We start from the raw sequence: 280,502 nt of genomic DNA, 5'->3' as shown, positions 1-280,502 counted from the left end.
TTCGTACAGGCAAAACACCAATACATAAAATAAAAACAAATCTCCAAAAAAAAAAAGTCCAAATTATACCGTTCAGGCGTGGATTGAAACCTATCTACATGGACACCCTGGCAGCCTCCTGCCAGAGCAGCTCAGGAAAGACACATGAAAGACACACTGTGCTGGGGCCCAAGGCCAGGCAATGGGGTGGGGTAGGGGCACCGTCTAAGGAGTGGTGACTGGGGCAGAGCGCACTCTGCCACACTGAGCTCAGGCGATCATCCGAAGGCTTGCTCCCGCATTTGCCTCACCTGGGCAGTGCGCTCTGGCTCAGCAATAGGTCAGTTGCTCCTGAGGCTGGGTCCTCCTCTCCCAAGTCATAAGTGTGCATCGAGGAGGACCAGGAATGGTCCTCCCAGTGAGGAGCATGGGCGTAGAGAAGATGGGATAGGAGCTCACCAGCCCCAACCTGTGACACACTGCTTAACCCACAGACACCACCACCACCTCAAAGTAGAGGCTGAGATATCAGAGAAACGTAAATCAAAACTGCACTGAGGTTCTGGCTCACCCCAGTCATCATGGCTGTCACACAAAAACAGAGAAATGCTGGTGTGGATGTAGGGAAAGGAGCCTGTATGTGGAGCCGGTGGCAAGGCAAACTAGTGCTGCCATTGTGGAAATCAATATGAATGTTTCTTAAGAAGCTAAAAAAAGAACTACCACCTGACCCAGCCATACCCTTCCTGGGTGTTTACTCGAAGGGATCTTTGTCAGCACACCACAGAGATATCCGCCCACCCTGGCGCCAAACATGCACATACCTGTCAGCCATACCAGAAACTAGGGCTTGGAGAGTCCTCTGTTTGGTCAGCAAAAATGTATAAGTCTCCTCTAATGTACTCAAGAAACCATCAAAAAATACTATATAAGCTTTAACACCACCATGGGCCCCTCCCTCCCCATCCTGAGAATGAACAGAGGTTAATGAGGCTAGTGCTATCTGCTGAGTAAGTGCTGGCCAGGCAAGTTCGGTGCCTTAAGGTGGATTCCACAGATGGACCCAAAGTGTCCAGAAATGCTAAGAAATGAATTTACAGATGAGAAGCCAAAGCTGCAGGCCTGTGGGAGTGAAAAAACATTCAGGTTTCCAGGTCTCTTGTCTTTCCAAAGCGTCACCCCATACTTCAGAGATTTACCTTTATACTTGTGTGTTTGTGTGTGGAGGTGCCCCTGGAGGCAAAGAGGACATCAGACTCCTGGAGCTGGAGTTATAGACATATGTGACCTGCCCAGCATGGCTGCTGGGAACCAAACTCGGGTCTTCTGCAAGAGCAGCAAGGGCTCTTAATCACTGAGCCATCTCTCCAGCCTCTGTACCCGTATTTTGAAATATCCTTCTTTAATTTTTTTAATTTAAAATTTTTCATACAATATACTTTATGTTTTCCATCTCCCAGCTCCTCTAGGATCTTCTCCACCTTCCTAGACACACAACTTCATGTTCTCTTTCTGTCTGTCTCTTTCTCTCTCTGTTTTTCTGTCTCGCTCTGCCTCTGTCAGTCTGTCTTTCTCTCTGTCTCTTTGTCTGTCTGCCTATCTCTCCGCCTTTCAAACACCATGGAACATAAACTTCAAGAAGAAAATTACCATGTTTGTACCCCATCTCATTTGCACACCCAGCTATGAATGGATATACCTATCAGATGCACTCAAACGTGAAATGACTGAGAAGAAGAACAGATCCCCTGGGGAGAGACGAGCGGATGCCCACGAAGTGTTGACACCTGCATATGAAAAGGCCGTGGCAAAACCCACTACTCTACATGCTAACCTTAAATCTTATTTAAGAGAAGAAGTGGGGCTGGAGAGCTAGCTCAGCATTTAAGAATCCTCTTGTTCTTACAGAGGTCCCACTTTACTTCCCAGCACCCATGTCGGAGACTCACTGCCTCTAACTCCAGCTCCATGCAGCCCCTGTCAGTCCTTGCTTCTGTCCTGCCAACTCTCTGGTCCTGGTTCTTTCCGGTCACCAGCAGGCTGTGGATTTTGGCTCCTCTGGCAAGCAGCCCACTTCAGTTAGAAAGACAAAACATTCATTCTCCTCAACATTACCCAACGCCATCCCTACCATCCCTAGGGTTCTTTGCACCATTCCAAATACAGACTGCTGAAGTGCTACTCACCTTTGGAAATCACATTAGTCCCAAAAACCTCCATTATGCAATACAGTGCAGTGTCCAACTGCATCAAGCTACCAAGAAACACACGGTCCTCCCTGCATCTTGCTGGAAAATGATTGGCGACGAAGTAGTACATCCTTTCTACAGGGGGAGGTGGACAGACACTGAAACATCACTCTGCAGAGTTGAGCTTCACTGTGGAGGACATGGCCTCCTTGGTTGGGTACTTCCTCCTCTGAAGTCTCCTCAGGACAGCTGTGGGCATCTAAAAGGGACATGAGGATGACCATGGGCGGGCACATTCTATTTTCAAGGTTTTGCTGAGAGGGACTTTAAAGACCTCAAGGTATGGCTTATTGCCGCTACCCGACCTTGACATCCATCTAGCCTGTTAGCAAGCGGAGTGATGTAGCCCTGTGAAAAGAGTAGACTATTCTCAGTCCCCAGAGATCAGTAACCACTCTAAGCACATTGCTCTGGCTTCCCTGGGCCTCTAGAGCTAGGGGTTGTTATTATGTATCCCGCGTGGCAGTGACCTGGAGGTGTCCTAAGCAGAGTTTCCTGTCAAGCACAAAGGTGCTCTTCAAGATCATGACAATGGAGGTGAAAGAAGCTGGGGAACCCAAGTAAACCATCAGCCATGACTTCAAAGAAGCAAAGCACTCAGAGTAGTGAGGAAAGACTTGGGAGACGGCTCCTTGGTAAGGCAGCAGCTGTGCAAGCAGGTGAATCTGAGTTCTGACCCTAACGTTCATTCCAAGAAGTCAGTGCCCTCTGACTTGGTGGTGGTCATGGTGGTGCCCTTCAGCCCTCAGGGCATGAGGTATAGGCAGGTCTTGAGGCCTCACCAACTAGCCAGCCAAGCCAAAATAGCAAGCACCATGTTCAGTGAGAAACACTGTTTCAAACCAGAAAGTGGAGTTGTGACCCAGGAAGACACCTGAGGTCCACCTCTGGCCTCCACATCTGCTCACATGGTAGGAGAAAACTTACTTCTGACGATTGTAACAGTAACACACATACACAGGTTGGTGAAATTTTTTAAATAAGTTGAAGGGGCTGGAGATATAGCTCACCAGTTAAGAATGTATACTACTCTGACTGGCAGTGATGGTGCACACCTTTAATCCCAGTACTCAGGAGGCAGAGGCAGGCAGATTTCTGTGAGTTTGAGGCCAGCCTAGTGTACAGAGAGGTTCCAGGACAGCCAGGGCTACACAGTGAAACCTGAAAGAATGTAGACAACTCTAGTTCAGTTTTAGTGTACTTTTATACACAAATGTAACAAAGAGAGCAATGGTCTAGGGAAGGTTGTTTAAGTTCAGAAAAGCATGTAAATAAATGCCAGTAAGCACATAGTAAATATTAACAGAGCAGCCCTTTCCCAGAACCTACTCAGGACACACCAACTTAAACACAATTGCCTGGCATGAACTATAAATTACACCTGGGAAAGCACAAAACAAGGCAGAAGGCTATATACAGATTCAGGGAACAGTGACCAGACTGGGTTCAGTAGCTGTGTTCCCACATCCAACAAGAATAAACATGTCTGTAAATTGAATGTTTGTCACAGGAGGCACAAAATCACTTCCAAGAACAATTCAGGAAAGAAAATGCACCTGAGGCAAAGGCCCTCTGCCTTTATCCCTACAGCCTCTCTCACAGTTCCCCAAGGCACAGTTCACCTTGGGTCATTCTTTTGGCTGGATTCTGACACTTGCCCGCACCTTGCTAGCACATCCATTCCTTCACTGGCACTGGAGCCTACTTCTTCGGGAGTGTAGTATACACTGAAGACCAGCTGAGACACCTAGCCTTGTGGACTGAGCAACTACTGAATTCTTGGACCTTCCATTCACAGCTGCCCGTTGTTGGATGAGCTGGGCTGCAGCCTGTAAGTCATTCTAATAAGTCCTCATATGTATAATTTTATATTGTATATAATTTATAACAACAAAATTCTTATATTTATAGAGAGATTTATTCTATAAGTTCTATTATTCTAGAGAACCCTGACTAATACATACACACATACATGTAATGAAAAGAAATAAAAATAAGATGTCTTAAAAGAAATGTTCAGATTATTTCCCTGAAGTATCTGTTGAAAATAGCACTTTGGAGTATCTCGGCTCCTGAACTGAACAGTTCCTTACGGCGTGTGTGCATCCACCCAGGAGCCTACAGAACCACACGGTTCCTGAATCCCCATGAGACAAAGTGCGGAAAAGTACAGTTGGGCTAGCAAGATGTCTGGGAGAGTAAGTGGGCTTGCCCTACAAGCCTGATGACTTGAGTTTGGTCCCAGGAACCCACGGCGGAAGGAGAGAACAGACTCCTGAGAGTTGTTCTCTGACCTTCATGCACACACACACACACATGCACAGGCATACCCACATGCACACATACACATATGAGCATGCATACTCACACGTGCCCACACACATCCACACACACACAGCTGTCATAAAAATAAATTATAAGCCTAGAAAGAGCTCAGTGGTAAGGGTGCTGGACACTCAGCCTGACAACCTGAGTTCTATCACAGGGTCTCGTATAATGGAAGGAGAAAAGCATTTCCCTACCTGTGTTGTACACGCACATACCCCAGACGTACACAGATAAATGAACATAACTGTTTTCATTCTATAACTAAAAGGACAAACAAGCTCCTAAACAAAGCTAAAGTTGATGCTAGCTATGAGACAGGAACAAAGTGACTTACATTTTGCTGGTACCAACTGACGATTCTCAGCAACAAGAGAAGCTAAAAGATGTCAGAAGTACTGTGTGACTGATGTAGCCCCCAATATGGTGAAGGACATGTGCTGTGATCGAGAGCCATAGAAGTCACTGCTTGGACACCCTACTTCCTCTGGGCTTGTCACCATGCCAGAATTTCACAGGGGTTAGAAAACTCAAGGGGGCGTGTTCAGTGTTGGCAGACACAGGCTCAGTAAAATGTGGCTATGTATCATCAAAGGTGCTTTTCTTGTTTTGAGACAGGATTTGGCTTTGTAGCCCAAGCTACCCTTGAACTTTCAATCCCTTATAGCCCCCAGAGTGCTGGGATTACAGGCGTGGGCTGCCTCACTAACTGATAGTGGGAGTATGACTCAATTCCTGATATGCAGAACATCCCTCAAGCTGATTTTTCAGAAAATTGTCTTTTAGCAAATGAGTCCTTATGCAGAATGGTCATTAGGCAAATTCGTCGCTTAGCCGAGGTCTTTTAGTGAATTGGCTTTCAATGACTTGCCCTCTGAAAGTTACTACAGTGAGCGCTTTCTTGGGCTAAATGTCCATTTGATTTCCATAATTAATATTCACTGAAGCATGTGTGGGAAACTTCCCAGGGGCCCAGGAGCAACCAGGACAGACTTCTAATAATCAAACTATTAAAAAAAAAGGTGTGGGGGGGGTCACCAGGCTTCCTGAAACACAGCTATCAGGCTTAGTGTTGTGACAAGGAGTTGCCTGGCTCTGTCTGTTGTGTGACACATTGAGCTTCTCACTGGAAAAAGAAAGGAGTGGTCTTTGAGTTTTGTGTGGCTAGTCATCATGTTGCTGTAAGCCATTGAAACTATATCCTACACACCACTGGGGTCTAGCCTTGTAAGACCCCAGGATCCAACTACCTGACCCTCCCAACCCAAGGGTCTCAGGAGAGTGCTCAATGTATTTTATTTTGAGGCAGGGTTTCACACAGCCAAGGCTGGCCTCAAATTCCCAAGGTAGTCAAAAGCGTCCTTGAACTCCTGATTCCCACGTGCTGGGATGACAGTTATGTGCCCACTCTTCTGGGTGAGCTACATCCCTAACTGCTATTGTTTGTTTTTGAGATGGGCTTCTGCTATGTAGCCCAGGCTGGCATTGAACTTAAGATCCTTCTGCCTCCACTTCCTGAGTTCTGGAATTATAGGTGGATACCACCATGCCCAGCACCATTTTGAAATTCTTCGTTCTTTATCAAATCCCCTATGTTCTTATTTTGCAAAGAAGTCCCCAAAGTAATGTGGCCAGTAGCCAAGTGCCATACTGGGTAACTTAAAGCAAGAGATGCCTAGTGTCTTGCAGATCTGGAGGACAAACATTGCTTCTTCTAGCAAAGATGATACAGCACTCCTCGGTGGTGCTTGGCTTGCAGCTAGAGCAACATGGCCATCTCCTCCTGTGCCTTGGATTCTGTGAGGTATCTTCCTCCCCCATTAGAAGTGTCACTGGTACCCAGCAAACCCTCTACTCCAGCATGTTTTTCTCTAAAGTTGATTACATCTGAGCCAGCCTCCTTCCAAAAAATATTCACTCTTCTAGGAACCAGGCATTAGGAATCCCAGCCTATCTTTGCACCGGATACAATTCAACCCTTAATACTGGTGACATCACAAACCCAAATATTCTATAACCTGGAGCTGACAGTGTAGCTCAGTAGGTAGAGTGCTTGAAGCCTTGGGTTCAATTCTCCAGCACTGCTTCAAAGGGGTATGATGGCTCATGCTTAATCCTAGCACTTGAGAGGTGGAGACAGATTATCCTCAGCTCCATAGCAAGTTAGAAACCAGCCTGGGCTGCATGAGACCTTGCCTCATAAGCAAACAAAACAAAAACCACAAAACCGTCGTGTAATCCTGGTGCTTCCCTTTGTGTACCCCAGCATACATATCGTTACACCAAGCTTCCTATATGTGTTACACCCGACCCTGCTGAGACTTTAATGTAGCACCTGTCTCCAAAGCTGCGGGGCTTCTCGGATGCTGGAAACAGCCTGAGGAAGGTTGAAACTTTATTTAACCTTAAATTCCATTACAGAGTCTGCATTTGGGGCAATTTATATTTGAACTATAAAATTTTTCTGTAAGTTGAAACATGACCTATAAAAGGTCACTGCACCCTGAAGCAACATTCTAGAAAGAAATCAATTGGTCTTTTTTTTTTCTTTTTTTTTTCTTACAGAAACCATTAGCCAGAGGAGAGATAGAGGAAAAACTTCCTCATGCTGATTGAACTCCCAAATCCAAAGCATAATTTCTAAAAGGCAATGGCTTCATACAGCTAAAATGTATTAGGCTATTATTAGATTACAGGGAGTAATAATAGAGCTCGCGCACCTACTGCCTCTTACAATGAAGGTGCAGGAGCACACAGATGTGCACCAGGCCTTGCTCTAGACATCTGGAATCATCCCTCCACTTGACAAGAGGGGTCTTAGCCTTCCCTTACACCTGAACATATCACCCCTGTGAGCTTCCTGTGTCCTCAAAAGTCCTTCAGTGAGCTGAGGTAATAGTTGGTAAGCCCTTGGTAAAGAGCTTGCCTTACAAGCATGAGGATTGGAATTTAATCTCCCAGATGCACCCACACTTGTAACATCAGTGTTAAGTTGGGAGAAGCAGGAAAATCCCTGGAGCTCACTGGCCAGCTAGACTAGCAGTGGGCTCCAGGACAATGAGAGACCTTGTCTCTAAAACACAAGATGAACAGGAACAACAGCAGAGATACACAGCACACTCTAGGGTACACACACACAAGCCTTCTGTGACTCGCCCCTCCTACATTCAGATCTAATTAAGATGTGTGGGATTTGTCACACTCCAAGATAAGAGAGCTTTGTAGCCCATGTAGGGTCTTTTCTCAATCTGTTCCCATGGGATCAGGAAAGGCTAGACCAGCCTCGGTTTACTAAAATCTTAGGAATACATCATGTAGTATTATTATGATGCCAACTGTGCTCTTTTGTTCTGTAGCAACAGTGATCAATAGCAAATACTCGTGGCATATAAGTATATCTCTCTGGTTCCCTTTTTTTAATTTTATTTTTTTATTTTTTATTTATTTTTGTATCACCAATTGCAGGCAGAGAGCTGACCAAAATGGCACAGGCATGCCAGTGCCCCTAAGGGGCCTTCTTCCTCAGTCGCCAAGGCCCATCTTACTTGTGAGGCCTCAGAATCTCTGGCAACTGCAGCCGGGAGGAGTGTGCAGTGTAAAAACACAATTATAGTCCAGCATGGTGCCACATGACTATAATCCTGGACACTTTGGAGGCTGAGACAGGGGCATCACTGCAAGGTTGAGGCCAAGATGGCTACAAAGAAAATACCAACCTAGCAAGTTCCTCATAACAAGACACTTAAAACAAACAAATAAGGCTAGTTAGATACCTCAGGGGGTAGAGGCACCTGCCTAAGACTTGAGTTCAGCCCACAGAGTAGAAGGAAGGAACCAGCTCCTGCAAGCCATCCTCTGACTTCCACATACATATGGTGAATCACACACACACACACACACACACACACACACACACAGAAATCAATGTAAAAAAAAAATTAAAAAGACAAAACCCCACAGAAACAACCACAGCTCACTGTATTGAAGTCAACTCGGCTCAGGAAATAAGACCATGCCTTTCTTGGTCCTCTGTGTTGGCCTAGCTCCTTGTCCTTACAGACCAGACTGCAATCAAGTCCCTCTGTTGTTCTCCTAAATAGGTCTCAGGATTTCTCATCTGAAGGAGGTAATGGGATGGAATCCGTCCCCCTCAGCTACGTTCTACAAGCATATTTAAGCTAGCTCAAGAAGCTTCCAAATGGGGCTTTTTGAAACATTTGCTAAAGTGAATTATTATGCCTTGAATGGCAGTGCAGATTTGGGGACAGCAGGGGTGGCTTGCCAGCGTCATGCCTTTCAACTCTAGCAAGACACATGAACTTTGGAACAGAAAACTCTGCCACCCGCTGCAGCCAACTCCCACTCTTGGTTCAGATTCTTTTTCTTGCAAGATCAAACGAAACTCCTGCTGGAAGGCCCTGCTATTCTGTGCACTTCATCTTCAGCCCAGATACTGTTACTAATACATATAATATGTATGTAATTATACATACATCTATAAACATGTGTGTATGATTATCTCAGTGCCCAGTTCCCACTTGAGGACCCAGGCCCTGGAGGGTAGAAACCAATTTTGCAGCCCCTGGTCTTGTCAGTGCCAACCAATACAGGAGGTGCTTAATAAGAATTAGTTGATGTTGGGTTGCTGACCTAAAGGCTGGAGTAAACTGAGAGCACCCTTCCTGGAGGGTTCCAAAGGGCGGTGCCGAAGGAGAGGGTGTTGATGAGGCCCAACACGACTGCACACGCCGGTGGACCAAGACCGGGAAATTATGTTTGACTTCAAGCTGGCCCAGGTGTTCACGAACCCCGCCCCACTCCCGGGCCAAAACCCCGGCGTGAGAGCAGGCTACGGGTGCAGCCTGCAACGCGGCGCCTTGGCCCACCCGACTCCTCCCCGCACTGGGCCACAACCTTGGCTCGGCTGAAGGATCCCAGACGGGAGCATCGCTTCCCAGCACCCCCGTAGGGTAAGGCTCGCAGCTTCTGCCACTAGGCGGGCAGACCCACCTTAGCCCGCCCCCAGATCCTCTAAGCTCTGCCCGACCCGTCTCAGCCCCGCCCATACCCACCTTCCAATTTCTAGAGCCTGCCTTCCGGTCAAGGACCGCCTTCTGACTCCGCCCCCAGGCCAGCCTAGGCTCCGCCTCCAGACTACCGGCTCCAGCTCCGCAAACTGTAGAGCGCGCCCCGGCAGCCGAGCATTGAGCGCTCCCCAAGCCCTGCCTCTCACGAAGCCTTACCCGGCAGCTGACGTGCCGCCTGTGACCGGGCGCGCCGTACTCTCCGCCACCAGGGCGCTGCCTTGCCCCGCCCCCTGGGCCGGAATCTTGCCTAGTCCCCGCCCACAGCCTGCCGCCTACTTGCCCCGCCTCCTCCGTCTCAGGCCGTGCTTCCGCCCATTTCCATGCTCCGCCCCGCGATGGCGCCTGAAGACCACGAGGGGGCCGCTTCTCTGCTGCAGAGTTTCGAGCGCCGCTTCCTGGCGGCTCGCGCGCTGCCCTCCTTTCCCTGGCAGGTGGGCAGCGGGTGTCGGGGTCGAGCACCGCAAGCGGAGAGGCCGGGCGGCTCGGGCCGCCTTTGCTCACCGCTCGAGCGGGGGAGGCAGGCGGGACCCTTCTTTGGTGGGGCTTGCAGGGTCACGAACCGGGATGGATTATTTTAGCAACTTTTAAGCCAGTGATCGATCGTTTTGGCTAACTGCAAAACAGCTTTGAAAACTAACCGTGTTCAGACAGCAGGAGCTGCTCTCCTGAAAGGGAGGCTAGGTCCCCATCCGAAGGGCAGGCAGCAGGCAGAATCGCCTCGGACAGAGTTGAGATTGAAAGGGGGGCTTCCTGGCAGTCTGGGAACGTGCAGCGCAGGCACGAGGCTCCTTTAGAGCGTGCTTAGCTGATAACTCCTGTGCCGTGAGCTCACCGGCAGGAGTCACTTGTGAAAGTAACTTTTATTCGTTTCATTATTGCCTCCGTGTGCTAATGTAGGCCTAGTCCTAGAAGCTTCTTGCCTCCATACAATCTAATCCAGGCCTAGAATGTTTTCAACTTCTGAGACATAACTGCTGAATAAGCTCACCCTTTCTAGTTCTTTCTGAGCTCATAGCTGGCTGGTTCCACTAAGCTGTTCTGGCTCAAACTCCTCTTCCAGCTGACTTATCCAATCTGGCTTCTCAGCCCTTACATTTATCTGCTTGGCTGCAAACTAACTCCAGCAATCTGCTCTAATCTTCGGCTCCTTCTCTTCTCTGGTTCGTTCTGTCTTCACCTTTGTCTAGCTTATTCTCTCACTCAACTCCCTTCTGTGTATCTGTCCTGATAAAACTGCCTCTTCTCAGTCTCTGTTACTCCCTTAGGTAGCTTCCCTTTCCTCTCTCTACTTTTGAGAGTTGGGCATATCCTCGTCTGTCAGATCTTTATCTTATTCATCATTTTTTTCTGCCACTCAGTTAGACATCACTTTCAAACTTGGGTGCTTCCTTTTACAAACTAACTTTACCTTCATTTTTTGGGATTAAAAGCATGAGCCACCACGCCTACACCTTAGCTTTTCTTGACCAGAAACTTGCTCTACACCAGGCTGGCCTTGAACTCAGAACTGCTTGCCTCTTTCCAGCCAGATCACACAGACCTAAAAGATCTTTGGATGTGATCTCTTGCCAGAGCAGCCATGTTCTGAATTAAAATTCTTCTACAATCACTGTAGATTTGTATTCCTCCAGAGTCCACCCAATTTAGGCAGTTATATTATTTCACGAACATGAAACATTTTTGGTCTTAACACGAAAATGAAACCCTAAAAGCATAAAGGTCCTAACTCTATGCCAAGTGTAATAGTTCATGTGACTTGCTAAGTACTTGCTCAGGGTTGCCCACCATGCATGGCACTGGGGTCTGCTGTCACTCCATTTGACAGGTGTTTAAAAAGGAAAGGGTCAGAGGCAGAGCTCTGGCCAGGCAGACCAGCTTCTTGCTTAGAATCCTAGTTCAAACCCTTACGGGCTGTGGGACCTTATAAGTGGCTACATATCTGTGCCATAATTTCTAATTCGTGCAGTGGAGGCTACTGATACCAGCCTCTTGCTGCCGAAAAGCTGGGCTTTTCCTTTGCTCAGCTAGAGCTCACTGGTAGACAAGTTCCAGTAGTGCTGATCTCTGATGGCTGTGTTTTCCTGTGCCAGCTGTAGGCAGGCAATTGCAGCTTTCTTGCATATGGGGCCCTTGGTCCTTTATGGACCTCTGGAATTCCTGGCATATTTTGCCTGCCATCTTCTTAGCAGGCCTAGATACTGGATTTCCTCAGCGGTTGGCAGTAGCCCTTACAAACGTACAGCTCTCGTGCAGGCCTTGGAAGTGCGGATTCCTTAGCTTGTGACCATGGCCAGCTGCCTGGCCACCTTTACACTTCTGCCAGCCACTGTCGAGCTGCCCCAGCCACTGCTGCTCTGCTGTTCGTGCCTGCTTTCGCCATGTTACCAGCTCAGCCTGCACTACTGCAAGAAGAGACCATTCCCAAGAGGTAGCAAGGAAGGGATCCTTGCAGTCCACTCCCTGCTTTAGCCACTGCAGCAGGATTTATAGATATTTGAACCAGTCACAGCCTTGCCTCTTAGTATCCCAGCCATCCTTCCATTAGGTACGAGGAAGTGTGCTCCCTGTCTGTCCCACACAGAAATGAGTGCAGAGTAATAGAGTGTGCACCCAGGTTTGTGAGAGCAAAAAGTCTGGTGTAAAATGTTTCAAGCAGCCTGGGCTGAGGCTGCACCTCCAGGAGCCATGGCACTCAGCTGTGGTTGCCTAAAGGTGTTTATGGAGCACTCAGACAGTCACAATGGGCCTAAGCTGCCAGTGACTGGCGGTCCACTGGCGGTCCGTTTGCTGAAGCTCCACCTTAGGGAGCCACATAGCCCCAGGCCCAAGCTGTTGCTTGCGTATATAGGAAAATGAACATAGGAGTGCTTGCACCAAGAGCCTAATGACTTTATGGTGAACAGTGATTGTGTGTTTAACAGCCTTAGCACTGTTGCGGCCCGAGGGGCAGCCCCTCCTGTGTTTCACTGTGTGGGAGTACTGGAATACAAACCGTGGCTCCCACCTGGCTGTGGAAGCGCACCAAGTGTTGACTAGCCGTTACTGGGAACTCAATATTCACTGAATGCAGTCCATGAGCTGCATACCAGGGCACGTCAGAGCACATTTGACACCAGCCCTGCTCAGACATGAGACAGTACGTAACCAAAAAACACCAGGCAAAACCACGTGTGGGAGCTCACACCTGTAACCTCAGCCTGGAGTGCTAAAGCAGGAGAATCTCTGAATTAGAGCCCAGGCCCAGCCCAGACCCTGTCTCAGAAGGATAAAAGAATAAACAGGGAAATGGCAAATAAACTAGTCATCAAAGACCTACCTAAAGAGGCAACATTTGAACTGCTACATGAGCCCTACAGCAGTTGGCCATAGGATGGTCCCAGAGAACAGGAAGTAAAGGTCTTGTGATAGAAACATGGCTGCCATGATTAAGAACAGCAAACTGGTATGACCATAGTGGGATGAGGAATGAGACTGAGTATAACTGAGGTCAGAAAAGGGTCAAGACAGGTCTTAGAGGACCTGTTAGGACATAGTGAGGTGCTCTGACGATATGAAGTGGCTTGTTGTGTGTCACATACCTGCCCTGACTGGAGCTGGAGTTGCTGTGAGAAAGATGGCATGGCCAGGCTTGGCCCCCGCATATCTGAGTCCCCATTCCATCTTAGGTGGCAGATCCCAGGCCTTCATGCTGTAACTGATTCTTAGCTTACCAGCTCAGCCCCAGAGCTGCTGTGACCTGTAGACTCCTGGGCAGCCACATCTGATGGAATAGAGAGTTACTCCTCTCATACTCAGCCGTACAAGGCCCGTGACATCAGACTGAGTTCGTCTCTGGGGGCTTCCACTTCAGATTGGTTCCAAGTCCTTGGGCAGAGATCACTGATGCTCTTGACCAGCCTGTTCCACAGCAATGTAATGTTGATGAGAAAATGCCCCTAGGATTTATTTCTCTCTCTCTCTCTCCTTGGAACAGAGCCTAGAAGAGAAATTAAAGGAGCCCTCAGGTTCTGAGCTGCTGCTGGCTATTCTTCAGAAGGTAAGAATCTCAGCATCCCCAGACAACAGAGCCAAGGCTCACGTGTATCCTTCCAACACCAGTGTCCAGAGAACAAAATAAAGCACTTGTGTTGACACTGCATATGGGCGTCATCACCTCAGACAGCTCTGGCTGTTTGGTTATTAGTGGATGAAGAAGATACTCAAATAGACAACTACACAAGATGAGGGAACCTAGAATATAGTTGTTGTTTTTAAGACTATCTCTATGGAGTGCTACTCTGCCATTTTTTCTAGAAGGCTTTAACTTTTAGTTTGGGTTGTTTTTTGTTGTTTTTTTTTAATATGTGTGTGTGGGTGTTTTGCCTGCATGTGTGTCTGTGAAACATATGCATACGGTGTCCTTGGAGGCCACTAAAGGGTGTCAGATCCCCTGGGACTAGAGTTAGGCAGTTGTGAGTCACCACATGGGTTCTCTGGAAGAGCAGCCAATGGTCGTAACCACTGAGCCATCTCTCTAGCCCAAACCTCTTGGATAGTCTTGAACCATGGTGATGACATGTGACAGATTATTGCTTCCAGTCTTTGTTTGTTGCTTTGAACTGTTGTTCTTTGCATTTAAGGCAAAAATAAGAAAGACCATCTTGCCTACTCAGTATCAGAGGCAATAATGGGGTGTGGGCTCAGTGATAAATGTGCCTGTGAATGGAGGCCTCCTGAATCAAGAACAGATTACACCATCACATCCTGTGCCTTGACCTTCTTAAGGGTTCTGATTCCCCCTCCCCAGAAAGAATCACCAGAGGAGGATGTTTGCGTACAAATTCAGGGAAGACACAGACATTTACCCCCAGCTTGCCAGCCCACACTAGGGGCCCAGACCAGGAATTCTTGCTGAAACAGGGCCAATTCAAAGTAACACTGAGCTATACTGGGAGACCTTGTATCAGAAAGATAAAGGGGGAAAGGAAGGAGGAAGCAGGCAGGCTTCGTCTTACAGCCAGCCTTCCATGAGTGACCCAACAAAAATTAGAGCATATTGCTTTAAGATCTAATGGGGTTATCCATCAATGAACCTTCACTAGGAAGCCCTGAAGGCCTTAAGGCAGCAGTTTCCAACCTGTAGGTCATGATGTGATTAGAACCCTTATTTAGAGCCCAGACAGGGACTAAAGCTATAGTTCTCAACCTGTGGGCCGCAACCCCTTGGGACACCTAAGGCCATCAGATAATACAGATATTTACATTACAGTTCACAAGGGTAGCAAAATTAGTTATGAAATAGCAATGGAAACAATTTTATGGTTGATGAATTAGATTACGGGGTCACAGCATTAGAAAGGTTGAGAACCATTCACTGCCGTAAGGGGATCCTGAGGCCCTCCCAAGGCAGCAGGCTGCACCTTCCAAGTCCATTCCATCTCCTGCTTCCTGCTGGTCCTCTGACCTTTCAAAATTGCCAGGCCAGAGCCACCAGGGAGCTACCCCACACTGGCTGGAGACCCTGCTCCTCACTCTGGAGGCTTCCACTGAGGCATTAGGCATCTAATGCCTGTTCAACCTCATGACCAAGCCTGCTAGGCACCTAGGCCTCACAGCCAGAACAGGCATCTGGTAGGTCTGGCTCCTGCCACTGGGCCCTCACCTCCTCCATGAAGCCATATACCCCGACTTCATCCTCCAATGTCGTTCCTACCTGGCGCCCTGAGTGGGCAGGAAAGGGCCTATGAGTTCAGGTCCCTACCCAGAGCTATGCCACTATGTGGAAATGTTTTAGGGAAACATCTTAAAACTTCATCCTAAATTGGTAGTGGCATACCCATAATCTATGACAGGGGGATTGCAAATTTGACGTCTGGGCCATCTAGCAAGAAGCCCAGAAGAAGACTGTCTTGCAGATGCCCAGGGCTCATACCCATTGTCCCTGTACACCTTTGCAGGAACATCAGGCCCCTTCTATTGTGTGAAGCTTCCCGGGCACTAGGGCGGGTCTTTGTAACAGCCACCTTCTTGTCTTCTGTTGTCTAGACTGTGAAGCACCCCGTATGTGTGCAGCACCTGCCATCTGTGAGGTATGCCCGCTGCTTCCTCTCGAAGCTCATCAAAAAGGTCAGTGATGGGCAGTGGCTGCTGGGGCCAGGCCACGAAGGGGAGCACAGAGTTCCAGAGCTCTGCCAGGCTCCAGCAACCCCACCTCCCTGCACACTGCTTGCTCTGTAAGCCCTGAGTCAGGGCTTCCTTGCAGGAGGCTGCTGGGGGGGTGGGTATGATGGGAGGGCAGGGAGGGACTGGGCAGGGGAGAGGGACCAGGGCTCTCAGCTGCAGCTCAGGTTGTCCTTCCCACCAGACATCCCTGCCACTGAATGCCTTCTCCTCCCCCATCCTACCAGCCATTTCCTGGCTGGCCCATGCACCCCTGCTGGAAGTCTGAGCTCTCACAGCCCCTTCCCAGATAGTTCCTTGTTATTCTCCCCACTGGGCTGCTGGACAGGATCTTCCCAACCTCTGCAAGACACCTTTGGAGGACACGTCCACTGTATACAGCCATGGAGAGAGCAGCAGGCCAGCTTCAGTCAGCCCCTGAAGCCAGCAGCTGCGCACCGGGCTCAGCCCAGGTGTGGTCCTTGCTTCTGTATCACCCTGGCCCAGGCCTTGGCACCCCAGCACTTTTGCAGGCTCTGGCAACACCGGAAGAAACAGGCCTGTGAGGCCTGACGAAGCCGTGCCTCAGTGCCACCGAGAGGTAGCGCAGGGCTCACATGAACACATCATCTAAGGCCAGCAGCGCACTCTCCTGAACCCTGCTGCCCTAGGCCCTGCCTGCCTGCTCTCCATACCTCTTCTTGAGGCACCCTCCAGTACACTTCCAATTTTGTTAATTTGAGTTCTAAGTTGTTTATATGCCAGCTTACCTCCCACTCTGAAATTTCCCTCTAAATCTGGCAAAATCAGGCTGTAATGTGGCTCAGCTCTAAGTGCTGGCCCAGCATGCACAAGGTCCTAACATCCGTCCCCAGCACCATAAATACTGAGAAAGCCGCCCAATCCTGTACCGAGCAGACAGAAGCAAGGGACACAATGGTTCTTTACGAGGGTCAGTGTGACCTCTCAGTTAAGGTTCACTGTCTTTTCCCAGCATGAGGCTGTGCCCACAGAGCCTTTGGATGCACTGTACGAGGCGCTGGCAGAGGTTCTGATGGCCAAAGAGTCCACCCAGTGCCACCGGAGCTATTTGCTGGTATGAGACATACATGTTGCGTTGTGCCTACCCTCACCCCCCCACACACACACACTCTTGTCTCTGCGATTGGGTCATTTCAAAAGTATGAGAGGAAGGGGACTGCGTGGCATGGGACCCGAGATTGGCTGCTTTCACTCAGCACAGTGTCCTTGAGGTCACCCATACTGCTGGGTGTACCAAGCCTGTTCCTCTCCATTGTTGAGCACCCTCCCATGTAGACATACCACCTTCTGCTCAGCCGTTCACCTGCTGTGGTTTAGGTCCCACCAGTCATACTCTGATAGTTCTGTTTATTCTCTTTCCTTTCCCTGCAGCCTTCAGGGGACTCGGTCACGCTCTCTGAGAGCACAGCCATCGTGTCCCATGGCACCACAGGCTTGGTTACATGGGATGCTGCCCTCTACTTGGCAGAGTGGGCCATTGAGAACCCAGCAACCTTCGCCAACAGGTGATCTGGGGGCACAGGGCAGGGCACCGAGGCAGGTTGGCGCTGGTACAGTTGTGAACAGGTCCCCGCCTCCCACTCAGGACTGTCCTGGAGCTAGGCAGTGGAGCTGGCCTCACAGGCCTGGCCATTTGCAAAGCATGCCACCCCAGAGCATTCATCTTCAGCGACTGTCATGGCCAGGTGCTTGCACAGCTCCGTGGAAACGTGCTCCTCAATGGCTTCTCCTTAGAGCCGCACACTCCCATTGACTCGCGCAGCCCGAGGGTGACGGTGGCCGAGCTCGACTGGGACAAGGCGGCAGCCTCTCAGCTCTCTGCCTTCCAGGCAGACATTGTCATTGCAGCAGGTAACGTCGCAGCAGCAGCACTCGGGCAGGAGGGAGCAGTGGGCGCTGCAGGCAGGGACACCCTGGGCCTCCCAGTGACGTCACAGCCCACACTCCAGAGTCTCAGGTCCCTCTCTGGAGACAGCTGCTCTCACTGTTGTGGCCCTGTCCATGAATAACCAGTTGTCCCCAGAAGCCTTAAGATGAGCAGGACAGGTGCTAGTAGGGCAGCATACTAGCATGGCCTGGAGTATCTTGCCTCAGCTGCCCTGAGGCAACCCATTTCCCTCTCTGGTCCTATAATGAAAACTAAAACAGCCCCACCCACCACTCAGTCTGTTCCCTCCATTGCTGGGACAAACAGCCATCCTGGATCTGCAGGTGGGATAGACTGGCCATGCAGCGTGTGGTCCTCCCAGGGCTACATTCATGTCTTTACCTGTTGACACCACCATGCTGGGTCGTTAAATGGGTGGCAAGGCCCAGTACAGAGAACGGAGCTGAGTGGCCCCACCACAGTGTCCATGCTGGCTCTTTGCAGATATGCCAAGGATTTACTATAATCACCAAGGCCATTTGGCCTTGGCTATCCCACCAGTATATCTGGGCCCCAGGTCCCTGCCCTGTGTCCTTCAGAGATGACAGAAGAACACCAGCCTCTTATGATACAGAATGGAGTCTTTGAGAGAAAGCAGTGTTTGTGTAGGCCACCAAAGAGCCCTCCTCCCTGGCACAGCAGAGATCACCTTCCCATAGCACACCCACAACAATTGGTTCCCCAGCAAAAGCTCCACCCAGGCTAGGATCCGCTCCACTAAGCATCTTCTAAGTGAGGAAGGGCACAGAAGCAGTGCTAGCACAGGAGACTCGGCTGTAGCGGCCTTTAGAAACCCTGCCGGGGCTTCTTCCTGTGTAACAGCACATTATCTTAACACACCACTGCTCCCAGGCCCTCAACCCAAAGTGAGCCCCACACTGTTTGCAGAAGCTGACGAGAGGCCCTTTCAGCTAGTCTTTCCCTTGTAGATGTGCTATACTGCCGGGAGGTGACACTGTCACTGGTCAGAGTCCTGAAGATGCTCACCGACTGCCAAAGGAAGAATGCTCCTGACGTCTACGTGGCCTATACCGTCCGCAGCCAAGACACTGGCAAGCTGTTTGTCACAGAGCTGGGTCAGTTCCCGACCTGTGGGCCACCATTCTGTCCCTTGGAGGGCTTAAAAACTGAGCTGGCATTGGCCTTGCTCATCAGCATCCTTATCTGTTCTGTGGTGACATTCCTCTGAGGCACAGCCAGGCCTACAGAGGCAGACATTGTTTGGGCACTCTGCAAGAAGAGAAGCGGAGGGGGGGTGCTTAGAAAAAGGATAAGGACCCCACCATCTGTGGAACACAACTGTGAGCCTTGTCTGTCCTCCAGTCTGATACTCAGCAGCACCTGGGATGGGTGTCCTGTCATCCTACCTTATCTGTGAAGACACTAAAGCACTCAGAGTGTGGCCCAGGCTCCCTCCCACCCAAAACCATCTCCATAGCCCCTGCATGCCAACCAAGACACTCCACACATATGGTACAGTATGATGCTATCCTAGCCAGGCTCCCTTAGCAAAGCCTCTCCAACACCTGTCCACTCACCTGCCAGTGTCTGGACAGGCTGACAGGCAGACTCCCCCAATGAGCACAACACTCCCAGAACCCACTGATGGAGCACTGAGGGCCCTGCCTATCCTTCAGATGGATGCGTGCACGCGAGCGGGCACAGCCTGCAATGCATCTTCCCTAAGAAAGGCACAGAGTACCACAGAGCAACATGTGCCTGATTTCACTAACTACGGGGACCAGGGACCAGCTCAGTGGTAGTATATGTGCCTGCTGTGTGCAAGGCTGGATTCCATCCGTGAGACTGAAAAAAACAATTAGAGCTAGGAGGAATTTGTAGAATGCATGCCAGCTTGTTTGTTATACTCAGGTTGTTTATTATAAAGCCTCTTGTTTTGGGCCTGGGCTTCTTTAAACTACTAGCTTTATTTATAACACAGATGTAATTAGGAAACTGTCTTGGCCCAGTGTTTGCAAACCTCATGAATCCAGGCAGCTGCAGTTGGATCATAGCTCCTCTCTTATGCCAACTGACAGGGTAGACAGGTGCAAAGTGGTGGGCACCTCAGTGGGCATGGTAGGGGAGGTGGCCACACCCACTGCTGCTGTTTAAAGCCTTGTCCTCAGGCTAGAGAGAGATTGGTAAGCAAAAGTGCTGACTGTACAAATGTAAAGACCCAAGTTTGAATCCGCAGCACCCCCGTAAAAGTTGGGTTGTGGCCACGAGCACCTGTAATTCTCGGGCTGTTGGGGACAGAGAGAAGGGGATTGCTGGGACTTAAGGAAATGAAGCAGAAAATGGTAGAGCAGAACCTCTGCTGTCCTCCTTAGACGGAGCCTACCCACAGGAGTCTACATGGCCTGGAAACTTGTGGCCCAAGTAAATCAGTTTGATGCACAGCTGTGGCCACAGCCCTGCACTGACAGATTAACTTCCTGTCTCCAAAACTGCCCTCCTAAAGTCTCTATACTCTGTCTAGATCGCGCGGAGATCTCCTGGGAACAGGTGCCCCCTCACACCGGCAAATTGTTCCCTTATGAGGAGCACTCGGCCATCGTAATCCTGAAGCTTATGCTGAACGGGCAGCATGGTGTTTGAAGGCAACTGGAAAAAATGAGATCACCGTCGTGGGAAGAGTCCATGGGAAAGCTGAGCTGAAGAGGCTTCAGTTGAACGGGAATACTAAATAACAGACCACAAATGTACAGTAAGCACGGGTTTTGAGTTCTGGTGCCTTCCTCAGCAGCTCATCTGGAGTGGACACAAACTCAGGGCAAGCATTTCCACTGTACAAATAAAAACATAATTTATCAAGTATGACTCCTGCCAGACAGCTGAGGCCTGGCTCAGCCAAGCCCAGTGAACACAGGATATCTCAGAGCTCATGGCAGCCCAGCAGAACCAGAACACAAGGAATGTGAGGGTCCAGAGACAAAGCCCAGGATCTGAGTAGTGGTCAGGGTCACAGAAGTAACAAAAGTACTCAGTACAGAAGAGACTAACTACTCAGGCACCAGATGAAGCAGTTTCCAGACCATTCATTTTCCAGACACTGCCTACTGCTGTCCTTAGGCTTCTGGCCACCAGGTGGCACCCAAAAGCCCTGGCTGTGAAGGGTGGGCACTGGAGGGTCAGAGCCCTAGCCTCAGCCTGCAGTTATCTGTGAGTGACCAAAGGGAGCACAGTCCGCTGCCAGCTCTCATCCCATCGCAGCTGCTCAGACTGCCGGAGCTTCTTCCGGAACTGGCTTAGCTTTCCAGCAGGGTCGGGAAAGTTTGAAAAAAGCATCTATGGGGAAAAAAAAAAAAACAGGAACTTAGATCCCCATGCCAGGTCCTTGCTCATTTCCAGCAGCACTCCTCACCTCATTGGACATTAAGGGATAGATCTCCACAGCCCTGCCCTGGAGAATGTCCAGCCACTACCTACTGTCCTCCCTTTCCCTTCCATCCTCAACACAGTCCTCAGATGCAGGAAAGAGGGAAGCCACAACAGCTCTGCTTTTAAGGTCTCTGTCAGGGACTAGCAGACTGTCGCCTTCAAGCTGAGTCTTGCCAACCTGGTGTTGTAAATAAAGTTTTATTGGAACTCAGCCTGTCTGTACATGTCCACAGCTACATTGTGATCTGTATCAGGATGGAGCTGCAGAGTTCTCACAAAGACTATAGACAGAGACCAGTATAGAACAAGTCCCTTGTCAGAGATGAGAGAACATTAGTTTTATACAGATAGACATACCCTCTGCAGAAGCTCCCTTGGCCCGCACTGTCCCTAACGGGCAGCAAAGCTCCCATCTTTACTGTAGTATGGGCTCAACAAACACAGGAAGCAGGGGTATGTATGTTTGTGCCTAGCTCTTCCAGCCCCTGGCAATGTGAAAGACTGACCAACAGCCCAGGCTGACAGACTACCTTAGAGACTTCTGCTCCCTCCCCCTTCCCCTTTCCTCTATATCCCAGGATCCCACCACAGCTGTCCTCATGTGGGAAAAAGGGATCAGGGAGCTGGCTCAATGACAGGCTTCAAAAACACCAAGCCCCATAGGGAGTAGGGCCACTACCTGTAGCTGAGTTGCCAACTCCTCAGCATCCCTGAAGACCAGGCCATTCTCTCCGTGTCTTACGAGCTCATGCAAACTGCAAGAGAACAAGGGACTTGAAATCCAGCTAGAGAAGAAAGGGAACCCAGGTAAGCCACCACTGTCCCCTCCGGTGAATGGCAGGTTGGCCTCAGTGTTGTGGGATAGTGTTTGGACAGGAAAGCCTACAAGGGCACATGTCAGAACTGTTCCTGTGCCAAGATGGTTCCTGTGTTTTTTTGTTTTGTTTTTCTCCACTCTAGCCTGAGGGCTAGGGACCCAACAAGCCTGCCTTTGGCTCCACACATTAAGGGTAGTTTTTCAGTCACTGGGAGATTGGATCCTGACAAGCCCTGACCTTGGCTCACACAAGGGCTTCCCATCCAGAGACTGGTCCCTAGCTAGCAAGCTGCAGCCTGCATGCTCACATCCACTCTGGCCAGGGAAAGTGGAGTCCAGAACTGCATTGGTGTGTATAATTCCCATCCACTTGTGAGAGCTCAGCCATAGAACAGAGAGATGTAAGCCAGGGAACTGCAATGACTCCGGCCTCCTTTCCCTTCTCACAGCATGAGCCTGAGTAGAATGTTAACCACGAGCAAATTCCAGCCGTCCCTCATCCCTCTGTCCATGCAGGACTATTCCAGAAGCCCCTTGTATATTCTCACGCCCCTTCTTAAACTACTGTATTTGCATATGATCCACATAAACCTACTCCATGCTTCACATCTTCTCTGGATGACAGCTAATATCCCAGCAATGGAACAGGGATAAGAACCTGTACCTACATGTTGATAGACACGATCAACATACTCCTTGCTAGTTTCTCCCTGAGACAGGCCAAGCTGGCTTCAAGCTCAGGGATCCTCTTGCTTCTGCCTCCAGACCTCAGGCTGTGCTGCTTTCTAACACTAACTACATTTTTCATAGGTGAATGGCATGTTGTGGGACACATACAGGGTGTGGATGTACCAAGATGACTGATCCTCATCAGGGCTCAGTGGAACCACAGGCCCCAGCTGCTGATCTAGAGTATGCCCCAAGTAAGGCTGGATATCTGCTCCTACCACTTGAAGTTCACAGCACACACAGGCAAGCAGCACCCAAACATATCCACCACCTTCATGGGCAGGTCCAGACCACTGGAGGACATGTGTAGACAGACACCCAGGTCCGCTGACCCTGCAGAGACAGTCAAGACACTAGGTCATTTTCCCAGGCCTACACAGTGAGCCCTAGACTCACTGTGGAAATGAGCCCTAGTGGGTATCAGCCGTCCCTGAGACTGTCCCTAAACACAAATGGCATAAGCTGACCAAGGAGCCAGGCAGCCTAACCAGAGGCAAAAACATGGCTGACCACTACATCCTGTCTCACGCAGCTTAATGATTAAAGTTTGTTTTCACTTGTGTTGATTCACTGTTTCCACTTAGCCCTGATTCCTTTTCAAAGAGAAAGCTCCCAAGCAGTCACTGTGATCACATTGTTTTATGGCTATGGCTGTGGTTCATTCGGCCTTGTCAAGGACACCACCCGGTGACCGCTTCAAAATGACTAGAGGAGGGCTGGCAAACTTGGCTTAGCAGGTGAAAGTGCTTGCTGCCGAGGCTGCCAACCTGAGTCCCACTCCTGGACGCCACTGTGGAAGGAAGAGCCTTCCTCTAAGTTCTCCTCTGATTGTCACATACTTGGCATGGCACAAGTGTGTCATCCTCCTATCTACGCACACACACGCACACAATAAATAAATGAATGAAAAAAATTATTTAGAGTGCCATTAGAGTGGCAAATTTTGGTGTATGTGTTTTGCCAGAATTATTTTTAAAAGAACTCAAGATTAAAAATGTAGGGCAAGTTGGGCATGGTGGCACACACTTTAATCCTAAAGCACTTGGGAGGCTGAGGCGGATCTCTCTGAGCTCAAGGCCAGCTGGAGCTACACAGACTATCTCAAAAAATAAAAACCTGAAACAAAAATGAAAAATAAAAAAAAATCAAAGAAACCAAATCTACAACAGATCCAACAAAAATCAGGTATCAGCAGAATGAAGTAGAGTACTCATGTAAGCCCAGCAGTGCAGAGGCTGAGGCAGGAGGATTGTATAAGATCAAGCCCAACCTGAACTGTACAGTGAAATCTTACAAAAAAGGGAGAAAAAGGAAGGGGGAGGGGCAGACACGGTGGTGCAGGCCTATAATCCCAGCACTCGGCACTGAGGCAGGACACTCTGCTGCAAACTCAAGGCTATTCTGGATCCTGCCTCAAAGATTACAGGGCAAAACAGAGGTTGGTAATATCTTCCCTGTCTGCCCTTGTGAGATAGTGTGGCCCTCTATCTTCCCCCTGAAGTGTGCCCTCTCACCTAGCAGCAGCGGGTAGTCCTCGGCCTCCAGCCACGGGGTGCAGAACTGGACATGCTTGAGGTGCTTCTGGCTAATGAGATGGCGGTAGTGCTCTCTGAGAGGCCCCTTCCCTTCACAGAGAAGAAAAGTCACTGCCATAGTCGCTATCCATCACTGCCAGTGTGCAGGTCCTGCTGTTCCAGCCCTTGACAACCCTTTCCTAGGACCACACCCACCAGTGGCCCCATCAGACCCTGACATCCCACAGCCAGGATACTAAGCATACCCCAGCCAGTTGGCACCAGGCTGCAGATTGCAAGAAGGTCTAGGATAAATGCCAGGGTGCCAGCAACATGGACACAGCATATCTACCAAGTGACACAGAGACTGTCCGGTCCTCACAGGGTCCCGTGGGAACCTGGCTTCTAGGGAGCAGGAGGAGGTGGCTGCCTAACCCTGTGACTGAATGGAGGACACACTGCTTCTAAAGTACAGAGGCTAGAAGTCCACTGGGAAAGGATAGAGTTCGGGAGCCTCAGGTTCCCTATGCATCAGGGGCATGTAGAAACACTACCCCAAGGGCCTATGACATATGCCTGTTCCAGCTCAAGGCCTGCCTGGATACAGAGTAGGTTCAAGGCCAGTCTGGACAACTTGTAAGACCCTGTCTCTACACATAGAAAAACAAAAGATAGATGGAGATGTAGCTGGGTGGTAAGTCAATTGCCTAGCATGGGCAAAGCCTTGGGGAGGAAGAGAGAAACTACCTGGAGGACTGAGGTGATGAATAACAAGACAGTGCCCTACAGAGGTGTTCATAAAGGCTATGTGCCCATTCATCTACTGCCTCCACCCTTCCAAAACTGTAACATGGTGGTCCCATCAGTACCTGTTATCACACAGACGAGGGAAGGAAGGCTGTCTTCACTGAGCGTTAGTTGCTCAAATTCTGTTTTTTAAAAAAAGACAAAACAAGGAGAACATAAGATGGTTAGTGAAGTGGGGAGGCTGATCCCCTGGGGGCTGCTAGTAAAGATACATTCACACTGAGGGTCTAGCCACTCAATGACCATGGAAGAGCAGTAAGCTTCCCGTGCCCTCCCCTACTGGCTCAGGCCGGCCCACCCATGACAACAGGGACAGACCACAGGGCAGGCTTCGACAAAAGGCCAGGTAACTGCCTAGCAGCAGCCCCTGACAAGCTGTGCTGCTGATGCAGCCACACACCTACTTTCTAATGCTCCCAGCAGGATGGAGAAGTCCTCGTCCTCTACAGAGAGAGAAGAGAGAGGGGTCATGGGCTGCCTCCTTCCTCCCACCCTACTCTTACCCCCTTCCTGGGATGCCAAAGCAAGCTAGGCACACAGGCTGGAGCACACAGGCTGGGCACACACCCTAGGTGCTGAGGGGAGGCAGACCTGTCCAGCTAGTGCTGCTCACGAGCAGTGCTGGCCGCCCATCCAGACGCCTCACCACGCCATTCTGACAGTCCCTCTCAGTGAAGGCTGACCTCTCCATGTTGGGGTCCGAGGGCCCTGAGCTGAAGAATTAGAGAAAAGAGATGAGATTCTAGACATCATGGCACCAGAGCAGAGCCACAGGCAGGCCACAGGCTCTCAGTCATTTGGCACCCTATTAATCTCATAGATCCAGGTTGCTGGCACTGAGGCTACAGAAGCTATACCCACTCCACCACTCGGGGCCACCTCCACAGGTTCCCCACTCCACCTGGTTAGCATCCCAGTGAGGGTGTACTGACCCACCTCCCAGAAGCCATGCTCGGATCCCAGGAGCACACACTGACACAGGTAGAACAGTAACAGGTGCCTTCTCTGCCCAATTAGACAACAGGGGACACTTAGGTCCCCTGCCCCACAAGAACCCACTGGCAGCAGGACAAGACAGTACAGAGCTCAGCAGCCAGTTTCCTAAAGGACCAGAGAGTAGACACTTCAGGCTTTGTGAACCATAAACTGTTGTGAAACTGAGTTCCTCTACTGCAAGTTGGGAGCAACCACTGTTTTTAAGGTAAGGTAAGGGCTTGCTATGCCGCCCAGGCTGGCCTCAAACTTAGAATTCTCCTGCCTCAGCTTCCCAAGTGCTGGGATTGTAGCCATTCACCACTACACTGGGCTTCCAGCAGCCACTGACAACAAAGGTGAATGTGTAGGCTGTTCCAATAAAACCTTTTGACAGCAACAGGTGGGAGGCCACAGCCTTAGTTTGCTGCCTCTGGATGAGTGGATCCACAGGTCTGCAGGAGACCAGGACAGCAGAGAGAAGGGAGACATACCAGCTCTGGAAAGGTGAGTAAGTGCGGCTCAGCTTCATAAAGAGCTCATGCTGCAGTTCCAGGGGTGTCTCCTTAAAGAAAGATGGTGGCTTGTCGTAGACAGTCACAGCTCTGACGTGAGAAGGGAGTGGGAAGAGAAAAATCTAAGCAAGAGGACACAGCAGGATCCCAAAAAAGCAAGGGAGCTTGGGGGATCCCACAGACAAGAAACTTGAGAATTCTTTAGAATAGTGCAGCTTTTTAGCACCAAAATGTTCTAGGCCACACAGAGGGGAGGGGAAAAAAAACCTACTGCCTCCTCCCTGGGCTTCTAAAAACCCGTAACCATCTCCCGGGCCTGAATACTTCAGCACAGCACCACAAGTGCTGCAGCTCTCACAGCATACAGCATACGGCTGATGGGCATCCCGCCCTACATACCTGACACGCCAGTTTTCTGCCAGGTCCTCCCGCATAGCATTGGTCACACACAGGTTCAGGTGGGACAGGCGCCCAAAGAACTTCTCATACCTACAAAATGTCTTGGGGATCAGCAAGGAACCCTGGGATGAGCCTAGATGCCACCCCAACCTCCATATGACTTGATACCCCTGAGTAGCAGAAGGCCAGAGCTGGGGACCCTTGAACCTGTCAGGATGGTGCCATGAGTTCCCTGTAAGTTACTCTTTCAAGCCTTCCTCTTCTCTCACTGTTCAGCTTAAAAGGAAACAATCCCCACAAATCCAGTCTCATGCAATAAAGAGGAAAAACCCAATTGGGGCCACTTGAGCAACCCATCCTGGACCTTCAGGGCTGCAGCTCTCTCACTGTGGCATGAAGGGAGTTCAGTGATGGTGAGACTTCATCCCAACAGAACAAGGAAGAGGGAGAGCAAGCCAAGGCTACTAAGCTAAAGGCTGGAATGTGGCTCAGCTGGCAGAGTATTTACCTGGCAAACTCAAGGCCCTGGTTCTACCTCCAGTGCTAAAAAAATGATCCATGGCAGTATATGTCTATCCAAACACTCAGGAGAAAAAGACAAGAGGATCAGAAGTTCAAGGTCATTCTGTGATACTCAGGGAGTTTGAGGCCAGCCTGTGATAGACAGTGTGTGTGTGTGTGTGTGTGTATGAGTAGGGATGTAGCTCAGTTGGTACAGTGCTTGTCCATAATGCATCAAAGTCCTGGCTTCCATCCCCAGATCATCATAAAGAAGTATGAAGCTGGGTGGTGGCGTCTGCATTTAGTCCCAGCACTCAGGAGGTAGAGGAAGCTGGATCTTTGTGAGTTCAAGGTCAACCTGATCTACAGAGAGAGTTCCAGGGGATCTGATACCCTTTTTTGTCCCCCACAGGCACCAGATAAAACACATGGTACACAGACAAGCCGACACCACCATCTCCACCACCACCCCAGGGCTGTTTTGTTTTAAGTAATTTTTAAAAATAAAAATAAGCCAGAAAACATTAATTACAAAAAAATACATAAACATAGAAGCTGGGTATGATACACGCCTTTAATTCCAGCACTCAGGAGGCAGAGACAATCAGATCTCTGTGAGTCCGAGGCCAACCTGCTCTACAGAAGGAGTTCTAAGAGAGCCAGGGCATAGAGAAACCTTGTCTCAAAAAAGACAAAAAAAAAAAAATTACTGAAGTGGGTGTGGTGTATTGTGCCTGTAAATCCCAGAGTGTAAGCAGCTTAGAAAAGAGAACTGACATAAATCCAAAGCCAGTGTGGGTAACAACGTGAGATCGTAGCTACCACCACAGTTATTCAGCCTTTTCTTCCCTCCGGATACAGAGAAGGCTCTGGAAGGGAGCTCCCTGCAGCTGATTCCTGACTTTCTTCCTGTGTGGCAAGAGGCAGCACCACTCTCAGCCCATTCTAATTGTACAGTGTACTTAACAAAAGGTGATGGAGACAGAGTAGGAGACACGGGGCCTGGACTGCAGCCTGGCATGGAGACAGTGCTCTGGACAGTCAGAAGGTGCCTGGTCTGCTGGTCCTATGAACAATGAATCCCAGCAGGCAAATGGAAAGAGCACAGCTAGCTGACCCCAGAGCTGCAAGTATATGATGAGACAGGGCAGCAAGGACTGGAATGGAAGCAAGATCCAGCCTAGATCCTCTAGATCCAGCCTGTTCCCCCAAGCTCTTCTCCTCCACCCCCCTGATGAGGACTCAGGGGACCCACCCACACCCTCTCACCATTTGGCCAGCAGCACAATGGGATGCCGGGGGCCATGTACCAAGCCCATGATGGAGTAGCCATAGTTGTGCCAGTCAATGACCAGTTTGCTCCCACAAATGCAGCCCACAAACCAGCAGACTGCGATGGCAGGCAGACCAGGGGGGTTCTAGGAAAGAGAGACTTGGAGGCAGTGTAGGAAGCATAGACCTTGGCCCATGTAGTCCATTTGAAGGAGTGACCACACAGCAAAAAGACCATGATCTACAAGGCTCTTATCGGCCAAAAGGCAGAAGGAAGACCCTCTCCACTATCAAACAAAACAAAGAAACAAAAGGAGTAAGAAGTTAAAAAGAAACTAACCTGCCCAATCTGGAAACCCCAAAATCATCAACAGTCACTTGAGTTAAGGCAATGGCTCAGTAGGTAAAGAATCTGCCACACAAGTGTAAGGACCAGAAGAAGGTGTTTGGTCCCCTAGAACCTGAGTTAGAGACAGTTGTAAGCTCATACTGTAGATGCTGGGAACTAAACCCAGGTCCTCTGCAAGAGCAGCAAGCCAGTACTGAGCCATTTCGCCGGCAACGTCTACACTCATGATTATTTATTTTTTAATATTATTGTATTTATTATTTGACAATTCCATGATTGTATATATGATTTATTTTGATCACTCCCCATTACCCTCAGCCTCCTCCCAACCTTTCAATAATTCCTCTGTACCCTTTTTTTCTTCCCAACTAGTCCCCCTCCTATTTTCATGTCTTTCTCTTTTTTTTTTTTTTTTAGTTTTTGTCTTTAGTGACTGAGTTTAATTAGAGTTAAACATGGGTGTGAGGTTATTTACTGAGGAATGGGCAATTTGTTAGTGGATACACTGGGGAAGAAAAATGGCCCCACTCCCAACAACCACTAATAGCTCCTCTACTAGGGATGGCTCCCCTATGAATTCCTCCCTGTCCATGCTAGAATGTCAGCAGGCTAGATCTTGTGCTGGTCTTGTACAGGTAGCCACAGCTGTTGCACATTCATAAGTGCAACATCCCTCCTCATGTTTTTTTATAGTTTGAGCACTGTGTGTGTGTGGACTGGAAATTAAATCCAGAACAGCAATAAGCCACACCCACAACCCAATTTGTACCTGTTTAAAAGGCCAGCAAGTGGACTGCTACCAGTGGTTCTCACAGAAGGAGGCAGCAGCTAGCACGTACCTGGAGGAAGACGTAGGCTGCAGGGTCTGTGCACAGCAACTTCCACAGCAAGTACACTGCCTGAAAGACAACTTTGACTCCATACTGGAGAATTCGAGGCCCGGCTGCAAGTCAGAAAACATCCATCTCTACAGAGGAGCTCTTGGCAGTCTGCTAGTCCCCTCATCTCCATAATACATAACCACCCCTCCCCAGCCCACCTACCCCTAGTCAGGAACCTAGATTTGCCTGGTCCTACCTCCCAGACTCTGAAGTTCTGTCAGCTTCACAATCTGAATCCTATCATTCTGCAAGAGCTCATCTCGAGGTTTGGAGTCTGCAAATGCAAATGTGCAAGTATCAGGTACCAGAAGCAGCCATCAAAGTTACAGCCAGCAGGATGTGTTCCTTCACATCTGTAATTCCAGTGCTTGGAAGGATAAGGTAGGTGAGAGGAGAATAACACTTATCAAAACCTCTCTGGTCACCTGTAGCCAGAATGGAAAAATGAAGTCACTTTGTGTTCTTCTACTAGAATGCCTTCGAAAGGCATTCATCATATCCACCTTCTTTAGCTTGATGACTAGCAGGCAAAGGGGACTCAATTAAATTGATGAAGAGTAGACTCCCGGATGGCAGAGTCTGCGTCAGTCCCACTCCACCCACGCCCTGGGATAGCACTCCACACAGGAACCAATAAGAGTTATTTCCACTTTCCCTTAGATGGAGCTGGGCCACCCCCTAAATTCGCGGATAAACTCTGAGGTACTCCGCATATGTTCGAGATAGTTATGAACGACCCCCCGACACGGTATCTCTGTGTCAAAACGTTCAACATCTGCGGGGCTTCGTAATTTTAATTCCAGCACTTTAAAGGCAAAGGCAAATTGATCCCCGTGAGTTCAAGGCACTCTGGTCTATACAGTGAGATCCAGACCAGCTAGAAGCTGCACAGTGAGAGTGAACCCCGGCAAAGCCATCAACATGGGGCATAATGAGGGAGTGGACACCTCTGCCGGCATCTTACGGAACAAGAGACAGCCCCAGCTAGAAAAGCTCCGCGGCTGCATGAAGGATATAGAGAAACATATGGTTTGTCAACTCAGTGACAACGGCAGCATGAAGAAGTCGTGCCCAGCACCAGGGTTCCAGACCTAAGTAAGACCTTGCAAACCGATTTCTTCGTAGTACTCATGTATGCTTAACGACAGCTGACGCAGGCTGCTCTCATACACCAGAAAGCAGAAATCTGGGCCAGAACAGGCAAGGGAGGAGCACAGCCGCTCCCGCTTACGCCCCAGAACAGGAGAGCTAAAGTCCCCGGGTGGGCCTCCCTCCCAGGTCCCCGCCACTCACTGTAGAACCCCAGCAACGTCACCGAAAAGCCGCTCTGCGCCAATGACAGCGCGTGGTACTGCATGCGGGGGCTGCGGCCCACGTCGCCCAACACCACGACAACCACGTGCTGGGCCCTGCCCGCCTGTCGCCCACGTTTCCACGCGCCCAGCAGCAGCACCGGCAGCAGCAGCGACAAAGCCAGCAGCGCCACGCAGGACGCCGCCATCTTGGCCGGCCAGGGCCAGGCACGTGACCGGACCAGCAAGCCTCGCGTTGAAACCACCACTATAGAGTAGAAGGCGGGGCCTTGGAGAAGGAGTCTGGAGAAAAAGGGAATAAAAAAGGTGGGGGCGGGGTCTGAAGGGAGGGGCGGGGCCTGGAAAAGATAGGCCCTTGAGAAGTCCAAGAAATAGTAGGACATAGCCATGTCAAGTTCCCTGAACTGTGTTTTTCCCCTATGAATGTAAAACTGTACCTTTATTGGAGTCTAAGAACTTCTTTTTCAGAGCTCTTAAGATTTTCAAGCTATAGTGATAGTTTCCTGCTGAAAGAGTACCCTTCCCAGCTTCCTTTGCAGACTTCAAAATTATTTCCACTCCTAAAGCAGCCATATCTGATCTTCTGTGGGCGTCTTGGCCATTCAGATGCTTAGGTAACAAAAAAATGGCCCCTCGACGTGAATAAACAGAGTCCTGGCTAAGATCAGACAAAGCCTCTCTTTCCGCCTTCTCCTTCTTTCCGTCTCTCCACAGCTGCTTTAATAATCTAACAAATGAGGTAAAATTTTGGATGAGAGGCTGTTGAGAAATGTCTTCAGGTAAAGGTACTTGATACCAAGACAAGAGTTCTATCTCAGGAACCCACAGGATGGAAGCAGAGAAGAGAACCAATATTCTATGACACTTAGGCTGTAACACAGAGAACACACACACACTAATTAAATAAAAATAATTTGGATGAATTTCCTAGTTATGTTGAGGAAAGAGGCCATTCCATGAGGAGTGTACACACGAGATCATGGATACACATGGAAACTGATCTTTATTGGTAGAAGGAAAGAACCTATAGGGCCTCTGGCTGATCATGCTATGTTTAACAGAGGTGCCTCCCTGTGAGAAATTTTGTTTTTTTTAAATGCTTATCTTTTTCATTTCTTAAGATGCATGCATATTGAGCCAGGCTCAGGGCCCATGCCTGTAATCCCACCACTCAGGAAGGCAGAGGCAGGCAGATCTCTGTGAGTTCAAAGCCAACCTGGTCTACAAAGTGAGTCCAGTACCCAGAGAAACCTTGTCTCAAAAAGAAAGAAAGAGAGAGAGAGGGGGGTGCATGCATGTTGAATACAACATTTCAAATATAAAAGAGAGGAGCCAGGCATGATACCACATACCTGTAACCCTAGCACTTTGGAGGAGTAACAGAAAGATCAGGAGCTCAAGGTCAAGGTCATCCTTACCTCCATAGAGACCAGCCTGCACAGCTTAAGACCAGATCTCAAAAAAGTATGGAGCTATAGAAACGGTTCAACGGCTAAGAGCTCTTGCTTGTAGTCATGAGGATGGGAGTTCAGATCCTACACCCATGTAACAAGCTAGGGGTCACCTCCAAGCCTATAATCTCAGCTTTGCGGGGACAGGGACAAGAGGATAGCTAAGGCTGCTGGCTTCCAACTTATCAGGGAAAACAGGAGCCTCAAGTTTAGGGGGAGAAAGAATAGGCAGCCGAGTTACAAAGGGAGATGCTCAGCGCCCTCTCTGCCTGGTATATACACAAGCAGAGATACCTGTGAGCTCACTCATGCACACACACACACACACACACATAGCCAGCAGGCCAGAAGAGGGCACCAGATCTCACTACAGATAGTTATGAGCCACCATGTGGTTGCTGGGAATTAAACTCAGGAGCTCTGGAAGAGCAGGCAACGCTCATAACTTCTGAGCCATCTCTCCATCCCACAAATAAATCTTTTTAAACTAACTAGATAAATGAAATAAAAAACAGAAAAAGATAAAATGAAATAAGACAGTTAAAAAACATAGATCTTTATTTGCATGTATTGGTTACACAAAGTCAGAGGATCACTGCATTTTATTATGAGAGTGTTTTGTTTTATTTTGTTTTTTATCCTGTGTGTGTGAATGTGTTTGCCTGCATGTACACATTGCATTGTGTGCCTGCAGAGGTCAGAAGAGGGCGCTGCATCCTCTGAAAGTGGAGTTATGAATAGTTGTGAACTGCTATGTAGGTGCTGGGAACCAAGCCTCTCTATGCACACATGTAGCGCACATAGATCTTACTCATTGTTCTTAATAGTCTCCATAAACATACCTTCACTACTCTTTATTGGCCATATAAAACTCCTGGCGAAGGCCTGCTGTCTGCACTGAGATGGAACCTCAGGAGCTTTCCAATCTGCATTTCCTTGATGGCAAAGGTTGGCTAAAACATGCCTTCACATAGTGAATTTAGAAAAATTTCTTTGCTTTCGAACTGTGTCTGAAACGTAAGTGCAGCTGCCTGTGGAGGCCAGAAGGAGATGTTGGATTCCTCAGAGCTGGAGCTAGTGACAGCTGTGAGCCACCAGATGTGGGTGCTGGGAACCCAGTTCAGGTCCTCTGTAAGAGCAGTACCATTTCCTAACTGCTGAGCCATCACTCCAGCCCCATGTACTGACTTTCTGAAATCTCATGTGAAGAAGAAAAATCTCCCATCGGAGAGTTTGGGTCCCAAAGCAGCCACAGTGGAGTCTGTGGAGTGCCGCCTGACAGTCTTCATGCTGTGGCAGCCATGCTCTTGCTGAGAAACAGTGAGAGCATACGGTGACACTCCTGTGCCCCAGAGCCTCTGGTGGGAGCTGCTCCATCTCTTCTGAAGCATGCCTGGAGCCCAGGGGCCACCCCTGGACAAGAGTCCCAGTGTCCCCAGGGCTCAAGACAGGATATAACACTCTTCTTATTTGTTTTTCTTTTTTTTTTCTTTTATTTTTTTTTATCAGTTACATTTTATTAACTCTGTATCCCAGCCGTGTCCCGATCCCTCATTCCCTCCCAGTCCCTCCCTCCCTCCCTCCCTCATCTCCACCGTGCCCCTTTCCAAGTCCACTGATAGGGGGGACCTCCTCCCCATTCATCTGATCCTGTTTTATCAGGTATCTTCAGGACTGGCTGCAAAGCCCTCCTCTGTGGCCTAACAGGACGGCTCCTCCCTTCGGGGGTGGGGAGACCAAAGAGCCAGTCATCGAGTTCCTGTTAGAAATAGTCCCTGTTCCCCTCACTTTGGGAAACCAATTGGTTACTGAGCTACCACAGGCTACATCTGAGTGGAGGTTCTAGGTTATGTCCATACATGGTCCTTGGTTGAATGTCAGTCTCAGAAAAGACCCTGTGCCCAGATATATTTGGTCCTTGTGGAGCTCCTATCCTTTCCCCATCAGACTAACTCCCCTTCTTTCTTATGATTCCCTGTACTCTGCCAAAGGTTTGGTCATGAGTCTTTGCTTTGATTCTTATTTGTTTTTCATGATGGTCCATGACCTTGATTTTCACAGATTAAAAAAAATCAAGTCCACACCATTAGATAGTATGTTTTGGGGATGGAGAGATGGCTCAGCAGTTCAAAGCACTGTCTATGCTTCCAAAAATCCTGAGTTCAATTCCCAGTAATCACGTGGTAGCTCATAACCATCTATAATGACATCTGGTGCCCTCTTCTGTGTGTAGGCATACATTCAGGCAGAGTACTGTATAAATAATAAATACATCCTTAAGGGGAAAAAAAAAAACTTGAGCTACATTGTGAGTTTCCCTTCAGCTTGGGTTATGGGAGGAAGGGGGGTAAGCCCAGTCTCAAAAACAAAGAAAGAAAGTATTGGAGGCAGAGAAGGAGGCTGTGGCTTTCAGAAGAAAAGAAAGCTCTGGAGATATCAATCACTGCCCTCAACACTTGAGAAAAGCAATGTAAAGAAGAAAGCATTTGCCCTGGCTCATATGGTATAGTCCATGACAGTGAGAAAAGCGTGGCAGTAGGAGGCAGCTGGCCATATTGTGTCCACAGTCAGAAAGCAGAGAGCTATGAATCCTGGAGCCCAACTCACTTTCTCCTTTTTATTCAATCCAGGATCCCAGGATCCCAACCCATGGGATGGTGCAGCCTGCAGCTTGGGTGTGTCTTCACAACCAGTTAACAAAATCTAGAAACTCCCTCAAAAAGATACCCAGTAGATTGTTTCCCAGGTGATTCTAGATCCTATCAAGTCAGCAGTCAATATCAACTATCTCAAAGGGTAATGTGAGGGAAAAGCAGACCCACCTGGTGTTGGGGTTTGAACTGGTACTAGTGTTAATTACTGGCTCCCAAGATCCTGTCTCTACTCAGAAGAGCACATTCTCATGTAAACGTATCCTTGTGTAAAACTGCCTAAGTCATTATATCTGATTGGTTGATTAAACAGCCTATACCTGGGCAAGGCAGAACGGGGTAGGTGTGGCTAAGGTTCCCAGGCCTTTGGGTTCAAGAGAATCACAGGAACCAGACAATGGATGGATGGGAAGAGAAGAGGAAGGAGGACTCCAAGATGGGGAAGTGTGAAGAAAAAAACACGAGGGCTGAGAGGAAGGACTCCAATAATGGTGTGAAAAGGCCCAGATGAAGAATATAAGCAAGTACCATGGGATTATGGATGGAAAGTAGACCAGATGAGGAGGATTAAGGTGGATGGCATTGGATGGGGACTAGGAGATGGATGAGGTTATTGAGACAGTGTAAATTAAATATCTGCCTGGCCCAAGATAAATAAGGCAATTATAAATCTAATCGGTGTCTATGTCTTATTATTTGTGATAGCGGGTTGAATAATATTGCTGTGATAATTTTAGGGCTAATAAATATAGCCTAACACACTTTTTTTTTTTATAATACCCTGGGCAGAGTGGTCACTCCTCAGGTCCCTCGAGGCTCCCTGGCTAGATAGACTACATGGACTGTGGGGCAGCTGCAGCCTATGAGAAGCTGAGGTAGACGTAGCTCTCTTCAGAAACTTTTCAGATAAAGCTAGGAGCTGGGCCTGGCAGCGCACATCATTTTTGTTTTAATAAATGTATTCATTTCTTCATTTTACATCACAGCAGAATCATACCCTCCTGTCTCTTTTCCTCCCAGTTCTATCATCCTATCCTCTTTCCCTTTCCCCCCTCCTCTTCTCCTCAGAAAAGGGACCCTTCCCCTTACAAACCCACCCTGGGCCATCAAGTCACATCAGGACATAGTACACCCCCTTTTATTGTTGCCAGTCAAGGAAGCCCAGCTAGGGGAAAATGGTCCCAAAATCAGGCAACCAAGTCCATGTCAGATATGACTCCCGCTCCCCTTGTTGCTAGGGACCCACATGAGGACCAAGCTGCCCATCAGTTACATATATGTCGTGGGCCTATGTCCAGGTTATGAATGCCCTTTGGTTGTACTTCAGTCTCTGTAAACCCCTATGGATCTAGGTTAGTTGACACTATTGGTCTTCTTCAGGGGCTTTTGTCCTCTCCAGGACCTTCTATCCTTCCCTACACTCCTCCACAAGACTCACTCAGGTCCTCCTAATGTTTGACCGTGAGTGTCAGCATCTGTTTCATTCTGGGTGGAGGCTCTCAGAGGACAGTCATGCTAGGCTTCTGTCTGCAAGCATAGCAGAGTATCATTAATAGCGTCAAGGGTTGGCTTTCTTCAATGGGGTGAGTCTCAGGTTGGGCCCATCATTGGTTGGTCATTCTCTCTTTCTCTGCTCCATCTTTATCCTTGCACATTCTGTAGGCAGGGAAGATTTTAGATCGAAGGTTTTGTAGGTGGGTTGGTATCCCCTTCCTCCACTGAAAATCCCACCTGACTACAAGGTGGCCCCTTCAGTCTCCAAGTCAACAAGGTCCAGGGCAATGTGGTATCACTAGAGCCTAGCTGTCCCATCACAGCAAACCCTGGATATTCTAACACAGCCAAAGTACAAGAGGATGACCTTAAGTCCAACCTTATAAAGGATGACAGAGGCCATTAAGGAGTAAATTAATAAATCCCTTAAAGAAATACAGGAAAACACAAACAGGTAAAGGAAATGAATAAAACTGTTCAAAACCTGAAAATGAAAGTAGAAGCAATAAAGAAAAAACAAACCAAGGAAACCCTGGAGATGGAAAACTTAGGGAAGAAAATAGGAACTATAGAGGTAAGCATCACCAACAGAATGAAGGAAAGAATCTCAAGCGTAGAAGATACAATTGAAGAAATCAATACATCTGTCAAAGAAAATCGTAGATCAAAAAATTCCTGACACAAAACATCCAAGAAGTCAAGGACACTATGAAAAGATGAAACCTAAGAAAAATAGGAATAGAAGAAAGAGAAGCTTCCTGGCTCCAAGACCCAGAAAATATCTCCAACAAAATCACAGAAGAAAATTCCTCCAACCTAAAACAAGAGATGACCATAAACATACAAGAGGCCTACAGAACACCAAATAGATTAGACTGAAAAAGAAAATCCTCCTGCCACATAATAATCAAAACACTAAATGTGCAAAACAAAGAAAAAATATTGAAAGTTGCAAGGGAAAAAAGCCAAGTAACATATAAAGGCAGACCTATCAGAACCACACCTGACTTCTCAACAGAGACTATGAAAGCTAGAAGGGCCTGAACAGATGTCACACAGACCCTAAGAAAACACAGACATCAGCCCAGACTACCATATCCAGAAAAGCTTTCAGTCATCATAGATGGGGGGGGGGGGAACAAGATATTCCAAGACAAAAGCAAATTTAAACAATATCTATCCACAAATTCAGCTCTACAGAAAATACTAGAAGGAAAACTCCAACCAAAAAAGGTTAACTATACCCAAGATAACACAGAAAAAAATAATTCCACACCATAAAAGGGGGGGGGAGGGAAGAACACACACACACTAATACCACCAGTATCAAAATAACAGGAATTAACAATCATTGGTCATTAATATCACTCAACATCAATGGACTCAATTCCCCAATAAACAGACACAGGCTAACAATGAATGCAAAATTGGGATCCAATATTCTGCTGCATACAAGAAACACACATCGGTGCTTGCCTTTAATCCCAGCACTCAGTGAGGCAGAGGCAGGCAGATCTCTGTGAGTTCGAGGACCCCCGAGGCTACACAGTCTCAAAAAACAAAACAAACAAACAAAAACAAAAACAGATAAGGCCAGCTAGGATTCTTGAAAAGAATTTCAAGATGAATCAATAAGAGTTGAAATTTATTAAAAAAAAAAAAAACTTTTTAAAGCCAGGCATGGTGGTACACACCTTTAATCCCCACAGGAATCCCAGAGGCAGGAAGACCCCTGAGTTTGAGGCTACAAAGCAAGCCTAGGATAGCCACAGTTATTACACAGAGAAACCCTGTCTCAACACCACCACTACCACCACCCCCAAAAAAGAAAAGAAAACTTTTAAAGCCAAGCAGTGGTGACTCATGCCTTTAGATCTAGCACTCAGAAGACAGAGGGGCAGCCAACACTACACAAAGAAACCTTGTCTTTAAAATACCTACATAAATAAATTAAATAAATAAATAAATAGGAAAAAAGAAAAACTTTTCATATAGATTTAATTGTGGGTAACAAGAAAAGAGGAGATGCATAAGAGAATGATAGAAGCATGTCCTCTAGGGTTGTTGCTTTTCCTAGAGAAGTGCTGCTGTGAGAATCATGGTCTCTCACTTCATAATTAGAGCACTGGAGACTTAACATAGCAAAAGCAAGGTAGTTTGTGACTTTGCAAAACTGGACATACCCAGCCAAGATTGTCTGGCATGCTGACTGAACACAGAAAACAGTTTTTATAATCCTAACACAAGCATCCTGTGGTAAATAAGAACGATCCCCACAGACACATATATTTGAATGCTTAGTCATCAGGGAGTGGCATCACTTAAGGATTGGGAGGTGTGGAATTGGAGGAAGTTTGTAACAGGAAATGGGCTTGGAGGTTTCAGAAGCCCAAGCCAGACCCAGTGCCTCTCACTTCCTGCTGCTTTCAGAACTCTGTTGCTCTAGTACCATGTCTGCCTACATGCCATCATACTCCCCACCATGATGATAATGGACTAAGCCTCTGAAACTGTAAGCCTCAATTAAATGCTTCTTTTATAAGGGTTTCCATAGTCAGTTAGAACACTGACTAAGACAGAAATTGATACCAGGAGTAGGGTATTGATGTGGCAAGCCCGACATGCTGTTTGTTGATGGAATGTGGACTTTGGATTAGGAAAGCAGTGGAACGCCTTATGTGAGGCTTAATGGGCCATGCTAATAGGAGCATGAAAGACAATGGTGCTGAGGGTGATTGGAACTGTGGGGGCCTAGGCCAAGAGGTTTCAAAGGAGAAGAACATTAGTAGGTGGCCTAGAAACCATTCTTATGATATTTTGGTGAAGAACATGACTGCTTTCCTCCCTTGTCCAAAAAATCTGTCTGAGGCTAAGTTGAAGAGTTTTGGATTAATAGTATTTTCAAAGGAGATTTCAAGATTGCATAGTATTGACTGTGTCATGTGGTTATTAGTAGTCATTCTTATGAAGATATAGATGAGAAGGAGAAAGCTAGGCAAGGAAAAATACAAAATGTACAGCTTGAGGAGATTAAGAGCACCAGGAAGTGTAGTGTTGGAGCCAAGCCCAGTGCTCAAGGAGATTTAAAAAAATTAAAGAAAAGCCTGGTGCTAAATGGAATAAATAAGTGGTGCCTTGGGGCAAGTCCCACCAAGCTAAACAAATTCTAAATTGTGAAAAGTAATTAAAAGGAAGCATAAGCAGTGGAAGGAACCCTCAGCAACAGAAAGCTGGTGCAGATGTAACTGAACAAGGGGAAAAAGTTCCAGCCCCATCAAGCAGCAGGACTTGGCAGCTTTGGCCATGGGTTTCTGGCTTTACAGTCAAGGATACAAGAAAGAGGTTGTGGAATCTCCCTTCACAGCCAAGGAAAGCCACTGAGGCCACACATGCATCAAGAGTGTCCCTTGGTATGGAGGCCCAGAGAGGCCAGGGCATAAAGATGTGAAGATAAAGACTAGATTGCGTTGAAGAACCCAAAATTGACACAGCTGTCTCTAATGAGAACAGTGAAAGTCATAAAGCCAGCACAGCTGCTTTGACAAAGATCCAACAAAGCTGAGCAGAGTGATGCAATCGCTGCTGCATGGTCTCCCACTTTTTGCCCTTGATATTCACGTTACATGTTTGGGGTGCTTTTATTATTTGTACAACTTTGGGATATTGGATTGATAGGATATTTCTAATGAGTCATTTACGACTTCTCCCGGGACTAGTGCCTCTATGCTACCCAAGAAAAGTCCTGAGCACGCTGCCCCTCCACTTAGAAATATCCTTATCTGACCTACCTGAAGGCCTTCCTTATGCCCTGGAGGTTGTGACTTAGAGATGCCAGAGACCTCCTTATGAGGCTCTGAGATACTCTTGGCACATCTGCTCCTGCACCTACTTGGGAACAAGATAATCAGAACAAAGTAAACTTAAAAGGTAAACAAGATTGGGGCGTAGAGAAGTTGGCAGCAGATCAAACTAAAAGCCTCTTCCTACTACTGATGGACAAAGAGTGGTGTGGATAAATGATAAGAGAGTAAACTATTAAGACTTACTTTTCTCAGAAAAAGTTAACACATACAGGGCCACTGTGGTGTCATATGACCAAGGAACAAAAGAATTGCAAGATTAGACATAGAAATAAATTCTACAGACAGCAGCTTTGGTATGAAGGTTTTTCCTGGGCCTATGATACTTAGCACTCTGATTATTAAAAGTTGATAATACACTGCTTGGGACATGATAATCTGCTTAGGCTGGCTTGAAGATTTTCTTTCTGTCTAGTGTCCTTGAAACTACAGGAACTACCAGCCAGAAGACAGGCTGTTGTGCTTTGGCAAAATATGCCCTGGAAACTACAAGACTGTTAAAAAATTTGGGTTATGGGGTTGATGAAGGAACATGGTTTTGATGACTAAACTCATATCCAAGAGGAAGTTGAAACATGTGTCTAGAAGCAAAATGATATGATCTATGTTTTGAAACAACATGCAACCCTGCCTACTGAGTTCTGTACAAATAAAAAGCACTCTGACTGCCAGTCAGTCAGGCTGCAAATCCCCCCTCCTCCCCCCCCCCACACCACCACAACCCTGTCCCTATTCCTCCCTCTCCACTCTGGAATCCACTCTGCTTCAGGCCTTGTTATCACTAGGGCCTGGACCCCAGCACAAAATGCTAGGGATGTCAGAGTCATAGAATAATGGACTAAACCTCTGAACTGTGAGTAAGCCCCAATTAAACATTTTTTTAATAAGAGTGGCTGTACCATGGTGTCTATTCACAGCAATAGGAACAGTGACTGAAACACTCTTTATTGGCTGCATGATCAGGAGGGTGAAATCTGGGTCTTGTCTTCCCCTCTGCCACTTATATTTGTCTTCTTACCATTGTGTTTTCTTCAACAAAAACCATGTATGGGTGTTAGGATTGTGTGGCAGAGTTACATGGTGGGTTCACAAATCATACCACGTGACTGTTTTCATGAGGGAGGTTTATTAAGGAAAGGGTCACAGAGAACATCTCTGGGCAGGGAGGGAGGGAGAGAGAGAGAGAGAGAGAGAGAGAGAGAGAGAGAGAGAGAGATGTTCTCTTATAAGGTGACTCAGAGCATGTACAGGTGGTTTCAGGTCTGTAGGTGGCTTCACAGATGCCTGGTATCCAGTTTGTCAGGTCCCTTGGGGCTGGCCATAGAGATGCCTGCTAACAAATCCCAATATTCCTCCCTTTTTGTTTTATTAAAAAGTGAGGCGCTAGGAAGGGATGATGGCAAGAGGACATAGGGGCATCCTTTGCTCTTCAAGCTACTTCCTGCTGATTAGAGACATTGTCATTCTCTGGGTATAGCTTGTCCCCACCATCAGAATTGATTGGAAGGTCAATGTCATCTTGTTCTGTGGGTAGAGGTTGATAATCCTATAAGAGTAACTGATTAATAGTTTGGTTAGAGAATTTTTGCATTTGTTGTTGGAGAATGTAGAGAGGAAGTTAATAAAGCAGGGTGCAAAAAGCAAAAGCAGGAAGGACCAGCAGAAGAGGTATGAGGAAGGGCAGAATCCATTTCAATATGGGGTTCTCGAAGGCCCAAGAGCTAGAGTCCACTTGGGAGGCTAGTGAAGGAAGCGATGTGTCACAACTGGTAGGTAGGGTAGCTAGAAGGAGAGAGGATGCTGGTGAGCTTGGGGTCAGGCAAATGGATGAGGTAAAGGAGACAGAGGCTCCCACTTTGGCTAAAAAGCCCTTTCCCAGTAAGGGAACTGGACAGGTTGGCATCACTAGAAAGGAATGAGTCAAGGGAACACCCCTGAAAATACAATTAAGTGGTGGAGTCTGGCAAGACTGGCAAGGCTGGAAAGGCTGTTTCCCTACCCCAACAATAAGGGAACTAGAAGGAGAGGATGGTTCCCAATACTCCATCAGGACTGAGTAAGTGGCTCTGGTGTCCACAAGGAAGGAGATGGGCTGCCCCAATACCATGATTACCCGTGGTTCCCTGCTAGTGATGGCAGTGGCCGGGCCTAGGGAACCTGGGCACCTTCAGCTGGCCGTAGCCAGGCCTAGGATATCGGCCAGAGGGCGATCTGGGAGTGATGCCCCCATTTCATGGAAGAAACGGTTGCATTCAACACCCCAATATCCCTCTTGGTGGCATTTTGGACATGGCCCAGGTGCCTTGGGGGGTGGGGTTAGGACAAAACTGGACCCAGTGACCTTCTTGACAACATTTGAAAAAGGGAGCCCATGGTCCTCAGGCCTTAGGAGGCAAGGAAGCCTGGGTAGTAGCTGAGGCAGGTCGGATGGCCTTGGCCAGCATTTGGTATTTTTGCTTGTGGGCTTTCTTATCTCTCCCATAGTACACCTTAAAGGCCAGCACTAAGACTTCTGCCTGTGGAGTCAGAGGTCCTCTCTCCAAGCATTTAAGCTTAGCCCTGATGTCGGGGTAACTCTGGGAGAAAAAATAGGTCATCAGAAGTTGCCTACCCTCTGTACCTTTGGGGTCTAGATTAGTATGTTGTAAGAGGGCCTTTGTAAGGTGCTTTAGGAATTGAGATGGGTTTTCATTCTTGTCCTGAATGATCTCCTGGAGCTTCTCACAATTAACTGACCTAAGGGCAGCCTTGCAGAGACCATCCAGAAGGCAGGTTGTGACCTGATCTCAAGCTAAAATGCCTTCCAGGGTATTATAATCCCATTGTGGATCCTGGTGGGGCACTACCTCAGCCCCAACCAGGTATGCTGTGTTTGTTTGGTAAACCTTATCTGCATGCATTCTAACCTGTTCCCAAACTCACCTGCATTCCTCAGGTAATAGGTTATTGGTAAGAATCATATATATCGTGGAAGGTAAGACTATAAGATTGAGTGAGATATTGAAATTATTTAATGAAAGTAGAAGGATGAGAGGTATAGGATCCTAGTCTCTTTTCTACTTGAGAAAGTTCAGTTAATGAGAAAGGAACATGCACCCTAACTAAGCCATCCACACCGGCTACCTCCCACAAGGGAAGAACTGAGGCTGGTTTATGCTGAGTAGAGGAAGCGGGCTTTGCTATAGAGTGAGAACGGGTAGCAGGGGGGCTAATAGCTGTTGGTGGGGTAAAAGTATGTGCCAAAGTAGGACAACTAGGACAGCCTGTTGCTGGGGAGGGGGTGAGGGCTCTGGAGAAGCCAAAGAGGAAGAGGAGGAAGCAGAAGAGGGGGGAGAAGACACCAGAGGTTGAGAATGGCAAGGTGGAGGTTCATCCTTGAAGTCAAAGGTAGAGAACTCTTGAGGTTGAGACTTTATAGCTAGAAGAAGTTGGGTGGGAGAACAGGAAGAACAGAGAGAAGGTTTAGAGTGGAGGAGAGAGAATGCTTGAACATAAGATACCTCCTTCCATCTACCAGATCACTGACAGTAATTAAAAAGATCCCATAAAATATTGGGATTTAATGTGCTGTTAATTAGCCAATTTGAACCGTTATCTAAGGAATACATAGGCCAAATTTTATCACAGAGGCGTATGAGCTAAGAGTCCTTCAACTCAGGCTCCATGTGTAGGATTTTTAAATTCTCCAGAAGACATCCATCCCAGTGGGGATGCGGGAGAAATGGACAAATGGGCATTTCTCATTGTGGGTAGGAGTCAGCGACCTGCCAGAGGCATCTGAAAGACAAGGTTCGTCTCTGTAGAGTATGGCCCTACCTAATCCAACAGCTCATCAGCATCGGCCAGAAGCCAAAGGCACAGCTGCCCATAGGAGACACAGTTTACCTAGCACTAGAATTTTTTTTAGTCGCGCATGAGAGGGGGAGAAACCATGCATGTAAAAGGGGAAAAAAAAATTTCACCCAAGGGAAAGAGGAAGCCCTAAATGGAGGTCAGCAAAAAGGCTCAACTGTAGCCAGTGAAGCCCTTGGTTGGGGGTTTTTCCATCTCAAAGGGTAGTAGAAAGTTGCTGGATGCTCAACAGTCAATTTTCCCCTACCAAGAGAGGCGTTTATGCTGACCAATGAGGGGAACTCACCAATTCAGCAGGTGTTGCATGCAGCAGATAGCAATCTGGTTGCCAGAAAGTGGGTTGCAGGCAGATTTGAAATGAAATGGGTTTCCAGCAGTCCAGGGGGGTGCCGGCACCAAAAAGGAACCAGCACAAGGCGTGGCCGCTGGAGGCACCTGTTTCCAGCCAAGTGCACCAATATTAGGCTTGTACAGCAAAGTTACAGGGTGGGTTCACAAATCATGGCACAAGACTAGTTCCACGTGCAAGGTTTATTAAGGGAAGGGGTCACAGAGACCATCTCTGGGCAGGGCAGGAGAGAGAGAGAGGTAGTGCAAGTTCTCTTATAAAGGACTCAGACCCTACGCAGATGCTTTCAGGTCTGTAGGTGGCTTCACAGATGCCTGATATCCAGTATTTCGGGTCCCTTGGGGCTGGCCATAGAGGTGTCTGCTTACGGATTCCAACAAGGGGTCTATCTATGGTTTACATCCTGTTGATGTCAAATCATCTCGGGTACATGGCCTCATCATGTCTGCAGATCATTAGGCAATCTTGGTAGCTAGTAATTTACCACTCCCACCATCTAGTTTTAGGGGCAGTGGTTAGACCAACAATTTGGAGGGCAGTCGCTAGCAGGCCGCCAGCAGCGGACCAGTGCTTTCTGTTTACTCATAGTCGGACCTACGCTGGCCCACGCTGCTTTCATTTTTGAAAATGAACCACTAGGTTTTATTTCTTGGACTCTGTACCACTGGTCTACATCTCAGCACTCTTTTTATGTTTTTTAAATTTTGGGTCAGTAACGTTAAGTTGCACTGGCTAATCCTGAACTCACTGTATATTCCAAGCTGTCCTCAAATTTGCAGGTGACCCTCCTTTCTCACCCTCCCAAGTTCAGTGATTACAAGAATGCTCCACCACACCCTGCTTTGTAGCTTACCTCCTGTCTTAGTGAAAATGTCCATTGCTGTGAAAAGACACCATGACCAGAAACTCTTAAAAAAGAAAACTTATTTTGAGACAGGGTTTTTCTGTGTAACCCTGGCTGTCCTGGACTCACTTTATAGACCAGGCTGGCCTCAAACTCAGAGCAATCTGTCTGCCTCTGCCTCCCTGATAAAAGAAAACATTTCATTGGGGCTGGATTACAGTTTCAGAAGTTTAGTCTATTGTTGTCATGGAGAAGCATGGCAGCGTGCAGGCAGACATAATGCTGGAGAAGGAGCTGAGAGTCCTACACATTAATATTTACTATTGATACATCTTTTAGTAAAGCTGCGGTTAATCCTAAACAGCTGTTTAACTAAATCACCACACAGAGACCTGGATTTATTTAGTTAACCTAGAACACAATGCTGGGAAACAGTTACTCAATCCTAAACCTCCAAGCCTGCATAGTTTCATACCATTCAGATTCACCCATAGTACTTGCTTTTAGTGATATCTTAGGTCCAGTCCATCTCTCCACGTCGTTCCAAGACCTCTCCTCTAGCCTCTCTCTCCCAGCTCTGCTCCTCTTCTTCCTCTTACTCCTTCCTCTCCTCCTGCTTCCTTCCTCTCCTCCCACTCTTGAGCCAGGATGTCCCACCCTATCCTCTCCATTGCTCAACATTGTGGCTGGTTTAATTGACAAGTTGGTGAGAACAAATGGTGGCATGTTTACACAAACTTGAGACAGGTGATGCTTAGAACATCACAATGGAATGTCCAGCTTGAAACCAGATAGTGGCAGGGAGAAATAAACATTTAAATGAACAAGGGTAAGGTGTATACATTTCAAAAGAACATTATACCAACACCTTCTGTCTTAGTGAAAATGTCTATTGCTGTGAAAAGACACCATGACCAGAAACTCTTAAAAAAGAAAACTTATTTTGAGACAGGGTTTTTCTGTGTAACCCTGGCTGTCCTGGACTCACTTTAGAGTCCAGACTGGCCTCAAACTCAGAGCAATCTGTCTGCCTCTGCCTCCCTGATAAAAGAAAACATTTCATTGGGGCTGGATTACAGTTTCAGAAGTTTAGTCTATTGTTGTCATGGAGAAGCATGGCAGCATGCAGGCAGACATGGTGCTGGAGAAGGAGTTGAGAGTCCTATTTCTGATCCCAGGCAGCAGAAGGAGACTGCCACACTAGGCCTAGCTTGAGCATGTGAGACTTCAAGGCCCACCTCCACAGTGACACACTTCCTCCAACAAGGCCACACCTACTCCAACTGAGGGACCTTCTGGGAATGAGAAACAACTGTGATTATTTGAATTGAAGCCAGGTGCAGAGAGCTCTTGAAGGGTGGGGTGAACTGTTCTGAGAAACAACCAGCTGTAAACTATCTACAACCAGCTGTAAACCATAGAGCAAAAGTGACCTGACCTGTGCTTTGCATGTTTGGGGTCATCTCCTATCTTTGGAGGGGCGACCCTATCGAGATAGCAATAAAACCTCTTGCTTTTGCATCGAGCTGTGGTCTGTGGGCCTTCTTGGGAAGGGGGCGATCCTGAGCAGTGAGACTCCAGGTCTTACACAACAAAGCTGCACCTCCTAATAGTGCCATTCCTTATGGGCCAAGCTTTCAAACACATGAGGCCTTAGGGGCCATTCCTATTCAAACCACCCATCTTTACAACTTCAATTCTGGTTCTACTAGTTAAGTGCCACTCTGAGAAAGCTTGTGAAAACAAGTGTGTCTGCCAATGAGCTAGTTCCAAACTTATTTAAATCAAGCAAACTTGTGAGGCATAGTGGCACATACCTTTAATTCCAGCACTCGGGAGACAGAGGCAGGCAGATCTCTTGAGTTTGAGGTCAGCCTGGTCTACAGAGTGAGTTACAGGACAGCCAGGGCTACACAGTGAGATCCTCGGTCGGGGATGGGGGCTTTGGATATTTTAGCTTCAGTCACCATAGCTAAGACAGCAATGGAAAACTAGACTGGGAAAAATAAAGGGGCTGGGAAGACAGTTCAGACAGTGAAGTGCTTGCCAACCAAATATGAGGACTTGAGCTCAACCCCCAGAACCTAAAAAGCCAGGCGTGACGGTGGCCACGCCTTTGACCCCAGCACTTGGGAGGCAGAGGCAGATGAATCTCTGTGAGTTCAAGGCCAGCCTGCTCTACAGAGATAGACCAGGACAACCAGGGCTATCCAGAGAAACCCTGTCTCCATAATGACATGCTTGCAGTCCCAGAACCAGAAAGTGGAGACAGGAGAATCCCTAGGGCTTACTGGCTTTGACTACCTCACAAATCCCAGGCCAATAAGAGGCTCTACCTCCAAAATCAAGGATGGCTCCTACACAAGGATACCAGAAGCTGGACTCTATCTTCCACTGGCACACACACACCTACAGGTGCATTCACCCACACAAACTCACACCCATACACCCATACACCCATACATAAAGACAAAAGTGGATTCCCTGCCCCAATCAGCAACTAGCAAACCTGATATTCAGGAATGGCCCAACCATGCTCGGGGCCCTGTGGCTGACCACCCTGAGGTCCTGTCCTGCCACTTGTCTCCAACTCTTCCTGGGGAAGAGGGGTGGAGGAAGAGGCGGGAACAAGGCATTTAGAGGATCTCAGTAAGTGCCTGCCACTACAGGGTGTGACCATCCGCCAGCAGAAAATTGTTAATGGCAAGGTTCAGGCTGCTTCTTTTCCTGCTGCTGGCTCTGCCACCACAGCCCTCCTCACTGCCATGGCCAGCCACTGCACAGGGCACCATGGCCGGCCTGATCCTGACAGCGCTGGAGAAAGCCACCTTGTTCCTAGAAGACAGGCTGCCCTCAATCAACCTGGACGGTGTGGTGGGATTCCAAGTGCTGGAAGGTATGTGAGCCTTGCTTCCAGATGGCTGGTAGGAAAACCAGTTCCCCCAGAACCTGAAACCCAAGCGATTTCCCTTGGGTAAGATGAGGACCCAGGGCACTTCCTGATCGTGTGGTTCTCTGCCAGCTCTTATCGAACTTTGTAGAATGACAAAGGACTTAAAGGCAACATGAGAAAGATTTGGAAATTATAGTCTCAGGAGAAAAAGATTCCCTTGACAGCCCTTCCTGACAAGCTGTGAACGCAGTGTGAGCCCTTTTAATGGTCCTTAAGGAAAAGTCAGTCCCCTAAGGGTGGCTTCAGACAAAACAGGAACCCTCCCCCATCCTGGTTTCCTCCCCTCCTGTCAAAGGCAGCTAAAGGTCCTGAGAAAATAGCCAAGTGTTTGTTAGCATTGGGAGGCATAAGCTCCGTATGGAGCGGGCTGGACACTTGCCAAGACACTCAGGACACAATGGTGTGCCCGCACACAGACGGGTACACCTGTAGTGAGCAGGAGCCCACCGCCCAAAGTGACAAAGGGCCCTGCCGGGTGTCTGCCTGGGCTTGGGAAGTGGGCATCTCCACGGAGACCCTCATCCTCTGGGCTGAGACTAGTGAGAAAGAGACAAACACAGCAGTGCCAAATTCCTCTAAAGATTAAGACGTATAAGCTAGGTGTGGTGATGTGTACTTGTTAATCCCAGTGTGCAGGTGGCAGAGGCAGGTGAGTTTTTGTGAGTTTGAGGCCAGCCTAGTCTATATAGTGAGTTCCAGGAGAGCCGGGACTACACAGGAGCCTCTCTCTCAAAAGTAAAATAAAATAAAATAAAATAAAATAAAAGAGGGAAGTCCAGCACAGAAACAAAAGAGGGAGAAGGAGGAGAAAGAGGGAAAAATAATAGTTATAATTTTCCTAGGGCTGGCTTTTCTGTTAGGCAGAGCAGGTACAGTGCCTAACTCCCTCCATATTTTTATGAAGATGTCTCTTTTTTGTTGTTTGTTTGTTTCTCTGTGTAGCCCTGGATGTTGTGCAACTTGCTCTGTAGACCAGACTGGCCTCAAACTCAAAGGTTCATTTGCCTCTGCCTCCCAAGTGTTGGGATGAAAGGTGTGTGCCACCATGGCCCAGCAAGATATCTTAAATGGTAGGGGAGTAGACACCGGCCCTAAGAGCAAGTTCACACCACCAGAGGTCTACCAATCTAGACTCCTCCCTACCTATCCTTTACAGAGAGCAGGGTGCCAAGTCAATACAGAAGCTGAACATCATTAACTGTTTCTTTTGTACAATAGAAGATTATAAGTCTCTACACATTAGTTCATTTAATCCCTAAAACACCCCCATGAAATAATAATTTGTGATGATGACAGAGGGAAATTGATTTTTTTTTTCTGGCCAGTTTTTGAGAAAGCATAGAGAATCAAGATTTGAAGCCAAGCCCAATTCTAGAATCCAAGCTCTTAGCCACACCCACAGCCCTGATCAGCTTTACGGAAGCCTGATTTCTACTGAGGGCCATGAGTAAAACCGAGGGCATTTTCCCTGCACTCGTGCTTGGTCAGATGTTAGGCTGAATGACTTCTGACCTCCCCTTTCAGTGCAACTTCGAGGAGTCCAGGAAAAATGGAATCTCAACCCCTTGCTGCAGCCACTCAGCTTACGTGCTGGACAGCTGGCCAACACACTGTCTGCTCTCCTCCAAAAATCCATCTTCTACCTCAAGCAGAGTGACCCCACATATCTAAGAGGTAAGAGCAGGGTGGGCCTATGGCATCAAAGGGAGCATCTGGGGTGTTCCTGAAAGGCTTGGGTAGGGCCGCCTCCTGAAGCAAGGCAGATCAGGGCAGCCCATATCAGTCGTCAGGAAGCCACAGGTGACCCAGTCACTTCCTGGTTTCAGGCAGGTCTGACGTGACCTGCCTTCACCGCTGGGATATTAAAAAGGTGTTCATTGTTTTGTACAGAGAACCTTAACCCTACCACTTTCTTGCATCAAAGTCCAACTCATTGTCCCCTTTAAAGATCCCACAGAGGCTTCCAGCCTATAAGCCTGACTTATCTGTTCCTGCTGGGGATGGGGACATGTGTAACACCTGTGCCAGTTGTGTAACACTTTTCTTGGGGAGACATGAATGTCTTTTTGTCCCAGATAGGGGAACAATAACAAATCAAAACAGTGAGTTATCAGGGTTACTCGCAGAAGTATGGAGTCATTGAAAGCCCATCCCAGCATGGACGATGACTTTTACCAGCTGGAACTGTTATCATCTAAAGGTCTAGATCAGGTTCGCTTTCTCTGCTAATTAAAGAATGAAAAGGCAGGAAAACTCCGGAGCACAACAGGTCACAGCAGGGAAAATCTCAGAGAGCAGAATCAGCAGGTTAAGAGTGAAGGGGTGTGCACAGAAAGGGACACAGAGGGATGGCCCCCTTGCAAGGAAGGCAGGGGATGCTCTTCTGAGGGTCTGGGGGTTTTAAGAGTCCTTGGTGAGCTGGAATGAGCATTCTTCCCTTAATTTAGGATTGGTCAGTTTAGATAAAGAAAGGGAAGCTGAGAAGCCCATAGCTTTAGGTCAACATATTCTGGTCCAGCCTTGAGCATATCTGAACAGCCTGGGCCAATCAGCCAGAAAGGAGGACCCACACGTAAGAGAAAAAGCCTTAGACTCAGGCAGGTAAGGAAGGTGAAGCAGAAGCCGTAAGTTTATCTCCTTGAACATCCATCTAAGGCCCCCTTCCCTATCTGCCTGTCAGAGCTATCTAATTCCCAGTCCCTGGAAATCAACAAGCTCCCTGATTGACTTGTAGTTGGCCTGGCAGGTCACATTCTCTTCCAGGCAGCCTGGATGATTTCAGCTTCCTCCACAGTCTTACTGCACAGATGAAGCTGTGTGGTGATGAGACCAGGCCCTGAACACTGTGCCAGCCTCCTCAGAAGCCCCTGGCTGGTCGCTGAGTTTATAAGAATTCCACCTTTGTACAGCCCCACCCAGGAGGTCTGGGGCCGTCTATCAACACCTCACACTTCCAGGGAATGTTGTAGATCTAGGCAAAGCCTGTCCATAAATTCATGCTATTGACCGGGGGCATGTTCCTTTCCTAGAAAATGAGAAGCTTCATGCATTTCAGGGTCATAACAGCCTCCCCTCAAATATTTTTAAAGAGTATTTACATGTTTGAGTGTTCCATGTGCATATACGTCTGAATACCACATGCATGCCTAACATCCTACACCCTATTAGTTAGGGAAGATGTTCTGCTTTTGTTGTTTTAGAAAAGGGCACCAAGGACTAGAGATGCAGCTCAGTTGGAGAGTGCTTGTCTAACACATAGAAAGCCCTGGTCCCCACCCAGCACCGTATAAACCAGCTGTGGTGATAAAATGCCCATAATCCCAGCACTTGTTGAGGTGGGTCAGGAGTTCAAGGTCATCAGCTGTACAGTGAGTTTGAGGCCAGCCTGGGCTACATGAGACATGACAGAAAAGGGTAACTGGTGTGACTCAAACCTCCTGCTCCATCAGGCAAGGCTCAGACAGACCTGCCACCTGTCATGGGATTAGGTTCCAGGGAGGGTATCCTGCCAATGGTATGGTAATTTGGGAGGAGGGACTCAATGCCTCCATAAGATTTGCCTGTAGGAGGGTCTGCAGTGTTTTTTCTTGATTGATGATTAAGGCAGGAGGGCCCATCGCGCCATGGGTGGTCTCACTCCTGGGAGAGTGCCATAAGAAAGCAGGCTGAGCAAGCACTCTTTCACAGCCTCTGCACCAGCGTCTGCCTCCAGTTTCCTGCTCTGCCCTCACTTTCCTCAGTGATGGAGTGTGACCCAAGAGTTTTAAGCTGAAATAAACCCTTTTCCCCCAAGTTATGTTGAGCCGTGGTGTTTTATCACAGCAGTAGGAAACACAACCGTGACAGAAGCACTTGCACTTTCTGAGCTGGGAATAATCAGCAGTGCTGTAGCCCTTGGTTCCTGATCACTCAGCAACTTCCCACCTCTCCTTCGCTTCAGCGTTCCAGCCAAGCATTCAGCCTGGGTTTTGGAAGTTGCCCCATGCCTGGACACGCACCGATGCCTCCCTGGTGTATGCCTGGCTGGAGCCCCTGGACTTTTTCTCAGAGGACAGCAGTGATGCGTGCCTGGTGCAACTGCTAGGAACAGGGTGGGTACCCCATCTCCCCAGTACCCAAAAGCCCCATAGTGCCCCCTTGGCCACAACCAGAGCAAATGCAGGTGCATGCGCACAGGCACTCAGTGGCCCTCTCCCTTACCCCCCACTCCACAAAGACCAGATCTCACTTTTCCTGGACCATAGCATTTGATCTCCTCCCCAGAGTGGCTTTCTCTGAGTCCCTCTATACACAGGACAAAGCCCCAGTCCCCAGGGCCCCAAGCGCCTCCCATCCTGCCTCTGGAGACTCTTTACAGACTCCATGGGTCTAGGAAGGCAGTACTGATCTTACTTACTTCCCGTTTCTTCCGGCAGCAAGGCACTTTAGTGCAGGGGGAAGGGCAGACTGGAGGGGGCATTATCTTCTCAGCCTCCTTCAGAGAAGATACCAAGCCACAGCTGACCCACAGAGGGGCTGCACTCTAGATGGTGACCTATATTGTCATATAGGGTATGAATAAGTAAGTGTGTTGAGCCCTGACCACACTCCCCAAAGTGCTGGGTTTGAATAGTCCTTTATTTAGGACACTGATAGGAAAGGTATTTGAGGACTTCATGGAGCAACAGGAAGTCAGATGCTGTGGCTGTCCAAGCCCAGCACAGTTCAGCACTGTGTCCTCTGAGCTAGATTAAGACCAGGACAGAGCCAGTCATGATGTTATATATCTGTAGTCTCAGAACTCAAGGAGGCTGAGACAGGAGGACTGGACTGCAGAATAAGGCCTTGTCTCAAAACAAAGTAAGACCCAGGACACCTGGGCTTTATTTGGCAACCCTTGTACCCAGCCCAGAACCTTCACCCTAACAACCATGGAGGGAAACACAGGTTGGGCAGACCCCAAGTGGGATGGACAGGGAGCATTGTCCTCATCAGTCTGGGTTGTCCCCTCCCAGGACAGACAGCAGCCAGCCCTGCGGGCTCTCCAATTTCTGCAGAACTCTTATGACCAAGCCAGGCTGCTCAGGCTACAGCCTGTCCCACCAGCTGCTCTTCTTCCTCTGGGCCAGAATGGTAAGTGCTGAGCAGAGAAAGGAAGGCTGTTCTCAACTCCCTTTCTCCTACCACAGAATGGGGTGGTGACCCTGGGTGGCTCCCACTCTTTCTAGCAGCACGCGGAGCTGCCTTGGAGTCCTCGGTGAAGAGGTTAATATTTGCAGAGTGTCACCCTGTGTTCATTCTCATGTCAGACATTACCAAGCTGCGTTACCCACCAAAGCAAAACACCCTCTAGCACAAGCTCCCCCAGCAGTGTCCAACCTGTGAGCGCATCACGACACAAAACTGGAATTCTACTTAAAACATTATAACATTTCCTGAGATTCTTTTGTAAGTCTACAGTGGGATGATAGCAGCCCAGGATATCAAAACTTTAGACACATCTGCATGCCCTTCCCTTTCTGGAAAAAGACTTTGAGGCTCAGAAAAGCTAAATAGTGACCAAGCCCTGAATGTAAGCTGACTCCGGTGACCTGCAGAGAGAGGAGTGTGACCTCGGAGGGAGGACAGACCTCCTGCAAACACTGCCCTGGAGAACCAGCTCAGAGCTGCAGGCCTTCCCTGGCTGAGCATGTGTCTTGCACCACCTACTTTCTCATCTCCTGCTGTCTGTTCCTCAGCAAGGGTGCACGGAGGGGCTGTTCCAGCAGAGCCAGCAGTACATGAACATCTTCTGTGCCAATATGATGGACCTGAACCGAAGAGCAGAGGCCATCGGATACACCTACCCCACCCAAGACCTCTTCATGGAAAACAGTGAGCCCAGCCTTCTGCCCTCAGTGTAGAGTAGCGGGGTGTTGACAAGGGGGCCTCATGCACACACTCAGGATTGCTAAATGAAGCAAGTAAACACAGAAGGTACAGGCCTAGGGAGATAGTTTAGTCGGCGAAGGGTGCTCTGCAAGCATGAGGAACTGAGTTTGATCCCTAGCACTCCTGTGAAAACACCAGGTTTTCATGAAGAAGGCTGAGAGAGGCAGCTCCCTGGGGGTGCTGGGGAGGTAGAGACAGGTGGACCCCCTGGACTTGGTGGCCAGCCAGCTTAAGTGACTGGGTAAGTCACAGGTCTCACCAAGACACCCTGTCTTGAAAAACAAGGTGGAACTGGCTAGATGGCTCAGGGAGTGAAAAAAAAAAAGTGCTTGCCTTTATGCCTGAGGACATGAATTCAGTCCCTGAGGTCTACATGGTGGAAGGAGAGAATCAGCTCCACGAGTTGTCCTCTGATCTCTACACATATGCCTTCACACGCACACACATGCCCACAAACAATAAGAAAATAAATAATGTAATAAAAAATAAGGTGGACAGCTCTTTAGGAATGATGCCGTAGTTAACCTATGACCTCCAAATACATGCACACATGTTGCTTATTAGGGGCTTAAATGTAACTGACCATTGTGTGTCTACATGCCACAGTGACTGCTTCTTGTCCCCCTAGTCTGATCTACTGGGAAAGTTCTGGACAGACTGATCAGCTGTCACACAGACCCTAACCCTCAAGGTCTTGGAGATAAAGAGAAAGAGCCCCTGGGTGTCTGTTCCTTTGCTGGGGCAACATCCCCATGAAGCCTGACTCTCACAGCCCCGTGATAGCAACAGACTAGGGCCTGGGAACCCCTGGTGGCCGAGACAAAACCTCCTTCCTGCCCCTGGAACCCTAGAGCAGAGGCAGCAGAGACAGGCCCTTTGAAGCAAGGCATGGTGGCACATGCCTGTAATCCCAGCACTCAGAGAGGCAAAGGCAAGCAGATTTCTGTGGGTTCAAGGACAGCCTGGTCTACAGAGCAAGTCCAAGACAGCTAAGGCTACACAGAGGGGGAAAAAAGAACCCCCTTGTAGCCCCAGGGACATGGGAGGAGGTGGGAACAGGCCTACAGAGGGACCTTGGTGTGTTTGCAGTTATGTTCTGTGGTATGGCCGGCTTCTCCGACTTCTACAAGCTGCACTGGCTGGAAGCCATTCTCAGCTGGCAGAACCCCGAGGTGGGATGCTTTGGGAAACCTGGTGAGTTGCCGTCTACCCTAGCAGGAAACAGTTGTTGGTGGGGTCCCAGCTTCCAGGTCACTCAAGAAAAGGAGGTACCGGCACTGAGAACTGATGGTGATTTAGAACAAGTGAGCACACACATGGGTGTAGATGGGCTTGGCATTCTGAGAGTCCAGTTCAGCAAGTGGGAAGGCAGTCCTGCGGGACAGCTTGGCCCACAGCACCTATCTTAACAAATTCATTCCTTCCTCATTTCCTGAGCATCTGTGGATGTGCCAGAGCTACCTAGGTGCCGGGGAAGGTCAGAGCAGAAGGAAAGGGGTAGAAACCCCCTGAACACACCAATAGGGGTCATGCCAACTTCCGCCAATGGCTGAGAAAGCAGAGAACACTGGGAAGGCTCTTTAGACAAAGCTGTCAGGGAGGCCACCTGGAGGAGGTATGTAGTTAAGGAGCCCCCGAATGAGCCTTTCCAACCTCGTGGCATGTGACTTCAGGTTGCCTTTGAGCTAAATCACTTTATTTTCTAAGCCTCAATTTTTGTAAGTAAATGAGCAGAAGCATCACCACTTTCTATGAACCCCTAGTTTGTGCCTGCCACAGGGTGGGCTCCTGGGGATGCCAGGATCTCTATCACGAAGCCTGGGGTCCTTCCGGCAGCAACTGTGTTTGAGATAAGAAGAAAGCTAAGATGATGTGGTGATGCAGCCCTGTCACCCTAGCCACTGAAGAGAGGGAGGCCAGAGGATCAGAAACCCGAGGCCTCCCTGGCCTTAGGGTGCATTTCAGGCTGGCCTGAGCAACTCAGTGAGATCCAGCCTCAAAATAACACTTTACAAAGGGATCAGTTTCAAGAAAACTTAGGGTGTAAAGGCCCTTGCCACCAAATCTGATGATCTGGACCCATGTGGTAGAAGAGAACTGATGCCCATATTTGTCTTCTGGCCTCTACATACACACTCACCCAAATAATTAAATGTAATAGTAATTTTATTTTTTAATTCATTTTTATGTGTATGAGTGTTTTGCCACATATATTACGTCCGTGTAACATATGCATGCAGTGCCCACAGAGGTCAGAAGAGGACTCCAGTCCCCTAGGACTGCAGTTACAGGTGGTTGTGAGTTGGCACATTGGTGCTGGGAATCAAAATTATCCTCTGGGAGAGCCGATAATCTTGACTGCTCAGTCATCTCTCCAGCCCTAATAATGATTTTAAAAGGCTGAGTGGTGAGCGAAAGACCACATGTGTAAGACCATAGATTCAACCCCAAGTACCACAAAAATAAATAAGTGAAAAGTTTCGAAAAAAAAAAAGCTTATAATGGGTGGCTTACATCTATTAGAATACAAATGTTTGGGGGGCTGATGCAGGAGGATTGCTACAAGTACACTGCCAGCCTGGGCTATAGAGTGAAAACCTATCTCAAAACAATAGCCTCGGCATGGAGGTCCATGCCTTTAATCCCAGCACTTAAAAAGCAGAGATAGGTGGATCTCTGTGAGTTCAAGGCCAGCCTGTTCTACAGAGTGAGTTCCAGGACAGCCAGAGCTACATAATGTCTCAATAACAAAAACAATATTACAATGGTTTATAAAATGCAGAGTCCTAGGCCCAACACTTAAAGTGAGTGGCCAAGCAGAGCAGACCCTTGCATTCCTCAAGCCCCTCAAGCGATTATGATGTAGCGGGGTGGAGCTTGGACACGTGTGGGATCTGCGCATTTGGGATCCCTCAGGTGGGATCTGTGGATAGGCACACAGAAACCCAGAGCATCTGGGTCCCTTGAGAGGTCAGGAGGGGAAAGGCTTGTTGAGTTAGTGCTAAAGTTTACCCTGAAAACCTCCCCTTTTGGCTCTTCTCCAGCCCCGAAAGGTGAACTTCCGGAAGTTCCACATCAGCACGGCAATCTGAGAAGAGTGCGAAGGCGGGAAAAACTGTTCACAGGTGACAGATACCCAGGGGCTCCCTTACCCAGCACCCAACTAATCAAGGCCTTTGCCTAGCTGGTGGTGGTTTTCCTCAGTATCAGGGGATAAAACCAAGGGCCTTGGGCATCCTAGCTGAGTGCTCTACCACTAAGCTCGCCCCACCTCTGTTTGCTCCCTTCCAACAGTTTGCACTCAGTAGAAAAAGGCCTGAGCCACTGATGAGTCCGCCTGCTTGTAGGAGCAAGGGTCAGCATCTATGATGGGCTTCTTAGTTTGGCATAGGATGTCAATATGCCCACGCAGTACCTGGTGGACTGGGGGAAGGGGGGAACTCATAAAGCATTTATGATGGAGTGTATTGAACAAAGAGCCAAATTTGCTCCCGGGACCTCTCTTCCTCCCCACAGATGGCTGTTCTTGCCACAACACAGCCACTGCAGTTGCAGCCCTGGGTGGCTTTCTCTACATCCTGGCAGACTACCACCCAGACAATGGAGAGCCACATCCACCCACACAGTCAGCAGCAAGCCACTACCAAGATGATGCTGCCATGCCTGGCATCCAGAGGATTGGCAGGCCCTTTACCAGTTCTCCTTAGGCCCTGGAGTCAGGGGTCACATGCTGACTGACGGGGCATTTGAGGAAAGTGACCAGCTGTGACCCCGTTATCACATCCATGTGTTTAAAAGTCTTGGGAAAGCAGGGCCAGGGAAGGCGGGTTGGAGAGTGGGGTAGACCAGATGTCAGCAGAATACATAAAGCACAGTAGTCTCGGAGCTAAGTCTTTTGTCTTTTGTGTACATGTGTCAGATCACTTGTTTGTTGAGACAGGGTCTCCCTGTGCATGGCTGGACTGGGACTCACAGAGTCCTGCCTGCTTCTGCCTCCCAAGTGCTGGGATTAAAGAGCATGTCCAGCTGTGTGTCAGATCTTGATGTGTAGTTCGGCTTGTGCTCATGATCCTCCTGTCTCTACTCTCCGGTGCTAGGATAACAGGTGTGTGCCAACATACCCTGTTAGGAGCTCAGTCTTGTTTTCTCAGCCATAAGGACAATCTTGGATGACTTCAGCATCTCTGTTTCAAGTCCCTGATCTCAGTCAACACAAATCCTGAATGGACCCAGGGTTCTACTCTGTTCTCTGCAACTGCGTCACAATAACAGGGTCTGGATGAATTATACACAATGGAAGTTGTCTTAGGGTTTTATTGCTATGAAGAGCCACTATGAGCAAGGCAATTTTTTTTATTTTTTGTTTTGTTTTGTTTTTTGAGACAGGGTTTCTCTGTATAATAGCCCTAGCTGTCCTGCACTCGCTTTGTAGACCAGGCTGGCCTTGAACTCACAGCGATCCACCTGTCTCTGCCTCCCAAGTGCTGAGATTTAAATGTTCAACCATGCCCAGCTAAGGCAACTCTTACGAAGGCAACCGTTTAATAAGGCCGGCTTAGTTTCAGAGATTTAGCCCGTTATCATCGTGGTGAGAAGCATGGCAGTGTCTACACAGACATGGTGCTGGAGAAGGAGCTGAGTTCTACATTCTTGATGCGCAGGCAGAAGGAGACTGTGTACCACACTGGGCATAGCTTGAGCATAGGAGACCTCAAAGCCTCCCCCAACCCACAGTGACACACTTCCTCCAACAAGGCCACGCCTCCTAATAGTGTAACTCCCGATGGGCCAAGCACTCAAACACATGAGTCTGTGGGGCCAAACCTATTCAAACCAGCACAGAGGTTTATTTGGCCTACGCCTCTGGAGTCTGTGAAAGGCAGGGGCGTGGTACTGGCATCAAGTGAGGGCCTGTACACTGCTTCACAGCATGGCAGTAGGACAAAAACATGTGAGACAGATGGGGAGAGGGGCCGGAATTAAGACAAAGTCACACCATGGAAACACACACACTCCTGACAGAGTGGCATGGATCCCACCGGAAGACCCAAAAACAAGTCACCTCCTAACGATCCTACCTCATCTGTTGTCATTTTGCTTTTTTTTTTTCTAAAACAGTGCCTAGCACTGTAGTCCAGGTTAGCCTCAGACTCACAGTACTTCTTCTACCTCAGTCTCCCAAGTACTAGGGATTACAGATGTGTGCCACTATGCCAGCCCTGAGGTCCCACTTCTTACTACTGCTAGAGTGGTAATGAAATTACAGTGTGAAACTGGAGTATGCTAATGAGAGGAGTGCTTACCCAGCATGTCTGAAGCCTTGAGTCATCCCCAGCATGTATGCACCAAGCAATGGTGCATGCCTACAAGCCCTGCCCTCAAGAGTGATGCAAAGCCATCACAGGTTCAAAGTCATCCTTGGTTCCATAGAGAATTTGAGCCCAGCCCAGGATATGAGAGCCTGACTCAAATAGATGGATGGATGGATGGATGGATAGATAGATAGAGCAGGGCCAGGCACAGTGGTGCATACCTGTAATCCCAGCACTCAGGAAGGCAGAGACAGGCAGGTCTCTGTGACTTCAAAGCCAGCCTGGCCTATAAAGCGAGTCCAGAATAGCCAAGGCTACACAGAGAAACCCTGACTCAAAGACAGACAGACAGACAGACAGACAGACAGACAGACAGATAGATAGATAGATAGATAGATAATGGAGCTGGTGAGATGGCTCAACAGTTAAGAACACTTGTTCTTGGGGAAGTTCGGTTCCCAGTACCCACATGGCACCTCACAATTGTTTGTAATTCCAGTTCCAGGAAATCCAACAGCTTCTTCTGAACTCTGCAGGTACTGCACACAAGTTGTGACATATATATACATACAGGTGAAACAAAATCTATAATACAAATCAGTGAAGTCTTTTAAAAATAAAATAGGGCTAGCAAGAATGTTCAGTGGTGCCTATTGTCAAGTCTGATGTCCTGAGTTCAAGTCCGACAACCTGGGTCTCATCGCTGAGACTCAACATTTCAAATCATCCTCTGAGCTCATACACGGACTTGGCCATCCATGCACACTAAAGTGAGTATATGCATGTGGGCACACACACAAAAATAATTTAAACTTTTTAAAAAATAATAATAAAAGACAAATTGCAAGGTGAGTTCTGTGGAAATCCTTCTAACTGTGGCAACTTCACCAGTATTAAAGCCTGTCTGTTCTGATGTCAACATCTTTCCTGGAGGAGGAGGTGCAGCTGAGAACAGCCTATGGCCCCAAGAGGTGGAACATGCTGAATTCTACCTCCTGTGCACAGAACTCTGAAGGGTCCTGAGGACATGGGGTAGGCACGTATGGGGCAATGCCCAGTGGTCAACACCATGGCTTTGTGCACAGGCTCCAGTGCTCTGTGTCACTGGACATAGTCTATAACTGCTCTGTGATTCAGCTTCTCCTTTGGTAACATCAGGGTGATGACAGTACCTATCTCACTATTATGACCTTCATAGCATGAGGATGATGTCTTTAGAATGCCAAAAATGTGCCTGGAACATTGAGTACCAAGCGTCACCTGTAATTATGAGGTTAGAATGTCATAGGGTGTGGGACAGAGGTGTCCCAAAGCATCAGAAGGCACAGCTGATACTCCCCGAAATGTGAACCTTCCCAGTTTTCTCCTCTGACTCATGAGGATAGCTAAATGCTTTAGCATTTTGGAAAAGATCTTCTAGAATATTCTTGGGCGTTCACAACCATCTGTGGGGATGATGGTACACCGTCAACACTGCCTGTACCCGGCTTTACAGTAGAAAACAAGCTCCGGACTCAATCCAAATCCAGAAGGTGCTTCACCATAGGGGGAAAGCTGCCGGCATCTAGCCTGGTGACACACACCAGCACACGGGAGGTGAGGCAAGAGGACCAGGAGCCTTGGTCATCCTCGGCTATGTACTAAGTTCAAGAAAGGAACTAACCATGCAAACCTGACAACAATTTCAACCCTTCAATAAACACCAGATGTTGGTGGGGCTTGACAGTGCATTCCTTTAGTCCCAGCCCTTGGGGGGCAGAGACGGCCGTTCTCTGAGTTCCTATTAGCTAAACCTTGTCTCAAAAACAAACAGGTAAGATGACTCATCAGGTAATGACGCTGCCTAATGATCGGAATTTGATCCCAGGACCTTCAATAGAAGGTTAGAGCCCACCCCCTCAAACGGTCTCCTGACCTCCATACCTGCATCTTGGCATGCACATGAACCCACACGCCCCTATGAAAAAATGAATAAATACATAAAATTTAAAAGCTGGGTGTGGTCGTGCATATCTGCAATTCCAACACTCCTACATGGAGAAGGGAGAATCTCCTAAAAGCCCAAGAGCCAACCTGACTAGCAGAAAAGAGAACCCTGCCTCAACAAGAAGCTATATCCAAGTCCTGAAAGCTGCCCTTTGACCTCCACACATGAGAGTGCACGCGCACACATGCACGAACCCACACAGAGAGAAAGAAACAGATGGTGAATTACAAATTTTAAAGAGATACATTATTAAAATGTTTAATTAAATAATTAACCAGGCCCTTGTTCTTGTGCCCTGCTGAAAACTAGTGGTGGAGGTGCGGGACTGACCTTATAAATCTCTCCTGTCACCTAATCTCCCCTTGGTGTCCCCAGGACACTGTACCACAATCCCTCTTCAGCTGTCAGGCCAAGGAACTGTGCCTGGAATTGACTGGCCAGTATGACATGCTTCTGAGGCTGCTGTCTTCTTTGGGAACCAGGAACCAGAATTTAAAACTTATTGGCCTTTAAGGATTTCCTTTGAATCACTTTATTGGCACAAAGTTCCCACCACCGGCTCTCAGGTGTGGGAGAAGTTGGCTTCACATAAACGGATTAAAGAATTCTGCTCACCCTATCCTTTCTGAGTCTGAGCTGGGTTAGTGACTAGACAGTGGTGTGGTTCCAAAGCGTAGGTTACTAAACCAGGGCTGGAAGAAGGCAGGAGGGCCTGGGCTGACAACCCTAAGATAAGGGCATCCTCTCAGGAACGCCAGACCGCACTGAGGGCTGGGGATGCAGCTCGGCTGATAGGCCCTGAGTTTAACCTCCAGCATCCTGTCAACAGCAGGCATGGCAGCACATACCTGCATCCCAGCACTTTGGGGGAGGGTCAGGAATTCAAGGCCAGACTAGGTTATAGAAGACAACAAACACTGAGATTCTGCCTCACCTCGATCAGAACGGCTGTCACCCAGAAATGCCAACAGTGCTGGTGACGAGGTAACAAAAAGAAGCCTAAACACTGTGCTGTCAGAATGTGAGCTGGCACAGCCACTATGGAAATAAGCACACAGAAACCTCAAAAAACTAAATACAGGAGCTGGTAAGATGGCTTAGTGGGTAAAAGTGCTTGCTGACAAGCCTCGCAGCATGAGTTCTATCCCTAGGACCCACATGGTGGAAAGAGTGAACTGACACCTGAAAGATGTCCTCTGACCTCAACATGTATGCTGTGGAACATGTGCGAACACACATGCACACATACAAATAAACAAATATAGTTTTAAAAACTAAAAATAGGCATGTGCCAGGATCCAGGCCTTTAGGATAAGGCCTAAAGAAAAGTTGATGTAAGAGGAGGAATGAGCCAGGCATGGGGTCGGTGAAGAGTTTTGCAGCCTGACTGACTGACTGGAAGTCAGAGTGTTTCGTTATTTATACAGAACTCAGTAGGCAGGGATAGACTCATGTTGTTCTAAAAAATAGATTGTATCATTTTTGTCCCTGGACCCGTATTTTAGCTTCCTCTTGCTCATAGGTTGAGTCTTCCTTGATAAACCATGATAGAACAGAGTTATCTTTTACAATCATTTTCCCTCATCAATCCCACAACCCAACTTTTAACAGTCTTGTAGCTTCAAGGGCATATTTTGCCAAAGCATGACAGCCTGATCTCAGGCTGGTAGTTCTTGTGGTTTCAAGGGCACTAGACCAAAAGAAAAATCTCCAAGCCAGCCTGGGAGGATTGTCAAGTCTTAAGCAGTGTATTATCAACTTTTTATTTTTGAGACTCAATTTGTAAACCAGGCTGGCCCCCAACTCACAGGGATCCACCTGCCTCTGCCTTCCTGAGTGTTGGGATGACAGGCATGAACCACTGCACCTGGCATACTGTCAACTTTTAATAGTCAGAATGCTAAATGTCATTAGGCCCAGGAAGTCTTCAGGCCAAAGCTGCTGTAGTTATTTTTCAATTTCTGCCACCATACAATGTTTATATTTTATATATTTGTAGAATTTATATGTCTAATCTTGGTACTCTTTTGTTCCTTGGTCATATGACACCACAGTGGCCCTGTACAAGCTAACTTTTCCTAAGAAAGGGAGGCCTTAATACGTATTCTCTTATCCTTTATCGATACAATTCTTTGTCTATCAGTAGTAGGAAAAGGCCTTTAATGTGATCTGCTGTCAATTTCTCTAGCCCACTGAATCTTGTTTACCTTTTAAGTTTACTCTGTTCTGATTATCTTGTTCCTGAGTAAGTGCAGGGGTACATGAACCAAGAGTATCTCAGAGTCTCATAAGGAGGTCTCTGGCATAATTATTTAAGTCACAACCTCCAGGCATTCAAGTAGGGCCAGATAAGGATATCTCCCTAAAAGTGGGAGTCATATAATGGTCAGAACATTCCTGAGAAAGCTTAGTAGCAGTAGTCCTGGGATGTGTAAGAAAATTTCCATAAATCCAATATCCCCAAGTTGTACAAACAATAAAAGCTCCCCAAGCATGCAACATGTGGACATCAAGGCCAAAAAGTGGGAGACCACATGACAGCAATCGCATCACTTGGCTCAGCTTTGCTGGATCACTGTCAAACAGCTATGCTGGCTTTATGACTTTCACTGTTCCCATTAGATACGACTGTGCTAGGCATGTCTTTAATCCTAGCACTTGGAAGGCAGAGGCAGGATCTCTGTGAGTTCAAGGCCAGCCTAAATTACATAGTGATTTACAGGCTAGCCAGGGCCAAATAGTTAGACCATGTCTCCAAAAAGAAAATACAATAAAATAAAATTAAATAAAAACTTAAAATATATCTACCATATAATTCAACATTCCTGGGTATTTACCCAAGAAGACTCTATAAGTCAACACACCACAGAGATACCACAATATCCATGTTTACTACAGCATTGTCCACAACAGCCAAGAGAGAGCATCCGTCTAGATGCCTATCAGCAAATAGAAAAAGAAAATATGGTATATATGCACAGTGGAGTCTTCTTCAGTCATGAAGAAGGATGAGCTATGTCCTTTGTGGAAAAATGGCCAGTATATCACATTAACTGAAATAAACCTACTCAGAAGGACAAACACTGCCTATCTTCTTTCATGTGTGGAATCTAAACTGAATTATTATGTCACAAACACAAGCACGTGCACGCGCACACAGACAGACAGACAGACAGACACACACACACACACACACATACTGCATTAAAGTTGAAAAGTTTGGCAGATAAAGAACAAGCTCAAGGCCCTGAGTTCTATCCTGTGCATCATGAAACAAGCATGGTGGTACAAGCCTACAATCCCAGCACCTAGAAAGTGGAGGCAGAAGGATTCAAGGTTCATCCTTGGCTAAACAGCAAATTCAAGACCTGTTGTTTAAAAAAAAAAAAAAAGAAAAGAAAAGAAAATCCGAACCATTCTATTTTATCAATGAAGACTCAGGAGCCAGATGCTGGAGTGAAAACCTAGCTCAGAGAGGCAGAGAAAGCACCCAGCTGACCTTCCTTCTCAGCTCAGGTCTCGATGAAAAAAACTCAAAAGGTTCACTAGCTCAGCTGACAGCCCAGGAGGAAAAGGCCAAAAACCCCAAGGCCAAAGGCTTGCTAGCCCAAGTCCCAAAAAGCCAGGGAGCTAAGGGACTGAAGCCAAAGCTAAAACCAGAGCTTGAGCTAAATGTTCTTTCTTCTTTTCCACACTGTCTTAAAGTCCCTCCTACCTTTAATCCCTGTCAGCTGGTTTCTTACTCCACTAGGGTTGACCTAGGGTTAACTTTATTAAGTCCTGTGTACAAAAACCTCTTGGATTAAAGGTGTGTGCTAGGGCTGGTGAACCACACCATAATCACTTGTTTACAATAAAAGTTTTTGAAATAAAGGTATGTGATAGGGCCCAACCACAACAAACAAGAACAGGGTTTTACAGTTCACAATTTGGGGGTTCACAATGGGATCAAATATCCTGCAGCAAACACCAGTCTGAGCTACATGAAACCTTAAAAAAAAAAAAAGCTAATTCTGAAGTTCACTCAGTTGAGCCATACATGATGGGCTGTTCTCTGCCTCGATGATGACTGTGGTGTAGTTACCACGGTTGCCTAGGTAACTGCAAAAGCTTGAGGTTGCCTTACCAGTAACACTGACTCTTTACTGGGACCCACAGTTGTCCGAGGGATGACTAACTTGAGATAAATGCCCCAGTGTTGCTATAATGTTCTTTTGGAATATATACACCTTACCCTTGTTCATTCAAATGCTGATTTCTCTCCCCAAGTCTCTGGTTTCAATCCCGACACTGCATTGTGATGCTTATTTCACCTGTCTCAACTTTGTGTAAACATGTCAAAACAGCCAGCCACATGTTGAGCAATGGAAGGGAAGCAAGAAGAGAGGAGCCAGAGGAGAGGAAGGTGTGGGAGGCAGAGGAGGAGAGAAGGCCAGGGGAGAGCTGGGGGAGAGAGCTGGAGGGAAGTCTTGGAACGACATGGAGAATGAACCAAACCTAAGATTTCACAAAAAAAGCAAGTATAATGAGTTAATCTAAATGTTAGAAAACTATGAGGGCTTGGAGGTTTAGGATGGAGTAACTATTGCCCAGCATTGTATTCTAGGTTAATTAAATAAATCATAGTCTCTGTGTGGTGATTTGGTTATACAAATGTTTAGGATTAACAGCAGCGTTACTAAAAGATACATCAATAGTAAATACTAATTTAATCGCCAAATACAACAAATGACGCCCAACATGGGGCTTTACTAAAAGATAATTAATAGTAAATATTAATTGACAAATACAACACCCCAGCAACTCTGTTTTCATATTCCTATGTTCCCTTCACTGCCTTGCCTTTGAGGGGGACTGCATATGCTGACCACCTAAGAAATGTTTTATTCAAAACTATAACAGGGGTGGGACAGCCAACTGCCCAATGCAACTCTCTCCCACCCCTTCCTGTGATTGCTCACCAGCTCACACACCAACCATCCCCCAGCTTTATCAGAAGACTCAGATCAAATCACAAGGCCAGAATGTCACACAAGGGGAGGAAGGCTGCAACAGGAGGAGCTCTTCAGTTCTTGGACTCATGCATGCCTCATTGGCCTCAAAGCTCAAGGGCAGAAGGTGTGCACATGTGGGAAAACAGGCAGATGCCAGACTTTAGTCAATCCCTTGAAAGCAAAACACACAAATCCTGTACTTTCCTTTATTTGGTGTCAGTCTCATCCTGCCTCCAACTCCAGCAGCGGCTCGGTCCAAGAGCACAGGGAGACATTCCAACAGAGGACACAATGGGGCTTGTTGCTAATATATGGCTTGGTCTTGTCTTTGTTTGGGTTTTATTTTGGTTTCTTTTTGTTTGTTTGTTTTTCAAGACAGGATTTCTCTGTGTAGCCCTGGCTGTCCTGAAACTTGGCTCTGTAGACCAGACTGACCTTGAACTCAGAGATCCACCTGCCTCTTGCCTCCTGGGGCTGGGATTAAATGCATGTGCCACATGGTCTTGGGTTTTTTGTTATTGTTTGTTGTTGTAGAATTATTAATATTTAATATTGACTCATATAATTATTAAGGTGCCAGTTATTCCTTGACCTGCTGTTATATAAATAAAAGACACAGAAAACTGTTAGTTTTTTTTTTTTAATATTTATTTTTACATATGAGTGCGCTATCTGCATGCACACTTGCATGCCTGAAGAGGGCATCAGACCGCAGTATTGATGGTTGTGAGCCACCAAGTAGTTGCTGGGAATTGAACTCAGGACCTCTGGAAGAGCCAACGTGCTCCTCACCACCCGACCATCTCTCCAGCACCAACCTGTTACCTTTTTAATAAGCCTTAATACACCTGGGGCTGGGCAGATATTAACCCTCTAAGCTGCCTTGTCTATCTTGCCTTGTGGCCCACTGGCCACAGGCTTCTACTTCATGCTAACCATGGCTGCCTCCTCCTTCTTCCCCCTTCCTCCCTTGCACCTCTCTCTTGGTCCTTCTCCAACCCCAAAAGCCTGAAAACCTAGGCTCTACCTACCTCTCTCCTGCCCAGCCCAGGCGTAGGAAACTTTATTTGCCAATCAGGGACAATTTGGGAGGCAAGGTTTACAGTCTTGGGCGCAAGCAATTAACATATGAATACACAGTAGCTACAGAAGAACCCCAAGTTATCATTGTTATTTTTTTTCCTGTTTCCACACCAAAAGATCCAGCATCAGAAGGCTCTCCTTTCCTTTTTCATGATTCAGTCTAAATGGGCTGAAGGAACGAACCTTCTATCCTTATATCTGCAATACCAGGCTCTCTGAGCTCTTCACCATGTACCTGCCTTATGTCTGTCTCCCTCAAAACAACCAAACTTGGACATGGGGCCTGGGGAGATGGCTCAACAGTTAAGGTGCTTGCTGCAAAAGCATAGGAACCAGATTTCAGACCCCTAGAACCTACATAAATGTAGGGTGGGCACAGCAGCCCACCTGTGATTCTAGCCACTGGAGATGGCATCCTCAGAGCAAGCTAGCTAATGAGACTAGTCACATCAGTGGATTGATTGGGAGAGCCTGCCTCAATGAATGAGGTAGAATGATGATCAGGTATAATTCCCAACATCAACTTTAAGCCTAGACAGACAGATTGACTGGCTCACACACACACACACAAAACGGAAAAAGAAATAAAAATATTGAACTTTGGAAAGTCAGAAGCACAGAGACACACCTATCCCCATTAGAGACTCTGCCCTCAGCAGGGATCAGAGATACCCTGTGTGTGAGAACTATTTCCTCCCAATTGAGGTTATTCTGGGAGGCAGGAAGGAGGTCAAGACTCAGGAAGCTCACAGCACTGGCACAGCTCATGAGCCCCACCACCACCACCCAAGGCACAGTTCCTGGGGAGCAGAGGTTCCTCAGTGGAGCTGCCTGCAAGCAGGGCAGGGAGCCATAGGGAATGAAGCTTCTGTGGGTCATCACCCATGCTGGGGTGGCCTTGTCAGTTGCTGTAGCTGTCTTTGAGTATTCCATGCTCCCGTACACAATCCTGTCCTGTAAGGAACATCACTGGCTCACAGGCTGGATTTGGAAGGAATTGTTTCTGAGGAGAACAGACATTTATTCCCACTTCTCCAGGAGAGCTCACACACACTGTTGAATACACAAATAAAGGCAGAACTCAGACAAGGGCACAGGGACAACATTATCTCCAGCTAAAGAGGAAGTCCCCAGCTCAGGTGTCCACCCAGCTTGAACAGATGCCACCTGTGAGGGAGAAGCAGGCATTAAAACAGAGAAGACCCAAGTCAGAACTTGCCTGCTCAGTGACCCCACTCCTGGCACTCAGAGAAGAAAGAACTTTTGGAGGCAAGGAGGATGCCAGTAGGGCTGGCTGGCTTGCTGATCACATTTAGCAAAGAAAAGAGAGACATGGTCTGTCCACATCACCACAGTGGTTTAAACCACATCATTCAGCACCCCCCTACCCAAGAGCAGCCCCTCTAAACAGGGGTCACAGGAGTGGGCTATGGTTACCTCAGGCCTCACAGTCACTTGTGAAGAGCCATTTGCTGGCCTTGCCTATATTAGCTTCTAAGTCAGCCATCCAGGCTTTCTCTAAAATTTCAGAAGAATCTGAGCTCAGTCCACAGCATGGAGTCTGCAGCATGCCTCAGTGTCTGTGGCTGCTGGGCATCCTGGCACCACTTGGCATGTGGCTGCCTCACAAGTGACTGGAACAGCTCCACATGGCCTTGCTTCCTCTGAGCATATCTGTCCTTCTCTTCTCAGCACTAGATTTGCGATCCACTAGATTATCTCCAAGATGACTTCATCTGAACTGTGTCTAAAAGACCAAGACACACAAATAAACCCATTCTGAAGTCTCGCAAAGAACATGAATTTTTGGGAGGGACATGATCCAATATGGATGGCTGAGCCTGATCACACACAGGCCCCAAGAAGCATGGCTCAGGGAGGCCAGGATTCAAGCATACACACTGTGGTGGACATTTTGGTTTATGATATGTAAACATGTTTTTGTTAAAATTCCAAGTTGGGGGGTTTTAGTTTATCCACACTTGTTAAGCATCTCATGTCCACACCTGTTCAGCATCTCAGGTAGGGCATGGTCTTTGACAGGTGGAATTAGTGAAATTCTGAGGGCTTTGAGGGTATAAATATGACAGCCCAGAGGAAGAAGGTGCAGCTGCTTGGAGGAGGACTGCTTGCTGCTGGTTCATCCTGCTGCTGCATTTGCTGTTTGCTGATTTGCTGGTTCCCTGGACTTCTGGGTTTCTGGACGACTGATATTGGTGTTGCCCACAACAGAATCCTATGACCCTGCCCAGTGGGAAGTAGCAGAGAGAACTCCACCCCCTCCTACTTCTTTCCCTCCTACCTGGTGTTGGGGATTGGAAACATTTAATAACCCTAAATAAAGTAGATTTGTTAAAAAAAAAAAAATCAAGGCTAACAGGTGGTGCCGAGGGTGGCTCAGGCACAGTGGGTAACTTTGCTTCCAATGTATTAGAGGAATCCTGAGGTTTTGATAGGTTGGCAGTGTTGTCTAAAGAGGTTGACAAAATGGCAGCTACTGCCGCTGGGTGGCCTCCTGTCTTGCTCCCAAGGGGGATTTTCTGGTTTTGCTTCCTAGTTTTTCTATATTCCATGTGGAGAAAGGTTGGGAGGAAAGCTGAAAACTCAGAAGGTTCACTCAATTCTCTGGTGTTAGAAAGGATTGCAGAGCTGGCTACAAAGAGAGTCTGTGAGTTGAGGTTGAGGTGCTCTTAATGCTGCAACACGACATTGTTCAATCACTACATGGTCAGATCGGATTTGTTTTTGTAAATCAGCATAATGACTTTCACCAAACAGCTGGTCCTTATCAACTTTATCCCCTTGTTATATTTTGTTGTTCTGTTGGCTTCATGTCTCCACCATGATAAGCATTGTGACTGCTGAGCAGCCTCTACCACAGCTGACAGCAATCCCTTCCGATCTTGGGGAGAAGTCTATGTTGGCCCAGCTGCTTAACAGTTGTTTAACAACATGAGGATATTCTATACTTTACAATGGTCGGGAGCCTGGCAAAACAACCACCTCATTTACTAAGGCAATTCAAGGCCCAGAGAGACCTTCACCAGAAGCCTTCTGACAGAGACTGGGTTCAGCCCTAAATAGAGCCGTACCAGAGCCTGAGACCAGACAAGCCTTGATACCGATCTTGGTAAATGAGAATGCAAATACTGAATGTACAAGAGAACTTAGATCATTAAAAGCACAAGGAGCCCCAACGGTTGAATGGATAAGACAACGATACTGGCTCCCAGGAGCATCATGCCAATAACATAGGACAAGCTATAACTAGAGGTCTCCGTTATCAAAATACCCGGTGCTTTAACTGGGGTGAATCTGGCCATTTAAAAAAAAAATGTAAGGTTAAACATTTTAGAACACAAAATAGGTGTGTTAACTCTGAGGAATACAGTACATTTCCTCACAGAAGGGACCAAGCAGATTCTGGCTACAACAGAATACAGTGCAGTACAAAGGCTCCCAGGATTTAGTAGCTGCTGCAGCAAGGGAAAGCATTTGTTTAGGGATTGCAGTTCCAAGATGAACATACAAGGTAAACATCCTGCCATCGGGAAACAGAGGGGCCTGTCAGCTCGAGGACCTGTGGCAAATATGAGCAGCCTTCCGTTGGACAGCCAGGTAATGGGCAGGCAAAGACCAAAAGTAAGAATCTGATACACACAACTGAAGGTAGCACAGCTTTGGGGTCTTTCCACAGATAAACCTCTTGCTCTATCCCCAAGAGCTGAATGCTACAAATTAAGCATAGGTGTCTATGGTCCTTTGACTTCAGAGACAGTAGGGATGATCTTGGGAAGAAGTGGATTAACTTCTCAAGGATTTATTGTACAACCAGATATTGTAGATGGGGATTGCAAATTAAAACCATGGCCTATGTAAAAAAAAAAAAAAAAAAAAAAAAAAAAAAAAAAAAAGCATATTAATGCAGGGGATAGAAGTGCTCAGCTGTTTGTTTCCCCACATCAAGGGCAAAGCCACTTCAGTAGAACTAACAGGCTCATTTGGGAGTATGGGAAAACGTGTTCCAGAAAACAGTGGTTAATGATCAGAGACCCAAATTAATGGTGTTGAAATACAAGGTTTGGTAGCTGGAGAAGCCGACATCAGCATCCTCTTCCAAAAGTCTTAGAATCCAAAATGGCCACTTCAGAAGGTTTATACACAGTTTATAGGAATTGGTAAATTATCGTAAGTAAGACAAAGTGTATGGTGGATTAAATATGTGGGACCAGAAGGGCAAACGGGGAAGTTGCGACCCTATGTAGTGACATCCCCACAAATTTATGGGGAAGACAACAACGGGGTACTCGAAATTCCTGCAATCCCAGAGACAGCAAATGATGACATTAGGGGTGAAATGGTAGACGTTCCTGGGGAATGTTTTGATATGTTTGATGTTCTGTCCAAACACAGAACATCACTGGGATTGCGTTTCCAAATTTATAAGAGGGGCCACTGCTGAAATACCAACAGCCTTGCCCTTAAAGTGGCTATCAAATAGACCTGTGAGCAAGAGTACTGGCCCATAACAAAAGAAAAATTGCAGGCCCCTGAACAACTGTACAAGAGCAGTGGGAGGCTCAACATATAGCAGAGTCTACCAGTCTGTGTAATTCTCCTGCGTTTGTTGTGAAAGAAAGAAGGAAAGAAGGAAGGAAGGAAGGAAGGAAGGAAGGAAGGAAGGAAGGAAGGAAGGAAAGAAAGAAAGAAAGAAAGAAAGAAAGAAAGAAAGAAAGAAAGAAAGAAAGAATTGGGAAAATGGAGGATGATAATGAATTTAAGATCAGTGAATACAGTCATTCAATCAATGGGTCCTTACAACCTGGAATTCCTTTACCTTCTTTGTTACCTAGATCTTGGTAATAATTTATAACATAATAATAATTGATTTGATATTATAATAATAGTTGATTTCACAATACTCTTGCATGAGCAGGACAGGGAATGGTTTGCTTTCTCAGTACTTACTCTCAACAGTAGTCATCCAATAAAGAGATACCACTGGTGGTTACACAGTCCAACTTTATGTCAATATTTTGTGCAGCAACCATTAAAAATAATTTGTAAGCAACTTCCTCAATCACTTATCATTACATGGATGATATTTTGTTGGCTGACTCTAATACAGATATTTTAGAAGAAATGTTTAAGGAAACAAAGACTTCTGCCCTGCTGGGCATTACAGATTGTTGCAGAAACAATTCAAAGAGGAGATTCACTTAGCTATTTGGGTTATAAAATAAGTCAACAGGAAATTTGACCACAAAAGGTACAAATCCATAGGGGCCAGTTGCAAACTCGTAGCAATTTTCAAAAATTAATGGGAGATACTAACTGGCTGAGGTCTATGATGGAATTCAGTACTTATGAGGTAAGTAATTTATTTCAAACATTACAAGGAGATTCCGATTAAACAGCCCAAGATGTCTAACAGCTGAAGCAGAAAAAGTTAACTCTGGTAGAACAAAGACTGCAAGGCACATATGGGGATCGAATTGATCCTAAACTTGATTGTATTTTGGTCATTTTGCTTTCAATTTGTTCTCCAACGGGGCTCATTATGCAAAGGTTAGACGATATTATGGAATGGATTTTCTTAGCACATAAACAAAGTAAAAAAAGACTACATAGAAAATATGTCTGAATTATAAAAGGTAGACTAAGACTATCTCAATTGTCAGGAACGGACCCGGCTGAAATTGTAGTGCCTCTTATTAATACTGAGATTATATCAATGAAGATTGGCAAAGAGCTTGTAGTAACTATCTGGGAGAAATTAATAACAAATATCCTAAAAGCAAACATATAATTTATAGAAGGAACTAATTGGATTCTTCCATGTCTGGAACACCAGTTCCAGAGGCACCAATATCCTATACTGATGCAAGCAAGATGGAAATGGCAGGTTATAAATCAGACAAAATAAGCAAGGTGATCAAAAGCTCATATTCTTCAGTTCAAAAATCAGAATTATATGTGATCCATACGATATTACTAGATTTTTCCTGAATCTCTTAATATACTTACTGACTCTCAATATGCAGAGAGAGTTGTTTTGCGTATAGAAACTGCTGACTTTATTCCCGATAACTCAGAACTGACTTTGTTGTTCATGCAGTTGCAACAGGCCATCAGAAGTAGAAACTATCCATTATTCAGTCTCATACAGGTTTGCCCGTTCCACTGGTATGAGGAGATGAGAAAACTGATCAATTACTAATGAGAAATGTTAGAAGCTTCAAAATTTCATGAAAAAAAAAAAACCCAACAACTATGTTAGCAGTAAAGGTTTAAAGAAAAAAATTCTCTCACTTGGCAACAAGCCAAAGAAATCATAAAAAAAGTGCCCTACGTGTTCTCTGTATAACCAAACTCCATCACCAGCTGGCAGTAACCCTAGGGGTACAAAAAGAAATGAAATCTGGCAAATGAATGTGTTTCATTTTGCAGAATTTGGAAAACAAAGGTATTTACATCTTACCAGAGGCCCTCTGTGGTAGACTCCCGTTCTGTTCTGTTTTCTCCCTCTTTCAATGTCCATCCCATTTGCTTTTCTGAATGAGGATTGATCATCTTACCCAGGGTCCTCCTCTTTGCTTAGCTTCCTTAGGTGTACAGATTTTAGTATGTTTATCCTATATTATATGTCTAATATCCACATATATGTGAGTATATACTCTGTGTGTCTTTCTGCTTCTGAGATACCTCCCTCAGGATGATCTTTTCTAGTTCCCACCATTTGCCTGCAAATTTCATGATTTCCTTGTTTTTTTAATCGCTGAGTAGTATTCCATTGTGTAAATGTACCACAATTTCTGTATCTATTTCTCCGTTGAGGGACATCTGGGTTATTTCCAGATTCTGGCTATTATGAATAAAGCTGCTGTGAACATGGTTGAGCAAATGTCCTTGTTGTGTACTTGAGCATATTTTGGATATATATGCATATGCCACCATACCATAGACACATATTCAGGGCTCCAATGGGCAACTGCTTTAAGTTCTGAAAAGGCTGATTGTGTAATTACACATTTGATGGAAATAATGGAGGTTATGAGGATACCCGCACAAATTAAGACTGATAATGCTCCTGCATGTGTCCAAGTAAGATGAAGCAATTCTTTGCATCTCATAATATAAAGCGCATTACTGGTATACCACAATCCTACAGGACAGGCAGTTGTAGAAAGAGTTAATCTTACTTTAAGAGAAATGCTTATTCAACAAAAAGAAAGCAAAGGCCGCCAGGCACAGGCTAAATAATGCTTTGTTAACTCTGAATTTTCCTAATGTTTTTGAAAAAGGAATAGCAGCAGCTGAGAGACTCTGGATTACAGGAAAAAAAACTGCAGAACTAGATCAACCCATTTACTCTCAGGATGTATTGACAACAGAATGGAAAAACTGCAGTAGTTTTGAGATGGGAATGTGATTAGGCTTAGGTATCTACGGGGAATGAAAAAAAAAATATATGGTTACCAACAAAGCTTATAAAGATTAGATTTGACCTGGAAAGCCCTCCTACTAGCTGAGACTTGAATATCTTCGCATGGTAAATGAATCTTGTTGGCTACCTGGTCCTCATGATGCAAAAATATACCTACAACATTACCTTTAAAGGTTTATTTTCAGAGTAAAAGACCAGATAATGAAGATAAAGCAAGTAGCCCAGGTGATTTCAGCCTCACTGACTCCCTCAAGAATCTACACCCAGGTCAACTTCAAAAGTGCTAGCCCAAATGATCAATACCCCAGAGAACAGACAGAAAACACTGAGACTGGAAAAAAAAAAAAAACAAAAACAAAAAAAAAAGCTAGCTTTTTCAGTGTTTGGCCAATATACTAATTTTTTAAAGAGTACCTAAAAAGATGTTTTTCCCCAGACAACAAAAAATAATTTTAAGAACAGGCCATCCCCATTCCCAAGAGTGGGGTGGGGTATGTTGGTTGTTTCGTGGGTTATGGATTGGTCATGGTAAGAGAAAAAAAGTAAAGGTTAAAATTAGGGATCTTTTCTTTATCCCCTCCTTTTCTTTTATCTTTCTCTCTTAGCCAATATTAGGGAAAAAGAAAAGGGGGGAAGGAATACAGGATTACAAGATAAAAGGTAGATTACTGCATTTGCTAGTGTCAAATATTGATATGAATTAATATATATTGATAGACTCTCAAGGTTATTTTGTTCAACTTTTGCTTAATGTATTGTACATAAGCGGCTCATTTGAAAATGTGTAAAACTCTTGTTTTATGAAAACTAATATTGCAAACTGTTCAAGATGATTAGAAATGCAAATTGGTAGTGAGCAACCTATAAAATCTTACCTATAGTCTTGTTAGATACTAGTTTAGTTAGTCACAGAAATAAGCTTTATTTAGTCTCTTGTATATGTTTTCAAGATTAAGTAGAGAGTACATAGCTAAACACAAGCAACACTGCTCACTAGATGGATCGATCCATAGATTATGATTATGCACCATGTAATGGTACATAAATAGGTCTTCAAACACTTCAGAGATCTATAGGTTATGGCATTTAAATATATTTTAATAATAAAAGGCTTTTCTGACAGAGACACGTCTGCTCCTGGCAGCACCTCTAATCTACTTGTAAGAAGATGATGGGCATCAAAGAAACAAATAAGGCAAGACAGCCACTGGAGAAGACTGTCCTTCAACTGCTGATGGCAGGCTGTCTGAGCAAACTGAACAAGCAGGACACTGGAAAACTGACTGTCCTCTTTTGCGGAGACTAAGTGGTCAGTCCTTCAAACTTCCTGTTTCACAGAAAAGCCTCTCAGGTATTCTGGACCAGGAGGCTGGAGACTTCCTATACGGCTAGGTTTTTGTTTTTTGTTTTCCCTTCTAGCGTCTCTGATGAGGTTGAAGACTTAGTTAAAATTTTACTACAAGCTTAAGTTCTAGATGTTTTCAGGTTGATATAAGAAAGTGGTTTAGGTATGGAACTTGGGACTCAAACCAAAATAGGATAGATAGTGGAATACTTTTTACAAGATTGCCAAGTACAAATGGACTGGACATTGTAAGTGTGATCTTACTTGATACTTCTCATAATTCTTATTTACACAGTTTATTAATTCTTATTTACACAGAGAGGAAAAGCCAGTTTCTTTTAAACAGAAAGGGGGAAATGTTGTGGACATTTTGGTTTATGATGTGTAAACATGTTGTTGTTAAAAGTCCAAGTTGGGGGTTTTAGCTTGTCCACACCTGTTAAGCATCTCCTGAGGAACATGGTCTTTGCCAGGTGGAATTAGTTGAATTCTGAGGACTTTGAGGGGTATAAATATGACAGCTGTTGTAAGAGACGATTAATATTTACTATTGGTTTATCTTCTAGTAAAGCTTGCTGCTAATCTTAAACAGCTGTATAACCAAATCACCACACAGAGACTGGGTTTTTAGTGAACTTAGAACACAATGCTGGGCAATTATTTACCCCCTCCTAAACCTCCAAGCCCTCATAGTTTCCTAACATTTAGATTTCCCACATTATACTTGCTTTTTGTGAAATCTTAGGTCTGGTTCATGTTCCACGTCCTCCAAGATCTCTCCTCCTGCTCTGCTCTCCTAGCTCTCCTCTTGCCCCTTCTCCTCCTTCTCCTCCCACTTCTCTCCCGCCTTCTGGCTCCTCCCCTCTTTCCTGTCCTCTGGCTCCTCCCTGCTCAACATTGTGTCTAGTTGCTTTTATTTTGTCCTGTGAACACAAGAGTTGAGACAGGTTGCTCAGAATGAGTATCACAATGCAATATCCAGATTGAAACCAGAGAGTTGGGGGTGTGGTGGGGGAGAAATCAGTATTTGAATGAACAAGGGTAAGGTGTATACATTAAAACAAACAAACAAAAAAAAAAAACACATTACACTAACAGACAGCTCAGAGGAAGAAGGCGCGGCTGCTTGGAGGAGGACTGCTTGCTGCTGGTTCATCCTGCTGCTGCATTTGCTCATTTGCCAGTTACTTGGACTTCTGGATTTCTGAACAACTGATACTGGTATTGCCCCCAAAAGAATCCTGCCACCTACCCAGCAGGAAGTAGCAGAACCTGGCCCCCTGTCACCACTAACCTTCTTTCCCTCCTACCCAGGGTTGGGGGGCTGAGAGGGAGATAGAAGTGTTTAATAACAATACATAAAGTAGGTTTGTCACCTTCAGAAAAGTGGCCGGATACAAAATCAACTCAAAAAAAAATCAGAAGCCCTCCTGTATACCAAAGACAAAAGGGCCAAGAAAGAAATTAGGGAACCAACACCCTTCACAATAGCCACTAATAACATAAAGTACCTTGGGGTGACTCTAACCCAGCAAGTGAAAGACCTGTTTGAGAAAAACTTCAAGTCTCTGAAGAAAGAAATTGAAGAAGATATCAGAGGATAGAAAGATCTCCCGTGCTCATGGATTGGTAGGATTAACATAGTGAAAATGGCCATTCTGCCAAAAGCAATCTACAGATTCAATGCAATTCACATCAAAATACCAACACAATTCTTTACAGACCTTGAAAGAAAAACTATCAACTTCATATGGAGAAACAAAAAAACCAGAATTTCCAAAACGATCCTGTACAACAACAGATCCTCTGGAGGTATCTCCATCCCTGATCTCAAGCTGTACTACAGAGCAATAGTAATAAAAACTGCATGGTATTGGCATAGAAACAGAAAGGATCAATGGAACCGAATAGAAGACCCAAAAATAAACCCACACATCTATGAATACTTGATTTTTGACAAAGAGGCCAAAACCATTCAATGGGAAAAAAAAGACAGCATCTTCAACAAATGGTGCTGGTCCAACTGGATGTATATATACAGAAAAATGAAGATAGATCCATATTTATCATGCTGCACAAAACTAAAGTCCAAGTGTATCAAAGACCTCAACATAAAACCAGACACATTAAATCGGTTAGAAGAAAAAGTGGGGAAGACCCTAGAACTCATCGGCACAGGAGACAACTTCCTGAACAGAACACCAACAGCACAGGTTCTAAAATCAACAATCAATAAATGGGACCTCATGAAACTGAAAAGCTTCTGTAAAGCAAAAGACACTGTCATCAAAACAAAACAACAGCCTACAGATGTAAGACCTGGGGTCTCACAGCTCAGGAGTTTAAGATCGCACCCTTCCCAGAAACTCCCCCAGACCAAGACTCGTTGCAAAAGCAAGAGGTTTATTAACCATTGCGCAATGGGGTCACCCCTGCCGGTCATCAAAGAGTGGCCCCGGGAGACAAAGGCTTTAGGTTTTTAAAAGAAAAATTGCGGGAAATTTGAAGTTGCAGTTTTGGCAATTTAGGATTTGATGAGGAAGCTATAAAGTAAGATAATTGGTTAGTCTTAGGTGTTCAAGCTTGGCCAGTCCTGCCAAGTGTGGATGCAGCTGCAATTGAAGGTGGGGTGGTTAGCTCATCCTTGAAGATTTGGCTGGAGGTCAGGAGCTACTCAGAAGAAGGATTGAGGCCACTGGGTTTGTTGCTAAGAAACACTATCTTGTAGACAAGGGTCTGGTTGTTCTCTTTGCTGAGTGAAAGTCATTGCTTGCTTGTTTGCTTTTTTTATATCTGTCCTCACAGATAGGGTCACATTTCTCCCTTCTCTGGAAAGGTACTAAGAGGCTTTAGCTTAACCTGGACCTAAAACTCAAAACTATAGGCTTTAGAAGACATATAGGTTACAAAGTTAGCCTAACCCTTTCACAGACTGGGGAAGGATCTTCACCAACCCTACATAGGACATTGGGCTAATATTCAGTATATATAAAGAACTCAAGAAGTTAAAAAGCAACAAATCAAGTAATCCAATTTAAAAATGGGGCACAGAGTTAAACAGAGAACTCCCTGTAGGGGGTTTTTTGCACCATGCCCTACACAGTATGCCTGACTTCAAAGTCACCAAAAATAAAGGTTGAGAAGTACTCTAAAGGTGACCAAAGACACACAACAATTAAATGGGACCTTGGTTTGGGGAGGGGGAAGAGATAAAGGTTCTGATAGGAACTATAGGTAAATCTGAAGTTCATTATCTTTTAGATACTGTAACTCAGTGTTTTTGATAGAATGTCTTCGGCACAAGACAGGGTTCCCACAAATGACCTTGCTCAGCATTTCATCACAGAGAGCAAGGAGAGAATGAGGAGCTATCGTGGTGTCCATAGCGGCATACTGAACAACCACCATGGCACCTGAGACACCCCTGGAACCCTACGACTGCATCGTAAACACAGAGAAAGAGAGACTTCAGAACCGCCCTAGCCTCTTATGGGTTCAAACAATACCCTCATCCCACCCCTATAAAGAACCACCTCCAGCCTTTTCCCACATATGCACCCCCTTTCCAGAGAGAGAGTCTCAGTCATTATTCTGGAATCTGTCCATAGAGAATCAGTCTCTAGTCTCTCTTTCTGCCCTCAGTGTCCTTGTATTGCCAAAAAATCTAAGAGTCTTAATTTTACTTGTTCCATGGTTCCATACAAAAATAATCTTGCAGAAGACTCTGGTGAAATACTAAGGTATTGTCTACAATTTGGTTGCAATCAGTAGAGGCAAACAAAAACCTATCTGACCAGCCTGGCACTGTGCCTAGAATTGAGGCAGGAAGATCTATGTAGCCTGGGATAAATACATATGGAGATTTTGTGTCCAAAACCACAAAATTACAACAATAACTTTCGATAAAGTATAATTTTGAATAAAGTACAGATGATAAATAACACATAGTAAGCTGCTGCCGCTGGTGCTTCCTTCTCCTCCTCTTTTGGTGTTTGTTTTTTGGAGACAGGGTTTCTCTGTGTAACAAAGCGCTAGCTGTCTTGGAACTCTCTGTAGACCAAGCTGACCTGCTTTCTGCCTCCCAAATGCTGGGATTAAAGGTGTGCACCATGACTGCCAGGCCGCAAGCTTTTCCTCCTTCCTTCCTTCCTTCCTAACCCTTCCTTCCTTGTTTTTCAAGACAAGGTTCCTCTGTTTTGTTTTAGTTCTGGCTGTGCTGGAACTCACTCTGTAGACCAGGCTGGCCTTGAACTCACAGAGATCTGCCTGCCTCTGCCTCCTGAGTGCTAGGATTAAAAGCGGGCGCCACCACCACCAGGTTCCAAGCTTCTTTCGTTGTTGTTGCTGCTGCTGCTGAGACAAAGTCTCATGAAGTCCAGACTAATCTCAAACTGGCTATGTAGCCAAGGATTACCTTGAACTTCTGCTTCTCCTGCCTCTCCTGAATACCGGGACAACGGTGTGGGCCAAGACTTCCGGTTTCTCCAGAGCAGAATATGGACCCTAGAGCTTTGAGCATGCTAAGCAAGCAATGCACCGACTTAGGACATCCCCAAAACCCATTCTAGCAATTTTCTATGAATTTGACATCACTTAAAAATAAAAAGTCACCTATCTCCCTTCCAGACTTACGCTCCACGATGGAATTCGAAGGTGCACTCTCATAAACTGTAAAGTGTCTTTCAGGTCTTTCAAACCTGAAAGCATCCACCAGCTGGCCTGGAGTCACATGGGGCGGGCCCACGTGACCGGAGTCCCAAACCAACATGGCGGCGCCCAGGAGGCGCGGGCTGCTCTTCCTACTTGCGCTCCTCGGCTTGCTTGGGGTGGCGTGGTGCAGCCTGGGTTTAGGGTGAGTGCAGCTGCTGAGGCCAGCCCAGCTGGGGTCCCCCTCTCCTGCTCTGGGGCACAGCCTCGGAGCTCACGATCGCCCCGTCCCCGCAGGGTTTCTCGGGACGATGACCTGCTGCTGCCTTACCCACTCGAGCGCAGACGTCCCTCGCGGGACTGCGCCCGGGTGCGCGCCGGCAGCCCAGAGCAAGAGAGTTGGCCTCCGCCGCCCACGACTCCTGGTGCCAGCCACCGCGCGGCCGTGCGCACGTTTGTGTCGCACTTCGGGGGCCGCGCGGTGGCCGGCCACTTAACGCGGGTCGCCGAGCCCCTGCGCACTTTCTCGGTGCTGGAGCCCGGGGGACCCGGAGGCTGCGCGCAGAGGCGCCGCGCCACCGTGGAGGACACAGCCGTCCCGGCCGGTTGCCGCGTCGCCCAGAACGGTGGCTTCTTCCGGATGGGCACTGGCGAGTGCTTGGGGAACGTGGTGAGCGACGGGCGGCTGGTGAGCAGTTCCGGGGGGCTGCAGAACGCGCAGTTCGGGATCCGCCGCGACGGGACCTTAGTCACAGGGTGAGGAGGCGGGGAGCCCCGGGGCTGTCGAGGGCAGAGGGTCTCCGATGTTCATTTAGAGCCGTGCCTCTGTGCCCAGGTCACCTAACCAAGCTTCCTATCTTTAATCTTCAGATTGGGAACGCTGTGAAGTTTACTCATGTTATCACTGAATGCTTGCTCTGTGATCAGGCGGTGTGTGGGGCCCTGGGGAGGCGACCGTGTGCCTGGACACGGTTTGTGCCTTAGCCAACTTTCCCTAGTAATAGAGAAAACATTCCGTGTTCAGTGAAGCCATGGAACCAATTGGAGATAGGTTAGAGTTTATGGAGCAGCCCCAGACAACTAGCTGGAAGCCTTTTGCTGTCCCGGATAGAGATCCTGGGCAGGCAAGGAGCTTGTCGAGACGCATCTCTGGCAGTTTCTGTTTCTCTTGAAATTTGACAGCAGCCAGAGGTGAGGGCAAGCAGGCAGGAATAGAAGGTGGCGCCATCTAGTGTTCCAGCTCTCTTGAGAGAGCTCCAGTTTTTGCCAAGGCTGAGAAGGGTACTTACTTTCCCCAGATCTTAGCAATTCCTGGTTTCAGTTTCTGAGCCTGCCCGAGTATCTGGCTCTTCATCCTTCAACAGCAGCCAGTGCCTCGACTGTTGATCTTGAGTCATAGATCCTAAAAGTTCTTCCAGGGACCAGCACCTGCAGTTTCTGTTCCCTGGCTCTGTCCTTCAACCTCAGCGCTTCATCCTCTCCACACTTTGCTATCTCCCTTGTTCCTCTCTCGGGCTCCCCTTTCAGGTTATTCAGCTTCTTGTTGCCATGGCCACTTTCTCAGTTACCCCCTCTTGCTCTTTCTATGATGGTCCACTGGTCTGCTCACCACCCTCACTACTTTTTTTTTTTTTATGTGTATACTTCTGTGTGTGCCCATGTGGAGGCAAGAGTTTGATTTCAGGTATCTTCTTTTCTTCTATTGGCCTCTATCTTGTTTTCTGACGTAAGGTCTGAATCAGTTAAACTGGCTGGACAGCAAACCCCAGGGATCCTCCTGCTTCCCCCTGTCCACCACCCCCACAGCCAGCACTAGGGTTACAGGTATGTGCTGTTTCACCCAGCTTTTACATGGGTGCTGAGGATTTGAACTCAGATCCTCATGCTTGAGGCTTTTTTACCCATTGAGCTATCTTTCCAGACCATCCTCCTACTTGTTAACAGCCAAGCAGCTGCCTATTCTGTCCATTTGTAGCTCACTGCTACTTCTTTGTATTAAGACGTCAGCACTAAAGATGACAAGAGAAGGGACACAGGAAGGCACCTTCCAGCTCACTCCCCAACTGAACTGAACACCTGCTTATATCTATAGAGAAAGTGTGTTTGCACCAATCACATCACACCTCTCATGCAAATGAAGGTTTGTGTTTGCACCAATCCCAGCCTTGCCTCTTTAGCAGGCATCAAGGCAAAGTCCTGCTAGACTATCAAGAGATATGCTCTCCTGGCCTAGGAATAGTTTCAGAGTCATCTGGCAGCAACTGTTTCAAACAGCCTAGGTTGAGGCTATGCTTTCAGAAACCTGAGCAATCAGTTGTGGTCTTCGAGTGGCTGTCTCAGAGTGGCAGTGGAGTGCTCCAGATGGCTGCTGCTGATACAGGCTTGTGGTTGGCTGTTTGACCTTTGCTAAGCAGCCAGAGCAGGAAAGCCTAACAGCTGCTAATTAGTGAATCGATTAGTTACAGAAAAAATGAACATCAAAAAGCAGCCCCTTGGTACCCAGAGCTGTGACTGCCAGGGAGTGAGCCTCTTGCTTCCCTGCTTCCAGGTACCTATCTGAGGAGGAGGTTCTGGACACGGTGAATCCGTTTGTGCAGCTGCTGAGTGGAGTTGTGTGGCTCATCCGCAATGGAAGCATCTACATCAATGAGAGCCAAGCCACCGAGTGTGATAAGACGCAGGAGACAGGTCAGGAAGGGTAGGCAGCATAGCACACTTGCTTGTTCTCCCTCTCTCTTGAGACAGGGTTTCTCTGTGTAGCCTTGGCTTTCCTGGACTTACATTTTTTGCTGGGCTGGCCTCAGAAACTCACAGAGATCCGCCTGCCTCTGCCTCTTCATCTGACAGTGCTGGGTTACAGGCATGTGCACCCAGCTGTGCTTTCGTTTTTATTTTTATCATGTTCTGCACACATGTCATGGTGTGTGTGGGAAGGTCAGGGTGTCTGTCCATCCACTGTGTGAGTCCTGGGTATTGAACTCAGGCTGTAACGTGTGATGGGAGTCACTTTACCCACTGAGCCACCTTCGCAGCCCCAGCACCAGCTTTCTTGAGACCCAGAAACAGTGTGAGTGGGCTGTTCTTCAGTGTTCCCAAACATTTACTGAGCAGCTATTTAGTGCTTAGCGCTGTGATTGAGAGTCATGGGGATTCCATCTTAACGTAGAAAGTATAAGAGGAAAATACTTGGCAATAAGCTCGAAAAAATTGACATGTGCCAAGATAGAGACAGGAGAAAGGGGACCGGTGGGAGTCCACCCACCTTAGACCTCCCAATCAGGAACCTCCGGTTAAGTCCTAACAACTTGAGTGTGCAGGCACTCCCTTGGCAACTCTGATGGATGACCAAGGTTATGTGCCATTTGGGTGTGGGCCAGTGAGTTGGCTTGGGCAGTAAAGTGTTTGCCTTGAAGGTGTGAGGACCTGAATTCGAGCCCCAGAAAACACACAAGCAGCCAAGTGCCAGGGTGCCCAGGAATGGGGAAATGAGAGGCTGAGATAGCTGGACTCCTGACTGGCCAGGTGACCTTACCCACATAGTGACACTCCAGGCTAACAAGAGACCCTGTCTCAAACAGAAAGTGGAAGGCACCTGAGGACCAACACCTCTGACCTTCACAGGCATGTGCACAGCCACAACCACCTCCACAGTGTAAAATACTGGAGAGGGAAGGATGCTTGGGTCCTAAGAGTCTCTGGCTATTTTGGGGTATAGAGTTGGGGGGAAAGGAAACTGAGGAGGATCAAAGGATCAAGCTCTCAGAAGAACTCAAGGCAGAGGCACATGGTTTCCAGCCAGAGTACAGAGTGCAAGGCCCTAAGGCAGAGAGTAACTGCTGGGTAAAGGGGGGCAACAGAGTTGAGGCCTGCGGCCTCATGCAAGGCCTTTAGGCTCTGTTCTAGCAATATAAAGGTTTCCACCAGAGATTGAGGTCACAGGAAGAGTTTTCTGGCTGTGGTATGGAGACTCACTGGAAGTGGGATGGGATGTGGCTCAGGGATCCAGGACTTGCCTTGCATGCATTAGATGCTGGGTTTCTTCTTCAGCACCATCAAAAGACAGACAGTGAAAGAACATAGAGGGTCCCCTGGAGGGCTGGGTAACAAGCCATGCTCCTTCTCCTTCAGGCTCTTTTAGCAAATTTGTGAACGTGATGTCAGCCAGGACGGCCGTGGGTCATGACCGGAAGGGGCAGCTCATACTCTTCCATGCTGATGGACAGACGGAACAGCGTGGGTGAGTCCCAGGAATCCCCAAAGATGTTTGCACTCAGTTTCTCATAGTTTCTTGGGTAGTGGATGGGACAAGACAGCCTTCGGGCCGTATAGTATCTACCTACTGACAGTTAAGGGAGACAATTAGGCCGGAGCCCGTGGGGGCTCAGCTACATACGCCCTCTGCACAGCCTCAACCTATGGGAGATGGCAGAGTTCCTGCTGCGACAAGACGTGGTCAATGCCATCAACCTGGATGGAGGTGGTTCTGCCACCTTTGTGCTCAACGGGACCCTGGCCAGTTACCCCTCGGATCACTGGTAAGGGCACCTGAGCCACCTTTGTGAGGGGTGAGGCCATGCCCTGCCTCCACTCTCAGTCAGTATTGACAGCTGCTGTGCACCAGGCCCTAGGTATCCAAAAGTGAGCAGAACAGCCAAGATCCCCTTCCTCAGGGTACTGCATGACCCATGCCTGGAAACCTGGGACAGTGGTCAGGAAAGGCCTCCTTAAAGATAGCAAAGTAAGAGCTAAGGAGATGGCTGGCCAGGGTTGAAGGAGCCTTCGCCAGAAGACACAGTATATGCAATGGGCAGAGCCTCTAAATGGCCCGAGGAGGCTGGAGCTATAGCTTAGTAGGAAAAGCACTTGCCTTGCAAGCGGGGGATCTGAGTTCACTTCCGCATCAAAAGCCAGCTGTGAGTGGCACACGCTTACAATCCCAGTGTTGTGGAGGAAAAGACGGGTGGGTCCTGATGTCCTGGCCAGCCTGCCTAGCCTACGTGGCAAGGTCCAGGCCAAAGAGAGATAAATAAAATAAAAATTTAAATGGTGGGCCCCTGAGGTTGTCCTGACTCCATATGTACATGCACACACATCTACTCCTTAGCATGCACACTCAAGCACATGCACGCATATGCACGAGGGTCAGAATGGAGATGGAGGCAAGCTGGCGCAGGGACCTGAGAGGCCAGCTGGAACCAGCACCAAAGCCAATGCCTCTCTTCACAACGAATCCCCCACAGCCAGGACAACATGTGGCGCTGTCCCCGCCGTGTGTCCACTGTGGTGTGTGTGCATGAACCCCGCTGCCAGCCACCCGACTGCAGTGGGCACGGGACCTGTGTGGACGGCCATTGCGAGTGCACCAGCCACTTCTGGCGGGGTGCCGCCTGCAGCGAGCTGGACTGTGGCCCCTCCAACTGCAGCCAGCATGGGCTGTGCACAGAGAGTGAGTGGGGAGCCCACCAGGAGGGCGGGGCTCTGACGGGACCCCAGCTCTCCCATGCCAGACCTGCCTTTGCCCTTACCTGGCCTCCCTGGTCTTGCTTTGGCAGCTGGCTGCCGCTGTGACGCTGGGTGGACAGGATCCAACTGCAGTGAAGGTGAGAGCTACCAGTGACCTGCACAAGCTTCCGGAGAGGGCGGCCTGGCTGTCTGTGGCTGATACAATGTCTTCATCCTGACTTCTGGCTTGGAAGTTGCCTTCGGGGGGCCCCTTCTCATTTTGCATGCAAATGTCTTTATGTCTTGCCTGGGTCTGTTGAAAAGAATTCCCATCAAGTAGGAAGCCAGATTTCAGCATTATCCACTCAATTCCGAGAACCGATAGCAAATAATAAGGTGTGGCCAGACCTATCAAAGTCCTTAGCACCTCAAAAACAGCTCCTGGTGATCCTAGGCATTGCTAATGTCACTCCAGCATCCGTCTCAAGACCTCCCATTCACCGTCTCTTTTCTTTTAAGGTCATCTGCTCTAGAGCCCACCTTAAATCAAGGTGGTATACTTGCTTGCTTTTTGGTTTGTTTGTTTGTTTGTTTGTTTGTTTTTTAGACAGAGCAACCTGAGCTGTTCTCTAACTCACTATGTCACCAAGGTGGTCTTGAACACCTGTTTCCTGCTTCTACCTCCCAAGTGCTGAGATTATAGGCATATGCCACCATGCCTACTTTATAGGGAATTAAACTCAGGGCCCCATGGATATCTGGCAAGCACTGAGCCACACCCTGTTTGCAGCTGGGTTTCCTTCAAGAGCTGGCCCCAGGGATCAAGGGCCATCCCTTTCAGCATGGCCCTGCACACATCCAGGAGCCAGGCTGTCCTATAACAGAAACCCTGCCACCTAAGGTAAGACCTACCTGCCACCATCTTGTCTCCACAGAGTGTCCTCTGGGGTGGTACGGACCAGGTTGCCAGAGGCCTTGCCAGTGTGAGCACCAGTGTCCCTGCGATCCCCAGACTGGCAACTGCAGCATCTCCCCAGGTACGGGGCCTCCTCAGACCCTTGGGACAGGTCTAGAGTAAGCAGACCCACCCCACCCTTCTGTCTGGTGTCTTTCAGTGAAGCAGTGTCTCCAGCCAACTGAGGCCACACCAAGGGCAGGAGAGCTGGCCTCTTTCACCAGGTAGGTGTTTCAGCAGAGGCCGAGTTCCCACGCCCCATCCATGAGGCATGCTGTTTGTCCAGGCACCGGCCAAGCCAGGAGGTTGCATGTGATCCTCTAAGCTCAAGGGACAGTCATGGGTGAAACTGGCATCCGGGAGTGCTAATGAGAGGATCCCGTGCCGCTGCCCAGTGGGAGCTAAAGGTGGCATGCTGTGGGCTTAACCTCCCTGGCCACAGAGACTCAGCTCAGATGCTGGAGGAGAGCTGTAGAGACAGGAAGGAATCTCCTGACTTCTGGACTCTTCCTTGTATTCAGGCTTTGTGTTGCCTATAATTCCAGGATTTGGGAAGTAGAGGCAGGAGGAGGATCAGAAGTTTAAAGTTGTCAGTCTAAGGCTAGATAGATGGACAGAGAGACAGATAGGTTCTTGAGCTGGGCCTTCTGGCACAAGCCTGTCATCCTAGCTTCTCCAGGAGGCTGAAGCAGGAAGATAACAAATTCAAAGCTAGCTTGAGCTTGAGCTACACAATGAGTTCAAGGCCAACCTGGATTCCATTCCAACATAAAAAGTAAAAAGGGGCCTAGGGATGAGCTTAGTAGTAGAGCATTTGCCTAGCATGCCCAGGTCCCAGGTTCAATTCCCAAAAATTCCCCAAAATACATTAGCAACATCTGAAAAATAGTAACATTCATATTAGGTATGTATGTATGTGTGAGTGAGAGAGAGAGAGTTCAAGGCCAGCCTGCTCTATAGAGCAAGTTCCAGGACAGCCAAGGCTACAGAGAAACCCCGTATCAAAACACCCAACAATCAATGTCTCTCTTATTCCCGCATGTGTCTCCACCCAGCCCACTGGGCTCAGCATTCCCCATGTGGGTTCTAGCTGTCCCAAGGCTGTTCCTGAACCCCCCACTCAAGTCTCTCTCTCTCTCTCTCTCTCTCTCTCTCTCTCTCTCTCTCTCTCTTTCTCTCTCTCTCTCCCAGGACCACGTGGTTGGCACTTACTCTCATCCTAATTTTCCTGCTGCTGATCAGCACTGTGGTCAACGTGTCCTTGCTCCTGGGCTCTAGGGCAGAGAGAAACCGGCACCTGAATGGGGACTACGTGTACCACCCACTGCAGGAGATGAACGGGGAACTGCTGGCTGCAGAGAAGGAGCAAACAGAGGAAACGGTCCCCTTCAAGGACTGACAGACCTGGCCTGCCCCAGTGGCGTGCTCCAGATAAGTTTGTCCCTGCTCCTCACTTGTACAGGGAAGGTTGTGAGGCCACTGGCATAGATGCTGCACGCCCCACCCCTTGCCTGGCCATCTCCCTCCTGTCCCCATGCTGTGGCCCATGCCACCCCAGCAATACAGAACTCTGGAGGGCCTGCACCTGCTTCCCTGCCTGCCTGTGTCTGCTGCCCAGAGGCCTGTCTGCCACAGGGGTCTCACCACTGCCAAAGACTCCCAGTCATGACAAGAGTGGCCACTCTCCTGGGCCACCTGCACAGGGATGGACTAGAAAGACTTATCCGCTGGCCCAGCCACGACACACCACCTTTTATGCAGCCTCATCACCAGATTGCCAACTAGAATTCTGCATCCTGTCACAGGAAGTTCCTTATAAGAAGGGACGGGGAGAGAAGGAAGTCGCCATGTTTACAGACCTATTTTTCTTGTCCTGCTCCCTAAAGGAGTTTTCTAACACTTGAATAAATTGGGATACTAAAACGAGCCACCAGGGGATGTGTGAGGTCTGAGTCCTGGGCAGCTGCTTCTCGTGGGGCCCTGAGAGGGCCTTCTCTTAACCCAGTGATGCACAAGTTTGGCCAAGTGCAAGGCCACCTGAGGACCATGTCTGAGTCCAGCCATTCTGCATTCCTGCAAGTTCCAGGCAAAGCTGTTGCTGCAGGAGAGGCTACACTTTGAAGGCAAGGATTTGATAAGCCCTAACCATTTTCCCAGGTGGTTGTCTTAGTTACCTTTCTTTCTTTCTTTCTTTCTTTCTTTCTTTCTTTCTAGATTTATTTATTACCTATACAGTGTTCTGCCTGCATATGTGCCTATATGCCAGAAAAGGGTACCAGATCTCACTATAGGGTTATGAGGTTGCTGGGAATTGAACTTGGGACCTTTGGAATCTCCAGCCGCAGTTGGGAACCAGATATTAAAATATATGAGCCTAAGCTGGGCATGGTAGTGTACACCTTTAATCCCAATGGGGGAGAACCAAAAGGGGACATTTCATATTGGTAGAGGTGGCTTGATTTGGTTTGGTTTATGCTGCAGACCGGCCCAGTCAGAGTTCCGCACCCGCAGGAAAATCAGGTGTTCGGTTATCAGGTTAGACACAGGTAGGCGAAATGACAGAGACCACACCAAGTAGTATTGGTTTGGATCTACTGCCATTTACTGAAGTCAAGCTAACACTTATATAGTGATTACATAAAGAAGCATCTTGAAGTTGACATACTTCCCGGAGCTTTCAGACTTTTACCAACAATACAAAGTTTACATTTTAAATGAAAGAGTAACCTGGTAGAAGCAGTGTCTACAAAAAAATCTTGGCCTAAACGCTTTTAATCAAAGCAAATACAAAACCTTAAACTAGTGGTGTTTATACAGTTTACTGCTACTAATTAGTGAGTGGAAGGCCAGGGGCTGTCATTGCCCTCTGAGCCAACTCCCTAGAGTTAAGCACTGAAGGAAATTCCTCCTGTTTGTCTTGCTAAGGATTTACAATCTTTCCTTAGAGATAAGATGCTTGAGCTAGCCTGTCCGTAAATTCATAGTATAATATAAAACTCTCTGACCTCCTATGTTTGCCTATCTTCTTTTTGCCTCATCATAAACACCTGTGTTTGGTAATGGTTTTGTAGTAGTTTTACTGTAGTGGGAATATTCAGAGCATTTATCCTAACAGATCCTGATTAAATATTTTCTTTAGAAAGCCCTAAAACTCTTGTCCCTTTACTATCTACAATGTTTGGTTTTTCCACAAGCAATTCTTGATGCTGAATCTGATTTATTACCTCTCCTAAAATTTTATTTTCCTTCTACTCTTATTTGCTAAAGCTTTTAGTAATCTATTAGAAATGTTTCCTTGAATAGTTAATTGTGCTGTTCCACGAATCATAGAGAAACAGCCAAAAGGCTCATCAATCCAATCTTGCAGCCACGGGAGCATGGGACTCTCAGAATTCATCTTTTTGGCTTAGGTGGTCAGAGGGAACATCCAGTGACTTCCAGGAAGCTGATTCCCATAGGAAACGTATCGTCTGTCTGGCAACATAATTTTATGCTTACATAGCACATTTTTATGTTTACACAGACGATTCTGGAGTTAGTGTGGCAGGTTTAGTTTGGCTTTGCAGGACAAGATCTCGTGAAGCCTATATTGTCCTCATACTTGCTACATAGCAATGATGACCTTGAACTCCTAATCCTTCTACCTCTGCCTTCTGAATTCCAGGAGTTCAGGCATGAACCACCACAGCCAGTTTATGTACTGCTGAGGATCAAACCCAGGGTTCTGTGCATGCTAGGCAGGCACTCTGTCAACTGAGCCATGCCCATGTCTATACAATTGAAGTCAGGTGCCCGTGTTTAAAGTCAACACTCCAAATTCTCGGTTTCTCTTTACAAGAGATCACACAGACACACTTGCTGTTACTCAGGGCAGTGACTTGCTGTGACCAAGTAGTGACATTCTTCCCTTTCCCTGGGTCTAGACACCTCCAGCACCCTCCCAGGCCAATAGCAGCTCTCCCATTCTGTGACATGCCTCCCCATCCCCCACCAGTGTGTGTCACAGTTTATCACTTCTGGTCCGTGAAGCGACTTCAGGAAGAGCCCATGAAATTCCCCACCAACATGTGATACTGTGTACCTAGCATCTGTGAGAGAAGCAGGGCTTTCCAAATATATTTGTATTCCTTATCTTTTCACTGTGTGACTTTCTGGAAAGATGTGAACTGATGCCCATTTGTGCCAGGCAGGCCAACGCTGACAAACAAAAAGAATGACTCCACCCAAACCTTGCTGAGTGAACAGTATGGGTAACGCAAAGGCATTGCACCACAGAGCAGCTCAGCCCAGGACAGGTGACCAGTCGTGAACACTCAGGGTTTAAGGTCCCTGCTCCCCCTGCAACAGCTCAGGGAACCAGTCTCCTCATCCCACACAAATACCAGGAAGTAGGCTATTATTTCAACACTTATGTAATGCTGGGGAGGGACCTTGTGAATCTTGTCATCTGCATTTACTTCCTGAGTCTGATACCCTCAATCCTCCCTTGGGAGGGAATTTTTTTTTTTATTGTTGTTGTTTGTTTTGTTTTGTTTTGTTTTGTTTGTGGCTGGAGAGACAGCCGTGGGTGCTGGGAACCGAACTCTTATATTATGGTTGTGAGCCTAGCCTTTAAAGGCTGAGCCATCTCTCCAGCCCGGGAGGGGATGTTCCAATTGGAGAAAGTCAGTACACAATACCATTACTGTGTAACACTCCACTCCAAAAACCTGCCAGCAACTTATTATTTTTAAATTACCATTTCTCATGATTCAAGCATCATACAGCCTTTGCCAATCTGAGCTAGTGTTGACGACTTTAGACAAGTTTTAGCACATGTTTTCTTGACGCACTATGAATGGACCCTGTGGCCTGTCTGCATGGGAGTCAAGAGCTCTCCGAGGGAAACACACCCCAGTCCTTGAAATGTGTGGCTTTAGCTGGATCCACCTCCCAGCATCAGCAGGGAGCAGGCTGGGGCTGCCTGGCCTGTAGTAGTGGTTTGTCAGTATTGTCCAGCTTCCCCCAGTGCCTCATCCTCCAGGAGCCTAGCTCAGGCTTGTGGTCAGCATGGGGGTGGACCTGAGAAATGGCGGGAAGCAGGGAGAGGAGCATAAAGCTCCCACTCGGAACCTCTTCGTAGCTGCCCTCCAGCAGGTAAAACAGATCACCAGGCCATGTGAGGTTAAAGAGAAGTGATGCAGGCAAATACACTAGAGATTGTACCTGGGATCAACTTTGGCATGCTCCTAAGAACAGTCCTCAAGCCTGGCTGCAGGTCAGAGTATCTTGCACTGAAATGTTCCACAGCTACTGCTTTCTAACTTATCCCAAGTGGAATCTCATGGGTGCAGGGAGAGGACCCTGAATCTAAAGAACATATCCCTGACAGAGGTATGGGGAGTGTCATGGAGGCAGCTGCCCAGTGCCCAGCTGACCTGCAATGAGCTTGACCTCAAAGAAAGGTGCCTTTTTGGTCTTCCACGTGCTGGCAGCTGAGCTGAGCTAGTGGCGGGACTGTGTACCAGCTTAGTAGACAGAGGAACACCGGAGGGTGAGGGGGTGAAGAGGGTCTGTCCTGGCATGGTCTGGAGCCCTGGCTAAATGGCCTGGGTAGACTAAGCCCTGTGAACCTCCTGTGGCCCTACAGAATACCTCTGAATGTGCCAGAAAGTTCTGTCTCTGTTATTACCCAACACCTAGTCCCCCTTTTAAAACTTTTTTTGTTGAGACAAGCTCTGGCTGCCCTAGAAACTGCAATGTAGCCCAGGCTGGCCTCGAACTTACAAATGTTCCTCCTTCTTCGTGAACCACTGTGCCTGGCTTTTAGTTTTTGCTTGTTTATTTTTGTTGAGATGATGTCTTGATATGTAGCCCAAACCAGCTTCAAACTTACAATCCTCTTGCCTCAGCTTTCCAAGTGTTAGGATTACAGGCATGCACCACCATGCCTGGCTCAGCCCAATTTCTTCTCATTACAGTTCTGTGTGGAGCTGGCCCACCCCAGCAGAACCCAGACAAGTGGTTTATGTAGGAGGTGGCCCCAGAAGGTGCTGGTAGAGAACAGAAGCGAATGCATCCTGTTACATAAGGACACTGGCAGCGCCCAAGGCCGATTTCCGTAACCTGATATGGAAATTAGACCCATGTGTGTGTCCATCGCTCATATCGATTCTCAAAGGAGTTCATGTCTTGGGGAAAAAAAAACCTTGGGATCCAGAAAACATCTGGAGGGTTTCACATTGTGTTTCCTGTGAAACATCTTGGTAGGTCCAGCAGGACCCAGAACAGCTGGGGAGTAGTCAACCCCAGCCACCTCTGTCTCCCTGGCAACAACCCTCACCTCCCGACAGCTGTGGCTTCTGCCACCAAAACCCTGCCCGAACTCCCACAGTGACTGCTTCTGCCAAGACAGTCCCCTGATGTCCCAGGCGTAGCGCTCCTGGAGCAGCTCTGGGCCACAGGGAGACTGGAACAGGTTTTGCCTTCTCTGGCCCAGGCCCCCAGAGGAGGCCTCGGGAGGGTTGAGGGTTGAGGAAGACGTCAGCGGCTCATCCCTGAGACAGCCTATACTCTCTTGGGACCTGGCTTCTCTGGTATATCTTTCTCCCTGGTTGCAGAGAAGTTCATGGGCAAACAGCAGAGAGTGAATGAGTGAACAAGTGAGTGAATGAATGAATGGGTGAACGAGTGATTAAATGAGTGAATAATAAGTGATAAATGAATGAGTAAATGCACGCACTGGCAGCAGGTGAGAACTTGATTAGATGCTTAAGGCTGTGTTCCAGATAAGTGACCTTAAGGTAATTACACAGCGCAACCAACCATCCTCCCTCTTCCATGAGAAAGCCCTAGCATACAATGAACTCCACCAGTTACCAGCAACCCTGTTTAGCCCTGAGGGGACAATGCCAAGCCTTGGGCTCTTTCTGAGGCAGAAAGATCAGATGAGGCTAGACCCTCAGGAAAATTAGCTGAAATTTTCTCAGGTTTGGGGTTTTTTTTATTTTTGTTTTATTTTTGTTTGTTTGTTTGTTTGTTTGAAACAAGGTCTCACCTTGCAGCCCAATCTGGCCTGAAACTCACTACACAGACCAGAGTGGCCTCAAATGTTTGGAGATGCTCCTACCTCTATCTCCCACTCTGCCCAGCTTGAGTGGCTAACATGGCTCTGGCAGACTTGCCCTTCTTCCGAATTCCCTCTGCCTGCTAAAAGCTGCCAGACTACATTCCTAAAGCTGGCATCCAAGGTCTATTCCCTCATTTGGCCACTTCCTCCTCTGGAGGCTGACTACCAAGGTCCAGCCATCAAAGTATTGAAGTCCAGCAATCAAAATCCCCCTTGGCTCACCTAATTAACATGCCCAATTAAGACAAACCAACTCATCCTAATACAGATTTCTCCTTTAACATTTATAAAGTGCCATCTGCCTAGGTGCCACACCTGTCTCCTCTCTATTAAGGGACAGTCCTTTGTCATCATGAGCCTCATCCCCCAACATACATCTTTTCTCCCTTCCCTTTCCCCCCTTTCTCCTTCTCTTTTGTTCCCTTCTACTCTTCCTCTGTCTCTTGTCTTTGTACCTTATCCCTGCCCTCTGTCACTCTGGGGCAAATAAATCACCTTTGTGCTGAAAAGTTGGTCTTGGGGTGTCTTGAACCATCTTCCGATGTTCCCAACACCCAAGGGCTGGGATTACAGGTGTGCCCCACCACACCTGACTACGGCGGAGAAATTCTAGAACTAGCCCAGGACAGCCACCAAGGTTCTAGGAAGCTGACAGCAGGCAGATATTCAAATGTGAATGTTTAATGCTTCTGTCAGGTCATGGGATCAAGCAAACAACCTGTTTCTCTAGCTCATTGAAGAGAAGGACATGGTTCTTGCTGAACAATTAGTTTTTCAGGGTTATGGGAAACGTCCAGGGATTCCAGAGCAGAAAAACACCTACCACTTCAAACTCCCAATTCCAACCATTCTCTCCCTGAGTGACCATTACCTACTAAGAGCTCTCTCCATATGTGGAGGCCCTTCCAGCCATGTTCTCATTTGTCCCACTGTCACCTGGTGAGGTAGGCACTGCTGTCCCCATTTTACAGATGAGGACATTGAGGCACAGAGAAGTCGAGTCACCTGAACAAGGTTTCACAGGTAGCGAAAGAAAGGCTGGGGTTTCAAGACTATCATCATATTGCTGTAGGATGATGCTCTGATCTGGCCACAGTGAACTAACGAACAAAGCGGAGAAAGAAAAGAAATCCACACCACATGCTCGTCTGTCCTAGGGTGTGGGGAAAAGAAAGACCACAAGCTTGGCCTTTCCTTATGTGGGAGTGTGTGTGTGTGTGTGTGTGTGTGTGTGTGTGTGTTGCATGCATATGTATGTGTGGAAGCCAAAGATTGATGTCAGGAGTCTTCATCTGCTCTCCACCTTTCTTTTTTGAGACAGGGCCTCTCACTGAATGTGGAGCTGACTATGAGTTCAGCTATAGTGACTAGTCACTGAGCCCCAGGCATCCTCCTGTCTCCACCAAGCACATGTGGTACTGGCCTTTTGCATGGCTTCTGGGGATCCAAACTCAGGTTGTCATGCTTGTGCAATGGCCATCTTACCCGCTGACCCATCTCCCCAGCACCCTCTTGCTATTTTTAATTGATGGCTTTTCCTAGTGCCAGGGTGGGAGGACACAGTGGATGCCACCACAGCCATCTGTTGGTGCTATGCCCCAGCTTTCCTCCAGAAGGCTTGCCTTTTCCCCAGGCCCTGCTTGCCTGAGAGTATGTATGTGACTGAGCAGGGCCAGTCAGGATCCTTCAGAAGGTTGTGTTCGGGTTATCTTCCTCTTAGACACTGGAAACCCAGTGGGTAGGTGTGGAGCTACTGTCGGCGACCTCTCAGCATGGAAAGGGTATGAGGCAAATGTGCAAAAAGATGTTGAGTCAAGAGGCCTGGGTGTAGCTGAGAACCCTGCTGGGTCCAGCCAACCTACACCAAGACCCCTTCAAGATACCTCAAATAACGGTCCAAGAAATTCCCTGTTCAAAGGTTTTGGTAGGGGGTGGGGAGAGAGGAAAAGCCCCCCCCCCAGACCCTATTGCTCTCTGTTCTCTGTGTCTGAAGGGTAAATGTGCAAAGGCCTCCAGACGGCTTCTCCCCAAAGCACTTCTAGAGTTAAAGCTTTGGTTTGAGACTCAAACTAGAAGCTCATGTAAAGATCACTGAGATGGGCCGGGAAGGTATGAAGCCCTGAGTTCAGCTCCCAGCACTTCATATAATAGGTACAGTGGCACACACCAGCAGCCCCAAAGTTTTAGAAGCAGAAGCAGAATGATCAGGAGTTCGTGGTCATTCTTAGCCTTACATAGAATGCAAGGCCAGGACACATAAAATCATTTCAAAAAACAAAAACAAAAAAATGGGTCTCACATGTGGCTCAGTGGGAGTGATTGCCTAGCATTACCAAGGCCTGGGTTTGAACCTCAGTGCTGCAAGAACAGCAAATAATTAAAATAATTAACAATAATAATCATAATCAAAATAATAAAGACCATTGAGACATATCACCACTTGCTCTTGGTGATTTGGAGACAGCTGGTTTTCAGTGTCTCTGGAGGAAACCCACACAGACACACAGACACAGACACACACACACACACACACACACACACACTCTCTGCTGAAGTCTTGTGTTCCATTGCTATTCCTGGAGAGCAGAACAGAAGAGAATTTCCGTCAGTTGAAGATTCTCCCTTCAAGGGACCCTTTCCTACTGCTCTGGATTTGGGGCTGGTGCCAGCATAAAGGCCATGCTTGCTCACCTGGCTTCACGGCCCGATGCCAGCCCTCAGCCTGGGGACTTGTAGAAAAGATCTCTACTCTAAATGAGGCTGACAGAACAGAACAATGAGGAACTTCTGGGCCAGGCTGGAGCTGAGGCAGGGACAGAGCTTCAGTCAGGCAGAAACCCAGGGCAGTGGTGTAGGTGAGCACACTGGTTGGTAGGAGTGGAAACCAGTGTGGGCTAAGGAAAACCAGAAATCCTGATCTCTGTGTGCTGTGCCACTCTCTAAGGCAAAACACAAACACCCAAAAAAGGCGGCCACTGGGGGAAAATCACCAAGCAGTGACCTCGCACCTTCTTCGGATCCTGGAAATGAAAAGAGGTAAGTCCTTGATCTCCAAGAAGACCCACTACTTTCCCATGGAGTGTCTGGGAAAGTCCTGTCAACCTTGGAGAACCCTGAGCCAGAGAAACTGCAGGACAGAGACAACTGCCTCCACCTCCAGGGGACCCTAGAACCATGTTGAGATGCTGGACCCGACCGCTCCTAAGCTAAGTTCTTCTGGGCTGACTTGGAGTGTCTTGCCACTCAGAGAGAAGGGATTTTAGTTCTAAATATATGTATCTCATAAGGGCGCAGTGTGCTTTAGAAAGTAAAGACACCTCTGGAGGGAAACAAGAAGAGCTGGAGTCACCCCATCACTGCGTGGAACCAGGCAGAAGCCCTGGGCGTCCCTGTGCGCCTCAACTCAGGGCGGAAAAGCAGAAGTGCAATTCATGGTAGGTTATTTCCTGAGGGAATAAGAGCCCTGACTCTCCATCACAGCTCCTTGAACAGCGCTCAGTCACAAATGCTAAAATGGTCATCTACCCTGATACTCATTGACTACACACCCCAATCCTCCTTCAGCTTACCCTGCCCCTTCCAGATCACGTGATTGGCCCCAGAAACGGTCCTGTAATCCAGACTGGCCAATAAGTACACTGCATTCTATCCCCAAATCACAGTGATTGGTCCAGATTAATAGACCCTACTGGCAGTCAGGTGTCCTCTATTCTCCCTGCAACTGTGATTGGTTCAGAATAGACCCCAAGCCCCAGCAGGCTAAGGAGAGTTTCTAAGAAGTGGCCTGGAACTTTGGGAAGAGACGTGTCCTTGGACTCTCTCCTGGGAGACAGGGGAGGGCACCGAACAATGATGATCCTGTGGTAGAAGAGGCTTCCCTGTGGAGGGAGCCAACCTAAGTGAAGCACAGCAAGTGGTGAGAGGGCGCCAGCCCTGGTCCCGTCCTAGACTCCAGATCCAGGAGACAGGAGGTGAGCGTCCCTGAGGTCTCGGCTTAAAAAAGAAAATCAAAAGTAGAGGGCGTCTGTCCTTGTCCTCTGGAGGCATGACGTGAGGCTCCCTCTGCACACAGGTAGAGAGGCAGATGCCTGCTGTGGGGTCCCCACACCCCAGCTGTGGCCTCGTCGGCATCCATCATGGTGCCAGGTGTCTGGACCGGCTTCTTCCTCGTCCTCACACTGCCTGATGCCAGAAGCACTTGGGCTGCCAGCAGGTCACCAGCCGGCTATCTGGACACCATGGAGCCACTGTGGGACTGGCCAGAGGAGGAAGAGGTGGTGGCGCTGAGCTGAGAGAAGCGGCTGGCACAGGATTCCAGGCTGGACATGGAGCCCCTGGGGAGGAAGCGTGCGTACGCCCTAAGTTATCGCCCTGGCAAAAGCTGTTAATATTGAAAATGAGGCCCAAGGGCACCCTCCTCAAGGCTTCCAACCTCCACCAGGGGCTAACCGACGCAGAGGGAAAAGCCATGACACCATTCGAGCGAAGATGAGCTGCACCTGGTTAGTTCCCAAGGCCCAGCCCAGCTGTGAGGAGCTGGCTCACTGGCATGGAGAGAAAACACATAGCCTGGGAGTGTCTCAGTTTCAGGCTCTTTTTCTCTGGTCAAAACTAAGTACGGTGGCACAAGCCTTCAAGCCCAGCACTCAAGAGAAAGAAGAAGAAGAAGAAGAAGAAGAAGAAGAAGAAGAGGAGGAGGAGGAGGAGGAGGAGGAGGAGGAGGAGGAGGAGGAGGAGGAGGAGGAGGAGGAGGAGGAGGAGGAGGAGGAGGAGGAGGAGGAAGAAGAAGAAGAAGAGGAGGAAGAGGAAGAAGAGGAGGAAGAAGAAGAGGAAGAAGGGGAAGAGGAGGAAGAAGAAGAGGAAGAAGAAGAAAGAAGGAAAAGGAGGAGGAAAAAGAAGAAGCAGAAAAGAAGAGGAGGAAGAGGAGGAGGAGAAGATGAAGAAGAAGAAGAAGAAGAAGAAGATGAAGAAGAAGAAGAAGAAGAAGAAGAAGAAGAAGAAGAAGAAGAAGAAGAAGAAGAAGAAGAAGAAGAAGAAGAAAGAAGAAAGAAGAGGTAGAAGCAGGGGGATTGTGATTTCCAGGCCAGCCTGGGCTACTGGGATGCAGCTTCTGTCTGAGTAACACTACTCCAGATGTCAGATCAGAGCTGGCCTGGAAGAACTTCCCAGTTTCCTTTGGTTTTTCTGAGATAGCTTCTTATTATATAGCCCAGGCTGGCCTTAAAGTTGGGATCCTTTTGAGTGCTAGGGTTACAGGCCTGTGCCACCACATGAAGCTACATTCCTTCCTTACATGTAAAATGAAAGGAGTTGGGCCTAATTCCATTGGTAAAGTGCTCCCTGGCATGCATGAAACCCCAGGTTTGATCCCACTACCGCAGAAAGCCAGGTGTGTGCACACATGTGACCCCAGCACTAGGGAGGTGGAGGCAAGAGTTCAAGATCTTCCTCAGCCATATAGTGAATTTGAGGCCAACCTGTTTCATGAGACCCTGACTCAAAATTAATGAATAATTAAAATGAAATGGGGAGGGGGGAGTGAAGACCTTTGCCTTCACCACCTCCAGGTTGCACCACCACAGACAGGTGCCTACTGTGTGCCCAGTGAATGTAACAGGAGATCTCAGGGAGGTGAAGCACTGTCTCCTCAGAGACAAGGTGAGTGGGAAGCTGGAAGAAGGGTCTTATAGTAGCAACCTATAAACAGTTATCTGTGAGGCACTGTTCTAGGATATTTCAGAGTAGGTGCAAACTCTGAGCAATTTTAGGACTGAAAGAGGGTCCAAGTGATAAGGGTCCCTTCTCTTTTCACCTGGCCCGGTGCACTGAGATCCTTGAAGAAGAGAGGGGAGACTGCAGCTACAAAGGGTGAAAGTTTAACATTTAAGGCTGAGCCTCTCTGTCCCTCCCTCTCTCTCACTCTCTTTCCCTCTCTCTCCATCTCTCTCTGACTCATTTTGTATGTTTGCTTCAAAATAGGGTTTCTTTGTGTAGCCCTGGCTGTTCTGGAAGTCTGTAGACGAGGCTGGCCTGGAACTCACAGAGATCCACCTGCCTCTGCCTTCCAAGTGCTGGGATTAAAGGCATACGCCGCCACCACCACCACCACCACCACCACCACCACCACCACCACCACCACCACCACCCAGCTTCTTTCTCAGGCAAAGAGACTCTTCTTTTTTCCTACAGAGGGCTATTGATGTCTACCCCAGGAGAAGCTGAGCACAGGCCACTTTATAAACAATCAACCATCACAGTGCTGGGGGGAGGCCTCCCCTACCTAAAGTCTTCAGATGCCAGCACTTCACAGTAGTACAGCAACTTGCACTTGGGGCCTGGGCTGTGCAGAGCTGTCAGGACGTCATCGACGCCTGGGAGACTGCAGGCCACACTCTCAGGGGGACTGTGAATCTGCCACTGGAGCAGGTAGATGCCAGGCCACTGAGTAACATGGGAACCCTGAAACACAGAACCCACAGTAAGACCAGGTCCTCCTGGGAAGGATAGAGAGATGGGGTCCCCTGGAAACAAGACAGGGCGTTGAGCCGAGCCCCCCTGTAACCAGTCTCTTTCTATTTGGTCCTTCCCAACATCCCAGGAAATCCTCTACAAGCGCCTTCTAAAGTCTCTCTGTGGTGATTGCTGCGTCCCAGGGACCTGAGCTTCCTGCTTATTGTGATGGAGTGACACCAGGACCTGAGGGTGCAGGAGGGACGGGGGTCAGAGGTGGGGCAGCTCTGAGGAAACACTGTAGAGGTATTCAGAGCTGGCTGTGACCTGAAAGGATCACTTGTTCTACAGAACCATCAGTGAGGCCCGTGAGGCTCATGGAGCCAAAGGACTCTCACTGTGTGTGTGTCTGTGTGAGTGTATGCATGCTTTTTTGGTGGGTGTGTGTCTGTGTGTGCATGTATATGCAGGTGTGCATTTATGTGTATATGTGTGTAAATGCATGTATGGACATGTGTTTGTCTGGGAGTGTGTGTGTGTCTGAGTGTTTATGTGTATTTTGGTGTGTGTGTACATATATGTGCTTGTGTGCATTTATGTGTATATGTGTAAATGTGTTCGTACATGGGCATATGTACATATGTATGTCTCAGAGTGAGTATTTGTGTGCATGCATGTGTGTGTGTGCATGCGTGTGCGTATGCGTGTGTGCTTGCATGTGCAGGGGTATAACAGTCCACCTGTAACACTGGCCTCGTGGGGAGGTGGAGTGGTAAGAAAGGCAGCCCACACCCCAGTCATGGGTGCAGGAGACCTGGATTCCCAGCCCTACATTCAGAACTAAATAGTCGGGGTGTTCAGGAGATTCTAAGGCCAGGGTCTTGGGGTGCTGGATCTGGCTGCTGGCCTCGGGGCCTCCTGATCCACTACTCATCCCAGCCCTGTGTGGTCCCCTGCTTCTCCGGCTTTGCTCTGCCATCCCCTCCACCTGGAACATCACCTCCCCCACCCTGCCCAGCCCAACCACCCTCAAGGCCCTCTTCCATGACGAACTCAAATGTGGAAGTGGGACTGTGGGTCCCAAAACCCCACCCTCCATCTACCATGATATGAATACCTGGGCTGAACAGTGTCCCCCAAATCCATATCCACCCAAAACTGCAGAAGATGACCTTATTTGGACATTTCTCCCTGTTTTTCAGCAAAGGATTTAGGGTCAATCCTAAACACAATTACTGCTGTCCTTATAGGAGAGAGGGGAGGGGCACAAAACAAAGCCATATAAGCCATATAAGGCCAGGGTGAGGACCTTTCCACTGGAAAGGCAAGAAAGACTCCTCCCTGGAGCCGTTAGGAAGCCCTGCTGTTTCCTTGACTTTGGACCTGTTTGATTTAAATGGCACCATCCGTTCCCTCCCCCATGCACATGTATGTGCATTTGCATGTGTGTGTCATGGGGAAAACATGGCTCCCCACCCCCATGAGTTCTGAGGATCAAACCCAGGTCCTTGTGTTTGCAAAGCAAGCACTCTACTGACTGAGTTATCACCCCAGCCTCGCTTAGCTTATTTAGACCCTTTAATGATTCCTTTTCCTCAAGGAGAAACTGAAGCTCAAAGCCCTCCCCCAGCCCTCCAACTGCCTCTTAGCTGGGTGCCTCACGCTCCCTCCATACAGTCTTCTCGAGTTGGGGAGACGGGGGAGCTCCTTTATGGTTGTTCTGCAGAACCTGGGAGCACATCCTTGTCCGAAGCTGTCTGCAGAGGCCTGGTCTCTGAGGGAGGCCTGATACCCCATGCAAAATTAGTAACAAAAGCCCACACCTACACACCTGAATGCTCTGCCCTTCCCGGCAGATGAGGGGTGCCTCAACGCGGCTGTAATGTACCCCCAGGACCCAGCTCTTATCAATCAACTGCCCACTGGCTCTAACACCAGGCTCCTGAGGACCGAGCTTGGGTGCCTGTTTCGCATGATACAGACTGAACACCACATCCCCTCGGAGGATGTCAAAGTCCCAGGTGATGACAGACTCCCCTTCTGGAATCTCCATGGCAACCTGCATAACAGAAGCAGAGGTGGGAGAGTGCCAGGTCAGCACATTCCTCCCTGGTCACTTATCAGTCTCCCTGTCATCAGGAGAAGCTGCTAAGACTCCCCAACTATCCCCTCTCCTAGACCCCTCCTCTCCCTGCAAGGCCTGGTCACCTGCAGTGAACTGCAGGTGCCTGGGGCGTGAGGGCACCTGGGGATTCTGCAACCATCAAATGCCCTGGAGCTTCTTGGGTAGAGTTGAAAGTGAGTGACTAGAAGCACCCCACACCCCAGCTGAAGGAGCATGATAGCACCCCACCCGGGCCCTCCCAGGTCGGGTGGCACCTCATGGGGGCTCCCTCGGAGCACGCTGGCTGGATGGTAGGTCTCACTCCACTGCCGTAGCTGGTCAGCCTGCTCCTGCTCCTCCTCCGTCAGGTACAGGGACTTGGGGACCAGTCCTCCTTCTGGAACATTACACTGAGGGAGGTTTCAAAGACTAAAAAGGTTGGCACGTCAGAGTGGCTGAGGCCCAGCTGGCCTCACATTAGGTGTCCTGTGAGCCCTAAAACATACTGAGTTTAGCATACTGAGCCCTGTGTCGGGCAGTCACCCTCCGAAGCCCTCAGAACCAATAGCAGGGTAAGATACACTTCTCGTACAATGAAAGCGGGGTGGAGGCTAGAGAGGCCAGGCTACATTCCCACGATCACACAGGAGAACGTGCAATCAGGGTGCACAACCATGGGTCAGGTGTCATGGTACGTGCCTACAATCCAGACATTCAGGAGGTTTAGGAAGGGGGATCCCGAGTCCTCGGCCAGCCTGGGCTAAACAAACAAAAACAAAACGAACAGGGCCTGGTGAGATGGCTCAGTGGGTAAGGGCACTTGCCATCAAATCTGAAGATCTGAGTTCCATCCTCAGTGCCCACATGCTGAAGTGTGTTGGAGGGTATGCGTGCATGTGTATGTGTGCACGTGTGTACATGTGGGGTGTGTGTGTGTGTGTGTGTGTGTGTGTGTGTGTGTGTGTAGACCCCTGCACTCATAGCCCTTCTCATATTGTCTGGCTAGCTGTGGTTCCCTCTTCTGTGATACAATCAAAGTTGGGGCAGCATCTTTCCTTCGGTAGAAGATGCTGACCAGTGGAGGGCGTATCTAGTTCTACAGATGTCTCCAAGTGAAAGTTGCCCTGGTGGCCAGGTCTCAGGCCCCAAGCATCCACACACAAGTTTTCCTTGTTTCGCTTTGAAAACAGAGGGGGAGGGGAATAGCAGAGCCAGGTCCTTGCCCATTGTCCTTCAGGAAGTCCTAGAGAAAGCTGCCCACAGGAGCAGAGTCCGGTCAAGCTGGGCGGAGTTCCTAAGGAAACCACTTTACCAACAAGGGGCCCGAGCCTGCTGCCTGGTGCCTGTCCTGCCGGGCTGAGGGGTGTACGCCGTGTAAGTACTCTTTTCTGGAAAACGTCAACATTTATTTTTATGTGTATGGGTGTTTCTCCTGCATTTACGGTCATGTGCCACATGCATGCAGTACCTCTGGAAGCCAGGAGAGGGCACTGGATTCCCTGGGACAAGTCACAGCTGGTTGTGAGCCACCATGTAGGGGCTGGGAATCAAACCCAGGTCCTCTGGGAAAGTGCCCTTAGCTGCTGAACCAGCTCTTTTCAAGGTATTCTTAAATGCTCTGTCACCTCCAGCCCTCCCTGTCTTTAAAAGAACCAAAGGAAGGCTCCACCTCCAGATACTTCACCTCTCTGGGGAAACTTCTACAACCAGCCCAGCCCCCACTTAGAGCGAGTAGCTCCTCACAATGAGAATAAGCGGCCCTGTTCAGCAGCTTCCTGACCCTAGGGATCTGGACTCTCAGGCTGCTGCCCCACCCCCTTCTGGAATGCAGGACCAGCAGCAAGCCTTACCACACTCTCTCCTCCCAGGAAGTCAGGAATCACATCCTTGTCCAGGTAGTCCACCAGGCCACCAGGGCCCTGATAATTGCTGCCACTGTAGATGAGGAACTTCCGCCTGGTGTTCTCATTGATGAAGGGGCTGACCTGGAGGAGGGGCAAGGCAGAGTCTGTATTTCCTCAATGGGATTTGTAGAGCAGAGAATCGGTCACTTTGTTGGTTAGCTTTGCTTCATTTTATTTCTGGTTTGGTTGGTTTGTTTGTTTATGTATTTATTCATTGGCTTTGTTTTTTTTTTTTTTTTTGGTTTTTTTTTTTTGGAGAAGGTTTTCACTCTGTGGCTCAGGCCAGCATCAAACTCAGGCTCTTCCTCAGCCTCTTTCTGGAGTGCTGGGACTATAGGCACGCACCACCAGACCTAGCTCAGAACTAATTTTTTGTTTTGTTTTGTTTTTCAAGACTGGGTTTCTCTGTATAGCTGTGGCTGACCTGGAACTCTCTCTGTAGACCAGGCTGGCCTCAAACTCACAGAGATCCACCTGACTTTGAGAGCACTCCCCAGTGCTGGGATTACAGTCACGGTGGTACATGCCCACACTCTTAACACTCTTGACAATAGAAGCAGGAGGATTAGAAGTTCAAGGTTATTCTTGGGTGAGTAGCAAATTTGAGGCTAGCTGGGGTTAAATGAACGCCTACGACAAAAAAATAAAATAAAATAAAATGAAAAGAAACATACCAAAACCACGAGAGTTGAGCTTGTGTGTGTGTTTATACAACTCCTTTAGAGTTGAACAAGATAGAACCCTTAAAGGACATCATATCAATTTAAAATATAGCCATTTTATGTCAAGAGATTACTATTAAATGAAAGAGACATCCTGATGATAAATATACTAATTGAGGCTTGCAATCACCAAGCAATCCCAGATGCTGAGCCCTGTCACTAACCCTGACTTGATTTTTATTTTAAGACAGTCACACTATGTAGACCTGACTGGCCTGGACCTCAGTATATAGGTCTGACAGGCCTAGAACTCACAGAAATCCTCCTGCCTCTGCCTGCTTCATGCTGGGATTAACATGTAACCACCACATCCAGTTGACTTGACCTTCTTAAAGTGAATGATTCAGGTTGGCGACACAGCTCAGTCAGTAAAATGCTGGTCATGTAAGCATGAAGGGCTGAATTTGGATTCCCAGAAACACATATTCCAAGAAGAAGAAGGAAAAAAGCTGGGCTTGGTAGCACTCATTTGTAAACCCAGTGCTAGGGCATGGGGCAATAGGTGAGTCTCTTGGACTCCCTGCCCAGGTAACCTAGCCTAACAGACCACCTCAAAAAATAAGGTGGACGGTCAGGCCCAACAGCACACTTCTTTAATCCCAACACCCAGGAAGGCAGAGTTCTAAGTCAGCCTGGTCTACAAAGTGAGTCCAGAACAGTCAAGGCTACACAAGAAGCCCTGTCTTAAAAAAAATAAATAATTACATAAAGTTAGGTGGAGCGCTCCTGAGGAAGAACTTGGCCTCCGACCTCTGACTGCCCCACAGATGCACATATGTGCACATGCACCTGACACACATGTACACCCAGATGAATACCCACCTGTGGTATTCATAAAAAACCGTAAAACTAAGAAGTGCAGGATTCACGGACTTTGGTACACTCATCATGTCATAAAAACCTGCCATAATCCAGTTACACTTCATCCCCTGGAAAGGAGACCTGGCAACCTTGGATCTGCGTCATCTCCACGATCTGTGCTCTCAGAATCATTCAGGTCAAGATTCAGCCCTGTGCGGCCCCTCTCTGGGTCTTGCTCTCACCAGCGTCCACAGCACCGGGAAGACGCGGGGCGCACGTACGATGAGCAGCCTGCCCAGGGTCTCGGGGTAGTTGTCCTCCACCACCTCGATCATCCGAAGCAGGGCTTTCACCCCCGGCCGCCACAGGTGCCTCATGTTGAGGCCCTCCAGGTCCAGCAAGCAGGTCCAGGAGCTGTGACGACACAGGACCTTGGGCCCCACCTGCCTCTGCCACCTCCCAGGATCCCCGGCGCCCTCCCAGGCACAGGCGACAGAGCAAAGGGCTCAGAAGGCAGGGGTGGGAGCAGGGCACTTTGACAGTCCCTGTAGTATCTCAGCCCCGGAATGGAAAGGTGTCACAGCGGGGCTGAGGAGGAAGGCTGGCCTGGGGAAGCAAAGGGAGGAGCCTACGGAGTTGGGGGCGGAACCAGTCAGGAACGATTTAAATTAGCTCGGCTAGAGTCCAAAAACCAGGAAAGGGTTCCGGCCTCACCAGAGCGTTATAAGAATTAGGGGACAACACACAGCGCTCAGCCAGCCCCCTGGCCACGCGCACATGCGGTAAGCGTTTAGCTAGCCTTTGGGTGTTTTGCCCCCAACTCAGGTTCTTGCCTGATGGGACGGCCGAATTGTCTCGTGTTTCCTTCGCATCTCTTCTGTCCTTCCTCGTTGACAGAAAGCACCTAGAAGGCAGACAGGATACTGACAACAGCTGACTATGCTGCTCCGCTGCGGGCTAACATCGCGGGCCCATACTCCGCCCCTGACTCACGTGCTGCAGCAGAGCCTCCTCGCCCACTGCCTTCATCAGGCCTTTGGTGTCCATCTGGCCCAGGCGCAGGATGTAGAGGGGACGGCCATCTTTGCAGGTGGGCAGAGCCCAGGAAAGAGAAGATGTCTTTTAGGTGGATGTTGCATAAGAGCCTAACTCCTAGCCAGTGCATGCTGTAATCCCAAAAGTCCGGGATGCATAGGCAAGGGGGATCTCTGTGAGTTCGAAGCCAGCCTGGTCTACAAAGTGAGTCCAGGACAGCCAAGGCTACACAGAGAAACCCTGTCTTGAAAAAAAAAAGAAAGGAAGGAAGGAAGGAAGGAAGGAAAGAACCTAGCACTCCCCCCACCCCCAGGAGCAGAGATCATGCTGGAGGGTCACCAAGGGATGGGTGGGCTTACTGTGTCTGCCTCTGAGAAACCTAAAGCGGAAATCAGTAGTTCACTTGTTTTCTTTTCTAGGACTGGGGAGATTGCCATCAGTAAAGTACTTGCTATGAGTGTGAAGACTTGAGTCCAATCCCCAGATCCCATGTTTTTGTTTTTATTCCATGTTTTTTTAAAGCCAGGCAAAGCCATGAATAGTGGTGGCCGTGAGCAGTGGTGTACACCTTTAGCCCCAGCAAGAGGCAGAGACACGCGGCCCACTGTAAGTTTGAGGCCAGGTTGGTAAGTTGTAAGCCAGTGCTGGGGAATCAGAGACAGGAAGGTCCCTCGGGCTTCTGGCCATCCAGCTAGTCTCCTCTAGTCAGTGAGCTCCAGGGTCAGTGAGATACCCACCTCAAACAGAAAGGTTGTCTTCCTGTTGCTGTACTCACAGGTTCCTCAACACATTGTTAATTTCAAATGTTTTTTCTAAAGATTATATGAGCCATGTCATGAAGAAATTGAGAGGGTGGACATCGGCCCTTGCTGTCCTCCAACCAGAGCACCAGAGGACCATGAAGGTTGTCAACAGGGCAGTTATCTTTAAGGACTGCTAACATGGTCAGCTCCGGGAAGGTCATGTCGAGTGGGGGCAGAAGCTAAGAATGATACAGCCACAAACTCAGGAGCTATCAAAAGCTGGAAGAGGCGGTGCAGGGCTCTGCTGTAGAGCTTCCTGAGTCCGTTTATTTGTTGTTTGTTTGTTTGTTGATGAGTGACAGGGTCTGTAGCCCAGGCTGGCTTTGAATTCATTATATAGCTGAGATTAACCTCGAACTTCTGCTCCTCCTGCCTCCACCTCCTACGTGTTGGGACTTCAGATGTGTATCACCAAGCCCAGATCTGTGCAGTGCTGAGAATAGGACCTAAGGCTTTGTGCAAGCCAGGCATCCTACCAACTGAACTACATCCCAAGTCCTGCTGCCTCCTGAATCTCAAACTTCCAACATCCAGCGCTGGCATCTTGTGGTTTTAGTATCTAGTTTGCTATGGCTACCTTAATAAATTCATCCTGTACTGGAGAGACTATGATATGTGATAGCCCTGGGGGCAGAAACATCCCCCCAAAACAAACAAACAAAAACAAAAACCTATGTCTATTCCACCTTCTTCATAGCTGGGTAACACACCATCGGTATCTCCAGATGCCCCAGAGAGCTAAAAGGGAATCTGAGATTCCCCGGGGTGCATCATTTAAGAGTGCTCTTGGCATTCACACATGGCTCAGGTGTGAGGCGCACCTACGTCCTGGTAGTGCCAGCCTCCGGCATAGAACTCCTGCAGGGGAGCTGGGGGCCTCCAGGTCTGTAGAAGGAGATCCACTTGGTGCTGCTTCCGCCAGCTCAGGGACTGGCACAGCATGTCCCGGGCCTTCTCCAGGTGGAAATCTCGTGCTCGCAGGAAGCGCAGGATGTGCTCATCTTTGGGGATCTGAGAGACAGAGAAGAAAGAAGACCACAGAATGATACATCCAGATAAATGAACACATTCAGACAGAATGGTAGAAATGAGCCTCTTCTTTCATCTGCAAAACAGCTGGGGAAAGTAGCCCAGAGCAAAGCGAGGCCAAAGGGAGGGCTGTGGTGAACAGCTGTGCACTGTGGCCGCCTAGCATCTCTCCCTGTTTGTCCTAGAAATAGCATCTTTCCTTGGGGTAACTCCTCCTCTCCTCTCTTCTCCCTCCTCCCCTTTCTCCTGCTCATTTCTCAATATACCCTTGGTGCAAAACCAGTCCTAGAACAAGTTGTCTTTTCTGGGGTTCTTCCTTTGAGTCAGACTCTACCCTAAGCATCTGATGTGGATCAGCGTTTGTGACCCACAATATATTAACAGTGTCTGCATTTTACATTTGCAGAAATGGAAGCGGACATGTTATAGCATACACCAACAGTGAGCAATGCTCTTGTCTGGCCTCCAGGCTGGAGAGGCAAAGGTAAGCAATCCTTGCTAAGAAGTTCTGATTCAGTAGATGATAGAGTCCTTCTTAGTACTGAGCTATGTGGTGCACATCCATGTTACCAGAGCTAGAGCTTAAAGGCAAAAATCTATAGACAATCAACAATCACCCTTATTATGTCATATGTCTCTTAGAAAAGGACAGTACCCATGGTCAAATGAGCATGATTCTTAATTGCACATGACTGTACATACATACACACACACACTCACACACAAGGACATATGTACATGGTAAGGGCCATTTTGCATTGTCATATCTGGATGGGGCAAGGTACTGGCATATCCTGATTGGAGGCTAGAGATGTTATTACCAGGCATAACAGAATAAACACCTACTCTAAAGAATTTCCTGGCCCCAGACATCCCTAGCAGAAGGGTGGTGGCCTCAGTATGTGTAAAGGACAGACAGGACGAAAGTAATATAAATGGGGCAAAATCTAAGTTTGTAGTATTACTGATAGCACAACTGGCTTCTCTTCCTTCCCCACTGGCCTAGGCTGAAGCCTGTCTTCGAGGCGCCCGCGCCACACCCACCTTGCCTTTGTGGGTCTCCTGTAACCAGTGCCGGAGCTGCACCAGGCAACTTTGCTGCATGGGAGTGAGATGGCCCAGGCACCTCTCGATGTAGTCTGCTTCCAGCTTGTCCCCTTGAACAAGAAAAATAGAGATTTCAGGGTGGAGGAAGAGAGGCCATCCTCTGCCTCCCTCTGTTTACCTTTGTTCTGTTTTGTTGTTGTTGTTTGTTTTTGTTTTGTTTTGCTTTGTCTTGAGACAGGGCCTCATGTAACCCAGGCTAGATTCAAATGCACTACATAGCAGAGGCTATCCTTGACCTCCCATCTTCCTGCCTATACCTCCTGAGTGCTAGGCTGCAGGCATATGCTATGGAGTCTTGGTTAGGGTTTCTATTGCTGGGATGAAACACCATGACCAAAGGCAAGCTGGGGAGGAAAGGGCTTCTTTGGCTTAAACTTCCACATCACTGTTCATCATTGAAAAAAGTCAGGATGGGATCTCAAACAGGGCAGGAACCCAGAGGCAAAAGCTGATGCCAGAGGTCATGGAGGAGTGCTGTTTCCTGGCTCAGCCCAGGGGTGGCAGCACCGCCAACGGGCTAGGCCTTCCCCACCAGCCGCTGATTGAGAGAATGACCCAGACCTTACGGAGGCATTTTCTCAATTGAGGTTCCCTCCTTTTGGATGAATCAAGCTTGTATCAAGTTGACATAAAAATAGCCAGCACATCTGGTGACACGGGTCTCTATCATGTGGCCTACACTCTGTGTGGCCTTCTCTACTTGCCAACTGTCTGAGCTCTGGAATGTGGTCCCTAGCCAAGATGTGGAAACAGCCACAAGGGCTCCAAACTCATTTTTCTAAATGGTTTTGAAAACATATTCTGGGCAAAGCTGGGCAGTACCAGTGGCGGGGGCTTCTCTCCAGGTCTCGGCTATGGAGATGACCCTCCCCTCTGCTGAGGTTCTGAAGATTGCTAACTCTCCAGCCTTTGTTTGTTTGTTTGTTTTTGTTTTTGTTTTTTAACATTATTTTGTGAACCTTTTCTTTATTAATAGACCGACTGTATCCAGGCGTGATGGTGCACACCTATAAATGCAGCACTTGGAAGGTAGAGGCAGGAGGATTAAAAGTTAGAGATCAGTCTGGGTTACATGGGAAAAAAAATCTCAAAATAAACTTATCTCAAAAATAAATAAAGTCAGGCATGGTCCCAGGTCTGCACTCTAGCAGTACAGGCAGGCTGATCTCTGTTCATTTGAGGCCAGCCTGGTCTACATACCAAGTTTTAGGTCAGCCAGAGTTGTATGGTAAGACCCTGTCTCAAAGAAAAACCAGTAAAATAAAATAATGCTGTACTCTGTAGAACAGTAAAACCATGTTTTCATTCCCTAAATGCACATTGTTTGTAATTAAAATACACACATGTGCTCACATATGCACACACACATGACACATGTGCACACCTAAAACAGGCATGGTGGTGCACAGCTGTAATCCCAATACTGGGGAGAAGGCAGGGGAACAGGAGCTCACAGTCATCCTCGACTCCACAGCAAATTCAAGGCCAGCCTGGGCTACTTGAGACCCTGCTCTAAAACAAACTAACAAAAAGCCTAGAGGATTGGTAAGGTGACTCATTAGATAAAGGTATTTGCCACCAAACCTGATACCTGAGTTGAGCCTCAAAACCCACACAGTGGAAGGAGTGAAGTGACACCCACAGGTTGTTCTTGGGCCTCTACAAATGAATGAGCTCTCTCTCTCTCTCTCTCTCTCTCTCTCTCTCTCCACACACACACACACACACACACACACCATAAACAAAAATGTAATTTAGAAAAAAATTTAAAGACCGTGTCCCAAGGATCCAGGTTTGGAAGCATTTAGTAGTCCCAAAACTCAGGAGGACCTCAAATTCAAGGCTAGAGTGGGCTTGAGACAAATAGAGAAAGAAATAGAGAGGTCCTATTTCTTTCTTTTTTTAAAAAAAATCTTTTAAATTTATTTTTTATATTAATTACAGTTTAGTCACTTTGGATCCCACCTGTAGCCCCCTCCCTCGTTTCCTCCTAATCCCACCCTCCCTTTCCCAGCTCCTCCCATGCCCCTCTCCAAGTCCACAGATAGGGGAGGTCCTCCTCCCCTTCCATCTGACCCTAGCTTATCAGGTCTCATCAGGGCTGGCTGCATTGTCCTCCTCTGTGGCCTGGTAAGGCTGCTTCCCCTTCAAGGGGAGGTGATCAAAAAGCAGGCCAATCAGTTCATGTCCTATTTCAAACAGTGGACCCCCTGGCTTCTGCACTGAGCTATGACATGCACACACACACACACACACACACACACACACACACACACTATACGATTTCACATACTGTATGATTTGTATGACGTCTTAAAGACGGATAAAACTGCCAGCATCATAGAGGCACATGCCTGTAATTCCAGCATTTAGGAGGTAGGAAGTAGAAGATCGGAAGTTCAAGGTCATCCCCAGCCACATATCAAATTCAGGACCAGCCTCTGTCTCAAACAGTAATGCTAATAGCGAGCCAACATCAGTGAGACTCGAAGCAGTCACACTGTACTATGAAGTATGTGCTGCTCTTGCAATGTTAGTGGGAAATACTAAAGTACAAACAGGCCGCGTGGCGTGCTCCCATCTCCTCCATATTTTCTAAGTGTGAGCATGCATGTGCACATGTGTGTAAGGATGTATGCCCCTCTTGTGCCATATGCCCCGGCTAGCTTCATAAAACACAAACTTTTGAAGACTCTGGGGAGAAGGAAGGAATCTTCATTCTTTCCCTGTGTGTTGTATGTGTGCATGTGTATAACATATGCATTTATGTATGTGTACACATATGTGGAGGCTGACTTCGGTGCGGTTCCTCAGGTGCCTCTACCTTGGTTTTGTTTGAGGCAGAATCTCTCAAGAGCCTAGGGCTCTCCGGTTAGGATTAGGCTCAGCTAGCACCTCTCTGGTGCTAAGATTGCAAGTGAGGACCACCACATCTGCTGGTTTCCTGTGTGGGCTCTGGGAGACACAGTCATGTCTGCAAGGCAAGCACTTCATCGCCTGACCCTCCTCTCCAGCTCTTCGTACTTCTCACTTTTCATCTTCCAATTCATTTATATCCTTTACTACCGTGATCTTGCATTACTCACACAATTAAAAATATCCTCAAACCACCAGAGGTCAGTGCCTGGTCTAGAAATAGATCATCTCTGAGAAGGAGAGGGAGGAGGCTGAATGGGTGCCAGACTGGACTGTCCCCAGCCCTGGCAACCTACAGCACCTCTCCCCACTCTCAGGAAGCCAGGCAGCGTGGCAAGCTTCCGGGATCCAGGGGTGAGGGCACAGCTTGGATCCTGGCTCTCTGCAGCCACCTACCATCCGCTGTGGCCATCTCAGGAACAGGGCCTGGGGCATCACTGGGGCCGTCTGTCTGCAGGGAGCCGGGGCACCGGGGCACAGCCTGGCTTCGGGCATCCTTCTCCGGCACTGCGGCTGGTGTCCAGCGAGGAATGTGGGATGTTCCCTGGGAAATGAGCTCATTCAGGTAGTGCTCAATCACCTCCTTCCCCTGGAAGCAACAGACCCAAAAGATGTCACCAGGCAACGCCAGCCCTAAGGAACCACAGACAAGCAGATCCCAGTCCTGAAATATGGGCTATCGCACAGCTTAATACACGGCCAGGATGAGGGGAGAGGAGCAAAACTAAACCCAGAACAAATGCAAATAGCCCAGGCTTATGTTGGCAATGTATCAGGTAAAGTATATCACCAAAAGCAGTCTACTCACTTGATGAACAGGCCTCACTCTAACCTGGAGTCTAAGGCCATTGAACCAAGTGGTGGCTTTGTGGTGTTGGGAGTGGGACCAGGATCTCCCACACGCTAGGCAGGTGCTCTACCACCCATTTACACTTCCGGCCCCTCACTGGGGGTATTCTAGGTGGTCACTCCACCACTGAATCACACCCTCAACCCCTCACCGGTGACTTCTAGGCAGGTGTTCTATCACTAAGTCATGGCCTTAGACTCAGTAACACATTTTTTTTTTTTTTTCTGAACTGGTACTGAGGATTGAAGCCAGGGCCTCACATATGGTAGGTAAGTGCTCCACTCCTGAGCTCTGCCTCCAGCTGTTTTTCTCACTGAGTCGCTAGGCTGGCCTTGAACTTGCTCTGTAGCCCAGACTTGAACTTGCTGCAGCATCTTGAAGTGCTGGGACAATGTTAGGATGCCCCCACTACAGGCCAGTTCTTCCCACTGATGACCTCACTGATGTGGTCATGACCCCAGTGTTCACTATAGAAACAAGAAGACTGAAGCCCCGAAAAGTCAGGGCTGGTGCCCAGTGTCACAGGGTTGGTGGTGGCAGGGCGGGCCTGTGAATTCCTGCTGTGGTTAGCACAGTTCCCTCACCCTCTTGACATTGGCAGTATATTGCTTCATGGCGATCTTCTCCAAGGTGCTTTCAAAGCCAAAGAAGGAGCGGACATCCAGGGAGGCGGACTGTTCAAAGCAAGTCCAGTCTTCATTCTCAGGATGGACCTGCAAGGTGGGAAGGGACCATGGCAGGGCCTCAGTGTGGAGGATGCTGTGCCCTCCCCAGGGGCTCTTCTGGCCACCAGAGCCTGTCATGGACAGCATTCCACGCCCAGACAGTGATGCAAAGTCAAAGAGTGGAAAGCAAAGAGACCTTCCTCAAGCTGGGTGTGGTGGTATACACCTACAATCCCAGCACTGGGAGGCAGAGGCAGGAGAATCAAAAGTTCCAGTCCAGCCTAGTCTACATAGTGAGTTCCATGACAGCCAGGGCTATGGAGAGAGACCATGTCTCAAAAAAAAAAAAATCACAGAGAGAGAAAGAATTATATGCATAATGCTCAGATTATTTATAAAGCACAAAATATGTGTTTAGATATATCTCACTAGTTATTACATTACATATACAAAGACATTAAATGCACTTGTGTGCCCATAAACATATTTATATGTCAACAATAAAAAGAAAGCTTAGCTGGGTATGGTGGCACATGCCTGTAATTCCAGCACTCAGGAGGCTGAGGCAAGAGGATGGAAAGTTTTCAGGCCAGCCTGGGCTACATAGTAACACTTGGTCTAAAAAAAAAAAAAAAAAAAAAAAAAGGGAGGGACTAAAAACCCACTCATGAAGGGTCAGGAGGACGTGGGGAGGGGAGACTAGAGGGACACACATCAGTGCTTCGGGGAGGCCGGGCGGGCTCACTGAGTAGCTGCAGTTCTCCTTCACCGTCACCCGGCTTGCAAAGGTCTCGTTGTGCGCATCTATCAGCAGCGTCCTCTCTCTCCAGTTCAGGACGTTTCTCTGAACGAAGACCACATGCTCCACACCAGCAATCTGCGAAGGAGGAGCCCAGGGGAGAGGAACTAGCCAGCAGGTCACTCAGACCGACCCTGGTTCCTGCTCCTGCTCCTACTCAGAGTCATCCCTTAACAGGGACTTGCAGTTCCATCTCCCGCCACTCCCTAGCCTGGCCTGTGTCATCCCCAATCTAGGACCCCTGCTCGCTCTGCCACCCAGCCCAACAAGAGACACCCAGCCTGGAGAGGGCAATACCTGCTCCCACCACTGTCCAAACTGGCTCAGGTCACACACAGCACACAATCCGCCCCCTTGGGCAGACCCTCAGTCTTGCCCAAATGGCCCCCATTCTGAGGACCCTCAGTGCTTCCTACTGCCACCGTCTTCGAGACCGAGAGTTCTCCCACCCATCCACACACCCGCTGGAAGCCACGGCGGGGGAGGGTCTTTGTCCTGCCACCAGAGGTTCCGCACCGGCCCCCTCCCCGGTACTGCCACTCAGCCACTCCGTCACCCAGCTGTGGCCCAAGCCCGGACACCCGCACACCACTCCACATTCCCGGTTTTGTGCCTAGCTCTGGTTCCCAAACCCTGTGCCTAGGCGCTCTGGATGCTAACCCTACCGGATCTCAAGGCTCCGGACCCGTTCACAGCCCCACACCGAGACCCCAGCTCCGTGCCCACCTTCCGCAGCAGCCGAGGGGCGTCCACCCGCAGCCGGCAGCTCCGCTCCACCGTGTGCACCGCCCCATCCGCACTGCGCCACTCGCCCAGGACTTCACTGCCCAGGAAGACTGGGATGAGCGGGCAGGTGGGGAAACGCCTCTCGTAGGCCTGGGGACCGAGAGACAGTGAGCGCCAGATTCCCGAGAGGGACTGTCCCTAGACAGAAGCACCCAGCCACGATGACCAGCAACACATGACTCCCACGGGACCTTTTTTTTTTTTTTTTTTTTTGGTGTATTGGGCATTGAACCAAACCAGGCAAGCTACATCCTCAGGCCACTTTTTATTTTGAGACAGGTTCTCCCTAAGCTGACCATCTTGGCCTTGAACTCTGCAGTCCAAAGCAGTCTTGCAGCCTCCTCAGTGGCAGGGATGACAAACCTGAGCCACTAGAACCAGTTCCTAACCTCAATACTAAAAGGGAAAAAAAAAAATTTTTTTTTTTCTCAGAAAAGTGCCTGAGCCTTTCCAACCTGGGCCAGGCAGAACAGGTCCCACAAAGAAGGATTTCTAGAAAAATAAGGGCTGCTCTGTCACCCACATTACCGGAAATGCACCACTGACATGAGCATCCGTGGAGCGGCTTCCAAGAGCATGACCCCCGGGTAAGCAGAGAAATCTGGAAACTTGCATTAAAGGACGTGGGGCTCCAGACGTGCACACTTCATATCTCACACATGTATGTTTGTCCAGAAAACGTAATAAGAGCAAGGGCTCGCCGAACAAGCTCTGTAACTTGGTTACCTACATCCGGGTTACCACAAACAAAGCCAGCAGTCAACACATAAGAACTGGCTGCTGCCGGGCATGGTGGTGCACGACTTTAATCCCAGCACTCGGGAGGCAGAGGACCTCTGTGATTTCCGGGCCAGCCTGGTCTACAAATAGAGTCCATGACAGCCAAGGCTATACAGAGAAATCCTGTCTCGAGAAAAAACCAAACCAAACCAAAACATCAATAACAAAAAAAAAAAAAAAACCTAAGTGCTGAGTGTCAAATGAAGTTACACAACTGTCAAAGAAGGAGAGAAAGACAGAGACAAAGACAAAGACACACACACAAAGAGAACCTGATAAAATGCAACACCCCTTGCTGATTAAAGAAAAATACTAATAAACTGGCAGCCACATAGGAAAAAACCCATAGTTAACTTCATACTCCAGAGTAAAAGACTGAATACTTTTGCCCCTCAGGACAGAAATAAGACTCTGGTGTGAGCTTTCCTCGCTTCTATTTAAGACTACAGTTCAGGTTCAGGCTAGGCATCCAGTTTGAATGGAAGTAAAACTATTTCTATTTATAGACTACACGATCTTCTATAAAGAATCCCTGCAGTCTCTCTCTCCCTCCCTCTCATACATACACCACACATACCACACATACACACAAACGGCACAAATAATTAAGTTCAATAAGGTTACAAGATACAAGATCCATGTATTAATACAAATTCAGGCTGAAGACTTAGGTCACTAATTGAAGGAGGGCATGTGGGTATCCCTGAGCCCTGCCCTCTGAATCAGAAAACAAAAACCACAGGAATGAATCATGACCTTGAGCTAGGTAAGGCTTCCCTACTTGTGACACCAAAAGGAAACGTGACCTGGACACTATCTGAGGCTTTGTAGCTTTAATAGACACCATCGAGGAAGTGAAAATGGGCTGAAGAGATGGCTCTGCAGTTAAGAGCTCTTGTTGCTCTTTTAGAGGATCCTGGTTTGGTTCCCAGCAACCACACGGTGGCTCACAACCACCTGTAACTCCAGTTCCAGAGGATCTGCTGCCCTGTTTGACCTATTGGCCTGAGATGCGCATACATACATGCAGGCAAAATAGTCATACACATAAAATAAAATAAATAAACTTTAAAAAAATTAAGAAAGCAAAAATGGGAGCCCAATGGTGATGGCACATACTTTAGACTTAGCGCTCAGGAGGCAGAGGCAGGCAGGATCTCTGTGAGTTGGCCTCTGTGAGGTCAACCTGACCTACAGAGTGAATTCCAGGTCAGCCAGGTCAAACAGTCTTTTTCGTTGTTGTTGTTTTTGGTTTTTGAGACAGGGTTTCTCTGTGTAGCCCTGGCTGTCCTGGACTCATTTTGTAGACCAGACTGGCCTCGAACTCACAGACACCCGCCCACCTCTGCCTCCCAGAGTGCTGGGACTACAGGGGTGTGCCGCCATGCCCGGCTTCCGCTGAACAGTCTTGCCAGCTTCTTTTCACTTTCTTTTTTATTCCTCCTCCCTCCCCATAACATTTTTATTTATTCTCTGGGAGTTTCACATCAGGCACTCCAGAACCTGCCTGTTCTACGTCATGAGTTCCAGGCTACAAATGACATTTTGTCTCAGAAAAAAAAAGAAAAACAAAAACCTAAAGTGCACCCAGGGAATCCCAGCACTTAGGAAGTGGAGGCAGGAGGATCACCTTCCTAGCACGTTCAAGCCCAGCCTGAGATACATGAGACCCAGTCACAAAAATCAGTCAATTAACTAATTAATTAATAGCAGACAAATAAATATCTGGTGCAAAAAGTACATAAATATAGACATGTAAATTAAATTATAAATCCGCTAGCAAGTATTTACAGTATATTAAGACTTTACGTCTGTGTGTGTCTATAACTTTGTAAGTGTGTATGCAAACATATAAGTCGTTTAAACATGGTACTCGTTTTACTTATGAATATATTTACCACAGTATGTACATATGGATGGTTTGAGGAGATGGAACCCATTATCTCATGCTCTCTAAGCATGCATCCTACCAGTGGCCTATGTTCTCAGCCTTGCTATTAGGGGTTTTGCAGTTGTGTGTGTGTGTGTGTGTGTGGGTGTGGGTGGGTGGGTATGTGTTTGGGTTTTTGTTTTGTTTGTTTGTTGTTAAGAATCTCATGTAGCCCAGGCTGGCTTTGAACTCACTGTGTATGGAGGATGACGTTAAACTTCTGATCTGGCTGCTGGGATAATAACTGTGTACCACCTGACTAGTGTGGAATATTCCCCCCTAACACGTGTGTGTGTGTGTGTGTGTGTGTGTGTGTATGTGTGTGTGTGTGTGCATGCACACGCGCACACGAGCTTGTGTGAGTCCTTCCTAGCTGGGTGCTAATTCTACCGTGTATGAGCTGTATGACTTCAGGCAGGGCCCTTAGCCTCTCTCAGCTGAGTGAAGCAGTGCTAACCAGGGCAGTTGGAATCCCTTCATCATGATTTATCAATGTCATCAGCCTCCACAGCAATGAGCCCCACAGAAGGAGTGTCTTTTAGGCTGCTATTTCAGGTCCTAGACTTGGGGTGCTTCTCTCTGAGGACAGAGGTCCTCCCAGGGCAGGTAAAGGTAACTGAGGTGGACCCCCAGATAATGATCACGTGTTTAGAGAGGGCAACTCTGTACTCAATTCTAGATGCTCCCAATCAGAGTCAGCCCTTAGCAGGGCACAACCTGCACACCCCAGGCCTGGGACTGAACAAACTCCAAAATAGTGGTAACAACTGAGGACAGTAGCCTCCTCTCCGTCCCTTCGGGGAGGAGATATCACCCTGGCCCTGGAGAAGAAGGAGCCTCGGGAAGCACAGAAAGTTGTTAGAAGCCAACGAGGCCATTCCTCCCCAGGAGTGGGGAGGGCAGACATGGTCCTGCCGGGCTACCAGGCAAACACGGCATCCATAATTAATATACGTGAGGTCCTGTCACCCTGGGTAATGCACCCTGGGACTCCTGGCTTCCCGGACGGCGCTATATTCGCCTGACCTGATTGAAGACATCCTAAAGAGACACTCGAGGGGAAAGGCCATGAGACTCCAACCCTACACAAATAACTACAGGCAATTAAGGGATGCTGAGAGCAAGAGAAATAGTCTTCCCAGGAAAGAGCTCATAGATCTGTTATCCACTACCAAACGCTCAGCCCTGAAAGCATACATACAATTAACATTATACAGACTGACCAGGTTGTTTGTATTTATATATTCAGGAATAATATGCATATATACATGTATAAACAATTAATGAAAATAGAAGTCATACATCTGAAATGGAACTAGAAAGGGTATATGAGAGGGTTTGGAGAAGGAAATCAAAGGGGGGGAAGATGTAATTATATTATAATCTCAAAAAGAAAAGTAATAATTTTTTAAGAAATAATTTTTTTAAAAAAGAAAGATGCTTGCACCCCCTTTGACTATTGAAACAATGGTCTTCAAGAAATTAGAATTTTCCCAAGAGCTTCATGCTAGAAAAAGGGAGAGGCTGAATCCTGGTGCCAGTAAAGGGGAGCTTGTCTCCTTTGCACTAGAAACTGGAGCACAGTGACGGGTCAGGGATGTGTGGACCCACACCTCGGTCAGGACTGCTCAGCTATGCAGACCTCCTACTTCCTCATCCAAACCTCATAGCAAGACACCAAAGACAGACTTGGGTGGGCTGGGGGGGTCCACTGGACCTCTTTAATTGTTCTTTCAGATGAGGCCGAGGTGAATACATCTTTCTCCGCCTTTCACTATTATGTTTCTATCCAACAGGCTCGTTGAGGATGGGTGGCTGAGCCACACTTGTTAGGCTCTGCTCTAAGTGACAGGAAGGGCTGCTGAAGGAGACCTCGAGAACTGTGTGTGTGTCATCCTACCCCCAGGACGGGCATTTGCCCTCGAAGCAGGGCTGCAGAGCAGATGGTATAAGAGCCTACAGGGGTCCTGGGAAGCCACCTGCTCCCAGCTGACCCGAGCAAGACCCTTCTTTACCTTTCTCTAGGCCTGAAACAGCCTCATTGCTGAGTAGGCAGGGTGGTGTCCAGAGCACTTGGACAGCCCAGGATGGCAGGACAATCTGGCTCCTTCTCAGGTACCAATTGCAGGAAGGAGGGAGGGTGGAGCTGGCTTAGACACCACCTCCCCTCTGGGCAGCTGCTGGAGAGCACTGTCCTCTGCAAGAGCAAGATGGCCACCATCTTCATCAGCTCAGCTGTGGCTGCTCATAAGAGCTGTCACTACCTATCAGGCTGATGAGCTCTTGACATTCTCTCATGAAGGGAAGGAGTGGGGAAGGTCAGTTGAGAATCCAGTCACTCCTGTTACTTGTGTGCAATTCTTAGTGCATGTGGATTTGGGAGTCTCAGGATGCTAAAGAATATGGTGTGTATCGCTTAGCTGAAAGAAGGACCCCATCTATGCAGCTATGGGGAAGCCTTCCTCCTCACTGCAGAATCACCTTCCAGGACAGTATCTTTGGATCACACACGCTGCTAGAAGCAATCCCTCACCCATGCTCTGTATGTAGCCCAATGATGGAACATTGGTGGAATGGTACTTTGGTATGCCGCTGAGATCTTGTGGGGGGGGGAGGTGTTATTTATATCTCCCCAGGGAAGGAAGTCTCTCAACAGTAACAGATGTGACATTTGAGAAGTAGGCAGAGAGTGACCCATGCGTGAACTGGTCAGGCAGACCTGGTTTCTGCTACCTCCTAACTAGGGGACGTTAGATAAGCCACTGTCCCTCTCAGAGCCTCCATGCCCATCTCTAGAATGAGGTGCTTAACCTCCTGTATCACCAGAGATTGGCAAGGATGTTGTACCAAGCAATGTTGTCACCGTGGAAGCGGGCCCTGTGCTCCTGCTGCAAGCTCTCTTCTGTCTCATCCTCTTTAGTCTTCTGTCTAACTAGGAAGCTGGAACTCATGGAATCAAAGCCAGGCATTGTGCCCAGGGCCTACCCAGCCACGTCTTTCCATTTTCTGCCTAAGCCTTTCAATTCCTGCCAGGCTAAGGCTGCGCCACGCTCTGCCTCAGACTACTGTCAAGTCCCCATCACCATCCTAGCGAGATGAGAGGACAAAGGAGCAAGCCCTGAACTGGGGCGGCTCAGTGAGTAAAGTGCTTGCCTTGTCAGCACAAGGAGTGACCTTGATTCCTAAGAACCCACATAAAAGAAGCTGGGCAAGATGGCGCATGCTTGTAATCCTGGTGATGGACAGAAAGGAGGTGGAGACAGGTGGATCGTTGGAGCTCACTGGCCAACAAGCCTAGCCTATTGGGTAAGTTCCAGGCCAGTAAGAGACCCTGCCTCAAAAAACAAAGTAAGCATCACCTGAGGAGCAAGATCTAAGACTGACATTTGGCCTCTACATATGTAACTGCACACATGCAAAGACTCTGTGTGTGTGTGTGTGTGTGTTTATATGTGTATGTATGTTTGTATATATGCATGTATGTATGTATATCTCTGTCTCTCTCATATACTCTCTGGTGCCCTCCTTAGGCTTGTGTGTGAATGCTAGGCCCATAGGGAGTGGCATTATTAGTGGTTGTGGCCTTGTTGGAGTAGGTGTGGCCTTGCTGAAGGAAGTGTGTCATCATGGAGGTGGGCTTTGAGGTCTCAAATATGCTCAAGCTACGCCCAGTATGGAATCCAGTCTCCTTCTGCTGACTTTGGATCAAGATATAGAACTCTCAGCTCCGTCTCCAGCACCATGTCTGCCTGGATGCTGCCATGAATTACACTACAATGATAATGGACCAAACCTCTGAAAGTGTAAGCCAGCCCCAAACAAATGTTTTCTTTTATAAGAGTTGCCATGGCCATGATGTCTCTTCACAGCAATAAAATCCTAACTGACACACTAACACACACAGACACACACACACACACACACACACACACGTATACAAAGATCACATTCTACTTTGGCCTCCAACTCCACCAACCCAGCTCCCACTCTGGCCTCCTACCCTGTTCCAGTCACTAGCCTTGCTAGTTCTGGAATGCGTCCACTGTCCTGCCACTGGACCTTGCACCTGCTGTTCCATGCTTGGGAAGCTCAACAGTTCAGTGACTGAGGAGAGCAGGAGGCATGAGTCAATGGAACTTTCTGGAAGGAGCTGCCCTTCTTCCAGGGATTCATCCAGGGCACCTCCCCTGCACAGCTGCCTCCTCTCCATCCTTTTGGCCCATTCATTTCCTTGACAGCTCTAATCAACACTCCCAATGACGGACGTGCGTGTGGTGTGCCTTATCACGGCCTGCTTCCCACAGAAGTCCTCAGCCCCATCTCTTGCTCCACCTTTGGTGCAGAAAAAATAACAGTGCACAGTCAGGGAACTTGTATCACCACACCATGGCCCTAAGGCCACCTGAATGGCATCCAGGGAGAGAGGACAGTTCACAGGCTCAGCACCACAGTGATAGATGGCCTGCTTACTGTTGGAAGAATTCCATCTAGAGACCCCAAATAATAGGCTTGGGGGATGCTGGCTGGCAGCAAGTGGCTTTCTACAACTATAAAAGAGAGGACTCCATCTTCCCCCAGAGACCCCAGAGCTCCAGTGCAGTGGGGAAGGTAGGCAACCCAAAGATACTTGCCAGTGTTGAGGACAGTGGCCACCACGGAGCCCTGGGCACCGCTGCTCCCTTTACAGAGAACTAACCACAAATCATAATGGTATGGAACCTGAGTGTCCCCCATTCTTCCCCCCTTGTGAATGTGTAAGTGGAGGCTGGAAACGGCAGAGGAAGGCAGGGGACTGGCCTGCTGGGAGGAGACTCCACATCTGAGTCACTCTTTCCAGCCTCTTATATTTCATGTTCACATCCTAAAGCCAGGAAAACGGGATGCCTGCCTCCACCACAGAAAGATAGGCTGCTCCTTCCTACAACAAGACGAGAACTAAGAGGGCCCTTGTCCTCTTACAGGAGAATGCTCTACAATGTGGTCACTTCCCAGGGTCCCTTGCTTGAGCTCCTAGTGGTGAGGCCCAAGTGGGCCTGACTGCCACTTAGCAACATAAACAGTGAACACTAAGGGTCAGTCAGTGAGTCAACATGGAGCATCCCAGGCATTTCACACTACCTGTTCCAGCGACTCAAGAAGGTAGGTAGAAGCCGTGTACATATGGAGAAGCCAACATTCAGAGAGACTGAGCCCACAATCACACAGCCTGTGAGGAGAGAAGCCGGCATCTGACCCTCTGGCAGCCAGAGTATGGATTCGTGGTTCTTGCACTGTGTTGTTACCCCTCAAGCCAAATAGTCACACACACACACACACACAAACACACACGGGGTGGGGGTCCAGTTCATACTCAGACCATGTTCAGTCCAGCCCTGATCCTGCTGCTTCTTGGATCGTCCCTCGGTTGCTCGAGAGTGTGTTGGTCCTCACAACTCCACCCCATGCAGCGAGCCTTCGGAGGGTCCGCCGGCTAGCCCTGTTTCCCCTTCCCACGCTGGGCTCAGAGAAGGAACGGAAGAAAGTGTGGCTCATTGAGGTTCAAGTGCCTGCTCAGGGCATGGCGACTCCACCTGGGGCTAACAGGGTGGCTGAGCCCTGCTCCCAGCACAGCTGAGGTCAGCTCTGCCCAAGGACCCGGCACCCACAGCATACCCAGTGTGTCCACCTTATACATATTACTGTGGTTATACACGGATGAGCCCAGCCCCACAAGGTAAACTCCTGTCATGTGTCAGGGAGGAAGCGCTGAGGAGAGCCTGAGGGAGGAAGCATTTGCTGCATCTTTTAAATGACATCTTCTTTCTTTCTTTCTTCTTCTTTCTTTTACTTGTTTTGTTTTGTTCTTTGGTGTTGCTATTGTTGTTTCCTTTACTTCCTTTTTTGTCTTTTGACATATTTTGTTTGTTCTGTTTTGTTTATTTTAAGACAAGCTCTCATGTAGCCCAGGCTGGGCTCGAACTCTGTATGTAGCCAAAAATGATCTTAAACTTCTGCTCTTCCTGTGTCTGCCTCCCATGTCCTGGGGTTACAGGTGTGTAGTACTGCCTCTGATCTATGTAGTGCCGGGGACTGAACCCAGAACCCTGTGAGTGTAAAGCCAACACTCTACCAACTGGGCTATTATTCCCCAGCCCACACATCCAGTTTCAAACTGCAGGGGGGTGGGGGTTGTGTGTGTGTGTGTGTGTGTGTGTGTGTGTGTGTGTGTGTTCTAGAATCGTTACACTGACCCTCTTCCCCAGCCAGGCATGACTGAGTCTTGAGAAGTTTTTAGGCACTGGTGTCGTGCACTGGGAGAAACACCAGCCTAGATTATGAGACTAAAAAGCCTTTGTCTTTCTATCTCTTGTGTGTGTGTGTGTGTGTGTGTGTGTGTGTGTGTGTGTTGCTGTTGTTGCTTTTTGTTTTCTGAGACAAAATTTCTCTGCGTAGCCTTGGCTGTCCTGGACTCCATTTGTAGACCAGGCTGGCTTTGAACTCGCCTGCCTCTGCCTCCCTGAGTGCTGGGATTGCAGACGTTGCTACCACACCTGGGTAAAGCACCCTTTATGTAACAGGGTCTCCTCACAAACGGCTCCTGCCTGCCTGTGCCACAAGTCTGCTCATACAACCTTTGTCCCTGCCAAGAGGCCTCAACTTCCAGCTCACATCTCCATACTTGCCTGGCCACCCACTAAGGAAGCCTGAGCCCATCTGCCTGTCCAGACCAAGTAGGCATGTGGTGTGGCCTTCCGGGGTCACAGGGCCACAGAAGAATCAAGTTACAGTCCCTTTGCCAGGTAGCAGCGGGGGTGGGGGGTGGGGGGGTGGAGCAGACAACCAGGCTTGCCTGTTCAGAAAGAGAGCAGGTCCAAGGCTCAGAGCCCGTCCCTGCATGGGGCCTTGATTTTGCAGAAGGGGACTTAGTAGATAGAGAAGAATGACGGGAGTCGGGCAGCCCTGCATTCCCAGCTGGACCTGCCCGCCTCCAGGCGGCAGAATTCTGATACGATTTTCCCCTGACTATGACTCTTTAACATCCTTCTCTTCCACAAAGGGCATGCACCGAGTGAGTTCCACTTGTCCGCAGTGAAACACTACTGAGAGGCTACGGAGCCTATAAAAGGTGCTGCATAGGGCTGCAGAGACAGCTCAGCAGGTAAGAGCTCCAGAGGGTCTGTTTGGTTCCCAGCACTCATGGTGGTCGGCTCACAACTGCCTGTAACTCCAGTTCTGAGGGATTCCAATGCCTTTGGCCCCTAGGGGCACCTACATTTATGTACACACACACACACACACACACACACACACACGGTAGGGCCTACGGGCTAGGGGGGTAGTTCAGTAGGCAGACGGCTTACTTGGCACACACAAAGCCCTGGGTTCCATCCTGAGCATTGCATAAAAACAAGTGCAGTGGTACACACCAGTAATTACAGCCCTGAGAAGCAGAAGAAGGCAGAAGTTCAAGGTCACCCTCAGCTACACAATGAATTCAAGGACAGAGAGCCTGGACAACATGAAACCCAGTCCCAAAAATGACAGAGGAGGGTTGAGGTGATTATAAATGGATTTCATGCCAGCACTTGGGAAGCAGAGGCAGGCAGATCTCTGTTCAAGACCAGCCTGTTCTACATAGAAAGTTCCAGGACAGCCATGGCAACACTGAGAAACCCTGTCTTTAAAATAACAGTAATAGAGCTAAATGAATGAATATCTACACCACAGCTCCATGGGGACTTGCTCTGGACTCAAATGAGAACTGTTGCCAGCAGCCAAAAGATAAGATAAATTTGACCATAGCGTGGTCCCTCCAAACCATGAACTATCACTCAGTCGTTAAGAAGAAAGGCGAGCAGGGTCTTTGAGATGCTCTGCAGGGAAGGGGCTTGCTGCTAAGCCCAGGGACCTGAGACTGACGCACAGAACCCGCAAGGTAAAAGAAGAGAATTGACTCAAAACTTGTTTTCTGACTTTCACACTTTATGCGCGCTACCCCCTCCACACACACACACACACACACACACACACACACCAATAACTGAAACAAACAAAGTGTGAACATGTAACACAACTTGGATGGTGCTGAGTGAAATAAACCAGACACAAAGGGGAAAACATGGTATGATTTCTTCCCTTCGAGACACCTAGGACGCCTCGGTGTGTAGACAAAGCAGTGCGGAGGTGCCTCCAGGGTCGAGGGCAGTGGTGAGGGTGAGCTGCTTTGCAGGTAGTCTCAGTTGGGCAGTGAGAGGCCTCTGGGGGTGCCCGTTGCCCAGCAATGCATCTGTCCCAAATGTCACCGACAGTAGACTTAAAACAGTTGCCATGGCGGGCTTTGTTTTGGCTTGTTGTTGCTGTTGTTTGTTTCACGGAGCTGAAGTTGGAACCCAGAGCCTCCTGTGTGCTCAGCAAGCCCTCTGCCACGGAGCTGCAAGCCGGCCGGAAGCAGTGAACTCGCTGTGGGAGACGAGCACATGCTCCTGACAGCGTTTCCCAGCACATGGAACAGGATCTCAAGTCTGTTTGTTTTGGTTTCTGCACCAAGGTCTCTATGTTTGTGTTCGCCACAACAGCTACCCAAGCAGGCCTGGTGGCACACAGCTACCATCCCAGCTCTCAGAAGGTGGGTCAGAAATTCAAGGCCAATTTTAGCCACGGATTGCAATTGAGACTTGTCTACACGAGACCTTTCGGGGATGGAGAAGGGGTACAAAAAAACTTAAAAGTGCCAGAGAGGGGCTGGTTTGGATGTTAAGAGTATTTGCTGCTCTTCCAGAGGACTAAGGTTTGGTTCTCAGCTCCCACATGGTGGCTCACAACCATTCATAACTCTTGAGATATAACAGTCTCTTCTGACCTCTGTGGTAACTTGGAATGCATGTGGAACACATTCCTCTATGCAGTTACAACACTCACACACGTAAAATAGTATTTTTAATCTAAAAAAAAAAGTTTATTTGTTTGTTTTTAATGCCACACATGGTAGCACAAGACTGCAATCTCAGCACTCAGTAAACGGAGGTAGGAGGGTAGATACAAGTCAAGGTCATCCTGGTATCCAAAGGGGGTTCCAGGCTAGCCAAGGCCTACAGAGCAAGGCTGTCTCAAGAGACACATAAACTGAGCAGTGGTGCATCACAACTTTACTTCAAATATTCAGGAGGCAGAGACAGGCTCATCTCTATGAGTATAAGGTCAGCCTGGTCTACTTAGAGAGTTCCGGGACAGCCAGGGCTAAATAGAGAAACCCTGTCTAGAACAAACAAACAATAAAGATAAATAAATAGGGAGTGGGGAGATGGTGGTTAGAATGTACAAGCGTGAGAATCTGAGCTGGAATCCCCCAAACTCAACACTGTTACTGGCAGAGAAAGGAGGATCACTGTGACCCACTTGCTCTAAATTCAGTGAGAAACCCTGTCTCAGGGAATCGAGTGGAGAGTAATAGACAGACAGGCACAGACACTACACACACACACACACACACACACACACACACACACAAAGAAAGGAAAGAAAACCCCATCACCAGACAGACACGATGCCACCCTCCAGAATGCTCTTTAGTGAAAAAGACCCCTAAAAACAGCTCAGCAAGTCAATGGAAAAATAACACATTCCCACCACAAAAGCAATCAGTGATCTAGCACCCACAAGAGCTAATTCCTGCTGAAAGGAATGATGACTGAGGCCCTCCTCCTGTCCACCTCAAGGCCTCTGACATCCTAAGACTCTTTGCTGGGCAGCGGACAGGAATAGCCCAAATCAGAGCTCGTCACCAAGGCAGACTTGCTTCCCGTCATCAGTTAGCGACCAGATCAAATGATGCCCTAGGGAAGTCATTTAATCACACTTAAATAAGGCCCCAGATGCTTTATTAAAAGGATATCCACAGCAACCATTCTATTGGAACTGCTTTCGGCCCAGGCTGCAAGAGTATCCGGCTCCTTCTTAACAATCCATTTGCTCAACTGCACACTACATATCAATACAGCACGGCCAAGGCTTTAAATATTTGAACGCTAAATTGCAGGATGATGGGACCATGTCTCCACAACCAATGGAAAATCTACTGCTTACAAAATTCTACTCCAGGCCCTTTCCCCTCCTTACATTTGTGGGACCAAGGGGGATTTAGAGTTCAAGATACCCTGGGACAGTGGCCACACAAGAAAGGATGAGGTCGTTTCTGAAGCCTCATCACCAAGGCTTTGCCCGGGAGGTTCTACCAAGCGTCATGATGTAGGGCCCCTCTGTGAAGTGAGAGCCTCTAAATTCCAGTCCAAGCTCTGCTGTGTGCAGGTTGTTACTGACACAGGACAAAATGGCAGCAAGAGTTAAAGGAACATATGTTGGGCTTGTATGGGGGCTGGGGAAGGGGCTCAAGGAATCACTGAAGGATCCCTGAAGAATAAGGCATTTACCAGAGGAGTTATTAGCTCGGGGGCAGCCAGAGCAGCTGCATTTTGGTGGAAGCTCTGTAGAGAGATCAAGCTCCAGCTCCAGAGACAGGCAACATGGTCTCTGAAGAGAACCGGGGCTCAGCACAGCAGAGGAGTACCCCTCTCCCTGTACCATTTGTGAATGGGGAGGCTGGCAGTCTGTAGGCACTCTGATTCCAGAACAGGGGGCAGGGAAGGGAGTGGGGAGCAGGAAGTGCAGGTGCGCTCCCCAGGCGAGATTATAGACACGCCCCGGCAGGTGCCTGCTGGCCTGAGAGAGGAGACCTTCCCTTGGTGGGATTCCAACACTACATTCTCCACATCGCACATCGGAAGAGGGAAGAGTCTCACCCGGGGTCTGAGGTTTGTTTCCTAGCGGTTGGGTCAAGAAACTTCAATGCAGCTGATAAAGCCAAAATCTCATTCAGAGAGAGTTTTGTCTTGCTAAAGACATCTTAAATGAGAATGTTAGAAAACAACAGACTATGGCTAGGGCTGTGGCTTGGTTGTAGTGTGGGTACTGGGGCATGAGGCCTTGGGTTTCATCCCCAGCACCACACTTAAAGACAATGAGCTTCAGTTTCAGTGAGAGACTCAGATAAAGAAAGGTGTCTTGCTCTATCGCTTGCTCCGTCTGCCTATTCACTTGAAGCAGGAGCTAGGCTGCCTCAAAATCCACCCCCCCTCTTATTCCCCTCTGTTTAAAATTATATCAGGGCTATTACAGTCTGGAGAGATGGCTCAGTGATTAAGAGCACTGCTGTTCTTCCAGAGGTCCTGGATTCAATTCCCGCCACCCACATGGCAGCTCACAACTGTAACTCCAGTTCCAGGGGCTCCATGGCACCAGGCATGCATGTGGTGCATGCACCTGTATATGCAGAAACAATACAAATACACATAAAGCTATATCATACTATTTTATTATAGTAATGCAAATTGTGCAAATTGCATTGCTATTCATAAAATAAAATATGGCTTGAAAAACTTCAGGGGGTGGGCTGGAGAGATGGCTCAGAGTTTGAGAGTACTGGTTGCTCTTCCAAATGTCCTGAGTTCGGTTCAGCAAGCACATGGTGGCTCACAACCACCGGTTCCCTTTTCCGGCATGCAGGTGTACATGCAGGCAGAACACAAGTAAACCTTAAAACAAAACTAAACAAAATCCTTACGGGGCAAGAGAGATAGCTTAGCAGTTAAAAGAGTTACTGCTCTTCCGGAAGACCCAGTTCTGTCCCCAGCACCCAGGTCAGGAGGTTTTCAACCTCTGTAACTCCTCATCCAGGGAAGCTGATGCTCCCGAACTCCACAGACCCCTTCATTCATGTTCACATACTCACACATGGACATACATGCATACACGTAGTTTAAAATAAAATAAATCTTTTTTTTCCCTTTTTTTTTTTTTTCTTTTTTTTTTGTCATTGCTGGATGCAGCAGTGTGTGCTTTTATCACAGTGTTCATGAGGCAGAGGCAGGCAGTTCTCGTGAGTCTGAAGCCAGCCTGGCCTACGTAGCAAATTCCAGGCCAAGCCAAGCCTACACAGGACTGTTCTCCGACCTCTACAAAAAGGGTATTGAAAGGGGTTTTAAATAGAGTAAGTGTGGAGAATGACTGAGGAGACATGACACCTGACCTCTGCCTGTCGCCTTACCATACACATACATCCATACCATGTGCACATCTACCACACGCGTACACAAACACATGCCAGTCCCTCTCCTTCTTTTCCCCCTCTTGACGTCATTATGTGGCCAAGGCTGGACTTGAATCTGCAACCTTCCTGCTTCAGACTGCCAAGGGCATGAGCTACCATGCCCAGCTTTAAAAAATACAAACTTAAAAAAAAAAATAAAAAAATACAAACTTGGCCTGTCAGTGGTGGTGCACACCTTTAATACTAGCACTGGGGAGGCAGAGGCTGGAGAATCTCTGAGTTCAAGGCTAGCCTCATCTACAGAGTGAGTTCCAGGACGGCCAGGACTACACAGAGAAACCCTATCTGGAAAAAAAAAAAAAAAAAAAAAAAACAGACTCTGCGGTGTGCACCTGTGGGTGTGTGCACCTGTGGGTGTGCGCATAGGTGCGTGCGTGTGTGCGTGCGTAAACAGGTACCTGCACACAAGTGTTCCTGACATCAGGGGTGGATGTCCGGTATCCCCACCATCATGGTCCATCTCATTTTTCACTTGCCGTTGCTCACTATGCCTAGGCTCAGCATGTTTCTACCAGGCTGACTGACAGTCCTGGGGGTCTGCCTGTCTCTGTCCCCACCCTGAGGGTTAGAGGTGCACACTGTTGGGCTCAGCGTTTACACGGGGGCTGGGGAGTCCTACGTCAGGTCCTCATAGTCGCACGGCAAGCCCTTTACCCACGGAGCCATCTCCCTGGCTCAATCCTTTCAAAACCATCTCCGCGCTTAGGAGGCTGACACAGGAAGGCTGCTGGGAGTTCCAGGCCAGGCTGAGGTACCGACTGAGATCCTGTCTAAGTCAGTCAACTGGGCCAGTGAGATGACTCAGTGGGCACACGTGTCTTTGGTAAGACTGGAGACCTGAGTTCGATTCCCAGAACTCACATGGTAAGAGAAAACTGAACCCAGGCAGCTATCCTCTGACCTCATATACACTGTATGTATATTAGAGATCTTGCTGGAGCAATGGCTCCGCGGTTAAAGCATTTACTGCTCTTCCAAGGACCAGAGTTTGGTTCCCAGAACCTACAGCAGGTGACCCACAACACCTGTGCCTCCAGTTCCAATATGCTCTGGCCTTGGCAGGCACCTACATGCACAAGATACAGATAAACTCGTGGATGCATCATAGCATAAAAAAGAATGAATGAACAAATCTGTAAACGGTTTCAGAAGTCAGTCAGTACATCACTGGTGTTCTGGGCAGCTCTGCAGCTTCTGCTGGTGGGCTTTTGAAGCATGAAGGGGTGATCCAATTCTCCAGACACTTTAAACAGAAACCAAAAGGCCAGTGGCTCGGATGCCTGGAGTCAGCTAAGTTCATCCCCAGTGGCCCAGCCTGGAACCCACGCTGAGGGCAAGAATCAGCTGAGGAACAAAGAGGGGCATTAAGGGCAGAAAAGCCCCTTTGTGCCTCCAGAGCCACAAGTCCTGTGGAGTTATGTAGCTGTCTGAGGGACAATGGTGTTTTGTCAGCTGTGAGCAGAGTGGCTTTGTCTGCGGTGAAGCTACAGGATCTGGACACAGACAGGAACAGGACGGAAGAGGAGAGGAGGTGGCTGTGCCCCGCCTTCTAGAGAACACTTTGAAGATGACTCAACGCAATTCACTGTTTAATTTGTTTGTTTGGTTTGGTTTTTGAGACAGGGTCTCTCTAAGTAGTCCTGCCTGGCCTGGAACTCTATGCAGACCATGCTGGCCTCAAACTCAGAGAGATCCTCCTGCCTCATTCTCCCAAGTGCTCAAAATTCATTATTTGAAAACCTTCTCTTTTCTTCTCTTTTTTTAAAAAAAATGGGCTGTGGGGGACTTGCGACAGTGTCTCATATAGCTCCAGCTAGCCTATAGTGCACAATGGCTTTGGCCTCCCAATCCTCTCGCCTCTACCATCTTCCCACCTATGGCTAGGATTCTAGGCATGTGCCACCACACCCGATTGTGAATATTTTTATAACCTATACATGATAAATTAAGTTTAGATTTTTTTTGTTTGTTTTTTAAGAGAAGGTTTCTCCACGTAGCCCTGGCTTTCCCAGAAACTCACTTTGTACACCAGGCTGCCCTGGAACTCAGAGATCCACCGGCCTCTCTGCCTTCTGAGACCTGGGATTAAAGGTGTTTGACACCCCCTCCCCCATCTGAGTTTACATTCATTAAGCCCATATAGCAGCAGATCATTTCCCGCTTATAGACATGTGTATGGAAGTCATAGGTGTAGTCGGCGTTTGCTTCCTCCTGGGTTCTTTCTTTCACTCTTCTCACCCCTTCATCCACCCTTTCAACTTTCCAACACTAGATATGAAAGAAAAAAGAACAGAGAGGAAAGGAAAGAGATCCCCGAGGAAAGTCAGGGCTGGTGTTTTCATTGGACTACTTGCTCATTAGGGGTATCAAGCTCCTTGGAGCAAGTTTGGTCTTCAGGATATCTAATTTCTTCTTCTTCTCCTCCTCCTCCTCCTCCCCCTCCTCCTCCTCCTCTTCCTCTTCCCCCTCCTCCCCTTCCTCCACCTCCTTTTTCTTCTTTGTACATTACTACTTAACAAACAGCAACCTAACAAACCTCCTATTGGGGCTCTAGCATTTACATACCCTCTGAAAAAAATCCCCAGAATTCCAAATGTTACACAACTGAAAAAACTTTCTGCAGCTGGCAAAAATCACGCCTCTGCTAGAACACAAGGCAAATCATAGTCAGCTGCTGAGAAGCAGCCCTGTATCCCCACACCTGGGATTAAAATAAAAATATATTTTTGTAATATTTGTGTGTTTTGGCTGTGGTTTTTATTTGTTTGTTTTTTGTTTTCAAGACAGGGTTTTTCTGTGTAGCCCTGGCTGTCCTGGACTCACTTTGTAGACCAGGCTGGCCTTGAACTCTCAATGATCCACCTGCCTCTGCCTTCCTGAGTGCTGGGATTACAGGCATGCACTGTGCCCAACTTCTGTGCCTTTGTTTTTTAAGCCAAAATTCCAAAATTCTCACTACACCTGGGTTTTGAAACAATTCTAGAAAGAGAGGACAGGCTCTCTCCTCTACTCAATGAATGAACAGCTTAGAAGCTTAGAAAGTGGGAGTGGCCAGGGCCAGCAGAAGACTTAGCGTTACCCGCCATCCCTCCCCTCTAAGGTATTTTTAAATGTTTAAAGTATGTTTATTTACTTATTTGGGAGGCTGTACTTGTAGAGGTCAGAGGGCAACTTGTGAGGGTCTATTCTCTTCCACTGTTTGGGTCCCAGGGATGCAGCTCAGATCATCAGGCTTGAAGACAGCCACTTTTATCCAATGAGCCATCTCATCAGCCTTTCTCCTTTATACAGGGTCTCAAGTAGTTCAGGCTAGCCTCAAACTCAAGACAAACTGAAGATAGCCTAGCCTCTGACCTCTACACTTCTGGGCTGGGATTATGTTGAGCACTGCCATATGAAATGGCAGTGCCGAGGATTGAGCCCCAGTCTCTGCTCATGCTGAGGGAACCCTCCTCATCCAGCGTTTCTCATCTGCTTAGTATGTAGTGAGCTACGTACTGGCTGGGCACACACACACACACACACACACACACACACACACTGTTGTCACCATGACAACCTTATGCCAGAGGTGTGGCATGAAGCAGCACGGATCTGGTGCATCTGACCAAAATGGCTGAGTTTTAGCCTCATCCTCTGGAGTCACAGACCCATGGCAAAGAAGAACTCCACAGCCCGCCTGAACAAGAGTAAGAGCCAGAATTCATGGCTCATTTCCTTCTTACCAGAGCCTGCTGTAGGAGCTTGCCAATATCAGTTCACTCAATCAGCAGAACATCACCATGATTTGGAAAGCCAGAGATCCCTATTTTAAATATGGGCAGCAAAAGGTCGGAAGCAAAGTCACCTGCCCCAAGGCTACCCAGACTGAGAACCTGCCATGTGTGATGATGCCGTCTGTGGCCCTTTATCTTCTGTCTGACTGGATGAGGTGGTGCACACCTATAATCCCAGCACTCAGGAGTCAGAGGCAGGTGAATCTCTGCGAGTTCAATGCCAGCCAAAACACAAACAAACAAAAAAACATAAGCATATGGGCTCATAGAGTTGGACCAGATAGGACACACGCACAGATCCACCAGCTGAGAAGGGTTCTTAAGAAGAAGGCTGGGTCAACAGTTGGGGCAGGGTGCAGCAGAATGGGGAGACACTGGCAGGGGCACCCACCCCTTTGACACTGATATGATGTTGTGGTCTACAGTTCGTTGGCCACATTCATAGCTATCCTGGGACACGTATAGCTCACAGTTCACAAGTTGGACACACTTGGAAGATTTTTTTGTTTTGTTTTTGTTTTGTCTTAGCTTAGGGTTTCTCTGTGTAGCTCTAGCTGTCCTGGACTCACTTTGTAGACCAGGCTGGTCTGGAACTCACAGTGATCCACTTGCCTCTGCCTCCAGAGTGCTGGGATTAAAGGCGTGTGCCACTACGCCAGGTAAGATATTTTAATATAATAATTTATAAAACCTTGTTCTCTCTGTGTGTGTGTGTGTGTGTGTGTGTGTGTGTGTGTGAACTAGCATGAAACTCAGAGCCTCCTGCACATCTGGCCAGCATTCATTACTGTCCCTCATCTCCAGCTCTTGACCTTGTGTGATAACAGGGAAGGTCACAGGTACAGGGACACTTCTATCACTCTGCACTGGTAGCTGCCTCCATTTCTCCAGGGAGAGCCTGAAGCTCCAGGAGACAGAGTGATGGAGCCCAGAGAAGAAATCCAAGCATGCCCTCGCTCTGGCCACAGTGCACAGACCTGGTCCACAAGGCCAAGAATCGGGGGTCAATCCTAGCTAGCCCCCACCTTCCTCACGCAAGACACTTATACACCTGTACACACTCATCGCAAGACACTTCTACACATGTACACACTCAGATCAGAAGGCTGGCATCTCCATCCCCTATTTTTGTTTCTATGTTTCCCGAGATGGCTTTGAACTCCTGATCCTTCTGCTAAAGCCTCTTGAATGCTGCGATGACAGGCACATACCACCACTCTAGATCTTGCTAGGCTGGGTGCCAAGAGTCATGACAGGTGGAAGGGGGTGGCCAGACAAAGAAGTCAGGGCAGCTGAGCAGGTCAGTAATGTCTTCCCATTTCATAGTCTGAAATGTCCTCTTCCCTTCCCACCACAGCTGACCTCCAGTCACAAGAGGGACTGAGTCCAGTCACAAGAGCCCAAGTACCAAGGGTCACTCACCACCATGACTAGCTCGAATGGATACTTGTATACTCGGACAGGAGACTGGTATTTTTGTACCATGTTCAAACTCAGATACGGCCAGGGCAGGGTGAGCACGGAGTCTGTGAATGAAGAGTTGCTGGTGAAATGGCAGCTCCCTTCACACAAAGCGTGGACACTGCCTAGCGGGTTCTCAGGCAGCCCCAGCCCTCACTGACCCTGGCCACTCTTCTCCCAGCCGTCAAAGTAAGAAACTGACATGATTTCAGGCTAATCCAGCCAGGTCCACTACCCACCACACTCGCCCCTCTGAGAGCAAGCATGCCATCTCTCCATCCCTACTCCATCAGAGGCACCCTCAATACCACCCACTCAAGCAGGCACATACACTTGCAATTCTTACATTCCCACAATTGTCCTCACACGTTCTCCTCATGACATGCCATGAGTATCCTGCCCTAAGCCCACCCCCCCAGTATCTTTGTACCTGACCTTTATTTTCCTCCATGATACCCTGACATGCCCCCTTCTGTGCATTTCACCTGCACCCCACTCCCACACAGGACAGCCCTTGAGCACGCAGCAGAGAACTTCACACAGGCACTCAGCTCCCCGCAGCAACTCCACACACGCGCACAGGTGCACACGCTGCTCACCCACACACAGCTATCCAAACACGCATGCATGCACAGGCCCCGCAGCCCCGCTCACCCGCAGAGCTGCTGGAGAGACGGCAGTGCTCTGGCACCCGCTTGACCTGGGAGCTGAGCTCGCCTGAGCCCCAGCAGGACCCTTGCCCGGAGCGCAGAACCTTGGAGCTCAATAGCCTCAGTCTTACCCCAGCCTCTTGACAATCCTACACACACGCGGTGGCCCGCGTGAAGAGGAACCGGAGCAATGACAGATGTGCCGGGCCTGGAGAGCTCCAGGACCCGGGACAGCGGGAAAGCCTGGCCTGGCACCACCCCCACAGGCTTATCTTGTTCCTTGATTGGTCTGATCCCAACCCTCGCCGGCCAGACTATGCCCTCCCCCCTCCCCCCTCCTCGTCCCCCGTCTTAAGCCCTGCCCCATGTTTTTACTGGTCCCTCGCTTGGTCACGCCTCCAACCCCACCCTTGCTCCCTATTGGCCATGGATCGAGAAGGCTCCGCCCATATTGACCCGGTCTACTGTCACCTAGACTTAGCGAAGGCTCCGCCCCAAACCAGTTTCCACGCCCATGAGGACCTGCCCCCTGTTCATTTGAACCTGCTCAGAGGTAGAGCGCGCGACTTCCCTAGCTCACAGCAACCTTGCTTTGTGTGACCTCTTCTTCCACCCACTACACTTAAACTTTTTCTTGTTCTGTTTGTTTTGAGGCAGAACTCACACTGTAGACCAGTCGCGGCTATACTGCCTCAGCTCTCGAGGGCTGGGATTACAGATGTGCTCCACCACTCCACTGCTGACATCTGGCCTTAGCGCTCAGCATCTCACCTGGCCTCGCTTCAAAGGCGGCAGTGTTCCAGCCAAACCCTTCCGCATGCCTTGTTTATCCGCTCTTCACACCTCTACAGAGCGTCCACTAAGTGTCAGGCCCTCAGACGTTAAATAGATTAGACATGCTGGAGAGACGGCTCAGCAGTTAAAAGCATGAGCTGCTCTTCCAGGGGAGCGGAGCTCGAGTCCTAGCACCCAAGTCAAGGGGTTCACCCAGCTCCAGGGGGATTCAGCTCCTCTGACCTCTGCAGGCCCCTGCCCTCGCGTGCACATACCTACACACACACGTGTACATACACAGAATTTGGAACAATAAAAATAAATATTTAAAAATAAATTAGGTAATATGTATTCTTTGATAATTTAGACGTGGTGAAAAGGACCAAGGAGGAAATAATCAGGAAAAGAGTCACCCTGGGAGGAAGCTTTCGCCTATTCTTCTAACTTGAGCTGCATCGAACCCCTGCCAGTCTTCCCAGGGTGCGTAGGGACCAGCTTCACTCCCGTCAGCACTCCCTTTTCCCAACCTATCATTACACCCTGCAAGAGCAAAGGAGATGACCCCGGTATCCTTACCATCCATTCGTCATGGCTGCCCAGGACCTGGCAGACGGCACGTTACAGAAATAGAGCCGAAATTCCCATATTTACCACAAGGTGGCAGCAAAAGACAACCCAAGTAATGACAGGCGCATTTCAAATCCCTGGTGTCTTAGCCGACCTTGTCTCATTGAGGGGACTCTGGTGCTCCAAAGTTGAGGGGAGATGTGACTGCACCAGGAGAAAGAGTGGATGACATGTTGGGATGCTGGGTGCAGGGAAGTCTGAAGAAAGTGTGTGTGTGTGTGTGTGTGTGTGTGTGTGTGTGTGTGTGTGTGTGGTGTGTGTGTGTGTGTGTGTGCGTGTGCGTGTGTGTACCAAGCGCCCTCCTGCTCCAGCACAAAGGACTCGAGTTAATAATATCCCCACCCCCACCCACACACAGCCTAGCGTGGCTCTGCTAATTATCCTCACTGCTTCATTCGTACGTACAGTTCCAGACACTCTTCTAGAGACTTTCAAACATGAATGCACTTAATCCCCAAAACAGCTGCTGTACTGAAGAAAGGGCTTGGAACTTGGGGGAGCTGGCGCAGGCAGAACCCTGCGGGTGCACAAACCGCCACCAAGTGGTCCACAGCAGGGTGGCTGCTTGTGTGCTCTGTAGAGTTCACCTCAAGCCAAACCAAAACTGGAGAGCTGGTAGTGTTTGCTCCAGGAAGTTCTGGGTCCCATCCTCAGCACCCATGCACCCCTGCTGTAATATCAGCACTCAGAGATGGAAGCAGGAGGATCAGAAGGTCAGGGTCATCCTTGTGCATAGCAAGTTCAAGGCCAGCCTGGGCTACATGAGGCCCTGCCTCAGAAAAGTAAATAAATAAGGGTTAGAGAGACGAGTCACTGGTTTAAGAGCACTGGCTGCTCTTTCAGAGGACCTGGGTTCGATTCCCAGCACCCACACGGCAGCTCACAACTGTCTGTGGCTCCAAGGGACCTTCACAGACGTACATTTGCCAATGCACATAAAAGAAAAATAAATGTAATGAATATATACGTACAAATAGTAAACCAGTAGCTGTCTGGAGAGATGGTTCAGTCAGTGTGAGCCCCGGGCGGGACTCCTTAGCATGCGTGTGAGTGCCAGGCAGGTGTGGCAGCCCAAACGTCATCCCAGCGTGTGTGCAGATAATAGGGACTCTGTGAGCACGCTCAGTAACAGAATCGGTGAGTTTAGAGTTCAAGCGAGAGGCCCTCCCTCAACATGTAAGGTAGAGGCTGCTCAAAAAGACACCTGTCTGGGTGTGGTGGTGCATACCTTTGATCCCAGCGCTTGGGGGGGCAGAGGCAGGCAGATCTCTGAGTCTGAGGCCAGCCTGGTCTGCAGAGTGAGTTGTGGGACAGCCAAGGCTACATGAGAAGCTCTGTGTCTTAGTTAAGGTAACTATTGCTGCAATGAAGCACCATGGCAAAAGCAAGCTGGGGAGGAAAGGGTTGCCTGGCTTCCACTTCCACAGCACTGTTCATCACAGAGGGAAGTCAGGACAGGAACCCAAACAGGGCAGGTACCTGGAGGCAGGAGCTGGTGCAGAGGCCGAGAGGGGTGCTGCTTGCTGTCTTGCTCCTCACGGCTTGCTCAGCCCGCTTCCTTAGAGGATCCAGGACCAGCATGTTCTTAACTGAGGTTCCCTCCTCTCCAATGACTTTAGCTTGTGTCAAGTTGACATACAGCTAGCCAGAACACCCTGTCTCAAAAACGAAAGAGAAAAGGAGGACACCTGGCCTCCGCATGCATTCGCACACAAGCATCTGCGTTCTCACACACACGCACACTCACACACAAGAGAATGAAGTACATATACCATGAGAGTGCCTACTGCACCCATCATCCTTCTCAGGGCTGTGTAAGCAGAGCGACAGTATGGCTGCTTCACAACACGGTCATGTAGAAGGGTACTACACCCAGGAAGCAGTCTCTCCTCTGAGCCTGCCCCCCCACCCCCCGCAACCTCCCATTCACCACTTCGGAAGGACATCGAGTCTGTCCCCTGAGGCCCTAGGTGTGTTCTTTCTCCAACTCTCAGCACACAGCCCAGCGCCTCTTTGTTGGGGACCCTCCAGGGCCACCCAGGTCACAGTTGCTCAGGTTGTAACCTGCACAATGCCAAACAGTGCTCCTGGTCACTGCAGCCTTGCCTGGGCAGGAGCAATGCTTAGGGGGCAGACCAGGAGCCTGCTCAGTCCGGCCCTGCCTGCTCTGCTCCTGGCCTGTCCCCAAGTCTGTTCATTTCTGTAACAGCTTCTGGGTGCTCCCCAGTGTTACCTGTCATGAGAAGCCTCCAGACAGTGGTGGGTCCTCAGCTCGGGGGGGGGGTGTGCACATGGGGCTGAGAGGCTCAGTGGATCCACAGATCCACCCTCCCAGGTGAGGTCGGGCCCTCCGCTCACCCCTGTGTGGCCACACTGTCCCCACTTTCGTCTTACTTCACTTTAAAATGTATTTCTATTTATATCTGTTTTAGGCTACGTGTGTGCATGTATGTTTATGTGTGGGTATGCACACAGGAGCTGGGAATTGAGTGGGGCCTCTGTGAGAGCGGCAAGCACTCTTGAATGCTGAGCCATGTCTACTGTACTTGGTTTTTTTTTTTTTTTTTTAAGGCAGTTTTGCTCTATAGCCAAGGCTGGGCTTGAATTTATCATGTTCCTCTCACCTCAACCTTCTGAGAGCTGAGATTATAGGTCTGTGCTACCTCAGCTTTGATCAAGAATTCTGTTTGTTTTGTTTTATGGGGGCTGGGGCTGGACCCTAGGGCCTCCCTCCAGGCTGCGGGGCAAGTGCAAAGCCCCACCCGCCCTTCCTTCCTTTCTGTGACTGAGTCAGACTGTTCTGTGAACAGACCACATTCCACAACTCTGTGGACAAGCAACTGAGCTGACAGTGTGGCTTTCACACGTGGATAAGAAGCGTGTGAATAATGCAAGATAATCCAGACAGACAGACGGCCAGAGAAAGATCCAGCTGGGACAGTGAGGCAAAGAGCTTGCCCTCATGACCACTTCCCCACTGGAGAATTCATGAGCTCTGAACCTGGGCACACTCCCTCCAACTCTTTTGGTTGAGTTTTGCTTGGTTGATTGGTGGGTTTTGGGACCAGGTCTTACACTGTCGGCCAGGATGTCTTGGAACTCACTAGGTCACTCAGGCTAGCCTCAAACCCGTAATGACCCTCCTGAGTTGACCCTCCTGAGTTGACATCTTGTATGCTGGGATCTCAGATGTGTACCACAGCTCTTCTGCTTTGCTTTTCGTTGTTCTTCTTTATTGACACTTGCCATGTAGGCCAAGCTGGTCTCCATTTCACACTCCTCTGCCTCAGCCTCCTGAGCCTCCAACAAGAGGCATGCACCATCATGCCCAGCTCTCCGGTTTTGAAAACACCTCAAAAGGGCAGAAGCAGCATGTGTTTGGAGGTGACTCTGCCTGAGCTGTGTCCCCTGAGGGCACTGGGTGGTCACTGGTTACCTGTCTACCCTTTGGGTGAATAGATTTGGTAGGAGACAAGTGCAAAAGGAGACCCTCCTTGGTCCTTACTCTCTACCTCCACCAAGGCCCTTTCTCTGCCTGCTCCAGAGGACCCCAGCAGGCTAGGGAAGGTGCCGTAGTGCTGGTTCCTGGGCTCTGTCAGGCAACAAACTTGGGACTTGAAACACAGCACAAATTCCCATCTCACGACTCAGAAGCCTAGAAGCTGAAGTGGGTCCCACTGGGCTAGAGGTGGGTGTCAGTCCGGCTACCTTCTGCAGGTTCTGAGGGCAGCCAGTTTCTGGCCTCACTGGGGCTCCAGGCCGTCTGCAGAGAGGCCTCCTGTGCAGAGGGAGTGGACAAATAGAGTTCTACATAGTGTGGCCATGACCAGGCAGAGGGGACTAGGCATGTGGCCATGACCAGGCAGAGGGGACCAGGCATGTGGCCATGACCAGGCAGTGTCTCACTGTACCCCAAAACACAGAAACAAGGCTCAGCCTGCCCTGGGGCCTCTCCCTCCATAATCCTACACAGAGCATGGGACGGAGGACATGATGAGGGGAGAGAAACCTGCTATCCCCTGCCACAGCCTAAGCTCCCAGGAAGAAAGAGAGACAACTAACTCAGCCTCTCAAGATGGGGGGGGGCTTGGGCACTGGCTTTCACCGCGGTGTCCCCCAGTTGCTGGGTAAAAACACTTCATTAAGTACTGAGGGAGAGCCAGGAAGCTGCTCAGTATCAGGAAGTTGCCAGGAAACAGTACAGCCGGGCTCTGGCTTCAGGGAGAGACTGGAGCCAGATCCATGGCACATTGGACCTCACTGAGCAGTAGATAGAGGCAGTAAAAGGCAGGGTGTAGGCACACCTGAGTGTGGCGAGCTAGCAGAGACTGAGGAGGTGCAAAGGCCGCCGGGAAGGAGCATACTCAATGGGAGGCCAGCAGCGTGGGTGGCAGCAGAGGAGGGATTGGGCTGTTCAGGGGCTAGTGTGAGAGCACAGATCTTGGGGGTTGTCTGCTGAGCCTCTGGCTGCTGTGCTTAGAATAGACTAGCGAGCAAGTGAGAAGGGAGGAAGGGAAGAGGAGGAGGGAGAATGAAGGCGAGAAAGGAGGACAGAGGGAGGAGAGAGGGGAGACCTGAGAACAGGGAAGATGAACAGAGCCTGAGAACAGGGAGGAGGGAGGAAGAGCCTAAAACAAAAGGAAGGGGGGGCCTGAGAGGAGGGAGAGAGGAGGAGGGACCTAAGAGGAGGGAGAGAGGAGGAAAGGTCTGGGTAAAAGTAGAGAGAAAGAGGGGGCTAGGAGGGGGGAGAAGGGGGGGCCGGAGGAAAAAGGAAGGGGGAAGGGGAGGGGGAGGGGCTAGAAGGAGGAGCCTGGGAGAACCCAGAGTCTCCTGCTGGAAGCTGGATCTGAAGCTCAGGTAAACAGCACTTGGATGACTTTTGTGGATGAAGAGGGAACTGAGGAGAAGCTTTAGCCAGATGAAGGAGAAGCCCATTCCTGCACAGGCTCATCCCCACAGGGCAGACAAGAAGCCTGTGGCAATGACAGAGCAGAGATCAGCTGGGTCCTCATCCTCCTTGCTGGATTCTGTCCACAGGCTTGGTCAGCTCATGGAGTGCCATGGGCTGAAAAACTAGAGTCTCACACGTCCACAGAGTGGACTCCAGGGTCCTCTGTCCTCAGACCCACCAGCTGACCCTCCGAAGCGTCTCAATGGTGATGCTCAACACACAGCTGGTCAAGTTTACACAAATAGAAGCCTTTGACACGCCCACATCAACAAAATGGCCAGACTGTCGGCCTCCTAGTTAGGCCTGGTGGCACAGGTGTGTAATCGTATCCATGCTGGAGGCTGAAGCAAGAGGATCAAAGTTCAAGAGCCTATATGGGCTATAGAGTGAGTTCAAATCCAGTCTGGGCAACTTAGTGAGACCATATCTCAAAATATAAACAAATAAGTAAATATTTTAAAGTTTATTTTAATATTTATATATTTATTTATAGACAGGATCTCACTATATGGCTCTGGCTGCCCTGGAACTCACTCCACAGACCGGCCTGGCCTTGAATTCACAGAGATCTACCTGCTTCGGCCTCCCTAGTGCTGGAATTAAAGGTACGGGCCTCTAGAGCTCACTATGAATAAATATTTTAGAAGGCTGGGGATGTAGCTCAGAAGGACGGGCCTGTGCATTCATGCAGTCCTGAGCTCAGTCCTCAGAACTGGAAAGAAAAAGTCCAACAGGAGATGACTGGCAGCTCCAGGCTCACCCCAGCATCTCCCCATCTGGGGAAGCTCCCAGATAAGGTACCTCTCCCAAGCCGCAGGGGCTGGGTCCATCAGAGTGGCCAGCCCCTGTGAAAGGACGGGCGGGAACTCAGGAGAGAGGAGCGAGCTTTGTCCAGAGCTCAGTTTGACTCATCAATCAGGGCCCTTGGCCCAGGCCCGGATTAAGTTTGAGTCTGTGATCCGAGAATGGCTGGGAGAGCAGCAGATGGCAGCTTGGCCACTGGGTCCCAGGCTGGAATGTTTGAGCTCAGCAGAGAGGGGACAAAGGTCAAGGTAGACCTAATGGGCAGATTGTGGCAGGACGGCCACAGAGACACAGGCGTGTTTTAATCTAGTCTGCTCACCCTACACCACAGGCCTCCTTCCTTGTGGTACCACATCCCCCACATTCCTTCCTCCGGGCACACCTTTCCTCTCTGGAGGTTGCTCAGTTATTGGCCCTCCTTGTCCGAAACTTAAGTTTTTTCTTTCTTTCTCTTTCTTTCTTTTTTAAAGAAAGTATGCTCAGTATGTAAAATATCTGTCATGCAGGCATGAGGATCTGAGTTTTGGTGGTGGGAGTTGGGCGTGGGAGTTTGAGACATTTCTCTACTTAATAGCATGAGGATCTGAATTTTTGTTGTTGTTAGGCGACGTTTCGAAACAGGGCTTCTCTGTGTAATAGCCCTAGCTATCATGGACTAGCTTTGTAGACCAGGCTGGCCTTAAACTCACAGAGATCCGCCTGCCTCTGCCTCCCAAGTGTTGAGATCAAAGGAGTGCACCACCACATTCGGCAGAGGACCCAATTTAAAATTTGGGCACCTACATAAAAATGGGGGCTGGTGCTGGAGATGGCTTAGCAGTTAAGAGCAATTTGCTGTTCTTGCAGAGGACCCAGGTTTATTTCCCAGTACCCATGGGGCAACTCAAAGCTGTTTGTGACCACCATTCCAAAGATTGGATGCCCTGTTTTGCAGCAGGCACATACGTGGTACATATAAACACAGGCAGCCAAACACTCGTTCACATAAGCTAAAAATAAAAACAATTTTTAAATGGGGCTGGTAGGGCACATTTGGAGTTCCGGTGCTGCAAGGCAAAGACAGGCAGATCCCTGGGAGCTCTCTGGCTAGCTGGCCTAGCTGAACCAGCAAGGCCCAAGTCACACTATCAAAACAAACAAACAAAAAACAAAAGCCCAGGAGGCAGAAGCGGGCAGATGTCTGTGAGTTCTAGACCAGCCTGGTCTACAGAGCGAGTTTCAGGACAGCCAGGAATCCTGCCTCAAAAAACCAAAAGAAAAAAAGCAACCAAGGTAGACAGTGCCTGAGGAACAACCAAGGTACATACGCAAACACACCTGGAATATGCAAATGCATAAGCACACAGAGAAAAGCAAGCAATAAGATTGCCTGTTCATCATTTTCCCGATGGGATGTGCCTCGCTTGCTGTTCCAACGCCTGGACACACAGCAGGTGCTGAGCACATGGACGATTGCACATAAAGGAAGCACTGGGGACCTTAGGCCTACTGCTTTCCCTGGCAACCGGTGGGGAAAGCCTGGTTGCCATGGAAATGTCAGTAATGCTTAAGAGCATGAGGGACCTTGGGGCGCTGAAGCCTGAGGGTCGTCTTCCTCTCCACCCTAGGCCTCAAGTTGACGGCTTTCCCCACAGTGTTCCCAGGCCCTCACGCAGTGGTGTCTTTGTGTGCGTTGTCCTTCTTTGTGCTGGGATGCTCTGTTTGGGGACCTTGAACTTATCCCATCTCCTATCCTCTCCCTGCTTCTCCACAGCAAGCCCTCTGAGGGCTCCACCCTGACATCACGTTCTGAGGAACTCGGACTTGACTTGTCAAGCAATATCTGATCAATAAATATGGGATGATGTGATGGGCTGGGGATGTGGCTCAGTTGCTAAGAGTGCTTACCTAGCACAGACAAATACCGGGGTGCTATCCTTAGCACCACACAAACCAGGCATGCTTGTAATTCCAGTACTTAGGAGGTAGAAGCAGGAGGATTGGAAATTCAAGGTCATCCTCAGCTGAACAATGAGCTTGAGGCTAGCCTGGCCCACACAGGAGGGTGAGGCCAGCTGGGCTGCATGAGATCCTGCCTATAAGTAAATACTAGATGGATGGATGGATGGATGGATGGATGGATGGATGGTAGACGAGTGAAGAAAGAAACTTCTTCTACCATAATTCTGACTCAGGACCACTGACTCTTGCCTAGTGCTCTGAGGATCTTCCCTGGAACCACACTCATTCACACATTCACTCATCACATAGTCTTTGTCCATCAAGTGGTTAGCGCTGGCAGCAGTGGGATGGAGGAGCTGGAACAGAACATAGTCCTGAGTCTCCGGGGACTTGAAAGGCATGCCGCTCATACAGCTGTGGCTGAAAAGAACAGAGAGGAGGTGACAAGGTCTGGCAGCTGGGTGCTCTAGTCAAGGTTCACAAATAATTCACTGTAAGGTCACACTTTGCATCAGCTGTCATTGTTTTGCATCTTCATTGGGTGCATGGAGTTTGTATGAGGATGTTCCCATCTTGCAGATGTGAAGACTGGGTTCAGACACTTGGAGATACTCGCTCAGGGTCACACCACAAGGGAATGAAAGAACTCCGACTGAACACCTCAGCTCCCACGTTCTTCTCACTTAACAGAGAGGGCAAATCACCTTCCCCAAAGTCACACAGCTCAGGGCATGGCTAAACTGGCTTTTGAACCCAGTTGGGCTTCAAGATAAGCCCTGGTTTGATTTCTTGTTCTGCCCCTCGCTCGGGATTCTGGGCACTGGAGAGAACAGGCCCTGACCTTCTGACCTGACCGGCCCCAGGGTTATCCACACCCTAGACACTTGCCCAAGAATGCAGCTGCACTGGTCTGGTGTACATGAGCCTGGCAGGGCCCAGAAGGGGAGGAGCGGGCAGCAGGCAGGAAGAAGCAGCTGGGCGTGGACAGGAGGCCGGGCAGTCTGTCCTGCAAGGATGTTGTGCCTGGCAGAGCCTGTTCAGCCCCACCTAGAACCACTCTGCCCTGACGGGGTGACTTCCTTGCAGAGAAGCCTTCGGGGTGAGTGTGAGAGCACCAGAGGACCTACAGTGAGGCGTCTGGGCTTCAGATTCACCCCATTGTGGCTAGGCATATAGGAGAGGGCCAGGGCCCTGAGGTTCAGAGCAGTCACCATTCAACCGTGGTGGGGGTTGTCTCCATATTTTGGCAACATACACAACTGTACAGGTACGCTCCTGAGTCTAGGGAGGGTAGCAGGGAGTTAGGGGGAGCCTGTCTTCCTGGAGTGACCACAGGGTGGGGCTACCTATCAGCAGGGATAGGCTGCCAGGGGCCCCAGCGGGTGAAGGCCTGAAGAATGCTTCAGGGTGACTCAGGGGCAAGAAGACTCAGTGAGTCACCTTGGACCCTCTTCTGTGCCTGCTTCCAGCTTGCCAAGGGTGAGCTATGGGGAGCTCCAGGGGGGCCCCAGCTCAGGGTTATGTATGAGTCAGCCCATGTGAGCTGAAGGGCCAGCTTGAGTTTCCATCCCAAGAATTGTCCCACAAGAAAAGTAAATACGTGTTACACAATACGGGGCGAAGCTAGGCCAGCCCCCTCCTGTCCTCTGGGAAATGGGGAGGAGAGAGGCCTCCGTACCCAGAGATCTGAACACATCCCTGTGCACTGACTGACCCCGACCTATTAGGTGAAGCAGTCCAGAGCGGGTAAGCCACCTGCTGAGATCATAAAAGCCGGCTTTGACCTGTGTTTTTCAGATAGGCCCCAAACTGCTTGCTTCAGTGCTCCGAGGATGGCTACTCACTAAAAAGCAGTTTCCATCTGGCTGGTTATCTCAGTGAATAGAGTGTGGTGCTGATAAAATGCAGCTCCCTGGGCCTCTAAACCCCCACTTCGCCACAATCCCACGAAAAAAAACCTGCCATTGAGCATAGGGCCTCACAGGCCAGCAAGCAATGCACCGCTGAGCTCCACCCCCAGCTCTTTTTACTTTTTGCTTGGTGACAGGGTCCTAGTAAGTCACTTGGGCTAGCCTTGAACTTACTCTGGAGCCGAGGCAGGCCTTGAACTTTTAATCCTCCTGACTCAGCCTCAGCTGAAATGACAGGTCTGTGCCACTGTGCCTGGGTGGAATCTGTAGGTACGTGAGGCTTCCCTGGGTGAAGGTGGAGCCATAGATGAATGAGAGAGAGACTGCCCACGAGAGGCTGGACCTGGGCCTCCACCCTGGGACGGGAAGGCCCCATCCTGGTCCTGTACGCATGGCTCTCTGTTCCCTGGCTGAGAGAATGCTGTCCTTCCTGTTTCAAACTGGTTCAAAGTGAGCGAGCGTGGAGTGCACATTCCTCTCCGACTTCTGGGGAAATTGCTGAGCACAAAGAGGGTACGTGACCCTTGCAACAAGGAAGACCGAGCCTTCCTTCCAGCTTTGGAAAGGGTCACTGGTTGCTGGGCGCTGGGTGGCCCTGCAGGTGCCTCCTGGATGAGGTTTGACCCTCCTGGAATTAGTACTTACCGCTCCCCGGGGCTGGCCTCCCTGCCCCCGCCACGGCAGAGGGAGTGAGTCACTTGGCAGAAGACAGCTTGGCACTGCCGTGCTAACCCCATCTGGCCCCCAGAGGATGTGCGAGTGAGGGCAGATCCCCGACCCCATCCTGCCCGACGACAGATGTGTGTGGAACACATGCGCGCGTACACGTGCACACATCCTCACGCAGGCACGCGCAGCTCCGCCAGCCCCGGGCTGGCTATTTTACAACATGGAGCTAGAAAATGGGTGAGGGCCAAATGGAATTCCTCCCTTAATCTGTTAATTCTCCCCAACACTCCTGGGCTGGGCCCAGCTGAGTCAGTGGGCACCAGGCCCAGCTGCCCTGAGCCTGGGAGTGGAAGCTCTGGTGGGTAGAGAGAGGGCTGTCCAGAGTTTGGCTGCTTGGAGCTGCTGGATGTGGCCACAGACCAGTGACTCTCAGAATGCGGCTCCCTTCCCAAGAGAAAAGGCCAAGCTACCCAGTTCCTCTGGAGCAGGGAGCGCTAGGGGCTTCACCTCACAGGGGGGCTCTCAGAAGAATGGATCATCAGCGGTGGGACCCCGTGTAAGATGGTCTCAGTGCTGCTGTTGTTACTCCACAGTGCTCCAAGCCTGTGGCTCTGGAGCGCCCAGGGCACAGCCTTTCCTGCAAAGTGCTTCATACCCACCCACCCGCCTGTCCCTCTCCCATCCACCCGTCCCTCACCCACCTGCCCGTCCCTCACCCACTCACCCCTCACCCACCCAACCGTCCCTCACCTACCACCACCCCTCACCCACCCGTCCCCACCCACCCACCCATCCCTCACTCACCCACCCACCCATCCCCACCCACCCACCCACCCATCCCTCACCCACCCACCCAGGAATTGTTGAGGAAAGGATTTGAGTGTTTGGGGAAATCTGGAGTTTTATTCAGAGCTGTACCCAGCATCCAGTGAGCTGACAGCCATAGCAAAGGATACCTCCCTGTTTTCCTTGAGCCCTGTCTAATCACAATCAGGCGGTGCCAGGGGCTCACTATGAAAGATCTCATCCCAGGGTGACTCTGCCTTTACCCACTTCACAGGTGGAGAAAACTGAGGCCAGAGAGGCAAACGTGTTGTCCACTGTTCCCCACAGCTGAAAAGAGACCGAGTGACGATTCAAACACTAGTCTATCCTGGCTGCCTTCCCTCCCCCCACAAGGCTAACAGATTCTCATGTGTGCTTCTGGAAGTGTTCTATGAGTACAAAAGCATATCGTACAGGTATTCCTGCCCACGACTCTCAGGGAGCTGCGCTCCTTGCCTGAACCTAGTTTAGGGAGCACATTTACTTTTAAAACTGTGTGTGTGGGTACAAGCATAGGTATGTGCACACGAGCAGGTGCCTGTGGAGTCCAGAGGGCTGCATCAGCTCCCCTGGCGCTGGAGATACCTGACAAGGGTCCTGGGAACTAATAGGGTCCTTTGCAAGATCTTCGAGTTCTTTCAGCTGCTGAGCCCCCTCCGCCCCACCCCTCACCCCCAGCACCAACCTCTGAATTTTAAGCCAGTGGAGACAGCAGCTCAACTCGAATCTGGGTCCCTCAATGATGTGAGCAAGGCCCAAGCTGTATGTCCCTTTCCATTCTCAAGCTTTCACCTCCCGACTTGAACTCTGAGCCCTTTGGCTGTCTCTAGAGTCTCTCCAGCACGCCTCTTCCCAGACCAGCTCCACCCCCATCCCCCAACCCAAGGCAGCACTGAGTCCTCTCAGCTGTCTCTTCTGCTCTAACGCCTACCCAGACTCGGTTTTCCATTAGCTAACAAAAAACAGGATTTGCCCCTTGCTGCAGGCCCTGAGCTAATGGGATGCGGGCACAGCTCTGAATGGGATCGATCTCTCTGGTTCCGTCAGCCTTCTGCCCCTAGCCCTGTCTTACTCCAGGACGTGCTGGCAGGATTATGCAACATTGCTATTCTCAGCCAGAACTAAGCAGCTTTTATGACCCGCAGTGAAGTCTCTGTCATGGCAGGCCCCGGGTTATGAACGTTTCGGGGGATGTTTATGTCCTCCCCAGCGGGCCCGGGTGGCAGTGGCTGCCCAGCTTCCTGCTTGCTTGAGTTGCCACTGTGTGACAAGCTCTTTGGTGAGTTAGCTACGGGAATCCCCTTCTGGGTGCGGGTTGTTATCATCCTTTGACAAAGGAGGAAACTGAGGCAGAGGGTAATAAAGTTTTAACCTCTCAGCCGGGCAGCTGTGGCTCCCTCCTGTAACCCCAGCGCTCTGGGAGGCAGAAGCAGGTGGATCTCTGTGAGTTTAAGACCGGCCTGGTCTTCAAAGTGAGTCCAGGACAGCCAAGGCTACACAGAGAAACCCTGTCTCAGAAAACAAAACAAAACATCTCTCAGAGAAGTCTTGACTGGGCATAGGTGCCCACAGGATCCGAATTCAGTCCCACGCTGTGGCTGTGGCCATTGCCAGCCCCGTTGGCCCCACCTTGAGTGTGATTTGTTGACCTTGCAGGGCGCAGGGACCCCATCACCACCTGGAGTCTTCCACAAGTGTCTGAGGTTCCACCTGTGAGTTATCAAAAAAGGGGTGTCTTGGCATTGCCCAGATAAACCCTTCAGCCAGGGGGCGCGCCAGGCCCCATGTGCACCATGGGCGCGGTCACGGGTCCCGGCTCAGGTGGCCTGGGCGTCCTGGTTCTGGCTGCAGGCTGCGCAGCCTCTGCAGTACCAGGCGGTGGGGGCGGTGTCCGGGGACCTAGGGAGCGCGCCAGAAGCCCCGCCCGCAAGGTAAGCGCCACCTTCCCAGGGAGCGGCCGGCAAGCGAGTGGCCGGCGATCGCCCCGCCCTGTTCCTGTAGTGACCCAGAGCCGCGGCCCTCCGCACTCGGGGCTCCGCGCGCCGCCGCCGCCGCCGCCGCCGCCGCCGCCGCCGCCGTCTTTCACCTGCGCCCGCCGCCCGCTTTCGGTGCGCGCCGGGCCGTCGCAGCGTCCCAGGTCCCTCCGTCCCAAGCGCCACCATGCACTCGCTCTTCAGGAAGAAAAACAAAGGCAAATACAGCCCTACGGTGCAGACGCGGAGGTGAGGGAGCGCCCTAGTCTGGGATGAGGAAGACCCAGAGCTGAGCCAGGAGTCGGGGATGCGTGGGACGACGGGCGGAGGTCCCTCTGGAACTGGGAAGTTCTGCCCTGTGGGATGGGACCGGTGAGGGAGCACCAGAAATGACACGAGGGACTCTAGAGCTCCATGATGCGCTACTTTGGGGGCCTAGAGGGTGGGGACTTAAGTAAGGCGCTGACTGTACCCCCAAACTGTGGGGTTGTCCCGAACCTGGAATCTCGGTTGTTTCGGGGTTGTGTGGCCACTCTAGGTCTCTCGGGGTGCGGTGCTTCCCTGCGGGGCTTGCAGACCGCGGCAGGTGCTGCTGGCGTAGGGCTGCGAGAGATGGTGGCTCCCAGGGCGGGCCACCTGTCCTGCTCTTCCCGGCTGCACCTGCGTGCCTGCGCTGGAGCGCTCAGAGGCCGCCACGGGCGCAGGCGCCGCGGGGGCCCACACCGAGGCATTCTCGGGCTCTCTAGCCTCCCGCTCGGCCCCGCTGGGTGGGGACAGACCCATTTCTCACTGCGTGATTTCTCAGGGGTGTGGCTCCTGGCGCTTCCCCACCCCCTAGCCCCGAAACTGGCCGCGGCTGCTTATCCCTGCGTTCCCAGGGCCGCCCGAGAAACGAATGACATGTCTTGATGTGTCTGGATGGAGAGACAGCCCACGTCGGTTTTGATAAGCCTAATGTATTCATTCGCTTAATAACCGGTTTAGGGGAGACTGATGAAGTTGCTGAGATTGAGGGAGGGGGTGGATCTCGTGCCTCTGTCTTGACACCCAATTAGGGGAAATGGGGGGTCCCTCCAAAGAAATTCAGGCAGATGAGAAGTGACAATGTCACAGCGCATGTGGCTGAGAGGCTCTACACCGAGCTGCGCACCTCCTCTGGCCCACGAACAGTTCCTCCCTGCTCCCCAGGCTCCACATGGCGGCAAGAGGGAGATTCTGGACCCTCCTCACTGGCTATCTCTGCCTGTTCAACCCAGAACCACCTACTGAGACAGGTGCTCTGGGCACTGCAGTCTGGAATGTGGCAGGCATGTCCTTCAGCTTTTAGAAACTCTGCTGTCTTATGGTCTCACTGACAGGGCTCTTTGAAGCGCAGGGTTTCTTCCCTTGTTCTGCTGTCCCCTCCCCTCTCCAGCCCGCATCTTTCACAACACCGGAGACAGGGCAGAGCCCTTCATACTGTTCCTCTGTAGCTGATCCAGCTGGCTGTCAGACCCCGTTGGGGTCCCATCCAGTCCTTGTGCTGCTTTCTTGAGTATTGCACAATCGGACACTCCTTGCCAGTCCCACAAGGGGTCAGGCCCCTGTGGTTCTCAACAGGAGGAGAGTCACACATCCCAGGAGCTGGGCCAGGTCCCACCCCCACAACTCCCAGCCCTCCAGCCCTGAAAGCCTGGGCTTGGATCTAACAGCAAGAGAGCAGGGAAGGGAGGAAGGAAGATCTCCGTCTTTTCCAGCTACAGGCTCTGAGAACCTGGTCATTAAAGTATGGGGGTCCTGCCTTCCTCCTGCTCTAGGCAGCCCCACTTTGTCCTTGCTGGCAGCTTTGGCCATGGATCTCAGCTTAGAGGGTCTCTTGCTTCAGGACAGGGTGAAGCCTCCTTTGGGTTCTTATGGCCTTGTAGTCACCCAGCCCTGAGTAGGGACCAGACACTTCTTTTCATGGTGTCCTAGCCAGGGTGCCCTCTGTCCCCACCCCTTGCTGGAGAACTACCTCCTGACCAAACAGTGGGGTAGGGCAGCCTTGTGCCTATTTCTCTCTCTCTCTCTCTGCCTCTCTTACTGTCTCTCTGTCTCTGTCTCTGTCTCTCTCTCCCCCCCTTATTTTCTCTCTTTCTTTTTTAAGACAGGCTCTTGCTATATAGACCAGGTTTGCCTTGAAACCACTGTGCAGCTCAGCCTGTCCTTGAACTCCATCCTCCTGCCTCAGCCTCCCCAGAGCTGGGACTACAAGAATCTCTGACACAGTGGCCGGTGTCTCGCCATCCCTGTAGCAAGCACAGTGGTGTGTGTGTGTCCTCGTCGTTCTAAACTGTGGCTGCTGGCCATAGGGAGTGGCTCCTCCTAAGCTATCCCGCACTCTCAGTTCTCCGTGGCTCCCCGTTGCCGTCTGAGGGAGAATGCGATCCTCGGGGAGGGTGGGTAGGAACTCCGGTCCAGGGAGCAGAAGCCTTGCTGCTCATTCTGGTTTTCTACACTGATACAAAGCTCTGGGCCTCAGTTTCCCTGCCTGCCAAGGATGAGATGGTCAGCATTTCGCCAGTGGAGGGCTGGAGAAACAAAGTCCCAGCACACCAGCAGTCCCCAAGCACCCAACGCAACCCGCAAAAGGATAGTGCCTCCCCAACTCAGGGGACACAGCAGCCCCGAGCCAGGACCTTTACACCAAGCAGCCAAGGGCTTGGGCAGCACCAGTCCCCGTCAAGGAACAGAGAGGCGCCCTCCCTGTTTGCCTGCCTTTTAGCAGGTGACATGGGTTGAGGGGTCCTGAGCAGGGTGTGAACCCCGCTGCTCCCGTCACCCTGGTTCCTAATAACAGGTGTGGATGCTGGCATTCACACCTGAGCTAATGACAGGGTCAGGCTTGGTGGCACAGGTCACTGAGGAGAGCATCTAACTAACAGGGAGGCACTGAAGGATGCACACTCCCACCCTGACTAAACTTGCACGGCCAGGGGGTTCTTGACCCAGCCACTTTCTCACCCAGGGTGGGGATGACAGAGTGTCTGCCTGTGAGTACTGGCTAAGGATGAAATGAAATAATCCAGAGAAAAGGGTGAGAACCATAGACCCATCAACATGTAGTGGTGGTGGTGGCTGCAGCGGCGATGATGATGATGATGATGATGATGATGATGATGATGATGATGACGCAACAGATGCAGGGGCTGTGTGGCTGGGGCTGTAGCTCAGTTGGTAGAGTGCTTCCCAGCATGCAGGAGGCACTAGGTTTGAGTCCCAGAACTGTATAAAAGCAGGCATGGCAGCACATGCCTGTCATCCCAGCACTTGCGATGTGGAAGCAAGAGAGTCAGATGGTCCTGTTTACATAGAGGGTTTGAAGCCAGCGTAAGCTCTGTGAGACCCTGTGTGAAAACAAGCTTATGACACCAAGGATGTACTCACTGTAAACCCAGAAACAAGCCATGGGTGGAGCGAAACCGAGGGGGACCTTGACCACTCCCTGCGCTCAGTTGCTGGCGTCACCCAAGGGAGATAAGATGAAGTTAAGCTTAAACACGGGTGTAGTCATGTGCTGGATCGGGATGGATCTCCAGCCCGCCATTCTTCATTCTGGAATGACGGGCCAGAGGCTGTGGGGTCAGAGTGCTTCCAGATCAGGGAAGGATTCCGGGGAAAGCTCTGAGTGGAGCACTTAAGGAATCCAAAGACAAAACCGCGGATGGCTGTGACTTCCAGGCCAGCCCAGGCTACATAGTGAATTTCAGGCCAACCAGGGCGACATAGAGAGACCTTGTCTAAAAAATTACATAGAACTGATTTCACATCCAACTCCAGTCATGCCCCCCCCCCCGCCACCGCCGCCGTCATGGTAGAGAGGCGGGGGGGGGGGGGTGAGCCGGCCACCCCGCACTCAGTGTGCCGAGGGGTGGATGCTGGCACTCAGGTCGCTTCCTCCTTTTCCTTCAGTCTGGGGCCACAGGCTGTGGGATGATGCCGCCTGTGTTTAGGGTGGGACTAGCCACCTCAGTTGAGCTAGTCTAGGCACTCCCTGGCAGACATGCGCAGAAGTTTGTCTCTAGAATGACTCTAGATCTTATCTAGTTGACAGTCAACCATAACTAGCACTAACGGCCCTGCCTCACTGGGAGGATCCTGTGAGGAGAGAGGGGACTGGCAAGAAGCATCGCAGGCTCCCTAACCATCTCGGTGGCTGAGAGTAGTGTTTGCTGTTCACCAGGCATGAGTTCAAGCCCTGGCTGTGCATCTGCTGAGCTGTGTGACCTTGAGGAGATCACCCAGCTCTGGAGCAGTCTCAGAGGAAGGAGCCATCCCACACTGCTGAGAGGGGCATGGTCCTAAGTCTAGAAGCCTGCTAGGCAACAGACTCAAGAGGGCTCTGCATGTACCCATTGATGAGTGACAGCTGGAAGGAGAATGCTTGGGGGAGGGCCTGTCAGTGAAGCATGCCACCCTCCCAGTACCTGGGTGTCTTGGGCAGAGTAAACTGACCATGACTCCCCTGCACCTGCCAAGGGCTCCATGGCTGGGCTATGGTACCATGTCGAGCTGACTGCATACACACCAGATGGGCTGGGTCCCACTTCCTACAGGTGAACACCCTGGGCTCCTGAGAGGCCTATGCTGGGGCCCAGGTTCCTGTGGAGGAACCCCCATGCCTGAGGCTGGTGGCAGCCCAGTCCAGGGACTCTGCAGCCCGATGGTGGAATGTTGACTCCAGCCCTGCAGCCTTTGCTACTACGCCCTCCCCTGTTTAAGGAGGTGGGGGGTTGGTGGGAGTGGGGGAGTGTTTAGGCAGGGTCTTAACTTACTATGTAGTGTAAGGTAGCCTTGAACTCACTGTATATCCCAGGCTGGCTTCAAACTCATTCTGTAGCCCAGGCTGACCCTCAGTGAACTGTGTAGCCCAGATTAGCTTTGAACTCATGGTTGTTATTCTGCCTAGGCTTCCCATGTATTGGGATTGCCTTACACCGTGCCCTGGCCTGGCCAGCTCTGTGTGAGGAAGAGGTTGGCTAATGAAGAAATCTAGGACGGAGCCGGGCTCGGCCTGTGGGAAGCTAATGACAACGGTGCACAGGCACTGGCATTGGCAGCCTTGGGGGAGAGGGAGTTTGGGGGAAACACGGCTCGGTTAACACCCCCTAAGTGTTAGCTACCACCCAAAGCTGAGGGAATAGGAGTCAGGCTCTCCCAGGGCACAGCAAGCCCCTGCAGGCAGCGTGGGACCTCGCCGGCACCTCCTGTCCCTCCTGCCTGCCTCAGCCTGTCCGGGCAGCGGAAGAGGGACCTGGCCTCAGGGCTTTGTTCTTTCTGCTTTTGTAGGCTCAGCCTCCTAAGCCCGAGAGGCCTCCTGCTGCCCCACTCTCCCTTAAATGGGTCCCCATTACTGCTGCCTCCAGAACTCACAGCCCAAAGGGTTTCTTGGGCCCTGCATGCCTGGCCCTTTGCCATTCCTGTTTTAACCCAATAGCTGTCCATCTCCCTGAGGTAGGCACGGCCACTGCTACATGCGATGGCAATGTTCCCGACTGTTTAGCTCTTCTGGGACACTGGCAAACGCCGCCCTGCACAGTCTGAGTGCCTATTCTGTCTCCATGCTGTTCCTAGCCAGGCACAAGGCCTTCGCCCAGTCTGTGCCTCCTGCTTGAAGTGTCCTTTCCCCTTCTCCCTGATTTACCTGGGTTCCCAGGGGTGTCCTCCCTCTCTCTACTGAGACACACACACCCACCACCTAACCCATTGTCTTACCTAAGCCAGCCTTAACTCAGAGCCATTTGGGTTTGTGTGCTAGCCCACCAGACCATGAGTGAAAGAGTGGGGGTGGCCAGCAGATCAGAGGCTAGGGAATGGAGAAGGTAAACAGAAGTGGGAGAGAGTTCTCTCTGGAGCAGTGTGGCCCTGCCCCCATCCAGTCTCTGTCCTGGAGACAGAGTACACAACAGGTAATAATGAAGGGCACTAGGTGCTCAACTATAGGAAGGAGGGGGAGATGCGGGCATCTAAGCAGAGCCCGAGAGGCAGCTGGAGATGGGCCAATAAAGATCATTTCAGAGGGGATTTGACATACACTGTACCCTCACTGGGTCCTGCTGAGCAGGCAAAGCAAGTGGATGAAAGGCGAGAGAGGACGTGAGTAGGTTTTAAAAATGTACAAACAGCAGTCAGGTGCGCTGGTGTAGGCCTGTAATCCCAGCCCCGAGGAGACTAAGGCAGGATGATTATGAGTTCAGGGCCAATCCAAGTCACATAGTAAGATCTTATCTCAAAACAAAACAAAAGCAATTACCAACAGCAACAAAAAATGGTGGGGGGAGTAATTTTTTGACAACTTTTGGATGTAGAAAACCAAATGTTAAATTAAAATATAAATGGGGTGGGGGTGGAGCTGGGGGAGGCCCAGCGGTTAAGAGCATGTGTTGCTCTTACAGAAGACCTGGGCTTAGTTCTCAGTACCACATGGTGGTTCACAGCTTTCTGCAACTCCAGTTCCAGGCGGTCCAATGCCTGTTTCTGATAAGCAACAGGCAACTTATTGTGTGGAGATGTACATGCAGGGAAAACATCCACACACATAAAAAAAAATGGTAAAAAACATAAAAATAAATATAATTATATACTCCTGCCAGGGGGGCTGGAAAGGTAATTCATATTAATGGCCTTTTATTTATTTTTAAAGAAAATCTGAAGTGACTATGGCCACGAAAGGACATCCAACTAAGTCCTAGTAACAAGCACAGGGATGACCACTTCTTTTTGGTACTGTTTGGCTAGCTCAGCTGGGTCATAATGACTTATCTCTAACTCAGAGTGACATTCTAATGCCCAGCGGCACTATGGTTAGGGTGAGCACTGTAAGTACCACAGGGACCTTCAAGACCAGATTCGTGACTTGACTTTTGTGTGTCTGTAATGAGAACTGAAGGCCTGGAAGCCAGGAGGTAGGCGGCCTTCCCTGGGCAGAAACAATTTAGGCATCAAAAATAGAGCAGGAATTACTACCCCAGCAACCCACTCAGTGTAGGATTAACTTCCCCAGGATTAATATCTGGGTGTGGGGGGGACTGACTGTCTAATTACCACAGAAGTTTCTAGTAGGGAAAGTATCAGTCAATTGACTAATCAATCTGGTGTTTATTGAACACCACCTGTATGTGGCTTCCTCTTAAGATTTTCTTCTGGTGGAGATTTGGCATTTTTCCTCATCCCTGTTACTTAGCTTTAACAGTTGCTGTGCTTCATTTCCTTGTTCTCAGTCCTGGCTGTATCTCAGAATACCCTGAGGAGATCCACCTAGGGTATTGCTTATCTCAGACTAATTAAATCAGAACCTTTAGAGGTAATTGCCTCTGTTCTTAGGCTGTGCAGTCAGGAGTACCCACAGGAGTGATGCTGATGTCATGCTCTGTCCTGTGTTTGGGGGGGTGTACATTATACTTCCCCTCTCAGTGGCAGCTTCCTGGAATGTCACCTTATGCTCATCTTTCCTGTATCACTTAGTTTCAGGTATATCTCAAAATATCATACAGTCCAGGCCTGGTGATGCATATCTTTAATCCCAATTTTTCTTTCCTTTTTTTTTTTTAAAAGATTTATTTATTTATTTATTATGTGTACAGTACTCTGCCTGCATGTACTTCTGCACATCAGAAGAGGGCACCAGATCTCATTATAGATGGTTATGAGCCACCATGTGGTTGCTGGGAATTGGACTCAGGACCTTTAGGAAGAGCAGCTGGTACACTTAACCTCTGAGCCATCTCTCCAGTCCCTTTAATCCCAGTTCTTGAAAGGCAGAGATAAGTAGAATTCTGAGAGTTCCAGGCCAGCCTGGGAGAGATATCTTTGGACAGACATGGTCTCATGTAGCCCAGGCTGGCTTTACAGTTGCTATGTAGGTAAAGATTATTTTGGACTCCTGATCCTCCTTCCTCCATCTTCCAAATTCTGAGATTAGAAGCATGAACCACCATGCCCAAGTTATGAGGTGCTGAGAATTGAAACCAAGTTTGTGCATGCTAGGCAAGCACTCTGCCAATTTGAACTAGATCCCCAGTCCCTTAATTGGAGAGTTTAACTCATTTATGTGTATTGTAGTGACCAATGTGTTTGGACCCACTCTGCTGCATTGTCATTTATAGTGCTTCCTTTTTTCATTTCTTTGTTCTTTGCTCACCTTTTTAATTAGATTGAGTTATGTTTTCCAAAATTAAATTTAGATCATAAGAGCACCTGTAGTCCTAGCACTGAAGAGGTTGAAACAGGAGGATTGCAAATTCAAAATCAGCCTGGTCTACAATAGTAAGACTCTAGTTTCTACAAACAAACAAACAAACAAAAATTAAGTTGGATTATGAGGCCTGAATAGGACTAATAAGGCTGAAAATACATGGCTTAGGTAATCTTCCTAATTATAATCACTGAGGTGTTTTCTTAACCCTCCCTATTAACCTATAAAGTTTAAGACAATAAAGACTTGCTCATCTTTAGGCTGGGCCCTGCTGTAACCCTTAATTCCAGGGCTTGCATAAGTTTAGGGCTTAGGATATAAGAATTAAATGGACCAGGCATTTTATGGTCTGTCAACAGCTCATCTCTCCTGGGGCTTATGGTCAAAGTCCTGTCCCCAGGGTCTGTGACATGGGAAGGGAGATGGCAAGGAGTTGATGCCCAGGAGTGAAATGTATTGAGCTGTTATTGGATGTCTAGGGAGTACACACTGGGCTGCTGCAGTTATTGGTGTAGACACTGACCAATGTAGGTGCATAGGAAGACTCTGTCTCAAAAAAAAAAAAACCCAAAAAACAGTTAATAATAACAAAAACAATTCATTAAAAAAACAAACAAACAGAAAACCACAAAGCAATTTTCCTTGGTCCCTCTTGGCTGTAGACACACAGATGTTAAGAGAATCCATGAGATCTGCTTTGAGCTCAGCGTTCCACCTCCATGTGAGCCAATAACATCCATCTTGGCAGGTGGCCAGAGGGTCAGAGAGGGAGTCTGTGTCATCACTGGGTGGGGTGTGTGGCCCGGGTTCCTGCGATGCTGCTGGTTCCTCGCACTTGAAAGTCCTGTTTGGAGGGACAGGTGGGGAGTCCCTTGTTGTCACATCTAAAAGAATGACTCAGCCTCAGTTTACCATCACTGATTGTCACCTTGCCTGTTACCTGGGATTAATTGTACTGACCAAGATGCCAACAAGGTGTCAATTACCTTGTCACTCCTGGTAGTGAATGTCTCACCCTTCTGTCCCTAGTGTCTCATGTCACTTTGTCTGGGGTGGGTGGGTGTGGCTTAGCATTGATGTCCCCTTTGGACTGGGGAGGTTGCTTTGGAGCCTGGATGCTTAGATTCAAATCCTGACACCTCAGTTTCTTAGCTGTGTGACCCTGGACAAGTTTCTTCAATGTGCCATGCCTTAGTTAATATCATCTGGAAAAGAGGACAGAAGCCACTGACCTCTGTGAAGTATCTGCTCGTTTCAGCCCCTGCTGATGGAGCCCAGACATATGCAAGGCCTGGAATCGAGGGTCACTGAAGAGCAGTGTGTGCTGGAACACCCTTGTAATTTCAGCACTAGGGGGGCTGAGGCAGGAGGAGCATCAGCTCATGGCCAGGCTGAGCTACACAATGAGACTCTGTCTCAAAATTAAAACCCCCAAAACAAAACAAAACAAACAAAACAAAACCCAACCCCTCCAACAAAATGAAACTCAGAAGAGGGCTGAGGAGGTGGCTCCACTGGTGAAGTCTTTGTCTCGAGAGTGTTGAGGACCTGAGTTCAGTCCCTGGGCACATGGTAAAAGCTGGCCGTGGTGTCCTGCTTCAGTAGTCCCAATGATGGGGAGCCTAAGGTGGAGACAGTTAATTCCTGGAGTCATGCTAGCCAGCTAGCCTGGATCGCTCACTGAAGTTCCAGGCTGCGTATGACTGGCCCTGTTTTAAATACTAGACAGGCGGCAGCTGAGAAACAACAGCTCGGGTTGTCCGCCGACCTCCTCGCAGACACGTGGGCATACTCACACCCGCATACACGTATACACAAACACACACACACACTGAAGAGCAATGTGCAAAAGGGGGACTGGCTATAGGGTTCAGGGATTGATTACTTGGTCACTTGCCACCAAGTCTGATGACCTAAGTTTGCTCCTTAGGACCTACATAGTGGAAAGACAACCAATTCCCTCAAGTTGTCCTCTGACCTCCGTACATGCACGCCTATCTGTACCTATCTGTACACATACACACAAAATAACTAAAACGTAATAAAAAAGAAAGAAAGAAGAGTAGCCCGGCTCCAGTAACTCTACAGCACCGCCCTTCCCGGGTCCTTTAATAAGCAACATAGGGCTGAGCGGGCAAAGTGGGCGCAGTGTGTGCTCTGTGTCCAGCCCCTGACATTGCAGTCATGCTCTGAGTCCCCAACTAGAGGAGACCTGGTTGGGGGATCCACCACCCCCAGGTCAGCCGCTACCACACCTGAGGGCCCTCGGAGCCACTGAGCCCACTCCTGGTTCTGGAGGCAGGTGGGAGGCTTGAGCCTCTGGCGGGAGGCTCCGGGGGGGCGAGCAGTTCCCCAGGAGCGTGCACTCCCACGTTCCGGGCATTCCTGCACACGCCCCACACTCACCGAGACAACATTAACCTCAGAAGGGTTAAGGCGCTGAGGCCGGACCAAGGGAGACTGAGTCGAGTGGCTGTGGTGAGAATGGAGTGTCACACCCCCGCAGCAGGGCCCCACCTCTACGCAAGGAGAGGCCGGTGGCAAAGACATGCTGGGCAGGCAGGGACAGCTCGGTGGAGGTGGCCGCAGAGGGCGGGCCTCTCGGGCCACCGGGCAGCAGTTGGCTCTCAGAGGGTCTGCTCTGGGGAAAGGGCTGTCTGCCCAGCTTGGGGACAAGCCAAGTCCCCAGCTCTGCCCTGGTGCTGGGATTCTCGATGCTGCAGCTGGTGCAGCTACATCTTCATGCACTGACCCTCTGCACTCCGGCCTGGGCTCAGCCAGGCAAGACTGAAGCCCTGGATCTTCTGGGAGTAAGGTTGTCAGGGAGCTGGCAGCAATGCCTCCCCAGTGTGCGCGCGTGTTGGGGGGGGCAGGGAGCAAATACCTGACTTTATTAAGGGTCCATAGGTACCAGACCCTGAGCTGAGGCATACATGAAGCTCACCTGCTTCATCCCAGCGCTACACAAAGGTCCCAGAACCTCCTGGAATCAGGCCCCACTTCCAGGCCACGTGACTTCCATGTCAGGCTCGGGAGACTTTATATGAAAGCCTGTGAGTGGTCTCTGGTGGTGTAGGCTTTCTCCCCTAGCTATTCCCATGCTACAGGACAACTAAGACTCAGAGAAGCCATGTCACTGACAGTAAGAAGGGAGGAACCCAGGCTTAATGAACAGCAATGCTGCCCTTCTCTCCCACCCCCACCCACTGGGGACCCCTGCATAAAATTACAATTGTTCAGGGGCCAAGCAGGACAGGAATCAGGGCCTCTCAACACACCTGTGTTCCTTCTTACGCAAGCAGTGTTTGTGTCTGTGTGTGCCCGATGGCTGTCCCTGATCCCGGCTCTTCTGATGGGTGTCTTTGCTGGTACCGACATGACTACGGGGTGTCCTGGCCATGCTGGGGAATCACACAGCACACGGCTCAAACCACTTTGCAAGTAGTCTCAGAGCCACTGAGTCCCCAGAGTAGAGCAGGCAGGGCTGCTGAACCTCTAACTGCCAGCAACAGAGACAGGACTAGTCTATGGCTCTCTGCCCTGCCCCCTGGGTCTCTCTGCTCCAGATACATCCTAGGGACACAAAGAGATACCTGTTTCTGTTTGCAGAAAGCTCTTGTCGGTTCCTCATGTTCTTAGACACAGCCCTAGAGCTCTGTCTTAGTTAGAATTACTGCAGTGATGAAATATACTACCAAAGTGACTTGCAGAGGAAAAGGTTTATTTGGCTTACACTTTCACACTGTACTTCTTCATGAAGGAAATCAGGACAGGAACTCAAACTGGGCAGGAATCTGGAGGCAGGAGTTGATGCAGAGGCCATGTGGGGGTTGGGGAGGTGCTGCTTACTGGCTTGTTCTTTGTGGCTTGCTCATCCTGCTTCCTTATAGAATCCAGGACCACCAGCCCAGGGATGGCACCACCCACAATGGGCTGGGGCCTGCCCCCTTGATCACTAATTAGAAAACTGCCCCACAGCCTGATCTTACGGAAGCACTTTCTTAATTGAGGGTCCCTCCTCTCAGATGACATAATTAGCCAAGCACAGGCTCCACGGAGGCACTCAGCAGCCTCCCAGCAAGCCTGGCCACACTTCCTCATGCTAGCAGAAGGAAGAGGAGGCACAAGAGAACCCCACTTGGCTTGCAAGATTCTCGGTAGGCAGTCCCAACCCACAGCCAGGCCTAGGCTGAAAAGGCCATTTCTGGGGTCTTTGAAGTCCTAGAATCTATCCCAGTTCTGTTCCTTTACGCTTTGTAGAGTCACAGCCAAGACTGTGAGGTGGCATTTCTCAGGCCTCAGCATGACCTCCCTAACTGCTATAGGTGGGAATCTGCTGGGTCTCACTTAGCCCCTCTCAGTTTGCTGGAAATCCCAGAAACATAGAAGAAGCCATGTCCCTTTAAGTAAAATGGAGCTTTGCTCTAACTTCTCCAGCTTCTTCCTTGATGTCTTCCCAGGTCCCAGGGTCCTTTGCTCCCTTCTGTCTGATGTCAAGGAAGTTCCCATCTGGACATGTGTGTTGGCTAGGCTGTGGGACAGAGATCATGGGGTCACTGGGCAGGAGTCCCAAAAGTGGCATGGTACTGTCTTTGGTGATAAGTAATGGGTATCAGGACCCCCTGCTGAGTCCTACCTTGGTCATGTGAACCTGGCTTCCAGGACCAGCATGTCAGCAATCAAGCCCCCTCTTCCACAAGAGAGGAGGGTCCCTCCTCAAGAAGCCACAAACAGTGTGGGGATAGTGTCAGCCTCAGTTCCATTTTTAATAGCAGCTCTAGAGGGAGGGACAGTGCAGAGAACCAGTGACCCCAAGGACATTATTACTGCTGAGCCCCACTGAAGGGTCAAGCCACCCACAAGCCACCAGGAGCATGTTGGGTGGCCCCTGTGTGGTCAGACAGACAACAGTATCCCACTGAGGAGCGTAAATGATCACAGATCTGCCGTTAGATGCTGCTCTGAAACCCCACTTCAATCCTTGAGCCCCATAAATGTCTTTGAAACTCAATTCAGATGTCAACTACAACCCTTAATTAAGCAGCAGGATGTATTAATTCCATTGTAGGGATGATGAAACTGAAGGCTATCAGATGAACAATTTGCTGGGTGTAGTAGTACCGGTCTGTCACCACAGCTTGTGGGGAAGCGGAAGCAAGGGGATCAAAAGTTCAAGCCTTGCTTGAATGCAGACTGAGTTCAAGGCTAGCCTGTGTAACCCAAATAACACACACACACACACACACACACACACACAAAGGCTGTGACTTTAACTCAGGGGACGGCGCTTGCCTAGGAAGTTTAAGGACTCGGGTTCAATCCTCAGCACAATTGTTGGTACAACCAGGTCTGGTTCCAAACACAGGTCCTTCCCCTCCACAGCCTACCCCCCCATGTGTGCTGCCCATGTAATGGGCTGATGGGGTTGATGGCATCTGAGACACCCTCAGATGGCAATGTCCACTGACTGCCCTGACCACTCACACCCCCACTAACTTCTGGGCAGTGAAGTGAAGCTTGTCACGGCCTTTCAGTGGTGCTAACAGCCCTGCTGTTCTCTGGGGTGGGTGGCTGGGAGTGCTTCAGTTTCTCTGCTCCAGCCTGGTGGTTGCCAGCCGAGGGTGTGACAGGAGTGGGATGAGGGTGGAGGGAGGAACTGTATCTCAGCCTCCATCAAGGCCACCAAGAGCAGATGCCCAGCGTGGTTCATCAGCGAGATGAAAAGCCCGACCTGCCAGGCCTGTTCCCACACCCCTCCCTGTGGGTTCTGCTCCACCCCACATTCCTGTGCTCCTGGCATGGAACTCTGCAGCTCTCACAGGAACACACGTGGTCATCTCTCTCTTACTCAGACCCCAAGCCCAAAGAGCTAAAGCACAGAACGTTCCAGACTCAAGTCTCATCTCTTTTCTGTACAGCAGGACAAATAATGCTGTCCTGGAGTGATGGTGTATCGGTTGAGAGCACCGACTGTTCTCAGAGGACCTGGGTCAGATCCCAAGAACTTCAGGGAGGCACACAACAGTTTACATCTCCAGTTCAGAGGATCTGACACCATCTTCTGGCCTCCATGGGCACTGCACACACATGGTGTCCAGATATACATGAAGGCAAAACATGGATGCACATAAATAAGTTTAAAAAAAAAATTAATGCCGCTTATTTTAGAGGCAGCAGGATTCCCGAGCAGAGTCATACATACAAGAGCCCGCTCAGCGCTGGGTAGAGACGGTCAGCCTCTGGAAGCGTTCACTGGCATCTTCCAGGTAACTGGGGTTGTCCGGCCCTGAGAACAAGCATATCCTCGCAGCACCTGAGGGGCCTCTCCAGGAAGAGTTCAAGGTCAGGCTGAAGCCATTTGGGCTCAGCATGCTCTATCTGTCTTTTGATCTCATGGCTGCTGCCACTGCTGGCCACTGACCTGGTAGTCCTGCCTCTGAGGGTTGTCAGGGCCACTGATGGTGCCTTCAACTTGTGGCTTCTGCTGCTCAGCCTGGTCTCACCTCTCAGCCCTGCAGGGTCAAGGAGGAAGGGGACAGGCAGCACAGGAGGGTGGCTCTCAAGAAGGCCGGAGTGAGCTGGTTTAGGTGGCCAGAGGTTACTTAACCCCAGCCTCTCACATGTAAATAAAGGTGATGTTTGCACCAATCACAGCACCCCCTCTGCTAGGCCATCCCGAGGTGCTTTCCCTCTACCTGGGTAGACAAGGTTTCAGGTCAGCTCCAGGTCACTGAGATAACCACCCTGCAAACCATCAGGGCTGGAGCGTTGGCTTTGATCAACGGGTGGCTTTCTAAAGGTGTCTACGGAGTGTTCTGGTCAGCTGGTGCTGGCATGGGGGCCATTCCTCTGGCTGCTCAGGGCAGCCAGCCAGCATCCACCAACTGCCAATCAGGGAGTCACATCGCACTGCCCCACAAACCTTTGCTTCTTTACAGGGAAAATAAACACCAGCCATGCTTACAATATAAACTTAGTTTACCACTAACACTAGTGGTGACTTTAACAGATCTTGACAATGCTCAGCACCTGCCTGGGGCCCCAGGGAGAAATAGGTGCTTTCATCTGTCTCGACCCAAACCCTCAAATAGAAGGATCTCTTGGTTTCAGAGGTTTAAAGCCAAACGTGGACAACAGAGAGACTCCCCACCCCCACCCCATATTCATGACCGCCTCACACGTGGCCACACCCCAGCCTCCCTCTCATTATTCTTTTTATCTGTTGTTGTTTTTTTTTTTTTCTGAGACATAGTCTCACACTGTAGAATTCGCTGTGTAGCCAGGAAATTCTGATTCAAGCTGGCCTTGAACTCTCAATAATCCCTGAGCCTCAGCCTCTGGGAACAGATGTGTGCCACCATGCCCAGCTGGCCAGTAAAGAGCACTTAGGAGACAAAATGTACTAACTCTGCAATTCCCTCACCTAGTGCATGCAGTTCACGAGGTTTAGTGTGTTCACCCATGTGTGCAGTCAACGACACAGGATATTATATCAATGTCACAGCACCCCCCCCACACACACACACACCATCCTTAGCACTCCTGAGCCCTCTGCTGGCTCAGTCCCAGCCTCATCTAATGTGCTTTCGACTCCTGGGGAACCCCTCCACTCTGACATCTCACATCAGAGTGTCCTGGCACTCTCTGATCCCTCACACCCGGCATCTGTGCCTGTTCATCCTTATTGTCACAGTGCCCAAGCTTCTCCATGTTTTGGATGGACCACATTTTACTCATTGGTCGGTAGACATTGAATTACGTTGTGCAGACAGAAGCCACATTAATTGTCTTTTGGGTTTAGACCCAGGAGAGAGGACTCATTAGGCTGAATGGCAAGTCTACATTCAGCGGCTGGTTTATTTACTTATTTGTTCACTTTGAGACAAGGTCTCACTGTGTAGCCCTGGCTGTCTTAGACTTGCTTTGTAGACCAGGCTGTTTTTTTGGGGGGGTTGTTTTTAATTTTTTTATTTATTATAATTTATTCACTTTATATCCCAGCTGTAGCTCCCTCCCTCATCCCCTCGAAATCCTACGTCCCTCCCCCTATGCCCCTCCCCCAGTCCACTGATAGGGAAGGACCTCCTCCCATTTGACCCTAGCCTCCTATCAGGTCTCATCAGAACTGGCTGCATTGTCCTCCTCTGTGGCCTGGTAAGGATGCCCACCCCCCTCAGGGGGAGATGATCAAAGAGCCAGTCACTGAGTTCATTTCAGAGACAGTCCCTGTTCCCCTTACTAGGGAACCCACTCGGAGGCTGAGCTGCCATGGGCTACATCTGTGCAGGGATTCTGGGTTACCTCCATGAATGGTCCTTGGTTGGAGGATAGGATAATCATACTAAAATCTGTACACCTGAAGAAGCTAAGCAAGAAGGAGGACCCTGGGTAAAATGCTCAACCCTCATTCAGAAAGGCAAAAGGGATAGATAACGGAAGAGGGGAAAAAAAACAAGGAATAAGACAAGAGCCTACCACAGAGGGCCTCTGAAAGACTCTAACCAGCAGGGTATTGAAGCAGATGCTGAGACTCATAGCCACACTTTGGGCAGAGTGCAGGGAATCTTATGAAAGAAGGGGGAGATAGAAAGACCCTGAAGGGGCCTGGAGCCCCACAAGGAGGGCAACAGAACCAGGCTGGTTTTAAACTCAGAGATCTACCTGGCTCTGCCTCCTGAGTGCTGGGATTAAAGGTGTGGGCCTTCACACCCAGCTTGTTTATTTGTTTGTTTCTTTGTTTATTATGAGACAGGGTCTCAAGTAGCCCAGGCTCATCTCCAATTTGCTACATATTGGAGGATGACATTGATCTCCTGAACCTCCTGCCTCCACCTCCTGAGGGTTGGGATCCACACTTGACTTTATTCTATGGGAGTGTGTGGTGTGGTGTGTGTGTGTGTGTGTGTGTGTGTGTGTGTGTGTGTGTGTGTGAAAGAGAGAGAGAGAGAGAGAGGGAGTGCTGGTAGTCACATGAGGTCACCTTGAGTCCTCTATCTTCTATCACTTTCTACCTTATTTCATTGAAACAGGGTCTTCTTCTTCTTCTTCTTCTTCTTCTTCTTCTTCTTCTTCTTCTTCTTCTTCTTCTTCTTCTTCTTCTTCTTCTTCTTGCTTGTTTGCTGTTTGCTTTTTTGAGACAGGGCTTCTCTGTGTAGCTTTGGCTATCCTGGCACTCACTCTGTAGACTAGGCTGATCCCACAAGAGGTCTGCCTGCCTCTGCCTCCCAAGTGCTGGGATTAAAGGTGTGTGCCACAATACCCAGCAAGACAGGGTCTCTTAATGAACCTCAGTGTCTGTCTGTCTGTCTCTTTGTGTCTGTCTCTCTGTCTCTCTCAGCTAGGCTGGCAGCCAGCAAACACCCGCAATACCTGTCTCTGCTTTCTCAGTGCTGGGGTTACAGATGTGTGAGTACCATGCCAGCTTTTACATGGGGGTTGAGATATGAATTTACATCCTTCCTGAGCCATCTCTCCAGTCTAGCTTTTTTTCCCCTTTGAAAACAGGGCCTCAGATATCCCAGGCTGGCCCCAAATTAATTATGTAGCCTTAAACTCCTGATGCTGTGGCCCAACCTTCCAAGTGCTGGGATTGCAGCCAGCCACACCTGGCTTATGTCTTCCCCCTTTTCCCATATCTCTGCACCATTCTCGCCAGCAGCCCATGAGACAGTGATTTCTCCATGTCTTTGTCTGCCATTGATAGTGTTTTTCATTATTCTTCATTATTTTTATAACCATTTTGAAGTGGGTAAAAGTCTTGCAGTTTTAGTATCTTAAGCCAATCTGTTAAATATGTGCTGCGTGCTACAAGGCCTGCAAGACTGTCAAATGGAGATGCTAAGGGTGTGGACTCTGAGGACTGCCTCAGCTGGGATCCTGGCTCTGTCATGTAATTGCTGTGTGTTTTGGGGAAGGTTTCCTAATCTCTCTGGTCTTCATTTTCCACATCTATAAAGTTGGGATAATAACCTGGTTCTCCATCATGCTAATTATGGGGTTCTAAGGAGATAGAGTCAGAAGGGAGTAGGAACCTGGCATGCAGAAAGTCAGTGTTGGCGCCTGTTGTTATCATGGGGCACGTTGTTGGCCTGTGATGGGTCACGTGGTGTTTGTAGCATCCACCTGGGTAGCAGTCAAGGGGAGAACTGCTGTTCTTTGCTCACAGGCCGTGTGACTCCAGAAGAGTGTTTCGACATCTCTGAGCCTTGTTTGTCTCATCCACAACGTACCACAGGAGGCCCCCTGAGTCTTGCTGTGAGGATGATAGAGGTGGTTGTTGATGGCTGGCTAGTCTCTCAGTGGGTGCCAGACCAGCAGGGTGCCTGTGTGTTCATCCTCACTCAGCAGGTGGAGAAACTGAGGCTTCATGGGATTAAGGCATAATTCCTGCCTGGAACTGTCCAAGCTCCAGCTGGTCCCTCTTAGTTGTCCCCAGCTCCGAGTCCCCTTCTGTATGATGGGACAGTGAGAGAGTTCTACAAGTGACCAACCTGTGTCGAGGCTGCCTGGGCATATGGACACATTCTCTGAGGGGAGGCAGGACAGATCCTCTTTTCTCATGAGGTCCTAACCGTGGCTTGTGCAGGCAGGAGAATGCCAGGGAGAGCCTTTCTATCTCCAGATGCAGCAGCCAGGCTGCCGGTTACTGGCAGGAGGGCAAGAAGCCGGGGATTCATTCTCCTACAATCTGCCCAACTGAGGAACGGGAGAGCTAGGTGGGCCGTGACCTGGTCTCTCGGAAGCTCAGCTTATCCCTCATGACCTGGCTTTTGCATGAACTTCCCCACTCTGATCCTTCTTGGCTCATCTCTCGGACACCAATGTCCGCTGTTGCAGAGCTTCTCCGAGCCTTGTGACTTTGTCTGGGTTGGGGAGGACTTCCTAGCTGTCTAAACTGACAGGGGTCAGTCCTTGAATGACTTACAGAATGAGGCCTCTCTTTGGAAAAAAGCTGCTTTCTTGGTTGATTGTGCTGAAGAGGTAGCTGGGTCTAGCTCTCTGTGAGCCTCCAGCCTACTGCCCTGGCCTGACCCAGAGCAGACCTTTGGGTAAAGGCAAGGAGGTAGGCAAGGGCACTCATAGCTTCCTTTGCTGCTGTCATTTCTGTCTCCGGCTTTGTTCACCTCTTTAGTACCTGCCAGGCTGGTCTTCAGCCACTGGTGGGTATCCAGGTCCCCTAGAGAACCCGAAAAGCAACAGAGACGGCATGCAGTGTCCTAGGTTCTGGACCCAGGGTCCCACTAAGTTGCCCAGGTCAGCCTTGAAGTCACTGTGTAACCCTGTCAGGCTTTTGAGTGTGTGTGATTCTCCTGCCTCAGCCTCCCAAGTAGATGGGAAGACAAGCCTGTACTACCAGGCTCAGCCATATCCCGAGGCAGGCCATATCCTAGGGGGACTCTCAGGCAGGCCTACGAAGCCAGAATTCCTCAGCAGCTGACTAGATCTCTGTGGCTTCACATTGAAGCTGCCATTGTTCCTCCCATCATTGTTGACCACCATTCGGTGGCTTAACCCCTTCTACTGTCAGGGCTGCTGGGTGCCAGGGCTCCTCACTTTTGCAATGATGCCCAACCTGACAATTTCAGGGGAGGCAGCCCAGAAGGGAAGCTTCCAGCCAACTCAAGTCAGGTAACACTTGCTTATAAAGGCGAAGGAGGCATCTGCCCAACCAAGGCACACCTGCATGCAAATGAAGGCTCCTGTTTGCACCAATCAGAGCAGTCCTTCTGATAGACTGTCTGGGAGAAGTGCTCCACCTCTGGCTTGGGTATGAATAGTGGTAGGGTCATCTTGAGTTCACCAAGGTTTGTGACATCAAAAAGTCTAACACAAAACTGTTTCAAAAAGTTCTGACTCCAGCTGCCTTCAGGAGCCATGATGACAAGCTGTGGTTGTCATGTAGTTTATTTAAGGTGTCCATGGAGTGCAGGAGACAGAGCCAGCAGAAGGGCAATCCTGCTATCCTGTCTGACTGGCAGTCTTTTTGCATGAGGCAGTCAGGGCAGCAAGGGGCAGTTCATCCTCAGTATCTTTGCTAATTTACTGGACCATGCATATTGGCAGCACCTACAATAAAAACCCAAAGGACTATCGTTAATACTCATGGTGATTTTTACAGACTTCAACAGTGCTTTAAGGGTTAAGCGCTTCAACTCCCAAAGTGCCACAGGGAGGGCTGGGTTCCCTCATCTGTCTCAGTTCTAACATGCATGGCTTGAGTTAGGTGTGGAAGCCAGCCAACAGAGAGAGGCCAAACCCAGAGGGGGAAAATACATAAACAAAAATCTCATGCTTTGACAACATGACAGAATAGGAACTTTAAATCCAATGGACAAGGCGAGGCCGCTGGTACCCTTGCCCTGTGCTCTGTGTTAATGGCTTCATCCTGTAGGGACAGGCTAGCTCCTGGAAGTCTGGCTGGGTTGGCAGGTCCTGCTTAGGGCCCAGGGTGGGGCCAGCATGGGAGGTTGAAGGGTAGAGGCTTACACTGAGTCCCACATCTCTGTTCCTTCTGTCCACAGCATCTCCAACAAGGAACTCTCAGACCTGATTGAGCAGCTGCAGAAGAATGCGGACCAGGTGGAAAGGAACATTGTGGACACTGAGGCCAAGATGCAGAGCGTGAGTGCCCAGTCCTCCGTCCAGGACCTTCTTCACCCAGAACACCTTCTCCAGGGTCACACGCATCCAGAAGTCTCTGTGGTTGCTCTTGGCATCTAGAGTGAGGGCTAAGAGACCTGCAGCCCTCAGCGTGGCTATGGCTAGGAAAAGGACCCGCCCAGTGCCTCCGGAACACCGAGTTCCTGCACTGGGAGGAAAAGTGAGGGCGGTGAATTGGTAACCTAGTAACAGTGGCGGGGTTCTTTGGCTTCTACTGTCCTCAAGAAGACAAGCTTCTCCTGGGTAGAGCTTTATTCTGGGCAGAGCCTTCCTCAGCGTACCCAGGATCTTCCAGGTGTGGAGAACTCTTCCAGCTCTAACCTGGGGTAGGATTTGCACTTGTACTCATTAAGCAATCTCTCCACTGTGTGACTCCCTCTCAGAGGGCAGGAGCACCCACTTAGTCAGGTTGAAAGCTCCAGGACACCCAGCAGGTACAGCTTGGAGCTCCACGCTGCTGCCGCCGACACCAGGGGCATTCTCCCAGGCTGCCTCCAATGTCTCAACGCAGTCTGCAGCCTCCTTGCTGGGGAATGCATATCACTATCCCACACCCTCCCTCCCCAGAACACCAGTGCTGGAGGTGAAGCCCAGGACATTGGGCTTGCTAGGGAAGTCCTCTTTTGGCCTTCTGGCTGAGGTGCTAGAAGAACTGGGGACTAAACAGTGACAGCTGGCCCCAGGAATGGTTGCAAGTGGAACTGCTAAACTGGGCAACGAAAGTAAGCTAGAAAGCCGGGTTACACGTGAATTTCAGAGCAGTTTCCCTGAGTGTCGGGGGCCCCGGCACTGTTCTGTCCTCACTTAAACTCTAGTGTGAGTTGTTGTTTATCTGGAACTCTGGTGTAGTCGGGAGCTTCCTCTGAATGTTAATCACCAGGTGACTAAGAGCCAGCGCTGACAGTGGGGGACCGAGGGTGGGGCCTTCGTCATGGTCCACCAGGCCCCACTGTTACCTCCAGTCCCTGCTGTGGCTGCTCCCGACTACAGCCTCTTCTGACAAACTAGGTGTGCAGTCCTAAAGCCGGTCTACAGACAGCACGGAGTACCCAGAGATGGGGGTGTCAGGTGGCAAGTAGGGTCCCTAGGCTCAGGAAACCGGGTGGTCAGCCCTGGCCCAGGATGGTCCTGCAAGGACTCAGGAATGTGGTCACCTTCCTGCCTGGGGTCCTTGAGCACTGATCCCCAGATTATATCCCTCACCACTCGGAATACCTGTCCCCTCCCTTCGTGCCTCTGATTGTTTTTTCCTGCTGTCCCCTTCCTGGCACCCTGCAATGGTGTTCTGTTTGTTTTCTTGCCTAAACGAAAAGCATGGTGTTGGGAATGGATCTGTGTTTCTCTCACCAGAATAGTGCGTGCTCATTACTAACGTTTTAGGATAGATAAACAATAGTTAAAATCCCATAGAATCCTCAGAGGCATCCAACAGCCCTGACCTTCAGGATAGCACAGTTACACTTCAGTTTAACCTTCTCTTGTGTGTGTATGTGTGTGAGTGTGTGTGTGTGTGTGTGTGTGTGTGTGTGTGTGTGTGTGTGTGCAGGTTCAGGCTTCCCTTTGTGTTTGCCTGTGCATGTGTGCATGTATGTACTGCTGGGGATAGAGCCTGGTACTTTGGCACATCAGGCAGGTGCTATACCACTGAGTGATACCCCAGCTCTGAGCTGTTTTTTTCCTTTCTTTTTTGGTTTTTAGAGACAGGGTTTCTCTGTGTAGCCTTGGCTGTCCTCGACAATCTTTGTATACCAAGCTGGCCTGGAATTCATAGCAATCCTCCTGCCTCTGCTTCCCTGAGTGCTGGGATTAAAGGCATGTGCCATCACACCTGGCTCTTTAGTTTTGTTTAAAACAAAACAAAATTTCATGAAAATTTCTCTGTGTAGTCCTGGTTGTCCTGGAACTAACTCTGTAGACCAGGCTGGCCTCAAACTCAGAGATCTGTCTGCCTCTGCCTTCCAAGAGCTGGTATTAAAGGTGTATGCCACCACTACCTGGCAATGAGCTGCCTCTTAATTTCAACAGAACAAAGTAGAAAAAATAGCAGCCAGTTTTTGAAGAGTCCATGGGCCATATCATATCCTTCCTCTGCCTCTCTCTCTCTCCCTTCCTCCTCCTTCTCTTCTCTTCCTCCCTCCCCCCTTGTTTGCAGAAGGCATCATTATTTATTCGTTATATTGCCCAAACATTTTCCTGAACTTTTCTTTTTCTTTTTCTAAATTGGTGAGAGTTACTTGAGTAGCAGAAGCTTAACCCCTTCTGTTGGCATCAGCACAGTGCTGACATCATTTCCATCACCTTTATGGCCCCTGCTCTCTTCCCCAGCCCCTGCCCCAGTCACCCCCCCTACTCTGTGTTGCAAGACCTACATGGCCCTAGGAACAGAGCTGTCCAATTATATGCCTACGTGCAGATGTCTGCACCTGCAGACAAGCCTGAAGGATGGAGTGGTCCCTTCCTAGCTCCTCCAGCAACACTGTCCATTACCCACATTGGGCCACCTCGCTCTCCCACCCGTTCATCATGGAGCCAGTCAAGCACCAGGCCAGTCAGTCCCTCTGGTCTGGAGGACCATTTTTATCAGGGTGTAACTCACAGAAAGAGCCCAGAAGTGACCCCCAGCTGTGAATTTACCCCTGTGAGTCAGTGCTGGAGTAGACACTCACCTAGGCAGTATAAAATACCTAGTTAGGAGTTTTCTAGAAAGCCTTTGGTGCTTACCCCCTAAAAGTGACCCCTCCCTAGCCCCACTCACTGTCCAGTGTGGCTGACTTGAGCCCTCAGGTACTCACCCACTGTCTCCCGAGTAGGTCTCCTTATCTCAGCCAGACATGTTCCCATCCAAGATTCACCTGTGGGACTCAGTAATGATTAACAGACTTTGCTTTTGAAAAATTAATCTTTGACACTGGCCTGGGTCAGCCAGTGATTGAGAGGATAAAATTCCACCCAAGCCAGGAAGTATGTTGCATTGCCTGCCCCAGCTCAGGGATGCCTGGCCCACTGGCTGGCAACTCCACAGCCTCAGGGCCAAGCCACCGGGGGAGCCAGCCTTCCATCCTGCTCCAGCTCCCCAGGTAGCCAGGGCCTGGAAGCCTGGATCCTAGCTCCTCATCCACAGGGAGCTGAGTCCTTCTATACCCTCACTGTGCCAGCTCTGTTCCTTTTGTCATTTTTTCTTTCTGGTTGCAACCCAAGGTCCCATCTGCTAAGCACACACTCTGCCACTGAGCTGCACCTCCATGTCCTCAACTTTGTTCTCTTCCTCCTCTTCTTCCTCCTCCCCTTCCTCTGCCTTCTAGACAGAGACTCATGAAGCCCAGGCTGGCTTTGAACTGACCTTATAGCTGAGTCTGGCTCTTTTTCCTTCTCCTTCCTCCCTTCGTTTGTTTATTTAACATGCGTTTGTTTGTTTGTTTATTGTGTGTGCTCCAACTGTGGTACACATATGAAGAGCACATGACACATGACAGCTGGTTCTCTCTGTCTACCTTGTAGGTCCTGGGATGGGAATCCCCGCCGTCAGGCCTGGTGGCTGATGCTTCACACTTAGCAATCCTATCAGATCGCTTCCTAGTTTTGTTTTTGTTTTTGAAGATTTTTTCGTTTTTGTTGTGTGTGTCTGGGTGTTTTGCCCAAATCTCTGTCTGTGCATCACATGCATACCTGGTTCCCATGGAGGCCAAAAGAGGGCTTTGGATGCCCTGGAACTGGAGTTACAGGAGGTTGCCTTGTGGGCGCTGGGAACCGAACTCAGGTCCTCTGCAGCCAGGGCTCTTAACCACTGAGCCATCTCTTCAACCCCATTTCCCTAAGTCTTTTGAAATAAGGTCTTGCTGTATACTGGTGGTTGACCTTGGATTTGGTTATCCTACCTCTGCCTCCCTAGTGCTGAAGTCACCTTCACACACACCCTTTCTTCCCTTTTTCAAAAGTGATGCCTGCTTCACACCTTAACAGGTGCATGGTCTGGGGTGTGTCATCCAGTATTTTTAGGACCTCAGTAGAGCAGTGGGAAGTTCTCACAGACCAGTGTCAGTGGGCTCTCACTGCAGTTTCGATTCATGTCTGTCCTTAGCAGCTCTCCTCTGCTTCCTGCCTTTGGGTCCACCTGTTGGGGGGTTTTCACCTTAGTGAGATTCCACACTCCTGGTCACCGTGTCACCCTCTGGCCACCTTGTCACCCTAGCCACTGTGTGTGTTTCTCTCCAGTCTCACTGTCCTGGTGGGATTACTTCACCACTGAGATGCGTCCCTGGCCCACATTCTCTCTTCTGGTTTTTGTGGTGCTCAGATAGAATCCAGGTCCTTGCACCTGTTAGACAAGCACCTACACACCAGGCTTCCCAGCCTCAGCCTCGCTCTTCTCAAGTCAGGTGGATCCAGTCAGCAGGAGGCCATGCTGCTGTGGTGCCCCAGCACTGCCAATCCTGCCTTCAGCCCACTCCCTGGCATCCTCACATCCCCTGATGATCTGAGACCCTTAGCGATTCACACCTGGACCCCAGCTTGGTACTAGCACACAGCCAGGCTTCATGGCTACTGGCGTGGACAGACCGTATCTAGAAACATCCTGGGGCTAGAGGGATGTCAAGGCCAGGGTTTGTTCCTAGAAGCCATGCTGGGCAGTTCACAACGGCCTGTAAATCTAGCTCCAGGGAATCTGATGCCCTCTGCTGGCCTCTGTAGGTATCCAAAAATTTGTGTGCACATACACAAATGATAAATAAAAAATGATTCCTTTGAAAAAAAGAAAGAAAGAAGAAAGAACCCCCCATCCTGCTAACTAGCTGTTTTCTCTGAACAGATTCTAGACTCACAGGGAGACTATCAACTCTTAAATATCTACCCCCCCTCTCTTCCTTCTGCCCCCACCACTGTGGCCAGCCCAGCACAGAACGGCCCAGCTCACCCAAGTGCTCTCAAACCCCACCAGCTGTCCCAGCTTACACTCTAATTCTGATTGTCTGCTACATGGCTCCCAGAAGCCTCAGCTTAGGCATAAAAGGAGCCATGTGATTGGCTCCTGCCTTGGAGTTCTGCTGTGCTCTGGGTCCACAGGTCATGTGACCAGCCCTCACTCTGCTCTGGTCTCCCTCTCACCCCTGCCTCCAGCAGGCTCTTACTGGTCCCTTCATCATGGCTGGCTCTGTCTTTCCTCAGGGCCTTTGACAGGCTGTTCCCTCTGCCTAGAACACATGTCCCTTCTGTCCTTCATCCTAGCTTACGTCAGTGCCTCAGAGGGGCCTCCCTGAGCACTGGAGCCAAAGTGGGTCCCTTTGTTCCCTCTCTGCCTGTGAGGTCACCTTGCCTTGCGGGCATTTGCCCAGCTTGGGCTATGGACACCAGGTAGGCAGAGCCATGCCCAGGCACCAGTGGGACCACTCACCCCTGTTTCTAGTGCCCAGCTATTTGCTGAGAGCCGGTCTGGACAACGCCAGAGGAGCCCCAGCTGGCCCTGCCCCTCAGGTCCTGAGTCTCCACTGTTACTTTCTTTTCCTTCTCAGGACTTGGCCCGGCTGCAGGAGGGGCAGCTCCCCGAGCACCGGGACACGACCCTGCAGAATGTGTCTGACTCAGAAAAGCTGTTGTACGTGCTGGAAGCAGATTCAGCCATCGCCAAACACATGAAGCACCCTCAGGGGGACATGATCGCTGAGGAGTAAGTCTCTTCTGTGTGTGGTCTCCAGTGACCATGCTAGGCTGGGGTCCAGGCAGGAGGGCTGGGGCTCTCTGGCTCTCAGGGCCTCTCTCCCCTGTAGGGTGTCACAGGGCAGGTGGGCACCAAGCATGTGCACCAGAGGCCTTAAGTTCTACTTAATGACAAGGCCATGGCTGGAGATTGAGGCTTTGGGAGTTGATGAGCGCATTGTTTCATGTCTTTATGGCCTTCGTGCCTCCTGAGCTTATGGCCCATGCTGCAGTTCAACACCAGCACCCGCCCCATAGGGCCAGGTTTTTTTTCATGCTCCATGTCCACTCTGCTTGTCCTTATGTGACACATCCCTGCCTGTACCCCTGCTGGGCATGTGCTCCAGTGAGCGAGTGGCCTTGACCATTTCTTCCAAAACCTTCTGTAGTAGCCCTTAAAGAAACAGTAGGCTTACATGGTGATCATCTGGGCAAGTCCCACTAACATGGGTTCTCCCCCATGCAGCATCCGCCAGCTGAAAGAGCGTGTGACCAACCTGCGGGGAAAACACAAGCGGATGTACAGCTTGGCAGTGAAGGAGGCTGACCCAAAGGTCAACTGGGCTGCACTGGTGGAGGAAAAGCTGGTATGGCCTGGAACAGGGTCACCACCTCAAAGCACCTTGGTCCTGAATAGTGTAACTGAGAGCAGTGGCCTCATCGAAGGGCAGTACCGAGCCTGGAGTCACACAGTCTGACCTCCTTCGCCACCAGCTGTGCCGTACCCCTTCACGGGTACCTTGCTGGTGTCCTAGCAGGGTTATGCGGGCAGACTGAGAGGCATGTCTCCCCAAGGCAAAGCTTGTGGCAGTCCCAGCTGGATGGCTTTGCAGCAACTGTCAGCAGTGTGACTCTGGGGAAGGGGCTTCCCTTCGTGTGTCCACCTGTAAAATTAAAACAGTGACCAGGGTTCCCGCAGGCCACTGTGGGACTGAGGGATGACACGCAGGAGCATTGGCGGTAGTGCAGACATGTCTGCCGCCACTCACTGCAGAGAAGTGAGTGGCCAACAGCCGGGCTCCTGTGAGTTAGGCTGCGTCTACATCTTCTTCCTGGTGTCTCTCCACCTCTGCCCACCAGGACAAGCTGAGCAGCCAGGGCTTTGGGACAGACCTTCCTCTGGTGGACAGCCAGGTGGAGCAACACAACATCTTCCACAATGAAGTCAAAGCCATTGGGCCCCACCTGGGCAAGGACAAGGACAAGGTGTGTATATGATGGAGTCTTCTTGGAGGTATGAGACAAAGAGGGGCGCCCTGGGTCTAACCTCAGCTCTTGGCTCTGCCCACAGGAGCAGAACAGCGAACTCCAGGCCAAATATCAGAAGCTGCTGGTGAGAAGCCGTGGGAGATTGGAGAGGACAGGAGGCTTATGGGCTGGGGGCACTATGCCCTTCTAAAGGTGACAGTGTGCTCCAGTGTTACCAGAGCAGTTGTGAGGTGCTAGGGATAGGTCCCAGGGCTTCATGAGTTCTATCTAGGTTGGCATTCTACCAACCGAGCTACAAGTAGCCCTACTTAATTCTTTGGGCAGCATTTCTGCATGTTAAGTAGATGCCATATGCTTGCTAGACCATGGTCCAGGCATGTGTGTGCACAGGCACATGCATGAATGAATGTGAGCATGTCTGTCATTCTTTTTATTCTACTGAGCAAATTGCAAGCCTCCCAGTTTTGCCTAAGCCTCCCTAATCTCGGTGGCTCCAGATGCTCCTATGAGATGTAGCTTGGTCTGTAGAATGCTCGCCTAGCAGGCACGAAGCTCTAGCACCAAATAAAGCCAGGCATGGTGCTGCATACCTGTCATCCTAGCACCTGAGAGAACAAGCAAGAACATCAGGAGTTTAGGGTCATTCTCAGTTACATAGCAAGTGTGAGGCCATCTTTAGCTACACAAGACCCTGTCTCAAGTGAATAAATAAGTTCAAAATGTTAAATGTAGAATGTAGCAAATGTCGAAGACATGGCTGCCAGCTGGGTGTGGTGGCACACACCTGTAGTCCCAGTACTAGGGGAGGCAGAGGCAGGTAGATCGATATGAGTTCAAGGTCAGCCTCGTCTACAAACTGAGTCCAGGACAGCCAAGACTACACAGAGAAACCCTGTATTGAACAAAAAAGAGAGAGAAGACATGGCTGCCATTTATTGAGTGCCAGCTGTGTGCCAGTCTACCTATGGGTGGACACTTTACAGTTGGCAAACTGAGGCTTCAAGGGGTCATCAGTCCCACAGGGATCTTCTTCCTTTGTTCACGGTTCTGTCCCCAGTGCCTAAAACCATGCTACATGTCTAGCTGGTGTTCAGTAACCACCTGTGAGTGAATGTTTCAGAGGATCAGCTGGCTTTTCCAAGGGTGGGCTGGCTGGAAAGTAGCAGAGCAGGCCCCATAGGCGGAGGGCAGGGAAACCGAGCCAGGCCGCAGTGCGGTCATCGCCTGGCTCTCCTCCCACAGGCAGCATCGCAGGCTCGGCAGCAGCACCTGAGCTCACTGCAGGACTACATGCAGCGATGCACCAACGAGCTGTACTGGCTGGATCAGCAGGCCAAGGGCCGCATGCAGTATGACTGGAGCGACCGCAACCTGGACTATCCCAGCCGCCGGCGCCAGTATGAGGTGGGCACAGGGCCGGGTGCACCTCTAGTGTGGGACACAGGGCTGCCAAGTGGGGTGCTGACCCCATCCGCTCCCTGGCAGAATTTTATCAACCGGAACCTGGAGGCCAAAGAAGAAAGAATCAACAAACTGCACACGGAGGGCGACCAGCTGCTGGCAGCGGAGCACCCAGGGAGAAACTCCATCGAGGTAGGCGTGCCCCACATAGGCAGCCACCTCCCTCTTGCTACCCTCCCCCTCTCAGTATCCCAGGCACCGGGCTGCAGGAATGGGTCTCTCCTCTTCCCGGCAGGCACACATGGAAGCCGTGCACGCAGAATGGAAAGAGTACCTGAACCTTCTCATCTGTGAGGAGAGCCACCTCAAGTACATGGAGGACTACCACCAGGTGCCCACCTGATGCCAGGCAGGGGAGAGGGCTCGGGCCTTCTGGGGTGCGTGCAGGGCCTCTTGCATGTATATGGAGGCCAGAGGACAACTTCCCACGAATGAGTTCTTGTCCCTCTACCATGGGGTCCTGGGACTGAACTCAGGTCATCATGCTAACGACATGAGCACTTTTCCTTGCTCAGTGATCTCACTAGACCAAGGTTTTGATTTTCTGACGTAGGACTTCGTGTAGCCCAGGCTAACCACTCTCTGTGACTCCCGATCCTCCTGCCTCCAACTCCACCTGCCTCCACGCTTCCCCAATGCTAGGGTTTAATTTTGCTGAGTTATACAAAACATAAACCTTGCCACTTGAGCCCCCTATTCAAGAAAACTAACATTCCTATCCCTCCCCTTTTTGAGACAAGTTCTCAATATATAAGCCAGACTGTCCTTGAACTCAAATTCTCAACAATTCTCCTGCCTCAACCTCTGCCATGCCCAGCTCATTTCCACCACTGTACCATTTGTTACATTCACAATACAGGGCAACCTTGCCCTCTGTTTCCTGAACTTTATCAGCCAACTAGAAACTGAGTTCCCTGCCCCTCCTCCACTAGCCTGATGACCCACTCACTGTCTCTGGATTTGCCTGGTATTAGCTAGAGTGAGCAATAAGGGATACAGGACCATTCATTCCTCTTGTCCTTATGTGTCTGGATTTTCTCGCTGAGCATGACATCCTGGCACAGCACAGCATGTTTCTGCACTTTTTATTCTCCACCTCACCCACCTGAGACAGGATTTCTCTGTGTAGTCTTGGCTGTCCTGGACATACTTTGTAGACCAAGCTGGCCTTGAACTCACAGAGTGCTGAGATTACAGGTGTCCGCCACTGTGCCCAGCTTACGCTTTTTACTTTTTATGCCCAAGCAGCTGCCTATTGTCAAGGTGGGCACCTGTTTGCATACCCATCTATTCATAGACACTCTGTTTTCATGGGAATGTATGTTTCTAATAAGAACTGTAGGTAATTGTCGTAATGTAGGGTCTTCCTCACACTTCCCCAATGCTAGAGATCCAACCCAGGGCCTCACACATGCCAGGGAAGGACCCCCACCTCTGAGCTATATCCCCAGCCTTCCTTTTACCTTTTGTTTGGAGATTGTGTTACTAAGTGGTAAACTTGAACTTGTAATCCTCCTGCCTCAGCCTCCCGAGTGGCTAGGGTGACAGTGCCACCACACTTTGATCTGGGGTCTTAAGATTGGAACTTGAACTCAGGGGACACCTCATGACTCTTGCTGGAATATCTGAGCCACATGAGATTTCACAAAGGTCCAAAAGTCCCACTCAAGGCAGCAGGCCAAGCATTCAGCCCAGCGGATAACTTAAAATAAATGAGTCATTCAAGAGTTGGTGGACCAGCTGGGTGGTGATGTCACACACCTTTAATCCCAGCACTCGGGAAGTAGAAGCAATTGGATCTCCGTGAGAATGAGGCCAGCCTGGTCTACAAAGTGAATCCAGGACAGCCAAGACTACACAGAGAAATCTGTCTTAAAAAAAAAAAAATGTTGATGGACCAAAAACTGGGTGAGGGGACTTTTCCAGAATAAGAAGAGGAGGTAGCCATCAAGGCTTAGAATTAAAGTATGGTTAGGTGCTGCTAAACAGCACAGATAGCATCTGAGTAATGCATTATTGGGTGATTTGTGCAACTCAGGAAGTACACTTACACAGGGCAGTTTCACTGGGTGAGATTTTTGCAAGGTCACTATCCTATGTAGGGGCTACAGCTGAAGGTGAGCATATGACTGTATTGTTAGGATGTTCTGGCACACGGAGAAAAAGCTTGAACTTACTGTCATCTAAAAGAATACAATATAGAATGGAGGTGTTGAGGAGCTTCTTCCCTCTGAGGCCAAATGGGTCACATCATAAATTTAGGGTGAGTGGGAGGTCCAGTCCCACCTAGGGATGAGCATGAAGCCATAGCCAGAAGTCAGGGTGCTTGTGATAGCTTTTCATCTCTGATGGAGTCCTCGGATCTTCCTCAGTTTCACAAAGACATGAAGGATGCTCAGGAGCTGCTACGCAAGGTGGACTCAGACTTGAACCAGAAATACAGCCCTGACTTCAAAGACCGGTACCAGATAGAGCTGCTGCTGCGGGAGCTGGATGTGAGTAACAGCATGGGGCCACACCTCCCCTGCCCTGGGCCTGAGCAGACCCCATCCAGTGCCTGCCTCATCCTCCTCCTGGGGCACAGAAGCAGGCCTTACCTGGCCCTGTGCTGCTCTTACAGGACCAGGAAAAGGCTCTGGACAAGTTTGAGGATGTGGTGCGGGGGCTGCAGAGGCGAGGGCAGCAAGTTGTGCCACTCAAGTACCGCCGTGAGACACCGCTCAAGCCCATCCCTGTGGAGGCCCTCTGTGACTTTGAGGGCGACCAGGTCAGTCATTCCCTGGAACCCTAGGCAGCCTGGACCTACAGCACAGAAGTCTTACGGGTGGCACAGGTAGACCTGAGTTATCAAGCGATCATCTCTCACAGGCATCATTCCCTGTCATCCTTCCTCCTAGAGGTATATATGCACCCCCTATACCCTTTTCCTTCCCCACTGCCCTGTCTTCATCTTACAAGCTCAACCACCGTAGCCACTCTGGAGTCCTGGGGAAGCCTCTCATTGGCTCCCCTCGTAATGTTCAGAGCCACCTCTAGGCCACCTGTGGCTGGGGAATGCCAGCGTCTCATTGGCCAGGCCTTAGTCATATGTCCATTTGGAGACTGGAATACAGAAGAGGTGTGCCACTTGGACTAGGTGTGTGCAGGGATGGTTCCCCAAAGTGAAACTGAGGGGCTGGGGATGTAGCTCAGTTAGTAGAGAACTGGTTTAGCATGCATGAGGCCCTGCACTATGTAAACCAGGCACAGGTGATGGCATATGCTCGCAAGCTCAGCACTCTCGGAGGGGAGGCAGGAGGATCTGGAGTTCAAGGCATTCTCCGCCACACAGCAAATTTGAAGCTAGCTGGGGTTATGGGAGACCTTGTCACAAAAACAAAAATGAAGGCAAAATAGAGATTGGAGCTGAGTCAAGACTGTTCCCTTTGTGCTGCCTCCATCTAGCTCTGTGGCCTGAGTAAGAGAAGAGCTAAGACTCCCTGTGTCTAAGAGTTTAGAGGGCAATGGGGCAGAAGATGACTGGACTCCCAGGCCTGGGGTGAATCTTAACTGTTGGGTCTGTCCCTACCAGGGCCTGATCTCTCGGGGCTATAGCTACACACTGCAGAAGAACAATGGGGAGAGCTGGGAGCTGACAGACAGCACTGGGAAGAAGCTGACTGCCCCAGCCGTCTGCTTCATCATTCCCCCCACCGACCCCGAGGCCTTGGCTCTTGCTGACAGGTATAGGCACAAAGGAGGGAAAGAGGGTGAGCCCACACCTAGGCTCCACAGCCCCCTCCATGTACAACCCTGGCCATTCTCTCTTTGTGGAGGGTAGGATGTGGCATACACCTCTCATTCTGGCTTCCCTTAAAGGCTCCAGGGAGAGTGGCAGGTTAGGTTGGCTTGCCAAATTGGATGTCTAGCCGAGGGCCAGGGCAGCAAGCATCTTCTCTTAGTGCCTCTGGGCCTCTGTAAGTCTTAGACATTCCACCCGCAGCACCTGTGTACTGCTTCGCTGACTCTGGTCCTCATTTTGCAGACTCAGTAGGTCCCCACCCCTTCCTCTCTGTTTTCACTCACTTTTAACACTTCATTTTACTAAGATCTGTGTGTTGGCCTTGCTGGGCCCTGACTCCTTGATGTCAGTCTAAAGTGGCGAATCGCTTGAGAATTCTTTGCTCCATGAATAGACTCAAGGGAATGCTTTTACTTATTCACCCCCCAGACATTTATCGAGCACCTACTGTGCACTGTCCCCTCAGAGGTCACATGTTAGAGAACACTAGTGACAGATGGCTTGCAGTGAAAAGCAAAGGAGAGGAGACAGTCTTTCCAAACCTCCTTGCAGTAGCTCACATGGTACTTTTAGCACATTACTTATTAGCAGGGAGAAGGTGTGTGTGCATGCGGCAGCACTTGTGTAGAGATGAGAGGACAACTTGCTGGAGTTGGACTTTCCACCATGTAGGTTCTGGGGATCAAACTCAGGTCATCAGCTTGGTGGCAAGCACCTTTACACACTGAGCCATCTTGTCAGCCCTACGTAGTACTTTTGACTTTTCAAAACCCTCCAATGAGCTTCTTGGCTCCAATGGGCTATTGTCTAACCCAGGCTGGGGATCAGGAAGAAGGGTAGTATGAGGCCTGGGTCCCTGGTACACTCTTGCTTTCACAGCCTGGGCAGCCAGTACCGGAGTGTGCGGCAGAAGGCAGCTGGGAGCAAACACACACTCCAGCAGCGGCATGAGGTGCTAAGAACAGAAAACCCTGGAGGTGGGTACCACGGTTTCCTGAAAGGGGTCAGGGACATGGAGGAGAGGCTGAACTAGACTGTGCTGTGCATGGATGACAGGCAGATGCTAGAGGGCTGAGAGAGGGAGACCAGGCCTGCCCAAGGTCCTAGCTGGCTTTCAAGGCCTCATGTTCCTCACTGTCACCCCTGATTTGTCTTCCCTACGACAGATGCCTCTGATCTGCAGGGGCGACAGCTGCTGGCTGGCTTGGACAAAGTGGCCAGTGACCTGGACAGACAGGAAAAGGCTATCACAGGGATCCTGCGGCCACCACTTGAGCAGGGACGGGCAATAGAGGATAGTGCTGAACGGGCCAAGGACCTCAAGGTATTGCCAGGCTGGGGTTCCTGCTCAAGATTCTACTTCTGTGGGGTCTTGGGACATTTGAAGCAGGTGCTTGGTGATTATGGAGGCAGCTGGGGAGCAGGGGCTGACCCAAGGATCAGGCTCCAAATCATGCTCTTTCCTGGTACTCAAGCATACCCCCAGATATGATCTGGCACTGCTTCTGAGTAGATTTTCAACCTGATGTCACAACCATAATAATAATAGCAGGAACTGGTCCTAACAGGTACCTGATGAGTGAGACTGTGGGTAAGAGGTATGTGGGTGGGGTGCAAAAACTGCAGACTCAGTTCACTTCTGTTTGCACTGTGATAGGCTTCTGAAACCAGACCAAGGTTGGTTTCTTTCTTTTTCTTTCTTTCTTCCTTCCTTCCTTCCTTCCTTTCTTTCTTTCTTTCTTTCTTTCTTTCTTTCTTTCTTTCTTTCTCTTTCTTTCTTTCTTTCTTCCTTCCATCCTTTCTTTTCTTTCTTTCTTCTTCCTTCCTTGCTTCTCTCCTCCTCCTCCTCTCCCTCCTTTTACTCCTCCTTCTCATCTTCTTCCTCCTCCTTTTTGGTTTTTCAAAGCAGGGCTTCTCTGTGTAGCCTTAGGTGTCCTGGAACTCACTCTGCATACCAGGCTGGTCTCACACTCACAAAGATCCACCTGCCTCTGCCTCCGAGTGCTGGGATTAAAGGAATGTACCACCACTGCCAAGCCCAAGCCATTTTAAAGTAAAATGGGCTCGTCCTCATTTGAGCTGCTAGAACTACTAGGCAAGATGCATACGTCTCTGTTCATCACCACCTACTCTCATGTCCTTCTGCCTGACAATTCTTTGTAGTAAGGTCTTCACCCTAGAGAGAAGTCAGAATTCAGAAAATTTCAGTGGTCTCTGGTGCCTGGCACAGGAGTTAGGGGAAGGGCCACACAGTGTCCCTTCCCAAACTCTTCAGAGTCGTGGGATGGGCACATCACAGTGTCTGCTCCGCAGGTTGCCCAAGATTCCGTGGAATCTTCCATGAGGGGTGGACAGGGTATCCAATGTCCAGTGACAACCCGCTTGTTGAGTTACTGTCTTTAAAAGTCCTCTTGTACCAGATGTCCATTAAAAAAATCCAGGACTGAGAAGATAGTTTAGTCAGTGAAGTACTTTCCTTACATAATGCACATGCAAGAATGAGGATTAAAAGTTGGGCTTGGTGGGACACCCTTGTAATTCTACTGCTGAGGCAGGATCAGGAGGGTCTGTGAGGTTTGCAGGCTGGCCAGCCTAATTGACAAGCCCCAGTTCCTAGTAAGAGACCCTGTCTCAAAATCAGATAAACAACAAAGTAGGAGCTCAAGGGAGGCTCCATTTATAAAGTGCTTACACACAGGCATTAAAAACTGAGTTCAGATCCATGGTAAAAAAAAAAAAAAAAAAAAAAAAAATCCCCAGCATTTACATTTGTCTGTAAATCTGACTTTGGATGAAGCTTACTCACCAGTAAGTCTAACCAATCAGTAAGCACTGTTCTCAGTATGATCCCTGTCTTAGATGATGTGATAAAGATAGAAAGAACTGACATTTACCTCTGGCCTGCTCACATCAACCCACTTCACCCCATCTCCCTTTCTCACTCACTCAACATAGATGGCTTCCAAGGAATACCTGAGGATGACCTCTGGTTTCCCAAACATGCACATATAGCCACGCATGTATGTGCACATCCACATGCAAAACAGACAAACAAACAAACAAACAGCCCACAGACTGCCAGGCTAGTGATTGGGCCCCAGATGGACACCCCAGGGAGGTGGGCCTTTTCAGCCATTCTCACTATCCCAGGGCACATCCTTGAGGGAAGAGAGCTGCTGGGCTGTGGTTGACCTGGGCAATCTTGATCCCCACAGAACATTACCAATGAGCTGCTACAGATTGAGCCAGGGAAGACCCAGAGCACAGCTGAGTGTGAGGCCTTTGTGAAGGCCCTCCCAGGCAGTGGCACCACACCATTGCTGAAGACCCGGGTGGAAGACATCAACCAGAAATATGAGCGACTGGTCCAGCTGCTAGATGCAGCCCAAGAGAAGTAGGTGGCAGGTGGACTGCAGGGTGGTCATGGTGGGGTCAATGGACCACCTGCCCCTTACACATAAGATGACCTGTGTCCTTAGGGTGGATGTGGCCAACCGCCTAGAGAAGAGTCTGCAGCGAGGCAGAGAGCTTCTGGCCTTGCACGAGAACAGGCTGACTCAGGATGACACAATGCCTGAGAGTGGCTACATGTTGGACAGCAAGAGGCAGGAGTTGGAGGTAAGCCGAGGAGCTGGGGAACAGGGAGTCTTCTCTATGGGCTCAGGACATCTGCTTCAATCACTAGATGAGGGTCTGAGGGCCCTGGAGGTTTGGAGTCAAATTTGGAGTTACAGACAGAGGCAGTGGCATCTTTCTGGCTGTTCCTAGGGTCTGTGAAGCCCAGGAGATTTTAAGGCCAGTACTTCACAACAGAGGGTTTGCAGAAAACATAGGTTTTTAAGGTTCCTGATGAGCATAACTAGCAGCCTAGGCCTAAGGTTCCGGACAAGTCCACAGCCACTGTCACCAGTTTGCCTTGACACAGGTTTGCCTTCGTGAGCACTGAGGTACTCAGTGACCTACAGCAGTCCTTCTCTATCTCCTTTACATGACCAGCCTTGGAGCAAAGAGATTGGGCTCAGTGAGGGCCTCATGGCTAGAGGACGGTAGGCACACATGCCACCCTTTAACAGTTTGCCAAAGGTGACTTTTCAGAGCTTTGTTTATTGTAATGAAATAGAACACTGCAAAAGTGGCCCAGTTTGGGGAAGTGTGGAGGCTGAGCCATCCTTCCTTCTCCTAAGCCTGAACCTCCTCCCAAAGCCGGAATCCCCAGTGCACTAGTGACATTGCCAGGGTCCTAGGAGCTCACTTGTCTATTTGCCCATCTGGCAGGCCATGGCTTCTGAGCTGCAAGCCCAGAAGTCCCTCCTGGGTGAGGTAGAACAGAACCTGCAAGTGGCCAAGCAGTGCTCCAACTCACTGGCCAGCCACTTCCAAGAGCACTGCCCTGACCTGGAGCGCCAGGAGGCCGAGGTACACAAGCTCAACCAACGTTTCAACAACCTCAGCCAGCAAGTGGAACGCAGGTGAGGGGTGCCACAGACAGGTGGGCTGTGGCAAGGGCCTGGCTTAGCAAGACACTAGGCTGGTGTCATGCTAGGCCAGGGATGCTCTGGTGTCACCCAAGAACCATTCTCTTTTTCTGTGTGTGTGTGCGTTTATGTGGTGTGTGCATGTTCATATGCATGTTATGTTTGTATGTGTGTGGGAATACTGGTCCATGTGAAGGCCTAAAGCTGGTGTCAGGAATCATCCTTGATCATTCTTCTACCTTATTCACCAAGGCAGGCTTTCTCAGTCAAGCCCAGAATTTACCAATATAGTTAGATCTACTGGTCAGCTTGTGCTGATTATCCTCATCCCGTGTCTACTTTCTAAGGCTGAAATTACAGTTGAGCCACATGCCCACCCAGAAGTTACACAGGTTCCAAGGATCCAAACTCTAGTCTTCATGTATGCATAACATTTAGCTTTTAACTTCTGAGCCATCTCCCCAGCCCTATTTTCCTCTTTCTTTGGTTTGTTTTATTTCTTGTTTTTCAAGACAGGGTTTCTCTGTGTAGCCTTGGTTGTCCTGGACTTGCTTTGTAGACCAGGCTGGCCTCAAACTTACAGAGATCCTCTGCCTCCCAAATGCTGGGATTAGGGGCATGCACCACCATACCCAGCTAGTTTCCTCTTTTTTAATTAAAGTGACATACACAAAGTGAGAAATTCAGTGCAATGATCAGCCACCTGTCCCCAGGTAATCCATCAGCACTGTATATGTGTGTGTGTGATCTGTGTCTGTGTGTCAGTATATATATATATATATGTGCCATGGAATGTGCAGAGGTCAGAAAATCATTTTGGATGTTAGTTCTCACTTTCTACCTTTTTAAAAGGGTCTCAGTTCACCATTGTATAAGTTGGGCTAGCTGAGTCAGGCTAGCTGGCTCCCCACTTCCTGGACTTCTCCCATCTCCCTAAAGGAACACTGGAGTTACAGATACTTATGTTTGGCTTTTACATAGGGCCTGGAGAGCTGAGTCCAGGCGATCAGGCTTGCCTCCGAGCCTCCCTAGCACCAGCCATCTTCCCACATCCTCTATGGGCAGGTGGATGTGGCAGCATCAGTGTGGGCTGTTGCTTATCTTTCTTCCTGTGCTCTGTCAGTGTTGTCTCCTCCATTTCTGCTTGTGTGCTGGAGTGGATACTGCTAGTAAGTCTGTTGCAGTTGATGGGTTTATGATCATTTCAAAGAAGAGATTTCTGTTCCAGATCTTTCTGTTCTGTTTCTTTTCCTTAACTTCCTTTATGTACATTACATTGGGTTTAATGTGTGTCTCCTTTCTTTTCTTAACATGGGAGCTTAAATTGTTGTTGCTTCAAGGTAGTTTCCCTCTCCTCCTGTAAGCTTTTAACACCAAGCAAGTGCTGCTCTTGCCACACCCCAGAGATGCTGAAATTTTCTCCTCAAGGGAGAAAAGGCCTCCTTTGTGGCCTTCCTTCACTCAAGGGTGCCCCTCTCCCTGTCAGGATGCAGCTCCCAATCCTCTCATTAGTAATCTATGCTTTACCATTCTCTTCCTGGTGACTGTTCAGAACTTGTCCAACTCAGTTACATTTGGCTTTTCTACTGTCTTCTAAGACTCAGTGTGGCTAGGAAGATAGTTTCAGTTAGAATAGTCCTAGCCACACAAGCACGGGGACCCAAGTTTTATCCCCAGCACACTTGTAAAGGGTAGGCATGGTAGCACAGATTTACAGTCCTAGAGCTGGGAAGGTGGAAATAGGCAGACCCTGTGGAGCTTGCTGGCCAGCCAATCTGACCGACTTAACCCCCCTCCACACACACACATACACACAAACCAAAAGAGTACCTCCACAAACTGGAGTGACCAGTGAGGTTTCTGCCAGCTGTGCCAAAACCTGGTTGGCTTTGTCCCCTCAGGGCCCAGAGCTTGCAGAGTGCCAGGGCTGCCTACAATGAGTACCGCTGTGGTTATGACCATATGCTCCAGTTCTTGGCAAAGACTCCCAGCTATGAGCCCCAGGAGACAGACAGCCTCAGCCAGATGGAGACCAAGCTGAAAAACCAGAAGGTAAGATGGCTGCTTCTACTTTGTAGTATATGTTTGGGATGATCAGAAGGCCTCAAGGCCAGTGGGGCAAGACAAAGGATGGGGCCACAGCTTTCAGCATTACCTCACAAGTTTGCCATGTCTCAGTCACCGTTTCGCCTTGAGTGCCCTTCACAGGGCCTGACCTAATAGATACGCATGTGGCTACATAGTGCCTGATGATCTTTTGGAAAGATCCCATTATCAAGGTCGGGCTTTCTGCCTCCTAGATGCCACAAGGACCTCAGAAATCCAGTGGCTGGAGTTAAGAAAGTAACTTAGTCAGAAAAGTGCTTGCCATGCAAAATGAGGACCTCAGTTTTATCTCCAGAACCTATCTAAAAAACTAGACATAGCTAAGCTTGTCTATGATCCTAGCACTAAGCAAGGACGACAGAGAGACAAAAGGATCTATGAAATTCATTGGCTGGCAAGTGGCATAACTGATTGATTTTCGGGTTCAGTAAGAGATCATGTCTCAAAAAGTAAGTGGCGCTCAGTAGAGGAAGATGTATGATATTGACCACTAGTCTCCACATGTACACACAGAGGTAAACAGGAGACAGAAACCCAGTGGCTGACATTCAACTTGCTGTTCTTTCCTGGGCTTCTATTCTCAAACAAGTTCCTCACACTTGGCTCACAAGCTTACTGGAGGAGTACATGCTCTGTCAGAGCAGAGCCTGGCATTTCATAGCACACAATAAACACCTGTTTCCTGGCACAGATAACCATCTTCCTGGCCCTGGCCCAGGCCTTGGCATTGCCCTTCGTGGTGAACAAATGTGTACAAGAAAGCCACCTATTACACGTTGAGCTACAACATGTTGACTTTAGGGTCTAAGGACTCAGACTTCTGGTGGGTTTGTGTGTGTGGTTCAGTTTTGGTTTCAGTATCTGTTTTACAGAACTTGCTTGATGAAATAGCAAGCAGGGAACAAGAGGTGCAGAAGGTCTATGCAGATTCCCAGCAGTACCAGCAAGCTGTGAAGGTGAGTCGTGAACTCTGTTAGAGCACACAGGAGGGGCTTGGCAGTAAGAGTTGCAAAGGAAGCCAGGTGCGGTGGCACGCCGATAATCCCAGCACTCAGGGAAAAAGAGGCAGGCGGATCTCTGCAAGTTAAGAGGCCAGTCTGGTCTACAAAGCAAGTCCAGGACAGCCAGAGCTTATTACACAAAGAAACCCTGTCTCAAACAAATAAGAAGTGTTTCAGAGGAATCTGGGTAGGTTACTGAGGAAATGGCTAGTAGTCATGTGCAGGTCCAGCCCTTTGACAAAACAATATGGCACCAGACAGCCAATATCATTAAAGAGTTATACTCTTTAAAACAGTGAACTCTTTGGGAGTATTTACTCTAAAGAGAAACAAAGCAAAGTGAAAGAATAATTCATGTACATCAAACAAATTGTGCAGCAGCTCTATTTATAACAAGAAAACAAGCTAGCAAAGCCTTATTCAGGAATATCTGTGTGAATGATCAAACATCTACTTGATGGGAAATGTCAAGGTCCCTATTGGAGAAAGGGAAAAAGGCTTAGGATGCAGTGTTCACTAAGGAAACAGCATCTGGCCTCTGGGACTGTTGGAAGGTCTGAAGAGTCAGTCATTCAGTTTGTGTCTCTAAAGTAGTGGGGAATTGCTGTTACATTTTCTTATATGTCAGTCGCTGAGTGAGGTAGTAATTTACTTTCACTGTCTTAGTAGCTCTCGGGACCTCCTGGCAGCCAGTTCAGGTACAGATTCGAGGAAGATGTGCAAGAATGTTAAACCATGTCCTAGCCAAGGGCAGGTCAGAGTCCTTAGGGGGAGCATAAATCATTGCAGCTTCTTCTTGGTTGTCCTTAGCTGGCTACTGCAATGTCTTCCTTTTACCCAGGACTATGAGCTTGAAGCAGAGAAGCTAAGGTCCCTGCTGGACCTAGAGAATGGACAGAACAGCCATATGAACAAGAGAGCCAAGCTGCAATCTCCTGCTGCCAAAGTGAAGGAAGAGGTGAGCTGTAAGTGCAGACTGCCAGGGGCTCTCTGGATGCAGGCCTCTGGGATACAATTGGAAGCGGAGAAAGAAGTTGCTTTGGGGCAGTGTTATTAATATGCCTAAGAGGCAGGCTGGTAGGGGTTCTGGCACAATACCAGACACATGGGGACCTCCCACCATGCTCAAGGGTCATGGACCAAGACTCAACCTGAACCATGTGTCTACCTTTCCACCAATGGGTGGAGCTATGGGTAGGATTGGGTAAGAAGTACCCCTTTCCCCACCTGCCAGGCCTTTCACAGACTGAGTCCAAGTGCTCTCACTGTTTTAATCCTAGCCTGTTTGGCTTCTCTGCTAACTGCTAACCTAAAATTTCTCCGTAGGAAGCTGTTCTTGCTGCTAAGTTCACAGAGGTTAATGCCATCAACAGACAGAGGCTACAGAACTTGGAGTTTGCACTGAATCTCTTGAGACAGGTAATCCATCTTAGAAATACTACTTCAAATTGTCCTACAAGATGAGAAATCAAACACTCCTCTGCCGCAGAGACACAACCTGTGAATGAAGAGTGTCTTCTGATGACACTTCTGAGAGGGACCATTGCAAATGCTAGCCTGGACCAACCTCCTCCACTAGCATGGGATAACTTCCATACCAATTCAAAAGATGTCTGCTGATGACCTAGCAAAGGTTTTTAATTTTTTTATGTGTTTTACCGACGTGTATGTATGTAAGTATGTCTGTATGTTTGTGCATCACACATGCCTGGTGCCTTCAAAAGAAGGCACAGCATCCCCTAGAACTAGAGTTTAAGACGGTTGTAAGCCACAATGTAGGTTCTGGGAATTAAACCTGTGTCCTCTATAAGAGCAACAAGTGCTCAGCCATCTCTCCAGACCGCAGAGTTCTGGAGATTTTGTTTGTTTTTGTTGTTGTTTTTTGAGACAGGTTTCTGTTTGTAGCTCTAGCTGTCTTGGAACTCTGTAGACCAGGCTGACCTCAAACACACAGAAACTGGCCTGCCTCTGTTTCCCCAGTGCTGGGATTAAAAGTGTGTACCACCACTACCTGGCTTGAGAGTTATTTTTGAATGGCATATTTGTGTTTGTATATGTGAATTCATATACATGCTGGTGCATGTACATACTCATGTGTGTGGAGGGCAAAGGACAACCAAAGTGTCATCCTAAGGAATGCTATCTACCTCTTTTGAGACAAGCTTTCTTATTGGCCAGGAGTTTACCAATTAGGCTAGGCTGGCTAGCTAGCAAAGCCCCAGGAAGCTTCCAGTTTCTACCTCCCTGGTGCTGGGATTATAAATGCACACACACTAGAGCACCAAATCTAGCACTTTCGCATCAGTGCTGGGGACAGAACAAGTCCTCATGCTTGCAAGGAGTTTTTCCAGCCTCTAAAGTTACTTTTTAGGACTCGGTGACATTTATTATTATGTATTATCTGACATATCAAGAAATTAGAAGCAACTCACACTCCTCAGCAATGCACTGGTTTTAACTATTCCACACAGTAGATACAATGCTGTTAAACAATAATGTGGCACCTTCTGAGCCAAGATGGTACTCTGCCCCCCAGTCGGTAATTACAGAACAGACTTTTTGCATAGAAAAAGTAAACGTGAGGCTCATTAAAAATAGAGGTAGAAAATGTCTCCAAGGACAACAGACATCCCCTGGGGACAGGGCAGACTGGTGTCACCTCAGATTCCTTTGTGCCTACAAAACATTTTGCCTTATTCTTTTAAAAGCCTAAGTAACCTTAGAATACTAGTTGAGGCCCCAGAAGATCATAGGTCAATTAGCCCAACCAATTCTAGGTGAGCAGACCTGTCTCTAACCATGCATTCATTGTCTTTTGTGCCACAGCAGCCAGAAGCAGGAGTGACCCATGAGATGCTGCAAGGGGGAAAGCTGGGCTCCAGCAGCATGGATGAAACATGGAAAATTAAGAAGGAACTGGAGGAGGAGATGGAGCGAAGGCAGCAGCTGGAAAATGAGGTCAAGAGTGCCCAGGAGGAAATTCAGAGCCTGAAGGACCATGGGCCTCAGGAGTCACTGGTGAGGAAGGAGGTGCTGAAGAAAGTGCCAGACCCCACTCTGGAGGAGAGCTTCCAGCAGTTGCAGCAGACCCTGGCTGAGGAACAGCACAAGAACCAGCTGTTGCAGGAGGAGCTGGGAGCACTGCAGCTTAGGCTGCAGGCCCTAGAGCAGGAAACCAGGGATGGGGGACAGGAGTATGTGGTCAAGGAGGTGTTGCGTATTGAGCCAGACAGAGCCCAAGAGGATGAGGTCCTGCAGCTTCGGGAGGAGCTGGAGGCAATGCGGCGACAGAAAGGTGCCCGAGAGGCTGAGGTGCTCCTCCTCCAGCAGCGTGTGGCAGCCCTGGCTGCTGAGAAAAGCAGGGTGCAAGAGAAGGTCACGGAGAGAGAGGTGGTAAAGCTTCAGAATGACCCCCAGTTGGAGGCAGAATACCGAAGGCTTCAGGAGGAACACCAGCAGGAGGGCTCTCTCAGGGAGAAGCAAGAAGAGGAGCTGAGTTTCCTGCAGGCCAAGCTCAGGAGACTGGAGAAAGAACGGGCCATGGCAGAAGGCAAGATCACTGTCAAGGAGGTGCTCAAGGTAGAGAAAGATGCAGCCACAGAGAGGGAGGTCAATGATCTTACCCGCCAGTATGAGGATGAGGCTGCCAAGGCACGCACCAGCCAGCGGGTGAAGACAGAGCTTCTTAGAAAGATATGGGCCCTGGAAGAGGAAAATGCCAAGGTGGTAGTACAGGAGAAGGTCCGGGAGATCGTGCGGCCAGATCCCAAGGCAGAGAGTGAAGTGGCCAACCTCCGCCTGGAGCTGGTAGAGCAGGAGCGCAAATTCAGGGGTGCTGAGGAACAGTTGAAGAGCTACCAGAGTGAGCTGGAAGCCCTACGGAAGCGTGGGCCACAGGTAGAAGTCAAAGAGGTGACCAAAGAGGTCATTAAATACACAACCGACCCAGAAACAGAGCAGGAGCTCCAGCGGCTCAGGGAGGAGATCATGGACAAGACCAGGCTAATAGAAAGATGTGACCTGGAGATCTACCAGCTGAAGCAGGAGATCCAGGCCCTGAAAGACACTAAGCCACAGGTGCAGACTAGGGAGGTGGTCCAGGAGATCCTGCAGTTCCAGGAAGACCCCCAAACCAAGAAGGAGGTAGAGTCTCTGCGTGTACAGCTGTTGGAAGAACAGAAGAAACATGTGGACCTAGAAGGGGAGCGGGCATCCCAGGAAGAAAAGATCCGGCAAAAGGAGGAAGAGCTGGCACAGGGAAAGGAAAGGGTTGTACTCCAGGAGGTGGTGCAGTATGAAGATGAGCCAGACTTGCGAGCTGAGGTGACTGCCTTCACCAACAGCATTGATGCCGAGCTGCGGCAGATTGACAAACTGCGTGTGGAGCTGCGGCGGCTACAGCACCGACGAGCAGAACTGGAGAGGCAGCTGGAGGAGCTGGATCGTGAGCGGCAGGCGCGAAGGGCAGCTGAGCTGGAAGTGCAGAGGCTGCAGCAGCGACTGGCTGCACTGGAGCAGGAGGAGGCCAAGACTGGTGAGAAGGTGACCCACACACAGAAGGTGGTGCTGCAGCAGGACCCACAGCAGACTAGGGAGCATGCCCTGCTCCGAGCCCAGCTAGAGGAAGAGCGGCACCGGAGGCAGCTACTGGAAGGTGAACTTGAGCCCCTGCGTCGAAAGTTGGCTGCTCTGGAGAAGACAGAGATCAAAGAAAAGGTAGTCTTCTCTGAGAGTGTCCAGGTGGAAAAGGGTGACACTGAGCAAGAGATCCAGCGACTCAAGAAGAGCCTAGAAGAGGAGAGTCGAAGCAAGAGGGAGCTAGATGCAGAGGTGACCCGGCTGGAAGCCAAGTTATCTGAGCTAGAATTCTACAATTCCAAGTCATCCAAGGAACTGGATTTCCTGAGAGAAGAAAACCATAAGCTACAGCTAGAGCGGCAAAACCTGCAGCTAGAGACCCGGAGACTGCAATCAGAGATTGAGATGGCAGCAACAGAAACTCGAGATCTGAGGACCATTACTACAGTGGACTCCGGAAGTCACCTCAATTCTAGGCTATGGTCTCTAGAGAAGGAACTGGATGACCTCAAGAAAATGTCCAAGGACAAGGATCTGGAGATCGATGAACTGCAGAGGCGCCTAGGCTCTGTGGCTGTCAAGAGAGAGCAGAGGGAGAACCACTTGAGGCGCTCCATAGTGGTTATTGACCCTGACACAGGTCGTGAGCTATCCCCAGAGGAGGCCCACCGGGCTGGGCTCATCGACTGGAACATGTTTGTGAAGCTCAGAAGCCAGGAGTGTGACTGGGAGGAGATATCAGTGAAAGGTCCTAATGGGGAGTCTTCGGTGATCCATGACAGGAAGTCTGGCAAGAAATTTTCTATTGAGGACGCTCTGCGCAGTGGCAGGCTAACCCCTGCGCAGTATGACCGCTACGTCAATAAAGATATGTCCATTCAGGAACTGGCAGTCTTGGTGTCTGGGCAGAAGTAGGCCCAGCCCTTCTGCCTGGCTTTTTTTGGAGGTGGCTGGCTGGCTTACTCCTTCTCAGCAACCCCCTGGGTCTTTGCTCGTTAAGTGTTCCACCACACTGTATCAGACTGCCTAAGTGCAGCTATTGTGTAACAGCATAGACACCAGCTGGGTAGGCATCTCTCAGCTCAGCCTCATTCAGTCTGGTTGAGTGACCTGCTCCCACCTCTGATGATTTAATAACCTTGGTGTCTTCTCTCCCTTCCTACATGCTCCCATCATCAATGCAACAACTGGAAACTACAGCACAAGAAAAATATTGCGGACACACTTAACCAAGATATCATGGGCTTTAGCACATCACATGGTGCCACTGAGGGCAGAAGGCCTCCTTTCTTCCTCTTTCTACCCATCAAAAGACTGGGCAGTTAGGGCTGCTGATCTTCCTTCTCACCATTCCAGTTTTCTTTCCGGGATCGAACTATCAGCAAGTACCTGCTCAATACTGATTCTTCTCATGAAACAGACTGGAAAATGTGTCCAGAATCTGCAAAACCTGGCTCTTGGTGCTAGAATAGCTAGCCAGGATGTGCCAAAAAGTCAGGCACCAACGACTGTTTTCTAGTTCTGAAATGCAAAGATCTTAGTAACTGATGGTGTGCTAGCTTTACTTTCAGTGCCTTAAAGTCCTCCTCATTATCTCATTGGCATTTCGATATACAAAAGTTGATTGATTGTTCACCAAATGAATTTCTGCTTCTCTGTATCTCATGTATTATATAAGAAAATGGGAAGTTATAGGGAACTTTATTTATGGCATGAAAATAAAAATCTGGTGGCTTGATTCTAACTCACAGCAAGTATGATCACTTTACACATGAGGCTGATCTTTGGCTCTCAGCCACAATGGGCATTCCATGCAAATCAGGGTTCCTATGCACGGAAGAATCAGTTGCAAATACAATAGCAATGAAAAAATGAGGAAAGATGTTTTGGAAACCTCAAAACAATTTATTGAGTTGCTTTATACAAGATTAACAATTTCCATACCACCCCCTAACACCAACATAGTTGCGGCACAAAAGCCACAGCCCCTCTCACACCTAAGAAACGGCCACGCCTGGTTAAGTGCTCAGAGCCTTGCACCCACCGGAGAAACCCTTGCATCCCACTGAGCGCGCTCCACCCCCACCCTCTGCTGCAGCCAGGCCGAAGTTCTCCCTGGCCATGTCTGTAAGTCATTCACTCTTTCATTACCACAAATAAAGCATAAACAAGGAAAAGAAATCTCATAAACTCCCCATCAAAGAAACGTTTCCCTGAGGCAAGAGGCATCGCTAGATTCCTAAAGATGAGGGCATCCTGCTCTAGCTGCACACGCAGTGGCACATGGGGAGGAGGGAGCACCAAAGGGGTGGGGTGCTGGGGCCCGTTGTTTGACGGGCAGAGGAGCCTGGAGAGTTCCCACTGCTCAGCTTTGCTGGCGGCCTCAGCTCGGCTTAGAGCTCAGCTATACAAATCTCTTCTTTGGCTCTTTTTGCTACTACCTAAGACTATTCTGTAAACAAACTGGAAATCCAAGTTGCAAAAAAATATATGTAATAAAAGGATAAGGAATCCACATGGCCCAATGGGAAAACAACTGGTTCTTCCATACAAAAGGAGTCAGAGCAGAGGCTGGACCAATGAGCTGACAAAGGTTTTTCTCCCAGTAAGGTGGAAAGGTGACTACCTCCACAGGAATGGAGAGCTACAGAGCTCCATACCCTTGAGGCAGCAACCAAAGCACACCTGACTCACCTAGGGTGCATACTGAGAGTGCTGATCACCTCCCCAAATGCTGTCTGGCTGGGCAGTCAGCCAGATCCACTGTGTGGCACACTTACAGGATAGGCAAGGGCCCTCCAAGTCCACATGAAATAGCCACTGGGTGAGTGTGGTAGCCTAGTGATGGAAGTTTTGCAGTCACTATCTTTGTCCTCTCTCTGGACCCTCTGCACATTCCCCCCTAAGACCACACAGAAGCTCACTGTCCAGAGAGCACCAGCACCCCAGCCCTGTTCTCCATGGCAGATGCTTCAGAGAGGCCTGTCCTGCGGCTCTGCCAGAGAGAGATTTCTAAGAATAAGACAAAGTGGAATGTCTACCTGTGGCTTGGAAACCCTGGGCTCTCAGACACAGAGGGCTGAGGGGCTCCCTTGCAGACCACCTGCATCAACTCTAGAAAACAAAACAGAGCTACAGCTCCACAGGAACCCGGGATTTGGGGGCTCAGATGACTTTCAAGTCAGGACTGCACAGGTTATGATGTGCAGTCATAAAAAACCCAATTAAATAAAACTGTCTTAAATACAGACTAGCTTTAAAAAAGATCTTCATCTCAGATCCACTCAGTGGGCTGAATGGATAGATGCAAGTTGTCAAAGTCTGCTCCACCAAAAAGGCACTGGAATTAAGACTTCCTATAATGTGATGTGTGAAGAGCAGTCCCATTCTATCCAATGCATTCAATGGTAATGATGAAAACAGCCCAAGATAGGTGTCTTTAAAAATCCTACCACGATTGTTGAATCTAAGATCTTTTTCTCTATAACAGCTTCACTGTCATGTTCTGAGGAGAAACTGGCCCCTACAATGAGCACACATTAAGTGTTCTTAATATTTTGCAAGGTCTCCCCCATGTGGCTCTGGCCTGGGTCTTGCCTCTTGAGCATACAGCCTGAGGATGGGATGGAATCACAACCATCCAGGGATTCTACTGTGGCCAGGAGTCCCTGGCCTGTAGGGAGCTCTGAGACACTCATACCAAACGCCAGGAGTTAGGCAGATCTAGAGCCCAGCAGCCAACAGATCTGCCACAGGAGCTCATGAACACTGTGCTTTCCAACACAGTCTAGGCACACTCCCCAGCCCAGAGCTGCCCCTTGATGTTGTCCAGCGACAAAGCCACGAGGCCCAGAGCACCAAGTCAGTAAGTGCTTTGTAAGCAGCCAAAGCTGCCCCTTGGTTGGAGGCCCATCAGAAGTGCTAAGAAGTACTCCATTTTAAACTCATGCCGGCTCCAGAAGAGAAGCAGTGGGCAGGAAGAGCATAGCAAATGTCTGTTATCTGAGACCTACATGTTGGGCTTCCTCCTAGACCTACGTCACTCCATTCCATCCTCCAAACTGGTCACAATTTTCTTGGTACAACAGGCCCTTTCCCATGAAGCTGTGAAGCATCTGGAAAAGAATAAGCAAAAACAGAACATTCTTTAAGTGCTCCAATTCTTTTAGGACAGCATATACAAACTTCATAGGGAACATAAAAAGCAAATGTCCCCAAACAGCAGCTGTGTGCTTTGCAACTTGCAGCATCCTACATCATGCATGAGCACTAGCACTGTTCAAGCAGGAGGTCACTGAGCACTATCTATAGAACAGGCACTCTGCAACATGACAAGGGCCATTGCAAGGCTTGATAACCACACAGAATCCATACAATGTTCATTTTTTTTGCCCTCAAAATGTACTCCGGTACCAGAGGGACAGAGGCAAAGGCTTCTAATCTACATGGGAGGAAGGGAAAGCAGAGCAAAAACTAGTCTCAGCGCATTGCCAGCCCCAGATCGCCCCACATCTGTAGCACAGATCAAAATGAAGCTCATTCTGCTAACCCATTCTGCATGGCTGTTCTTCTAATTACCCCAATGATCTTTCTTTTCCTCTGGTGGCACTGGTAATGGACCCAGGGCTTTATATATGCTAGGCAAGTGCTCAGCCACTGAACTACCTTCCCAAACCAGGGGGAAAACATGAAAAGGGTACAAGAAATGTTTTTCTTTCCCTTTCTATCAGTATCTCTTTCCCTTTTCTTGGCTGAAAATTCTACAGACCCAGAGACTGTTTCCACTGACTCTTAAATTACTTTGTTTCTTTCAAAGAGGACCATTTCCAAAGCAAGTGGAGCTAGCATCATCTCACTTTCACACCACATAGGCTCTCCATAGCTGGGGAGGCACCCACGCTGCACTTAACTCAAATGGCAGCCGCTAGTAGTAGAGAAAGTCCTCAAATGTGACTGCTTCTTCAGAGGAAAGGAATGACTATTGCCCCTGGCTTTGCTCCTCAAAGAAAGCTCAATGGTTTCCCTTTGCAGAAATGTACAAACTCACCCTCATACTAATAAGGCCTCTCACATTCACAAAGTTCTCAGCCCTGAGACATGGGTACAAGGAACCCACTAGCAGAGCACAAAGCAGACAATGAGCTGTGGGCCCTCACTGTCCGTGAGCATGTCAAAGGCATACCATAGCCCTGGAGTCTGCAGCTGACTCCTGCCCTATACTAAAATCCCTACTAATTCTCATGTTTCCTAAGCTCAGCCATCCTTTCCCTAGGATTCTAGCCCTGTGGTCCTGATCTGAACAGGTCCAAAGTGCAAAAAACACTAGGTCAAAATGAGATTCTCATTTGACTCTTAAGCCAAAATTCCACGAGGTGTTTATATGCAGGAATCCTGGAATCAGCACAGGGTGAGGCCAATCCACTTACTGCAAGATGCCTGCCTGTGGCAACTATTCAGTTTTCATGCTCTCAAGCTGACAATACCCAAGACTTTTTGAGCTACCTACTTCCAGAAGCACCATTCTGTCAGGAGACACTGGCCTCACACTGTGATTTCAAGTCTGTTTTAAGGAAGGTATACACCAGGCTGGATTGAAAGCTGATTCTCTTTAGATCCATGCTAACTTCAGAGATCAGAGGTCTTTTCCTCACAATCATGTACTATGGTCTCTCACTGTTCTCTGCCACCTGACAATGCCTGGCAGATCTGTAGCATTTCACCATGAAGTCCCTGAAGTGCTTGGTTAACCTCTGGACAAGAGACACCATAACTTTTCTGAAATGTATAAGCGTTGGAGCACCTCTGTTTTATGCTCAGGCTCTACCACATACTGTTGTCACACAGGCTAAGTCTGACCCAGTGGCCATTCCAATAGAAAACCAGGAAAAGCCTCTGGTAGTACAGGCTTATAGTATTTGGAACCCAAAAAGCCAGAGCCTCAAAAGACGAAGCAAAATATAAAACAGTGATGATGAGGCAGAGATGGCTAAAAGAGCCAGCAGCAAAGCACCTAAGAGTTTAAGGGTATGGTGCACAGAGCGCATGGCACACTGCCCATCTGGCATTTACCTGGCAGACTCTGTGGGACATGGGTGGACACAGCAGCATGTGGGAGAGGCGCTGTGTGAGGTGGGCTGGAGTGCAAGCCAGCCAGAAGACCTGAGAAAAAGAGGAGGGGAGAGAACAAAACATACACATTGAAGACGGAACAGAAAAGCAGCTTGGGAGATCTAGAGCCCCAGGCAATCTGTGGGCCAGTCTGGAACAAAACAGCTATCCCAGGCACTAAGCAGCTTCCATGGGTGGGGAGTGTTCCCATGGTCACAACAAACACATACAGGACCTAACATGGCACATAACATCGAAACAGAGGCAGAAGACAAGAACTTACTGTGGCTGAGGCCATGGTGGAAGGTCCCAGGGGCTGGGCCTGTGACAATGGCATCCTTAGAGACTCCTGCTTTGGCAGAGGAGTCTGCACTGAAGGAGAGCACGTGAAGTGGAAATGGAACAGGGGTTATGATTCCCAGTGAGTTTGAGTTCATAGTCCCCGGAAGCTTGGGGTTGTTGGACTTATAGGATGAAGACAGCAGGCTTAAGGAAGAGGTGTTGGACAGCAGCACTGCCCCGCCAGTTCCTTTCTGGGGAAGAAACACATACACAGTCAGGACCTAAGCCATGAAAGTACCTACTACTCAGCATCCAAAAGAAGAACAAGGAAGTCTCTAAGAGCCTGCACCTAGGGGCTTCCAGAGTATGGAAATGTTTCCTTTATAAAGCAGCAGAAAGGTAATATACCACATATGGATATCCATAATGCACATACAAACTCATGATTATATAAATAGAAAATTTCTAAAAAATTATGTTCATACATACTCATATTTAAGTGTACTATTATATAACTCTATATAAGACAAACATGGGCAGGAATGGCTCAGTGAGTTCCTAAGTTCAGTTGTTTATTGTTGTAGTTAAAAATTTAAAAAAAAATTCATTAAAATTCACTTCATTAAAAAGTATCGTCATAGGGCTGAAGAGGTGGCTCAATGGTTAAGAGCATTGGCCATTCTTCTAGAGGACCCGGGTTTGAATCTCAGCACCTATCATGGTGGCTCACAAAGGTCTTTAACTACAGTCCCAAGGGATCCATCCAATACCCTCTTCTGGTCTCTGTGGGTACCAGGCACGCACATGGTTCACACGCACACATGCTGTCAAAACACTCATACACATGGAAAAAAAAAAAAACAAAACACAGAAGTTACCTCCATGATAAATTTTAAATCTAGAGAAGCCCCTGATCCCACTCAAAGCCTTCATAAATATGGACAGTGTGGCAAGTTTCTAATTTTGAAAGATTCACATGAAAATGGTAAAAAAATGATGAGCACAAGCAGTCCCTTTCTCATGAGACAGTGAAGTCCTCCCATAGGCAGTGCATAGAGGTTATTAGGTTACTGCACCATCCAAAATTTGTAACTTAATTTCTAAACTGAAAACAAAAACAAAAACAAACAAAAAAACCAAAAATATTTTTATGGGCCAACCAGGTATCCCTAGGTAATATTCCTAACTGGTTCCCCACATATTCATGTTCCCATGAAAGTGAACACTTTCATGTTCCCATGAAAGTCCCATCATTGGACTTTTAAAGTTAATTAGAAAGCTCCATTGTAGCACTACAGTGGAATATAGCTAGTGAAATCTAACTGCAAGATATCATACTCAAAATTCAAACGAGACTAACTAGAATGTATACATGAGCCTAGATGCCACAATAAGTTAGAACATAAATGAACTTTAAAAAAAAACAAAAAACAAAAAACAACAACAACAAAACTGTCCAGCTGGGCATGGCAGCATACACCCTTAATCCCAATACTCAGGAACCAAAGGCAGATTGGGGATAGGGGCACAGGAGGGAGAGAGAGAGAAGGAAAGGGAGGAGAGGGGGAGAGAAAGTGATCACTGGGCTGAGTTGCAGGTTATTCCACTATAGGTCCTTGTTTCACTTTGACAGGTTACACATACCTCAGGAAGACTTGTCACAAAAAGTGTAAGAAGCATAACAGGCTAGAGATCTTCACCATGGCTGTAAACCTCAATCTAAGAGCTCATAGGAAACAAGAAGTCCTTGTTTTATTTTTGGACTGGACTATTATGTAGCTGAGGATGACCTTGAACTTCTGATCCCGCCGGCTCTACCTCCCAGTGTTGGGGTTACAAGTATGCACCACCATGCCCAATTTGTATGGTGCTGGCAATCAAACCCAGGGCTTCATGCATGCTAGTCAGACATTCTACCAATTGAACTATATCACCATCCTGTAATATACTGTCAAGGCAACATCAAATCAGTGATTTCCCCTTTTCCTTCTTTTTGTCCCAGCAGTAGGAGAGTTTGAATATAAGGCCTTGTATGAACTAGACAAGTGCTCTATCACTGAACTAGTGCTTCACCCCTAAGGCCTAAGTTTGAATCCCCAGAACCATATAAAACTGGGTATGTTAATACAAGTCTATAATCTGTTGTACATATAAGTTAAGAAGCCCTATAAGTTCAAGGGCCAACTAGCCTGTTTTGTACACAGCAGTGAACAACAAAGAGATCCTGTCTCAAACAAGACAGAAGGTAAAGACTGAATACAATACATAAACCATAACACACATATCCCCACTCAAACAGATGTGCACACGCCTTTTTTTTTTTTTTTCTGGAAACTAATGTGCACAGTAACCACATAGGGCGGTAGGAAGAATCAAGACCTTGCTAGACCAACCTGTCTACAATTTTATATGAAAAGAAAAAAGTTCCTAAGTCTCCAACCTGTGTTCAAGCTTTTCTCATTTTTTTCAAATAATCTTCTTTTATATGTTGTATTTATTATAATTTATTCACTTTGTATTTCTGTTGTAGCCCCCACCCTTGTCTCCTCCCAACCCCACCCTTCCTCCTTCCCTCATCTCCTCCCATGCCCCTTACCCAGTCTACTGATAGGGAAGGTCCTCCTCCCCTTCCATCTGACCCTAGCCTATCAGGTCTCATCAGGACTGTCTTTCATAGTCTTCCTCTGTGGCCTGATAAGAATGTCCCTGACCCTCCGGGGGAGGTGATCAAAGAGCCAGCCACTGAGTTCATGTCAGAGACAGCCCCTGTTCCCCTTACTAGGAAGCCCATTTGGGGACTGAGCTGCCATGGGCTACCTCTGTACCGGGGTCTTTTTTCATTTTTTTAATAATAATTTTTAATTATGTGCATGTGTGGGGCTACATACATACATACATACATACATGTGGGAATTACAGGCACTTGTGAACCACCTGATATGGGATGGTGGGAACCAAACTCGTCTTCTTCAAGAGCAGTAATGTGTGACCTTGTCCCCACCCTGCAGGGTTTCTCTGTGTAGCCCTGGTTGTCCTGGAACTCAGAGATCTGCCTGCCTCTGCCTCCCAAGTGCTGGGATTAAATGCATATGCCACCACCGCCACCTGGCTTATATGCTTTTTTTTTTTTTTTTTTTTCTTTTTTACCTGCTGAGTTCTCACTCCAAACCTCTTTAATACAAGGTCTCATGTATCCTGGCTAGTCTCAGAGTAGATCTGTAGTCAAGTCTGGCTTCGAACTCCTGATTTTGCTTCTATCTCTGGCTTTATAGATGGGTAACACCACCCCTGGCCAGACTTCCACTTTTACACACACACACCCCTTCCCTACTAGGTTCTGTCAAGTCACCTTTGACCTACAGAGTTCTTTCAAACTCATCAGAGAACTACTAGTTTCTACTGAGGCATAAACACATCCTGATTGCTACCTAATAGCTGAAGGTACTTCATCTTTGAGTTACAGTGCAAAGAGGCATGTTCTAGGACTCACTCTGCTGCTCACAGGCTCAATCTCTCCAGGGACCCAATGCCAGCAGATGCTCCCTTCCTTTTACCCTTCCCAGTTCCCCTGCTAAGAAGACATTCAAGCTATACTGGTCCTCCAGTCACCAGTAAAAGTGAGACTAAACAGGAAACCCAGTACTCCAGTATCTAATCTCATTTGCTGTCTCCACACAACTTTCTGTTTCAGACCACATTTGCAGATTCAGGAAAAACCAAGCAACTTTGTCCCCAAATCCCTTGCAGCTGGGGCAGGTTGCAACACTGGGATACTCACTGGCAAGGAGGTAGACGATGTCACACTACTAACTGCAGCAGGCTTCAGGGAGGAGGTCAGTAACTTTGCCACTCCCTGGGTCCCCCCACCAGCATCTCCATTTGGACCTCCAGGTGGAGCCACAAGGGTCAGCTTCTGAGAAACAGGTGTTTTTTTCACAGCAGAACTTGGGGCAGCTCGGCTAGAAGGTGGCCCTGTTGAGGGAGGCTGCACACCAGGGAGCAAGGTCCCAGAAACAGAGCTCTGCACTTGGGCTCCTCCAGGTGATGGGCTGCTAGAAGAAGCCCCATGTTTAGAGATCGAGCCAGCAAAGGGGTTGCTCTTATAAGATGGCCCCACTGAGCTGGCTGGATGCTGCTTTGCTGGATGGCTCAGGGTGGTAGAGGATGAGGCTGTTGTCTTATGGGAGCTGTTGCTGGAGGTTGGTGAACTTCCAGAGGAGGCTGGCATAGTGGCATGAAAGGGCTGGCCTTTGGTTGCTGTCTTTACCAGCTGTAAGAGGGAGCGATGACACTGCGGAGAGTTGGCCTTTGGGCCTTGCAGCTTGTTGACAAAAGAGGATGGGGGAGTGAAGCTTTTCTGCTGTTGAGTGCCTGCATGAAAGACTTTGACTTGGGAGCCAGGCATGGGAGCTGCTGCCTGGGGTCCATGAGACGTCCGTGGCAAACTGTGGTGCTTTGCTTTGGACTGGTGCAATTCAGGCATACCCTTGCTAAGGGGAGCCTGGCAGGATAGCTCTTTATAGCCAGAACTCTCTGGCTTTTTCTCCTGAGAGGACTGCCCCAGTGCTAGAGCCTGTTCAGCCAGAAAATTGAGAGGCGACTGCAGAGCATTAGTGGGTGGTGGTGCAGAAGAGCTGGGCTTTGCAAAGTTCCGTTTCTCTTCTGTACACAAAACACCAGCAACTTTTTCTGTTGGTGCTTTAGAGGGTGCAGGCAGTGTGAATTCAGAACTGTTGGCTGTTCTGCTATTCAATACAGGCAGCTCCTTAGACACAGCTTCCACAGAGGAGGCTGGATTTCTAACCAAGTCTTCATCTAGTGAGTCCTCTAGGTTGACAGAAACTGGGTCAGTGAGGCCACAAGTCACCTGGGGAGGATGCTCTCTGCTGGTTGCTCCAATGCTCAGGCCTCCAACCTGATGTTCTGAAAGCAAAGTAGTGGAACCACCAAGTTGTCCTGATGGGATGGAAACTTTTTTGTCAGGCTTAGATGATTCCTAAAGGAAAATGGAAATGCTCATAGTTATAAGTATTCAAAGATGCCAATAGTGGCCTGTTGTGAGGATGTCAAGTAAATTCAAGCTTACTGGGTAATTACAAAACAAGTGATAGATGAGAGTAGGTAGCCTGTCTGCCTTGCCATGCAGTACTATCTGGCTATGTGTCTAGCTAGCCGGTTTTGTGGCTAAGTACACACATGCCCACAGAAAAATTTTTTTCTTTTAGTTTCTGAAATAAAAGAAATCAAATCTGAGAAAGCAAATCTGAGCAAATCGTGTTGGCTACTTTATATAAACTGTCTAATAAAAGCTAGAGTCATTTTAGAAGAGGTAATTTCAATTAAGAAAATGCCACACAAGATTGGCCTGTAGTGCATTTTCTTGACTGATGACTGATGTAGAAAGGCCTAGCTCCACTCCAGGACTGGTGATCCTGAGAGCTATAAGAAGGCAGGCTAATAAATTGGCCATCTCCTGTAACCAGGAAAGACTCTGGAGGGACTGGGATACCAATCTAGCCACAAAACCTTTGACCTAAAATTTGCCCTGCCTACAAGATGTGCTGGAGTAAAGATGAAGCAGAAATTGAGGGAGTGGTCAACCAATGACTGGTTCAGCTTGAGACTCATGCTCTGAGAGGGAGCACAACCCTGACACTGCTAAAGATATTCTGCTATACTTCCATATAAGAGCCTATCATCATCATCATCATCATCATCTCATCATCAGAGAGGCTTCACCAGCAACTGATGGAAACAGATGCAGAGACCCATAGCCAAACATTAGGCAAAGCTTGGGGAATCCTACAGAAGAAGTGGAAGGATAAACCCACAGAGTCAACTAACTTGGGCTCATAGAGGCTCATGGGAACTGAACTGGCAACCAGGAAGCCTGCATGGGACTGACCTAGGCCACATGTTACAGCTGTGTAGCTTGATCTTCATGTGGGACTCCTAACAGGGGAAGCAGAGTCTGTCTCTGACTCTGTGCCTGCCTTTGGGAGCCTTTCCTCCTACTGGGCTGCCTTGTCTAGCCTCAATAGAAGAGAATACACCTAGTCTTACTGCAACCTGATATGCAAAGGCTGCTTGATATCCATGGGAGGCCTCCCCTTTTCTGAAGAGAAACAAAGGAGGAATGGATGAGGGTGGGAGAGATGGAAGGAGAGGAGGAGAGGGAAACTGAGGTCAAGATGTAAAATCAATCAATCAATCAATTAATTATTTTAAAAAAAAAAGGCTGAATAAGCCATGAGGAATAAGTCAATAAGAAGCACTCCTCTATGGTCCATCAGTTCTTGTCTCCTGCCCTGCTTGAGGTCCCACTTCCCTGGATGATGGACTATAAGCTGTAAGATGAAATAAAATAAGCCCTTTCTTCTTCTCCAAGTTTCTTTCAGTCTTTTTTTTTTTTTTTTCTTTCTTTCACTTTCTGAGACAAGGTTTCTCTGCATAGCCCTGGCTGTCCTGGAGCTCACTTGGTAGACCAGGCCATCCTGGAAATCAAAGAGATACATCTGCCTTTGCCTCTAAGTGCTGAGATTAAAGGCACACGCCACCACCACCTGGCTTGGTCATAGTTTTTTATCACAGCAATAGAAAGCTAAGACAGAGCCTGTTGGCATTTATACTATCTTGAATGCTTCTGGCTGAAATTAGACTAATAAAAATTACTTTGAATTAACGTCCTTTTCTATGCTTTTTCTCAATACCTGTCTCCCCAGCCATTCTAATGGGAAAAAGAATAATAGGATCTATCCCATTGTTCCTGCATTCCTAGTGCTTAACACTGTTATATTCTCACTGTATGTTCTTAGTAAGAACCTTCCAGATACTCAGCAATAAACAATTTAAACATCTGTTTTCACAATCTCTTTAAGCAGGGATATGGGAAACCCAAGCCTCAATTGGTAAAAAGTTTGGCAAGTAGCAACTGAGAGGTTTCTGTGATGTCTGAGATGGTTTTCGTATTTCTACGCTCCATCCACTCTCCTGCCCTGTGGTCCTTCCAGGTAGCTAACAGACCCACCCCTCTTCCCTGCTCCTGCTACAAACTTAACTGTTCCATAGCAGGAGTATATTTCCTCCTCAAGATGCCCACCACACAACCGAATTTCACATTTACAGTGGCCCTGCACTGCACTCCTCTGGGGCTGCTTTGGACTCTATTCAGTCCCACAGCCATAAGAAGTGGGCTGGCTGAGTACTGTTGTGAAAACCTTAGGCTAGAGAGGGTTATGTGGCCAAGCTCATCTGTATGCCTTGTTCAAGAGTGCCATCTCAATAAATTATTTTCAGTGATGCTTACCAGGCTGACATGGTCACTCAAGAGATTTTCTGAGCACAGCACATGGCCTAAGCAGGCTGACTCACCTTCACCTTGATTTTTGAGGGAGCTATTACTTTCTTCTTGGCCCTGTTAAAAGAAATGAACACAGAAATGATTCAGAAGAAATCCACAAAAGGAGATTAAAATAACAGTGCCCCAAGAAATAATTCTGAAGTACTTACAGAAGTGAGGTTAGGTGCCCATGGCCTCGTCGGCTCTCTTTAAATAGAGTCCTGAGGAAAACAAAACAAAACAAAACAAAAAAAGAATGCTAGGATATCATGTCTGCCTCAGCATGTCACAAGTCTATTTTTAGTGCTTTCTTGAAGGCCTTGGTACTCAGTGGTACTTAATCCAGCAAAGGGGACCAATATGGGCCTCACCAACTTAACTAAAGCCTGAAGTCTAGGCTTTACCAAAAGTCAATGGCTTTGCTGCAACCTCTCATAGCTACAAGTTCCCTAAGGCAGTGGTGCCTTTCTTACTGGTATTCTAAATCCACCCAACAAGAAAATGTGAAGTAGCACACGTAGCATGTCTTTTTTTCCCATAGAAACACAACAAAATTTACCTTCATATAACCTAACCTATAAGGAAAGAATAATAATTCCCAAGGTTCTTTCATCTGTCTAAAGCACTGATGAATCAATCAATCCAACACCCAACACTGTCTTTATCTAACACCTAACATAAAGCAGACATGCTCCATTCTTGGGTGACAACACATGTGAAGTGGCTTCTGGGACAACACTAGGCTCCAGCATTGAATCAGCATTGTTCCTTGTAAATGAAACTTTTTGGAACCACCAGAAAGTCCCTAAGATGACTTCCATTTCTCAGCTTCATGTACAGCTATTGCATCAAAACAACAAAATCCATACAGTGAAGAAAAGAGAACACAGATAATCCTCCAACCAAAGTAGGACAAGGACTTAACTCCACAATTAAGATCACCCTTCTAGATTAAGACAACTCTTTTTTTTTTTTAAGATTTATTTATTTATTATGCATACAATGTTCTGTCTGCATGTACACCTGCATGCCAGAAGAGGGCACCAGATCTCATTATAGATTGTTGTGAGCCACCATGTGGGGCTGGGAATTGAACTCAGCACCTCTAAAGAATAGCCATTGTTCTGCCCCAAGACCACTCCTTTATAGATCCCAGTGATATCAGAATTGAATCACTAAGACAGCAACTTCTGAGGGCAAAGATCACTCTCAGCCCAGACCACCCTGTCTCAGCACAAGGGTCTCACCTGGCCTGCATCCAGCCTTTGGGCCAGAGAGGCTTGACCTCAGCATCCAGAAAAGCTTTCACACAGTCCTCCCAGGCCTGGGCCTTGCTGTTCCTCTCAAGATCACGGCTCTCCAGCTTGATCTTCACCACCTGACACAGTAGCTCCCTGAGGAGCAGAAAGAGATCAGAAACTTCCCAGCACCCCAAATGCTGTTTCACAGTTGCACTGTGTACTTTCAGCAACCCATGAAAGTAATTAATCCTAACCTTCATTAGTAATATGGGGACAGGCTCAGACACTGGTCTCACAAACCCTCCAATGACGCAAGGTCCCAGTTTGTGCACACCTGATTTCATCATTCCACTGGAATTTCTTCCGGGGTCCCATTATTCTCCGGCCCCCCTTTTCTTCATCTTCTTCTTCATCAGAACAAATCCGTTCTCTCTGTTCCTTGTCTTTCTCCTCCTCCAGCATCCTACAAAGGGAATAGAAGGAACCCTGAGATCTTCCTGCCCACCAGCGTCCCTCCCTCTCTTCTACATTTTCCTTGATTTAAGATCAGAGAGTGTGGAAAAGTAAGTAAATACTGACAAGTGCAAAAAGAAGAGACAAGGACCTGGGGAGATAGCTCATTGGTTAAGGGCATATACTGTTCTTGCAGAAGATTCAAATCTAGTTCTCAGCACCCCCGCTCACAACCACCTATAACTACTGATCCAGAGCATCTGATTCTCATTTCTGGATTCTGCAGGTACATGGACATTCCCACAGACAGACTAACAAATATTCAAGTAATTTTAAGAGGTGGTAGAGGGAGATACAGGGAGATAATGACACCCAACTGAGATGGGACATACTTACTTAGCAACCTTTGCTTGCGTGTGTGCTTGGCATTCATCCTGGTACTTGGCCACCTGCTCAGGCATGGCCCTACCAATGGCATCCTTGAGCTTCTGCAGTGGTTCTTTTAGGCGCCCACCCTGCAAGGAAAGGACATAGTACAGGTTTGGCTCATGCACTGGCCTCACACTGAAGACCTATATGGGCTATCAAAAGGAGACAGTGCAGCAAATAGGATCCTCATGCAGACTCTGCCACCCACCTGTTCATAAAGGTGAAGTTTCCGAGCACGCTTGACTAGAGCATCCTTGCTGCAGGGCAGGAATGAAGCCAGATAAGCAAATACCCCAGAACGGATCTGGCTAGTCAGCTCCCGGGTTTGCACCTCTATGCTGAAGAACACAACACAGTCATCAATGGCCTGCAGCTCACTGCAAGTTTTCCTCTTCCTTAGGTTGCAGACTAGAGAAGAAAGTTAGGCACAAAAGTAGGCTGAATCTTATCATGATGGTCACACAATGTAACCACGTGGCCACAGCAACAAAGTCTCTGGCAGCAACAAACCAGAAAAACTCTGAAGCTTGATGAATTTGGCTAGGAAAAGAGGGTCAAGGCTCTCGGGTTAAGACCAAGTCAAAGGTAGTCAAGAGAACAAAACCAAAGACAAGAAGATATAAGCACTAAATTTCATAAAAAAAAAAAAAAAAAAGAAAATATAATATCTTTAAAAGTGAAAGTAATGAATAGCTTGGGGGTTGACAGGAAATATTTTCAAGAAATACTTTGAAGATTTTATTTCTTTTATGCAGTTTTGCCTGTATGTATATGTGTGTCCCATGACCATACATGGAAGAGTGCACTGGATCCCTGGAGCTGGAGTTAAGCCAGTTGTTAACATGTGGATACTAGGAACCAAATCCTGGTCCTCTTCAAGAGCAAAGGCAAGTTCTAGTTCTCTTAGCCACTAAAGCATCTTTCCACCACGTTTTGATTTTTCAGTTACTAATTCTACCCATGATCATGAGATCAAGAAAATCCTCACCTCTAGTTTCTCCAGCCAAAGAAACAGAAAAAGCCTTTCTGTATGTGGCATGGTCAAGTAGGCACTCTGTTGACACAAGACCCTCAGGTGCTCTTTGAGGCCTTATGCTTCCTAAGCCAAAAGGTCGATCCACATCCTATTCAATGGAGGCTATTTGTGGGAAAATGCAACTCTGACAACTGTTCTTACATAGGCAAAAATCCTCTGTTGTTGAGTAAAAGGTTTTTCCTGCTACCTATACAACCAGGAGAAAGGCTGCAAAGCTGTGGCCTGACAGAGAGATTTGGTTTAGCTTTGTATGCTTGCTGTTATCTTTTTAATCTAGTTCACACAACAAAGTATCTCAGATATTTTGGGTTCTGGGCAAAGAATGATGGGAACATACTGGGAGTACAAAAAAAGTATACTGGGAGCACAAGTGAAAACAAGGAAGGATCCCAAGAGGCACCCCAATGCAGAACAGTCCTGCGGTTACCAGGTCTCTCATTGTCACTCATTCTTCTGGATTCTCTCTTTTCATCTCATACTTGCCAAGAAATCTTCTTCCCACAGGCCATGACAACACATGTATTACAGTATTTTAATTCCTGTGGCTGAAGATTAGTAAGGTCTATCATTTGCAGAGACACTGATTCAGTGCCCCCATTTCATTCTCTATAGGAGAACAGGGACAAACAAAGATGATACTCACTCTAGCAGGATGCCATTGATATCTTGAGTGAAGAACTTCTGCTTGCTCTCCCCCTCCGCAGCTCTGGCAGCCTGAGGCAAGAGAAAGTAGCAGGCATTAGTGCCCTTTTCACGTACATCCTCACACTCACCAGCCCGTACAGTCACTGCTCCCAAAGAGCACTTGCCAACAAAACACTGCCACTTTCCTGACTATACCTCAGCCCCAGATTAAGGTCATCCCAAAATGGTTGCAGTATCTGTGGGTTGAGTTTCTTAGGAGCCATGGTTTATTCTTCAAGAATAAATTCTTATCATTCTGGGTAATCAAAACTTGGAGCCTCATGTTTGTGTGGCAAGCACTTCACTATCTTCCTAGAAAAGTTATTATTTCATTTAAACCTATATTACTAGTTCTAAATTCCAGTCCAGGCATAAAGTTATTTTGTTATTCAAATGCTGATTTCTGCACCTCTCCATATCTAGTTGCAATCCTTGTTCTGAGAAGCTTCTGTCTCAATGTTGTGTAAACACTACTCTCCAATTGTCCCCTAATGCCAATAAAGCAGCTTACAGCCAACTGAGCAGGGGAGAGAACAGGGCTAGACTTCCTGCCAGCCAGGGGAAGAGGAGTTAGAGGAGGAAGTAGGGAGTCCAGCCATGAGAGAGGTCCAGGAGACATCAGGAGAGAGAGCTGAAACAAGGAAAGCTACAACATGTTAAGTATCTCTGAGATGGACACTGGGAGGAAGCCAAATTAGCTTAGAGGGTTAAAAATACAGTAATAACTGCTCAGTTCTTGTGCTGTGAAGCTTGTTTAAATAATATAACAGTGTTTCAATTATTTGTGTGATAGCTGGTTTAAGAGAGAAACTGAGAAACACAGTTATATAAAAATAACCATAACAATCCAGAAGTATCCTTAGTTAATTCAATCTAATTCCTTAAATAATAGATATTCAAATGTCACATTGTTCACCAGACCTATCAACAGTCTAAGTTTGCAAATACTATTCCTTTTCTGAGACAGGGTTTTATTAAGCCAAGGATGAACATGAACGCTGTATTTATATGCACTTTGTGTGTGGTAATTATTTGTGTGGTATGTGTGCATATCAATTGGCCTTCTCAATGACTCTCTGCTTTATTCCAATTGTCCTTTTCAATCACTCTCTGCTTTATTCCTCTGAATAAATCCTCTGAAGTAAAATCTCTCTGAACCTGGAATTCAATTTATCCTCTGAATAAATCCTCTGAAGTAAAATCTCTCTGAACCTGGAATTCAATATTTTGGGCTAGGATCCAATGATCCTTCTGTTCCAATCCACCCTGAGAGTATTAAGGTTATGGGCATATACGAAACCACACTTAGTTTGTTGTGTAAGTGCTAGGATCCAAAACTTAAGTCTTCATGGTTGTGCAACTAGCACTCTTAGCCACTGAGCCATCCCTCTGACATCTAGCCTTGAATTCTTGATTCTCCAGGCGCTATTCCCTGAGAGCCATAATTACTGGGTCATGCCCTACCACATTAGGCTACACATTTTATTTTCTCCAGTACTTCAAAAGCTTTCTCCCTGTATAACCTTTCTTTCAGTTGGGCATGGTGGCCCAGCCTGTAATCCCAGTACTCAGGGAGACAGAGGCAGGGAGATCTCTGTGAATTCAAGGCCAGCCTGGTCTACAAAGCAAGTCTAGGACAGCCAAGTTTACACAGAGAAACCCTGTTTCAGAAAAGTTTCTTTCTGAATCCTTTTAAACTGCATCTTGGAGGATCTGGTTTTAGAGTGAATAGGTGTTACTTTGTTATTGTTTTTAAAGATTTATTTATTTAATATATAAAGTGTTCTGTCTTCATGAACACCAGAAAAGGGAATCAGATCCCATTACAGATGGTTGTGAGCCACCATGTGGTTGCTGGGAATTGAACTCGGAGCCTCTGGAAGAGCAGCCAGTGCTTCTAACCGTTGAGCTATTTCTTCACCCCCATTTTTGTTGTTGTTTTTTTGTTTGATTGATTGGTTGGTTTTGTTGTTTGTTTGAGAGAGGGTCTCTCTGTGTAGCCCTGACTGTCCTGGAACTCACACTGTAGACCAAGCTGGCCTCAGACTCAAGAGATCGGCCTGCGACTGCTGGGATTAAAGGTGCACAGCAGTACCACCATTACCTGGCAGGTGCTACATTTTTAAATAAATCCAGGCCTGGAGAGATGGCTCAGAGGTTAAGAACATTTGGCTGTTCTACCAAAGGTCCTGAGTTCAACTCCCAGCAACCATATGGTGGGGCTCATAACTATTTATAAAGAGATCTGGTGCCTTCTTCTGGTGTACAGGCCCAAATGCAGGCAGAATACTGTAGAAATAATAAGTTAAATAAATAAATCCAAATTAAAAACCAACTGAAGTCAGGTTTGTTGGAACACGCCCATAATCCTAGTTACTCTGAAGGCTGAAGCAGGACTCCAAATATGAGGTAAAGCTGAGTAATTCAGTGAAACTACTATGATTTGCAGAAACCCTTGATATGGCTCTTAAGCTGGCTGAATACAGTTACAAGTATGAGCTCAGGCAAGATCAGAAAAGAATCACTTAGCCAGCCTAGTCAGGAATAATATGTAGCTAAGGCCAAGTTTTAACATTCCTTTTTAAATTGAAGCAATGAAATAAGACATAGAGCTCATCTAAAGATAAGATTTAAAATCTGTCTACTCTAATTTTTAAAAAGAAGAGAGGAAAATAAACTTAGGGAAGTAAAAAATAAAGGAAGAAATACTTAAACTACTACCAGCAAGGATGCACATCAAATTTAAATTTTGGGATGAGACATGGTCTTATGCAGCCCATGTCTAAGTTTAAACTTGAATAACACATTCTCCTGCTACCACCTCCCAACTACTGGGATTATAAGAAATACTACTATGCCCAGCAATCAAATTTAATTTTTGTTTTTGTTTTGTTTTTCAAGAACTTGCTCTGTAGACCAGACTGGCTTCAAACTCACATAAATCTGCTTGCCTCTGCTTTCCAAGTGCTGGGATTAAAGGGCATGAGCCACCACCACACAGCCAAATTTAATCTTTAAAATTCTGTGTTCATTTCAAGATTTAGCACAGAACTCTTTATTAAGGATACAAATATCCACATGTGACTTTTGGAATTATGTGTAATGTTCTTTCTCTAAATACACTCTTTTCTGGAAAGACTACCTTTCCTGGCAAATTATCAAAAAGGTCCAGGCATCCAAACACCCATGCACATGTATGAAGGGCTCCAGGTGCTGCAAAATCTGTAATGTCCAGGAGTCATTATTCAGGAGAGATAACATGACATATGCATATCTAATCAGAGTGGCTTTCTTGTACCACAGTCCAACACTGTTTCAGGCTGTGGCACTTCATTCTCTCTAACTCTTTTCCCAAAAAAGTGGAATAATATGTTACTACTCTGATCACAATCTACTGGGGGAGTATGAGCATACCCAAGAATTTTGACTTTTCTGTAAAATAAACAATGGTCTACTATTACTTCTTTCCACTTAAGTTAGTTAACAAATCTTTTGAGAGTCTACAAAACAATGTGCTTACAAATCAAAACACTGAAAAGAACAAGAAGTAATTTTTTAAACATGAACTCTGAGCAACAAGACAGTATGCTCAAACATGCCAAGTGCAGATTCAATTCCTCTCCCTTCAATATCATATTAAAATAATTGAGTCCCTGACACAGCACAATCCATTAAAGCATTACACTCAAATAGAACACGTCACACCTGGGCTAACACGGAGCAACTACAGGTGTGAATAAGGTGTTTTGTTTGTTTAGTGTGTTTGATTCTGAAAATGTTGTAAGAATCACTAGTTAAAACAATACAGCCGCTGAACACAAATGTTCCTGCTACAGTCCAAATCACAGTGTCTACAGGAAAATGATATTTTAACCAAAAGCAATGGTAGGAAGGCTAATAATCCAGTTAGACTACAGCTAGTAATCATTGAATTGACAGATCTTAGCACTTAGGGATCGATTCCAAACACTGAAGGAAAACAGCAGCATGACTATTCCATGCTAAAGACTGCTTGCTGTTGTTTGGGACAAGAAAAAGCACTCAATTAAGCTTCCACTCATTACCATGCAGCTATACCTGAATGCTAATGATGATACTCAACAGAAGCGAGCAAGTAAAACCCAGTAACAGCTAAGCATGCGCTCTGCATTTAAGCAAGTGTTTACAAACAGTGAATTTTCAAAATCTTTAGAAGAATTCAAAGAAGATGACACTATTTCAGCTGCCTGCTGCCAACATCATGGCTGGTCAATCAGAAAAGCAAAGGTGAGTTTTAAGAAATAAATAAGCAAAAAACAGAACAAGAGAAAATTTCCCCGAAGTAAAATTTCCAGTAGTGGATGAATCAAAAAAGGCAAAATAAAATAAATGAAGCCTGGTGGGCAAAGCTTTACCCTGTTCCCTTCTCAAGATGAAATGAGAACTTAGGAAAATCTTACACTTACACTTTCACTAAGTATTTCTTGGACATCAAGCTTCATAGGGTGCAGAGATAATGCCAATCTACCCAAATGGCTTCCAGGAAAGCCCAGCCATATTATGTCACCATACCTGAGCCAGCTCCTTAACACGCTTCTCCAGGGGTGTTGGCAGGCCTTCGGGGAAGGAAGAGGGCTGCCTGAATTCCTGATCCAATCCCACCCCAAGGGAATCGCTTCCATCATCCATATCTCGGAAAGGGCTTCCTTCTGGAGACTCACTGAGCAGCTGCTCCAAGTCCAAATCCGTCAGGGAGTCCATGGCAGTGGCAGCTTGGAGTAAGTCATTGTCAGAAGTGGAGCCAAAGAGTGAAAGCAAGGGGTCAGAAGTGCCCTCCAGTTCCCTCAAGCCCTGAGCTTCTATTGAAGACACAGGTACAGGCTTATGCTCCTCCTCCCTCTTTTTCTGAGCCTCTTTTTCTTTCTGAAATTTCTTTAGCATCTCTCTAACACTTAGAGACCCAGAGTACTTCTTCTTCTTTTTCTCCTTACTGGCATTGAGGGCCGTGAAGCTGCAAGGAAAAGAGAAACTTGTTACCCAGGTTGTAGGACTCTCCATGAGAAACTCAGCAGGCTTCTCCCTGCTCCCAGGGAAGGGTCTCCATGAAAGCCTTTGTTCTGTCAGTCCACTCTGTTATCATGCCTCCATCCTCTTGACAGAGAGAACCTGTTCTTACTGGATCACAATCACAGCTTGAGCATGAACACAGATAAGTAACACAGTGTCATACAACGCTAAATATCCAATGGGTTTTTATGAACCATTGCTAGGCTAAAATAAAAATTTGCAAAAATTGGGAGAGTCAAGAAAAGTATTTCAAAGAAGAAAGCACAAGAGGCAGCGAACAGCAGCAACTTGAAGGCAGTTGGGCTGACCAAGTAGGGAGGAATCATGACCATAGAAGACAAAAGAAAATAACAGAGACAGAAGAACTGGGGCAGAGAGGAGTGCCAAAAGAACAAGGAGCATCAGCAATCACATGGTGACAGAAATAGCTGCCAACACTGACAGTGGAGCATAGGTACAGGCTACCTGACACACAGAGATGAGAGTGGCTGACTTGCCCAGAACATCCCTGTCGGAGGAGAGGGGAAAGGAAGGTCAGACCCTACAGCCTCTTTTGAAGCAGGGGAGGGGGTAGGAAAGTCAACTCCCAGGAATCATGCCCTCAGGTGCCCTTATGGGCCAGACTTTTTCCTAGTGAAAGCTGCTGCCTCTCACCCAGCTTTGGAAAACTTGGACTTTTTCGATTTCTTCTCCTTGTCGTAAGTGTCATCTTTTTTCTTCTTCTTTATCTTTTCACCACCTTCCTTCAACTTCCGCTTCTGAGAATTAAAGACAAGGCACAGTCACACAACTCCCTCAGTCAAAGAGCAAGTACACAAGTGCTTTGCGAGGGGTGCATCTTCAGACCCATCCCATTTCTTTCATGAACAAAAAAAACTCTCTCTCAAAACAGTCCCTAGGTCATGAACCCACAGCATCCCAACAACAGTGTTTTCTACAAACATCCAAGTAGAGACACGGTGGCTGTTCAGAAGATATATTTGGAATGGACGATAAGTGGGCCCTCTCATTTTAAATACCAGGCAGTGGTAGCCAAGCCCTAAAATACACTCAATCTAAGGCTGGTCAGTTTTTAGTGGGTGACAACCCTAGAACTACAGTCTTCTCCAAGTCCACAGTAGAGAAGCCAGCAAGAGTGTGTCCATATCCCCATGACTCTCCCCACCCTGAGACTTATCTGGAAACATGACCCTGCTGGAGTATCTTGAGACATGGATGAAATGACTGAGACCTGACCAGTATCCACCCCCATGTTCACATTATATACCTGTCCACTAGTCTACTGGGCCATCCTGAGACTGTATATTCTAGAGCAACCTACTGATCTCAAAGAGTCACATCAAAACTTATTTCTGAAATCCAAAAGGAAGAATATTCTAACCTTTGGAGATTTTTTCTTCTTTTCTTTAATGAAGTCATCCTCAGATTCTGAAGCTTGTCTAAACTGCAAGGTTCCCGAGTTAATGTAAAATCCTCCATACTTTGTGGTCAAAGAAGCAGGAACAAGTTCATCATACTAAAGGGGAAACATACAATCAGCTCCCACTTCTGGTTCTATAGTCCAAAATACAAAGCACATCTTAAGGGATGCAACTAGAATTTTCTATTACTCTTCAGACACCATGCTAAGACATCCTCTCATCAATCACTAGTGTGCAAAGTTTCTAGATGTTTTGGAAAGAAGAGGTCATGGTTTTCAAATGAAAAAAAAAAAAAAAAAAAAAAAAGACCCAAGTCCTGGGTTCAGGAGGTCCCTTCCTACTAAGTTCAGTGCTGCTTGTGCTAAGAGGACACAACTGAGATGCCACACCTCTATTTCCCCACTGTCAGTATCATACAATAAAACATTAACTACTCACCGCCTCAGAGTTATCAATGAAAGAATCCGATTCATCATAGCCATACCCCATATCAATCAAATCCTGTATTCGGTCTTTCCTACGTTTCTTTCCACCCTGAAATTTAAAAGCAAGGTATCACATGCTTTTTGATAAGTACAATGAATTAAATGTTGCCTTGAGTCTCATCAGCTAGTGATTAAAGGTTGTAAAGCACCAAAAACATATACTACTCCGACCCCTTGCCTTACACACACACACACACACACACACACACACACACCTTCCCCTAAATACCTCTGGAAATAGGGCAGTTTATATGTTCATAAATGGCCTAAGACAGAAGAATGAAATAAATGGATTCTTCTGCTCTGTAACAAAACACATCCTTTAAGGCCTTATTTATGTGCCTATTTAAGTCACATATTGCTCCTGCCACATAAAGAGTTCTGTACCTTAATGTATTTGTTTAATAGCATTTGTATTGTTTCCTCTGAGTACTACATCTATTTCCAGATCACTTCTGACTATCCACTAAGTGAACATGCAAGTGTCTAGAGACTGCTCTTACTAATGAGGTTGTCGTATTGCCCAACACAAAAATCTTACATATTTTTCTTCAAATTTCCGTGCAAGGGCCTCCACCTTATGCCTTTCTTTTTCTTCATCATTGAAAGGATCCAAGACATCTTTTTTCTAGAAAGAGATCATTCCACAAAAAAATGAAATATACAAAAAGCCACAATCCTGGTTAAAGAACTTTCAATGACTACCCAACAATTAAAAATTATGTAATAAAAACTATTATTCAGATATAGCAAGAGAGAATATATGCTACCATCACACTATGTTTTATTGTTTAAAAAAACAGAATTTCAGCAAGTTTATTAGCACATTGTAGTCTTAACTACTAGAAAGGCTGAGGCACAAGAATCTCAATTTCAAAGCCAGCCCTGACTACAAAGTCATTGACTACACTGTCAAGGCTAGCCTAGAAAATGCACTGAGACCTTGTCGTAAACAAAAAGAAAAAAGGGCTGAACAAGATCTTAGGCTCTACTCCAGAACCAAACATTAAAGAGAAGAGAGAAAGCTGGGAAATGTAATTCAAGAAAACATGATCAAATATCTACAATGGCCTACACTGGGGCTTCAAACAGTGCAAAGGGCCTTTGCTAGAGATACTCAATGTCTACAGAACTGTGTTCAATACAGTTGATTCTTTCTGTAACACTTGTTTTAGGCACTTTAAAACATTTCAAGGGTCCATAGGCTTCAAGAAACTTCTAAAACAGTCAAGGTTCAAAAAGGTTAAAATGAGCTTAAGAACACCAATTTCTCTTTAAAGGACTTGGATTCAATTTCCAGCATCCACATGGCAGCTCATAGCCATGCCCAACTCCAGTATCAGGAAATTTAAGACCCTCTTCTGGTCTCTGATAGCACTGCATGAATGTGGTACATAGACACATATGCAGGCAAAACATCCATACACATTAAATAAATAAATAATAAACAGGATATTTTAAAGGTTAAAAAATGTGCTCTCTTTGGCAGCATATTTTTCACCACCTTAAAATTAGAAGAATACAGAAAAGACTAGTATGGCCCCTGTTGCAAAGATAATATACAAATTCATAACGTGTTCCGTATTTAAAGAAAAAAAGTTAAAAACCCACTAAATGTAGTACATCTTATTGACAGCCATTCTAGCTTTAGAAAAGCGATATAAGGAGTTGAGAACTTAGCCCACTGGTACAGTGTTTGCCTAGAAAGCACAGACATTGAAGAAAAATAAAGAGGAACCAAAAACAAAATAATCATTCCAAATATTTTCATGTAGTCTTCTAAAGTTTATTTTTATTCCATAAGTTTACTCATATATTTTTTCTAATCAAGTAAATTTTCCATAGCTGGATTTATGTTCTTGGGCAAGGAATCTTAGTATTAATAGAGATAATATTAAACATGCTAAGACTTCAGAGTACAGATAAAATAGTAAAAATAGATGCTTGCTTCAAAACAAATGTCTCTAGGCAAGGCATGGAGGTACATGCCAATAATTTCAGCATTTGAAAAACAGAAGCAAAAGAAAGTTCTAGGGCTAGAGAAATGGTTCAGTGGTTAAGAGCATTGAATGTTTTTCCAGAGGATCAGAATTTAATTCCCAGCACCTACATGGCAGCTCACAAATGTCTATAACTCCAAGATCTGACACCTTCACCCAGACATACATGCAGACAAAACACCAATGCACCAAAAAAAAAAAAAAAAAAAAAAAAAGGAATTCTAGCAGGGTATTGTGATACATGTCTGTAGTCCCACCACTCAGCAAGGCAGAGGCAAGCAGAACTCAGAGATGGAGGACAGCAGCCTGGTCTACAAAGCAAAAAATAAAATAAAACAAAATAGAGTTCTAATCCAGTCCAGATTATTTCTTTTTTTCCAAGACAGGGTTTCTCTGTGTAAACAGACATGGCCACCTGGAACTCTCTTTGTAGACCAGGCTGGCCTCAAACCCACAGAGATCCACATATCTCTGCTTCTGCTGGGATTAAAGGTGTGTGTTACCACACCCAGCTCTCATAAAATAAATTTTAAAATAATAAATAAACACATCTTCAGTCAGGTGTTACAATTTCCAACCTCAAACAAATAAAAAAAGGAAAAAAAAATTCCTTTATTCTACTTTCCAGTCTACTAAAATCCACCCACTCAGAAAGATCAGTTACATGATTTATAGTATGTATACATACTGGAATACTATGGTGCATACAAGATACAAACATTTATAATAATAAATGAGTGGTTTTTAGATATGTGTAAGTGTTTGCCTGCATGTATATATGTGCATGTCTGGTGCCCAAAGAGATCAAAGAAGGACATCAGGTTCCCTGGAACTAGAGTTACAAATGATTGTGAGCCACCATGTGAGTGCTGGAAATGGAACCTGGTCCTAGAGAGAGCAGGAATGTTCTCAATCACTCAGACATCTCTCCAAAACTTACACAGGCTGTTTTTAAAAACATGTGCTGCTTTTTTGTATCTTCTAATATTTCTACAATGATCACATATAACTTAAAATGGCTAAAATAACTTTTAGAAATTCTATTTTTTTTGACAGGTGGTGGTAGCACACCCCTTTAATCTCAGAACTCCAGAGGCAGAGGCAGATCTCTATAGTTTTCAAGACTAGCTTAGTCCAAAGAGTGAGTTTCAGGACAGCCAGGGCAGTTACAAAGAGAAACCCTGTCACAAAAAAAAAACAAAACAAAATAAAACAAAACAAAAAAAAAAAAAAACCCTCCATTTTTGAGCAATACCTAATTCAACATGAACTCCTTAAAGCCATGCTAATACATCTTTCAATTATTATTTCTGAACCAAAGATTCAGCTCTGTCCAAACACAGCATCCCGGCCATTATTGAGTTCAGCCAAAGGCCTCTGGGGCTTAAACCTCAACATAGTGTAACTTCTGCTACCTGTGCTCCTAGAATTTTCTTGAAATGCCTATAAAACTCTAAATTCCCATGAGGCAAGGACAGTCTTTTCCGTTTTTATATGGTTCTCACTGTGCAGCAGTACTTCACATTGTAAAGAACATATGTAAAATAAATCAATACACAAATGTACCAGATTATACTGGGAGTGGGTGCCCAGGACCTCATGCATGACTATACTCTTAACACTACAAGACCTGTAACTCCAGTTCCAAGGGATCTCACACCTTCTTCTAGTTTCTACAGGTACCAAGTATACATACAGTGCACAAACATACATGTAAGAAATACACTTATACATTTTTTTTCTTTTTTCTTTTTTTCCAAGACAGGGTTTCTCTGTGTAAACAGACATGGCCACCTGGAACTCTCTTTGTAGACCAGGCTGGCCTCAAACCCACAGAGATCCACATATCTCTGCTTCTGCTGGGATTAAAGGTGTGTGTTACTACACCCAGTTCTCATAAAATAAATTTTAAAATAATAAATAAACACATCTTCAGTCAGGTGTGCTGGCATACACCTTAGTATCAGCATTCAGGGGTATAGGCAGGAGGATCAGGAATTCAAGGGCATCTTGTTATATCGGCCAGTCTAGGCCATCTGCAACCCTGCCTCAAACAAGACAAAACAAACATAACCCTATACATTTTTATTTAAGAAAAGGAATGCTTCTAACTGGACATGCTTCCTCCAAATATCCCCGAAACCAACCAGGCCAAGTGAGGGCTTGGTACTGAGAACTATGCTAAAGACTTTACCAACACGGTCTCATTCCACCTCCAGACGCTTGGGTGAGCCAGGTGCTGGCTTCATCCTTGTTCCACTAAATGCCACTAGAGACCAAAATGCTCAAAGTGTGTGTGGTCCTACGTACCTTCTCTTCTAAGCCTAACACAGTGTACTAGCATCCAGTAAATGCTTAAAATGCTCTTCATCTAGCTCCTACTCATGATGTATGATTCTATACACATACAGCATAAAGATATGCAAAACTGGTCTTGATTGACAGCAGTTGCCTGTGAGGAGGGGGGACAGTGCGGCAAAAGAAATGTTTCTAGCATCCTGGTAAATGTTGTATTTTGTGAACCATGTGTAGGTTTGTATGGTTGTGTTGAAGGTTTGTGAAAAATCCACAAACTTTATATGTACTTTTTTCTTTTTTAATGTATTTCTTTTATTTTTACATACATTGCTGTTTGACTGCATGTATGTATATGTGACGGTGTTGAATCCCCTGGAACAGGAGCTACAGTACACAGTTGTGAGATGCCATGTGAGGGCTGGGATTTAAACACAGGAAGAAGAGTCTTAAACCACTGAGCCATCTCTCTAGCCACCCCAATGATATGCACTTTTTAAAATGTATGTATGACTCAAAAAAATTTAGATTTTTTTCTTTAGTTGTATACAGTTGTATAAATATATAGTCCCAGCATTTAGAGGTCTGTCACAGGAAGATCTTAAGTTTAAATTCAAGGTCTGTGAAGGCTACACAGTTAAGACTATGTGCTACTTGGGTTTTTTTGTTTTTTTTTTTTCCAGCTTGACACAAGCTATAGTCATCTTGAAAGAAGGAGCTCAACAGAGAAAATGTGACCATCAAATTGACTTGTAGGCAAGTTTGTAGGGATATTTTCTTCACTAACCGATGTGGAATGGAACAGCCTACTTTGGTGGTGACACCCTTGAGTAGGTGGTCCTGGGTTGTGTAAGAAAGTAATTAAGCAAGCCAATAAGCAACACTCCTTCATAGCTCCTGCTTCTATTTCTGCCTTAAGTTCTCTTCATGATGGACTGTGGGTTATAAGCTGAAATAACCCATTCCTCCTCCCCAAATTGCTTTTGATTTCTATTTCAAAGCAATAGAAAGCAAACAAAGAAAGACACTGTCTTGAAAATATATAAAAACACACACTTTTTAAAGTGTTAATGAGTGGTAAACACTGTAACAGTTGAAGATGGGAAATAGGTACATGGGTGTTACTATAATCTCTATTTCTATGTATATTTGAAAAGCATGCGTGTTTGAAAGTTCCATACTAAAAAAATAAAACAAATGTGCCAAGAAAAGAAATTCATCAAGGCTGGTGAGAGGTCAGCATGGGCAACATGAGATCCTTGGCACTTGCTACAAAGCCTAATACCGAGTTCTAGTCACACGTCCTACATGATGGAAGGAGAGCTCTGAGTACCACAAGCTGTTCTCTATCTCTCTGACACACACGAGTCCCCTCTTCATAGTAAATAAATGCATGTTTTAAAAAAAGGGTTTTTTAATAAAGAAAGAAAAATAAACAAATCAATTAAAAATCATTTTAAGAAACCAAACTGATTTTCAAACAGCTTGATGCTTACAAAGCCAATTCTGGCAAAAATAAATAAAAAAGCAGAAGATTTCTGCAAATCCAGAAACAGAAATTACTCAAGACACTACTGATCAGAAATGATGAGCTGTGTTGGTATCATCCTGTCTGACCTTCCACAAGAGTAGGCAAAGAAAAACACACAACACTGCAACTATCAAAAGAATGATCTCAGTTGTACCATACAAGTGTTAGTATAAAAAAAAGAGTGTTGCTTTTTTATTTATATAGTGAGCCATAATTCAAAGTAGCCTTGAATATCTCTTGCATAAGTCAGGAGGATAGCCTGGGCTGCCCTGGAACTCACTATGTAGACCAGGCTAGCCTTGAACTCAAAGATTCACCTGTATCTGCCTCCCAAGTGCTGGGATTAAAGGTGTGCACCACCAGTGCGGGGCTGTCAGGATTCTTAGAAGAATTTTCTTCCTCCTCCCCAACCCCATCCCCAGTGCTTACTTCTAGGAGAGAGAAATGACCTTGAAGCAGCCCAGACCTCTCTGGCCCTCATTTCCCGGATATAAAGGCCCATGTGAACACATTGGTATCTTCATGTTAGGTATACAGAGCAAAAGGAATGTACCTTGTCTCCTGGATGAAGGCCTTTCACCTTCCCTCGGATGTTCTTCACCAGCTCTGGGTAGAAGAACTCTGGGCAGCGTTTGTGATCTGGTTCAAAGAGAGTGAGTGTAATCCGAACAGCTGCTGCAGCTGGATCACAGTCTTGATGCTGTTCTATTCCTCCAACCTCCTCTTTCCTAGACTTCTTCAAAAACGCAGGATTCAAAGAACCTGGGAGAGAGGTGAACTGGACCCTGTGGGGCTCCGACATGGCTACCAACAAGTCTTATCAGGTGTCACTGCATGGTTTCTGTTAACATTGAAAAGAAAAGCCAGGTCAAACCAAAATAACAAAGACAGACATTTTCAAAATAGGCGTTTTTCTTTTCAATTATACTGATTTTTAAATTTTTCATTGTCAAAAAAAATCCACTGATTCAGTCTTTTGTTTATTTTTTTCAAGACAGGGTTTCTTTCTGTAGCCTTGGCTATCCTATACTCACTTTGTAGACCAGGTTGGCCTCAAACTCACAGCAATCTGCCTGCTTCTGCCTCCCTGACTACTAGGATTACAGGCATGAGCTCCCACGCCTGTCTTTTCACTTTTAACTCTAATCCATGTAGAACTTACTGTGCTCTATAGTGAGAACAGGCTCTAACTTGGTTTTTCCCCCAGTACCAATTACAAAGCAGACCCCATATATTTACAGTCCATGTGTAAAAACTGTGTTACATTAATCAAGTAGTAGAGAGATTGTTTAACTAGTACTGAACAGTCTTGAAAACTCTTATAATACCTTTAGTATCCTGAATTAAAAATTCATCTTTTTAAAAATAATTGTAAAAAATAATAATCAGATTTTAGCCTTTTTCAAATCAATTTTAGAATCACTTTTGCAAGTCCCCTCAAAAAATGTGACTATACTTTATAAAATGAATCACAAATATGAATTAATTCAGGATGATGTACCTAGCTTCATATATATATGTATAAGGATCAGCATATGTTTAATATCCATTCATTTGATTATTGTCATAAAAAAATAAGGCAAGGGGTTAGGGATTTAGCTCAGTGGTAGAACACTTGCCTAGCAAGTGTAAGGCCCTGGGTTCAGTCCTTAGCTCTGGAAAAAAAAAAAAAAAGGCAAGACGATATAGGGATGAAAAAAATATACAAATAAATTAAAAAAAAAAAAATCCATTCTAGCCAGGCAGTGGTAGCTCACACCTTTAATCTCAGCACTCAGAAGGCAGAGGTAGTGGCAGGCAGATCTCTGAGTTCAAAGGCCAGCCTGATCCAAAGAATGAGTTCCAGGATAGCCAGGGCTACACAGTGAAAATCTATCTTGGAAAAAAAAAAAAATCATTCTAATCAAGCAGTAAAATAAATGTCCTGGGCAAGGTTTACCAGCATGTACTAGATTACCCTAAAAAGCACTCTAAAAGAAAATTCAAGGGCATAAGGACATTGGGAAATTCACCTGGCTATGAAAATAAACCTCAACAGAAAGTTTAAGGCTTACAGGCTCCCCACTTAAGAGAGGAAGCACAATCTAACTGTAAGAAATGGATCAACAAGTTACTCAAACTGGAAGAAGGAAGTGGCAACCAGATCTGAGTGTCTTTTTGTCTAGCCAAAATTTTTAAACTGTAGCCTCATCTCAGTCCAGATTTTAGAGGACACATTTCAATCCACATAGCTAGTAACAATACTCCTGTCAGCTACCAAAGTCTGTGCAATCATTAGCCAACAATGAGACAGGATTAGAGGACAAAGTAAATCAATCTATTAACTCTTAGAAGTCAGATTTTAGAGAAGTATAATGATTATCACAACATACTATTTTGTTCTTGGGCTAGTCCATTTGAAACATTTAAGACAATCAAATATGTTAAAGGGCATGTTTAACCTACATATTTAATTCCAAATGCTTAAGAAAATAAAAGTTCTAAAGTCCATAAAAGAACCTGAATTTGCTGGACAGGTAGCTGTGATTTGAGGCCAGCCTGGGATAGCCAAGGTTACAGAGAAAACCTTGTCTCAAAAAAAAAAAAAAAAAAAAAAAAACTCCAAAAAACCTGAACTGTTTTTATACAATTAAATGTATGAGTTGTTTATAATCTTGGAAAGAGCTTACTATAAGGTTTACAAGTTTACCTAATTAGAACTATGAAGTAGCTAGGAGTTGGTGGCACACACAGCACTCAAGAAGCAGAGGCAGGCGGATCTCCATGAGTTTGAGGCCAACAAAGAGTTGGCCAACAAAGCTTGGTCAACAAAGAGTTCCAGGACAGCCAAGGCTATCCAAAGAAACAACCCTGTTACAGAAAAAACAAACAAACAAAAGGAATGCAAAGTACCTGAGAGAATTAAGAAAAAACTAAATGCAGTTTAAAATACTTTACAGAATTTAATTAACTTGGTCTAAATAAGAGTTTTAAGAGTATTTAATCTGTTTAACTTGGCGCTATCTCAAACATTTGTTCCAGTTTAAGTAATTTTTATTTTCGCATGCATTCATGAATGTGTGTGTGAAAACTTACAGAAGTTGGTTCTTTCATCATGTGAATTTCAGAGATTGAGCATAGGTTTCGGGCTTGGAGGCAGACACCCTTACCTGTTGAGCTACCTTTCAGACCCTCAGTTAATTTTTTGACACATAAATTCTTAAATTTGTAAATAAAACATTAATGAAAATTTACAAGTCTTAAAAACAGTTCAGAATGGGCTGGGAATAAAGCTCAGTAAAGTGCTTTCCTAGCACACTGAAGGCCCTGGGTTCAATCCCCACACTGAATTAAAATGGGAATGGTAATATACACCTGTAATATCAGCATTGTGGAGGTAGAGGCAGGAGGATCAGAAGTTTAAAGTCACTCTTGGCTACATAAGGAGTTGGAGGACAGCTTGGATTACATGAGACTCTTTCCCCAAATAAAATGATAAACAGGAAAAAGTAACCTTTTAGAATAGGTTCTAAATATTCTGAATGAGTTGAATATTAGTATGTCACACAGGAAAAAAAAATTCTTCTCTTTAAAAACCAAATTATGGGCAAGGCATTGGTGGCATATAGCTTTATGCCACCAGTTGAGGGGCAGAGGCAGGCAGATCTCTCAGTTTGAGGACTGGCTGGTCTACCCAGGACAGCCAGGACTACACAAAGAAATCTTGTCTTGAAAAACAAAACAAAAGACCAAATTATGCGAAAGTCCCTGGATTCCTCACTATCTCCAGGTATTCTCAGAGACTGTTTATGTTTTTGTTATCATAAATATACTCTTTTTAACCATTTTAATTTTTGAACTGACTACCAATAAAACGGAAAATGTGTATGTTGATTTTATCATGAATATCTTTCCCTATATAATGACTTTTCTCTTTTTATTGCAAAATGCAAAGTTTTATTACCTACAGAAATGACAATTTTTCTTTTCTGTCTTGTTTCATTCGCTAGAATTTCAAAGACATTAGACAATGTATCCTTTGTTATACTCCTGACATTAATGGGATTACTTCTAAATCTAATTGTAAAGATTCACAGTTTAAGACACGTAGTTACAATATTCTTTAATTCCTCAAAAATGCTAATTCCTAAATTAAGAACATATGTTGAATTTTATTAAGTAATTTCATGAAATCTTAAATACACATTAAATGTATTCAGCTTGTGTTTAAAATAGCACAGTGTAATGACAGTCCTTGCAACTAATCTGTGATACTTCTGGGAAACTTGTTTCCAAAAACAAACAAAAACAAAAACAAAACGGGCTGGGGTCAAGGCGACCAACTAGTTTCTCCACCCCATTGCCCCCAGAACAATTTACAATCAAAGCCTCTACAGGGGACACTGCCTTGGGGAAAGGAACGTGAACCCGTCACCTTTGGAGCAGACGATGACTTAAGAAAGAAAGTACAGCTGTAAGTTAAGTCCACCCTTGACTCCCTGCCGTCTGTTCTGAAGTGAGACTTTCTGGCTCAAAGTCAGGCTTCAAGCCGGTCTGCGGAAGTTAGGGCAGCCGCCCTGCCCCTCGGCAGGTTAACAGTTCCCACTACGCTGTCATCTGTCTTCCAGCTGTCACAACTTCTTGCAAAGTGTCACACTACTTACGAAGGCTAACGCGGGAGGCTGGACCGGACCGCGGCACACACCGTTGTGCCCAGAGCCGACGCGGACCGCAGACGTCCCCCCGTGGCGGTCCTCATGCCGGCCCGGGACCTTCGGGCTGCGGCGCGGCTCAGCGGCCCGCTGCCGAGCGCTGCCTGCGGGCGCGCGGAGGGCCCGCACCGCAGCCCATGGCCGGGTCCCCGGCCCGTGGGAAGGGAGCCTCTCGACAAACCGCAGCTTTCTCTCGCCAGCCAGCGGGGGGAGCCGAGATGTGCCAAGTCCACGTCCAAGAAAACAAGTCAGGCGACGCTTGGCGGGGACGCCGCTCCGGAAGCCGACCGTCGAGCTGGCGCTCCTCAGCAGGCTGGAGCTCCCGCCCCGAGCGCGGGCTCGCGGGCAACCAGGGCCTCTTCCGTCCCCGGCTTGGACCGAGACTGGCTTCCAGGCCGCGCCGGGGTCAGTCAGGGCAGCACCCGGGCTCCGAGACCCATCCACCCGGCACCTCAGGCTCAGGAACGGCCCGGGGTCCCCGTCCGGCTAACGGCCGTAACGGAAACAGCGAAAAAGACTGGAGATGAGGCCAGAGCTCCGGAAGCGAGCGGGTAGCTCAGTCGGCTCCCTTTCGCGCTATTCCGGCCGCGCCGCCTCCACCGCGGCTGCTTTGGACCGCGGACGCTTCGTTGTCACGAGCCGGAGGGAGGAGGGGGGCAGGAGCCTGGAGTCTCCGGGCTTCGACGCGCTGAGAGCGCGGCGCTTAGGTCACGTGTCTCCGAGCCGCCCAATGAACGGCCGCGCCTCGGTGACGTCAGCGCATCCGCTCGGCGGATGACAGCAAGCCCCCGTCACGTGGTCAGGCCCACTCCAATGGGCGGTGCCGCGGCGACCTGAAGTTCCCGGCTGCCCGTTCGGCGGCGGTGGTTGGGTGGTAAGATGGCGGCTGTGAGTCTGCGGCTCGGCGACTTGGTGTGGTGAGTCCCAGTGACCAGGGCTGAGCTAAAGACGGCGCGAAGCTGCTTTTCCTGGTCGTAGGGTTGGCAGCTGGCCCAGGAGTTGCTTTTATTGTGCGCTCTTGGCGCGAAGAGTGGGGATGAGGAGATGCCGCCTCTCTACGAACGACGCTGGGGCGGAAGGGGTTGTCCGGTCCTCAGGGAACCGAGGCCGAGGGGGGCCGCGGCGGTCCTTGCACTGAACCCCGAGGCCATCCTAGCGGAGGGCTACAGCTCTGGAACCCGGGTCCCGGCTGCCACTGCAGAGAGCTCTGGCGTAGAGCGTAGTCCGGCGATCTCCGGGGCTCCTCTCAAAGCAGGAGAGGTTACCTCGCGGGAGACAGAGCCGTCCAAACCCGCGTTCGGATGGGGCAGACGTGGGCTCGAGGTTTGGCCCCAGGTGGTGAAATCCGATTGCCCATCGCTGCTCCATGAAGAAACCAAGGGGAGGGGGGACTTCTCCTTTGCAAATGATGGCTAGGCGGTGACCAGTGCCTCTCGTTGTGTTCCTGTGTCCCCGACAACAGCTAGAACCAGGACTGACCATTGTCTCCTTCTTGGAACTGCGTAGTTTCCCGACCTAGAGAAAGGTTTCCATGATCATTTGTCAAAGGAAGGCTGATCTTGGGGTCAATTAAACCAATCTTGGGGAAAGTGTGTTTACAGAGAGAATTATAATCAACCCTGTCACTGGGAGGCCCCAGACCAGTGACTCTTAATGGTTTTGTTATTCTATATTCTTTCTCAGTGAAAGAGTACACAGACCTCAGGCACATATTTATACAGTTCTGTATTCATCTGTGTGGATCCTGAACCCAGCTGTGGAAGGCCCATTAAGAACTCTGGTTCGCCTGCTTTTGTTCTGGCCCTTTGAGAGTGCCAGCCTAGAGTTTGGAGCATAAATTGCCTGTTGAGTGGGCTGAAGGAGATGGACTGGCTTTTCCAGGGCAAGTTCTTACTCTTTGTATTATTTTCTCTAGGGGGAAGCTGGGCCGGTATCCTCCCTGGCCGGGAAAGGTGAGTGAATTGCTGCTATTTAAGGAAGACAGCTGAAGTTGGAAATGAAGGATGTGGGAGACTGTTCCAAGTTTCCCTCTTTCTCTAAAACTGACTTAAAATGGTCTCATTCAGATAAAACTTTGTATTTCACCTTTAGTTACAGTCGGTTTTGAAAGTTATATAATAAACTAGAGTGTTTAATATAGAGTAATCACTTCAGTCAGAGATGGATTGTGAAATTTGTTGTTTTTTATCAATTCTAATCAGAATGTAGCATTTTACTTAAATCTAAGAAAGAAGAAACAGATTCTCTAGGAAGAGGGAAGTCTAAATGTAGGTTAGTGAAAAGCCAAAGTATTTTTGTCCCAACTAAGTTTAAATCTTCTTCCCTGTTACCATATGTGCTGCTCCGGTGCATCTCTGCAGAAGTTGGCATTCCAGATTTTTCAAGAGGTGATCCATCGTAGCTTTCCAAATGTTCTACTAGGAATCCAGGAAATGTCTGTAGACTCTTTGCAATATGGTGTTTCCTGTGCCTCAGTGGTCCTTTATTTACACTATTTTCCATCCTAACTCTTGCTACACCAGAAGTATTTTGAAGAATCTTCTGTTTTTCAGTAAGCATATCATGTGTAGGGAGAGGTGATGTAAAAGAAATAAAAGTTCCTTTTACAGGGTGATGTTGCCGTTAGTTTTAACTGCTTGTATAGCAGGAAGTATTACAGTGAAAACTACCTCCTGAACAGTACACTGCTTGTTGGGATATGGAGAATTGAAAGAATAGTTGCACATTTCTTTACAACACAATAGAAAAGTGCCAGATATGGGATGAGTGTAAAACCTTGGTTTGGTTTTGGACATTGTCATTTTTTAAATCTTTTGAGTATTTTTTCCAGCCTATTTAGAGCTATGGCAAATGACTTTTCTAGTAGACTGCTGTGTTCTCATCATAACTTTTTACCTCTTTATTTTTCAGATTGTTAATCCACCCAAGGACTTGAAGAAACCACGTGGAAAGAAATGCTTCTTTGTGAAGTTTTTTGGCACAGAAGATCAGTGAGTAGTATTCCCTAAGAGTTCGTGTTGCCTTTGTGTATTCCCCTTAGTATATTCTGTTCTGTGAATATTCTAGGTTCCTTAGTTCAAGCTTACTATAGTGTGTGAAAATGGCACCTCATTCTGACTTTATACCTAAATAAGAGATAGTATTCTTATCTTGCAAAAATTATTTTGAGGCCAATGGTAATGTCCTTCAGGTAAGAACTAGGGTTCATAACTGTCTACATATTATAGGCCCATTGAAGTAGTTGTATCTTTGCTTCATCAACAGTTCATGTTTGCACTTATTCTCTCTCTCTCTCTCTCTCTCTCTCTCTCTCCCTCTCTCATCAAATTTTAAAATGTTTTGTAGCTTTAGGGCTGAACCCAGAACCTTGCCTACACTAGACAAGTATTGACCACTGAGTTAGGTGGCCAGTGATTGGTCTGTTTTTGAGGTATTTTGAAAGCTAATGTGTTATTTGATAAAAGTACTTATTTGATCCTGTTCTCATTTGTAAAACGAAGTAATTTACTATGTCATTGTAGTTAAAAGGCTTTATTTCCCAGTGTGTCCTGAACTGGAAGACTCTAGGACCATTATTTTGAGAGTCTGACTTTACAGAACACAGTTTTAAAAGTTACGCTTAGGGAAAAATGTGTAGTGACTTGAATTTGCAGTGATTTGTTTAGTGTCTCCTCAATACAAGATGATCGCATGAGTCTGGCTTGTTAACTTGGTTTCTTTAAGCAGTTGTTTCTGTATTTCTGATTAAAGAAAAATGTTACTTTAAGTTCAAAAAAAATTATTTTTTCTTTTAAGTCTGACACCGATGACTAAACTATCAATTCCTTAAAAGGAGTATGTAATATTCTGTATGAAAGTCCTTTACAAATTGCTTCACACATTTAGGAGTTTGTGTGTCCGCATGCTCTCCAGGTCTCAGTTTACCTAGTGTGTTGGCCTTCACAGTACAGACATGCCCTGCCCCCTTTTTCTTCTGGTGAGTCAGCTTACCAGCTTTGTGGTGGCCGTACTTCAGGGAGAGCGCCGTGACTTGTGAGAGCAGAGTCCGGGAAGAAGACACGTTGTTCAGTGTCATGAATTGAGACTGGACTAGAGCTCAGTGGTAGAACAGTTGTCTATCATGTGCAAAGCCTTGGGCTCAATCCCCATTACCACTACTACCCACACTCACTTCAGGAAGGAAGGAAAGTGTTATTGCCATAGACTACTTAAAGAAGATTGTCCTGCTAAGAAAAACAGGTGTAGGGATAGAGAGATGGCTCAGCGGTTAAGAGCGCTTGGCTGCTCTTCCAGAGGTCCTGAGTTCAATTCCCAGCAACTACATGGTGGCTCCCAATGATCTATAATGAGATCTGGTGCTGTCTTCTGGCATGCATAAAACAGAACACTCACATACATGAAATAAATAAATTTTTAAATACACACATGTATATGTGTGTGTGTGTGTGTGTGTGTGTGTGTGTGTGTATATATATATTTTTTTTTTAAAGAAAGGTGTTGGTTATATTGCATGAGTCTACATTCCACAGTGCTAGACACTTAAGGAATTCCTAGGACAGTGAAGGTTGTGGTCCTCACCTTTTGGGAGCTCAGTAAGGAAACGAGATTAATAGTTCAGCTGGGATTGTGTGCAGAATAAGTAACTAGGATAACTAGGAAACTGCTGGAAGAGGTCAAGGTCAGTGGAAAACAGCAAGATCTAGGAAAGCTGATGGAAGACAAGAGGGAAGTCCAGTTCCAAAGCATGAGTAGAGATTGGATGACTGGGAACAAAAAAGGCAGTGTGGGCCTTGGTGTCATGGGAAGGAAGAGGCTCCTGGCCTGGCTTAACTAGGGAGTTTCAGGCAGTATTACTAGCCACACCTTAAAGGTGGCTAAGTGAAACATTGACATGTCTGAAAGAAGTAGGGGAATTCATTCAGATTATTTGGGGTCTGAAAACCATTATTTCTTTTTTTTTTTTTTTTTATGCTAAGATTTTAGAAGGATAAAGTGGTTTCCCTAAGTATACAAAATACTAGAAATAAGACAGGAAATTGGAGTTGCATAAACTGAGCACACAGTGATAAAGAACATGTGCTGAACACATACATAATTACCTGCTGCTGGTAGTGCTGGTGTGATTTTTACACAATAAGCTCTCGAGTAGATCCACAGCAAATGATGCAAGGCAGCTAGTAGCTATAAATGACTTCAAGTCTCTTAGTTTCTTTCATGGGGTTTCACATAAAAATTTTTTAGAAGAGCTCAAGGTGAAGCTTAGTATAGTAGATGTTTAGCATTATGAGGCCCTGGGTTCAATGCCCAAGACTTCCCAAAAGATGACAACTACTGTGGGACTCAAGTGTTCAGGTTTTTTGTTTATTTTTTGATGGGCAATGAACAAATTATAAGGATTTGAAGCTCTGCTGTTAATGGAGGACTGCTTCTTCTGTGCTCAGTGTTAAGGCTGGTTCAGTTAGGGTCAGTATACAGTCTCTGGAGGTGAGATCTCCAGATCAGCTGGTGGCAGCAGAGTACTTGGGGAAACAGCTTTAGATGTGTTGTCTGCCTAACATCTCAGATAACAGGTTCTGCCTGCTTTATATCTAAGCAAGCCACTTTACCTTTCTAAGCCATTATCCACTTATGAGAATGCTTTGTGAGGAAAAGCAGCATCACTTTTAACATGAAAGGCTAAATTTTTCTACCTTTGTACTTGAAATACAAGGGTATAGTTTAGCTATGTTTCCCTGAAGACCAGATAGAGCTAGTCAAGATCCAGAGAAGGGAAGTGTCAGACAGAAAAGTAGGGATCATTACTGTGGGAAAGCAAAGCCTGAAAAAAAGCATGCTCAGGAGTTAGGAACCAGCCAGTAGTCTTTAAGAGTTCTGCAAGGGACACCTCAAACAGGGTGTGACTGTTCGAGAACAGCACAATGATAACTGTGTGAAGTAGTCACTTTGGAGGTATTATAAACAAATGATGACTAAATTTTTTTTTAGAGATAAGAACTAGTTCTAAAGAGAAAGTATGTCTGTGGCTGCGGTGAAACCTGTAAGACTGACATTAGGGATGAGGGTAAGTGTGACCCCGGCCCATCCTGTGTTGATGGGTCCATTGATGACTGGACCCTGGCCCAGTGTATGGGGCCCAACCCATAGTATTATATTCCTGGGAAACATAAGATTGAGTAAGATACACTTAATTTCAAAATTGACACATTAGCCAGGCAGTGGTAGTGTGCTTGGCAAAGGCAGGTGGTTCTCTGTGAGTTCGAGGCCAGCCTTATCTACAGAGCAAGTTCTAGGACAGCAAGGCCTACACAGAGAAACCCTACCTCGAATTAAAAAAAAAACAACAAACTGAATTAATAGAAAAAAATACATGTAATTAGTGTTTCAGGAATTAAAAAATTATTTGTTTTTTTTTGTTTTTGTTTTTTCGAGATAGGGTTTCTCTGTGTACCCTTGGCTGTCCTGGACTCTGTAGACCAGGCAGGCCTCAAACTCACAGAGATCCATCTGTCTCTGCCTCCCTGGGTACTGGGATTACAGCATGTGCTACCGTGCCCAGCTGTAATTATTTTTTATACAAGCAAGGACCTTTATTACAGAGTGCTATGTATATTTTCTTGAGTAAGATATTAATATATGGTGGTCCTGGAGAAATGACTCAGCAGTTAAGAACATTTATCCACTTGCTCTTGCAGAGGACCTGAATTTGGTTCCCAGTACCTAATCAAGTGACCCTCTGGCTTCCAAGGGTGCCTGTATGCACATGGTACACATTGACTCACATGACACACACACATGCACATAAATGAAAAACAAATTTAAGTGTGTGTGTTTATGTAAAATAATTGTGAAGTTTTAGACATCTGGCTTTTCCTTTCCTTACCAAAACATCTAATAAATTACGTTGGCCTCCTGCAATTAGAAATAGAGAGCTGAACCTGCCTCATCAGACCTCTGTGTTGAGGACAGGACTTAAGAGATGGATTCAGCTCTCCAAGACACAAATTCCCACACCTATTTTAAAATATAGAGGGAAAAATAACTTCAGCATAGCTTTGTTAACTACCAGATGACCACAGTTAAAGATCAAGAATCAGTATGTGACAGTCCACCTTGGACAAGTCTGTCCTTGGTTGCTGCTCATCAAAGAAGAGATGAGGCTCAGAGTTTAAAATGTTGATCATACACTGGGGAGACGGCTTTATGGCTTAAGAGTACTTGCTGCTTTCCTAGAAGACCGTAGCTATTTCCCAGCACCCCTACTAAGTAGCTCATAATCTCCTATAACTACACTTCCAAACAATCTCACATCCACCTACATGTAATGTACAATACACACATACATGAGCATGTGTGCTTAAAAATCCAAATAAATATCTTACTAAAAATTTTTGATGGGGGGGGCAACTAAAGGTGCTTGCTACCAGTCCTCAGAACCCACATTGTGGGAGGAGAGAACTTATTCCCTCAAGTTGTTCTCTAGCCTCTACACTAGAACCATGGTCTGTCTGTGTGCTCACACATAAACTCACACACATGGTGGTTCACAACTGTCTGTAACAACAGTCCACATAATCCCACGCCCTTTTCTAGTCTTCATGAGAGCTAGGCATGCACATGCACAGACATATATGGAAGTAAAACATCCATACACAGTAAATTAAAATAAATAGGTCTATTAAAATAATGGTAGTAATTCAGGGAATGTCAAAGTACTCAGGACTTTTGCTCTTTTAAAAGAATACTGCAGGCAAACTGGGCAGCTTGTGACTAGAAACCTTAGTTTCCATGGCAGTCTTTATGGCCAGTTCTCCCTTCTGCTTTCATGAAGTAGGAAAGGTCAGTGTTCTGACTTGACTCCCTTTTCACAAGAGAGCCAGGGGTTAGAAGTTTAAATAGTAAGATGTCCAGGATCCCAGACTCAAGTACCTTTTACATCAAGCCACATATAAGGTGAATCAGGCCTGGTTCGTATAAGGTGTCTTGAGTCTGTACTAAAGGTGACTCTTCTAGAAAAATGTGCGGTTGGTGAAGAATAGTGAAGAATATACTGGGTTGGAACTGTGTGAACATGCACTTTTCTTTTCACCTGGCATTGGCCAATTCACTTTCTCTGCATCTGACACAATTTAATAGTTGGAGAGTTGAGCTAAGTGAGTACTGTGATCTAGTATTCTGGATATTTGACTGGCACAGCCTGTCCCTGTGCCAGGGCTGCATGGGAGCTGTCCTGAAAAGGATGTTTAGATTCCCCTTCCCAATAATAGGGATAGCTCATGTCCAAATAGTGATTCCCTCCCATGGCTAATGAGATTGTTGAAGTGAGCAGGGGTGCCACGTAGTAGAATTATAGAAACTGGTCCGTAGTGGAGTGATAACTATCGCTTGATTTAGGCAGCACAACTAGAAAACCTCATCTAGCACTTGAGATTGCTGTCAAGTATCCTAGTTAGTTTTCCCTTGTGGTGTGATAAACACCACAACCAAACCATTTCAGGGGAAGGGCTCTTTTAATTTTATGCCTCCAGGTCACAGTCCATCTTTGAGAGAAGTCAGGCAAGAACGATAGAGGAATGCTGCTTACTGGCTTGTGCTTATGTTCAGCCAGTTTTCTTATACAATTCAAGACCAACTTCCCAGTGGTGGTACTGCGCACAGTGACCTGGGAACTCCCATATTAACAATCAAGACATTTCCCCATAGGCAAGACTACAAGACAATCTGATCTGGGTTCTCCCTCATTTGAGACTCCTCCTTCTCAGGAGGAGTATCTAATCCATGCTTAGTTATATCAAATTGACAAAAACTAACCAAGACACCAAGTTCTAGAGTCTGTTTTTTTAGAAATGCTCAATGTCCTTAGTCATCAGGGAAATGCAAATCAAAACGACCGTGAGATTTCACCTTACACTCATCAGAATGGCTGAGATAAAAAACTCAAGTGACAACACATGCTGGAGAGGATGTGGAGAAAGGGGAACCCTCCTCCATTACTGGTGGGAATGTAAACTTGTACAACCACTCTGGAAATCAATCTGGTGCTTTCTCAGGTGATTAGAAGTAGCACTTCCTTAAGATCCAGCTATACCACTCCTAGGCATGTAGCCAAAAGATGCTCAAGTACACAGGGACGTTTGCTCAACCATGTTTGTAGCAGCCTTATTTGTAATAGCCAGAAGCTGGAAACAACCCACATGCCCCTCAACTGAGGAATGGATACAGAAATTGTGGTACATCTACACAATGGAATACTACTCAGCAATAAGAAACAAAGAAATCATGAAATTTGCAGACATATGGCAGGAATTGGAAAAGATCGTCCTGAGTGAGGTATCCCAGAAACAGAAAGACTCACTCATAAGTGGATGTTAGACATAGAATATAGGATAAACCTACTAAAATCTGTACACCAAAAAACTAATCAAAGAAACTAATCAAGATGGAGAACTCTGGCAAACATGCTCAATCCCCATTTAGATCTATCTTAATTGCAAGTCTTTTGGTGTTTTCTTTTGTTGTTATTGGTAGTGGTGGTCCTTTGTTTTGTTGTTCTTATTGTGGTTTTGAAACAGGATTTTTTATAGCCTACACTGGCTTAAAACTCCTGATCCTCTCTCCTCCACTTCCCTAATGCTGGTATTACAGGAGTGCATAGCTACTCTTGGCTTTCTTGAGTAGACTTTGCTTGAAATGAACTGAAACATGTCCATATTACCTTTGTGAGAGTATGTGTGTGTTTGCTTCCTGGTGCCTTCATTTCCGAATAGCTTATAATTAGACCTGTCATCTTAAGCCTCCTTTTTGTTGTTGTTGGTTTTGGTTTGGTTGGTTTTTGTTTTCTTTTCTTTTCTTTTCTTTTTTTGGTGTTTTGTTTTAAAGATAAGTATAGAAATTTCTTTCTAAGTACTACTCATAAATCCAGATGGAGAAGGAGACCCATATAGTCTGACATGGGCTTTCTGCAACCCTGTGTCTTTTTATATGCCATCCTCATCTAGTCCTATTATTGTGTGCCTCCATTTCAAAATTCTAGCCCAGGTCCTTGTATCTAAGCAGTGGCTAAGACACATGTATAGAAGGTTGTCATACTGTTTTTCACATAAGGGGAAAGCAGCTCCAAAGTACAGAAGTTTTTATTTAAGTGGAATAATCTGAGACTGGCTTAGTGGTAGGTCTGCCTTTCATTTCAGAATTCGTAGGAAGTATGACAAGGAACATGTTGTAGACCATGTCAGATATACTCACAACAGCAGCTGGGCTGTTTCCCACTATAGCAGGCCTCTAAGCCAGAAAGTCTAGGGCGGCTGGAATGGTTTACATAAAGGCCTTTAGTATTGATTTTTGGACTCTTGATAGACATAGAAATCTTAATGGTTTTGTTGTTGTTGTTTAATGAATCTGAAAAGAATGGAGTGATTCCTTTTTTTTTTTTTCTTGTCTTTGGACCATTCAGGTAGACTAATTTAATATTTTTGGAGGCTGGGAGTTGGTTTTGTGAGACAGGATTTCTCTGTATAGCTTTGGATGTACTGGAACTTACAGAGATCCACCTGCCTCTGCCTCTGCCTCTGCCTCCACCTAAGTGCTGGGATTAAAGGTGTATGCCACCATTGCCTGGCTGATTAGTTTCTTTTTTATTGTTTTTGTTTTGTTTTGTTGGTTCAGTTTGATTTGGGTTTGTTTGTTTGTTTGTCTGTCTGTCTTTTTGGTGGTGTTGTTTTTGTGGGTTTTAGTATTTGTAATTTTAGTTTCGGGTAGGTTTTTTTTGTTCTTGTTTTTGAGATAGGGTCTCTTTATATAGCCCTGGCTGGCCTGGAACTCAGAGGTCTGCCTGCAACTGCCTCTCAATTGCTAGGAGTAAAGGTATGTTCCAACATACCCAGTTCAGGAAGATTTGTTTCTTGGGTTGTGCCACCCTGGAATTACTATGCAGAATCAAGAAGCTGTATATTCCTTTTATATAACTAGTAGCATATTACACATAGTGCTTTTTCTGCTGTTTACATTTAACCAAATATCTAAGTGGGTAGCCTCACAGATGGCCAATCAGCTTGTTTTCTACTAGTTACTACCACAAACAATGTCTAACTAACTTCCCTATACATAAAAGCAAAGCTTCATACTTTAGGAACAGGCTAGAAGATGAGCTTGGCTTTTTTGACTACCCAGTACATGGCAAAGTGCTAAATATGTATAGCTTCTTCTTAGTCCTAGAAAAAGGTTGTGAGGCAAATTATAGGTTACAATTCCTTACAAATAAAGAAACAAAACAGCTGTGTAAAGCTGAGTCTTCAGCTTATTGCTAGAGCATGTGACTAGCATGTGCAAGCCCTGGCCTCACCCTAGCACCACCACCACCAACCCCTAAAGAGGAAAAGGACAGTCTTTAAAATGGTGTTCTAAGAACTAGGGTTAGAACTCAGTTGGTAGAGTTTGCTTAACATGAGCAATGCTCTGGATTTGATTTCCATCACTACATTAATCAGGCGTGGTGATAGACACATAGAATCCTAGCACTTAGGAAGTGAAAATAAAAGAATCAAAGGCTTAAAGTCATCCTTGGTTTGAGCCCAACCTGGGCTGCTTGAGACTCATACTTCCAAAAATTAAAATCAGTGTAGCGACACATACTTTTAATCCTAGCACTTGGGATGCAGAGGCAGGGAGATCTCTGAGTTCAAGGCCATTATGGTCTATGGACCAAGTTCCAGAAAAGCCAAGGCTACATAGAGAAATGTCTTTAAGAAAAGAAAAAAGGTTTTGTTTTTGTTTTTTATTAAACTAAGGCATATACACACCTTTAGGGAGCACTTTTTTTTTTTTCCCCCAGAGCTGAGGACCGAACCCAGGGCCTAGGGCTTGCTAGGCAAGCGCTCTACCACTGAGCTAAATCCCCAACCCCATATACATACCTTTAATTGCAGCATTTGAGGGGCAGAGGCAGGCAGATCTTATGCATTTAAAGCTATCATGGTCTACATAGTGAATTCCAGACAAACGTAGACCCTTACATCCACCCCCATTTATTTATGTACAACTTCTTTTTTAAAAATGCTTAGGAGTTACCTACCCAGGAGATGGTCAGTGATTGAGTGTGCTAGCTGCTCTTTCAGAGGACCTGGGTTTGATTCCCATTACCCATATGGCAGCTCACAACCTTCTGTAACTCTAGTTCTAGGGAATCTGACACCACCTCCTGGCCTGCAAGAGTAATGCTAAGCATCAGTGGTATACTGACATACATGTAGATAAAACATCCATACAGTTGAACCAAAATAAGATAAAATTGCTCAGCTGGCTAACTATTTTATTTTAGCATGTTTTCACCTACTGGCACAAAGTCCTTCTAGCACCTAAAAATGACTGGAAGGCATCATTGCCAGTAACTAGAGAGCATCAGTTTCATAGCAGCCGTGGCTGCTGTGCGTCCAGGATTAGAGGTGTTCCTGAAGGTCCAGCTGAAAAGCACTAAGTCATTAAGCATACAGGGCTTTGTGGTGTGACCACTACAGAACACATTTTGTTCTGATGGCTGACGTGATTCAAGTGTGGTTTGCTTTTTAGAGACAATTCTTCTGGACTCTGCTGAGCTGCCATTTTATTGACTGTATTTCTGGTGAGGAAGGATGCCTCTTTAACACTAAGTCAATTTCCTGAGTAGATTAACACGTCTTGCTTTTATGCTCTCAAAGTCATATACTTGTATTGTCAGCTCATTTGAACATTTCAGAGATCATTGTATTGAGGAAAATTTCATTTTAGTTTCTCAATGTCCTCTCTGGAAGTTGAGTGGAAGTGTGTGTGTGTGCGTGTGTGTGTGTGTTTCCCACTTGCAAAAATCAGAAATCTGTTTAAAACACTTTGAACAAAAAAAAAAAAAATGGGGCCTGATTTATTGGCACTCCTCCACAGAAGTCCTCACCTTTACTTTTTCTCTCCATCAGAGGTTGGTGGGAGGAGGTAGGCATAGCAGTGATGAAAGGGAGTGAATGGGATTATTGCCTGTTGTGCAGCTAACCTAGTTTTGAAGGATGGACAGTGTGGGTCTTGAGAACTATGACACCAGTGTGGTGTTTGAGCTGAGCCATGAGTTGGTGCTGCAGCTCTACTGCCTTTACCTCTGTCCTTAGAATTCTGTCAGGAGTGAGAAGCAATGGGTGGGTTCCCTAGGAACATACTGGACAACACTGGGGGGTCAATACTTTATTCCATGTTTCCTGCCTGTAGATTGGATTCATGGCTCTCTTGTCAGGGAGAAAACTCTAGCTGTACTGGCTACTGGGAAACATGTTACTCCACTGCTGTGGTTGGCATTGTGTGCCAGAGACCAGTGTCTGTCCCTGTGTGTTGTTTGTCCTTGCCATGAGCATCATGTCTGCCCTGGTGTGCTTCTCAAACTTGTGGGCTGACAGATTTGTTCTTGACCCATCTTCACAACTATTTCCACAGCACTCAGAGTGCAGGAAGCTAGAGGTGAATAAAAAACATTTTGGGCATTATGAGTAAAGAATCTCTGGCTTTCTCTAAGGAAAGAAATGTCACAGTTATTGATGTAACTCAGTTTCTATATCCTTAGCCTGGCCTACTTTTTCTAAAGGTTATGCTGTGAGACTCTTTGTGTATTACAGGTGGAAACATATTACATATATAAATTAGCTGATAGCTTGCCACGCCTGTAATGTGTTCTCATTTGCACTTGGATTCTAGAACATCATTTTGGAAAGCCTACTGCAGTAGGCTTGCTCAGGATCCATGACAGGCCAAACACTCGAGAACTAGCAGCCGACTGCTTTTTTTTACTTTAATGTGTTACACATTGACAGCTGAAATTAACAACTAGGGTTCATTTTGCCTTTCAAGAAGAAAATCATTTTAAGCCTCTTTTTGTGACTGCTGCCCCCATCCCAAACCATATGTGTGTATGGTTCGGTAGCCATGGATACAATCATTTAAGAACAAATGTAGACTTGATGGCTGCAGATGTCTATAAAAATTCCAAACTTGAGGTGTTGCATTTGGGGTAGAGTGCTCAGTTGATAGGTAGTTCAGTCCCAGCACCACATAAACTAGGAGTGGTAGTGCTCATCTGTTGTCGCAGCACTTGGGAGGTGGAGGCAAGAGTCAGGTGGTCAGGGTCATCCTTAGCTACATAATAAGAGTTTGAGCCAGTTTAATATGTACTGTGCGCTTGCCAGGTATGGTGATATACACCTTTAATTCCATTTTTCAGGAGACAGAAGCAGGTAAATCTCTATGAATTGTAGGCCACCTGATCATTGAGTCCCTGTCTCCAAAAAAAAAAAATACATTAAGTCCGTGGGTTTTTTTTTTTTTTTTTTTTTTTTTGTGGTTGGTTGTTTTGTTTGTTTTGTTAAGGCCAGCTGTGGTGATGCATGACTTTAATCCCCGCACTTAGGAGCAGAAGAAAGTGGATCTCTGTGAGTTCAAGCCCAACTTGGAGTGAGTTCCAGGACAGCAAAGGCTACACAGAGAAATCCCTGTCTTGAAAAAAGGAATGTATTTCATTAGTCTGGTTACATTCTGTTTATTTTTTTATTATTTCTTGTTTATGTGCATGAGTACTCTTACCTGCATGTACTCCTGCACTCCAGAAGAGGGCACCGGATCACATTGTAGATGGTTGTGAGCCACCATGTGTGTGGTTGCCAGGAATTGACCTCTGGAACTCTGTAAGAGTAAACAATGCTTTCAACACTGAGCCATCGCTCTAGGCCAAGTCTGGTTGCATTCTGACTCTAGGTTGATGAACAAATTTTATAAATCTGGTTCAAATAACTGACTAAGTCAGATGTAGTTCACACCTGTAATTCCAGCATCCAAGGCAAAGATAGGAGGAATGCCTGGTGTACACAGTGCGTTCCAGGCCAGAGAGAGCTACATGTTGAAAGGCTGTCTGAAGAAAATAATAATAATAATAATAACCAGCAGCAGTTTTGTCTCCTTGTCTGAAAGTGTTGCCATGGTTTATAGTGCTTACCAGGTATCCTTGTTATTCGTGCTACACTCTGAAAACAGCAGACTAGCAGACTAGGCTTTGCCTGCACTGAGCAAGTTGCAGGTGTGTGTGGTTGAGTAATCATTGACCCTGGGTCACAGAGGACCATGCAACACTTAGGAAGCTATTTAAGCTGGTTGCTGAGATGGCATTGTGTGCCAAGCTGAGCCTTAGTAATTGTGAGGACAGAAAAGAAGGCTTGAAGCCAAAAAGAAAGCCAGAGTAGCATAGCATATCTGGAAAAGAATGATGGAGAGGCATGTCAACTTGGTTCTATGGGGAGGAGAAAATGAAGAGGTTAAGAACGGTGGCTTCAAACTTCACTCCTAGAAGATAGGAAAGTGGTGAATGAAGTAAAAAATAAAGTGTATGACATGGTTATCACTTGAGGAAAGTTCTGACCTGTTGTGGTTCTGTTTGTTTCAAGAAAATGTACTTTAGGCTCAAGAGTTTAGGATAGATAGTTGGTGAAGTATGTGCCTCTTTCAAATTCCAGCTAAAGCAAATGGGTGTTGAAATCCTACCCTGGTGAGATCTCAGGTATGTGTCGGCATGTGCAGTATGGATGAAACTCTTTCTGTGTTTGTTTTCCACTAGCGCATGGATCAAAGTGGAACAGCTAAAGCCTTATCATGCTCATAAAGAGGAAATGATAAAGATCAACAAGGGCAAACGGTTCCAACAAGCTGTGGATGCTGTTGAAGAGTTCCTCAGAAGAGCCAAAGGGAAAGACCAGGTAAGAGAGATAGCAACAGTTCCCCTCCAGCATCAGGCCAGTGTTTTTGCATGGTTACGAGCAGATGAAATGTGTCACAGACTCACTCCTTTTCCATGAGATGCCTAGCAAGAAACAGCTATGGTCACAGAACTCTTTGCCTTGTGGCTCACCTTTCTAAGGCTCACTTTTTTCTGAGGCATGTTGTTTTTAGGAAGAGTAGCTCAGCTTCAGAGTACAGCAAAGAGCTTAGGAACACAGCCACCTCCTATCTTTGGGCTGTAGACAAGTGGCATGATTTTCTTTTTTTTAAGCTGTCTTTCCAGTGCAAATAAGTGAGCAAGGATCCTATTTCTCAGGGTGGCTGTGAAGACAGTTCATAGATGTGCCAAGAACATTACATGGCCAATGTTGATGGCAGTGGTGGTAGTGGCTGTTGTAGTGGTTATCATTATTATTGTTGAACTTTCAGACATCATCTCACACTTCTGCTGATGACAAGAATCGGCGTAATTCCAGTGAGGAAAGAAGTAGGCCAAACTCAGGTGATGAGAAACGCAAGCTTAGCCTGTCTGAAGGGAAGGTGAAGAAGAACATGGGAGAAGGAAAGAAGAGGGTGACTTCAGGCTCTGGAGAGAGAGGCTCCAAATGCCTTAAAAGAGCCCAAGAGCAGAGTCCCCGGAAGCGGGGTCGGCCCCCAAAGGACGAGAAGGTTTGTCTTACCACTGTAGCATCCGGAATTAGTGTCTTGTGTGTGTGTAAAGTAGAGCCATACTCTTAAGTATGATATTGCTCATCTAGTAGGTGTGGATTTTTTTGGCATGTTCAATAGACAAAATGAAAGCAAGATGCACAGAGATAGAGCAGGAAAGTGGTCTGCTGGGTTGCTCAGGTGCATGGGCCTGTCCAGGAGGAAAGCTAGCAAGAAGAAAGGGGAAAGACTGTAGAGGTAGGCATGCAGCCATGTGAGGTACAACTCTGGCATGAGTATCCCTGTGCAGTTAGAGGGGTGGGACATGCAGAGGTACAGGCAGGTTGACCCTGGGTCACAGAGGACCATGCAACACTTAGGAAGCTATTTAAGCTGGTTGCTGAGATGGCATTGTGTGCCAAGCTGAGCCTTAGTAATTGTGAGGACAGAAAAGAAGGCTTGAAGCCAAAAAGAAAGCCAGAGTAGCATAGCATATCTGGAAAAGAATGATGGAGAGGCATGTCAACTTGGTTCTATGGGGAGGAGAAAATGAAGAGGTTAAGAACGGTGGCTTCAAACTTCACTCCTAGAAGATAGTATTGTTGCTTTCTTACATGATCAAAGAAGAGCTGATCTGTGTGGTTTTTAGAGGGATTTGGGGTTTGCTGTTAATGTTTACAGAACTAAGCATAGAACCTAGAACTTCATGTATGGTAGGCAAGCACTCTACCACTGAGCCAGCCTTTGAGTGGGATATTTGTAGCATGGCCCAGACAGTACAAGAGCTGTAGACTCGGGAAGCCATCTTGGAGAAAAAACAGTCTGATTTATGAGACTAGATGAGCTTGTCTTGAGAATGTGAGTAGGAGTGCTCAAAGACAGAGGCTGCACTGCAAAGAGATTATGTGGTCAGGGCTAATAAAGTTGGAAGTGTGGCCAGATGAAACCAGGGGGAAATGGCATATCTCTCACCTTTGGCTATCAAGTCTTGAATTTCAGGAAATGGGTGGTCTGTGAATTGTGAGCACACACTGGGAGATATGCACCCAGGATAAAAAGAACAGAAGCCAGATGGCTTACGGAACAGTGGGTGATGATACCTTGATAAAATACTAGACAGCAGAGCAAGATTGGCAGGTTCAGTCAAACACCAGTGAAATAGGGCACTGAGCAACTGAAGCTGCCTTGAGTTTGCAGAAATAACAGGAGAGTTCAGTGCATTTTGGGACAGGCTCAAAAACATTCCATCCACAGGGTACCTGGCCATCTGCTGCCAGATTGTCTAGTTTTCCTTGAGAGAAGCTGGAAATACAGAATTGTATGTGAAACATCTTAAATTTAAATGTTGGAATATGATTCACGTTTTTAAAACACCTTATGGTTCCAAAAGAATATCTGGCTAAGCTCAGCCTGGTCTCCCTGTATGGGCCTCTGATTGGAGATGGTCCTTTACACTGTCCTAAGGCTAAGAAAGCGGAAGGAAGAGAGCAAGAATCCCCCGATGACCCTGCTCAGGAAGTAGTTTCAGAAAACTGCCAGCCTCGGTGATTAGGGGACTTTGAAAAGGATGTGGCCTGATACAAGCCCCCCAAAAATGTAGTTTTCAGTAGAGATAAAAGTGGAACCATTGGTTGTTATATTGTCTTCCAAATTATACTGTTTTCATTGAAGTTTCTCACAGATTCCTGGACAGAAACAGCTTTCTTTGGGATAAAGGGAAGTACACTGGAGAGGTTAGACAAAGGCCTTGTGTTTGGATTATAATCTGGCTTGGCTGCAACTGATTGACCATGGCCAAGTTCCTTTCCCTCAGTTTCCTAGTCTGATTCTGGAGCCCTCACAGGTTTACTATGAGAATTGAGTGAGTCTACAGTTACTGCTGAGGATGATACCTAGAGAATAGTGGGCATCAGATCCAAACCCTGTGTGGGCTGTTTCCAGGATAGGGGCCGGGTGTGCAGTGAGAACTAAGGTTGAAAGTCTACTTTAGTCTGGCTCTCCCAAGATCCTGCCCCTCTCTGATCTCAAGGCTTCCCTCAACCTGGTAATGAGAAGTAGTCCACCCCTACAACAGGCTAACTCATTTGGGGCATAGTAACTTTTTTTTTAATTTTTATTTTTTTAATATTCATCACAAGTTATTTACTTTGTATCCCAGCCGTAGCCCCCTCCCTCCTTCCCTCACTCTCCTACCCTCCCTCTCTGATTTCCTCCCTGTCCCTTTCTAAGTCCACTTCTAGGAGAGGTCCTCCTCCCCTTCCATCTGACCCTAGCTTATCAGGTATCTTCAGTACTGGCTGCAATGTCCTCCTCTGTGTGGCCTAGCAAGAGTGTTGCTCCCTTGGGGGCAGGGGGAGGTAAAGGAGCCAGTCCTTGAGTTCATGTCAGAAATAGTTCCTGTTCCCCTTACTAGGGAAACCGGTTTGTCTACTGAGCTACCATGGGCTATATCCGAGCAGGGGTTCTAGTTATATCCAAACATGGTCCTTGGTTGGAGAAACAATCTCATAGAGGATCCCAGTGCCCTGATATATTTTGTCTTTGTGGAGCTCCTGTCCTCTTCCGGTCATATTAACTCCCCCTTTTATCATATGATTCCCTGCACTCTGGCATAGTAACTTTTAACCAGGTTTCAGTCTAGGAGAACAACCTGCCCTTGGCGACCCCTGGCAGGGTTCTTTCTGGATGTTTTTGGCCTAAGCCTTTCTTCAGTTCTTGAGGTAGAATGTCCTGGCATTGGAGTGACAGACAGTGCATCTGACCTCATCTGTCCTGTATCTCAGAGTGTGAGTGTGTTCCTATAGCAATTGTCATTTGGCTGGCAATGAGCAGTAAAGACAGGCTCGTAGCTACAGAGTCCCAGGTGAATGCTATTGTGTTATGCTGTAATCTTCTTCCCTCTAAGAATAACTAAAAAGGCTGACTTGATCTCAGAGGTGTCAGATGCTTGCCTACAGACAAGGCTGAATTTATGTCTAGACTTCTGTTTGAGAGCTTGCACTGGAGGCCTGCACCCATATCTTAGCTAGACTCTCCTTTCCTTACTTGTAAGCTGAGAACTATAGCATCTGTCTCAGACCATCCCTGCAGAAATGTAGTCAGTTCTGTGGCACTCATAAAATTTCACATGCACCAAGAAGAGTGAATTGGGGTTGGACCAAGAGCTGTAAACTCCATTCTGACATCCTTGGAGCTCCACTGTTCAAACTTCATTAAATAAAACTTAAAATTCAACAGCCTAGAGTGACGTGCTGTATAGTAACATGATTGGAGGCTTCTGTGTTAGCACAGGTAGAGATTGTATCTGCCAGTGCAGAACAGTCTTTAGGTCGGCACTACACCAGCCTGTCTATTAGACAGATGCTTAATTAGGCAGTTTCACCATGGGCCACATGTCTAGGGAGAAAGCCTAAAAGACAGGCATGGCCCCTCTCAGGAAGAGAGATACCCAGCTTCATCTGCACAGCAGCGCGAATCCTAGTGTGCGGTAGTGTGGACAAGACAGGCAAGGAGAACACACTGGTAACAGCAGTAACCCTGGGTCCAAATTGCTGGAATTTAATTTATTTTGTATAATGCTGTTTTTGGTTTGGTTTGGCTTGGCTTGGTTTGGTTTGGTTTGGTTTGGTTTGGTTTGGTTTGGTTTGGTTTTGGTGTATATTTTGAGACAGAGTCTCACTTTGTAGCCTTGGCTGGCCTGGAACTGTGTAGACTGGTCTGGCCTCAAATTCAAAGAGATATGCCTGAGTCTACCTTCCCGGGGCTATGATAAAAAGGGTGTCACCATTCCTGGGGGTTTGAAATTTGTGTTTGTTTTGTTTCGTTTTGTTTTTCAAGACAGGGTTTTTCTGTGTAGTCCTGGCTGTCCTGAAGCTCACTCTGTAGATCAGGCTGGTCTCAACTCAGAGATCTGCCTGCCTCTCTGCCTCTGCCTCTGCCTCTGCTGGGGCTAAAGGCATGTGCCACCACTGTCCAGTGAGTTTGAATTTGTTATCTGTCTCACAATTGGCCAATGCTACTTGAGCTCTCTGCACCTCAGTTTCTTTTTTGGAAAAGGAAGGCAATATTAGTTCTTCACTGTGAGTAACAGGGGCTACATGAGACCATGTATGTTAATGAGTACTAAGGTGACTATTAAAACCTTTGCTGTCATTATAATCAACATCAACTTCAAATGGGGAAAGGTAAGAGAAGTCAGATAAAGCTACTTTGATAAGGACACCTGACAGTCAAGTAGACATGATGGAAGATCATCCCCAGTAATACAGAGGTCCTGAGGCAGGTCATGTTTGGGATGGGAGAATGAAGTACTGGTAAGTTGGAAAATGGCAAGGGAGAGAATTAGGACTTGGACAGAGATTCAGCTAGAGTAAAGTGTCTAATTGTGGAGCCCTTTCTGAAGGCTACCATAGCAACTTTAGCTTCACTGTGATAAATAGGGAGCTGGATTTGGAAAGATTTGAAAAGGTCTGACTTGGTGTGCAGAAACTAGACTGCATGGGCCCAGAAAGGGAGCAGGAGATTCAGTTTGCAGCTGCCTGCTGACAGTGATGATGGTGTGGTGGCCAATTTGGCATAAGTGACAAGGAGAAAGGTGGCTTTATAGTGGCAAAATAGAGGAGGAGGCCTGGCACCAGGATGATAGAAAGTGTCACAGGAATGGTGGACTGTTTGTGGGCACATAAGCATTCACCCTGCTATCCACTATGGTGGGTGAAGTATATGAGGTATTATCACAGTGGTAGGAGGGGCCAGACCAGCTTTGTACAAGGGAATGGGTACAAGGCTGTGCAGAAAAGCTGTTCATTTGAGATCACCCTGAGTCTATTCTGGCATGCATCATAACTTTTAAATCTGGGCAGGTCTTCTCAATAGTACCATGCAGTTGATTTTGTTTTTTGAAAACAGATAGATTGCCTTTGAAGCCTGTTAGTCATTATTACTTGCCATAAAGAATTTTCCTGTTACTTGCTAGCAGCTTCCTAATTAACCTTCATCTTTGTGAATAAGTACATGAGCATGTTTAATTATTACAAGATTGGGAAAGAAGACTCACTTTGTATTGCCAGGAAGCCATTGCCCTTTTTCTCCCACTTAGAGCATTGCCCAGGGGATTGGCTTGACCTTACATTTAGACCCAGATACTTAGGATTGAGTATAGCCAAAAAGGAAGCAAAGTATCCTGATGATCTTTCTACATTTCTCCTATAGGACCTCACCATCCCTGAGTCTAGCACTGTAAAGGGCATGATGGCTGGACCAATGGCCGCATTTAAATGGCAGCCAACCGCGAGCGAGGTAAAGAACTTTTCCTGCTGGTAAGACCAGCCATGATGTCAGAGCAAGCACACAGCAGATTTTCTGGCCGTGCTGTATAATCCTCTTTACCCTCTCCCCCTTTTCTGGTTGGTTGTTTTGCTTTATTGGAAAACAATGTAGAAGTCTAGGAGGTAAAAAAAAAAAAAAGAAAGCTTCTATTCTCAGAGTGCTCAGTGTTTTAGGTTTGAGGTCCCAAGTAGTCTGCCTGTTTAGCATTATGTGGAATTATAGACCCACTGTTATTCTTACTGTTTGGAGTAGGATTGCTTTTGTATTTATTGTAAATGCAATACCCTCTCTTCCATAAATACTTTTTATTTTTGCCCCACCGCCACCCCTGCTTCTTGGGGAGGTGTTTTTTTTCTGGGGAAGGTTGAGGAAGAGGTTATTTGTCTTTACAGGGTCTCCCTAGGCAGTCCATGCTGGCCTCAAACTGGAAATCCTTCCACCTCAGATACCCAGGTGCTGGGATTACAGACATGTAGCCACCAAGCTAATACAGCTCTTGATGTTTAGTAGCCTGGGGTCATACTAGCTTCACTCTGCCTGCATCTGGTGCTAGGCATAGTTATAGGCCACTATAATCGGAATTGAACTCAAGAAGCTAAGCCCTTAGACCCAAGGAGAAGAGTGCTCTAAAACTAAAAGAGTCCTGGAATTGCTGTGGCTTATACAGCCAGGCCAACTACATGCCTGGTGAACGCTTAATACTAAAATTCAGGAGAGCTTTGTAATATTATTCCATAGAGTAAGTAAAGTGATTGATCTTATCCTGCAGAAACATCTGTCTTTCTGTACTTGAAACCATTTTTCCTTAGCTAGTATGGCAGTTGTTTATTGAAGGCCAGAACTGAGCCTGGTGGCACAGGCATGTAATCCTAACAGAGGCAGAAGCAGGAGGATCACAGGTTCATGGCCTGCCTGAGAAACTTAGATACTATCTCAAAAAGTGAAAAAAGGCAGTACTTAAGGGGCAAAGGCAGGCAGCTCTCTGTATGTTTGAGGCCAATCAGAGCTATAAAGTGAGAGCATCTCAGAAGAAAAAAAAGAAAAAGGTCATGGAGGTGGACCTCACCTCAGTGTAAAATACTTGCCTAGCATGGGCAAGGGAACTAGAGTCAGTCCCTAGTACAGGAAATAAAGACAGACCGCAAATGAGTGACAGTACTTTAAGCCCAGCAGTCAGGAGGAAGTGACAGGAAGATATCTATGAGTTTGAGGCGAGCCTGGTCTACAGAGCAAGTTCCATGACAGCCAGGGCTACACAGAGAAAAAAGTAAAAATAAAAAAATAAAAAGTCTCAAAAAGTAAAAATAAAGAAGACTTAGTTCAAGAATAGGAGAAGTTTCCAGACAGCTGTGAAGGAGACTTGGTTGGAGAAGCTATGCAGCAGAGGGAGTCCATCTTCTAGGCAAGAGGAAGTGACTGGTAAAGAGTAGCTCATTTGATCTTTTCTTCCAATTTTAGCCAGTCAAAGATGCAGATCCTCATTTCCATCATTTTCTGCTGAGCCAGACAGAGAAGGTGAGTATTCACTTGGGGCAGACTTGTGTATGAGTGCCACACTACAAGCTAAGTGCCAGTGAAATTAGAAATAAACAAAGCTTTAGAATGCAACCACTTATGCTGCTAAGGTGTCATCAGTTGCCTTTAGAGTCTAAAGCAGGAGGAGCTAGATATGCAGGCTGTCCATCTCCAAGAGGTTGCCCATGCTGCCTGGGGGTACATCCTGTGGCTCTGTGGTCAGGATGGCTCCACAGCCCTGTGGCTATAGTAGGAAGCTTAACTAGTGTTTGAGGCTAGGGGTTGGGCCAAACTTTGCAAACACCTTTTTGCAGTGGGTGGCTTTGAAGGTGGGCAGATTGAATTTCCAGCCCAGATCTACTGACCAACTCCAAAACAAGGAGCGTATGTTGACACCTCTGATGCTCAGAATCAGACAAAGACATTTGAAGAGCTATGTGGAATACTGAAGTAATGAGTGTTTCCTCTGGATTTGATAAAATTACACAACAAAGAAATATCCTGTGTATTATCCCACTCTAGGCCTAACCATTTCAGGAAGTTACTATATAGAACTGTTGCACTTAATAAGTGGTCTGTTTTTTTTCTCCTTCCTCTTTAGCCAGCTGTCTGTTACCAGGCCATCACAAAGAAGTTGAAAATATGTGAAGAGGTATGTAGGCTTCGAATTTTTATTTCATTCGTGGTTTTACCGTGGGCAGACTGCTAGATGATTATTTGTGTTCCCTATCCCTAGGAAACTGGTTCCACCTCCATCCAGGCAGCAGACAGCACAGCCGTGAATGGCAGCATTACACCCACAGACAAAAAGTAAGACCTTGAAAGAGGAGGCCTCCTGGAGGCTCTGGATTCTGGTAGAGCTGGGGAAGTGGCACCACAGGAGCCCTGAAGAGCCGTGTCAACGCCACTGCTACTCATTTGAGAATAATTTCACTTCTTCGAGGTGGAAGTTATCACCACCACCCAGCCTCCTCATGGGGTCCTCCCTTAAAAACAGGCTCAGGGCTTGCCTTCCTAATTGTCATTGAGTCTGAGCAACTGCTTCAGAGGTTCTCTGAGCCTCCTGAAGCATAGCTTGTAAAGCATTACCTCAGGTCTCCATCCTGGATAGGGCTTCTCAGTTGATAGAAGGTGAAGCATTAGGAGTCATTTTCTTGCAAGTAGCAGAACTGCCCTTGCTGCCACTGCTAGTCCGGAACCACTTTTAAAAATTTGGCTCAGTAGACGCCTGATGGGAGCTCCAAGATTAGCCATGGAGAGAGACATGAAGGTTTTCGGAAAAAAAGCCCTTTCAGTCTTGCCTTACCCATATCTCTCTGTCACCTCCCAATCCTGCCCATGCACTTGCCAGCTGATTTCCACTGTGTCTAGACTATGGGCTCCAAACCTTCCATAGACTTGCCTTTGCTGCTTCATTGTGAGCCAGTTGAGCCTGCAGTCATTTGTTGGAAAGGGTTTGTTTTTGTTTGTTTTTTTCTAAGAGTATGTTGTGAGTAATATAAGTATGAATTCTAGTTTGTACGTTCCGTACAGTTCTCTCACAAACTAAACTCAGTGCATCTTTTGACAGTTCAGGCTATTGAAATCCTTAGTTAGACTGATTCTTTTTGAACTCCCCTCTGCAGTGTGCAGAAGATGGGAGCTAATCAAAGGGGAGATAGAGCTGAGAGGTAGTGGTGCACACGTGGGATCCCAGCACTTGGGATGCTAGGGCAGAGAAGGATTAGGAGTTCTAGGCCAACATGGGCTGCTTAACACAGCCATGTCTGAAAACAAATATGTGAGGGCCAGGCATGGAAGGTAGGTATCCTTTAGTAAGGATTGTATTCGTTAAAAAAAGAAAAGAAAACAAGTCCAGCGCAGGGCTAAGGACTTGAGTCCTCATATTCTCACCTAAAACCCTGACAGCCTCTCAAGGCAATTATTTCTTAACATGAGTTTGAAGTTAGCCACAAAGCAACTGATCCAAATTAATCCATACTGACAGAGAGACTAATGGACTATCACTTTTCAGGTTGGAAATCCAGACCCTTCATTCATAGATCTATTGGGTTTTCAAAAACCTGTATTGATAGGTATTCATAGGGGAAGTTGTACTACACAAGAGAGCTATGAGCGGCAAAAAGTCTTAGCATAAAACCTAGTGGTCAAAGAGCACTGTGTTGTTGAGGAAGGTTTGTTGATTCAGATTATGTTGTATGTGCTAGGACAGAGGATGTTGAGTACTGGGTATTTCTGCATCAGTAAGCGGAACCGTCAAATAAAGGAGTCATTTGCCAAGGATGCCTGCAGGCAAGATTCCAGAAAAACAAGTATGGAGGGCCTGCACAGAGTCTTCATGGGGAATCTGCAGAAAGTGCTTAGAGCTGAGAAAAAACCTAAATAGAAGACAAAAAATAGTCGAATTTCTAATAGAAGAAAGTCATTATTTAACTATTGTACCATGCAAGAAAAGATAAAGATATGTAAAAACCAACTGAGTGTAGTGGTTCAGCCTGCATCCTAGTGTTCTGGAGGCTGACATATACCTGGCCAAACTGGGCTACAAAATGAGAGCCTATCTCCTCCCAAAAAAAGAAATAATAAGTAAATAAAAAATAAAAAGGTCTAGGGAGATGGCTCTGTTGGTAAAGCTCCTGACATAATTTGTGACCTAATTTCAGTTCCTAGTACCAACGTGAAAATGTCAGGCATGGTGGTACATATCTCTGATCTCAGTGCTTAAGGACAGGCAGACAGGTAGATCAGTGTAGCTCACTGGCCAGCCAGCTAGCCTCATGTGCTTACAAGTTTTAGGCCACTGACAACATTGTCTCCAAAAAAGGTGGTGATGACACTCAACGTTATCTTCTTACCTATACACACTCACAAAATACAAGAACCAGAAAAGACATTTAGGCAAGATGAAGATCTCCATACAAGTACATAAAAGATAGCAGTTCTCCAGTGGCAGGAAGCAGTAATTAGAAGAAGTTAAAGTTAGACAAAATTTGCTGTATGCACAAGAGTCACAGCGAATCAAAATGAACTGAGAAGAAAGTGTTGGGAACAACGCTTTAGAAGATGTAGGTAGATGGTCCAAACGTGAGAGACTGGGAGAACAGATGGCAGCGAGGCAGGGTGCATGCCAGTCCTAGCACCTGCACTGTGGAGGTGGCCTGGCTCTCAGCACTTTGTGTCTGTGGTTTGTGTATTTTAGCACACATTGTAGTGGTCTGGAAGCTTAGTGCACGGGGTTACTGATCAGGAAGCCATTCAAGAGCTGAAGCTAGCTCTGTGCTTTGTTAGTGGAGTGGAATTAGACATTCAGACGCTCTATCTGAGCAGCATGGGGGCCCACAATTGGAAGACTTGCCATGAAAGTCATGCTTTGGTCTCTGATGGTTAAAGGTCTAGACATAGTCATATGCATTTAGGGACCTTTACTGACCGTCCAGAAGAGGATGAGGTCCAGTGCTGGACCAAGAATGTAACTCATTGGTAAAGCATTTGCCTAACATGAAATTCTCCTGAGTGTGATGCCCAGTGACATAAAAGAAAAAGGTACATTGTCACTTGTGTTGCAGGATGGACATGTCTTTATCTCTCTCTTTCAGGATAGGATTTTTGGGCCTTGGCTTAATGGGAAGTGGCATCGTCTCCAACTTGCTAAAAATGGGTCACACAGTGACTGTCTGGAACCGGACTGCAGAGAAAGTAAGTATTAAGGCAGAGGTTTGCTGGCTTTGGAAGGTGGGGTAACTAAAGATAGACATCTGTCTCTATTCAGTGTTCTGCACCAAGTAAAACAAGAGCTGAGCTTAGTTCAAGCAGAAGTATATGTAGGGTGTTGCTATAAAATTTTAACTATTTAAAACTACCCAAGGTATGATGACACATGGCTATAATTCCAACACTTAGGAAGTTGAGGCATAAGGATTGCCATGCATTCTAGGCCAGCCTACATTAAATATAGGAAGTCCCAGGCTACAGTGAGACCTTTTATCGAAAATACAAACAATGGGGGCTAGCTCAGAGGTTATGAGCATTGGCTGTTCTTCAAAAGATCCTGAGTTCAGTTCCCAGCAACCACATGGTGGCTCATAACCATCTATAATGAGATCTGGTGCCCTCTTCTGGCCTGCTGGCACACATGCAGGCAAAATACTGTCTATATAATAAAAAAATAAATAAATCTTTTTAAAAAAAAAAAAAACAATGAACCTGCCGTGATGGCACACATCTTTACTCCCAGTACTTGGGAGGCAGAAGTAGGTGAGTCTGTGTAAGTTCAAGGCTAGCAAGTTATAGGACAGCCAGGACTATGTAGAGACCTTGTCTCAAAAAAAAAAAAGTCTAAAAAGATGGCTCAGCAGTTAAAGAATATGTTCTGCTCTTCTAGAGGGCTAGAATTTAGTTTCCAGCATATACATCAGGTAGCTCACAACCACTTATAACTCCAGAAGATCCAATGCTTTCTTCTGGCTTTTAGGCATCTGTGCTCATGTGTCCATAAACACATACATAAAAATAATCTTAAAAAAAAAATACTGATAACAATAGCAGCAGAAAGACCCATTGCTATAAAATGAAGTATACCCCATAACATGGAGCATGTAGGCAGACCAGCTTCATCCTTTGTAACAACTATACCGTATCTGTGATGTGGCCCAAGGCATTTTACAGTAATAAACTGCTGCAGGAAACAAGAGCATTGTTTTTTAATAGAGTGAAGGACCAGAGACTAGAAAAGTGCTCCCTGAGACACATTACCAGCTTGAGCCCTGTGTATAATAAATACAGGGCTGAAGTCAGAGCTGATCACTGAAGGACAGCAAAATTATTAACAAAAATGATAATTAACAAAAAATGTCATAGGGGCTGGGTGTGGTGATATATGCTTTTGATGCTGGCGGCATTCCTACAGTGCAAGTTCCAGGTCAGCTACATAGTAAGACCCTGTCTGAAAACCAAGTTAAACAAAATATTTTAGGGTCTGGAGTGTAGCTCAGTGTTAGAGCAAGGCCCTGGTTCTCTTTCTCAGTATCCCTACTACCAAAAATGATTTTTGCTAGACCAGCTGCTTTTCAAGAACAGATTAATGATTGGGGTTGATTGGGGTTTTGTGGGGAGCCTGGGGCAGTAGCTCCAAAGGCCATGCTCTCTTGTCAGGCACAGGTGTTGAACACTGGGTAGCTGTACTGCAGTCTGTATGGTTCCAGCATTCTCCTCAGCACTGCAACTGCTGTGGGTAAGGGAAGTCAGGGTCTCTGGGCACGTGTAGTAAAAGGGACATTTCCCTTTGATAGAAGTACCTCTGACTGCCATTTTTCTTATGGGAAAACATGGACAAAAGATTGAAGCATCTGAGAGTTGAGTCAGACAGGCCCATATTCAAATCATAGATGTGCTGTTTATCTTCCATGGCAAGATACTCTGCTTGTCTATCTCTGTGCAAGTAGTAGAGTGGGAGCACCTGCTTCATAGAGGACAGAAATCAACAGTACGCAGCTTGAAGTACTCATCTCAAGGCCTGGCAAGACTACTGTGAAAAACCATTTAGTCTTGTAGTAATTGCCTTGGCTTTTTTTTTTTTTTTTTTTTTTTTTTTGGTTGGTTGGTTGGTTGGTTGGTTTGTTCGTTTAGAGGTGTTTTTTTGGGGGGGGGATTTGTTTTGTTTTGTTTTGAGCCAGGGTTTCTCTCTGTGTAGCCTTGCCTGTCCTAGACTTGCTTTGTAGACCAGGCTAGCCTCAAACTCACAGAGACCCACCTGCTTCTGCCTCCCTAAGTACTGGGATTATAGGCGCCCAGCTTTTTGTTTGTTTGTTTGTTTGTTTGTTTGTTTGTTTGATTTTTGTTTTTCAAGGCAGGATTTCTCTGTTAGAATTTCTTTTAAGGCTGTAGGTAATAATGATCTTTTTGGCTGGGCATGATGGTTGTTGCTTTCAATCCTAGCATTTAGGAAGCAGAGGCATAGAGATCTCAGAGTTTGGAGTCCAGCCTGGTCTACATAGAAAATTAAAGGCCAACCAGGGCTACATAGTGAGGTGCTGTCTTACACATACAAACTCATGCATTTTTTTTTCAAAGTGTCTTTTGGGATTGGGGAGATGGCTCAGTAGGTGAAGGTACTGACCACCTATCCTGAATGTGATCACCAGGAACAATATTATGGAAGGAGGGACACCTGCACATTGTCCTCTAAACTCAGGTCCACACATTCACACACATCACTAAATAAATAATTGTAAAAACAATAAATTTTTGAATAGTTCTCTGGCCAGGTACAGTAGCATATGTCTGTAGTCCCAGCTGCTCAGGAGGCTGAGGTAAGAGGATCTCTTGAGGCTAGACTGACTGCCCAACACAATAAGACTGTGTCAAAATGACAACAAAATAGTGATCTGCTAGTGCTTCTAAAGTAATGAAAAAGAAGGATGGTTTTAATTTTCAGGAAGAAAGAATAAAATTGAGTTATGATGACTCATGCGTTAGGCAGAAGGATCACGATGATCCTTCAGCCGGGGCTGCCTAGCAAGTTGAAGGCAACCTAAGCTAACAGAATTAAACATTGTCAAAAAAAAAAAATTATTTTAAGGGTACGTGGTGGGCTAGAGAAATGACTTAGTAGTACTTTCGGTGGCTCATATATCTCTACAGTTCTAGATCCATAGTTATTGGATAATAACTCCCCCAAAACAAAAATTAGACAATATTGAATGTTCACCAACTGAAGGTACTTATGTCTGTATGATAAGAAAAAGGAACTGTGGTTTAGTGTGTTCGGTGGGTAAAGGTACTCACTGCAAAAGCTCTCAGTACCCATGTAGAGGAAGGAGAACCGACTCCAGAATTATTCTGTGACCTTCACATGTGTACAAAATGCACACAAAATTAATTCAGTTAAAAAATATATACATTTTTTTAGGGGTTCTGGAGAAATGGCTCAGTGGTCAAGCACACTGTTTGCTCTTGCACGGGATCCAGTTTCAGTTCCAGAATCACATGGTAGATCACAAACATCCATAACTTCAGTTCCAAGGAATCCAACACCTTCTGAGCACTAAGGGCACCAGACAGACACACATGTGGTGCATATGCATATATGCAGACAAATTTAATTACCTTTTTTGGTTTGTTTTTTTAATATAGGGTTTCTTTATGTAGTCCTGGCTATCCTGGAACTCGCTCTGTAGACCAGGCTGGCCTCAAATTCAAGATCCATTTTTTGTCTCTCTCCCAAGTACTGGGCTTAAGGGAATGTACCACCACACCAAAAAAAAACAAAACAAAAACAAAAAAAAAAACTACTTACAACAGTTATTCTGATTATCTCTTTCAATATCTTATTGGGAAAAGGTATACCAAAATACTAGTGATCTGTTTTTTAGGATATTCTGGATTATTTTAATTTTAGGAAAAAAAAAAAAGTTAGGTCTTTGGGACCCTGCATAAGTCTTAACCTGGCTGCAGGCTTTGAAATCAGGACAAGATGAAATGATACTCAAAAGAAAGGGACCACACATCCCAGCCCTACTCCCTCTGCATGTGCTCAGGGCACAGGGTTGGTTTTGCCACAATTCTACCAGCGCAAAGGAGCTCACTTAGACGCTGTACATATCCTGCTCTTCAAACTGTCATCCTTCAACAGACACTGGCTTTGCATCTGAAACAGTATGTCGTTCTAGATACCATGTCCATCTGCATGAACAGGGCAGTCTATAAGTTTCTGTGTCCACTTATGCTCAAGGGGCCAGGTCTCCAGTTCTAGTGTCCTAGAGCTTCAGCCTCAGCCTCCTGCCTTGGGAGACCAGCCAGGGGCTACACATCTCTGGCCTGTCCGGCATGTTTGTTGTGCATTGCACGTAGCTCACGTTAGGATCTGTGACTTTTGCAGTGTGATTTGTTCATCCAGGAGGGGGCCCGCCTAGGAAGAACCCCCGCTGAAGTCGTTTCAACTTGTGACATCACTTTTGCCTGTGTGTCGGATCCAAAGGCAGCCAAGGACGTAAGGATCCCCCTTCCCTCTGCATCTCAGGTTGTAGCCAAGAGAGCTGGCTGGCCTCCTCCCCTTCTCCCCTGCACACTGAGTGAGTGTCTGCATGTGGGGGGATATCCCTTCTGGGGGCCATCTCCTATTGGGAAAGATGTTGTCAAAGTTGAATACAGACTTCCTTTAATTCAAAACAAAGAACTTCTAGGGTTTTTGAAGTCTGTTTAAATGTTTTTCTGAACTGGCTCCAGGTATTCTATTGAGCTGGACTATTTGTGGCTGAGTATGCCTTCCTTTGGTCCAAGGGCCAACTCCTATTTTAGCTATTGCTGAATTTGCATGTTTTACAAATTCAAGTGCAGTAATGACCCTACTGAGTGATCTAGTTCAAAGAAGCCCCTAAAATAATTAATGAGGTTCTGTCTTTCAAACCAAAACACAGAGAAAAAGGAACGTTCTGGGATGACTTTTTGTTGTTAGTTTTTTGTTTTGGTTTGGTTGTTGTTTTTTTTACTACAGGGTTTCTCTGTGAGTCCTGGCTGTCCTGGAATTTGCTCTGCAGACCAGGCTGACCTTGAACTCAGAGATCTGCCTGCCTCTGGGCTTAAAGATGTGCTCCACCAAAGCCTAATTTACTTACTTAATTTATTTGTTTATTTATTTGCAAAAGTCTCATATGCCTTTCTTTCTTTCTGTCTTTCTTTCTTTCTCTCTCTCTTTCTTTCTTTCTTTCTTTCTTTCTTTCTCTCTCTCTCTCTTTCTTTCTTTCTCTCTCTCTTTCTCTCTTTCTTTCTTTCTTTCTTTCTTTCTCTCTTTCTTTCTTTGCAAGAGTCTCATGTGCCTGCCTCTGGGCTTAAAGGTGTGTTCCACCACAGCCTAACTTTTTTTCTCTCTCTCTCTCTCTCTCTTTCTTTCGCTATCTATTTGTATTTATTTATTTTTTGCAAAAATCTCATGTAGCCCTCACTGGTCTGGAACTTGCTATGTAAGTAGACCAGGCTGCCCTGGAACTCACAGAGATCCCTCTACCTGGAATTACTTCTCTATCCCATACATATTTAGTGGTTCTTTCCTTTTCATTTTTAATAGTTAACTTCTGATCGGGCAGTGAACCCCCAAAACACAACAGACTGTGTTCTGCAGGGACTCCTGAGCACTTAACTGCAAGCCTGGGCTATTGCTTCTCCATTGTGTCCCCACAGCTGGTGCTGGGCCCCAGCGGTGTGCTGCAAGGGATACGACCTGGGAAATGCTATGTGGACATGTCAACGGTGGATGCAGATACAGTCACCGAGCTGGCCCAGGTAGCAGCCTTATGTAGGCTGGCTCTGGATCATCTTTTGAGTGGGAGCCCAAGACACAGGCTAACCACACCCAAGTACGGGCAGTTTGGTTACACTAGAACCAAAACGAGAGCGGACGTCGGGAGCCTTGGGACTAGCCTCTTGACTGTCCCCCTTCAGATCCTCAGCTGGTTGGAACGGCCATGGATGGTCACTGCAGGCTAGTAGACAGGAGGTCCCATGATGTCAGCCCTCCTACAGTGAGAAGCCTCCAGACTGCCAGTGTGGCCTTTTTGGCTTAAGCAGCTGTCTACAGTTGAGTCTAGCATAGTGTCCTCCTCCCAATCTTCTGGGCTCACTTGTGTTTTGAGGGTGGCTGAATTCAGAGATGGGCAGGGTCCAGATAGCAGGAGGTCAGCCCAGGCATCTGTATTGCCATGTTTGCCCCTTGGTCTCTTAAGAACCAGCACACTGGGAAATAAGATGCAGACCCCACTTCCTTTCTTACATTCTGTGACTCACTTCTGTTTAAAGGATAGCCTGTCTGACCCACTACAGTAGGAAACTAGTACATATATTGGCTTTGGGACCTTAGTATAGATAGCAACATGCTTACATACCCTATGATGAGACACCATGACCCCCAAAGATGTTCCTTCCTTCGTACATGGAGAAGCAAGAACCATCAGAAGTTGTGGCTTTCCTTACAGGTGATTGTATCCAGAGGGGGTCGCTTTCTGGAAGCCCCAGTTTCAGGGAATCAGCAACTGTCCAATGATGGGATGTTGGTGATCTTAGCAGCCGGAGACAGGGGCTTGTATGAGGACTGCAGCAGCTGCTTCCAGGCAATGGGAAAGACCTCCTTCTTTTTAGGTAATATACCTGCCCACTTGTCTGGCCATGTTGGGCCTGTAGACTTGGGGGCAGGGTTGGTGACAGCATCTGTCCCACTTGGCCTTCCCTCCAGACTCCCTAAAAGAAAGCTGCTTTTGCCAGGCACAATTAGTGCCTGGAAGGAAAAAGGCAGTTCTGTCTAGGACAGATGAAAGAGGTTTTCAGGGTGTGTGGGTGAGGTAGAGATGACCTGCCTATAGGATTCTTGGGACATGACCTTTGTCCTGAGCAGGTGAAGTTGGCAATGCAGCGAAGATGATGCTGATTGTGAACATGGTCCAAGGGAGCTTCATGGCCACCATTGCTGAGGGGCTTACACTGGCCCAGGTGACAGGCCAATCACAGCAGACACTCTTGGACATCCTCAATCAGGGACAATTGGCCAGCATCTTCCTGGACCAGAAGTGCCAAAGTAAGTCACATTTGGTCTCAGTTCTTGCAATTTTATTTTCATTAGAGCTGAACAGCTGGGTCAGAGACCATCCAGAAGAGAGTCCTATCACTGTGTTAGAGAGCTCCCTTTCCAGTCAGTCCTTGCCCCAGTCAGAGGAGACCCAAAAACACAGTAAAAATGGTACTTGTGTCCTAGAGTGGGTCTTCAATCTTTGGAGATGGAGAAGGACAGGACTGTACCCTTCGAAATTGCTGGGGTGGGGGGTGAGTCTGATACTCTGAAGGCAATTTTCATGTAGGTCTTTAGACTTCTGATGAACATCTTTCCCTCCTCAGATATCCTACAAGGAAACTTTAAACCTGATTTCTACCTGAAATACATTCAGAAGGATCTCCGCCTGGCCATTGCACTGGGTGATGCAGTCAACCACCCCACTCCCATGGCAGCTGCAGCCAATGAGGTAACTTGACTTCAAGTAGCCCAGGCCCTAGATCCTTGAGTTTAGTTGTTATTTCTGTCCTGCTTGCTTAACTTTTCTTCTGTTATTGACAACAGGTCTTACAGACTTTCTGCTCAGCCTCCTGGGTGCTGGACTTAAAGGCATGTGTCCCCACATCTAACTCTTAAATTTCATACTTGTTTCTCACTACATTGAGCCAAGAAAAGAAGGGAACATCACGTACAGAATTGTACTATTTCTGTCTTTAAATTAATTTTCTCCATCTAGTCCCTGAAGGATGAACACTAGGCAACAGTTCTAGAGATATGTATGACATAATTGTAAGAGCTCATTTCCTTCTGAACACCACAGCAATTTATTACTTCCTTTGTGATTTCTTCTTTGATCTCTGGATTACTATAAAGTTTATCGAGCCAAATATGGTGGTCCATAACTATAGCCCTTGCTACTTAGGAGGCTGAAGCAATAGTTCAAGGCCATCCTGCACAACTTAGAGTTTTAAAAGGATACCTTTTTTTTTTCTCTCTCTCTCTCCCTGAAACAGGATTTCTCTATGTAGCCCTGGCTGTCCTAGAACTCACTCTATGTACCAGGCTGACCTCAAACTAAAAGATCTGCCTGCCTCTGCCTCCCAAATGCTGGATTAAAGGTGTACACTACTAGCTATCATTTCTTGGTAGAGTACTTACCTAGCATACACAAGACCCTGGATTCAATCCCTAATGCCACAAAAACGTTGAAAACAGGATGTGAGTTTGCTCTTGGAGCGTAGTGGCTGGTTTGTGTTGTTCAGTTCTGGAACAAAGTGCTTGGCTGTTTACGTCATGCATATGTCAGCTGTACTGGGAGCTCTCCTCTCCTTTAATTCTGTAATTCTGCCCTTCTCATACAGGGTTCACTTCATTGCTCAGGCGTCATGGATCTCATTAAGGTAGCCCTGACTAGCCTCAAAGTCACAGTCCTCCTACCTCCGTGTCCATGGTGCTAGTATTACAGATGTTTTTTTGCCTTTTGTTTGTTTGTTTTGTTTTTTCTGAGACAGGGTTTCTCTGTGTAGCCTTGGCTGTCCTGGACTGGCTTTGTAGACCAGCCTGAACTTGAACTTAATTTCTTTTTAATTATGTATAAGTCTATATGAGTGTGTGCACGTGAGTGCTGGTGTCCACAGAAACCAGAGATGTGGGATCCCTCTGGAAATGCAGGCAATGTGAGGCAGTTGATGCAGGGTCCTCTACAAGAGCCGCAAGTGCTCTTCACCACTGAACCATCTCTGCATCCCCCACTTAATTTCTAACCATGACTCTTGGCAGGGTATTTCTTTTGTATTTTGAAGCATCTTCATAAAATTCATCCTAGATGTGGTTATGAAGGGTCCTTTTCAGGGCTTGTGCTGGGAGAGCTTTGTGGTGGGTCAAGGTCCAATTTGCATCTGCTCTGGCAGAGTTCACTGGAAGCAGAATTTTGCTTCATTTCACAGTGGAACTGGACTGTGAAACCCCTGTATCATGTGAATTCAGGTTCTTCACTGTGCAAGACCTTGAGACTGGGCTCTCAAGGCTAGCTGCTCCATTAGCCTGTTGCCCCTTTTGCAATTGGATTTGGAGCTGTCCTTTTAGCATTTGTTTCTGTCAGTCCCTGTCTTTATCTGTTCCTTCTTTCTCCTCTTCCTAAGGTTATCTGTGCGTGGTAGAATTTAATTTTTATTCATATCTTAGCTTTTTGACAGTGCTTGCTCTTCTGTAATGGTTGTTGTCGGTATTCAGTCGATACCCTTAACTTGCATGAAACAGAAACAAAACTACCTTGTTCATTTTACCACATACTCACTTCTTTTTTTTTTTTAATGATTTATTTTATGTATGTTGGTATTCTGCCTGCCTGTATATGTGTGATTGTCAGATCCCCTGGAACTGAAGTTACAGTTATGAGCTGCCTTGTGGGTACTGGGAATCGAACCCTGGTCCTTTAGAAGCACATCCAGTGCTCCTAACTGCTGAGTGATCTCTCTAGCCCCCCTCATTTCTAACCATAGTTTCTCAACTAGTTCTCTTGATAGCCCTTTCTATCTTTCTGTTTCTTGTTAAAAATTATGTTTCTCTGGCATTATTCCTTTCATCTGAAAGACTGAGTTTGTTACCAAGCTGGGTAGTGGTAGTGCAACGCCTTTAATCCCAGCACTCAGAAGCAAGCAGAGGTCTGTAAGTTCAAGGCCAGCCTGGTCTACAGAGTGTGTTAGGGGACAGCCAAGGCTATACAGAGCAACCCTGTCCCAGAAGAAGAAGAAAAAATTCTTATCACACCCCTGCCACTGATGGTATTCTGGGAGTCTGGTCTAGAAAGCTATTCAACCTTCATTCATTAACAGATAATACCAGAGCTGTGTGTGTTCTGCTTTACATTGGCTCTGCTTAGACTCTTAAGTTGCCCTGTGTACAGCAAAGCATATCACCTCAACAAAACTGAGTTTCCTATTGCCTTTCTCATGGTGGCTTTGACTATTCTCAAGCTGCTGCGGACTTGCTCCCTTCTTCATGTCACTTATATTTTAATGGAAGAAAACACAAAATAAGCTTGAACCTTTTAAATAAGCAATGACTTCAGCGTGTAAGAAATATAGTTTGAGTGTAAAAGCGTTGTGGCACTTTACTCCCAGAAGAGGCAGGTGGATCTTTGAGTTCAAGGCTAGCTTGGTCTGCAAAGTGAGTCCAGGACAGCCAAAGCTACACAGAAAAATCCTGTCTCAATTAAAAAAAAAAAAAAAAAGAAAAAAAGAAAGAAGGAAGGAAGTAGTTTGGGGGAGGTAGGCTGTTTTGGAAAGAAGGCAATGACACCTTTAATCCCAGCTCTCTAGATGTAGAGGCAGACAGATCTCTGAATTCAAGGCCAGCCTCGTCTACATAGTGAGTTCCAGGACATCCGGTGAAAAGAAAATGCAAAAGAAAAGAAAACAAAACAAAACATGAGCTCATTGTAGGCTCTACAGGAAAGCCCTGTCTCAAACAACAAAACCTGAAAACTGGGGCTGATAGCTTAGGAATTAAGAGAACCAGCTGCTTTTCCAAAGGACTTGGGTTGGTTTCCCAGTACCTATATGATAGGTCACAACTGTCTGTAACTCTAGCTCCAAGGGATCCAAAATCTGTTTGGCCTCTGAGAACACCAGGCACACAGATGGTGCACAGACATACATGCAGACAGACAGACAGACAGGTGAAGTAATAAAATAAAATTTTTAATTTGACTAAAACAAAAAAATAACCGAGAGGTGGCAAGTAGAGGTAGAAGGGTGCAACTGCTGTGTTGATCAGGAGTTCGAAGGAGCCTTTGAAAGTTGGTTAGGAGGTGCCAGCCATTTTTATAAAAGTAAGGCACAGTGGCCCTGGGGATAATAAAACACCCTTGGAGAGTTACCTGCATTGAGGGCACCATAGTGACTCCTAACATCAGTGAGCACTTCACATCTCTAAGTAAAGCCATGAGGCTTGTGACTCTTCCTTCTTCAGATTAGCCTGTGGCAGAAGCCTACATAAACTAGCGCATTTGCCCCACATCAAGCCAGGATTCGTACCCAGGCATCTCAAGCTCCAGGTCCTGCCTGCTAAGCAACAGGCAAGAACAATCTGGAAGTACCTTCAGGGATCAAGGCTAGGTCTCCACATAGTAGCTCTGTGACTAGAGACCAACCTCTACCTCCTTCTTTTTTCAGGTGTACAAAAGAGCCAAGGCACTGGACCAGTCTGACAATGATATGTCTGCCGTGTACCGAGCCTACATACACTAAGCCTTGCCCACCCATCCACCCTCCCATCTTCCCTCTGACCTCTCTTCCCGGTGTGGGGTCAGGGTTCTGGGACTTACTCTGGACCAGTCACCTGTCTCCATTTCCTTTTATACAGACTTTGAGACTTGCATCAGCACAGTACACAGCAGCACCCTCCCTCCCTGAGGCCTTGGGCAGGGATATGAAGATCTGTCTCTACAGGTGGCTGCGAAGAAGCTCTTGAGCCGGGCATTGATTGGCCCTGGAGCAGGAGGCTGTGTATTCTCTCTGTTTCTCTTGTGTCCTCTGTCTCTGTCACACACACAGACACACACATCCAGGATAGAAGCTGCCCAGAAACTGCTGCCTGGCTGTTCTTCCAAGCTTGTCATATCTCAGCCCCCTTCTGGTCAAGGGACTAGAGGAGCTAGAACTGGCAGGGAGCACAGGAAGCCTTCTCTCGACTTCCCCAGGACAGAGGCTGGCAGAGGGTCCGTGGCCTCCCACTAGACCCCTGGAAGGAGAGGCCCCTCGGCCATCATGAACCAGCAGACTCCCAGAGGAGGCTCTGTGGACCTCCAGCTGAGGAGGATTTTCCTATAGACACTACCTTAAACAGCAGCTCCCAGAACGTCTTTGTGAACTGAAGAGAGACTCTTGTGGCCACATAGACACCTCTTCAGGGAGAGCAGAGTCCACAGCCTCCAGCTCCTTGGCTGTTGGCTCTGGCTGGAGCCTGCTCCTCCCAGGAGGTTTTGTTTGGATTTGCATTCCAGCCCACTGGAAGGGTCTTAAGGACACTGGGAGTAGTGGAGTATGGGAGTGGCTCCTTCCTGTTTCCGTTATGGCGGTCTCTTCAGATAGGCTACCTGTTCAGCCTGCTCTTCACAGGTTCCCTGCATGCCCCTCTTTCCCTTTTCCATCCATGGAGTTAATATTTCTGTTCCATCCTCCTTCGACCCAGACCCAGCCTGACCAGCACCAATAAAGAGCACTTCATAGGCTGGGCTTTTAACAAGGAACCTCACTTCTGCTAGTATCAGTGGTTCCAAGTCCTGGGTTTGTTGGGACAGATTTGACCTGGGCCTTGTACTAACCTAAGTGCTCCTCAGAGGTGGAGCCAGTCATCTGCAGGCCCTAGCGTTTCTCCTTGGAGAGGGGACCAGAGAGGCTTAGAATGTCACATGAGAGCTGTCAGCCTTCCTCCTCGTGAGTTTGGATTTCCAAAACCACAATTTGACTTTCCACTGGGAAGAACCTGGGGTAAGGATCTCAGGACACGAGCATGGAGCAGGGAATGCTTATGGGGTCAGCACAATTGCTCAGTCACTGGGATGCTGAACGAGTGTCTGTCTGGACGTAGCCTGTCTTGGTCCTGGGGTTTGGGGATGGGGAGGATGCTATAAGGAAACCGGTTAGTCAATGTTGTCTTAATATTGTTGACAATTCTGTAAAGTTTTCTTTTTATGACTTTCTGTTTAAGCTTATTTCACCTTTCGTTTTGAAATCCTTTCCTTTTATGGAGAAAATGTGACATTGTGAAAATGCTTGTAAGAAAGCCCTTCCTTCCCCTTTTTCCTTTAAAATGACAAATTTAGGTGATTAAGGTTGTGAATTTTTATTTTCGCTTTGTTTTTAATGAACATTTGTCTTTCAGAATAGGATTGTGTGATGTTTAAATGGCAAAAACAAAACATGATTTTGTGCAATTAACAAAGCTACTGCAAGAAAAATAAATAAAACGTTTCTTGGTACCACAGCTGTCCCACTTGTGTTCTAGCTCTTTGGGGACCTGGAGTTGGAGCCAGATAACGTCCACCTCCCGGCCTCCTTCAAGTGTCTGCCCAACTGAGGCCTTCCCTATGTGTTCCTGCTGGCGGGCGACACCTGGTGGAATAATACAGGGACAGCTCTGTGAGGGACGGTCCCGCCGGCCAATCAGTGAGCAGTAGTGCTAGGTTGTCGGCCAGGGTGCCCCGCCCCTGCTGAAGAACAGGGGTTGAGGCGGGCGGGTGGGCGGTGTTTGCCTAACCACCCACCAGCCAAGACCAGGAGCGGTGTCAAGTCGCTTAAAGCAAAGCTGGCTTGAGGGCGGAGCTTGTGTCCGATTTGCCAATCGCTCACAAGAGGAGGAGAAGGGGCGGGCACGGCGCACCAAGCTCCAGACTACAGCGACAGCACCGGCGACGATGATGGCGACCGCGATGGCTGCGAGCGCCGCGGAGAGGGCAGTACTGGTGAGACGCGCGCGGGAGGGTTGGGGAGGTGGGCGGCGGGGACGGAATGGGTTTGACGATGCGCTGTCCGCAGGAGGAGGAGTTCCGCTGGTTGCTGCACGCTGAGGTGCACGCGGTGCTGAGACAGCTGCAGGACATCCTCAAGGTAACACCCGCCTGTGCTAACCGGCCAGCCATCTCTCTCCACTGCTCCGCCAATTGCGCAGCTGCTGAGCCTGGTGGCGTTCTGACTCCCACTTCTGAGGGTACAGTCCAGACGCAGGCAATTACACAAGCAATATGTGTGTGCAGCGAGGTCTTAGAGGTCTTAGACGCTAGGTTAGCACCGGATCTTGAGGACCAACTTTGAAACTGACATTTCATCTGTGAGGATCAGGAGTTAGAAGGCAGCCATGGGCTACATAATGAAACACTCTCAAAACAAAAATAATCCGAGCTCTGAAGGATCCCCCGTCCTTCAGTGATCTCAGCCAAGTTACCGACATCTCGGAGCCTGTTCCCTTACCCTAACCAAGCTCACAAAGCTATTGTGAAGACGAATGAACTATCTCACCAAATGCCTAGGACTAGGACGGTGAGCTAGGAAAACGTGTTACTGTGCCTGCTGATTGCGTGAGATTCCGTGCCTCTGCTCCCACCGCATCACAGCACTCCAGTTACAGGTGCTGCGCCTCTGTTGTCTTCCCACCCGGCTGCTCATGATAGATGCTCAGGACTCTAGAATGAACAGGTCTGAGCTCACAGAATCATGGAGGCTTGGTAGGGCAAAGACACGGAGCCCGGTCAGGCCTGCCTGCCTTGTCCCTTCCCTGGCTAGTCTGGCAAAGAATCTAGGGCCTTGGAAAGGAGTGCTAGCCAGACTGAGGTGAGGTGTTGGGCCCACCCTGTCTTTCACAGGAGGCCTCTCTCCGCTTCACTCTCCCAGGCCCCAGCACAGAGGGCCCTGCCAAGCAAGAGAACTTCGTCCTGGGCAGCTGTGGGTGAGCTGGGTTTGGAAGGGGCCCATGGGTACTGGGGAGTGGAAATGCTCGCAGTACTGTGAAGTAGCCTGCAGGGGAAGGGCAGCAGCGGGCGCCCCTCTGACTCCTCCGTGTTACAGCACAGACCAGGTGAAGGGTGTGCTGACTCTGCAAGGGGACGCCCTCAGCCAGGCGGTGAGTCCCGGGGCCCTGACCCTCCTGCTGGTGACAGGGTGGCGCTGGCCTCTCATCTCTACCTCCAGCTAGCGATGTTATCCTGGGCATGACCCTTGTCTTCTCTGACCTGTTTTCCTTGCATGTCTGTAACTTGACAGGCAACCCTCACGCTACCTCATGAGATAGGCATATAGATTCAGTGAGGGACAGGAAGGGGATGGCTTTACGTTTCGCCCAGCCTGGCATGTAGACCCTGTGAAATTTGAGCATTGGAAGCCAAGGCAGGCTGGCCCCGATTCAAAGTTGAATCAGACAGCCTCTGAACTATGTCTGTGCAAGGCTTCAAAGCATGGAGGACAGCCCCTCTCCATGGCTCAGTCTTGATTTCACAGTCGGCCTCCCCTCCTCTCCAGCCCTTCCCCTATCTCAACTTCTTTTCTCCTTCACTGCTTTGTGGCTCTTCCTGGATCTGAGTTCCTATTTCTTGACATTCCTGTTTACTTCCTGAGTGGCTGAGGTGCCTGGGGCCTTCGCCACCCACCCACCTGCAATCCTGGCTCGGGGTCAGGAAGGACAGGTGTACCTCTGCCTGCTTATCCCACTCTGGCCCATAGGACGTGAACCTGAAGATGCCTCGGAACAACCAGCTGTTGCACTTTGCCTTCCGGGAGGACAAGCAGTGGAAGCTACAGCAGGTGAGGTCCACTGCCCAACCCGGGTGCAGGCCCCAGCTAAGGCCTCCCCAGGCTTGCCCTCCGCAGGGAAAGTCTGGCAGTGGCGACTTTCCTAGAAGAACTGGGGTGGTGGCGCCTTGGAGCCCCAGAGCCTGTTCTACATGAGGGATGTGAAACCAACCCCACCTTTGGGAGAATAAAAGAAGCTGAAGGTCCCTTTGAATGGCACTTACTCAGTGGGGGCTTCCCATGCTCAGGCCTCCTGCCTACCCACAGGCCATGGGACACACATGGGCATATACACACACACCTGATCTGAAGCTGGTCCACATGCCAGGGCCTTTGCCTGTGTGCTCCCCTATCTGGAGCCCTACCCTGTCCCACTCCTGCAGCCTTTACAGTTCACAGGTCTCCCTCCTTGCTTGTCCCTGGGTATACTAGTTCTCTCCCTTGTGCCCTGCGTACTTATTTCCTTGTGGGTGTACCAGGAGTTGTCTTTTGAGCAGTGAACTACACAGAGCCAAGAGCCAGCGTGCCTTGGCTGCCAGGATTGTCCAGGGCCTGGCAATCCAGGGTTCAAATACTACAGCTCTGGAGGGTATCAAGACCACAGCCTAGTTTCGCTCAGCCTAGCATCTGTACCCTAGGGGATCAGGCTGAGGACCCAGAAATGTGGCTTCCCTGAAGCTGATAGACTCTGGTTATGTGGGTGGCGGGGCCTGTCTCCAGATCCAGGATGCCAGGAACCACGTGAGCCAAGCTATTTACCTCCTGGCAAACCGAGATGAGAGCTACCAATTCAAGACAGGAGCTGAGGTCCTCAAGGTGACTCTTCCTGGCCCCTTACCCTGAACAGTGCCAGCTTTGCTGGAAGCTGCTCCTTCCCCAGTAAGTGTTCACAGGTCTGGCCACATCTGTTGGCTCATAACCTGGAATACCACATCAGGCCTTGGTTTAGTGTCAGGGCTTTGTTGTGAGATGTACAACCTTTCATTATTTGCTACTGTGAGCCTCCATCTGCTCACACGTTAAAAGAGAACAGCCTGTAGGCACACGTACCTGTAGTGATTCAGGTAAAGTGCCCCGCTCCCCGAGAACTAGCTGTCAGGAGACACTGCGTTGGTGGCAGTAAAGACCTGTCACAGAACAAGGACGCAGTGCTATGTGGGGACAGCTGACTCAGGTGCCTAGGGTTTTCCCCGTCTAAGACCCCCATGTAATAGGCCTCAGAACGGCAAGCACCCCTGCTGGGGTTACAGAGTCTAGACCTGTAACCATTGCCAACTGTCAAGAGCAGAAGCCATACATGTTGCTTGCAGATGGTGGGTGGGGTGTGAGGGACCCTAGCAACTACCACTGCCCAAGTAGCACGGTCACCTGCTCCTTCCCAGCTCATGGATGCTGTCATGTTGCAACTGACCAGAGCTAGAAACCGGCTCACTACCCCAGCCACCCTCACTCTGCCCGAGATTGCTGCCAGCGGCCTCACGGTCAGTACCTCAGACGGCCCCTACCCCAAGAAAGTCTCTACCGAGCAGTCCAGCCAGTGGGCATTCTGTGCCTGGGCAGTTTTCAGGGTTGGATTCTTGGCCTCCTTCCTGCCTCCTGCTCCCTGATACGTTAACCCAGTTTATAGTCCGTGACTTCCAACCCAGCAGCCAGCACATGGAGATTATGGGGAACCTCTGGCGCCCCATCCTGTGGAGAAGCACCTGGGGATAGGGCTGGGGTGCCCCCTCTCCATACCGTGTAGCCTAAAATGGGAGAGGGCCTCATCCCTCCTGCCTCCTCCAGCGGATGTTCGCGCCTACTCTACCCTCTGATCTGCTGGTCAATGTCTACGTCAACCTCAACAAGCTGTGTCTCACGGTGTACCAGCTGCACGCCCTGCAGCCTGCCTCCACCAAGGTAAAGGTCCCCCCACCTCCCAGTGGCCCCGCACCAGCCCTGCCAAGGACCCTCCACCCGGACCTCATGAACTCTGCTGCTTCTGCCTAGAACTTCCGCCCCGCTGGAGGTGCGGTGCTCCACAGCCCCGGGGCCATGTTGTGAGTATACAGTCAGGGGTCCTCGAGCCCCATGCATTCTGCTCCCTCTGCTCTTGAGGTCTGGGTCCAGGCCGGCCCTCAGGGATCCACTTCTTCCCCTTGCCCAGCGAGTGGGGCTCACAGCGCCTAGAGGTGAGCCACGTCCACAAGGTAGAGTGCGTGATCCCCTGGCTCAACGATGCCCTGGTGTACTTCACCGTCTCCCTGCAGCTCTGTCAGCAGCTCAAGGACAAGGTGTGTCGGGGGGCGGGGGAGTGGGGGCATTCAGGGTTGTCCTCTGTAACGCGCCCAGTGCTGTCCACACCAGTTGGTTGGCAACAGTTCTCAGACACACTCCCCTTCTGCAGTCTTGCGGTCCCCCAGTGGCCACACCCCCTGAAGCCAGTAGACACCCACGCAAACCTGTTGCTGACCACACCCCCACCCTCCGCAGATCTCTGTGTTTTCCAGCTACTGGAGCTCCCGGCCCTTGTGAGCGAGCGCCTGCCGGAATCCTCCTCCCAGGAGGGCAGCCCCACTTTGTAGTCCCTCCCTCTCCCCAGCACATGCCCCCTGTGGTGCCTGTCACTGTCAGGCACCCCCCTGAGTTATGCATCCTCCCTCACTGCCCTGAGACACATCTACACTGCTGAAAGCGACTATTAGAGGCACCTGGAAGAAGGGCGAGTGCTGGCACAGTTTTGATGGGGACAGTCAAGGAGGCTAGCTGGGGTGTGGCCATGCTCCCAAGCCTCCCTTCCTGCACACTGTGGCAACCTTTGGACTGAGGGTGGGACCAAGCCCAGGGCTCTCCCCTCTCCCACTCTCTCAGCTCCCATCAGTGAGAGATGGGGCTTGGCACTAAGCTGTGAGTTGCAGGGAGGAAGAGGGACCTGGGCAGGGGGAAGACGCCCTGTAAGCAAGCTGCAGTGCTGGGACCATTTGTTCTGTGACCTCACCCACCTCTGTGAAATAAAAATCAGAATTTGACTGGAGCCCTGTTTTCTGTCTCCCTGCATATTAGTAGGGACTACGTTGAAGGTCCCTGGTGATCAATGGCCTCCCATGTTCCTATGGCCTGATTTCCCTCAATGCCATGTCAGGGCCTTTGAGTTGGAATCTGGCTTGGAGTTTACAATCCCCTGCCTCCGCCACTTGGGTGCTGGCATCATGGCCTGTGCCCAGGCAGAATACTCCTTTGAGAAAGGCACCCCTGGCTGCAGAGTGGCCATGCGGGATAGTGGGAGTTCAGGCCCTGAGTATATGAGGGAACCATGAGTGCATCATGATGAGCCATCACACTGCCCACAGCAGGGGTTTAAACACAGTCCAGACTCAGGCTTTGGTAAACATTGGCTCTGTTACTGTCGTCCACAGGACCCATGCCAAGGGCTAGCATTAAGGTTCCAGAGCCAAGTTATCCACACCCTTGGGCTTTTCCTGCAAGAGAAACAGAGGGGCCCTGTGGTTAACACTCCAAAGCTCTGCCTAACCCAGTACAGGTGTGCCGCTGCTATGAGCGCCCTCCTTCCTGAGGGACACCCACCCCTTCCTAGGCTCATCTTCCCAGGGCTCACCTTCCGGGGCCTGGGGGAGGTGCTGCAGCAGCAGCAGCAGCGGACAACAACCAGCAACAGCAACAACACCACAGTGCCTGAAGACCGGACAGACAGAAGTCCAGATGTGGCCCCTGCCCCAAGACCAGGGTAGGGCCTGGGATCGGGAGCCACACTCACCCACAAATGTGAGAAAGACCACCAAGGCACCGGTGTCCCATTCAGACTGGAACAGCTGGTGGCTCCTCAGCTTCCCCAGGACTGCCCCTGCGGTGGCCTCCAGCTCCTGCTTCAGCTCATCAGCAGACAGTCCCATCTCGGCTACCTGCCCCAAAGGGCCACCCCAGACCAGGCCTCTCTCAGGCCATCTATAGTCGGACCCTACCCTGAGATGACCCCTAGCCCTCCTGTTTTCTCCTGCCTTCTGCACCCTGAACAGCAATCTCTTCCTTCCCTGTCTCACCTTTCTCTGCCATCTCCTCCCCAGACCTGCTTGTCTCCCCTTCCTCCCCTAACCCTACCTCTGCACCCTACCTCCCCACACACACACCCTTACCCTGGCAGCCCCAACCCACTCACCATACCCTTACCTTCTCTCTCCCTAGCAAGGCTGTTTCCAGTGCTGCACCTGCCTCTAATGGTGACCTCTCCCCCAGGCCAGGTAGGTGCCAGGGTCCTAGAAGCTCACACTGCTTCCTGCTTCCGGATCCACACTACCTGAAACCTTAGCAACCAGCCCCGCCCTCCCCTCCTGGGGCCAGCTGTAGCTGTGAAACAGGCAAAGGCCAGGGCACAGCTGACTACAGGAGCCTAGGGAGGAAAGCCACAGGCTGACACTTGTTCTGCCAGACTTTTTTTCACCTATTCCTAGTATCCCAGATGTCTTAGTTACTTTTCTATCACCGTGACAAACACTGTGACCAAGGCAGCTTATTTTTAAAAAGCATTTAATGGGGATTCACAGTTCCAGAGGGTTAGATTCCAGCCCTTACCCTTAGAACCTCTGACCTTCCCCAGTGAAAGCAGATCTCACTGGCCCCTGTATTCTTGGCACCTGAGGGTCTAGATGCTATGCTCAGCTTAGACACATGTGGTTGTATGATGATTTCTTATTCCTGTGGCTCTTAATGGTTTGGGGAAGGGAGTGTGGCCTGTTTGGCCCCTCCCCTGACACAGCATACACCTTACCTGGCTCATTCACACAGTGATTCATAAAGAAATAACCTCACTATTCCCATTTCTCCAATGTGCAGACTGTGGGCTGGGAGCATACCACGGTAGGTTGAGTGCCTGGCATGTGCCAGGTGAAGGATTTGATCCCCAGCACCACATGGACTGTGATTGTAATCCCAGCACTTAGAGGTTAAAATTTTAAGGCTATCCACAACTATGTAAGTTTGAAACTAGGATGAACTGCCTGAGGCCCTGTTTCAAAAAAGAACTGGGGAAAGGCGGCAAGACGGCTCAAAAGATGGTAACTGCGCATGCCAGCAAGCTCCTGGGACCCATGTGATAGGAGAGGATCTATCAAGTTGTCAGTTCACCTCCATATGAGCACTGTGACACATGTGCTCATGCTTGTGTGTGTACACTTAACACAGTAAAAAACAAAACCAAACCTGGGGCATTGTAACACTAAGCAGCTAACAAAAGCCTGTACATATATTTAATGGGCTCATTTTCCACTGTGGCTGTGACATACCTCAAGCTCAGTGGCTCTGAAGAGAGGATATGATTCTCTCAGAATTATACAGGCCAGAAGCCAGTGAGGACTGGCTAGGCTGTGGAGGACACAGAGATCTCTTGATTCTTCTAGCCTGCAAGACCCTGCCAATGTGTGAGCTTAGGCACATCATCTGACCCCTCTGTTTTCATAGTCCTGTCTATAAAATAAAACATGAACAGTGTCTGCTTCCTCGGGGGGGGGGGTGTGTGTGTGTGTTTGTTTTTGTTTGTTTTGGAGAAAGGGTCTCTCTACATGGTACTGAATGTCCTGGAACTCACTACGTAGACCAGGCTGTTCTTTAACTCAAAAATCTACCTCTGGAATTAGAGCTGTGTGCAACCACACCCAGCCTCAGGATGTAGAAATTTCATGCATTGATGATCCCGTAGAATTTTCTCAGAGCAATGGGATGCCATGTTGGTTGCTTGTATTTCATGTGACCAAATAGGAAACAAGGAAGGCAAGGTTCACTTTGGCTCATAGTTTCAGTCCATGGAACCAGTTTCTGTCCTAGTTTAAGTTACTGTTGCTGGGGTAAAACACGCTGACCAAAAGCAACTGTGGAGGAAAGGGTTTCTTTGGCTCATATATCCCAAATCAGTCCATTGTGGGAAGCCAAGGCAGGAGCTCAAACAGGGCAAGAGCCTGGAGTCAGGAGCTGATGCAGAGGCCATGGAGGAGTGCTGCTTGCTTGCTTGTTCCTCGTGGCTTGCTCAGCCTGCCTTCTTGTAGCACACAGGACCACAATGAACTGAAAGCCTTCCCCCTCCAAACACTAATTACAAAGATGCTTGCCAGGCAGTGGTGGTGCATGACTAATCCCAGCACTCTGGAGGCA

The 280,502-nt window shown here is 47.8% G+C and overlaps 10 protein-coding genes and 2 long non-coding RNA genes across 29 annotated transcripts in view; 6 read left to right on the top strand and 6 right to left on the bottom strand.

Moving 5' to 3' along the window:
• The window catches only part of LOC132646346 (uncharacterized), a 16,761-nt gene extending 6,903 nt beyond the window's left edge, over nucleotides 1-9,858 (bottom strand). For 3 of the 4 annotated variants that reach the window (XR_009584529.1, XR_009584528.1, XR_009584531.1), the window contains exon 1: nucleotides 9,626-9,838. This is a non-coding gene — a long non-coding RNA (uncharacterized LOC132646346). Of the gene's footprint in view, nucleotides 1-9,625 lie in introns of all 4 variants that reach the window. The other variant, XR_009584530.1, reaches the window with a different exon arrangement.
• A 67-nt stretch (nucleotides 9,859-9,925) lies between these two features.
• Eef2kmt (eukaryotic elongation factor 2 lysine methyltransferase) lies at nucleotides 9,926-20,564 on the top strand. The gene is made up of 8 exons (XM_021637363.2): nucleotides 9,926-10,071; nucleotides 13,614-13,676; nucleotides 15,665-15,745; nucleotides 16,773-16,874; nucleotides 17,192-17,325; nucleotides 17,406-17,671; nucleotides 18,677-18,823; nucleotides 20,230-20,564. Exons 1-8 carry the CDS (start codon nucleotides 9,961-9,963, stop codon nucleotides 20,346-20,348), a joined length of 1,023 nt encoding a protein of 340 aa, XP_021493038.2. The 5' UTR covers nucleotides 9,926-9,960; the 3' UTR covers nucleotides 20,349-20,564.
• Nucleotides 20,531-31,412, bottom strand: Alg1 (ALG1 chitobiosyldiphosphodolichol beta-mannosyltransferase). 2 transcript variants are annotated; one of them, XM_021637357.2, is made up of 13 exons: nucleotides 31,181-31,412; nucleotides 30,084-30,161; nucleotides 29,846-29,949; nucleotides 28,655-28,803; nucleotides 26,885-26,974; nucleotides 26,465-26,575; nucleotides 25,590-25,711; nucleotides 25,403-25,441; nucleotides 25,061-25,120; nucleotides 24,192-24,302; nucleotides 22,896-23,010; nucleotides 21,811-21,886; nucleotides 20,531-21,038 (listed from the first exon to the last, which is right to left on the bottom strand). In XM_021637357.2, exons 1-13 carry the CDS (start codon nucleotides 31,386-31,388, stop codon nucleotides 20,907-20,909), a joined length of 1,395 nt encoding a protein of 464 aa, XP_021493032.1. In that variant the 5' UTR covers nucleotides 31,389-31,412; the 3' UTR covers nucleotides 20,531-20,906. The 2 variants fall into 2 exon arrangements, with proteins under 2 accessions (XP_021493032.1, XP_060220098.1); XM_060364115.1 differs by lacking the exon at nucleotides 28,655-28,803 and having other exon boundaries at nucleotides 31,181-31,243.
• Nucleotides 31,413-48,365: 16,953 nt separating this feature from the next.
• On the top strand, nucleotides 48,366-58,449 carry C11H16orf89 (chromosome 11 C16orf89 homolog). The gene is made up of 8 exons (XM_021632503.2): nucleotides 48,366-48,597; nucleotides 50,179-50,328; nucleotides 52,595-52,745; nucleotides 53,649-53,766; nucleotides 54,372-54,507; nucleotides 55,654-55,758; nucleotides 57,609-57,689; nucleotides 58,081-58,449. Exons 1-8 carry the CDS (start codon nucleotides 48,402-48,404, stop codon nucleotides 58,269-58,271), a joined length of 1,128 nt encoding a protein of 375 aa, XP_021488178.1. The 5' UTR covers nucleotides 48,366-48,401; the 3' UTR covers nucleotides 58,272-58,449.
• A 23,016-nt stretch (nucleotides 58,450-81,465) lies between these two features.
• On the top strand, nucleotides 81,466-89,702 carry Nagpa (N-acetylglucosamine-1-phosphodiester alpha-N-acetylglucosaminidase). 2 transcript variants are annotated; one of them, XM_021632371.2, is made up of 10 exons: nucleotides 81,466-81,584; nucleotides 81,677-82,135; nucleotides 83,928-84,067; nucleotides 85,508-85,616; nucleotides 85,786-85,914; nucleotides 86,620-86,825; nucleotides 86,932-86,979; nucleotides 87,757-87,858; nucleotides 87,937-88,000; nucleotides 88,968-89,702. In XM_021632371.2, exons 1-10 carry the CDS (start codon nucleotides 81,499-81,501, stop codon nucleotides 89,173-89,175), a joined length of 1,551 nt encoding a protein of 516 aa, XP_021488046.1. In that variant the 5' UTR covers nucleotides 81,466-81,498; the 3' UTR covers nucleotides 89,176-89,702. The 2 variants fall into 2 exon arrangements, with proteins under 2 accessions (XP_021488046.1, XP_021488048.1); XM_021632373.2 differs by lacking the exon at nucleotides 87,937-88,000 and having other exon boundaries at nucleotides 88,968-89,132.
• A 6,382-nt stretch (nucleotides 89,703-96,084) lies between these two features.
• Nucleotides 96,085-137,895, bottom strand: Sec14l5 (SEC14 like lipid binding 5). 5 transcript variants are annotated; one of them, XR_009584527.1, is made up of 17 exons: nucleotides 137,599-137,895; nucleotides 136,906-137,009; nucleotides 116,796-116,945; nucleotides 116,016-116,147; nucleotides 115,190-115,318; nucleotides 114,152-114,344; nucleotides 110,777-110,889; nucleotides 109,525-109,714; nucleotides 107,859-107,947; nucleotides 107,699-107,769; nucleotides 107,108-107,279; nucleotides 105,289-105,423; nucleotides 103,714-103,848; nucleotides 103,166-103,393; nucleotides 101,165-101,343; nucleotides 97,576-99,218; nucleotides 96,085-97,460 (listed from the first exon to the last, which is right to left on the bottom strand). XR_009584527.1 is itself a non-coding variant. In XM_021632375.2 (16 exons), exons 2-16 carry the CDS (start codon nucleotides 136,966-136,968, stop codon nucleotides 99,110-99,112), a joined length of 2,088 nt encoding a protein of 695 aa, XP_021488050.1. In that variant the 5' UTR covers nucleotides 136,969-137,009; nucleotides 137,599-137,895; the 3' UTR covers nucleotides 96,085-99,109. The 5 variants fall into 5 exon arrangements, 4 of the variants coding, with proteins under 4 accessions (XP_021488050.1, XP_060220095.1, XP_060220096.1 ...); XM_021632375.2 differs by having other exon boundaries at nucleotides 96,085-99,218; XM_060364112.1 differs by having other exon boundaries at nucleotides 96,085-99,218; nucleotides 137,726-137,895.
• A 14,226-nt stretch (nucleotides 137,896-152,121) lies between these two features.
• On the top strand, nucleotides 152,122-198,992 carry Ppl (periplakin). Of its 2 annotated transcripts, none has more exons than XM_021632388.2 (22): nucleotides 152,122-152,317; nucleotides 172,802-172,901; nucleotides 178,448-178,602; nucleotides 179,098-179,218; nucleotides 179,712-179,837; nucleotides 179,923-179,964; nucleotides 181,083-181,244; nucleotides 181,326-181,433; nucleotides 181,537-181,632; nucleotides 183,674-183,796; nucleotides 183,922-184,068; nucleotides 184,873-185,024; nucleotides 185,962-186,059; nucleotides 186,249-186,406; nucleotides 188,298-188,476; nucleotides 188,562-188,700; nucleotides 189,358-189,551; nucleotides 191,459-191,609; nucleotides 192,536-192,619; nucleotides 193,506-193,622; nucleotides 193,991-194,083; nucleotides 195,494-198,992. In XM_021632388.2, the coding sequence occupies exons 1-22, from the start codon at nucleotides 152,256-152,258 to the stop codon at nucleotides 198,155-198,157; spliced, it is 5,271 nt and encodes a 1,756-aa protein (XP_021488063.1). In that variant the 5' UTR covers nucleotides 152,122-152,255; the 3' UTR covers nucleotides 198,158-198,992. The 2 variants fall into 2 exon arrangements, with proteins under 2 accessions (XP_021488063.1, XP_021488062.1); XM_021632387.2 differs by having other exon boundaries at nucleotides 152,123-152,317; nucleotides 195,491-198,992.
• Nucleotides 172,120-175,787, bottom strand: LOC132646345 (uncharacterized). The gene is made up of 3 exons (XR_009584526.1): nucleotides 175,733-175,787; nucleotides 172,767-173,088; nucleotides 172,120-172,346 (listed from the first exon to the last, which is right to left on the bottom strand). It is a non-coding gene; the product is annotated as an uncharacterized LOC132646345 (long non-coding RNA).
• Nucleotides 198,993-199,126: 134 nt separating the features above from the next.
• Nucleotides 199,127-232,949, bottom strand: Ubn1 (ubinuclein 1). 3 transcript variants are annotated; one of them, XM_021632389.2, is made up of 18 exons: nucleotides 232,236-232,949; nucleotides 228,146-228,433; nucleotides 222,308-222,394; nucleotides 221,720-221,815; nucleotides 221,242-221,376; nucleotides 220,515-220,618; nucleotides 219,366-219,804; nucleotides 214,774-214,844; nucleotides 213,303-213,432; nucleotides 213,062-213,180; nucleotides 212,547-212,675; nucleotides 212,219-212,365; nucleotides 211,142-211,192; nucleotides 211,004-211,046; nucleotides 207,411-208,628; nucleotides 203,634-203,883; nucleotides 203,312-203,401; nucleotides 199,127-201,357 (listed from the first exon to the last, which is right to left on the bottom strand). In XM_021632389.2, the coding sequence occupies exons 2-18, from the start codon at nucleotides 228,392-228,394 to the stop codon at nucleotides 201,308-201,310; spliced, it is 3,408 nt and encodes a 1,135-aa protein (XP_021488064.1). In that variant the 5' UTR covers nucleotides 228,395-228,433; nucleotides 232,236-232,949; the 3' UTR covers nucleotides 199,127-201,307. The 3 variants fall into 3 exon arrangements, with proteins under 3 accessions (XP_021488064.1, XP_060220087.1, XP_021488065.1); XM_060364104.1 differs by lacking the exon at nucleotides 232,236-232,949 and adding an exon at nucleotides 232,007-232,197; XM_021632390.2 differs by lacking the exon at nucleotides 203,312-203,401.
• A 124-nt stretch (nucleotides 232,950-233,073) lies between these two features.
• Nucleotides 233,074-272,067, top strand: Glyr1 (glyoxylate reductase 1 homolog). Of its 4 annotated transcripts, none has more exons than XM_060364106.1 (16): nucleotides 233,075-233,200; nucleotides 234,199-234,235; nucleotides 235,194-235,273; nucleotides 247,894-248,032; nucleotides 248,484-248,723; nucleotides 253,914-254,000; nucleotides 255,489-255,545; nucleotides 256,147-256,197; nucleotides 256,282-256,355; nucleotides 259,142-259,241; nucleotides 263,440-263,532; nucleotides 264,720-264,821; nucleotides 265,511-265,673; nucleotides 265,927-266,106; nucleotides 266,424-266,548; nucleotides 270,255-272,067. In XM_060364106.1, the coding sequence occupies exons 1-16, from the start codon at nucleotides 233,163-233,165 to the stop codon at nucleotides 270,327-270,329; spliced, it is 1,641 nt and encodes a 546-aa protein (XP_060220089.1). In that variant the 5' UTR covers nucleotides 233,075-233,162; the 3' UTR covers nucleotides 270,330-272,067. The 4 variants fall into 4 exon arrangements, with proteins under 4 accessions (XP_060220091.1, XP_060220090.1, XP_060220089.1 ...); XM_021632391.2 differs by having other exon boundaries at nucleotides 263,422-263,532; XM_060364108.1 differs by lacking the exon at nucleotides 248,484-248,723 and having other exon boundaries at nucleotides 233,074-233,200.
• A 324-nt stretch (nucleotides 272,068-272,391) lies between these two features.
• Rogdi (rogdi atypical leucine zipper) lies at nucleotides 272,392-277,377 on the top strand. 2 transcript variants are annotated; one of them, XM_021632496.2, is made up of 11 exons: nucleotides 272,392-272,545; nucleotides 272,619-272,690; nucleotides 273,443-273,525; nucleotides 273,645-273,699; nucleotides 274,296-274,376; nucleotides 275,085-275,180; nucleotides 275,747-275,845; nucleotides 276,150-276,263; nucleotides 276,354-276,403; nucleotides 276,511-276,637; nucleotides 276,837-277,377. In XM_021632496.2, exons 1-11 carry the CDS (start codon nucleotides 272,498-272,500, stop codon nucleotides 276,876-276,878), a joined length of 867 nt encoding a protein of 288 aa, XP_021488171.1. In that variant the 5' UTR covers nucleotides 272,392-272,497; the 3' UTR covers nucleotides 276,879-277,377. The 2 variants fall into 2 exon arrangements, with proteins under 2 accessions (XP_021488171.1, XP_060220092.1); XM_060364109.1 differs by having other exon boundaries at nucleotides 272,444-272,536.
• A 346-nt stretch (nucleotides 277,378-277,723) lies between these two features.
• On the bottom strand, nucleotides 277,724-278,644 carry Smim22 (small integral membrane protein 22). 2 transcript variants are annotated; one of them, XM_060364110.1, is made up of 4 exons: nucleotides 278,529-278,644; nucleotides 278,119-278,263; nucleotides 277,960-278,036; nucleotides 277,724-277,822 (listed from the first exon to the last, which is right to left on the bottom strand). In XM_060364110.1, exons 2-4 carry the CDS (start codon nucleotides 278,252-278,254, stop codon nucleotides 277,781-277,783), a joined length of 255 nt encoding a protein of 84 aa, XP_060220093.1. In that variant the 5' UTR covers nucleotides 278,255-278,263; nucleotides 278,529-278,644; the 3' UTR covers nucleotides 277,724-277,780. The 2 variants fall into 2 exon arrangements, with proteins under 2 accessions (XP_060220093.1, XP_021488060.1); XM_021632385.2 differs by having other exon boundaries at nucleotides 278,119-278,259.
• Nucleotides 278,645-280,502: the final 1,858 nt, after the last annotated feature.

This window comes from Meriones unguiculatus, chromosome 11 (assembly GCF_030254825.1).
Source record: "Meriones unguiculatus strain TT.TT164.6M chromosome 11, Bangor_MerUng_6.1, whole genome shotgun sequence".
NCBI lineage: Eukaryota > Metazoa > Chordata > Mammalia > Rodentia > Muridae > Meriones > Meriones unguiculatus.
The sequence above is the reverse complement of the archived record's forward strand: the minus strand, read 5'-3'. Positions and strand labels throughout refer to the sequence as shown.

What these genes read in the sequence shown, in the direction of transcription:
- Alg1 (XM_021637357.2), bottom strand. Translation starts at nt 31,388, where the DNA reads ATGGCGGCGTCCTGCGTGGCGCTGCTGGCTTTGTCGCTGCTGCTGCCG. An exon ending in CCTGCTGGGAGCATTAGAAA is followed by an intron (nt 25,121 to 25,402) that starts GTAGGTGTGTGG and finishes TTTAAAAAACAG; the next exon opens with AATTTGAGCAACTAACGCTC. An exon ending in CCTCGTCTGTGTGATAACAG is followed by an intron (nt 24,303 to 25,060) that starts GTACTGATGGGA and finishes TTCTCTGTGAAG; the next exon opens with GGAAGGGGCCTCTCAGAGAG.
- Ppl (XM_021632387.2), top strand. Translation starts at nt 152,256, where the DNA reads ATGCACTCGCTCTTCAGGAAGAAAAACAAAGGCAAATACAGCCCTACG. An exon ending in GCCTTGGCTCTTGCTGACAG is followed by an intron (nt 185,025 to 185,961) that starts GTATAGGCACAA and finishes TTGCTTTCACAG; the next exon opens with CCTGGGCAGCCAGTACCGGA. An exon ending in GCAAGAGGCAGGAGTTGGAG is followed by an intron (nt 188,701 to 189,357) that starts GTAAGCCGAGGA and finishes CCCATCTGGCAG; the next exon opens with GCCATGGCTTCTGAGCTGCA.
- Nagpa (XM_021632371.2), top strand. Translation starts at nt 81,499, where the DNA reads ATGGCGGCGCCCAGGAGGCGCGGGCTGCTCTTCCTACTTGCGCTCCTC. An exon ending in GACGGGACCTTAGTCACAGG is followed by an intron (nt 82,136 to 83,927) that starts GTGAGGAGGCGG and finishes CCCTGCTTCCAG; the next exon opens with GTACCTATCTGAGGAGGAGG. An exon ending in GGACAGACGGAACAGCGTGG is followed by an intron (nt 85,617 to 85,785) that starts GTGAGTCCCAGG and finishes CCCTCTGCACAG; the next exon opens with CCTCAACCTATGGGAGATGG.
- Smim22 (XM_060364110.1), bottom strand. Translation starts at nt 278,254, where the DNA reads ATGGGACTGTCTGCTGATGAGCTGAAGCAGGAGCTGGAGGCCACCGCA. An exon ending in GGTCTTTCTCACATTTGTGG is followed by an intron (nt 278,037 to 278,118) that starts GTGAGTGTGGCT and finishes TCCGGTCTTCAG; the next exon opens with GCACTGTGGTGTTGTTGCTG. An exon ending in CCTCCCCCAGGCCCCGGAAG is followed by an intron (nt 277,823 to 277,959) that starts GTGAGCCCTGGG and finishes TTTCTCTTGCAG; the next exon opens with GAAAAGCCCAAGGGTGTGGA.
- C11H16orf89 (XM_021632503.2), top strand. Translation starts at nt 48,402, where the DNA reads ATGGCAAGGTTCAGGCTGCTTCTTTTCCTGCTGCTGGCTCTGCCACCA. An exon ending in TGACCCCACATATCTAAGAG is followed by an intron (nt 50,329 to 52,594) that starts GTAAGAGCAGGG and finishes CCTTCGCTTCAG; the next exon opens with CGTTCCAGCCAAGCATTCAG. An exon ending in TCTTCCTCTGGGCCAGAATG is followed by an intron (nt 53,767 to 54,371) that starts GTAAGTGCTGAG and finishes TCTGTTCCTCAG; the next exon opens with CAAGGGTGCACGGAGGGGCT.
- Glyr1 (XM_021632391.2), top strand. Translation starts at nt 233,163, where the DNA reads ATGGCGGCTGTGAGTCTGCGGCTCGGCGACTTGGTGTG. An exon ending in CGGCTCGGCGACTTGGTGTG is followed by an intron (nt 233,201 to 234,198) that starts GTGAGTCCCAGT and finishes TATTTTCTCTAG; the next exon opens with GGGGAAGCTGGGCCGGTATC. An exon ending in ATTACACCCACAGACAAAAA is followed by an intron (nt 256,356 to 259,141) that starts GTAAGACCTTGA and finishes TCTCTCTTTCAG; the next exon opens with GATAGGATTTTTGGGCCTTG.
- Rogdi (XM_021632496.2), top strand. Translation starts at nt 272,498, where the DNA reads ATGATGGCGACCGCGATGGCTGCGAGCGCCGCGGAGAGGGCAGTACTG. An exon ending in TTCGTCCTGGGCAGCTGTGG is followed by an intron (nt 273,526 to 273,644) that starts GTGAGCTGGGTT and finishes TCCGTGTTACAG; the next exon opens with CACAGACCAGGTGAAGGGTG. An exon ending in CAGGAGCTGAGGTCCTCAAG is followed by an intron (nt 275,181 to 275,746) that starts GTGACTCTTCCT and finishes GCTCCTTCCCAG; the next exon opens with CTCATGGATGCTGTCATGTT.
- Ubn1 (XM_021632389.2), bottom strand. Translation starts at nt 228,394, where the DNA reads ATGTCGGAGCCCCACAGGGTCCAGTTCACCTCTCTCCCAGGTTCTTTG. An exon ending in TCATTGATAACTCTGAGGCG is followed by an intron (nt 221,377 to 221,719) that starts GTGAGTAGTTAA and finishes TTTCCCCTTTAG; the next exon opens with TATGATGAACTTGTTCCTGC. An exon ending in AACTTCACCTTTATGAACAG is followed by an intron (nt 213,181 to 213,302) that starts GTGGGTGGCAGA and finishes CTTTCCTTGCAG; the next exon opens with GGTGGGCGCCTAAAAGAACC.
- Sec14l5 (XM_021632375.2), bottom strand. Translation starts at nt 136,968, where the DNA reads ATGGTACAAAAATACCAGTCTCCTGTCCGAGTATACAAGTATCCATTC. An exon ending in AGGAGGCTCTGCTGCAGCAC is followed by an intron (nt 107,770 to 107,858) that starts GTGAGTCAGGGG and finishes TCTGCCTTCTAG; the next exon opens with GTGCTTTCTGTCAACGAGGA. An exon ending in CAATTCGGCCGTCCCATCAG is followed by an intron (nt 107,280 to 107,698) that starts GCAAGAACCTGA and finishes GTGTCGTCACAG; the next exon opens with CTCCTGGACCTGCTTGCTGG.
- Eef2kmt (XM_021637363.2), top strand. Translation starts at nt 9,961, where the DNA reads ATGCTCCGCCCCGCGATGGCGCCTGAAGACCACGAGGGGGCCGCTTCT. An exon ending in TGCTGGCTATTCTTCAGAAG is followed by an intron (nt 13,677 to 15,664) that starts GTAAGAATCTCA and finishes TCTGTTGTCTAG; the next exon opens with ACTGTGAAGCACCCCGTATG. An exon ending in GCTGTTTGTCACAGAGCTGG is followed by an intron (nt 18,824 to 20,229) that starts GTCAGTTCCCGA and finishes TACTCTGTCTAG; the next exon opens with ATCGCGCGGAGATCTCCTGG.